Source organism: Schistocerca serialis, chromosome 1 (genome assembly GCF_023864345.2).
Source record: "Schistocerca serialis cubense isolate TAMUIC-IGC-003099 chromosome 1, iqSchSeri2.2, whole genome shotgun sequence".
Taxonomy (NCBI): Eukaryota; Metazoa; Arthropoda; class Insecta; order Orthoptera; family Acrididae; genus Schistocerca; species Schistocerca serialis.
Window position 1 is genome coordinate 19,504,173 of NC_064638.1, and position 243,793 is coordinate 19,747,965.

Consider the following 243,793-nt stretch of genomic DNA (forward strand, 5'->3'; position numbering starts at 1 on the left):
ACTTCTTACGTGAGAGACCTTGGAAGTTGTTAATGTCTTCCTGCATTGACAACCAATTGTAATGTGTTCAGTGTTATTAGATCTTTGATTTTTCTCATTTTTGGATCTTTAAGGGTTAGTACTTTTGGGTGTGGTTTACGAATCACTTCCCATGAACCCTCATGTCTTGGGCACAGTTTGCCAATTTTCTTCCTAAGCTTTGAACTACACCCATGAGCTCGTACTGAGACATTCAGACATTCATTTTTCCCTAGCACGATATGTGAGTGGAACAGAGGAGGGGAAATATGTCTTTGGTGTGAATTGTGCCCTCCGTCACACACCACTTGGTGGCTAGCAGAGTATATATGTAGATGTAGAATCTTAACGGATAGTAATTAACGAGCTTGGCACATGGGTATTCTAGCGTTTGTGTTATGTTTCTTGGAATGAATTTTTTTTTTCACTTGAAACTGGGTTTTGTCTCATTCTTTTCTTTATCTGCTCTTGAGTTTGATGACCTGGGGGCCATGATAACTTTGCGAATAACAGTTCTCCTATAACCTTCTGTCCCTCTATTTCATAAGGCACTAAACCTATGCTTAGATGCGGTAGCTCATTTAGTACAGTTTCAACAATCATCTTACTATTTCCATGGGTAGTGGTTTCTTTAAAAGCTGGAGGGGTTGTGCACAGTTTCTTAGAATGGTTGTAAGCTTTTAATTTTTAATTTTTGATTTACACTCATTTCCTTTTATTACTCCATGTTTTTCAGAAAATACTTCTCCAACACAGTCTGTGGATCCTCCTCTTGTTGATTAAGTACCTCACTGACATTTATTTTACTATCAGTACAAAGGGTAACTTCATCCTGGTTTATTTCTATGTCACTGTCATGCTCCTCATTATGTGATTCCTCACAAACATTAGAATTTGCCCAAACTTCAACTGAGTTACTCATTTCCCCTTTCCACACTCCCAGACTGGACAAAATTAATATCTTGTACTGACTTTATCCTAAGAAATTTTATCTTTGTATGCTCGAAATAAGTTATAACTTGGTTCCTGCCTATCCAGTCGACCCGTAACAACATGTAAACATTTAAGTTTGGTATTATTAAAAATTATGAGTGAACATCACTTTCCCCAAGGAAACTGTAATGAACACTTTCTTCCGGCACTGGTTTCCCACAGTTTGCACATTGGCCTCTCACTTGAATTTTTTCTACAGAATTAGGTAGTGTGTATGTTTCTGCTGGTGATAATATTTGATACTAATATCACTTAGAGAGTCTAGAATGATTTGAACTGGTAGCGATCCAGCTTTTACTAATAGGGCTGGTTTTACCACTTTCTCCTATCAAGTAAAGGCTCTATCTTGTAACAGCTCTTCTCTTAATAATCTTTGTTGGTGCACAGTTTGTACACCAAGCACTCTGGGCCCCCTATTTCTATATGCAGATCTGAAGGCATGTCCCTTATCGAATGACTTTCTTTGTTCCCCAATTGCTCTATCACAACTGCGCCCACTTGTGTGTGTGTGTGTGTGTGTGTGTGTGTGTGTGTGTGTGTGTGTGTGTGTGTGTGTGTGTGTGTGTGCACAGGTGCATATCAACAACACAACACTCCTGCCTTTCATTGAGTCATCTTGTTTATTCCTAAATAATTCATAATTTTCAAGCAAGACTTTCTGTACCTCTTTGATAATTAGTTATTTGTTCACTTATTTCCCCAGTAGAATATATCATTTGCTTAATCACACAATGCAGTTTGTGTTTTCTGCTGCTATTTCTTTTACCGTTGTTGTCACAATCTTGGTTAGCAAAACCACTCCTATTATATCGAGCCCATTCGTCTTCTTTCTCTTTGCTCAGAATATAGAGCTCACGCAGTTATTGTAAATTCTCATCTGTTCTAGCACAGTATTTGCCTATCACTTTCTCCCTTGCATATGTGGGTAGTTAACTAATTAATACTTTCATTAATTGTATTTTCTTTAAGCGCTCATCTAACTGTTATGCTTTGTCTAAATGCCACTCAAAATATTGCTCGAAATTACCCCATCAACTCTTGTAAATACTGGGTGTAATAAGTTCTAACAACAGTTTGTGATGCTCAGCTGCTGGCTAATACTTTAATCTTTTACAAAATTCTTTCCTGACACTAAATTCATTGCAACGCAATTTTACAGCATCCACTTCTAAGTTCACTAATGCCCTTTGGATTATCCTTTCATTGCTCCTCGAACTCGGCATCACAAACAGTTACTGTTACATTGTTCCATTAAACTCCCTTCCTCGGCCCCCCCCCCCCCTTTTCTTTTCTTGTACCGCGAGGACCTCTTTGTCTTTTTTCTTGCTCTTTGTCTTGCGTTTTTGTCTTCTTTGTTGGCTCTTGCTTCTTCTCCATTGTCTTTATTCCTGCTTTCCCTGGGTATTGACGTTAATTTGTAGAGTAAAATTGTATTGGGTTGGTGCACAAGTTTGTAGCATTTTTCTGTAAGTTTAGTGTACACAGCAGATACACATAACAGAGACTTTAGTCATCAATAATATATTTTCCTTCACTATTTATAACAGTCTGCTAATGCTGTGGTAATTTTTCATTCCTGGGAATGTAGAAATGACATTGTTTTGAGGCATTTTTATCCAGAAAGGAATGAGGGTTGTTTCATAGAGAGCAGAAAAAGTAAAAATCTTAGGGTGCAGGATCAGGTGAATAAGGTGGTGTGGAATGACTTCCCAACTGCTATCCAGTGTTTTTTGTTAGTTTAGTGGGCATTATTGTGGAGTAGTATCACTTCACACAGTCTTCCTGGTCATTGTTCTTGAATTGCATCTGCAAGATATCCTGCAGCTGTGTTGCATTTTTTGAATGATTTTGTGGTACCTTCAGCTGTCATTCTCTTTATTTGATGTACAACTGTACAATTTTAGCCTTAGGCCATTTTCAAGTATCTAAAGCAGAAACATATCATGCATGCATTAGTACCACTTATGACTTTAACATTGCAACAAGTCGTATTTCAAGATATATTAGGTGGATTCTATCTTACTTGATGGACAAGTCTTTAATGGTGTATTATGCCATACATGTCCTGCACCTATGACTGCATGTAATTGTCACAAAATAAATTAGAAATATTTTTTTTATTTTAGGAGCATCTTACTTTTGAGCAGTGTTGCAGTGTTCTTATATAGAAGGTCAGTGTTTTTGATGTACTTACCCTAGAAAGATTATAATAATTTTACAGTAATTTGTTAATTAAGCTGCATAAGTCTTTGTTCTCAATTATATTCAGTTCTTGTTCATTATTGATGTAAATATGAATATATGTAATTCCTTTAAAATAATCTGTAAATATCTATTTTTTTAAATAAAATTGCAGCCAAATAGCCATATACAGTTACTTTGCTTAACATTTTACATTTACATTTTACATTTTTGCATATTCATTTGTTGATTTCACTCTTCTACTGCACAGTTCTATGTGATATCATTCACAGGCTTCGTTACACAGTTCACATACACATGTTGTGGTTGAGTTGTGATAAGTTTTGTTTTTGCAGATTAGATGATGAAAGCTATGAATAGAAAGTCTAGTTACAACATGTCGCTGTTCGAAGTTTGGTGCTGTCCATGAGCGGTTCGTCATTGCTTCGGTGCCGTAGAACTCCGGCCATATTTTTTCTTGCTTGTCCTCCATGATCTTCAATTGCTTTCTGGAAGCCCTGCTGTGTGGCATCATATATCGAAGTCTGATGTCTTCAATTAGGAATGTCTCTCTCGCTAGCAGGTACACTAGTCTAGATCTGGTTGTCTTTGAGAGACCTAGTGCTCTTTTTGGATAAGTCGATTTTACCTTTTCAAGTATTTCTAGATTTTTTTCTGTCAGGTGGTCCCATATAACCTCCATCCCATAGGCCAGGATTGGCAAGATTTTTGTGTTGAATAATTTCATGGCTGTTACTAGACTGAGTAGGCAGATGTTTTTGATGTCCTGTATTGCTATTATTGCTTGGGCTGCACGTTTTGTTGTATGTTTTGTGAAGCATTTGGCTGTTGGTTGCAATGTCACTCTTAGGTATTTAAAGTCTGACGAGATTCTTATTTTTTGTCCTCTGATGCTGATTTCCGCATTCTTGGGTGTTTTGCCTCCTTTTCTGAAAATTACCATTTCTGTCTTTCTTATATTTATGTGTAGTTTGTGTTCACTGCACCATTTGTCTATTTTCTCAATGATTCTCTGCAGCTTCTGTATATCTGTTGAACCTACGGCTATGTCGTCAGCGTATGCATATACACATACATCATCTTCATTTTCTCCAATTTGGAGTACTTCTTCAGTGGCAATAATGTACAGCAAAGGGCTCATTGGGTCATCCTGTAAGACTCTGTTCGATTGCAGAACGGGGTTCGAAAAAGAGAGGTTGTCTGATATTATGATTAAGTTGTATTGTGTTTTCCAGTTTTCGGACTATGAGATCTCTTTCCAATAGGTCAAAGGCTTTGGTAAAGTCTATGAACACTGTGTAGAACATTTGTTTCTTTTATAGTGCTTCGTCGATGTTGTTTAGAAGAAGCCTGACTGCCGTAAGTGTTGATCTTCCAGATCTGAAGCCCATTTGTCATTCTGGGAGATGACTGTCCACAGAGGCTTGGATTTTTTGTGTAATTATCTTTGAAAACATCTTGAAGTGAGTATTTTCCAGGGCTATGCCTCTGTACTTGTTTGGGTCCATTGGGTCTCCTCTACCTCTGTAGAGAACTTTTATCGTCGAGTGTCTCTATTGTGTCGGAATTCTTCCAAGTTCCAGGCATTTGTTAAATAGTTTGGTCCATACGTGTTGGAGGGCCTCTTTTGCATCTTTTATATGTTCATTATATATATTATTGGGTCCCGCTGCTTTCTTGTTCTTCAGTGCTTTTATTACTTCTTTCACATCTTCTTCATTTAGAGGTTCCCATATATTGTCTTTTTCCTTAGTTTGATGATGTTTCTCTTTCTTTGGGGGTGTTTTGATTCCTCGTTTGTTCAGTATCTTACTGAAGTGGTCTTCCCATTCCTTCATGTCTATATTTGGTGTATGAGCCATTTTTCTTGGTCTTGCTGCTATGTATGGGTCTTTCTCTGCTTCATCTACTTCTCTTTTTGCCTCTCTTTCTATGTATTCTTTTTTCTTCTCTTCTATTAGTTTTTTGTAGATTCTCCTCTCTTCTGCGTACAGTTAGTATGTTTCCTCTTTGTGCTGGTTTCTTAATCTAGTGTTCCTTTTGCTGTAGCATTCAGCATTGAACCATCTTTTTGCCATCCTTGTTTTTGGGTTTGTTTGTATCACTGAATTTTTTAGGAGGTCTTCTGTTTGGTCTGTTGCTTTTTCAAGGTCTCCTTCCTCTATTAAAGTTTCTATTTGTGTTAATTATTCTTGCTGGTTTGTTAATTTTTCTATGTCACTTTTTCTTTGTGTGATTTGGTGGGTCTTTCTTGCTGGCGGTGACGTGACGATATTTATTTTTTATCTTCATTGGAATGTGCTTTCGTGTAGGAGTATTGGTTGAATACTTCCTTCTATTTCTCCTCTTGTTAATGCGATATCAATGGTTCTTTTCCTATTGTGGCATATGTATGTAGGTATCTGTCTATCAGTAAGTTGGGTGAAACCATCTTCTTCTAGGGTTTCGATGACTAGTTTTGTTTTATAGTTTTCTGTGTCTATTCTGCTGCTGAGATCGCCTGCAATAATGGTGGGTTTGCTGTCGCATTGTTTGATGAGTGTGACTATTTCGTCAATTATTTCTACAGCATTTGTGTGCGTTTTAAAATAGGCTGCAATTATATTTATGTTTGCTGCTTCTACTAGCATACTATTTTCTCGTTTTATGATTTTTTTGGTGGACGTCATCCAGGGTTTCAGTAGGCTAAATATTCCTCCCATGGGTCGTCCTCTTTCTCCCTTCTTTGCCATTAGGTGATAATTGTAGAAATCTGTATGTTGCGAGCTGTCTATCAAAAAGTTTTCTGTTAGAACAGCAAGATCCGAGTTTTGCAGAATGTCTGTTGGTGTTAGGTTAAGAGCACTTTTTACTCCCTATGTATTCCACAAGACTGCTTTTATTTCTTGCTATTCTGGTTTTCTTCTTAGTTTAGTTGAGCTCTGCTCCCTTTTCCATTGATCGTCTTGCGAAACGAAATTGACGTACTTTTATGTTTTCTGGCCAGAATTTTGGTTCCTGTGTGATTTGTAGCTTTTCAAACAGAATGCCTACTTTGAAAGCTTTTTTGTTGCCCAGTGTGCACAGTTCTTCACGTTCTAGTTGTCCCAGTATTCCGTTCTTGTTAAGGTATGTCACTACTTAGCAGTTGTGGTGGTTCTCTTTAAGTTACCGATATATAGCCACGCTGTTGTTTCTGCTGCTTGCATTTCTTCGTCTTTTTTTGTACCCATTATGGTTTTATTATTACTCTGGTTTCTTCTGTACCAGCTCCTTCCTACCACAGTACTCCAAGTTGGTTCCTCTAGTTCATTAATCTGATTTTGGGTTTTATTATGTTGCTCACGTGCATTGATTTGGACTTGTAGCTGATTTTGTTTCTGGAGCAGAGGATTTCTGTATATTGTCGTTCCCCCTGGTTTAACTTTGTTGTTGTATTTAGTTTGTATGTTGTTTCCATCAGTTTTGGTTTTCTCTGGGTCTAGGTGACTTTCCTTTTCTAGAGTTTTCTTTATTTGCTCCTGTATTAATATCCCTAGTTGGTTTTTTAGGAAATCAGTTATCTCCTCAACTTTATGCCTCAGTTCTTCCATTTCTGTCTTTTTTTTGCTTTTTCCAGAAAGCTACCCACACCGATGTCTCTGTTGAAGTTCTTCTCAGATCCTGTAGGTGTCTCTTCCGTCTGTCTCTGTCCGCTATGTGCTGTTTCCTGCCTTTTGTCAATAGATGCTGCTAGGTGCCCAGCAGGCCACTGTCCGCTATGTGCTGTTCCCTGCGTTTCTCCGATAGACGTTGCTAGTTGTCCAGCAGTGCAGCTGTCTTCTGCCTTGCTCATCTCCTCTTGTCGTGTGTTCCTAGCCTCTCTCGTAGGATTCCTATTCTCCTCTTTCTTTAATTTTGTTTCATTTTTCAAAGCTTCTAAGCATTTTCTTATTTCATTCACCACCTCTAGTAAGTCGTTCTTCATTTCCTTCTTCATATACCCTCCTCCTTCTGCCACTTTTCCGATCATCACAAGAGCGTTCTCAATACAATGCACTGCACTGTTGGCCATCTTACTTTTTTTCTAAATTAATTACTGTAGTGATAATTATACACTCTATGGTTCTATGAGGCTTCCTTGTAAAAACTGGTAAAAAGTTATCCAGGAATTTTCCATTTTGCAGGTCTTTTTGTTCATTTAAAACTCTGTCACACTAGTCTTTTAGATGGATGTAAATTTCTATTTCTTCCATCACATCCATGCTTTTATCTCTCTCTAACTTACATAACATTTGTATGATTCATATATGTTAGATGTTTTTGGTTTGGTGTCTTTTAAGTATGCAGCAAAGTTGGATGGGGTATTGTCACTTATTGTCAAACATCCTTTAAACCTTGAACTAACTTTCCTTCCTGTTTTTTTTTTAAGGTATTTGTCTCAATATACATAGCAGATTGTTAGTGCTTCTGTAGCTAGTGTATAATTTTGTATTATTGAAACTTGGAGTAATTTTGTCGGAAACAATAAGTAGATATGGCCATATAAAAACTTGTGTTTTTCTATTATTTGTTTGTGTGTCTGGTCAAAGTTATTTCATATATGAGATTGGTGTGTATTTGATAGGTTTTATTTTTCAATAATGTGTTCACAAAGACTTTAGGGTAACCTTAATTTATAGTGACATTTCAGGAACATCTAGTTCTCTTCCAATTTTTTTCTTTCAGCGGTAAGTTGATCACAGAATGCAAATATGCAAGCTTTTATTGCAGTGATGCAGTGTGGTTCTGCTATGAATGATGTTCCTCTCACCTTGTGGTGAATATCTTCTCACATGCACAACTCATTCAAATTACTGAAATGCAGTTCTCTGCTGGAAAAAAGCTATGGAGAAAATGTCTGTTCACCACAAAACCACAGATCACACTAAAAATTGTTTTGTCTGAGGAATGTTAATAATAGTTAAATGAAAGTATTCATGTGCATAAAATTTCACTCTAGAATGGTAAGCTTGCATACATCACTTCCTACCAAGCCTTACTCTAAGCTATATAAAGTCTGAAAAGTCTACATGCACACATCATTTGTAACCATAGCCAGTTTATGGTACTTTTAAGTTATCCTTGACTGAAAGTTTACAAACAGATTGTTTCTATTAGGATATCTTGCTCAAATGTTACTATAATCAGTCCCACATAACAAAATGCTCACATTTGCGAGTAAGCGACACACCATGTGGAATTTAGTTATTTAAAATGTCACCAAAAGTTCTGTCTCCAAAAGTTCTGCATTTCACACTGCCCATTAAATCGAACTCTCCTCCATACTTTATGGACCTTCTCAAACATTTTGCTACCAAAATGTCACAATAGTAATAATTTTCATTGGAGCACCTATCAATAAGTCTGATCACTATGAGATCCAAGCTCCAACTCCACTCCTCTGAATATGCTAATTTCTGACTGGCTGAGAAACATCATATGAATCAGAAAGCAGCATCAAACCTGCCCAGTCCCACACACATACACAGAACCAATCAAATTTTATCACTGAAGCAGAACAGTAAAGTACTATAAATAAATTTTGAAAACTCACAAATATAAAATCGACTCCCCCTTAACAAAACTACTTTACCGAAATCGTAATCTCATTTCCCCAGTACCATAAACTGACAAAATAGTTTATAACAAATTCCCCGGCACGAATGACTAACCCACACATCATTCTCCAATGTTCCTCATGAGACCAGTTAATTCAATGTATAGTACAAAAACATTACACAAAACTTTATTTCACATTCACGCCTTCATTCACTTTCTTAACTAAGCACACTTATGATAGTAATTAATAAACAATCAGAAATTTTAACAAACAGAACTGCATGTAAAAATGACAGTGTTCTGACTGCAGCTCAAACAGTGTCTGGCTGCTAGTGACCTCTACCAGATTGCATAGAAGCTACATACACGCCGCCATCTGATGCAACCTGCACCGTGCGTGACTCATACTGCACGCCAGCTCACCACTGTTACATCTGATCTCAGTAGGCATGATGTAAGATGCTATGCCTCACACTCCCTTTAATTATTAAGAAGTTTCTCTTCCAGATAAAAATTTTGAATAATTTAACTCCAACATTGGGTCAATTCAGAATATAGTAAATTGCATTTCCCTTACTTCAGACTTGGTAGTTATATAAGTAACCCAGCCTATGATATGGCAAAATTATATGGCTTACAAATACTTATATTCCCTATGCATTTTACAATATTTGTAAAATGTTCCTTTTTTGTTCCAGATGGCTCGTATTTAATTTACACCGATTAAATTCTGTCCTGCCTTAATAGTGGCACCTCATTAGTGTCGCAGTTTTTTTTACTCATTTCTCACATACATAGAGCACCCAAGTATGTAACAATATTATGAAAAAGAAAGTTGCTACTCACCATACAACGGAGATGCTGAGTTGCAGGTAGGCACAACAAAAAGACTGTCACAAATAAGCTTTCAGCCAATGAGGCCTTTGTCAAAAATAGATGACACACACACACACACACACACACACACACACACACACACACGTGACCGCAGTCTCTGGTAGCTCAAGCCACACTGTAGGCAGCAGCAGCAGTGCATGATGAGAATAGCAACTGGGCGGAGGTAAGGAGGAGGCTGGGGCGGGAAGGGGAAGGGATAGCAGGGTAGGGATGGGGGATGACGTGGAGAGAGGGTAGGACAGCTAGGTGCAGTCGGGAGGTTAGACATAGTGCAAGGGGGGGGGGTGTACAGTGGGAATGGGGACAGGAGGGGGGGGGGGGTGGGTGGGTACCAGAAAAGGAGGAGAGAAGGAGGAAGACAGGGTGCATTGGTGGAATGAGGGCTGTGTAGTGGAGAGAATGGTATCTGGGAAGGGGCTGGACATATGAGCATGGCGACTAACGAATGTTGAGGCCAGGAGGGTTACTGGAACATAAGATAAGTTGCAGGTGCTAACTGAAGCCTTCACAAACCGAAATTGTCCTCCCAGCCTTGTACAAACATAAATATTCTGTGCCTTATCTTTCCAGTCTCCCACCACCTCCCAAAGTCTCACCACCCAGCCACAGAGGACCAATCCTCTCGTGACTCAGTACCACCTAGGACTGGAACAACCGAATTACATTCTCCGCTAGGATTTTGACTACCTCACGTTGTGTCCTGAAATGAGAAATGTCCTGTCCACTATCCTTCCCACCCCTCCCACAATGGTATTCTGCCATCCACTAAAGCTACACAATGTACTCGACCATCACTACACAAACTATGCTCCCAACCCCTTTCCTCATGGCTCATATCCCTGTAATAGACCTAGATGCGAGACCTGTCTCCTACATCCTCCCACCACCGCCTGCCCCAGTCCAGATACAAACATCACGTATCCTGTCAAAGCCAGGGCTACTTGAAAAACCAATCGTATGATCTACAAGCTAAGCTGCAGCCACTGTGCTTCATTCTATCTCAGTATGACAACCAATAAGCTGTCTGTCGGCATGGATGGCCACTGACAACTGTGGTCAAGAAACAAGTGGATCACCCTGTTGCTGGACACACTGCCCAACGTAACATCCTTCATTTAAATGACCGCTTCACAACCTGCACCTCATGGATCCTTCCCAGCAACACCAGCTTTTCTGAATTGCTTAGGTGGGAACTCTCCCTGCAATATATCCTATGTTCCCATAACACTCCTGGCCTCAAACTTCATTAGTCATTATCCTCACCTATCCAGCCCCTTCCCTGTTTCCGTTCCAGCACTAAACAGCCCTCATTCCACCAAAGCACCCCCACCTCTCCCCTGCCCACTGTCTAACCTCCTGACTGCACCTAGTTCTAGTTGCTGTACCCTCTCTCCACCTCATCCCTGTGCACTCCCCAGCAGCACTTCATTGCCCCCCATCCGTACTGTATTATCCCCCCCCCCCCCCCCCGACCTGCCCATCCCCACTCCAGCCTCCTCCTCACCCCCAACCCAGTTATCACTCCCATCACACACTGCTGCTTCTGCTGATGCTCTCAGTGTGGCTTGAGCCTACAGAACTGCAGTCATGTGTGAATGAGTTGTGTTTGCATGCACGTGTGCATGTGCCTGTGCCTTTGTGTGTGTGTGTGTGTGTGTGTGTGTGTGTGTGTGTGTGTGTGTGTGTGTGTGTGTGTGTGTGTGTGTTTTGTCTAATTTCAACAAAAGCCTCATTGGTTGAAAGTTTATTTGTTACAGTCTTTTTGTTGTGTCTATCTGCGACTCAGTATCTCCGCTCCATCGTGAGTAGCAACTTTCCTTTTCATAATTCTGTTACATTCCATCCTGGATTTTGATTGTTTGATATTTGTACCCAAGTATGTGGTGACCAAAACTTTTGACATTCAACTACAGTCCAAGCTTCAGTTGGAAGTCCACAGTTCCTGAAAACGTTTTTTTGCCTAAGCGTACAAATAACTGTTACATCTTCCTGAAAGGAATCATTATTACTTATGTTTCTTAAATTTCATTGCCCAGTTAACTAAAGTAACAGAGACTCTACTCTAACTAGTGGTTTAAAGTGGCATCCAATTACATTTACTTGAAATCATAAGTAATTAAATTGAAATAATTTCAAAACTTGAGAAAATTAATCCAGGCACTTTGTTTGTTTATTTAGCTAACTGAAATATTGATATTAAATTGATTGAAATTCTTTCAAAATTGACTTACATTTAGTACAAATCATTCTATGACAATATTTACAACATAACCTAGTTACCACTGCTTAAACCAATTCCTTTGCAACTCATGTACAGTCACTCATCTGATATAAACACTATAGTGAAGCCATAGTTCCTCTCACTGTTGTCACCGTAATATTTTCACTTACGGTAATATAGACATACATTATATTTAAATTAAAAAAAAAATTTGCGTACAACTTTTTCATTTCACCTTCTTTCTTTTTAACTCTCTGACATGTGAACATCTTTAACTTTTGTAGTCCTGTCTTCTTCAGTTGCATGTAATATTATAGTATATTGATAATTTTTACTTTATGGACCATCCGACTACAAATGAACGAAACACAATTTTTGTGCCATACATGTTTTGCTTTTATTCTCTGCAGCGCATCTTCAGTGGCATGTTGCATGGACGATTTTCTACATATTACACTTCTGTTCAATTTTTTGTGTTGTTTCTCTTCTTATAAATGCCACTTGCGGTTTTTTCACATTACACAGCACTACGAACTGAACACTTGTTTTGATGCAATGTTTTGTTGTGTAATGTGTAGAAAATCATCCACGCAACCTGCCACTGAAGATGCTGTGTAGAGAATAAAGGCGAAACACGTATGGCACGAAAATTGTGTTTCATAAAGTTGTAGTCAAACGGACCATAAAGTAAAAATTATCAATACACCATAACACTGACATATTACTTTAGCTAATGCCAATATTAGTAGTCAGCTTTCCAAACTTCATTAGATTCTTTATATCACCATTCTAATCACTTAATGTCAACAGTCACATCTGCTATTTTTCCGTATTACAAAAATCTGTTAATCATTTTCCATCAGAACAACATCCTGTCTCCTTGCAATGAGTCATCTTACTCCATTATTATCTGTTTTCCTCCATGACAATACACCTCTGGTTGCAACAAAACAACTTATTCGTCATTAGTCTCCCTTTACTAATACAGAGTGACAATTATTGAACTGTATGAAATCTTCATAGCTTCTGAACGGTTTGTGTTAGGACGTTCAAACTGCACAGTTAGCCACAGGGAATTACGGGAATTAGTATGCGCATGTGCACGCACCTTGTTGTTGGCCATTTGCACGTGAGAATCTCACGGTACAGTGTGCCTGAGCATATAGTGCTTGTGCAGGCATACTACGTGAGCAGTAACAGCCCAACTATGGCTCAAAGGAAGTTTGTGACTGAGTTCATGCTGAAGACAACTGGTTCAAGTGTGCTATCAATCAAGAATTTGATTGGCAAGTTTGAGAGAAAATGTAGTGTTCGTGTTGGCAATGTCGGTCATACAACGAGGGTGAATGTGCCTGCAAACATCAGGACAACTTGTGCTTCATTTCAAACCAGTCCCAGGAAACCAAACACATCAGCTGCACAACAGGTGGGAATCAACTGGAAGACACTGTGATAAATTGTTGTTGAAGACCTACATCTCTTCCCTTTCAAAATTCAAATCCATCAGTCACAAAGCCCAATGCCCACGGAACAGCGTTTGTGTTTTGCCAACACTATTGTTCGCAGAATTGACAAACGGGACTTTGATGTGAATATGGCTTGGTTTAGCAATGAAGGCCACTTTCATTTGGATGGGTTTGTCACCTAAGCAAAATTGGCATATCTGGGTGACTGAGAAGCCACATTTCACAATCAGGAAGTCTCTTCAACCTCAGTGGATGACTGCATGGTGTGCAATGTCCAGTCACATAATAAGTGCTGTGATATTCCTTGATAGCACGGTGACTACCGAATGGTACATGGAGGTTTTGGAAGATGATTTCATCCCCTTTATCCAAAGTGACCCTGATTTTGACAAGATGTGGTTCATGCAAGACGGAGCTCAACCCCATTGAAGCAGGAGAGAGTCTAGTGTCCTGGAGTAGCACTTTGGGGACCGCATTCTGGCTCTGGGGTACCCAGAGGCCACTGACATGTGCCTTGATTGGCCACCATATTTTTCGGATCTGAACACATGTAGCTCCTTTTTGTGGGACTATATTAAAGACAACATGTAAGGCAAAACTTCAAAAGCCATTGCTGAGCTGAAGCCAGCCATTCAGGAGATTTTGACACTTCAGCAGGTTGTGCAGAATTTTGCTATTCATCTGTGCCACATCACTGCCAATGATGGCAGGCGTATCAAATGCATCATAACCTAAATCCAAATATCTGTAGTTGTAGTTGTTGTTGTTGTTGTTGTTGTTGTTGTGGTCTTCAGTCCTGAGACTGGTTTGATGCAGCTCTCCATGCTACTCTATCCTGTGCAAGCTTCTTCATCTCCCAGTACCTACTGCAGCCTACATCCTTCTGAATTCATCTCTTGGTCTCCCTCTACGATTTTTACTCTTCATTTTCCCTCCAAGACTAAACTGGTGATCCCTTGATGCCTCAGAACATGTCCTACCAACCGATCCCTTCTTCTAGTCAAGTTGTGCCACAAACTCCTCTTCTCCCCAATTCTATTCAATACCTCCTCATCAGTTATGTGATCTACCCATCTAATCTTCAGCAGTCTTCTGTAGCACCACATTTCGAAAGCTTCTATTCTCTTCTTTTCTAAACTATTTATCATCCATGTTTCACTTCCGTACATGGCTACACTCCATACAAATACTTTCAGAAACGACTTCCTGGCACTTAAATCAATACTCGATGTTAACAAATTTCTCTTCCTCAGAAATGCTTTCCTTGCCATTGCCAGTCTACATTTTATATCCTCTCTACTTCGACCGTCATCAGTTATTTTGCTCCCCAAATAGCAAAACTCCTTTACTACTTTAAGTGTCTCATTTCCTATTCTAATTCCCTCAGCATCACCCAATTTAATTCGACTACATTCCATTATCCTCGTTTTGCTTTTATTTATTTATTTATTCATCCGTGGAACAATAAATATTGTATGGATGTCGTCAGATTACAACATATGAGCACACATCTACATTTACAATTAAACAGGTTTCTCATATTTTGTGTAGTTTTTATAACTAGTCATACACATATTTATAATTACATAATATTTTGGTGATAATGTCATATGTTGCTAATAATCTACATCTATGTTAAATATTCTTTTACAGTATAACAACTTTTACTTACTAAAAAGGTTTTAAGCTTTTGTCTGAAAGTGAGGGGCTCATTTATTTCTTTAATTTCTTGTGGTAATTTGTTATACAGTTTTATCCCATTGTAAAATATCCTTTTTTGCGTCTTTGCCTTGTTCTTTCTATCTAGATGGAGGTGGTGACAAGCTCTTGTTTCATGGTCATGTATTAGGCTGTTTGTGTTGTACATGTTGAGATTTTTCTTAATGAACATTATGTTCTGAAAGATATACTCACAAGAAACAGTTAGAACTCCTAGCTTTCTAAATAATTCTAGACAGTGGGCCCTGTTGTTGCTATTTGTTATTATCCTTATGGCTCTTTTTTGTACTTTGAACACAGTTTGTATGTTACTGGCACTTGTTCCCCAAAACATGATCCCATAGCTGAGGACTGAGTGTAGATATCTGTAATATGTTATTTTAAGACAGGTATTATTGCATACCGGTGCAAGGATTCTAAGAGCATAGCATGCTGTGGATAATTTCTTTGCCAAAATGTTGACATGGTTTGTCCATTTCAGTTGGCTGTCTACATTCAACCCTAAGAATTTGGTACTTGTTGCACATTCTAATTCATTATTATTAACTTTTATTCTAGTGGCATTGTGTTTTTTGTTCAATTGGAAGTTAACATAGTTAGTTTTCTTTACATTTAGGGTTACTTTATTTTTTAATGACCAGTTGTGGACATCGTTGAGAGCCTCGTTTGCTCTTTCTGACAGTTGTGTTGGATTTTCACCTGTTATTACTATGTTGCTGTCATCAGCAAAAAGTATTTTTTCGCCATGTCTGATACTTTGTGGGAAGTCGTTAATGTATATAAGAAACAATATTGGGCCTAATACACTTCCCTGTGGGACGCCTATATTCACATTTTCTGGGTCAGACAGGTATTTTATAAGGGAATTGTTTGAAACTTGTGATATCTCAACTCGTTGAACTTTGTTTTCCAAGTATGATTTGAACCACTTCTTTGTCACACCTCTTATTCCTATTTGCCCTAATTTATGAAGTAAGATTTTGTGGTCAACTGTATCAAAGGCCTTGGACAAGTCTAAAAAGATACCACTTACATATTCACCTTTGTCCAGTGCTTCTAAAATTACTTTAGTGAACTGTGCTATAGCATATTGTGTGCCTTTTCCGGGCCTAAAACCAAATTGGTCATTGGAAAGAAGATTATATTTATTCAGGTAATTTAGCAGTCTCTTTTTGACTAGTATTTCTATTATTTTAGAAATGATAGACAGTATAGAGATCGGTCTGTAGTTCTCTACATTTTCCACATCTCCGTTTTTAAGGATAGGTATAACTTTTGCTTGTTTTAGGTACTCCGGAAAGTATCCAGATTTGAAAGATTCAGTAATTATGTCTGTTAATGGGCCCTTTATGGAGTCTATACAATCTTTAATTATGCAGACTGGGATTTCATCAAGTCCTACTGAAGTTTTATTTTTTAGTTGGTGTACTACTAGTGCCACTTCCCTTTCTGTAGTTGGCAAGAGCACCATTGAGTTTGTTGGCTGGTTCTGAGTAGGTAAATCATACGTATCTGGAAATTTCTGCTGTAATTTTTTTGCAATACTGCTGAAATATGAGTTTACAAAATCAGCTAATTTTTTAGGGTTACCTACTGGTACATCTTTGTTTTTAATATGTGAATTGAGGTCCTTTTTAGCAGAGTTAGATGTTTCCTGTTTGACGATGTTCCAGGCTGCTTTTCTCTTGTTTTCAGCTTCAAGTAATATTTTGTTGTTTGAAAATTTTTTTGCGGCTAGCAACACCTTTCTGTAAATTTTCCTGTACTTTTTGTGGGATTGCAGAACGTCTGGGTTAGATTGATTATTTTTTATGGAGTTGAGATATCTAAGAGTTTCTGAGGATTTTTTGATACCTGTAGTCACCCACTGATTTCTCTTTGTAGTTTTAATTTGATAAAGAGTTTTGGGAAACATCTCATCAAATCTGAGTTTAAAAATTGACATGAACTTGATAAATTTCTGATTTGCGTTGGTTTCTGCATAGACTTCCCTCCAATCTTCATATTCTAGCTGGGATTTAAACTGATGCAGGGCTGATTTGGAAAACATTCTTTTGTATGTACAAAGTTTAGGAGGAGTTTCTACATGAATGTTAGTTTTTAAGATCTGGCAGAGGTGGTCTGCTAGGCCCAGGTTTTGGACAACAATATGACATTTTTTACTATCAATATCTGTAGCTACATGATCTATAGATGAGGAGGATTCTTTCGTTATTGTAGTTGGACAATTAACAAGGGAGGATATTCCATAACAGCTTAGAATATTCACATATATGTTGCTAGCCTTATCAGGCTTCATCATATTAATGTTTAAGTCACCACAGATAATTACATTTGCTTTTGGTCCAGAAACCTTGTCTAAGCTTTGATTCAGTTTTGAGAAGAATATAACAATGTCTCCACTGGGAGAGCGGTACACACAAAATATGACTTATTTTTTTGCTATGCCAGATCCTATTATTTCAACAGCGGAAAGTTCGGAATGTTTGTCCTCACCTAGATCTAAAAGATCATATCTTACTTTAAATGACATACCTTTTTTTACATAGATACATGAACCTCCACCATTCATTGAGATTCTGCTATAGTAACATGCAAGATCAAATGAGGCAAATGCAATGTGTTCAATTTGCTTCCCTTTGCACCAGTGTTCAGTGATACACAAAATTTGGCTATCAAATTTTTCCAATTCTACTTCTAGCTGTTGTGCTTTGTTCTTTATGGCTTGAATGTTTTGGTGAAACACTGTTAGGCATTTGTTTTCACTTATCTTGGTGGCGCCTTTCCCTTTAGACCTGATGCTAAAAAATCCTTTAGATGAGCTGGTGGCATGGTTATTCTTCTGTTGATGACAGTGGAGGTGAGTCTGTTGCCAGTTTGACTTGGAAGTTGGTGTATCTGAAGGTATCTGCCTTATGTTAGTCTTGTAACTGAGGCCGGGTACCAAAAATCCTGCAGAGTTGTAAGTTTCCTGGTTCTTGTGCTTCTGTTACTGCTGATGATGGTGAAGCTGGTGAAAAGTCTTTCACTGTTGAAGACTGAGGAGCGGCCAATACTGATGAAAGGTCATTGGCTGTTGGCACATCAGGCATTTTTTTCTTGTTAATGATGCAGTTGCGTAGTATGTAGCTGCTTCTGCTGAAGCTGCTTTGGAAACTTCTGTCCTAGTTGAATCATTTATCTCAGCTGTTTTTGAAGAAAGTGGAGATTCTAGTGCTGGACCTGTTGTCAGTGATTCAGTTTCATTTTCTTGTTGGAAATTTTCAGTTGCTGTGTTTGGTGGTGGAAGTGGTATGGTCGTGCTATTCTTGTCCTTAACTGCCTTCACTGCATTAAGGATTTCTCAACTAATGAATGATTTTCCGAGTTTATTTCTGTGAAGCCCATGCCTTGTAAAATGACTTCTCTCTGCAGATGGTACGTCCACATATGTGGCATTTGGGAAGCTTTGGCAGATTTTCTCAAATTTCCTATTAGTAACTGTGATTTCTTTGTTGACACAGGATTCTTCTATAAGATCATGTCTTTGTGGGATACTGGCAATGAAGAAGTTAACATCTGTAATTTTCTGTAATGTACTTCTTAGAGCTCTTGTCGCGAATTTGCCCTCGTTCCTATAAACATCATTAGCACCTCCTATTATTAGACGGTTGCTTCCCAGCTTCAAAGAATGTTCACAGTCTTTTAAAACTTCGCGCAAAGGGGCACCGGTTTCGTCATTCCACTAACCTTGAATATAGTTTGCATGTTACACAAAATGTCGGCTAAGCCCTTTCCATGACTGTCTGAAAGTATGAAAATATCTTCTTTTTTCTTCTTACCTGTATTGGTAGATATCTTGTTTGCACAATAAGTATGTTCCATGTATTTTCTGGTATTTCCTTTCTTGTTATTACAGGACTTCGTAGGCCTACTGAAATGATTTGTGGTCGCTGCATTTGATGAAAGTACTTCCTTTCTTTGGCTCTTTTCACATATTTCATATTCATCACATGTTAAAAATTCAAACTTATTTGCTTGTGGGAGACGAAAATTGTTTTCGTTACGATTAACACGACAAAACTTTTTAGGCCTAATAAAGTTACCGTTTTGTTCGTTTATAACCGTTTCACTACCCTTTGAATGGTCTATCACTTCTTCCAGCTTCTGTACACTATCTATCACTGATTCAAGCTTCTCTACATATAGTTTAGCTAACATAAGATCATATGTTAATGAAGAAGTTGTGCATTCTTCTTCGCATTCCGTTTGTAAACACACGATATGACGATAGTTACAGTGCACATTTCCACAGTCACAGGTCATGTTTTTTTCCTCTAAGACATTTAAACATTGACGATGGATCCATTTCTGTGACCACGAACATAATTTAACACCATATTTCACCTTCTTACTGCATTTTACACACACAGGATTTAAAAACTCGTAATTTTCCGCGGATCGGTTTATTAGTACGGCTACACGCGCCGCCATCTTGCAACTTTTTGTTGATGTTCATCTTATACCCTCCTTTCAAGACGCTGTCCATTACATTCAACTGCTCTTCCAAGTCCTTTGCTGTCTCTGACAGAATTACAATGTCATCGGCAAACCTCAAAGTTTTTATTTCTTCTCCATGGATTTTAATACCTACTCCGAACTTTTCTTTTGTTTCCTTTACTGCTTGCTCAATATACAGATTGAATAGCATCAGGGAGAGGCTACACCATGTCTCACTCCCTTCCCAACCACTGCTTCCCTTTCATGTCCCCCGACTCTTATAACTGCCATCTGGTTTCGGTACAAATTGTAAATAGCCGGCTGCGGTGGTCTCGCGGTTCTAGGCGCGCAGTCCGGAACCGTGCGACTGCTACGGTCGCAGGTTCGAATCGTGCCTCGGGCAGGTTAAAGTTGATAGCTCAAAGTTCGGAATGACAGAAGAGGAAGACTGACAACATGAAAAGGAACTGAAGTAATATTGTCAATAACTTGAGTGCATGGTAATCATCAATTACCTAGCATTACATTACCCCAACCCCTTTTTCATTTTATTTATGTTATTTACTTATCTTTTGCCTAGTACCTTCAGCATTACCAAACTCACAACTTTCAACGGCCCATTTCTGAATATATATTTCCCTGGCTATCCAATTACTGGAATCCAATTCTCTCTCCATCTTTCTTTCACATGGTTTAACAAAATAAAGGTGCCTGCTCTACACTTATATTCACACCACATGCAACAGAACTTGCCTCATTAAGCTACATTTCATCACTTACAGCTTCAGCTATCACACTAACACCACCACCGTTTTTCTCTGTATAAGTCTCTCTTGGTTCCTTAAAGTAAGTAGCCTTCTGTGAATTGCCATTTCAGCCACAACATATGACACAGGAACCACTGCATGTTCATTCTAAACTTCCACCTCTTCAGTGGAGTAAGCATCCCTTTTTTGAATTACTATCTAAAAAAACACCAGCTTCAGGCCCTACTGCCTGTAGTCAATAACCACTTACTTTCACTGAAGCAGATTCAATTTTACTTCCTTCAATATCGTTACTGTTACCCATCATTAACATCCTATCACCACACCACACATTCATTTTGCCAAACACCACAGTTAACACTAAGTTTATCATCCAGATTGGATATCAGAACCTTATTACTTCCAAATTTAACTTCCGTACAGAACACTGAACCCTCAGCATATAAACTTATGCTACAACTAAAATTATTTCTTGCCCTGCTTTGCAAGAATTTTATGTGAGAGGTGGCAGGTGTTACAGGTGTATAATTGTACCAAAGATTCCTTTTAAAATCACCTAATCCACAAAAGTTGTGGTCACATCAGACAGAGCAGACCCCAAAAATTGAAGAGCACAGTGGAAATAGAACATGGATACGAAACAGTCAGGATAGGAATGGACACACGAAGCTAGGGACGGCACTACCCACCAAGTGGTAGTCTACCAAAGTCAGCTGACACCCTACCTAATTTTACTCATGCTGTTACTGTAAATATCTCTTCAGGTCAACAATTTTTCACAATCACAAAGCCTTCCCAGTCTTCCAGTTCTCCAATCTGTAAGCATTTGGATGTGGCTTTTCTGCTAACCTAAAAGTAATCATGTACTCATCGGTAAACTTCTTTGTCTGACATGATCTTCTTCAACTTTTCCCTAGTTTTAATGAAAACTAAATCACCTCTGTGAAAATTAGTGGAAGGAGTTCTAGCATCCTGTTGCTTCTTTCTCTAAAGTGTGTTTTACATAATATTTTCTCTAGCCATTTTTCCATTCCTCCCCAATGCCACATTGGCAATCTCCCGAAAGTCCACCAATTCAAACAATAAATGTTTGGGTTTTATTCCACACATCAACTCACATGAGGTGAGTTTCAAGTGATCGATTACCTCCTCAAAATACTCTAAATATTGTGCCCATACAATAAGCTTACTATAGCATTATGTTGTACATAACCTGTTAAGCTCTTTCATAATACACTCACACATATTACCTAAGAACAATATGCTGAAATTTTAATTTGTTCAATATTTTTACTTTCTAAGCACTCCTTGAATCTTTTTGAAATAAACTGTGGGCCATTATCAGATAATGGTACTTGCACTGTAATGAAGTAGCTCTTTCGCAGTTTATTTACTAATCCTTTTGTATTTGCTTTCCTAATAGGGTATAATTTTTCAAATTTGCTAAACCCATCAACTAGAACAAAAACGTACTCATCTTCCCCCTCTTGAAGCAGGCATAGGCTCAAACAAGTCAGTAGATACTAGATCAGTCCACACTACACATTTGACATTGTATTATCCTATTAGTTGCCCTAACTTTCTGACGTCTGTCATGTATCTTTACTCTTTTCTGTACCTTCCGCCACATGTTGTTAAAGATTACAGTCTCACTAAGTTGGCAATTCATTTTGTTGCCCCATTGTGACCAAACTTTTTATGTACATAGTCAATTAACAAATCCACATGTTACTCATGAAAACAAGTTTTCCATTGGTTTCCATTTTCTCCTCCTAAACAAGGTGCCTTTCAGCAGTTTGTGATATTCTGCTGCCTTGAGATAATCTGCATTTTGCAAATAACTTTTAACTAATGTCAGGTATTATCCATATTATGTTCTTGCCTTAGTTCTTTGCAAAGCCTCTTCAGTTGACCTCACTCATCTACTCTGATCACTGTAGCAAAAATATGCACACCCTCTGTATACAACAATGGGTTATCATTCTCACGCCCTTCTTCTACACTTCTAGATAATGTATCAGCACAACATTTTCAGATCCTTTAATGTACTCAATTTCAATGTCATACTGCTGAATATAAAAAGCTCACCTAGTTAACCATGGACGTTTAACTCTGCAAGTTTGTAAAAGCATCAATGCCCTATGATCACTATATACAAATCTCTTTGTGCTCCAGCAAATAACTGATGAAGATTTTGCAAGCCAAATATAACAGCCAACGCCTACTGTTCTGAAATACAACAATTTCTTTCTGATTGCTGTAAAGATCTATTAGCAAAAGCTATTCTTTTGTGAACCTCTTCCTCTCCTCCTTTATCCACTTGAAACAATTCTACAGCAATTCCATACTCACATATGTCCATCATTAAACAAAAAGGCTTAGTGATGTCTGGATGGTGAAGTATTTCACTGTTACATAAAGCTTTTCTCAGTTCCTCGAATGCTGTTTGACACATCTTTCTGTAACAGATTTTTCAAACAAGGAGCAACTGTTCTGGTACAAAGCGACGCTAAAATCTGAATAGGTCATACATATCCTCAAATTCTTTTGTACTGTTGGACACTTTAAATTCCCTTATAGTCTCAATTTTCTCTGGACCTGGAACAATTCCTTCCCCACTATTGATACGCCCCAAAAATTTAAATTCCCTTTTTACAAATTCTGTCATATCCAACTGTAATTTCATTCCCCCTCTTCAATTGTACCCAATACCTTGTATAATTACAATATGTCTCCCAACTTACTGTTGAAATCAAAACATAGGCAACATAAACAGTTATTTTTCTCAGTAGTTTGTCATCTAAAACTTTTTTGTATCTCTCACAAAAGCACAAATACGTATGTGGACCGAGCGAGGTGGCGCAGTGGTTAGCACACTGGACTCGCATTCGGGAGGACGACGGTTCAATCCCGTCTCCAGCCATCCTGATTTAGGTTTTCCGTGATTTCCCTAAATCGTTTCAGGTAAATGCCGGGATGGTTCCTTTGAACGGGCATGGCCGATTTCCTTCCCAATCCTTCCCTAACCCGAGCTTGCGCTCCGTCTCTAATGACCTCGTTGTCGACGGGACGTTAAACACTAACCACCACCACCACTTATGTGGAAATGGGAAATGTGATGGAAATGGCAGGCTCAAGAGAAAGCTGGTGGGCTGAAGTGTGGAGAAGAACCGAAGTGCGGAGAGACGATTTGAATCTCACCGAGTGGAGAGATAAAGGCACCTGTGAAGGCGGGGTCACAGTGTTGAGGGAGGGCGGAACACTGTAGTATCTCGAATTCCAGGCTCTCATCTGATAACAGAAGGTTTGAGTCAATCAGAAGGACAAGGCTGTGGCTGTTATCTACTACTAGCAAGACATATTCCACACAGTGTGGCGCAACTGAGGCATGAAACACGATTGTAGGAGGCTCGACCTCAACGTGGGTGGCGTGGTTTGGCAAACCCACAAAGGGAGAGTCACTATAACTGTCTGGAAACCAGCAAAAGGAGAACCACTAGGGCTGGACACTGGTGAGGACCACGGGCCTGAGTGATTTGTGTAGTATCATTCGAGGAGACCAAAACCTGGTGGGGGCCTAAGCTGTCACCCATGTCGGGAGAGCCTGATGTCAGAGAATCAGATACACAAATGCAGGTTTGACCCGATCAGTGAAACTGTCTGTGGGGTTCCTTGACGAGAATGTCGCATGTTGAATCCCCACATTGCAGAACCTTGAAGGGGCCCTGGTATGGGCGCTGTAAAGTTTGGCATACAGTGTTGTCCCATAACATGATGTGGGAACAGTCTCGAAGAGAAGCGGGCACATAGAGAACTGCCAGGGTATGGCTAACTGGTGGATAGAGGCATATGTGCTTGATATGCGTGTAGCAAGTGACTAATGAAGCCTGGGAGAGAGGAAATCCTCCTGAGCTGTGGGCTAGACTAGGTCACCTGGCAGGATGGGGTTCTCCCCATAAACCACCTTTGAAATGATGCCCTGGATGTCTGGTTTGATTAGTGGAATGATCTAAGCCCGAAAGGAGCCCGAGGTAGAACTTCCGACCAAAGACAGTTTTGACATCTGAGGGCAGTCTTTAAAGTGCGGTGCCACCGTTCCACCAAACCATTCCTCTGAGTGTGGTACAATGTGGTGTGGATTTTGTGGATACTGCACATGCGACACAGCAAAGTGAGAGGGTACGACTCGAATAGCCAGCCTTTGTTGGTTGTGATTGGGGCTGGGCAGCCAAACCGGGTGATCCAAGAGGAGATGATACTTTTGGCAACCATCTCGGCCATGATGTTTGGCAAAGGTATGGCTTACACCCATCGGGACGAGCGATCAATAGAAGACACGATGTATCGAAAACCTTCTGATGGTGGAAACGTGCCAATGAGATCGATATGGACATGCCTGACACGTCCTAGAGGAATGCAAAATTTACCCCGTGGCGGGGACCGTATGGTGACTGACTTTGTTGTGCTGTCAAGAGATACAGTTGCAAGCCCATGTCTGGCAGTCTCTCTTGATATCTTTCCAGATAAAGCACTTGGTAGTGAGTTGGGTAGATGCACGGATACCTGCGTGTGCAAGGTTGTGTAAGGTATCAAAAACTTGAGGGTGTAAGGGACCTGGTAATACCAGGTGTAACTCCCCCTCCAGGTCCAGGGGTTAGAATAGGCCCGAGGTACTCCTGCCTGTTGTAGGAGGCGACTAAAAGGAGTCTCACACGTTTCAGCCTTTGTGTGATATTCCCCCATTAGGTTTGACCTCCATCTTTCTGTATTTTTCCAAAGAGCGAGCCAATTAGAGAAGGGTGCCTTACATGGTGCATCGTGTCCATCGTGCATTGAGATCTTTAGCCCACTTTCTTGTCGTCGCATTGCAGTACCACTCATTCTCCACCTCTTGAGTGAGGACACCTTCCTGGGTGCGTTTTCCACCGTGCACTATGCAGTGTCACTTTCTGCACTGACGATGACCGTGGACTTCTTAGCATCTCATATCCAGCACGGTAGCCAGTCCGTTGGGGTGGGGCTGCCGTGTACCCTGTTGGCTGTAGCCCCCTCACAACATAGGGATCACTCTGCTGATGCCTGCGCCATTAACTCCCCACATTTACCATGCAGTAGATGCCTGCCTTTGTGGGGCATCTGGACTCCCGGCAATTGCCATCCTGCCATGTGGCCCTTGCTGAGGCTGGGTGGTGCCTGTGGGGAGGGCCCCTGGTCGGAGTGGGTGGCATCAGGCAGATGACGCGTACCACGTCATCACTCGCTGGTGATCGAATGCCAGCAGTCTCTAAGTGTTCCGAGCCTCAGTACAATGCAAGGAAGTATGATCCTAAATCGTTCCCCTCCCTGGCCACATCATGGGAGGAATGCCAGGCTAAGGATGGCAGTGAAGCTTATTTGCCCCGGTACCTCGTATGTACGAGAGTTGACGGGGAATACTTCATGACGATGAAGCCTCAGTTTTTTGTGGAGCATTTGGAGAACAAGTTTGGGGAGGTGGAGGGCTTGTCCAAAATGTGCTCTGGGTCAGTCTTGATAAAAACAGCATCCTCTGCCCAGTCACAGGCATTACACGCTTGTGACAAGTTGGGGGATGTCTCTGTTACCATCACGCCCCATAAGAGCTTAAATATGGTCCAGGGTATTACATTCCACAGGGAACTTCTTTTGCAGTCTGATGACGAGCTGTGCACCAATTTAGAGCGGCGAGATGTTCATTTCGTCCAGCGCGTCCATCAGCGTGTGAGGGATAATCAGGTTGCCACTGGTACCTCCATCTTGGCCTAAGAGGGTGACACATTGCCCGAGAAGGTCAAGGTGACGGTCTACCGCTGGGATGTCAAGCTGTATATCCCTCCCCTGATGTGGTGCTTTAAGTGCTGGAAGTTCAGCCATATGTCTTCCCACTGTACTTCCAGCATCACATGCCAAGATTGTGGACATCCATCACATCCCAATACTCCGTGTGCCCCGCCTCCCATCTGTGTTAGCTGCGGAGAGTTTGCTTGCCAGGCTGTAGGGTTTAACAGAAAGAGAGGAAAATCATGGAATATAAGACCCTGGACCAACTGACCTACAGTGAAGCTAAGAAGAAATTTGAGCACCTACATCCTGTCACTATGACCACTTCTTATGCCGCTGATACGAGAACAGTTGTTGCCCCATCAGTTCCTCGCATTACTGTCACCTCTCAGAATTAGAAAACTACACCTACTCCCATGAGGGTGGGGGGTACTTCCCTCCCTGTTGCTCCGTACATTGCGTCTCCCCATGCACTTTGATTTTATATACAGTTTATGTTGCATAGCACTTTAAGTAAACTATATGTTGATTATTGTTGCAAACACTGAAGATAAAATGCAGTTCTCGCTACTGGTTTCTGTAGTCGGAAATTTTAACTTTGTGCCCTCTGATCTATAATGTGGGGATATGCACAACACTAAAATATTTCCTACTGTGAATGTTTGATCTTTAATTTGCATGACTATGTTCTCATAATCCTGATCTGGCTTGTTAGAAATGGAACACTTTATCATTACTGTAACTGATTACGAAATTAAACATGTCTTTCTCTACTTTCATCTTTGAAATGCACTGAAAATTACTCTTATTATACCCACAGAAGTTACAGTATGCGGTGTTTGTCAAACATAAAATCTGCAGTGGATTTTTTAATATTTGAACACTATTGATTGCCATGGCTAACTGATTTTAATATTACTAGACAGATCATATTTCAACACAGCAGTCTCCGACATCACACAAGTAAAGTTTTAACACTCTGATTTACATAAAATATTTACGTCATTGATTTGTACTAGCAGTTACCCATGTCCATCTGAAAATAATGCAATAAAATCTACTATTCTCCTCAGGGGTCTCTGGGAAGCTGGAAGAAATAATTTTAATGTACCATTACCTATCTGCTTAGTTGCGGGAAAACTGATTTCATTCAATTATAGTTTGAATTTGCCTCGGCATTGGCTCCTGTGATCGTGGCGCAGCACTGCATCTCGGAAAATTCTAAATTTGCTGAAAATGGCTAAAAATGTGGAATGAAATACTGGGCAAGCTAGTTACAAATTTTTACAAGCATTTTTATCAATTTCTATATTCAAAATCAACATGAAATTCAAAGTAAACACCTTCTTTTACACATCAGTCTCCCGTGGCATCTTTCTTGATTTAAAAAAAAGAAAAAGGAAAAAAAAAAGAAGCTAACTAAGCATTCGCAAGAGTGGCACAGGCTCTTACAACATTCACGGCTACAAGAAGACAGAGAGAGTAATGTCTAAAACTCCTCTATTCCACTATTTATAAGCAATTTAATATGCTAAAATATATATTTATTATATTTTTAATTATCATTGTGTGCTTCGGTTTCCACCTTCGCTGACCACAGATGTTATTTGCAAGAAGGTTATACATAATATTACACAAATGTAAAAATTAAAAATAATTATTTCCTTTTTTTACATAATCCACATAATCGATAACTGTTCATACAGAAATGAAATATAATAACACAGATAAATGTTTTTTTCCACATATTTTACACTGATTTAAAAATGTCTTGCCAGGAGACGTCATATGTACCACCTATCTCGGGAGCAACACTCCCCCCCCCCCCCCCCCCCACCTCCCCACCCCCCAACCATCGGGGATATCAGTCCCCTCTTCTGAGCCGGAAAAGTGTGAGTCTTCTTCGGCTCCTCTCACTCTGAAGGGGTCCCTTGGGTCACTCCCTTCCCAGGTTTCTGCTAGTGGAAAGATGACGGCCACTAGTGGCTGAAGAGCACAAAAGCAGCTGGTCGTAGAGCTTCACACTTATCCTCCGTCCCAGAGACTGAATCAGTGAAGTCCTCCCAGCCAGGGAAACCCAAAGGTCCCCAAGACCAAAGGAAATTGTGGTGGCACCCACACCACCACTACCTACAAGCTCTGAGGACGGGGTGGAGATTCTGGCATCTGCTGAGGACCTAGATCTCACCAGACCCTCACACACAATGGATATAGATTGCTCAGGCTATAAGTCGATGGCAGCAGGTGACTCTGGGGCATAAACTGCCTCATTGAATGTTCCATGCCTTCCCAGTCTCACGATGACATCATCCTCCAGTGGAACTGCGGCAGTTTTTTCCACTGCCCGGCTGATCTACGGCAACTGTTACACCTGCTATATGTGTTAAGCTTTACATCTGCTATCTGCATTGCCCTCCAAGAAACCTGGTTCCCGGCAATGCGGACACCTGCCCTCCATGGCTATAAGGGTCCAGTAAAGGAACCATAGCTACTATGATCGAGTGTCAGGTGGAGTTTCTGTTCATGTCCTGAACTCAGTCTGTAGTGAAACTGTGCCCCTTCAAACCCCACTTGAAGCTGTGGCTGTCAGAATAAGAACGATGTAGGAGATAACTGTCTGCAATGTATATTTTCCTCCAGATGGTGCAGTACCCCTGAATATATTAATAGTGGTAGTGACCACTTCCCCATCTTCCTGTCACTGCCCCGGCGTTAGGCCCATGGACGCCTGCCCACATGGGCTTTAAACAAGGTGGGCTGGGAAACTTTCAACTCTGCTGTCACTGTCGAATCTCCCCCCACTGTCGAATCTCCCCCACACAGGGAATATCGATGTGATAGTTGAGCAGGTGACTAGAACAACCGTTTCTGTGGCAGAAAACAGGATCCCTCCCTCTTTAGGGTGGCCCTGGCAAAAGACATTCCCTTGGTGGTCGCTCGAAGTTGCTGAAGCAATTAAGGAGTGTCAGTGAGCTCTACAGTGGCATAAGCAGCACCCTTCCCTGGAGCACCTCATTGCCTTTAAACGGCTCCGTGCCCGCGTTCACCAACTTATCAAAAACAGATGCGGGAGTGTTGGGAGAGATATGTTATGTCAGAGAATTCCCCTCCAGCCTTTTGCACTCTCAAATGGTGGCTGGAAGGGAAAGTCCTCTTGTTCACTACATGCCACAGTGAATCCTATAACGCCCCATTTACAGAGTGGGAGCTCCTCAGTGCCCTTGCACATTCCCCTGACACAGCTCATGGGCCAGATTGGATCCACAGTCAGATGATTAAACATCTCTCGTCTGACTACAAGCTACATCTCCTCATCATCTCGAGCTGGATCTGGTGTGATGGCTTCTTTTTATCGTAGGGATGGGAGAGCACCATCATTCTGGTGCTCAAATCCGGTACAACCCCACTTGATGTGGACAGCTATTGGCCCATCAGCCTCACCAAAGTTCTTTGTAAGCTGCTGGAATGTATGATGTGTCAGCAGTTGGGTTGGGTCCTGCAGTCACATGGCCTACTTGTTCCATGTCAGGGCAGCTTCTGCCAGGTTGCTCTACCTCTGATAATCTTGTGTCCCTCGAGTCTGCCATCCGAATAGCCTTTTCCAGACACCAACACCTTGTTGCCATCTCTTTTGATTTGCAAAAAGCGTTATGACACCACATGGCGACATCGTATCCTTGCCACATTATACGAGTGGGGCCTCCGAGGCCCGCTCCCGGTTTTTACCCAAAATTTCCTGTTGCTTCGTACTTTCCATGTCCAAGTTGATGCCTCTCATAGTTCCCCCCATATCAAAGAGTATAGGGTCTTGCAGGGCTATGTATTGAGTGTGTATCTATTTTTAGTGGCCATTAATGGTCTAGCAGCAGCTGTAGGGCCGTCTGTCTCACCTTCTCTGTATGCAGATGACCTCTGCAATTTGTACTGCTCCACCAGTGCTGCTGTTGCTGAGCAGCACCTACAGGGAGCCATCAACAAGGTGCAGTTATGGGCTCTAGCCCACAGTTTCCTGTTTTTGGCTGCAAAGTTGTGTGTTATGCACTTCTGTCGGCATTGTACTGTTCATCCACAATCAGAACTTTACCTTAATGATGATCCACTCACTGTCGTGGAGACATATTGATTCTTAGGACCAGCTTTCAATGCCCGATAGACTTGGCTACCTCACCTTCGTCAGCTTAAGCGGAAGTGCTGGCAGCACCTCAATGCCCTCCACTGCCTGAGCAACACCAACTGGGGTGCAGATCACTCTATGCTGCTGTGGCCCTACAGAGCCCCTGTTCAATCCCGCCATGACTATGGGAGACTGGTCTATGGTTTGGCGTTGCCCTCAGCGTTGCGTTTACTCGACCCAGTGCATCACTGTGTTATTTGCCTATTGACAGCAGCTTTTAGGTCTTGTCCAGTGACCAGTGTCCTGGCAAAGACTGGAGTCCCTCCATTGCAGGTCAGGCATGCACAACTGCTGGCCAGTTACGTTGCACACGTTCGTAGTTCTCCTGTGCATCCGAATCGCCGTCTCATTTGCCCCACCCACGGTGGTTCATCTCCCGGGTCGACGGCCCAGGTCAGGGCTTCTAATTGCAATTTGTGTCATCTGATCTCTTCTTTCCGAACTGGAGTCCTTGCCTTTACCACCTATACTTGACGTACACCTCCATGGTGTACACCTAGGCCGTGGCTTTGCCTGGAACTTTCACGTGGCCCTAAGGACTCATTTAACCCCGCAGTTCTCCGCTGTCACTTTCTCTTGATTCTTTACGTGTACTGAGGCCACGAAGTGGTTTACACCGACAGCTCGACCGCTGATGGTAACATCGGCTTCGGGTATGTCCATGGAGGACATATTGAACAGCCCGATGGTTGCTGTGTTTTCACTGCCGAGCTTGTGGCTATATCTTGTGGCCTTGAGCACATTCATTCATGCCCTGGGAAGTTGTTTCTTCTGTGTACTGACTCCGTGAGCAGCCTACAAGCTATCGACAAGTGCTACCCTCATCATTCTTTGGTAGTTACCATCCAGGAGTTCATCTATGCCCTGGAATGGCTTGGTCATTCAGTGGTGTTTGTCTGGATCCCATGTCATGGCAGAATCCCAGGTAACGAACTTGCCAACAGGCTGGCCAAAGAGGCTATGCGGAAACCGCTTATGGAGATCGGCTTCTCTGCAGCTGACTTGTGTTCAGTACTATGCCACAAGGTTTTGCAGCTTTGGCAGACAACATGGCATAACCTCAGCACGCACAACAAACTGCATGCCATTAAGGAGACTATGAATGTGTGGCAGTCCTCCATGCAGGCCTCTCGTAGGGACTCTGTGGTTCTCTGCCAGCTCTGCGTTGGCCACGCTCGGGTGACTCACGGCTACCTCCTGCGCTGTGATGACCCACCTCAGTGTTGGTGTGGCGTCTGGCTGACAGTAGCCCATATCTCGGTGAGTTGTCCTTTGGCTGCCCTGCGACAGAATCTTCAGTTAATTTTAGCTGACAATGCCTCATCAGCTAATTTAGGTTTACGTTTTATATGTGACAGTGCATTTTATCTTTCTATATAAGTTTTAGTGCATGTCCTTTGTCCCTTTGTGTTCTTCACTCTAATGCTTGTAGGGTGGATGTTTTAATGTGTCACAGAGAGGCTAGATTTTCCCTTTTATTCTCGTGGTCACCCAGTGACGGTCATCTGCTCTCTTGTTTTACCCCTTCTACCTGTTTCTTGCTTCTCTCTATGGTTTTCTTTTCCTGTTTTGTTCATAGTAGGTTGGCCCCATTGGCTGTCCTTCCATCTTTCTTCCGGTTCTTCCTTTCTCGTGTTATTGTGCTGTATGCCTCCTTTCTTTTCTTCTTTCCCTCGTGTAATTAATTTACCGGGAACAGAGCACTGATGTCCTCACAGTTTGGCCCCTTCCTCCTCCCCCTCTTTTAAACCAACTGACCAACACCAGGAGTAAGACTCCAGACGAAGAATCGCACCAGACCTCATCAGCGACACCAGGGTGGACACAAGCGAGGTGGTTAGGTCTGCAAGGAGTGTTTCGGTCCCCTTGTCTGTTGTCCGAATAGAAGCCAGATTAGACAAATCGATGATGCTGAACTCTGCATTGACGCCAGAGAAAAAATTGATAGCAATATCTGCACTCTTCATATAACGGACGACTGTCATAAACTGAGATACCGAGTGGAAACTACTACTCCCAAGGATTTCAGAAGGCATCTGTGAGTGGTTTGTGGTCCATGAGGATATAGAGCATGTGTCATTCAATGTCAGGGCGGAAACATTTAACAGCCCTGTAGATGTCCAGGAGCTCCCTGTTAAAGGCAGAATATTTCTTCTATGTGACAGACAGTTTTTTCGAGAAGTAGTGCAGGATTGAGGTGTTGTCACCAGAGCATTGTTGAAGGGCAGCTCCCACTGCTGTGTCACTAGCGTCCGAGCTAATGAATAGTTCAGCCGAGGGGCCCAGGTGGGCAACTGTCACAGCCCGGGCCAGGGAAACCTTTAGCACCTCGAAGGCTTCAAGCGTGAGCTCAGGAGCTTGTACTGCATCCCTGCATCCGATGAGGGCAAGTGATGGCAATAGTAGTTGACGGGGCTTAGGAATCAGTGCAGTTCTTTGTATGTCGGAGGGGGAGAACATAGACGAGATGCCTGCATGTGAGCTTTTGGAGGTTGTATACTGTTGACAGATGCTGTGTAGCCGAGAAAGGTTACAGACGTATGCCGTAATTGTAACATATTTGTTGACCTCTACACTGTTCGACTCTAAGGTCTTCAGTATTATGGATAAGTGACGCTCGTGGTCCTTGCCTGTCTTACTGAAAATGAGTATGTCATCCAGGTATGTGAAACAAAACTTGAACTTTCATAGGATGGAGTCAATAAATTGTAGCCACATCTGTGCAGCATTTTTAATGCCGAATGACATATAATGGTACTGGAACAAACCTAGTGGCATGATAATTACAGTCTTTGGTATATCCTCTGGTGCCGTGGGTATCTAGTGGTAGGCACATTAACGGTAAATTACAATGAAGACGGAAGTGCCTGATAACGTGAATGAAGTTATTGATGTTCGGCACTGGGTAAATGTCTATTATGGTCCTCGTGTTTAAATGCCTGTAGTCCCCACACGTGCGAAATGACCCGCCGTGTTTGGTAGCGAAGTGAGTAGGCGATGACCAATTACTGTCCGACGGCTGTAGTATACCTGCAGCTAACAGATCATTAATTTGCTGTCATGCTGCACTTAATTTAATAGGGTTGAGATGTCTGACTTTATGGCAGATAGGAGGGCAATCAGTAGTAACTATCTTATGCACTATCCTTTCGGTGACAGAGAATACTGAATGCTGCACATGAGGGGGTTCCTGATTAACAAAATTGTCCATCGTGTGGGGAATACGCCCATGGGTTGAAATATGACCACTGAAGTAAGTAGGGAATGGCAGTGCAAAAGTGATATGTTTGGCTTGTGGGCACAATGTGTGCGAATGCTGGGAGACCAGTAGAGTGAGCACAACGAGTGGTGAGCAGGAACACGTGGTGAAAGTAACTTGTACGTGCGGAAGCCGGCATGGATGCAAGCTGCGCTGGGTGGGCACGAGAAACAGAGGTATCAACTGAGTCACGTGGCTGGTGCACGGCAGCAAGGGACTGTTTATCAATACACATCATGTAGGGGGGGGGGGGGGGGGGGCAAATTGTGAACGTGTGCGACATGAATTAAAGCCCACAACACATGGCGGCGGCAAACTTTGTTGTGCAATGGTGTATGTCACTGGATGGGGGTGGGGCTATGTGTCCTTTGGTTGCACAACACTAGCAGCAGGTGGTGGCTCATAAACTGAACTCGCTCTATTATGGGCAACTGCCTGTGAAGAAGTCCTGGGGAATGCCGTGGTGCACTATTAGTGATGATATGTTCTTAGCTAGTATTCACAGGTGCAGAAGACAGCTGATTGAGACATGTTACATGTTTAAAGAATAGCGGCGTTGCACACGGCACCACAGTAACGGTCACGGGAGCACACTGTAAATGAATGTTCAACTGCGGAGGCAATCTATCCTGTACATTCAGTTTACGACTGCAAGAAACACTATTCTGAATATTGCCTGAGTTGAACTGTACATGGTGACAAACAAAATCTGGCAATACAAATCCTGAGTCCTCTGTTCTAGCCAGAGGTGCAGCAAACAGCCATTGTGTTGAGACGAGCATCTCATGTGCTGTGGGTGTAGTACTTGGACTGTAGTCAGCAGAGTTGGTCCTGAGAGTCGGTTTGAGCTTCCAAGTCCATGAGTAAAGTGTTGTGAGAAGAAGTCATGGCTGCAAACAATCACTTGTAGCACAAAGAATCGGTGCAGGAGGCACGGAATGTACTGGAAATTTGTAATGGGGTCATCAGTGTGTGAATGTGATGGGTTACTATCTCAAAATCAAACACTTACAATTTATATTTTGATACAGATGTACAAGTACAAACATCTACACCTGTATATACAAGTCAAATAAACAGATTGAATAATCTCAAACTTTCCGTACAATGAACTCGCAAGTGGAGAGAGAGCCCTTGTTTGCAGGTCAATGTTTATGTCAATGCCACACATTTAGTCCAAATGATACAGCCTTATATTGATAATACTTACCATCAAATAAGAATGCTGTATACTTCCTGGATTATTTTGCTCATGGCAAATTCCAATAGCCACATGTCATGTCCATTGAAGTCAATAATTTAGACCCTTTAAATTTTTGTAACAGTTCTTCCGGTATAACAGTTTTATTCAAAGCCCTAGGGTCTGGCACAAATATCACAGATTCATCTCACTTAATAATCACAATTAATGGAGTCTTGTAGACACTTACAGCTTTTTCGATAATTTTGCACATAACCATTTTTTGTACTAATATGCTTCTCCACAACTAGTATAGATTTTTTGAAAAATGTGCACCTTCTTTCACAGTCAGATAACATTAGGAGTCCCTTACTAATCCTGGGGGATCTGAGAGAACATATTTGTGCTTAAAAATTCAGGTACTTTTTCTACTTTCCCTTCTATCTTGTCCTGTACAACCTGCAACTCTTCTGGATCAATCCCGATTCTCAGTGCCATTTTCATTATACCCTTCCATATATTCCCTTTTTCTGCATGGGTACATGTGTGGTATGCACAGGGCCCCGAGCTATTGCAGTCTCCTTCCTTTTTCCAGACTGCATTACCGTTCCTGTGCCTCTCCTTTCCTGTCCTTGCTTCTTTCTCCCTGCCCCCTCCTTTCCGTCTCGGTGGACTTCTTTATATCGACCTGGCTATCCTCCCAACTTTGTTTCGGTGTGTGCTATTGTTTATTTTGCTGTTTCCATCTCCTTTTCTTGGGATTTGACCTCCATTTCTCACGTTTTCCGTTCAGTATGAGCCATTTGGGGATGAAATCCCAACCTGGTTTCCACAGTGTAGGCTCCTCTTCCCTCCCTTCCCTTCTCCCCTTGCACCCTTGCCTCCTTGATACTAGGTCATCGGCACGGTAACCAGCCCGCGTGGTGGGGCTGTTAAGTACCCACTTGGCTGAGCCCCCTGACAACACAGGGATCACACTGCTAGTACCTGAGCTGTTATCTCCTCGTATGTCAAGGAGTCAATGCTCATCACTTTGGGGCATCAGAATTCCCGGCAACGGCCGCCGTGCCAGACGGCCCTCGCTGTGGCTGCATGCCGTCCACGGGGCGAGCCCACAGTCGGAGTGGGTGGTACTAGGGCAGATGCTTTGCACACGAAGCGACAAAAGCTTCAACGTTCTGAGCATTCTGAGGCCGTCTCTAAGAGTGGTAGAAGACGTGACACTCCTCCTTCCGATCCTTCGGCCTTCCCCTCCCTGGCCGCCCCCTGGGAAGAGGGTCAAGCTCACCGGCTCGGGTCGAAACCTTTCCTTCGGTACCTGGTTTGTACCGGGACTGACGGCAAAAGTTTTGATCGAAGATGAGTACGGTGAAGTGGAATCCGTGAGTAAAATGCAGTCTGGTTCTTTGCTCTTCTGCTGCCCAATGTGAAGCCCTGCATGCTTGTGACCATCTCGATGACATCCCAATCTCTGTCACATCCCACCAATCTTTGAACTCGGTACAGGGCATTATTTTCCACCAGGATCTTCTTCTCAAACTGCCGAGGAGCTCCGTGCAAACCTCGAACGGTGAGGAGTCCGATTTATCTGCCGTGTGCAGTGAGGCCCTAAAAACAATTGCACCTTTATCTGGCCGTTGAGGGGGATACCCTCCCAGAGAAGGTAAAGGTGATGGTGTATCGGTGTGATGTAAAACCTTACATTCCACCACCAATGAGATGATTTAAATGCTTACGGTTTGGACACGTCTTCCCGATGCACGGTGACTGTGGGTGCCCCCTCCGAGAGGGGAGTGCCAGGTTACGTAAATTGTAATGTGCAGCATCCTCCACACTAGCATGCCTGGTGTATGTGAAAGAACAACGGATTCGAGAGTACGAGACCTTAGATTGACTTATCTACACCGAGGCTTGTCGAAAGTATACCGACTCCATCCTGTACCTATAACTTCTACTTTTGCTTCAGTTACGTCCGTTCCCCCTCCTACCCCCTCCTCTTCCCAGCCTCCGGGGACTCCTCTTCCCAGCACTCCCTGAAAAGCCATCTGTACCTCCACATCGGCCACACGATCCACGATCTGCGGCCGGGTGTAATTCTGTGCCCGACCTTGCTGCAGTCTGCCCTTCTCTTCCTTCATGAGAGAAGAGGCAGAAACACGAGAACGAGGGCGAGGCCCCTCCAGTGCCCCCTAATGTGCCGCCTTCCCCTCCTCCGGCCAATGAGCCGACAGAGTCTGATGTCACCTATATAGACATTACCCTATCCTTATCGGTGACGGATGGTAAGTTGGCAGTGTGGCCAGCTCCGGTCCATTCACTTCACATTTGGACTCCAGCTTGAGAATCCTCCAGTGGAATTGTAATGGTTATTTTGATGAAATAAAACGAATCTTTTGCCTGTTGGTCCACAATCTTGGCGATACATTTTCAAAATCATTCCAGAATTCCTTTGGATGCTCATGTCCAGCAGGATCAAAATGTATGAACTGTCTGTTAGTAATGTAAACTCCTTCAACTGACTATTATCAGACTGTCACCCACACTGTTAGCACCAACTTGTAAATTATGTTCAGCTTTAATTAGTCTGTTGTTATGATCATGCAATTCATTTGCCACCACCTGCACCTGTATAGTCAAATGATTCATGTTAGTTTGTACTTCTTCCACATGGACAGACACAACCTTTACAGCTTTTAAACAATTTTCACTTTCCTCGTTGATTTTATTATTCAAAATCATATGCTCACTTTCAGATACACCTAGAACTGTAGCTATTTTATCCTCTACTTTTTAATCATTATCGTCACTCTAATCTATTCTTCACTTGCTTCCATTGGCTACCCTTTGCATAGTCCCTGTTAATTCCTGTCTTACACTACTTAGGATTTCTTACAAGTTTCTTCAATTTGAGAAACTTTAGTTTTGACCTTTTCATCAAAAGCCTTCAATTCTTTTTGCCACACTTCCTTTACATCAGATTCCCATTTTATTAACTTAATATCAATTTCAACTTTTAACTGTTTAAGCTCACCAACTACATTATTAATTAAGCTCACCAGTTAAAATATTTATAATACTGGATTGCTGATTGGTTTTCCTATTAATATCTTGCTAAACAGTATAAGCCTACTGATCCATTTTCCTATTAAAATTCCCCCCTACAGGTCCAGGTGTTAGAATAGCTCCGAGGTATTCCTGCACATCGTAAGAGGCGACTAAAAGGAGTCTCTCACCTTTCGGCCTTTATGTGATGGTCCCCTGTAGGGTTTGACCTCCATTTTTCAAAATTTTCCCAAAGAGCGAGACAATTGAGGAAGGGCGCCGTATGTCTTATATAGTGCTTTGTGTCCGTCTTGCATTGAGATCTTCAGCCCACCTTCTCATCGTGGCATTCTGGTCCTGCTCATCCTCCATCTCTTGAGCAAGGACACTTTCCTGCGTGCCGTTTCCTCCACAGACTATGAAAGTGTCATTTTCTGCGCCGACGATGACCGTGGAATTCTTTGCATCTCATATCCAGCACTGAAGCCAGTCCATTGTGGTGGGGCCACTGTGTACCCTATTGGTTGTAGCCCCCTGACTACAAAGGGATCACTCTGTTGACACCTGCACTGTTAACTCCCCACGTATGCCAAGGTGTAGATGCCCGTCACTCTGGGGCATTTGAACTCCCGGCGCTGGCCATCCTGTCAGGTGGCCTCTGCTGCGGCTGGATGGCTCCTGTGGGGAGGGCCCCTGGTCTGAGCGGGTGGCATCAGGGGAGATGAGCACGATGAAGCATACCACAACATCACTTCCTTGTGATCAAACACCAGCAGTCTCTACGCGTTCCAAGTCTCAGTACAATGCGAGGGAGGATGATCCTAAATCGGAAGAATGCCAGGCTAAGGATGGCAGTGCACCTTATTCGCCCCTGTACCTTGTATGTACGAGAGCTGATGGGGACTCCTCTGTCTCGATGAAGCCTCAGTTTTTTGGAGAGCATTTAGAGGATAAGTTTGGGGAGGTGGAGGGCTTGCCCAAAGTGCGGTCAGGGTCAGTCTTCATAAAAACAGCATCCTCTGCCCAGTCATGGGCATTACCCACTTGGGACAAGCTGGGGGATGTTTCCGTTACCATCACACCTCATAAAAGCTTGAATATGGTTCAGGGTATTATATTCCACAGGGACTTTCTTTTACAGTCCAATGACGAGCTGCGTGCCAACTTAGAGCGACGAGGAGTTCATTTCATCCGGTGCGTCGATTGGGGTCCGAGGGGTAATCAGGTTGCCACCGATGTCTTCATCTCGGCCTTCGAGGGTGACACATAACCTCAGAAGGTCAAGGTGATGGTCTACCGCTGTGATGTCAAGCCGTATATCCCTCCCACAATGTGGTGCTTTAGTTGCTGGAAGTTTGGAAATACGTCTTCCCACTGTACTTCCAGCTTCACGTGTCAAGATTGTGAACGTCCATCCCATCCCAATACCCTATGTGCCCCACCTCCCATCTGTGTCAACTGCAGAGAGCATCATTCCCCTTGCCACCAGACTGCAGGATTTTTCAGCAAAAAAGAAAAATCATGGAATACAAGACTGACTGACCTACACTGAAGCCAAGAGGAAATTTGAGTGTCTACATTCTGCGGTTATGACCTCCTCCTATACCACCACTTTGAGAACAGTTATAGCCCCATCAGTTCTGCGACTTCCACTCGGCTCTCAAGCCAGAAGATTACACCTACCCTCTTGATGGTGGGGGGTAATTCCCTCCCTGTTGCTCCCGAATCGCCTACCTCAGGAGCACTGTCCCACTTCTCAGCCAGAGAAGCGTAACTCCTCTTTAGCTCCTCTCACTAGGAAGGGGTCTCTTGGGTCACTCCCGTCCCAGAAAATCCAGAAGGAAGGCCCCCGAGGCCATGGGAATTGCGGTGGCACCACTGACTACAAGCTCTGCATCTGGTGATGAGGTGGAGATTCTGGCATCCCCGAAGGACCTAGATCTCCCCAGACCCTCAGACACAATGGATATAGCCTCTTCAGGAAATAAGTCGCTGGCAGCAGGTGACACTGAGGCGTAGACTTCCTCATTGAGTGTTTCGTGCCTTCCCAGTCTCACGATCGTGTCATCCTCCAGTGGAATTGCGGCAGTTTTTTCCACCACCGGGCTGAGCTACGGAAACTGTTAAGCTTTACACCTGCTATCTGCATTACCCTCCAGGAAACCTGGTTCCCGGCAATGCGGACACCTGCCCTCCGTGGCTATAAGGGATAGTAAAGGAACCGTAGCTACTATAATCGAGTGTCAGGTGGAGTTTCTGTTTATGTCCTGAACTCAGTCTGTAGTGAAACTGTGCCCCTTCAAATCCCACTTGAAGCTGTGGCTGTCAGGATATGGACAACACAGGTAATAACTGTCTGCAATGTATATCTCCCTTCAGCTGGTGTGGTACTCCTGAACGTATTGGCTGTACTGATTGATCAACTCCCTAAACCTTTCCTACTTTTGGGAGGTTTTAACGCCCATAACCCCTCGCTTACTGGCCGTGGCAGAGATAGCGAAAATTTACTACCCGAACTCGACCTCTGTCTCTTAAATACTGTGGCTAATGGTAGTTACTCGGTCAGTTTGCAGCTCAGGACTTCTCCCATCTATCCACTGGAGAGCACATGCCAACCTGTGTGGTAGTGACCTCTTCCCCATCTTCCTGTCACTCCCCTGGTGTCATGCCCACAGATGCCTGCCCAGATGGGCTTTAAACAAGGCAGACTGGGTAGCCTTCACCTCTGTTGTCACTCTTGAATCTCCCCCACGTGGTACCATTTATGTTGTGATTGAGCAGGTCACTGAAACGATAATTTATGTGCCAGAGAATGCGATCCCTTGTTCTCAATGGTGCCTCTGGCGAAAGAGCGAAAGACAGTCCCTTGGTGGTCACTGGAAGTTGCTGAGGCAATTAAAGAGCATCGGCGATCTCTACAGCGATATAAGCAGCACCCTTCCCTAGAGCACTTAATAGCCTCTGTTTCTTGATGAAATAATTTACCAACAGCCATATGTATCATAGAAATTTATTTTATGAACTTCTTACGTGCTACCCAGTTTCGGCATTAGATTGGTGCTATCTTCAGGCCCCACGCGTCATAGTCGTAAGATCGGTGTACATGGAAGGAGCCATATAACTGGATCTGTGAATCAAATCCTTATGCAACGGCTCTTGGTGGCCAGGCGACACAGACCAATGATTTGATTCACAGATCCAGTTATATGGCTCCTTCTGTGTATAGCAATTTTACGACTATGACGTGTGGGGCCTGAAGATGGCATCAATGTAATGCCGAAACTGGTAGCACATAAGAAGTTCATAAAATAAATTTCTACAATACATATGGCTGTTGGTAAGTTATTGCATCAAGAAATAGATGCCAGCCATTGTCCCAGGGTCCATAATGGGTCAACGAAGATTTAACAACCTTTAAGCAGCTCTATGCCCTTTGTTTACCTGCTTGTAAAACTACAGAAACAGGAGTGTTTGGAGAGGTACATGCCGACAACTGGGTTGCCGTATGTCAACGCGGATGAAGATCAGACGTCTGTTTGTGTACCAAACCCCAGCAGATCTCCCTGGCATTAACATCGATATTATACTCTCTACCGACACAAATGTGATTTCCGAGCATTTTGGTGAGCACTATGCTCTACCCTCTGTGTTGGAGAACTACCCCATGGCCTTTCACACCTTCAAGTGGCAGGTGGAAAGGAAAGTCTTCTCATTCAATACATGCCACAGTGAACCCTATAATGCCCCATTTACAGAGTGGAAGCTCCTCAGTGCCCTTGCACATTGCCCCAACATAGCTCCTGGGCCAGATCGGATCCACAATCAGATGATTTAACATCTCTCGTCTGACTACAAGCGATATCTCCTTGTCATCTTCAACTGGATCTAGTGTGATAGCATTTTCTATCGCAATGGCGGGAGAAAACCAGCATTCTGGTGCTAAAACCTGGTAAAAATTCATTTGATGTGGATAGCTATCAGCCCATCAGCCTCACCAACATTCTTCGTAAGGTGCTGGAACGTATGGTGTGTCAGTGGTTGGGTTGGGTCAGGTCCTGGAGTCTCGTGGGCTACTGGCTCCATGTCAGGGTCACTCTACCACTGACAACCTTGTCACTCGAGTCTGCCATACTAACAGCCTTTTCCAGATGCCAACACCTGGTTGTCGTCTTTTTTGACTTACATAAAGCGTACAATATGCCCTGGTGACATCATATCCTTGCCACATTGTATGAGTGGGGTCCCTGGGGGCCACTCCTGATTTTTATCTAAAACTTCCTGTTGCTCCATATTTCCCAAGTCCAGGTTGGTGCCTTCCATAGTTCCCCACATATTCAGGAGAATGGCATTCCGCAGGGCTCCGTATTGAGTGTATCTCTATTTTTAGTGGCCATAATGGCCTAGCAGCAGCTGTAGGATCATCAGTCTCCCCTTCTCTGTATGCGGATGACTTATGCATTTCATATTGCTTCCTCCAGTACTGGTGTTGCTGAGCAGCACCTACAGGAAGCCATTCATAATGTGCAGTCATGGGCTCTAGCCCACGGTTTCCAGTTTTCAGCTGTGAAGTCATGTGTCTTCTGTCGGCATTGTACTGTTCATCCGAAACCGGAACTTTATCTTAAATATGACCCACTCACTGTAGTGGAGACACATTGATTCTTAGGACCGGCTTTCAATGCCCGATTGACTTGGCTACCTCACCTTCGTCAGCGTAAGTGGGAGTGTTGGCAGCACCTCAATGCCTGAGCAACACCAACTGGGGTGCAGATCACTCTATGCTGCTGCAGATTTACAGAGCCCTCTTCAATCCCACCTTGACTATGGGAGTCTGGCTTACAGTTTGGCGGTGCCCTCAGCATTGCGTTTACTCAACCCTGTGCACCACTGTGGCGTTCGCCTAGTGATGGGAACTTTTAGAATGAGTCCGGTGACCTATGTCCTGGTGGAGGCCAGACTCCCTCCATTGCGGATCCTGATGTGCACAACTGCTCACCAGTTATGTTGTTCTCCTGACCATCCGAATTACCGTCTCCTTTTCCAACCCACAGCAGTTCATCACCCATGTGCAGGGAGGAGACCCACCAAGAGGGATCATTGCCGACAAAATTTTATTAAATAAATTTTCAATGCATAATGTTCGGCCGTAGCCGGCTTGGGCATACTGTGGTGGAAGGTGCTGGCTGGAAGACCATGGTCGGCACATTCCTGCCACGTGCTCCTCGGTCAGACTCAAGTCCCACGGGTTGGTTGCGCTGACGGGGGTACGCTACTAGCAAGGCGCGTTGGCGGAATCAATCCTCCAATCAGAGACTAATCGTGTGATCACGTGGGGACGTGGCCGGGAGCGGCGAGGGTGGCATGGAAACAGCTCCGCGCTCTCTTGGCTTCTGACTTCGGCCCCGAGTAGTGGCTCCTCTAGCCTCTGCCTCTCTGATGAGCAGATGGCAACCCTTCTTCGGGCTGCTCGGCCCTACGTAGGCACCACTGTACCATCATTACAAGAATAAACTGGGTCCATTCCACTCAATTAATTTTCATTTTACAACGCCCTCTGCTTCCGACTTCTATCCTGTCGAACAAATGGTGTCAGGAGTGGGATGTGACCCACCTTACGGTTGTAAAATCAACTCATCAGTTGAGTATGAGTACTACGAAGGGGCCGAGGCTGAGTAAGTAAAGGAAACTAGACCGAACGTGGCGAGGCTGCAGCGCACCATGCACATGCCAGCCGGTCGCCTGCATTGCAGAATGTGCGTGGCCGCGCACTAGCGCGCCACAAGCGTGACGCAGTTCGCCGCCGGATGCGAGCCGAGGAGGGTCCGCGATGCAGTCACGCTCGCCGCCGCCGCCGCCGCCGCCGCTGCCGCCGCCGCCGCCGCCGCCACCGCCGCTGCCGCCGCCGCCGTCCGTAGCTGCCACGGGTCACCGCCTGCGCCAGGGTCCGGGGTGCGGCCCTCACGCCACCCTTCCGGCGCAGCTGTCCGTGCTGTCGCCCACCGCCTGCTGCGCCCGCGCGTGATCAACGCGCCTGCCGCTGCTCGTCGACACCGCCGTCGTCCGTCGTTTGCACGCCACCAAATAATGTAAGTCGCTAGCGACACTACGGTGGTGTAGATGCCCACGCTATTGTAACATGCCAATCACCAGGCAGCAATCGGAGGCAGGAGCAGCCGGAGCGGATGAAGATCCCCTCTTGGCACTGCAGTCCCAGTTAAATCAATTAATTCTAACTAACGCGGAGCTTAAGCAACAGATAGATGATCTTAAAATGGCTTCTCCGCAATCTAATGTTGCTAAGCCAGTGCTAGTGGAAGAACAGCCGAAGCAGGTGATTCCACCACTCACTAGTGCAGAATCACCTGTGGCAGTAGCCACCTCTACTTTGGTGCAGAGCTTCCCAGCAGTAGCGTTTATTCTGGCGTTCGCTGGAAAGCCGCACAAGGATATTCAAACGCTTGTCCAGAATATCCAGGACATCAGAAAGCTTTGTGGTTGGCCAGATGAATTTCTCTTAAACGTGATGAAAATGAAACTCACCGGCGAAGCGCGGAACTACGTGCAGTCGGTCGAGAGCTTGAAAAATGCCCCTACCTTCCAGTCCTTGCAACAGGGTTGATTGAAAGGTATACAGACAAAGGTGGTACTAGCTACTATCGCGACTTGCTTTCCACCCTTAAGCAAAAAATGGGTGAAGATTTAGAAGCATTCGCGGACAGGATTAGAAGCGTCGCATGCCACACGTACGCACTAAGTGCCAGTTCTGCTTGTAACGAAGTTCTGTTGGAAGAATTAGAATGTCGTGCGAGAGAAGTGTTTATTCGTGGCATAAACCCTCAAATAGGGGGCGAAATCAAGGTAGCTTCCCCCCGCACCTTACACGAAGCCGTGCGATTAGCACTCTTGAGAGAGGAGGCGAGCCGATTTGTGGCCGTCTCCGCGCGGCAAAGCGAGTCCCAACGTGTCTTTTCGAACAATACTAATTGTGGGTGCTGTAATAGACAAGGACATGTGGCAGAGCAATGTCGCGTGCCATATTGTCATCAGTGCAGGAACATCGGTCACCAAAGCGTGCATTGTCCAAATACACTCCTGGAAATGGAAAAAAGAACACATTGACACCGGTGTGTCAGACCCACCATACTTGCTCCGGACACTGCGAGAGGGCTGTACAAGCAATGATCACACGCACGGCACAGCGGACACACCAGGAACCGCGGTGTTGGCCGTCGAATGGCGCTAGCTGCGCAGCATTTGTGCACCGCCGCCGTCAGTGTCAGCCAGTTTGCCGTGGCATACGGAGCTCCATCGCAGTCTTTAACACTAGTAGCATGCCGCGACAGCGTGGACGTGAACCGTATGTGCAGTTGACGGACTTTGAGCGAGGGCATATAGTGGGCATGCGGGAGGCCGGGTGGACGTACCGCCGAATTGCTCAACACGTGGGGCGTGAGGTCTCCACAGTACATCGATGTTGTCGCCAGTGGTCGGCGGAAGGTGCACGTGCCCGTCGACCTGGGACCGGACCGCAGCGACGCACGGATGCACGCCAAGACCGTAGGATCCTACGCAGTGCCGTAGGGGACCGCACCGCCACTTCCCAGCAAATTAGGGACACTGTTGCTCCTGGGGTATCGGCGAGGACCATTCGCAACCTTCTCCATGAAGCTGGGCTACGGTCCCGCACACCGTTAGGCCGTCTTCCGCTCACGCCCCAACATCGTGCAGCCCGCCTCCAGTGGTGTCGCGACAGGCGTGAATGGAGGGACGAATGGAGACGTGTCGTCTTCAGCGATGAGAGTCGCTTCTGCCTTGGTGCCAATGATGGTCGTATGCGTGTTTGGCGCCGTGCAGGTGAGCGCCACAATCAGGACTGCATACGACCGAGGCACACAGGGCCAACACCCGGCATCATGGTGTGGGGAGCGATCTCCTACACTGGCCGTACACCACTGGTGATCGTCGAGGGGACACTGAATAGTGCACGGTACATCCAAACCGTCATCGAACCCATCGTTCTACCATTCCTAGACCGGCAAGAGGACTTGCTGTTCCAACAGGACAAAGCACATCCGCATGTATCCCGTGCCACCCAACGTGCTCTAGAAGGTGTAAGTCAACTACCCTGGCCATCAAGATCTCCGGATCTGTCCCCCATTGAGCATGTTTGGGACTGGATGAAGCGTCGTCTCACGCGGTCTGCACGTCCAGCATGAACGCTGGTCCAACTGAGGCGCCAGGTGGAAATGGCATAGCAAGCCGTTCCACAGGACTACATCCAGCATCTCTACGATCGTCTCCATGGGAGAATAGCAGCCTGCATTGCTGCGAAAGGTGGATATACACTGTACTGGTGCCGACATTGTGCATGCTCTGTTGCCTGTGTCTATGTGCCTGTGGTTCTGTCAGTGTGATCATGTGATGTATCTGACCCCAGGAATGTGTCAATAAAGTTTCCCCTTCCTGGGACAATGAATTCACGGTGTTCTTATTTCAATTTCCAGGAGTGTAGTAAGCCACAACCGCCTGCAAATTCCAGGCGAAATGCAAACCAACCACAGAATTCGGGAAACGACCACGGGGCAGGAAGTGCCACCCCTCCCGGCCTCTGTTAAAAATAGTGACCCCCCTAGTTGATAAGGGAATCACGCAGGTGGCAAGCGTGGTTGTCGATGGTGTTAGAGGCCGCAAACCAATACGCGTGCTAATTGACACTGGTGCACAGATGAGCTTGTCATTTTTATCGAAGAGGGATAAAAGAACATTGCAACCGCCGCGGTACCATATCAGTGGTATTGGTCCCAGCATAGTGAAACCTGATGGCAGCTGTTGCGTTGAGTTCATGTTGGACTCCACAGAATATGTTTTTACGATGGAGGTTGTACGGAACAGGCGCACGGATTACGACATCATCCTGGGAAGTGACTTTCTGCGTCATTTCCAGGGGGTTATTGACTATAGGTTAAATACCGTCCAATTCGGCGACAATGTGCACCGTTTTTGATGTGACTGCACGTTGCGGGCGAGCGGAGCTGGGAAAAAAGGATCCGTTTCCCAAGTTTCGGAGTCTCCCGTAACGATGCTAAAAGCCGATAATCCCGTGGAGGTAGCAGAAGGCACAGGAAAGATCCTTTGGGTGCCTGTCGGGATACATGAATCCGAAGAGGCTCATTTCTTGGTAGATCCACTCTGCCAGAATGAAACTCTTGACCACATGCAGGTCCACGTAAAACATAGCCTGTGCAAAGCGCAGCAAGTACAGAAAGAAAATTGCGTACCCGTGTGTTTAGACAATTTTAGTCACAAGCAAGCTTTAATACCACGTGGTACAGTATTAGCCAGCATACAGGTTATCACAGAAGATGAGCTGCCAGTGAGAACCCCCTTCTCTGAAAAAGAAAAAGACTGCTGCCACCTCTTAACACCTTTTGACAATCACATCACAGCTGACAGATAAGTTTAAAGCTAAGCTTAGTCACCTCCCATTGCATGAACAAAAGCTAATAAATGAAGTATTGAATGAGTATTCATGGTTGTTTGAAGACAGGAAATATTTACCAGCAACAGATCTAATCCAACATGAGATTCCAACTGGAAATGCTAGGCCAATAGCTCAAAAAGGGTACCGAATTCCCTACCATCTTCAGTCAATGGTAGAGGAAACTATACAACAGCAACTAGTAGCAGGAATAATACAACCCTCTTCTAGTGCGTGGTCTAGCCTGATTGTAGTCGTTTCAAAGAAATCTATAGACGGAGAAAAATCCTATCGCCTCTGTGTAGACATGCAAGCAGTAAACAAAGTTACTACTCCAGATCATTATCCATTACCCCGGGTCAATGAAACACTCGATCGTCTGGGCAATTGCCGGTACTTCACAACATTAGACATGCGCAGTGGGTATCATCAAAATCCAATTGCTCCTCAAGATCGAGCTAAGACAGCTTTTGTAGTTCCTGGTAGCTTATATGAACTCTTAAGGATGCCTTTCAGGCTTTGCAATGCGCCAGCAACCTTTCAGCGATTTGCAGATCTGCTATTACATGGGTTGAAACCTACTATGTGCGTTGTGTATCTTGATGATATAATTATATTTTCAAAATACATTGCTGAACATGCTGAACATCTACGCAGTGTACTGTTGCGCTTGCAAAATGCTAATTTAAGCTTAAAATTAGAAAAATGTTCTTTTGCTCAATCACAAGTGCAGTATTTAGGTCATGTCATCAGTTCCAGCGGAGTCAAGCCAGATCCACGATTAACTGAAGCAGTAGACACTTTTCCTATTCCAACAAATTTAAAGGAATTACAATCCTTCCTTGGCCTTGCAAATTATTACCGCCGATTTGTTAACGATTATGCTACTATTACCAAACCACTTACTAAATTGTTGAAAAAGGATACTCCTTTTGTTTGGACGGATGAATATTCGACCGCCTTTCAAACAGTGAAAACTATTTTAACTAGTTCACCTCTACTTGTTTACCCAGACTTCGCTGAACCTTTTATTTTATCTTGTGGTGCATCTGATTTTGCTGTAGGATGTGTCCTAAGCCAAGTGCAATATGGTGAGGAAAAACCCATTGGGTATGCCTCTCGTCAACTGAATAAAGCAGAAACTAATTACAGTACTACAGAAAAGGAATTGCTTGCCCTTCTTTTTGGAATTAATTATTTTAGATGTTACCTTTATGGTCGCAAGTTTACAGTTCTTACCGATCACTCTGCTCTGCAGTGGTTATTGCATCTTAAAGACCCTAGCAGCAAACTTATGCGCTGGGCCATGAAACTGTCAGAATATGATTTTGAAATTTGGCACAAGCCTGGTCGGTTGCATCAAAATGCTGATGCGTTAAGTAGAAAAGTGCGTGTCATTCAATCAGATGAGGTATCAATTGAAGAGTTAAAAGAATCACAGCAGGTGGATGTTCAATGTCAAAGATATGCCACCTTGCCAGAATTTGAAGTAATAGACGACCTTTTGTATTGGAGAACTCCCCATGGAAATCGTTTGGTAATACCGGAATGCTTGCAGCAACGTATAATACGGCAATGCCATGATACAATCCAAGCGTGTCACAGCGGAAAACGCGCTACGAACGCTCGAATTGCGACACGTTATTGGTGGCAATACCGACAACGTGACGTGGACAGGTATGTAAGATCTTGCCTGCCGTGTGCACAACGAGCACAAAATAGGCATCCGCGAGTGCCGCTGCAAACACTTCCTCAGGCATCTTCACCCTTCAAAATTCTTGCTTTAGATTTCCAAGGTCCTTTTCCACAGTCGCAACAAGGTAACAAATACATTTTGTCTGTTATTGACCACTTTTCATGTTATCTAATTTTGGTTCCCCTCCCCGACATGACAGCTGAAACTGTGGCGAGAGAGTTTGTAAATCGTGTGACACTACCTTTTGGAAGTCCTGATGCCATTTTAATGAATCAAGGAACCAATTTCATGTCTGCTTTATTTGTACAAGTTTGTAAATTGCTAAGAATCAAAAAATGGCGTACAACTCCCTTCCATTCTAAAGCCAATGGTCGCGTTGAACGCGTACACCGTACAATTTGTAAAATGTTATCCTATTATGTTGCAAAAATGCACGCCGATTGGGACAGATATTTACCGTATATTTCTTCTGCATACAACACCCGAATACATGAATCCACGGGGTATACCCCTTATGAAGCTGTGTTTGGACGGCCGATGAATTTGCCGTTCGAAATAGACAAACTACCTCAAGGTGTAGAAATAAAGGAAGTAAAAGGTTTAGCCCGCCGGCTAAAAGCGATCTGGTATAAGGTAAAGAGGAATAATATCAAAGCTACTAATAAACAGTTGCACAGGCAGAAAAAAATGCTGTTTTACCGACTTATCAAACAGGTGATTTAGTGTTACTACGAAACCCGGCAATCAAAAAGGGACGAACTAAAATGTTCTCTCCCCGCTTTGAAGGCCCGTATCGGATTGTACGGTTGACCTCACCAGTCAAAGCAGAACTGCAATTAACCGATCATACGGTGATAGTGCACTTTGACCACCTGCAACCTTACCACGGTAGGGCTGTGTCACCGCAGCAGGTCGCAGCCCCCGATCCGCCTGTGTCACCTCCACCTCAAGTGGAACAAAGACGAAAGAAAAAATGGAGGAGATTGCCTCCACAGGGTTGTAGATACCCTTTGCGGAATCGACACCCTTATGGGTTGAGGTCGCGTGATTAATCACGCCTAATTAGAGTTTTATGTTATGTTCCATTGCATCTTAGTTTAAGTCATTTTCTCCAGGGACTTGGAAGCAAGATGTGCCTGGCCACCACGGAGTTCCCAGCCATTCTCAATTGTCAATTTCCAGTCCTGTCATGTATTTTTGCTCATTTTCATATGTATGATTATGTTTTATGTTTTGCAAGCAATGCCACGCATTAGACGCCACGCAACTGACTTGCTTCAAATGCAACCATTACACTTGGTGTTGGCAGAACCGCGGCTGCTAACTCCGAATAATGTTCTTCAATGTCCTCTATTGCCATCTATTTGGCAAACCAGTACATGTGGAGTATTTTAACTCCGAGCTTTTCTTAATACTTGTTACGTTGACGTCTAGTGTATTGTACTATATGTCGTAGTTCTGTATTTGCTGCATCTAATCGTAAGTAATCGGAACAGATAAAGCCAGGACTTGAAATGCATACGCCTCGTACGCTTTGTTTACGGGACCAGCTGTTGGTGGGGCAACACATCAGCTGTCGCCTTCCCTCCTCTCTTCAGCGCTGTCCCTTCTCCTTGCCAAGAGCTGGCCAGCGGCCATCATTTTTTCTCAGCCAGTAACAGCGCTCCGCGCGATGACGTATCTTATCACCACGTGCGCTGCCGCCTCCAGCGTCTCAACATGCGGTGCGTCCTAGTAGTTACAAAAACAAACCGCAAATTACTGCCCTATCCTCCGTGTATGACAGACTACAATGTATTTACCATCATTTTATATAACTAACAGCCTTTTTAAAAAACTCTTATTCTAGATAATTAGCAATTTCTAATTCATCGTAATTTCTGGTACACGCTAAGCGCGTGATATTTGTCGCTGCAGTAGCGGCCGGTCTCTCGCGGCTACACGCCGTCTCACATAACCGCTGATGTGCTGGTGCCTACTCCGCACCTACGCGTGCGCTGCGCGCTCGCTAACAGCTCCAAGCTGGTTTCTTTCATGCAGCCGGAAGACACGGCACACAAAATTCATTCAAACATCCCAATAAATCTTAACATAAATATTAAGTAGATGTGATTCATTGTTTAAATTCTTTTCCTCGTTTTGTTTCACATTAGCTGGATAAATCACACGAAGTTCCTAACGATTTAAATTATTCTGCATACCTTAGTCTGCCAATCCTATAAGTGAAGTTTCACTACTGCTTTGATTCATTGTATAAGCTACAAACTACAGCCCTAACCCTCTTACACATAGAACTATCATGACATTTAACGTTATCTGCCTTGGACAAGGCCAGATATGGGCAAACCAATGCAATGCCACGGATTTTTCACGCTACTGACGAGGCACAAACGACCAATCGTCCGGGCTGCCGTATATCGGTGGGCGATTGTTCCTTGGTTGCTACGCAGTTATTTTTGCCCTCCCCATTTATTTTACTCTACCGCCGTGGTCATTGTTCTATCCTGCTTTCCTTCTTCTGTTGATGAGGAGGCCCCTACAACATGTTAGGTACCCTCTTCCGACAGTACCGGTCTTTTAATCTTACCACCTATTTACACCGAGATATTGCTCTCCCTTGTTGCAGTCTTGCCCCAAAATATCGGCCGATGATCCATTGTGAGATACGTACTTTGCGTCTGATTAGCCGGTGATGTAAGTGCTACGGGAACTGTGCCTAGTTGTCCTTTCAGTTCAATTTGTTATCGTCAGTTTTAAAACTAACACACACGCAGCCTAGCAGCCAGCCCCAGATGGTCAGTATTACATGTTAACGTTGAGCGTTCCGACTACTTACAGCATTATTATTATACATCATTGTGTTTTTATTTTCCTGTCAATATATGTCATTGTTTTTAATTATTTCATTATGCTAGTGCTAGTGATTTATAGTTCATGATTTTCATTTTATGTAGTGTTATATACTGCGCGCACAAAAAGTGACGCTATTTATGCATGTATGCTATTCTAGCTTCAGAGCTATTTTTATTGCTTGAACAGTCGACATTTCCCTAGTACAGCAGGTCGCTAATAACGCCGCTGATACTTTTATTACGGACGCCCTTAGGCCCGCTGAACCACGGTATTGCAGATAGCTCCAATACACTGCCTACCCCTCAATTATTAGACAGGTTGCCTTAGCACTGTCCGCAGGTTGCTCCATTGCCCTGCAAATTATATAATCATCAATCCAAGTCTGCAGATTGCACTAATGCACTGCTGAACTTATTAGTCGAGTCACTCGCAGGTAGCTCATACGCACCGCGAACTTGTACTTACACGTCACCGAATCCTAGGCTCCTCGGTTGACCACAAAACAATTCATACGTCAATTACCGTGAGACAATTTGCACTCACACTACGCCTTTGGCACTCAACCACAAATGAACTGAGCCCCAGACGCTCTTTTATTACATTTTATACAATGCCACTTTCTTCTAGATGGCAATTCCATTGCAAAATCATCGGATTCTGCCAAAGATTCAGATACCGTTCCCCAGATGGCAGCCTTTTCCATTGCTGAACGGATTAGTTGCTTTTCACCATCTGACAGTGCAAACTGCACTTTCAAGAACAATGTTGTTATATACACACACTTTCGGATTTTATTGACGTAGTCCCTTATGCACTTCGTCAACCGACTAAAAAACAACATCCCCTGACGGATTTCGTATCCGATTCGGAAGTTTACATTCGGGAAATATTCCCTTTATTTTATTTCTTGTCAATTATTACTACTTCAATGTCATGTTTTATGGTTATCAATTTATAGTTATGATTAATGTTAGTACACTTTATGGTTATAGGTTATTTTTGTGTCATATTCGGTATTCCCTTTTAACTTTCATTGTTTCTGGACTGGCAGTATCTCTGATAGCACCTATTGGCCTTCAATTCGTATCCGCCATCAGCTACCATTAGTCACACATTTACACAACATTTCATACGCCCAATAACAACTAACAACACACTCACACTGTTCATATCCACACTACCTTGGTGTAACTTGTTGATGTTGCCAGACCTCTATTGTCATATACTAAGTACATGAACAAGGCTTTTATCGTTTATGCCCTCCGCTCTTCGGAAGGGGAAAGGGAAGTACATACGTATGTACGTTATGTTCAGTAGCAGTTTCTTTTAATCAACGACGTAATCAATTTACCTATTGAACACTTAAGTTGTTCTGTTAAAATGGAATCAAACGTCTTTGTGACATCAGCTATTCGTTTATTATTGCTTTGCAATAAACTGTTACTTTTAAGTTGCACTTACAATGTCTTAGTCTCGGACGCAGAGCCACTAGCGCTCTCCGACGCTGTTATCTGAGCTCAGCACTCTGTCGGCTCAGCGCTGATAAAGCTGCGCTGCGCCACCTCCACTGCTTCACGCCCAGCCTCTGTATTCATGAGCAACAACAGACTCGCTCTCGCTAACATTCATTTCCGACTTCAGTACAGTTAATCTCTCTATTGACCACTTTTGTAAGTAAAGATCCTATGATTATTGAGTTAACTTGAGTTGTCCTACCCTCATTCGGGTTTTCTACAGCTGAAAAACCACTCAATATTATTTCTGAAATTTATGAAGTACTTCACCTGTCTCGCCGTGTCGAGCCTTAGCGGGGTGGCTGCCCCTGCGTAGTGGCCAATGCGTGGGAGGTGCCTAGGCTGTGCAGGTTTGCACCGCGATCACAGGATTCCTTCTCATTTTATTCATTAAAAAAAAAAAAAAAAAAAAAAAAGAAACAACAACAACAAACTTTTTTCGTACAAAATCTCAAATTAATTAACAACACTTGGCCTTCGTCCCATAGCAGGTTGAAAAATTTTTCCAGCAAATTACGCTTAGTCTGCGCTGCATAGTACTGCCTCTGCGTTCAGTGTCCTTTTTGCTGACGCGTGATTGATCAGCGGATACTCAGTGTTGAATTACACCATTGTCTTGCCGCCTTGCTACCCCCGCGGCTGCCAAACTGTTGGTTGCCTGCCGTGATTCTACTTCGTGGCCTTCTTCAGCAGCAAGCGTGACAACTGGTCCATCGTCGCTACTTGCCACGTAATTATTGCTACAACGTTGTACCCCCTCTGTCATCTCTGAATTACTCATCAAGTAAGCCAGGAAATTTTTACTTGTAGGGTCACTAATACTTTCTCTCGCAGTCGACTGTTATCAACATTGGAAGCTGAAAGAAACCTCCCCTTTTACTAAGCTGCGTTGGAGGTCCGACTTACCTGTAATTCGGACGGTATTCGGATGCGAATGAGGTTGCCAATCACGTGCGCAAATTGCGAATACGAGTGCTATCAAATATACACTTTTCCAGTCTCTTGGGCTACCCTTCACCACCATGTTGTTTGGCAGACTCGAGAATTTTTAATAGTTAGTCGGGATCGACAAACTCACGCCACTCTCTCTCGCGCTGAACTATCCAGTTGCTTCCATACAACACATTACTTATGCTCCACGCTAATTTTACACACTAACACTACTGAGTGCGAGATGTCACTGTTTTTAGCTGAAACTACTACACCTCCATGTCCTCGTGTTCTAGTCTCACTTCGTCAACCAATAATTCAGCCTGTTGGCAACAGTTTTCTGTTCACTGTTCCACAGACTGTCACCGCCACACTGGTGTGCCACCGTTCAATGTTAGAGACTGAATCGTACCGGATAACACTGAATAATAGTGGCCTAGTGTATAATAGTTCAAGATGTGACGTATACGCTGCTTCTATGAGGATATCAGCTCAATTGCACTCCACCTTTCATGTCACCATTCCCACATTTACCTTATACCTTCCTGAACTCCCTTTTAAACTCCATCACCATGAGAAGCTAAAGAATTTACCGAATATCAATGATTCAGATCTACTCCAATCGATCAATCATCTCCTTACCCAGAAACACAACCAAGTTGCTCTTGACCGAGTGGCCTCACATATTGCTGATTGGCACCAAACCAAGCGATTAACCACCGTTGTATTACCCAGCACTGGTTCGGTAATAATCATTGTAATGATTCTGATTATAGTATCCTGGATACTCTGTAAAAGAGGGTTTTGCAAATGTTTCACTTCCTTCCGAGAAGTAGTACCCCCCCCCCCCCCCCCCCCCAACCTGAAGGTGAATATCACACCTGAAACTATCTGCCAACCTTGGTGCATGCGATCAGGCATGACCCCCCCCCCCCCCCCCCCTTAGAATTAAGTTGTAGTCTAGGTGTCAGGTCAATGAACTAATTTTGTAATGGATTTGTATTTCTATGTAAAGTCTATGGAATCACAATTTAACTGTCGAGTCTTAACCCTCATGTAAGTCATTTTGTTTTCTCTTTAAATTTTTGTCATTTTGTAATGTTCTCATTCACCCACTTGGGCAATTACCATTGTAATCCTAGATTTAAGAACTCAAAGTAATATTACGGGGAAAAACCCCCTTGTGACTGTTAGGCCTGGGAGCATTCTCTCACCCCCACGAGGGTGGAGCGTTTCAGTGTGCTGTGCTCCGGTGCCCCTCATCATCGCCTGGGTACCCACCACCACTGATACCGCCGACACACACTCACAGCATGGCGCCGCCCCACTGCCGTCGCACCAACTTCACAAGTTTGTTATTCAAGAGCCTTCCATCAGGCCCTTCAGGCCACTTTGTAACTTTTGCACATATTGATATCACTATGTTATGGGACCCTTCATAATGATCATATATTTTTTTTAAATGGAATAATCAATTAGAATAAGCTCATTCATTTTCATCCAGAGAGCCTTCTTTGGAAGGGGAAAGGATGTGCAGGGAGGAGACCCCCCAAGAGGGATCATTGCCGACAAAATTTTATTAAATAAATTTTCAATGCATAATGTTCGGCCGTAGCCGGCTTGGGCATACTGTGGTGGAAGGTGCTGGCCGGAAGACCATGGTCGGCACATTCCTGCCACTTGCTCCTCGGTCAGACTCAAGTTCCACGGGTTGGTTGCGCTGACGGGGGTACGATACTAGCAAGGCGCGTTGGCGGAATCAATCCTCCAATCAGAGACTAATCGTGTGATCACGTGGGGACGCGGCCGGGAGCGGCGAGGGCGGCTTGGAAACAGCTCCGCGCTCTCTTGGCTTCTGACCTCGGCCCCGAGTAGTCGCTCCTCTAGCCTCTGCCTCTCTGATGAGCAGACGGCAACCCCTCTTGGGGCTGCTCGGCCCTACGTAGGCACCACTGTACCATCATTACAAGAATAAACTGGGTCCATTCCACTCAATTAATTTTCATTTTACAACGCCCTCCGCTCCCGACTTCTATCCTGACGAACACCCACATTGGAGGCCCAGGTCAGGGCTCATGATTGCGGTTTGCATGTGATCCCTTCTCTCCCAACTGGAGTTCTTCCCTTTACCACCTCCACTTGAGGTCCATTCACGTACACCTCCATGGTGTACACCTTGGCTGAAGCTTTGTCTGGACCTTTTGCATGGCCTTAAGGACTCCATTAACCCTGCCGCTCTCCACTATCACTTTCTCTCGGTTCTTGACATATTCCAGGGCTCTGAAGTTGTTTACACTGATGGCTCGATGGCTGATGGTAATGTTGGCTTCACCTATGTCCGAGGAGGCTATATTGAACAGCATTCAGCTGCTGAGAATTCTTGACTGTGGTCCATGGAACTCTTCAATCCCTGACGTTTTGTCCAAGGCTACGTTGGACATCTTTAGAGGTGCTCCTTGTTGTGCTCAGTCTTACGACTGATGAGTCAGACGTCGAAGAGTGGCCTAAATACCATGGAAAGTGGGCGCTGTCTGGATTTCACATGAGAGAGATAAACCTTGTCATAGATAAAAAAAATTTTTAACTATTGATCATAGTGCATCAAAGATAAAAACTTCTCATCGATTCTGTAGCGCCACAGTCCATATATCACTGAGTTTCATGGCTTCTTCTTTTCTGTTAACATTATCCCCATGTTTATATATTTCGATGGCTTCTCTATATAGCCCTGGATAATAGTTCATCATAGTACACATAACTTCAGTTTCTGAAAGTTTCACTACGTGATCATCTGATTGAAGGGCATGTTCCGCCACAGCTGATTTGTCTGTTTACCCTAGATGACAAAGACTCTTATGTTCCTTCAACCGTGTATTCACACTTCTCTTTGTAGTTCCAATGTAGACCTTGCCACATGTACACGGAATCTTATATACACCACTTGCAGACAGAGGGGGATGTTTATCCTTAATGGAATGAAGTGCTTGGTCTGTTTTCTTAGTTGGTCTGAAAATCGGTCGAACTTCATGTTTCCTTAGAATCTTGCTGATTTGATCCGTTACTTTTTTGATGAAGGGTAGAGAAACGGTGTTCTTCCATTGCTGTGTCCTGTTGTTGTCCTTAGGCCTCCTGTTATTCGGTCACAAAATTCTATTTATTTCCTTACTTGAGTACCCATTCTTCTCAAAAGCCTGCTTTAGATGTTTTAACTTGACGTCCAGGTGTTCCTGTGTACAAATCCTTATAGCTCTGTCCACTAGACTTTTAAGTACATCTCTTTTCTGTTGTGGATGATGATGGGAATTCTTATGCAAGTATCTGTTGGTATGAGTAACCTTCCAAATGACTTTCTGTTTCAAGCTGCCATCCCATCAGTCTGTCTCATGGCGAAGACATCCAAAAAGAATATCGCATTGTCTTTCTCTATTTCCATGGTAACTTGGATCTTCTGATTTATACTATTTAAATAACAAAGGAATTCCTCCAAAGCTTTTGTGCCATGTGACGAAGCAACAAATGTATCATCCATGTATTGTTTCGAGTATAATGACTTTTCTGGAGACTAGAAATCTACTCTGTAGGAATCAGCATGGGTTTCGAAAAAGACGGTCATGTGAAACCCAGCTCGCGCTATTCGTCCACGAGACTCAGAGGGCCATAGACACGGGTTCACAGGTAGATGCCATGTTTCTTGACTTCCGCAAGGCGTTCGATACAGTTCCCCACAGTCGTTTAATGAACAAAGTAAGAGCATATGGACTATCAGACCAATTGTGTGATTGGATTGAGGAGTTCCTAGATAACAGGATGCAGCATGTCATTCTCAATGGAGAGAAGTCTTCCGAAGTAAGAGTGATTTCAGGTGTGCCGCAGGGGAGTGTCATAGGACCGTTGCTATTCACAATATACATAAATGACCTTGTGGATGACATCGGAAGTTCACTGAGGCTTTTTGCAGATGATGCTGTGATGTATCGAGAGGTTGTAACAATGGAAAATTGTACTGAAATGCAGGAGGATCTGCAGCGAATTGACGCATGGTGCAGGGAATGGCAATTGAATCTCAATGTAGACAAGTGTAATGTGCTGCGAATACACAGAAAGATAGATACTTTATCATTTAGCTACAAAATAGCAGGTCAGCAACTGGAAGCAGTTAATACCATAAATTATCTGGGAGTACGCATTAGGAGTGATTTAAAATGGAATGATCATATAATGTTGATCGTCGGTAAAGCAGATGCCAGACTGAGATTCATTGGAAGAATCCTAAGGAAATGCAATCCGAAAACAAAGGAAGTAGGTTACAGTTCGCTTGTTCGCCCACTGCTTGAATACTGCTCAGCAGTGTGGGATCCGTACCAGATAGGGTTGATAGAAGATATAGAGAAGATCCAACGGAGAGCAGCGCACTTCGTTACAGGATCATTTAGTAATCGCGAAAGCGTTACGGAGATGATAGATAAACTCCAGTGGAAGACTCTGCAGGAGAGACGCTCAGTAGCTCGGTACGGGCTTTTGTCAAAGTTTCGAGAACATACCTTCACCGAAGAGTCAAGCAGTATATTGCTCCCTCCTACGTATATCTCGCGAAGAGACCATGAGGATAAAATCAGAGAGATTAGAGCCCACACAGAGGCATACCGACAATCCTTCTTTCCACGAACAATACAAGACTGGAATAGAAGGGAGAACCGATAGAGGTACTCAAGGTACCCTCCACCACACACCGTCAGGTGGCTTGCGGAGAATGGATGTAGATGTAGATGTAGACATGTATCGATACCATCGACATGGTTTCTTACTCGCTTTTTCCAGAGCTAATAGTTCGAATTTTTCCATGTAAAAATTGGAACTCGTAGGACTGAACATTGGAACTACAAAGAGAAGTGTGAATACACGGTTGAAGGAATATAAGTCTTTGCCGACTAGGAAAAACAGACAAATCAGCGGTGGCGAAACATGCTCTTCAATCAGGTGATCACGTAGTGAAATTTTCGTAAACTGAAGTTTTATGTACTATGACGAACTATTACACTGGGGAACGATTTGTAACTTAATGTCTGTTGACCTCGATTCTTAGGCTGTTTTAAAGGTAAATGGACATGCTGATTCCAAAACCGTAATAAGTTTTTTCCTATCACACCAAGTTTTGTTTTTGCAGTTGTTGCGCATGTGATTACGCTTCTAACAGGTAACTTGTTTGTTACAGAGAGAAGTGCTGCACTCTGTCGGCAAATCTTAAACCAGTGATGAATGGAGGGGATAGTGATGCCACGCGACAGGCTCAGATTCATACTGTTTAGACTAATGTGGTCAGTTACGCATGATACGCTATAGTAAACTGGTTTACTTGTCGCTTTGATATAGTGAAGCCAGTTTCCGACGCATGGTGCAAAAATTTGTATTTACATAAGATTAGCAGTATTTAATTCTTATTTATATATAAATGAGAAAGTTTCTTTATGTCTGCTGCTGGTAATTTGCGTCGTAAGTGCTTAAACAGCCCCGATTCATTTTGTTATATATGTGGCAGTTTTACCATTCCCAGTCAATGGACAAACATCAGTAATTTTGTCAGGGAAGCCTATTTTGCTTATTTTAAAGTAAAACTTGGCGACCAAGATAAATCATGTGCCCCTCACAAAGTCTGCAAGCAGTGTGTGGAGGATTTGAGAATGTGGACAAAAGGAACACGCAATAAACTTCTGTTTGGTATACCAATGATTTGGCGAGAACCCAAAGACCAGTCCAGTGATTGTTACTTCGGTATAGTAAAAACGTCAGGATATAAAATAGATTACCCTACTTCAAAGTCAGCTATACGCCCTATGCCACATTCAGCTGAAATTCCAGTGCCAGTGTTTCAAGAATTACCCTCTCTGGAAATACAAGAAGATGCATTGGGCATAGATCGAAGTGACCGCAGCGATGAAGATTTTAAAGGTGACAATGATTCTGTTCGTAAAGGATTTAATCAGCATGCATTAAATGACTTGGTACGTGATTTGGGACTATCCAAAAAAGTATCAGAACTTCTAGCATCAAGACTGTACAAAAAAAACTTGTTAGAAAAAGGAGCTAAAATCACCTACTTCCAATCGAGCCAGAGTGCATTTCTGCAGTTCTTTCGGAGTGCTGATGGATTTGTGTATTGCCACAACATACCTGGTTTAATGAAGGAATTGGAAATTTCAGACTATAATGCAACTGAATTGCAATTGTTTATAGATAGCTCAAAACGTAGCTTGAAGTGTGTTCTCCTCCACAATGGAAATTTATATGGTTCAGTCCCAATAGGCCATTCAGTTTTCTTGCATTAAAAATACGAAGACATAAAGAAGGTCATTGATATGTTGCAGTATAACTTGCACCAATGGATCATCTGTGTTGACCTTAAAATGGTTTCTTTCCTTCTTGGCCAGCAACACGGATATACCATGTATCCGTGTTTTCTGTGTATGTGGGACAGCAGAGCTCATGAGAAGCATGAAGTGGCCACCAAGATCTGACCTGAAACCTGGTGATCCAAATATTGTAAATCATCCACTTGTCGGCAGAAGAAACATTATATTTCCGCCTTTGCATGTAAAACTAGGTCTCATGAAGCAATTTGTTAGGGCTCTGTCAACTGAAGGGGACTGTTTTAAGTATATCATTTTGGCATTTCCTAGCTTGTCATATGAGGAGAAGAAGGGTGGTGTCTTTGATGGGCCATAGATTCAGCAACTTATTAAAGATGAATGTTTCATAGAAAAAATGACTGAACTTGAAAAGAATGCTTGGTCGGCATTCAAAAGTATTGTCAAGGACTTTCTAGGAAATGTGCAGGCCCAGAATTACATCGAAATTTTTCAGCAACTCTTACGGAGCTTTTAAAAAGCTTGGCTGTAACTTGAGTATCAAACTGCATTTCTTACATAGCCATCTTGCTGACTTTCCAGAAAATCTTGGTGCTGTTAGCGATGAACAGGGTGAGTGATTCCACCAAGATTTGAAGGTTGTGGAAGCAAGGTATCAAGATAGATGTCTGACTACTGTTGGAGCATCAAGTGAGAATGTCCCCAGATGGAACATTGTAGGAAAAGTTATAAGCAAAAATTTGTACCCTAATATCTTTGTTTTTATTATTTGTATAAATACAATTTAACTTTGATTATAATAATAACCTTTGAATGAATAAAATATTCTAATATTCTACTACATTTGGTTAGTACCCACTTTATTTTCCTTTGTATGCCCAGTTTTAATTACTTTTAGGGTAAAGAGAGAGTATCCTGTAGTTTAAAAACTTGAAGTGATAGAGAAAAACTGCTAACAATTTTGAATTCAGAGACCAAAAATTAGTTAAGAACAAGTCACAGATCTAGGACAACAAAATGGCTGTTCCCCAGTGTTATCCACGGCTGTATAGAGAAGCCACTGGAATAAATAAAAAAAGGGGATAATTTTAACAGAAAAAGAAGCCATGAAACTCCGTGTTATATGGACTGTGGTGCTACAGAATCGATGAAGAGTTTTTATCTTTGACATACTGTGATCGATAGCTAAAAAAAATTTTTGTCTTTGACAAGATTTATCTCCACTACCACGTGAAATCCTGATGACCCCCACTTTCCACGGTATTTAGGCCACTCTTCGATGTCTGACTCATCAGTTGGTAAGACTCAGCACAACAAGGAGCACCTCCGAAGATGTCCAATGCAGCCTTGGACGAAATGTGAGGGATTGAAGAGTTCAATGGACCATGGCCATACAACCCAGAAGAATTCTCAGCAGCAGAAACATCTGGTCATGAAACCCTTCATTGTATGATTAGACGACTCTATGGGAAGAATGTTTCAAAATCAGTCAGATGTCTGGAAGTTTCACGTAAGAAGAAAGCACGTTTACTTTGTACTTTAACCTTTGATCTGTTGCAGAGACTCATCGTCCATCCCGAAATTCTTGAAACTGAAGAGAATGTTTCATACAGCCCGGGTACAATGGATTTACGATTATATAGAAGCATCGTTACTCTGTGAAAGGATACATTTTAGAAGACAAGAGATGGATTCTGTTGACCGTAAGTTACTGCAACTACATTTACTCATTGCTAGCAAGGTATCGGTAGATCTGTGGAATAAAATAGATTACCTGACATTTAGATTGATGGAATCTATAATGGAAGTAACTACCAGTAGGCACAAGAAGAAGTGCGATAAATTACAACCTAATGTTCAAAGTACTAGTAACGTTGTCATGTCAGATACTGTTGTTAATAAATCACAGAGAGTATTGTCTCAGGATGAAATTTCAGTCCGTGCAAAAGGAGGAAACTTTGCTATTACACCTATGAAAGTACCAGGTGAGGAGATAATTGCGAATGTAGGAGCAGGGATATGAACACTCCCCAAAGAAACTGCAAATGCAATTCGAATTGAAACCACCAGGGTCTTGTGCCACAGTCAACCCTTGGAAAGTAACCTAACAAAATGTGAGGGAAGGGCTCTCAAGAGATTTAAATGCAGACGAAGGGATAGTGGTCCTTCCTTCTGACAAAGGCAATGCTACTGTTATGAATAAAGAGGACTATAGAAGTAAGATTTTGGATCTTTTAATGTCAGGACAATATAATAAACTTAAGAAAGACCCAAAAGCTAGCATATTGAGGAAAACAAATACGCTGATAGTCATATACTTCAATTCAAAAGGAAGATAAGAAGGTTTTGTTGAAGAGTAAAGCTATGTGTCTCAGACTTTATGGCCTGTCTACAGTTTCATAAGATTAACCTTCCACTGAGACCTATTGTCAGTGCTATTAATTCCCCCAACATACCAAACAGTAACATATCTGGCAACTTGTCTACAACCACATATTGGCAAAACTGATTCTTATGTAAAAGCCATCGAAATATATAAACATGGGGATAATTTTAACAGAAAATAAGAAGCCATGAAACTCAGTGATATATGGACTGTGGCGCTACAGAATCGATGAGAAGTTTTTATTTTTGATGTACTATGATCAAGAGTTACAAAAAATATTTTATCTATGACAAGGTTTATCTCTGCTATCACATGAAATCCGGACCACACCCACTTTTCACGGTATTTAGGCCATTCTTCGACGTCCGACTCGTCAGTCGTTAAGACTGAGTACAACCAGGAGCACCTTGTGTGGACCCCAGGACACGTCGGAATCCCAGGCAATGAGCTTGCCGACAGGTTGGCCAAACAGGCTAGACGGAAACCTCTTTTGGCAATGGGCATCTCTGAAACTTATTTGTACAACAAATTTAATGTCATGAAGAAGACTGCGAATGTGTGTGGAAGTCTTCCCTGCAGACTTCTCGCAGGGAATCAATTGTACTTTGTCAATTCCACATTGGCCATACGTGGCTCACACATGGTGACCTCCTCCTTTGCGGTGACCCACCTCAGTGTTTCAGTGGCTCCCAAATGACAGCTGTACCATACTCCTCTTGCTGGACTGCTCACTTTTAGCTGCTCTGCGGTAGACTTTTAACTTTCCCAGCATCCTACCTTTGGTGTTGGGTGACAGTGCCTCAACAGCAGCTTTAGTTTTATGTTTTATTTGTGAGGGTGGGTTTTATCATATGATCTGAGTTTTAGCATGTGTCCTTTGCCCCTCTGTGTCCTCCACCCTAGGGCTTTTAGGGTGGAGGTTTTAATGTGTTGCAGAGTGGCTGGCTTCTCCTTTTTTATTCTCATGGGCAGCCAGCCATGTTAATCTGATTTCTTGTTTTTAATCTTTTCTCTCTGTTTATTACGTCTCTCTGTGGTTTTCATGGCTCGTTTTGCCCATTGTAGTGTTTGCTGTCCTACTGTCATTCTTCTGGTTCTTCCTTTCTCCTGTTATTGTGCCATACATCTTTTTTGCTTTCTTCTTTCCCTTGTGTAATTAATTTCCCGGGAAGAAGGGACTGCTGACTTTGCAGTTTGGTCCTTCCCCCCCCCCCCCCTCCTTTTAAACCATCCAACCAGTCAACCTATTAAACTTATTGTTCTGTTGTTAAAATTTAGTCAAATTTTGTTCAAATTTACTCAACTGCTGTTGTTTTACTTCATTAATTCCTTGCTTAAGATTCCTATCTACATTTTTATTTGCTTCATTGGTGCTAATGTCACATTTACATTTTCTTGTTCAGTTTGCTTTAATTACAACATATCAAGTTTGTCATCAGCCTCTCATGTCTCCTGTTCATTTACGTCACCCTGACTCATGTCAGATAAATCAGAACCACTAAAACCACCCAATTTATTATTAAAAGTGCTGAGACACCCTCTCCCATAGTTAACATCTGTTAAAACATTTTGTGCCTGTTTCTCTCCCACAATTGTAGATAACTGTGTAAATTAGGAACTGAAATATCATTAATTTCTAGTTCATCCACATTTCTCTGCCCTGTAGTGCTTGTCTGACTGGCACTTACATCAGACTGAATCACATCCTATTCCTTCATAACTATAGAACTATCATTCCCTTCCATTTTAAAAAGTCTTTTTATACAAGCAAACAACAGATGAACTAAGCTTAACTTATCTCTATTTGTCAACTACAATCTCTGCATGTTGAAACTGCATCTGTCCTCCACTTCCAGCTATACGACTTCATGGTCTCCCATCTACTGCCAACATCATCAGTGCAGATGTTGAGACAGTGGCTGCCACTGCATCTTATCGTTCCATTTGCTAACTCCATGCTGCTTCTTCTCTCATATCTATGATGTATTTCTTCTTCTTCCCACTGTAGGATTATAGTTATTGCAGCATCCTCCTTTTCCACTTTGTCACAAATTATTCAATCCTGTCTTTTGATCACTGTTGGATACTGTTTAATTTCACTTTTTTTGTCGATCAAAAATCTCTTCTCTATAGCTTTTTATATATCTCAAGCCTTGCTGCACCATTTGTGGCAGTGCAGTGTGGTTCTGCTGTGAATAATGTTGCAATCACCTTCTGGTGAATCTCTTCTCACATGCATGCCTCCTTGAAATTACTGGAATGCAGTTCTAGCCAGAAAAAACTATAGAAAAAAGAGCTGTACACCTTGTAACCACAAGTCACACTAAAAATTGTTTTGTTGGTGGAGGGTTAAATAATAGTTAGATGAATGTATTTATGTGCATAAAATTTTACTCTGTTACGGTAAGCTTGCATATACCAGTTACTACCAAGTCTTACTCTAAGCAATACAGAATCTGAAAAGTCCACACGAACACATCATTCACAACTGTAGCCAGTTTATGCTAATTATTAGTTATTCTTGACAGAAAGTTTATGACAGTTTGCTCAAATGTTACTTTAATCAGTCCCGTGTAACAAAATGTTCATGTTCGCGAGTAAGCAACACACTACGTGGAAATTAGTTATTTAAAATGTCACAAAAAGTTCTGCATTTCACATCATCCATTAAAACGAACTCCCTACCACACTTTATGGCACTTCTCAAACATTTTGGTACCTAAGTATCACAATATTAATAATTTTCAACAGAGTACCTATCAATAGGTCTGATCATTATGAGATCCAAGCCCTGACTCCACTCAGCTCTCTACACAAAAGAAATTTCTAGTTCCCAAAATATCCCTGAATAGTAATTTTTGACAGGCAGAAAGCAGCATCAAACACACTCAATCCCATACATATACACAGAACCAAATTTTATCACTGAATCAGAACAGTAAATTAACATAAATAAATTTTGAAAACCCACAAATAACTCCCTCTTCACAAAACTACTTTGCTGAAATCAATCTCATTTCCCCAGTATCATAAACTGATGAAATAGTTTATAACAAATTCCACAGTATGAATGAATAATACATACATCATTCTTGAACATTCCTCATGAGACCAATATTATTTCACATTCACACCTTCATTCACTTTCTTAGCTAAGCACACTTATAATAGTAATTAATAAATGATTAGAAAATTAAACAAACAGAACTGCATATAAAAATTACACTATTCTGACTGCAGCTCAAGCAGTGTCTGTCAGCAAGTGACCTCTACTGGATCGCATAGAAACTGCATACGCTTGGGCGTCTGATGCCACTTGTCCTGCGTGTGACTCATACTGCATGGTTGTTCACCAATGTTATGTCCAGTCTTAGCAGGCATGATGTAAGGTGCTACACTACAGTGTACTCTTGGGTGGCATGATTGGTTGCAGATAATTACATTTATTGTCATTGGTTTACAAAAAATTATCGATTCTGTGTTCAGATTTCTCATTTGCAATTTTTAAATCCAAAAAACTGGTGCTCCTTCCATAGGGAAATTAATTTTTTGATGTAAACTGTTGACTTGTGAATGCATGACATTACTCTCTTCTATTGTGCCATCAAACAACATTAAAATGTCATCGGCATGTGTATAGTAATAAAGGATTTTTTTCAGCTGTTTGAGTGAATTTGCTAAAAATTTTTTCTTCAGAAGTGTTGAAAAAAGTATCAAGTAATGTACGTCTAGGCATAAACCATTGCTACCCCATCTTCTTGGAGAAACATTTTGTTCTGGAATGAGAAGTAAGTGTAGGTAGTGATTAAGTACGGATCCAGGTAGTGATTAAGTACGGATCCACACAGGTCGTTGTACGGGGAGTTGCTACTTTGTTTGGGCTCAACTGTGTTTTAATTTTCCTTTGTTAGCATAAAAATATTATTTCTCACCACCAGTAATGATACAGGATAGGAATGGCCAATGTTGTTCACAAGCCAATTGATGATGAGCAAGCAGAGATGCACATATGGCCACCCACAGATTTTTGTCTTAGAGCATGTGGTACCCATAAATGCAATTTTTGAGCCTCCTGCATTGCATGCAGATGTCACACAATGGTGGAATGATCACAGTTCATCACATCTGCCATTTCTGGGGTACAATGATGTGGATAATTGTGGAGTAATGCGTTTAAACAATCTTCATCAAGCTCCAAAGGTCTTCCTGAACATGGAGAGTCACTAATGTCAAAACAATCCTCCTTAAAATGAGAAAACCATTTTCTTGCCATGCTCTGTCCAAAAGCATTATCCCCATACACAGTGAAAATGTTTCTGGCTGCCTCTACTGCTGTCATCCCTCAAACAGAAGAATATATTAGAAATGTTCTGACTTCTCCACTTGGCGCTATGACTATATAACAATAGGTAAACTCAAATAGCAACAGTGAACTACAAATGAACAATGAAAATCAATAAATAAACCCATGGCAACTGGAACACCAATATGCAAATTATAAGCACAAGAGACTTATACACCAACCTAATATTTCCGTTACATGTGTGCCTGGTCCTGTAATTCGTTAACACTTTCTGCGTGTTGGCATGCACATACTATTTCTTCACTGTGTGCATCAATCAGCCTGACCATGTAATTCATCAGTAACAATATTAGGAATTCTGGTGCTATGTGTTGATCGGTTCAGTCTTTCAATGCATCATACAGCTGCTGTCATCCATTGCTAAGGCAACCAGCTGTAGTGGCATGTGCAACTAATCAGTCAAGAGTGCAACTGTGTAACTCATATCTCTGAGCTAACATTACTTCAGTGTCAAAAGTCATGTACTTTTTCACTTTTCAAAATTCTAGATCATTTGAAGTGCATTATTAGCCTTTCAGAATTGATTGTGGATGTTACTATTGCCTTCAGCACCCAAAGGTACTTCACCAAAAATCATTGGTCCCGAAGGGAGTTCACTTCCCTTTTTCTAAACTTCACTCAATGATTCAGTTTCTGTATGTTCTGGCTAAGATTTAACATGATGAGCATCTTGCATTAACACTCTTGCAACAAATTACTTCTCATCACAGGTTTTAAATTTCCATTAGTAACTTCTTCTATTCCATTTTTATTTGTTCTTCATAATAGATATGCATGATCAATGCAATAACAGAGACTCTGATTGCTCATATGTATGAGTGTGACTTAACTCTGTGAAGGCAACCAAGCAGCAACTGATACAAGAATTAAGGTCATACAAAGCTTTTTTCCCCAGTTTCTTGGGGATAAATGGAATATGCTCTGAAGCACATGAAAGGTAGAAAGGTGTTGTAGTAGATAAGCTGACAGCAGATCTAATTACAGTAGCAGGAATTATAGTGACACAATGTTTACATCAGATGCTGGCGATGATGTGGAAAGAAAGTGCCGGATAATTTGAAAAGGGAATTATACCATTTTTTAAGAAAGTAAAGGGAGTGCGACATCTACTGAGGAAGAACATTGCTATTACTTTGGCTTAAGATAGTGGAAAATATTGTAGACAAGAGACTGAGGAAAATCCCAGAACATCAACTTGAGGAATGATACAATGGATTCAGAAGTAACAGAGGAATGATGGACCTCATTTTCCTCTGTCAGTCGATGGAGAACGAGTGGGGAGAAAATGGAAAGGACATGACAGTAGCACTCCTGGATTTTGAAAGGCATGACAGTGTACCATGGGGTTAAATATGGGAATGCTTGAGAAAACAATGTTGCAGACTCATTAATTAAAAGTCAGACACTGTATGAAGGTTGTGAAAGCAGTTGACAAGTAGGAAGTGAGAGATCAGAATGGTTTAAGACAAAGAGAGGTGTTCAGCAAGGCAGTTGACTTTTCCCCTTATCCTTCATTACAATTAAGGACACAATCATGAAAGATAATAAGGAAGGAGAAAATGAAGATCTCAATGTTTTTGCTTTTGTCATTTGGGAAGAGATGAATATGAAGTTTCAGATGACACTAGATTACTGTGATAAAAAATTTAAGGGATTCTAGTTGACTGAGTAAGTGCAAGACAGGGACAACGTAAATGAGTAGGATACCCACACCTTATAACATCATGCTGGAGGGAGAGAAGGTTGAATGTCAAAAAGTTTCAGTTATCTGGGTAGTTTCATAACAAGTGAGGGAAGTGCCAAATCAGGAGTGAAAAGGTATACCAGTAAACAAGTCAATAGAGGCGTATCATTCCCAAAGTTGATACCTGGCTTGCTGGAAGGGAATCCTGGTGATCATGAACAGATTTGTCAAATTGCTGAAACTTTTTGAAAATGGAAGACTCTTACTAAGGATAGTTGCTACTCATCAAAGAGCAGAGATGGTGAGTTGCAGATAGCCACAATAGAAAGACTGTCAGAAAGTGAACTTTTGGCCAACAAGACCTTCATCAAAAATACACAATACACAAATAACACACACACACACACACACACACACACACACACACACACACACACACACACACACACAAGCGCGCACGCGCAAATGCAGTCTCCGGCAGCTGAAGCCAGACTGTGAGCAGAGACAGCGGGGACAATGTGAAGAGATGTAAGGCAACCATGTGCAGTCAGGAGGTTAGGAGGATGGCTGAGGAAGGGGGGGGGGGGGGGGGGAGGTTGTAGAAAAGGAGAGAAGTAGAAAGACTGGGTGTGTTGGTGGAACAGAGGGCTGTGTAGTGCTGGAATGGGAACAGGGAAGGGGCTAGATGAGTAAAGACAATGACTGATGGAGGATGAGGCCAGGAGGGTTATGGGTATGGAGGATATACTGTAGGGAGATATCCCACCTGAGAAATTCAGAGAAGCTGGTATTAGTGGAAAGGATCCATATGGCACAGACTGTGAACAGTAATTTAAATGCAGAACATCATGTTGAGTGGCGTGCTCAACAACAGGGGGCGACAGTTTGTCGGTGGCCATTCGTGTGGACAGACAGCTTGTTGGTTGTCGTGCAGACATAGAATGCAGCACAATGGTTGCAGCTGAACATGTAGATCACATGTCAGGTTTCACAGGTTGCCCTCCCGTGGATGGAAAAGGTGATGTTTGTCACTGGACTGGAATAGGTGGTGATGGGAGGATGTATGGCACAGGTCTTGCATCTAGGTCTATTACAGGGATATGAGCCATGAGGCAAAGGTTTGGGAGCAGGAGTTGTGTAGGGATGGACAAGGATATTGTGTAGGTTTGGTGGGTGGCAGAATACCGTTGCGGGAGAGATGAGAAGTCTAGCAGTAGGACATTTCTCATTTCAGGGCGTGATGAGAGCTAATCGAAACCCCCAACTGAGAATGTAATTCAACTGCTCCAGTCCTGAGTCATGAGGGGAATGCTCCTCTGTGGCCAGAAGGTGGTGCTTTGGAAGGTGGTGGGTAACTGGAAAGATAAGGCACAGGAGATCAGTTTTTGTATAAGGTTGGGAGGGTAATTATAGACTGCGAAGGCCTCAGTGAGACTCCCAGTATATTTTGAGAGGGACTGCTCATCACTACAGATGTGACAGCCACGGGTGGCTGGTGGCTGGGCTGTATCGAAGGGACTTCTTAGCGTGGAATGGGTGACATCTGTTGAAGTGGAGGTATTGCTGATGGTTAATAGGTTTGATACGGACAGAGGTACTGATGTAGCCATCTTTGAGGTGGAGGTCAACATCGAGGAATGTGGCTTGCCGGCCGGAGTGGCCGTGCGGTTCTAGGTGCTACAGTCTGGAACTGAGCGACCGCTACGGTCGCAGGTTCGAATCCTGCCTCGGGCATGGATGTGTGTGATGTCCTTAGGTTAGTTAGGTTTAACTAGTTCTAAGTTCTAGGCGACTGATGACCTCAGAAGTTAAGTCGCATAGTGCTCAGAGCCATTTTTAAATGTGGCTTGTCGGGTCGAGTAATACCAGGTGAAGCAAATGAGCTAGAAGGTGATGAAGTTCTGGAGGAATGTGGGTAAGGTGTCCTCACCCTCGATCCAGATCACGAAGGTGTCGTCAGTGAATCTGGAGCAGGCAAGGGGCTCGGGATTCTGGATGCTTAGAAAGGATTCCTCTAGATGGCCCATGAGTTGGGTTAGCGTAGGATGGCACCATGCGGGTGCCCGTAGCTGTACCTTGGATTTGTTTGTAGGTAATAACTTCAAAGTAGAAGTAATTTTGGGTGAGGATACAGTCGGTCATGCCGACTAGGAAGGAGGTCGTAGGTTTGGAATCTGTCAGGCGTCGGGAAACGTAGTGTTCGACAGCATTAGGCCTTGGACATTAGGGATGCTAGTGTCGAGGGAGGTAGCATCAATAGTGACGAGCAGGGCACTGAGTGGTAAGGGGACAGGAACTGTGGAGTGTCGGTGGAGAGCAAGTGCTGCACTTCAGCTCAGCTGTGTATTTATACTCAGCCACTGACTACTTCTTTGACTCGTGCACTCTAGCAGGCAGTGCCCTGTGAGGAGCTGGCAATGATTTGTTCTTGTGAAACATCCCAATATGGACTAGCCTGCCTGAAAGAACAGTGCCCATTAGGTCACCATATAGATGCTCTGCAGGGTCATCTGAACCCTGCATAGCTAAGGTGTATCATTTTAACAGTGACACTGACGGGTCAATCTCTTTTGTCCTACCAGTTCAACACAACCTGACCTGCAGTTGAGTGACACTGCAAAGAATCTCATGTGTATCATCAGCATGAACCCTCAAAGAGCAAAAGCTAGAATAAAACACAACAAAAGTACCAGTTTTTGAAGACTATCACCAGATCCACCTCTACCTCCACAGTATACAAGACACACGTAAGTGTTTCTGGTGAAGATGGATCGATGCTATTTACAATTATACTAAAAGCAGGGTGGCTGGGGGGGGGGGGGGGGGGGGAAGAAGGTGGTGGGTACTTTTAATCTCATCCAAATTAGCCAGACAGAAGGCAAATTTTTCATCAAACACTGATGAATATTCCCCCTTTAGTTTGCATTATGAAGCAAGTATAGTGAGTATTTAGCTGGACTCCAGTTAGACTAACAAGGAATCACTGTCCTTTCTCCTTAGAAGACTTATATACCCATTAGTTATTATTGCTACCTTGTAAGTAGTTTCTGGTACTGTGTTGTGAACCTAAACATATTTAGTATAGCATCTGAACATAACATCCATACATCCGTAGGGACTATTTTCATTCTTTTTAAGTAATTCAGTCTGAGGTAAATTGTGCTGGTTAGTATTGAAACTGAGAAAAGTTTCAACATGTTGAAATGAGTTTCACAGTGTTGCCCCAATGAGTAGTCTGGGGAAGACATTGGAATGAATAGGGCACCTCTATATTGGCTTCTCCAATAAGTCTTTTGTTGTTGTTGTTATTGTTGTTGTTGTGGTCATGGTCTTCAGTCCAAAGACTGGTTTGATGCAGCTCTCCATGCTACTCTATCATGTGCAAGCCTGTTCATCTCTGAGTAACTACTGCAACCCTCTGAATCCGCCTACTGTGTTCATCTCGTCGTCTCCCTCTATGATTTTTACACCCAACGTTCCCTCCGGTACTAAATTGGTGATCTCCTTGATGCCTCAGAATGTGTCCTACCAGCTGATCCCTTCTCTTAGTCAGGTTGTGCTACAAATTTCTCATCTCCCCAACTCTATTCAGTACCTCCTCATTAGTTATGTGATCTACCCATCTGATCTTCAGTATTCTCCTGTAGCACCACATTTCAAGAGCTTCTATTCTCTTTTTGTCTAAACTGTTTATTGTCCATGTTTCACAGCCATAATGGCTACCATCCAAGCAAATACTTTCAGAAAAGACTTCCAGATACTTAATTCTATACTTGATGCTATCAAATTTCTCTTCTTCAGAAATGCTTTTCTTGCCATTGCCAATCTACCTTTTATATCCTCTCTACTTTGACCATCATCAGTTATTTTGTCACCCAAAATAACAGAACTCATCTACTACTTTAAAGTGTCTGTTTTCCTACTCTAATCCCCTCAGTATCGCCTGTTTCAATTAGACTACATTCCATTATCCTTGTTTTGCTTTTGTTGATGTTCATCTTATACCCTCCTTCAAGGCACTGTCCATTACATTCAATTTCTCTTCCAAGTTCTTTGCTGCCTCTAACAGAATTACAATGTCATCAGCTAACCTCAAAATTTTTATTTCCCTCTCCCTGAAATCTAATTCCTACTCCAAATTTTTCTTTTGTTTCCTTTACTGCTTGCACAATGTATAGCTTGAATAACACTGGGGATAGGCTGCAATCCTGTCTCACTCCCTTTTCAACCACTGTTTCCCTTTCCTGACCCTCGAATCTGTAACTGCCATCTCGTTTCTGAACAAATTGCAAATAGTCTTTAATTCCCTGTATTTTACCCCTGTCGCCTTCAGAATGTGAAAGTGAGTATTCCAGTCAATATAGATAAAAATGCTATAAACGCAGGTTTGTCTTTCCTTATCCTATCTCCTATGAGAAGTCGTAGGATCAGTATTGCCTCGCGTGTTCCTACATTTCTCCGAAATCCAAACAGATCCTCCCCGAGGTCGGCTTCTATCAGTTTCTCCATTCTTCTGTAAAGAATTTGTGTTAGTATTTTGCAGCTGTGACTTATTAAACTGATAGTTCAGTAATTTTCAAACCTGTCAGCACCTGATTTCTTTTAAATTGTGATTATTATATTCTGCATTAAGTCTGAGGGTATTTCGCCTGTCTCATACATCTTGCTTACCAGATGGAAGAGTTTCATAATGGCTGGCTCTCCAAAGGCTATAAGTATTTTTAACATAATGTTGTCTACTCCTGGGGTCTTATTTCAACTTAGGTCTTTCTGTGCTCTGTTAAATTCTTCATGCAGTATCATATCTCCCATCTCATCTTCATCTGTGACTTCTTCCTGTTCCACAATGTTGCCCTCAAGTACATTTCTTCTGTATAAACACTCTATATACTCCTTTCGACCTTTTGCTTTCCCTTCTTTGCTTAGGATTGGTTTTCCAACTGAGATCTCGATATTTATACAAGTGGTTCTCTTTTCTCTGAGGGTCTCTTTAATTTTTCTGTAGGCTGCATCTATCTTACCTCTAGTGATATATGCTTCCACATCCTTACATTTGCCCTCTAGCCATTCCTTCTTAGCCCTTTTGCCCTTCCTGTCGATCTCCTTTTTTAGACGGTTGTATTCCCTTTCACTTGCTTCATTTATTGCACTTTTATATTTTCTCCTTTCATCAATTAAATTCAATATCTATTCTGTTATCCTTGTCTTTTTACCTACTTGATCCTCCGCTGCCTTCACTATTCCATCTCTCAAAGCTACGCATTCTTCTTCTACTCTATTCCTTTCCCCTGTTCTTGTCAATTGTTCACTAATGCTCCCTCTGAAACTAATGATGCACACAATATCACAATCATCTGAGACTGAAGTTAAAGTGGTATGAACCACTTCTTCAGCTATGCTGCAACATGCACATACCAACATAAATTGGCAAGACGTGTATTCCTGTCCCATTTTGGTCATGTCAGACTTGCACCATTCTGGTCTAATCATCCACTAACATAGTTCTTGCACGTAGAGTGCATCTTCCAACAAAAACAAAGCACACACCAACAATGATAACTACATAATCGTTGTTGCATAGTCAGGAGCAGTGACAGAGGTAATAGAGAAGACATTCTACTGTGACATAGAGATTTGCTGTTTCAGGCATTGGCAGAGAATAGTTATGCTGAAGTCAGTGTGATGTGTAATGGCCCCCTGAACATTACAAAAGGAGGGGCACGGTTTTTAATAAGGCGTATGACCACCATGGACAGCAGCATGTGCCCTGCAATGTGCTTCCATGCTGGCAGCAAGGCTGCTAAGGAGTTCTTTGGGTAGAACATTCCATCCCCCCATCAGCACAGTTAACAACTGGTGGATGGCCATTAGTGCATGTGGACATGCTGCACCACATGTCACCAATGCATCCCACATGTTTTCAGTGGGATTTCAGTGAGGGCAGCAGGCAGGTCAGTCCATTCCAGAATATCCCCTCATTCCAAGAGCTCCTCAAACTATCCTGTTCCTTGTGGTCACACAATGTCATCCATAAAAATGAAGTCAGGGCCAAATGCATATCAGAAAAAATGCACTTGGGAAGGTGTACACATGTGTGTTATGTTGACTGGTGAGTGTACAATGTTTAAATATTTGTAAACATCCGTGCAGCATTATGCAACCTCACTCTATAACACCTGGGCCACATAAAGGATCACGTTTGACAGTGATCCTGTGTGCTTTATGCGTTACCACCTCTCGCTGTATGAGGGGATCTCCAGAATCACTATTTAGGCTGACCAGAATCACTATTTAGGCTGAATCTGCTCCCATCTGAGAAGAGCACACAACCCGACTTCTCACTGATCGTGCTCCTATGCCCTTGGCACTGTCACAAACTGTGCTACTGATGTTCTGCTGTCGATGAAACCCGGCATATGAGTCTTCAGGCAGAGAGACCACCCCCGTGCAGTCACAGTGTCACTGCGGAGCACGAGATTGCACGCCTTGTGGTTCTGTTAAATGTTCTCGCAATTTTGCTCGTCAACTAACGTGGGCCCCTTCTGTCTGTTGCAAAGTGTAGCAGTCATCTGCCGATGTAGTTGACTGTGGTAGACTATTCCCTCTCCTTCAGGCAGCAGTGCTTGTGGTTCAGAATGCTCTGTGAAACAATGCTGTGAGCAACATCAAACTGCTGGACCGTCCTGATCACACTTCATCCTCCTTCCAGTTTCCCATGTGAAAATTTTTCCAGGTCATGCTACAATGAGGAGCACCACCACAGTGCTCTGTAACTGCTCGCTGATTAACAGACACTGTCTTTTCTGATTCCTTTAAACTGCCTCGTGATGCAGGGCCAACAATATTTGACACTATAGTCGTGCTGACATAGTGTTGTGTGACGTCTGGGTTTCTATGCACAACTGGAACACCTCAGCTCCACACTTTCATTCGTTTCTACTTAATATTTAATAAACCTTTCTTGGTCTATCTTGTCCTTAAGTTTTGCAGAGCAGTATAGATGCATGTATTGCAGGAATGACAGGCTGATAAAGTGTGAGACTATTAAATTTTAGATAAAGACAGAAAAATTAAAAATACCTCTACACAACACAACAGGCAGTGAAGTAAATTTATTTAACTGAAAGCTGTGTAATTAGAAAGTGGCAAAATAATTGGTACTAAGTTACTGGAGGGAAGTTTGAATGTGCACGGGGATTCCCAAAGTTTGCCAAGGAGTTCTACACAGTTTGTTAATCATTTCAATTAGAAAATTACACTAACATGTTATTTTGGTAAAGTATACATTTTTCAAACCTTAAAAATCAGGTCTTGTAAACTGTAACACTAGATTTTGAGAGAAACTACAGTTTAAGATTAGAACATTCCAAAACATGAAAGTCTTGAATACAAAACAGCTTTTCAAATAATAAGTTTTCAGACAATGTAAAATTATTCAAGCATAGAGGGGAATGAGGACTCTGAAATAAGTATGTCTGTCTTACTACAAACTTTTATTATCAGTGCTGAATTTCGATGTGCCCTGTTTGCAGGTATTCTAAATTATGAACATATCTTTAAATAAAGAGTTTCCACATGAACCATTTATACTTTTGTCATCAGCAGACTCTGAATTATACTGCGAATAATAAAATATAGTGAATTACTGCACGACTAAAAACTTGGCAATTTTATGTAGCCAACACATGGTATATGCATTATAAATGAGTAGAATGGAAAAGAAAATATATTTAAGCAGTACAATTGGAGCAAGTAGCACTAGCCTATGGTATGAGACTAGATTCATGATTCACTGTCACAGTTTGTGATAGCTGACAGGAAGTTATTTAATGAAACTGAAGTTACATCAGGAGTTTCACAGCAAAATGTTACAGGATCTTCTGGATCTAAAAACAGTCGGAGAAGCTCTCTTAGATTGTTTGCAGATGATGCTGTCATTTGGCACCTTTGTCTTCGAGAAATGAAAATCAGCTACAAAATGATTTTGATAAGGTATCTGCATGGTACAAAATGTGGCAATTGTCTTTGGACAATAAAACTGCAAGATCCCCAACATGAGTACTAAAATATTCCTTTAAGTTTTACTTGCACGATAAACCATAATTACAAACAAGTTAATTGGATACTGTCACAGAAAATATTGGGGGAAGGTAAACCAAAGGCTGCATTTCATTTGTAGATCTACTAAAGACTACACTTGTCTGTCCTCTTCTAGGGCACAGCTGCATTGTATGGGATCCATACCAGATAGGACTGATGGAGGACATCAAAAAAGTTGAAAGGAGGACAGCTCATTTACTTTCCAAAAGAGTGTCAATAATTTGATGAATGGGGCGGCAATGATTTTAAAAAAGGCATATTACATTGTGGCAAGATTTTTCGAAATTACAATCACCAAGCTTTTGTTTTAGTGTGGCAGAAAATGTTAACAAACTGTTTCTGTAATTGAGACTGTGTCTTGTTAAGGAAGAGACAGTTTTGTTACACATCTGGATTTGCAACACACTTTGAAGAAAATATCATCTGTCTGGACAACTCAAAACAAAACTAAAACAATATAAATAAATATTTCATTTTGAATTTGTGCATGCTTTTACTGTAGCTCCCACTTTGTCAAAATATCGTGTAATATGCAAAGAATGCCAGTACATGTAAGATGGTCCCGTGCCCCCACCCTCCCACTTTACCTCAGATCTGAGTTGCCTTCCTCACCTTTGTGTCCTTCCCTAACTTCTCCATCTCTGATACCTGAGGAAGAAACTATTAGTTTCAAAAACTAGGAAATGAATCACTTTTACTTTTACATATGTGTCTATTGACAGTACCACAGTGTTCACCTCAAAGGTAAATATTGGCCAGCTATTCAGTCTCTCAGTTTATCAATTTTCTTGACTGAATTTTCTTCTGATAATATGGTATGTTGAGCCAAATTAAATTTGCTCAATACAGTGGTCGAGAGGAGGGAAGTTACAAAGCCTGTTTTAAAGCTGTCTACTCCTATCGGATATCTATATTTTCATGGAAAGTAGAAGAAGACAAAATCAACTTGTTTAACTAATACATTAAAATTACCAGAGGATGCTATAGTGTCCAATCTGGAATTAGTTTCTGACACATTAACAAGACATTTCAAAAGTTAGATGCACACAGATTTTTATAATTTTCATTTTAGTAACCAATACATTGCTTTTTGCATAAATCACTACTGCTTGTCTGTCCTATGAGTATTTTCCCAGACATCCCACTGTATGGGGCTGTTGTTCAATACAAGTATTTTTAAGTGTGTGCAATTCCTTTCACTCCTTAATTATTTTGTTTTCTTTTAATGGCAGAGCTTGAAAACAAAATTCTACCCTGTGTTTTGGGGCTGGTATATTTCATGAGGACGTTGTTGGAAGAACAACAATACTGCCACTGATAGAGCAAAGGCTTTATTTGGTTTTGCAGTGCAAGGGGTTTCCCTCCACTAATCAGCTGATGCATCGGCTGCAGGTGCAGCCCCAGCAACCCTAATAACGGGCTCCCCGTCCAGCTTCTTAAGATTAGGTAATCTTCGTGTTGCCTCAGCTCTCCACTGAGCCTCTTCTAATGCATCATACAGTGGATTCCCTGAAGAAGAAAAGTTCAATATGCACATACAAAAGTTACTGACAAAGATAAGGTGATGAAAACCATATTCAACTAAAAAAAAGCCAAGTCTGTTACCTCTGTAAGTTATAAATACAAATACTTTATGTATCTTCATGTACAATTAAAATCACCATAAGAAAAAAAATGTAAAAAAGTATAAAGATAAATGCACTACACTTAGGCAAATGACATAGGCAATTAATAAACAGGTAAATGACAATAAGTACAAGACAGTAATAACATAGCTACACGATGTGACATATATGGTTGTAAAATAAAGTCTGTTGTTTATTTATTGTTCACTCTCATAAGAAATGTCTGTCATTTGCCACAGACTTGAGGAACTCTTGAAAAGGGCAACTCCTTTATTTTTCATCCATTTTACAATACTAGTTTTAAATTTATTTACCTGTGTTTTATAGGCATTTTCAGATAATTTGTTGAAGTAGATAAGACCAAGATATTTTTAGCTGCTATGGATCTATGCCAGCCTAGCATATGACACATTAATTGCATGTCCACTTCTTGTGCCATGGTCATAAACTGCCCTACTTGCATCAAACTTACGTAGGTTTTTTTAAACAAATAAAAAGCAGTTGTAAATGCACAAGCTATGTACTATCATTATGCCCAGTTGTTTGAAATAATCTCTTCATGATTCTTAGAGACGGACTCTAAGCATACAGAGTTATCCCACTGGAGTATTCCAAAACTCAGCTGGGAGTGGAAGAAAGCAAAATATGCACATAATACAAGTTCATTACTGCCAATGCTCCTAAGCTTGCACAGCAGTTAGATGACTTATTTTAGTGACCCACACATTTTCCCTGTTTTTATATCACAGCTGACTTTTTAGTCTCTGTGAAATCCTACTACTTTGACTGCTTTATTATCATGACTTGGAGCATTCAGACTGAATAAAACATCTTCAGCTGCTTTTCTGTCATTTCTCTACAGTACATTTGTCTCAAACTACATAATACATTTTTCCATCACTACCACCATGTTGCATTGCACATTGGAAGGTTGATGCCTCACATGATGAGTGTTGTCATCTTGTGATGATTCACGTTGAATGTTCTTAAGTTTCATATTGTTAATTAGAAGCATTGATTTTTCATGCTAACATCTCTGCAGTCTCTAGTTATTTATTTCTAAGAACTTATTACTTCAATTTCTTGATTAGTTACTTTGAGGGAGAAGTTCAGCGCCACATAGCCCCCCACCCCCTCCCCCACAGTACGGAGAACTCTTGAGAGGCCGGTGAGGGGGGAGGGGGGGGGTGACTATGGTGTCGGCAGGAGTGGGCCACGGCAGCCGGACCATGGTCAGCTTGACAGTGTTGTGTTGGGGAGCTGTGTGGGCAGATGTCGTGAAGGAAGGTTCAGCCACCGAACCTGAAAGTCACTGAAACGAGCCGGGCGTCATGCTGGTCATGCGGCGACAGATAGGCTGGTGGTTTGCTGGTGGAACGGAGCGACGGCTCCGATGTCTCCGGTGGGCATGGCGAATACACGAAGCATGTCCAGGTCGACGTCAGGTGGGAGGGAAACACATTTCACCAGGTGGCAGGGAATGGCGGAGGTTGTGTCATGAGCACTGGATGAAGAGAAACACACGAGGAACAGTGTATAATCGCGCAGTATTATTGAGATGTCATGGATTATGTCTGGGGGCACAGAGACAAACACCTCGAGCAAGGGCACGTTCCAGATGTGGGGGCATGAGAAACCTCGCCAGAGCAAGGCAGGCGAAAGTGGAGAGGTCGAAGGAACCGGCGAAGGGCCCGGCAGTGAGGGCGTGATAGTAGGTAAGCTCGACATGGGGAGCATGTGGTCACTCGATGGAGTGTGTGAGACCGGAGTAGAGAGCGAGGTTGGAGGAGAGCTCGAAGACTGGAGCTGGAAGTCACTCGACCGAGTGTGTAAGTCCGATGTGGAGGGAGTGGTCGGAGCGTCGTGAGCCACAACAGTGAGTGGCGTGGTCGTGACCTTAAGGGGGGTAGAAGAAGGCTCGACATGAGCAGGCATAAGTCTATTGAGAGAGACTGTAACAGCTGAATCTTTCATCTGGATGTCATAGGTGTTGGCTGATCGCCAGAGAACTCGGTACGGGCCGGTATATGGAGGTTGGAGGGGAGCACAAACAGTGTCATCTCAGAGCACGACGTACTCGCAGTTGTCCAGAGGTTTCGGGACGTGCACCTTAGGGCGGGAGTGGCTGGCGGGCGGAGGGATATGGAGGTTGATGAAGTGGCGTCTGACGCGGTCCACAAAGGAAGGTAAGTCAGACTGAGGGAGAGAAGCAGAAGGGCTCACAAGTTCAGCAGGGAGAACAATGTTCTGGCCATATACGAACTCGGCTATTGTGCCTTTGAGGTCTTCCTTATGGATCGCACAAATGCCGAGTAGCATAAGGGGGAGGGCCTCCATCCATAGAGAATCGTGGAATCTAAGAGCTGACTTGAAAGTGCAGTGCCATCGCTCGACTAGCCCGTTACTTTGCGGGTGATATGCTGTGGTATGGATGCGCCATATGCCGCAAATGTTACAAATGTCGTTGAACAGGGCCGACTCAAATTGTCTGCCCTGGTCAGTCATGATGATAGCTGGACTTTGGAAACACGATACCCATGACTTGACGAAAGCTTGAGCAACAGTTTCTGCCATAATATTGCAGAGGGCGACAGCCTCGACCCAGCGAGTTGTTCGGGCAATAGACGAGAGAACATACCGAAAGCCATTAGGGGGGGGAGAGGGCCAACAATGTCAATATGAATATGCTGGAAGCGCTCAGGAGCGATTGAAAAGGCGCTGGGGGGGGGGGGGGGGGGGGAGGGGGGTGAAGTGTGCTTGTGTACTTTGCAGCATTGGCACGCACCGCAGGAGCATGCCCATTGCTGGCAGTCCTTGTTGACATTTCTCCACACAAAATGCTCTGCTATGAGGCGGGCAGACACACAAACACCAAGGTGGGCTAAATTATGCAATGCGTTGAAGACAGCTCGACGGAGCATGGTTGGGATGAGGGGGCATAACGTGCCCGTACTGTCGTGTCACACCAGATCTCACCAGAAATGCCAGGGAAGGTGGTGTGGACGAAGTGTAGTGAAGAGGTAGAGTCTGAAATCAGGTTTTGTGTTTCCTCGTCGGCGGGTTGGAGGTTAAGCAGTGCAGAGAGGTCTAACAGCGAATAGACGGCAGTTGACTCATGAAAGGAAATGAGCAACTATATTGTCAGCATCCTTTATGTGTCTGACATCGGTGGTGAGATATGAAGTCCATGTATCTGAATCGGCGAGGAGGCGGGTCAGCTGGCGGGTTTGTAATAGCTGCAGCCAGGGGTTTGTGGTCTGTTAAAACATAGAAAGGGCATCCCTCAACATCAGTCTTAAAATGCTTGATTGCTCCGTAGACCGCGAGCAACTCCCTGTCAAATGGGGAATACTTCCGTTATGCATTGGTGAGCTTGTGCGAGAAGAACCGCAGAGGCGAAGTGTGGCCGTCAATTGTCTGGCTAAGGACAGCGCCGATGGCAGTATTGCTCGCATCTGTGGCGATGAAAAGTTGCGCATTGGGATGAGGATGCACGATGGTGCAGGCCTCGGCAAGAAGATTTTTGAGGGCAGTGAAAGAGTCAGTCACAGCAGCGGTCCATAGAACGGGCCAAGATCCAGAAGTGTTGGTGCCTGCTAAGGCATCCGTCAGTGGAGCCTGAATCTCTGCAGCCCAAGGTAGATATTGGCGATAATAATTAACCGACCCCAGACAGTGCCAGAGCTCTTTGAATGATGAAGGTCTGGGTAGATTTAGTATTGTTTGTACTTTCTCAGGGGGTGGTGAAATGCCGTCGGCAGAGACCCGAAAACGAAGAAAAGTGACAGTGGGTTGATGTAGCTGTAATTTGTCCTGGTTGTCTCGATGCCTGCTGCCACATGAGTATTCAAAACAGTTTGCACATGTCGAATGTTGTCCTCGACGGAGGAGCTGAACACAAGGATATCATCAAGATATGCCAAGCAGAATTTTAGATCGAATAGCACTTCGTTGATGAAGTGTTCCCAGGTCTGGGTTGCGTTTTTCAGACCGGAGGGCATGAATCGAAACTGAAATAACCCGATTAGGGTGGTGATTGCCGTCTTCTCGATGTCTTCAGGTGCCATGGGGATCTGGTGGTAGGCCCGTTTGCAATCAATGACAGAGAACGTGGTCACACGTGCGAGGGAACTGGTAAAGTCAGCAATGTTGGGTATGGGGTAGGTGTCCATAATTGTTCGTGCATTTAGTTGACGGTAGTCTCCGCACTTGCAGCAGGACCCGTCTTTCTTGGGTGTCATATTTATGGGCGTAGACCAGCTACTGACAGAGTGTTCAATGACTCCGGAGCTTAGTAGTTCAGAAATCTGATTTTTAAGGTCGGAGAGGTGCTCGGGACAAAGTCGACTTGGTTTACTGGAGATCGGGGGACCTGGCATGAGGCGAAGCTTGTGACGTGCCGTTGGTGATGACGGAAATGTTGCTGGCGGTGCAGGAGGCAGTTTGTTTACAATGTGTTGCGGGCGGGGCAGGCGAGGCATGGTCGTGGTGTTCGGAGCCACTTGTCTGATCCGACGGGAGCTGAGGCAGCAGTGTGTCCCAGGAGTCAACGCGACAAGATGGCCGCTGGCCCGAAGCAGTGGGGTGAGCTCGGTAGAGCTCGTGAGCCATTAGTGAGTCCATTGTCCAAGGGCGCAGCCTGTGGCAGCGCGGTCGCAGGCAAAACGCTTGGCGCGAGTGCACTGTTTGTGTTGTCAGTGGCAGTCACACGGCGGTGCACAGGAGCCGAAGTTGCACAGTTTGAGGTGCTGTCTGCGAGGGGCAGGGTAGGAGCCACCAGTTCGGGAACACATGACGTTCATCGCGCATGCGCACTTGTGTCCGGCCGAGTGTCAAACGATGCCGTGTTCGGAGGGTGAGGCCCTGCGGAGCTGTCTGTACATGTTATGGCAGTCTTGATAACACAGTTGCGAGGGGTAGTGGGAGATAAACATACGGAGGCTCGATTGCTGGGACTGCAAGCACATTCGGCACAATTACTGACCTTGTTTTGTCCTTGCTGTAGTGTCTGTAATTCCTTTGCTGCATCGGAGAGCTGGGGCTGAGTTTCGTGGAACCGGAGGGAGAGCTCAAAGTTTTCCTTGCAGTGAAGTATGATGAGGGCAGATGTTCGATGACGCTAAGACATAGGCATAAGCGAAACATCGGCACCTTTGTCCAGTAGGAAAAGGTACCCCAACGAAATGTCTTTAATGTAAAGTCGTCCGCATTTATCCGGTTGTTCCTGGACAGAATGGAGCACTGCGGGGTGCACAGGAGGCAGCACCCGGACCTACCTGTGATTGGCATTTGGGAAGTAGCAGGGTGGCCTGCAGTTCCATGCCGCCTCACCAAACCATGTGTGGAAGTAACAGTACAGATAGTGCGGTTGCAATTTCCTGTGGAACGTTCATTGCCAGAGACAGTGGCCGAGGTTTGGTGCCCACAGCAGGCCCGGTTGCAGGAGGGGCGTGACCGAGGGCAGTGCCAGTGATGTCCCAGTAGCTTGTGTACTGCTTCCCGGAGAGAGCGGAACGGTTGGGACAGTGCGGCCCCGGCCGCAAGACGATGAGCCTGAACCTGAGACATGTCAGGTAGGCAGTGGCTGGCGAAATAGAGCAGTGATGCATCATGTATTTTGTCAGCAGTTGTCATTCTTTTCTCGACAGGTACAAGAGACCTCTGTGCCAGGGCAAAGGGGATGTGAGGAGATAGTTTATCTGACCAGATGGCGAGGAGAGCTGCGTCAGAGAGTAGATCAGCGCTGACCAGGGCACATAGCCGTCTCCAGAGCTGGGAAGGTTTGTCGTTGCCTAGTTGCATGACATGGAGCACTTGCCGTATTACTGCCTCAGTTGAGTGCGCAAGCTGTCGTAGAACTGTCTTTTTGGCTAGAGTGTACCAGGTAGATGAGTCCAGGGCATCGACCAGGTCAGCAATCGAGTCCTCCTGGTCGTGCAGGTGGATGATGATGCACAGAAATCTGGTTGACTCATCGAGTTTGTAATGGTCGAACACTTCGTCCGCAATTTTGAGCCAGATTGTAGCTCTGTCAGGATTAAACGCCAGCAGCATTGGTAAGCATTGTAGAATGTTCGGAAGAACAGGTTGAGTTGAGTTCGTCGGGGCACTGCCTGAAACGAGCTATTGTTGCTGTAGTATTCCAGGAGAGTGCGCCTCCAGCGGGATGTGGCAATGATGGCTGTTCGGGTGGCAGCGTGAAGGTGACACGCTATGGTTGAGTGTGATCCATCGTGACGCGGAAAGCCGATGCAAATGAGACACTATAATGTGTCGATTGCGGTTGCAGAAGCTCAACACGTTGTGGGTGTGTTCTGATTGACATATCGCAGAAGACCGACACGGATGAGACACCTAGATGTGCCGAGAATGGTAGTGGAAGCTCGACTGGAGCCGGCGCGGGGGCACTAGGTGAGAAAAAGTTCAAAGTTTGAGAATGCGTGTTAGTCTGCGGAAAGCTCGATGTATTATCAGAGCCGGGGCCACCTGTGTTGCAGGGAGGCTGCGGAGGGGTGGGCTGTCCAGAAGCACAGTGTGGGAAATGATGTCAAACGTGGGACGGAATGTGTCAATGTTAACTGTTCAGAGTCACTCCACTCAAAACAGTGTGCGGATAAGGTAAATGTCGTGGCACAAAATGCTGAGGCGTAGCAGTGGGTTGGAGGTGGAGGTCAGGCACAGATAACAAGTTATTGTTCCTGTTGCAGGCCGAGGTATCGAAATAGGAAGGCATGTGATGATGCTGAACCGAGGCAGATGCGGGTATGGTCGGATGCTGAGGAGGTTGACCTGTGAACGAAGCAGTTCCGGCCACGTGGCAAGTATCCACATGGTACTGCACTGATTGCGACGTGGCAAATCATTGTCCTGGTGGTGGTAGGTTGTCAAACGAAGCATTTGCAGAAATTGACATTAGTCCCGCACTGCACGGAGATGCGTAAGAGGTAACTGCACCGTCGATGAGAGAGGGCACATGTGGTGGTAACAAAGACGTCATGCACACTCCTAAACCTCACTAATTGTAGCAGGCTTGAAAACGTCCAGCAAAACCGGTGTAATCGTCGAGGGAGAGGCATCGCGTTGCAGTCCTGGCGGGTGTACATCGCCCGCAACACGATGCATGTTGAACACAAAATCCGGCGTTAGGCACTGGGCTGAAGTCATTTTTCGAATTCTGTGTTGATGTAGTACACGCAAAAATAACCAACATGGAGGTCACGGACACAGTAAAACAACGAAAGCAGAAGACGTTACAACTTGAGGTCACCAGTGAGGGAGAAGTTCGGGTTGGTTACACCAAACAACCCCCATTTAGCAGTAGTTCATTTAAAACTTCCTGGCAGATTAAAACTGTGTGCCGGACCGAGACTCAAGCTCGGGACCTTTGCCTTTTGCGGGCAAGTGCTCTACCATCTGAGCTACCCAAGCACGACTCACACCCTGTCGTCACAGCTTTACGTCTGCCAGTATCTCGCCTCCTTCCTTCCAATTTTTACAGAAGCTCTCCTGCAAACCTTGCAGAACTAGCACTCCTGAAAGAAAGGATACTGCGGAGACATGCCTTAGCCACAGCCTGGGGGATGTTTCCAGAATGAGATTTTCACTCTGCAGTGGAGTGTGCGCTGATATGAAACTTCCTGGCAGATTAAAACTGTGTGCCGTACTGAGACTCGAACTCAAGACCTTTGCCTTTCGTGGGCAAGTGCTCTACCATCTGAGCTACCCAAGCACGACTCATGCCCCGTCCTCTTCTGCCAGTAGTTCATTTATTCACCACTCTACACAAGCAAGGCTCACAAAGAACTGAACATGGTGGAAGAGACCAAAGATAATCTTAGCTTAATTCAAAGATGGATGCATCGATGTTGGTGTCGATTTCATGAGCGCCACAACTTAATTTAGTATATGTACATAATTTTATAAATGACAACAATCCACTGATAATTACAACAAAGCACGTCCTTCCAGAACATTCCACATGCCTTCACAATGAATATCAAGTTTTTTATTAAATAGGACAGAATAATATATGTATAGACACACATACAAGGCCTTAGGAAGCACTGAATTGTCTGATAACTATCTGAATATATATAAAAAAACCTGGTATCAAACATTTCATATGAGTCCTTGGGGAGGCTGTACCGTTATAATCTCTATATAGCATTGCATCATGTCACACAACCTTGTGTAAATTGTGTATATAAATAATGAAAAGGAAGGGTGCAGGAACAGATCACTGAGTTATAATCTTTACATCTGGAAGAAAGTCTAACTTTTGATTATTATTATTATTATTATTAGCGAATGTCCCCATGGGAGAACGATAAGCAGGTGATTAACATTTCTTAATGTTCTTCTTATTTCCCCAGTATTTCTTCATTGCCTCCCCAAAGGCCTTCTTCCTTTCTTCGGTCCACTTTGGTCGGAAAGGTTTAGATTCCGTCTCTGGAGTAAACTTCCACTTGTCGATTTTTCTTCTGAATGTATCCCGGTCTGATGTGTTTGTTATGTCAATTTTTGCCTTTTTCAAATCCTTCTTAACTTCAGTTACCCAGGGTATTGTTGCCTTAAGTGATGTCATATAGTCCAATAGACGTTTAGTTAACCTGTTTCCAGGTAATCTGTCTATATGTCCATAAAACTTCATCCGCCTCTTCCTGATATCTGCCTCGATGTTTGATATTTTTTCGGTTGTCTCGGTAGTCTGCAGCCTGTATCCATCTTGTGTGTATCGTGGTCCTAGGATTTTTCTAATAATTTTTCTCTCTACTTTCTTAATTTCGTGTAAATCTAATTTTCTATTCAGGGAGAGTGTTTCACTTGCATATGTGACTGTTGGTTTGATGACTGTGTTGTAGTGTCTGATTTTAGTGCCTTTTGATAGACATTTCTTGTTATATATATTTTGAATAAGTCCGAATACTTTCTTGATTTTCTGTAATCGGTTTTTTTGTGCTATTTTCTCAAGTCCTGTTGGTTCAATAACTTCACCGAGATACTTAAAGTGCTTGACTCTAGTTATTTCACCATACTTTGTTTTTAGTTTCGAAATATCTAATTTTGAGCAGATGAATTCTGTCTTCTCAAAGGAGATTTGCAGGCCAACCTTCTCAGCACATTCTTTAAGTGTCTCAATTTGTTTTACTGCTGTTTCTTCACTGTCAGTTATAATTGCCAAGTCATCTGCAAACGCTAAATAAGGGATATTCAATTTTCCTTTACCTCTTCCTAGTTCAATTGGCTTCCAAAAGCTTTGTTTCCTTAGTGTTACTTCCCACTCTTTCATAACTTTGTCCAAAACTATATTGAATAATAGTGGTGAGATCCCATCTCCTTGTCTTACTCCTGTTTTAATTGAGAATGGTTCCGAAATTTCCCCTCTGAATTTAATTTTTGATTTGGTTTCTGTTAGTGTTTGTTCAATTAGTTTTCGGGTTTTAGTGTCTAGGCCTCGTTCTTCGAGAATGTGACATAGAGACTGTCTGTCTATGGAATCGTATGCCTTTTTGAAATCAACGAATGTGCAGATTATTGGTTTTGACCTGATTGCTTTAATCTTTAAAATAGTTTTAAGGTTGAATATCTGTTCCGGGCATGATCTATTAGGACGAAAGCCTGCTTGGTAGTCTGAAATTGTATGTTCTAGTTGTTCTTGTGCCCTCTTTAGGAGACATGCAGATAGAATTTTGTAGGTAACTGGTAAAAGTGAAATGCCTCTGTAGTTGTTTACGTCTGATCTCTCTCCCTTTTTGTGCAATGGGTGAATTAGTGCACACTTCCACTCCTCTGGGATATTTTCTGTCTGCCAAATTTCTTTGATGATGCTAGTGATCTCTTTTAACGAATTTGGACCAAGGTTTTTCAGTAGTTCAGCTACAATTCCATCTTCTCCCGATGATTTATTATTTTTGAGTTTTCTAATGTGACTATAAATTTCTTCTTGAGATGGTGGTAGTGAAGTCTCATTCGTGTGTTCTGGTTGTAATGTGGGGAATCTTGTACTTGGTTGTGGGCAATTTAGGAGTTGTGAGAAATATTTAGCTAGTTCTTGGCAATTTTCTTTGTTAGTTAGTGCCAATTTTCCGTTCTGTTTCCGGAAGCAGAGATTTTGTGGAGTGTATCCTTTGATTTGATTTGCGAATATTTTATAAAAATCTTGAGTGTTGTGGTTCTTAAAGTTTTCTTCAATTGTGTTTAGCTGTTCATTAAGGTATTTTCTTTTAGTTTGTCTAAGTATTTTAGCTGTTTGTTTTCTCACTTTGAAAAATGTTTGTTGTGTGGTTTCTGATTTGTCACAATTGTAATTTAAAAAGGCTTGTTGTCTCTCTTCTAATGCGTTATCACAATTCGAATTCCACCATGGATGCTTGGATATTTTCTTTAACGGAATCAAATCTCTTGCTTTCTGTATAATTTTCGTTCGGAAATCTTTCCAGTTGTTTGTTGGTTGTTTATCCCATGCTTCTGTAATTTCTGATTCCTTGATATTTTTCAAGTCAAATTTGGGAATTAGTGGTGATTTCCTATAGCGTTTCCTTTTTGGAGTGAATTTAATTTTAACTCTGGTAAGGTAGTGGTCAGAATCTATATTTGCCCCTCTGCGGACTTGAACGTCGTGTATTTCTTTCTGGAAGTCATAGGAGATCGCAACATGGTCTATTTGAAATTCACCAAGCTGAAGGTTTGGTGATCTCCATGTTTTTTGTTTCTTGGGGTCTTTTCGAAGTGATGTTGTCACGATTTTTAGGTTGTTTTGCTGACATAACTCGATGAGTCTCATGCCGTTCTTGTTTGTGAATTTGTGTGCAGGGTAATTACCGACTGTTTTTTTATATTTCCTCTCTTTGCCAATTTGCGCGTTGAAATCCCCTAGAAGAATTTTTACATCCTCCTTTGGAATTTTGGACATTTCAGTTTCGAGTTTTTCCCAAAATTTTTCTGTCTTCTCCGGTTCTTTTTTGTTGGCAATGTTGGTAGGTGCATGAACATTAATAAATGTATATATTTTGTTGGTGTGCTTGATTCGCATAGTCATTAGTCTGTTACTGATTTGATTCATGTCTATAACAGAGTCAAGGGTGTCCTTATTTACAATAAAAGCCATGCCAAATATTGCAGCTCCTTTGCCAATTTTCTTGTCTGTTTTACTTTTAAAGATACGGTAATTGTTGTAGTCTATTGTTTCTGAATCAGTGAATCTGGTCTCTTGGAGAGCAAGGATTTGAATTTTCTGTTTGTTGAGTTCTGTTGTAAGATTATGAAGTTTGCCTGTCTGAATTAGTGTCTGAATGTTAAAAGTGCCAATAAATGTATGGGACTTTCGTGGACGTTTACTAGAGAACTCCGACTTTCTCTGTCGTACGAGCCCAAGCTCCCCAGAATCCGATAGCTTGGTTGTCGCCACAGGGCGAGTGGATTGGCCACCTGGGGTAATATTAATTTTACTTGTACGAATCATACTGCTTGTAATTAAGTTCCAGCTAATGCTGGGTAGTTAGAACCAGGGATTGTTAGTTCCTGGAGCTTGGTGTTCAGCCGCACCTCACATGGTGAACAGACGCTGGCCAGAGTACCGGTGGTTGCCACACAGACATGTCTGGGCTTTTCAATATGCTTTATCTTGTTGATAATGCTTGCCTCTTCCGCCAGTTCCGCCGTACCGATGATCTTCATCTCTGTCTTCACTACCGTTGAGGTCTTCTTTTGATTATTTATTGTAACTGTGTTTTACTGTCCAAGTAAGACTGATGTAGGAAGATGTCTGTCAGTTTACTGTTATTTCTAGCACTAGTGTCTCTGTCTTACTAACATCCTTCACAATATAGTCATCTGAGTGAGGTTACACAAAATTTGCATATAGAGTGTTAGTTGGAATTGGTGTCTGGTGTACATCACTATCTATTCCTGTTTTAATGACTTCCCATGCAACTTTGTATTTACCCTCTGAGCTGAGAATACATGGATCATTTCCTTTGCACTTTACCGCCTTGATTCCGGACCTGTAAACCTTTTTCATTTTCACATGCGTTTTTTTGTCCACATTAGTATGCTTTGCCCTAGCATAAGAACTACATGCTTCAAAATTTTCATTTAACAGGTCTAATAATTTATTGGTCAATTCATTAGCATCTGCACTATCTATTATTTTATTTCATTTTATTGAATTCAGTTTACTTGTCAAAGGTTTAGCTTTGAATTATTAATTAGTATTATAATTCTTCTATGTTCAGTACTGTTATGAGTGCATCTCAGCCACTGTCCCACATGATCATAAATACATACATAGTCTAACCATGTCAAATTCTGTTTTATTTAGATGGAAATTACATATTATATCATCTGGGCATATTGCCTGCCTTTTGAATTTATCTATTTACCCAACAGAAGTTAAGAGATTGTTGATATAATGAAATATTAAGATTTTTTAATGTTTTTGCTTGAGTAGCAAGAGAATCAGTTTATCCAGTCATCTCCATGATTCAGGGGGATACTGATGCTACTATAATTTCATGTTTTGGCAATATTATGACTTTTTCAAGGGCCCTATGTGTGTGAGTTACGAATTTGTGAAGGTATGCATGTTTTGTTTCACCTACATGTCACGAAGAACCTAGTCTGATAGACAATAATACCTGGCAGCATTTTTTCAGTGTGCCTGTCAGCCATTCAGTGCCTCCTCTGTGTGATGCGTAGCAATCTGCCCTACCAAATTTTTGTTGTTACATCCCAGATTTTCTATTGTTTAATTGAAAATAATATATATATGATTCTTTAAGTGTTGTGTGAGAAAACATGCACAAGAATATAGCTGTGAATGTACAGGGTGAAGTACACTTACCACAAAGTAAGTGTACTTCACCCTGTACATTCAAATATCTTCAAATACCATTTAAATATGAAAGTTTCATATCAGCGCACACTCCACTGCAGAGTGAAAATCTCATTCTGGAAACCACCCCCATGCTGTGGCTAAGCCATGTCTCCACAGTATCCTTTCTTTCAGGAGTGCTAGTTCTGCAAGGTTCGCAGGAGAGGTTCTGTAAAGTTTGGAAGGTAGGAGACGAGATACTGGCAGAAGTAAAGCTGTGAGGACGGGGTGTGAGTCGTGCTTGTGTAGCTCAGTCGGTAGAGCACTTGCCCGCGAAAGGCAAAGGTCCCGAGTTCGAGTCTCAGTCGGGCACACAGTTTTAATCTGCCAGGAAGTTTCATATCAGCGCACACTCTGCTGCAGAGTGAAAATCTCATTCTGGAAACCACCCCCAGGCTGTGGCTAAGCCATGTGTCTGCAGTATCCTTTCTTTCAGGAGAGCTAGTTCTGCAAGGTTCACAGGAGAGCTTCTGTAAAGTTTGGAAGGTAGGAGACGAGATACTGGCAGAAGTAAAGCTGTGAGTACCGGGCGTGAGTCGTGCTTCGGTAGCTCAGATGGTAGAGCACTTGCCCATGAAAGGCAAAGGTCCCGAGTTCGAGTCTCGGTCAGGCACACAGTTTTAATCTGCCAGGAAGTTTCATATCAGCGCACAGTCCGCTGCAGAGTGAAAATCTCATTCTGGAAACCATTTAAATATTTTTGAAAAGTAGTAATTTAAGAATATTTTTGGAATAGGCACAGAAATGGACAAAATTCAATGTAGGAGTCACCGTGAGTGCAAGTAGCACCTCAATATGAATTCACAAGACTTCAAAACACATTGTGCACTATCAAAGACAGAAACTAAATTAATCCTGCCACTCCTCTCCCAGCTATCACTCTTTCTCGTTTGTACTTTTATGTTTGTCTGTTGACAGTTTTTAACATTTTGTCTCCTTAAGGAAAGTACAATCCACATGTTCTGTTTCCTTGTAATCTCCACATATACACACTTGCACGCTAAATCATCCACGCGTAAAAAGACTCACAAATGCTGTCTGCATTCTGATAGTACTTTACCAACAAATAGTAGATCCTCCAAATGTGGAATCTCCTGTAGTCTGTTAAATTCACTCCAGTCTTTAACGACATTATTTGACATATACAGCACCCGCAGCTTCTTGAAAAAGGAAACACTTTTAATCTTTTCTATGAAGTTGTATGATATCCATAGCTCTTCTAATGTGTCACCAATACCTTCCTGTAAAAGATATTCATAAGTCACCCAAATATTGATGAGAATTTTATTAGCAACTGAGTGGCATCTACTTACCAGCTATCAAAAACTAAACAGCTATAATATGAATAATAAAACAACAAATTTAATAATACAGTTGAACCTTAAACTTCAGAAAATTTCTAACGTTCTTGTATTACAATGGAAATGCACGAAAAGGATAGGGTATTGCAAGCATGCTAGCAAGTTAGGAGAGCCAATCTAAATTTAGATTTATTACCACATTCGGGCACAGGGAACAACCAGGAATAATATACCATATTTAACTTCTACAGTGTTAACAATATGTTGCAGGTGTGCAGTGAGCCGCAAATAATAGCTTAATTGAAAGGAAATAAATAAGGAAAAAAGTACACTTGGAAGTCAACACGTGCACTGTTAATGGTTTGGCAGCATATGAGCAAATATAATGGGTTTGACCCAAGGAGAAATACAATGCTTTAAAATAATAAAAGGTATTCCTCTAATTATGCAATATCATACTGTACTGGGAAGTGATGATTAGCTTCTACTTTAAAAATATGACACTTGCCTTAAAATGAGATCAGAATTACCTAAAAACCTTTCCACATGGCTTAGATCAAACATTTGTAATATACTTCTTGTATGCTCATTCTTATTGAGGTCTGTTCAGAAAATTCCGAAACTTTGTTCACAAAATTTTTCTACACTTACCTATTACCTATTGTACATAGTCTCCTCTGAAATACCCTCCTCCACAATTGATGCACCTCTCTTAACGCCGTTTCCACTTCTGAAAGCAGTCTTGGTACACTTCTGCCTGAATTGCGTGAAGTGCTGTCTACGAATTTTCTTTTGTCTCCTTTAGCATTGCAAAACTTCATCCTTTCAGTGGGGTTTTCAACTTTGGAAATAAAAAAGGCCTGCACAGGCCAGCTTTGTAGAGTATGGAGGATGAGGCAGCAGAGTGGATTCAGTTTCTGTGCAACAGTGATGCACCAAGAGAGATGAATGTGTGGGTGCATTTTGTGATGCAAGAGCCATAAATTGTCTAACGTCAGGCCGTTTCCTTCTCACATTTTCTTGAATGCATTGCAACACATCCCAATAGACCATATATTAACAGTTTGTTCCTATGGCATGAATTCATGATGAACTAATCCTTCAAAGTCAAAGAAAACCATTAGTATGGCGTTGACATTTTATGCAACCTGACTAGCTTTTTTTTGTCTCGGAGAATCTTTCCTGTCCCATTGTCATGATGGAACCTTTGTCTCAATTTTATAACTGTAGACCCATGTCTTGTCCTTTCATTCCAAGAAGCTGTGTCAGGATTTCATGACATGATCCAACTGAAATTTTACATTCTTCTGCAGTCTCTCAGACAGTCAGGCTTCGATTGGCATGCACAATTTTATTGACATTTTTGCCGCGAGCCTCATCAGTAGTTGTCGAATTGTGTCCTGAACAAAGGACAACTTTAACTTCCCTTCGGCCATTTTTAAACCGTGTGAACTATTTGTAACACTGAGTACAGCCAAAGCGCTCATCACCGTAGGCTTCCTGCATCATTTGGTGTGTGTCTGTACAAGTTTTCTTGAGTTTCACATAAAACACACCACTGGCGCAAAATTATGGATGTCCCGGAATTTTTTGAACAGATCCCTTATATAGAGTTTCACCATTCAGAAGCCTGCCTGAGTGATTCTGTGAGTACCACATCTATCAGCCCCACTAGCAACGTACGAGGGGCATTTGAAAAGTCCATGCAAAAATAAAAACTACTTACGTGTTTGGGGTAAACCTTTTTTATTTTTCAACATAGTCTCCTTTTAGACTTATACACTTCGTCCAACACCGTTCTAACTAGTTGATCTCTTCCGAATAATAGGAATTGTCCAAGTCTGCAAAATAGCTATTAGTTGCTGCAATCACCTCCTTGTTTGAATAAAATCTTCATCCCGCCAGCCATTTCTTCAAATTGGGGAACAAATAGTAGTCCAAGGGAGCCAAGTCTGGAGAATAGGGGGGAGGTGAAATGAGTTGGAATCCTATTTCCATTAATTTTGCGACCACAATGCGGCGGTGTGCACTGCTGCATCGTTGTGATGGAAAAGGACTTTTTTGCGGTCCAATTGCTAGCGTTTTTCTTGCAGCTTGGTTTTCAAACAGTCCAATAATGATGAATAATATGCACCTGTAATAGTTTCACGCTTTTCTAGATAGTCGATTAGGATTATCCCTTGTGAATCCCAAAAGTCAGTCACCATAACCTTTCCAGCCTTTTTTGGTGCAGATTCTCCCTTGGTAAACCATTGGTAGATTGTTCTTTGGTCTCAGGAGTATAGTAATGTATCCATGTTTCATCCACAGTGACGAAACAATGCCTCAAGTCCTGTGGATTCTTCCTGAACAGCTGCAAACCATCCTTGCAACACTCCACACAATTCCGTTTTTGGTCAAGCCTGAGCAATCATGGAACCCATCTTGCAGATAGCTTTCTCATGTCCAAATGTTAATGCAAAATATTATGTACCCATTCATTCAAGATGCCCACAGCACTAGCATTCTGATGCACCTTAACTCTTCTGTCATCCATCGCCATACCATGGATTTTATCAATGATTTCTGGAGTTACAACCCCCACACAGCATCCAGAAAGTTCATCATCATTTGTGCCCATATGGCCACTCCGAAAATTTTGAAACCACTTACAAACTGTTCTGATCGAAGGTGCAGAGTCACTGTAATGTTTATCAAGCTTTTCTTTAGTCTCCTGAGGCGTTTTGCCTTTCATAAAGTACTGTTTAATCACTTATCATCTCCCTGTGTCATCATTTATGCTAATCCGTTTTTTGATGAGTTCTCTTAAACAGGCTTTTTCATTCCCATTTCCTAATTACATTCTGCATTTATATTTATGTTTGTCACATTATATCATTTATTTATCATGCTCTGTTCATTCTCCTTATCTCTCTTACCTTTTTAGTACTTCCTTATTTCTTTACATTTGTATGTGACTTCTTCCACTTATTTTGCAACTACATTCTTCTAGTCTTCATTTTTATGTCTTTTCTGTTTACCATGTATTTATTTCCTGAGTAAAACTCTGATCATTCATATAGCACCCATCTGCAGCAAATAATCAGTACTTCATCATTTTAATCTATTATTTCATAGTTATTTTGTATTATATTTCTGTAGTATGTATCATCGTAGGCTTTGTTGCAGTTTTCCTGTATTTTGGCTCTGGTGTATATTCACTTTTATCACTATGAAGTTTTAAAAATAGGAATAAACTGTAATCTTAAATTTGTTTCTCTTCTACTCTCCTTAGTAGATTTCAAAGTCTTTTTGCACTCAGTAAGGACCCAGAAGTTCCCTCCAGACCTTGGAGGGTATAAAAGCTTATCAGAGGTTCCCTGTCCTCTCTTGATTACTATGAAGTTATTATGGTCAACTAGTATCCTCTTATCTTTTTGATACTGTTTGTTGGTCATGTGCAAGTACTGGCTGATGGTACACTCTTCCAGTTAGAAGTAGTTCTGTTAGATTTAGCTCCATAGCAACCCCATTAACATCTACAGAAATAAATATTAACTCAGGCACAGACCCTCTTACCAGAGCAGTCCTCATACAAATGAAGTGTGGCAGGTATCCCAGACAGTGTCTGCTAGTGTCCATTTTCACCCACAGCAATTCACCATACCAGTATGTAGTACACCTTGAGGTTTAAGGTTAAAACAAATAGAAACAAATAGATATTGGTAACTTCATTGTGACCTAGGCAGATAAGCTGAGATCTCCAGCCTCCAAAACACACAACATTCCATTGTCAAGCATAACTGTAGTCAGTGTATTGTGCTCAGAGCTTAAAATAGAACAACACCGGTGGTGTCAACTGGCCCCACCTTGTGGACGATGAGTTCGCCATGCTTGTACCCGACTGTCGGAGGCTGAATTCCCTAGGCAGCTCAGTCCCACCTTCTGTATGGTGTGGGATGTTCTGAATCAGGTCTCTCTGCCAAGGCTGGTCCAGCTCAAGTGGCCGTACCGGTAGCTACACTACTGCCCACACAACCCTGAGCTTCACTGAGGAATGAAAGACTTACAGCGAGCACTATAAGAGTACATGATGAGTACTGGTTGTATTGCAAATAAGCTCTGTTGTTAGCACTATAAGTAGTAATTTCCTTTCAAAAATATCAAAGTAATCAAGTAAATATTACGCTGGAAACAGGAGATCAGTGACAGCTATATAATAAAACTGACAGGCAGCAAGTTAGGTTTTTTCTTTTTTTCTATTTCTCACAAAATTTACTAGATTAAATTTAGATAGGATAAGTGTGCACAGCATTAAGTAGTATAGTGATAGGTAAATGTTATTTATAGTACAGAACATGAGGACAGAATCTGCTGCCAAGCTGGGGTAAATCACTATAGCCAGTTTTATTAGGAACGTACATCACGTCAGGCAACATGGATGTCAGTTTACAGAGGGGAACTTTTTAAAAGTCTCACTTTTCATATTCAATAGCATTTAGAAGGGATTGCATGAACGTTAAAATTTGTTAAGTGGTTGAGCAATGGGACACTGTTGGCTGAAACCTCAAGTTCCCAACAAGCAATGAACCTCCAGAAAGCCAAAAGCCTTGGGGAATACATCATTCAAAAATGAGTGCCACAGCATGTTGAACTACAGCAAAGGTGATATGCTGGATATCACAAAGAACCTGAAAGTTGAGTAGGCCCAAGAAGGTAGTGTAGACGTGTAGAATACCTTGAAAAGGGTGGAAGGCCATCTGACTCATTCATCCTCAGTTTTAATAGTAGAAAACTCCCAGAGCAGGTCATGGTAGGTTTCTTTTGCTTAAACATGCAGCCCTATGTCCCCCAGCCCAATGCGCTGTTTTAAATGCTAGAGCTTTGAGTACATCACTCTTAGATGTAAATGTAGGAAGGCTACCCACAAAGGATTCAAATGTTCATCTCCTCTGAATGTGTCAATTGTTGTGGGAATCACCCTATATGGAGTATGGCGTGCAATGTCTTCCTTGGAAAAAGGAAGATCTAGGCGATCAAAACAACGTAACAAATCCTGTATGGTGAAGCCAAAAAATCTTTAAGGCCATGCAATCCCCCACATTCACTAGCTCCTTTGCTCCAGTTCAGAACACTGATGTTGCTACACAGAAGGAGACTGCAAGTATCATCACTAATGCCTGCAATGGTCAATGCACTTGCGCCACTGAATTTGCTTTGAAGCCCAACATCAGACGAGGCTGTGGTAGCTAACATTCCAAAGGTTTAGCCAGTGGCTGTAGCTCCAAAGCCTCCCCAGCCAAGAAAATTAAAATCAAAGGCAAAGAATCAGCTGCCGACAGGGTCAGGAAGTAAGCAGTCTAAATGTTGGCAGTGCTCGCTCTGACACCTCTCAAGATTCGTCTTCAGCACCGACGGACCTCGGTGTCGGTGTTGGACACTCATCTGCCCCAAAACTGAGCCTCCGTCCACTACAGGTTCCACTCCCCGCAGAAAGACAGGGTGAAAGTGCAACCCCCTTGATAAGTGGCTCCCATACTACAGTGGAACATTAATGGGTTCATGATACATGAGGAGGAATTGCAACTCCAACACAGAAATTCTCCATGTGGTTGTGTTTGTAGGAAATGCATTTTAAATCATCTGATGCCCCTGTACTATGGGGCTATCCATTCATTGCAAGGACAACATGATTGGGGGAAGAGCCAAGGGAGGGGTTGCTGTGTTTGTCAATAACACACACCATTCGTCTGCTCTCTCCTTCGTTACTGACCTACAACCAATTACAACAGAAGTTCGTGTGGGTCAGAGGATCACAGTTTGCTAACTATATCTACCTCCACAAGATGCAACTGACTCTGAGGCTCTTAACATATCTTATAATACAACACCCTGACCATTTCTGCTACTGGAGGACTTCAATGCCTTACATGTACTGTGGAGCTCAACCTCTACTTGCCCTCAGGGTCACGGTTTGGAGAGCCTCGTGATGTCTCGTTAGCTGTGCACCTTCAATACAGGCATTCCCACTCATTTCTATGCTGGTACTGGCTCATTCTTTGCCATAAACCTCTCTTTTTGCTCTCCATCCCTCGTGGACTCTGCTCGGTAGGAAGTCATTGCCAACTTTCATCCCACTGACCACTTCCCACTCCTTATTCACCTGCTGGATGGAGCTCTCCCTGGAAGAATGCAGCTATAATGGATTATCAGTGCAGAGTTGACTGGATGCTGTTCAGCAAGCTGACTGTGTTTGAATGCCAAGACAGTGTGCGGTAGTGTGGGTGCACCGCATCACACGAGTGATCCACCGTGAGCTGACTTCTCCATCCCGAAGGCCTCAGGTCATCTTAGGAAGCAAGCACAAAAGGGTAGGGATCTATTAATTGTCAGCAGTCCAAACATATGGCAAATGATGGTACCCCTTAGAGAAATGGCAGCAAGAGACAGGAAAGGACACCGAGTGCACTCAGTATGTCTGTGGGGACGCTCATTCGACATGTTGGAGAGGCTATTCCGGCAACCACTGAGGGAAGAAGGTGCAAACAACTGCTGATTGTGGCACACATTGGAACAAATCATGCCTGTCATCTGGACCCAAAGGTCATTCCAGCAACTGGTAGAGAAGGTTGAGAAGACCAGCCTTGCACATGGAGTTTTAACAAAGCTCATCATCATTGCCCCACAGCTGACCAGGGCACTTTGATTCAGAGTTGAGTGGAAGGACTGAACCAGAGACCTCAAAGTTTCTCTGACAACTAGACTGTGACTTCCTGGACTTGTGTCATAAGGTCAAGAACTCTGTGATCCACCTAAATGGGTCACATGTGCACTACAAATCAGAGGCTGCTACTCAGGTAGCTTACTGTGTGTGGGCTACACACAAGGTTTTTTTTAGATTAGGCTGTAGGAAACCCAGAAGTATCAGTATAAGATTGAAAGGAATGCCACCTGAAGGTGAGAGTATTCGAGTCCTAATGCTAAAATGCCGAAGCATTTGCAACAAAGTGCCAGAGTCTGAAGTGCTCACAAAAAGCACAGAAGATCACAGAAGGTGCAGAAAGCTGATTGAAACCCAAAGTTGATAACAGTGTGATTTTTGGGGAAAATTTAAGTATATATCAAAACAAAAGGATGATGGTAATCAAAATGATGGACATGGAGGTAGTGTATTTGTGCAGTAGACTATAAACTGAAATTCACTGAGACAGAAACTGAAGGTGCATGTGAGATTGACTCGGCAAGACCTAGTATCAAGGGTGGGCACAAAATAATTGGATCCTTTTGTCGCCCACAAGTTTCATCTCCTGATGTAACCAAAAACTTTAGAGAAAACTTCAAAGATAACCTCAGTTCACTTGTGCATCAGTTCCTCAATCATACTGTAATCACTGGTGGAGACTTTAATCATCCAACTATCAACTGGGAAAATTATAGTTTTGTTACTAGTAGACATGATAAGACATCCTGTGAAATATTACTAAATGCCTTCTCTGAAAACTAGAACAGTTGGTTAGGAACCCCACTCATGGCGGAAATATACTAGATCTAATGGCAAGAAATGCATTTGACCTCTTTGAGGCTGTCCACATTGACCGTAATGAGGTTGTGGCAACAGTGATAACCAAAGTATAAATGACAACTAAAACAAGCAAAAAGATAGAATTATATGTTCAGCAAACTACATAGAGAATCAGCAGTGTAATACTTCAATGAGGAAGCTGAAACTTTCAGCAAAGGGCAGGAGCATGTGAAAGAACTCTGGTTTAATTTTAAAAGAATAGTAATCATGCACTGGACAGATATGTACCCAGCAGAACAGTTCATAGAGTACAGTCAGAAATTTCTAAAGAAACAGAGGTTACTGCATAACACATGTAAAACAAAGTGTGGGGCTACAGATAGAGATATGCTAATGACATGCACTTGGCTGTCAATAGATCACTGCATGATGCCTTCAATGACTAGCATAACAGAATATTGTCAGATGTTATTTCACAAAACCCAAAGAAATTCTGGTCATATGTAATGACTGTCAGTCATACCAAAGTTAATGTCTAGAATGATACAGGAACTGAAATGGAGGGTAGCCAAGCAAAAGCTGAAATGCTTAATTCCACTTTCAAATGTTCCTTTAAAAGGTAAAGCAATGGGAATTGCCCCGGTTTAGTCCTTGTAACACTGAAAAGATGAGTGAATAAGTATTCATGTTGGTGGTGTTGAGAAACTGCTGAAATCGTTAAAACTGAACAAACCTCCAGGGCCCAATGGAATCCCTGTGATTCTATATTGACTTTGTGGCTGAGTTAGCCCCTGTTCTAAATATAATCTCTCATGGATTGAGTGAACAAAAATTCATGCCCAGTTCTTGTAAAAAAGCACAGGTAGCAAGGTAGTAGAAGTAATCCACAAAACTGCTATCCAATGTCTTGTTGTAGAGTCTTAGAACACATTCTGATCTTAAACATAATGAGAGGTATTGAACAGAGCGACCTCCTCAATGCCAATGGGCATGGATTCCAAACACATAAATCATGTGAAGCCCAACTCTCACTTTTCTTGTATGACATACCAAAAGCTTCAGATCAAGGCAGTCAGGTAGATGCAATATTTCTTAATTTCCAAAAAGGATTTGACTTGGCACCACACCTCCACTTATTGTCAAAAGTACAATTGTGTGGTATCAAGGGGAACTTGTAACTTGATGGAGGACTTTTTGGTAGAGAGGATGCAGCATGTTATTTTGGATGGAGAGTCATTATTGGATGTAGAAGTAACTTCAGGTGTGCCCTAGGGAAGTGTGTTGGGACCCTTGCCATTCATGTTGTATATAAATGAACTTGTGGAAAATATTATGGTAACCTCAGACTTTTTGCAGATGTTGCAGCTATCTATAATGAAGTAATCTATGAAAGAAGCTGCATAAATGTTTAGTCAGATCTTGATAAAATTTCAAAGTCATGCAAAGGTTGGCAACATACTTTAAATGTTCAGAAATGCAAAATTGGCTTTTCACAAAACTAAAGAATGTAGGATCCTATGAGTATAATATCAGTGAGTCACTTTTTGAATTGGCCAACTCATAAAATTACCTGTGGTATCACTAGTAGTAAAATGAAATGGAATAATCACATAGCTGATTCTGGGTAAAACTGGTGCTAGGCTTCAGTTTATTGCTGGAATTCTGGGAAAGTGACATCAGCCTACAAAGAAGATTGCTCTTGTGTCAGACATGTTTCAAATAGTAGCATTGTGTCGAGCGTGTATTGTGGTGGAAGTAGAAAGTTTGATTATCGAGCATACTGATTCGTGTCTATCACATATACTGTAAATTGAAATGTATAGAATGTGATTGTAAAATGTGGAAAGGTTAAGTTACATACTGGAGCATTTCATTTAGCCCTTTTCAATCCAACAGCAAGTGGTACTCAACACTGCAAATTTTTAATTTTTGAGAACATGTCTCCTGGAGTACAGTGGTACATGTGTTATTTAAAACTGAATATAAACTGTCACAACCCCAATAAATTTATATATATATATAAGATTACTGGTTTCAGTCTGTTTAAGACCCACACCATGATGGCAGATGGTGCTCCATCTCCACGAATGCTAACTGCTTGAAGAGGATTGCCTGCTCTGTTCACAGCCACCATATACCATCATAGTATGGGTCTGAAAATGGCCTCAAACATACCAAAACCAGTAATCTTATATAAAAAAAAAAGTTTATTGCAGTTGTGACTCTTTATATTCAATTTTAAATTGCAGATTTTGTTTTCCAGCCTGATGTCAAGCACATTCGAAATGATTTTTGCAGCTCTCACATGCTCCATTCTTAAATCTAACACTACTAGGTATCAATGCTGCATACTATTGCCATCTAGGGAAACCTGAGTTAGAGTCTGTGCAGGATACGGTAGTCAAAGCGCAGTGACCAGTTTTTGTATGAAGCACTTGGGGAATTCATTCATTTGTACAGAAGGTGAGGCTGATGTTTGCCTGTGCAGCACACTGCTACAACAGAATCGAGTTGCATACACTGTGCAATCTTCCTCAAACAATTTTGCAGAAAATAATTGGTAACAAACTTTTATTTTTGCATTAGTTATAGCTTTATATACCAGCTTCACAATGACGTGCCAATCATTTCATTGATAATCATAGTTACTGTGATATTTGCAATTAAGACATAGCACAGAACTTTTAAAAAATTTCAGTGAAAAATAAGGGTTGCTATGATTTTGCATTTGGTGCATATTACATATTACGCTGCTACATATGGAATTTAGCTAGCACATTGAATTTTTCTGTATACTTGAATGGAGGTCTCTGTCTGTCACCAGTTAAGAAAATCAAGAAAATCCAACTTATGTACCACACTCATTTGAGGTCACTTACGCCACCAATAAAGCCAAAATGAAATATCCACAACATTCCTTATATTTCATGAATGGTATGAGGTATTGAAATGAGACTTTGGTAAATGATAGCACACAAAGAGGAGAGTATTTTAACATATATTTTTATGTGAAACTTCATTAGATCAAACAATGGAAAATCCATGATGGAATGTAACAGTATTATGAGAAGGAAAGTTGTTACCATATAGCAGAGATGCTGAGTCACAGATAGGCACAACAAAAATATTTTCACTCTTAAAGCTTTCAGCCAATGGCATTTGTCAACAATAGACTCACATATGCAACTCACACACATGACTGCAGTCTCAGGCAACTGAAACCACACTGCGAGCACCAGCACCAGTCCATGGTGGGAGTGTTGACTGGATGGGGGAATCTCTGCTATATGGCGAGTAACAACTTTCCTTCTCATAATAAACTTCATTATATATTGTGCTATTAAACTAAGTACAGATTTTTTTAATGAAAGAATGTAATTTTTAAGGGCCATCATTGGTGAAAGAAGAAATGCTGTAGGTTTTGGAACAACATGAGTAAAGACATTACACTTTTATTTTTGTACCTAGAAGGTGCTTTTTCATAACCTATAGATTCTTTGTTCTGTTCTTCACTTAATAAACTTGTTAAACCACTGTTTCAGAATTCTTTCACAGCTGCCTCTGCACAACATGTTAGTGAGGTGACATTGTGTAAACTCCACTGTGTTTTGGCAAAAACAAGCAAATTTTAAATTCCAGAAAATGAAATGTAGGTTTTAATCAAAATTAACAACCCATGACACTTCTCTGAAAGTTACAAATGCCACTGTTTTTGGATCGTCACCAGCATAGGGGTGTGTGTGTGTGTGTGTGTGTGTGTGTGTGTGTGTGTGTGTGAGAGAGAGAGAGAGAGAGAGAGAGAGAGAGAGAGAGAGAGAGAGAGAGTGAGTTTAGAAAGGCATTTCTACTACAGAGTGTTGACTGCCTGCTGACAACCCCCAACACTAACGTTCTTTCCATGCTTGCCCTACCAACTGCACATCTGTGAGCCACATTATTCTGAACACCCTCTAAATTAGTGTCAAGCTGCAGCAGTTGTCCTAAGAGAGAGGTTGTAATTATAATGTTCAAGTCAGTAGGTGTGAAATGGCTAGTTCTTCACATATGGGTCTTTCTAAGGAACAGACTGAGAGCTTTTGTTGGAATCTCTAAGTGAAAATGAGAACGATAATGATTTTGATGATAACAGTGATTCATTTGTAATAATTAAAGTGAAATGATGATGAAAACAGTCCACCCTGAAGAGAGTCTGAAAATGTTGTCACAGACTGAACAGTTTTGTATTACAATGCTTATGTAAATATTGTCACAGAAGAAACCGAGTAGAGCAGTTGCCGTAGTCTAGTGGTTATGACACTAGATTTGTTGCATGGTCATGAGTTCGAAACCCACCTGGACTGAAAAATTTTAATTTCTATATTCGATTTGAGTACATTCTAGAAGTATCCACAAATGTCAAGAAGCACTGCACTGGAACGTTCTGTAGCTGTATATATATCTTATGTGTTCTGGCCGGAGGCAGTTCTTCCGCGCTCTTGTATGTGCAAGTGCTGAATAAACCTTCGTTAAGTGAAGTTAGTGTTCATCATTCATCTACTTACACCTTCCTGTACGTGACATTATTCTGGTGGAGGTGGTGGGTATTGGAACTTGTGATAGCGGACATTATCGATAACACAGTGGCTCCCATCAGGCCACGAGAGAGCCACTGTTTACATGGTGAGAAACCCAAGTTCGAGCCATATTCAACAGATAGCAATCTATCAGAGACAGAAGAAGAAGAGGACGTTACGATGGCAGCAACTGTGTGCCACCATATGAGACATCCCTCCGGGTTTTCTGGTAACAATGTCCAAGATCCAAACAAGTAGCTGAAGGTATATTAGCGTATAGCAAAATTTAATAAATGGAATGACACCGTGTGTTTGGCTAACGTGTTTTTCTACTTGGAAGGCACTGCCAAGCAATGTTATGAGAGCAACGCGGAGAAGTTCACAAGCTGGGAAGTATTCCAGGCGGAACTGCGCAAGTATTTTGGCGACACACAATGACTGAAGTGCAAGGCTGAGGATAAAGTAAAGTGCAGGGCACAGCGTCCAGGAGAACCTACAGCATCCTATATTCAAGACGACTTGGAGGTGTGTAAAATAGTGGATCCTAGAATGAAGGAGGAAGATAGGTTGCACATCACATGAAGGGTGTTGCTGAGGACATGTATCAAGCCCTACTCTTGAAGGAGGTTTCGACAGTAGACGACTTTATAAAATGATGCCAGTATATCAAGACAATGCATCAAAAAAGAATTACACACAAGAAGTTTGATCGGCTTTCAAACGTCGTATTGATGTCTGTGGTGGAGGAAAAAACTCATTTCACAAGTGTTCTTTGTCAGATAGTGAGAGAGGAAGTTCAGAAGGCAATTGGATTACACGGCGAGCAAAAAACCAAGATGCTTCAAGAGGCCATAAGGGAGGAAGTGGAACAGACATTGAACCCAATCTCTCGTCCTTCATTTCCCTTTAAAACAGTGACGTTCCTACAATGCCGCATGAGGAACCTGTTTGTGCACAAAGAAGACTGACGGTCTGGAGGACCCAGGATAACCAACCAGTATGTTTCCACTGTGGATGACCAGGACATGTGGTGCACTATTGTTGAGAAAGGCAGCGGATATTTAATGACACCCATGCCAGTAGACAGCAGACCAATCTTAGCCGACGCCAACTCGAAGACGACGAGGATGAACAAGAAGATGTGGGTCGAGGATGACATAGGTCACCATCGCAGCTGGAGAGGACACTCCCCAACATGCCGATCAAGGTCTCCATGGCCGTTTAGAAGCTCCAGCTGATTACCTAGCTGCCACAACCTTGAAAACTAAAGGGTGCTACCTTTCTTGGAGGTGGGGCCGCTGAAAAGAAAAATCCTCCACCATCGATCACTACAAAAATGATAGGAAACTACATCGATATCCTCACAGATGGCCAACCAGCCCAAGCTCTTGTGGACTCCGTAGCATCATATTCAGACATTTTGGAGAAGTAATGTCGTCAGTTGCAGAAAACCGTATTCGTCGACAGCAAAACATCTCTGCTTAAGGTGGCTAATAGGAAACATGTAAAACCTACAGGAAGATGTACCATTCGTGTTGATATAAGTAGCCATACACAGCCCTTAGAATTCATCATATTACAAGAGTGTAATCATGACATCATTCTCGGATGGGACTTTTTAAAAGCTTCTCAGGAAATTATAGTGTGTGGTCGCTCGAAGATTACGCCAGACGAGATAGTGTGGATAGGAAGATGCGCATCCGAGTGTGTGGAGACTATGTGTGCTGGATGAAGCGATCATTCCTGCAGTCAGTGCTAGAAAGATAGCTGTGATGTGTCATGCCATGCATCAACCCATGGGTCTTGTAGTGGAATGTAAGAGAAGCATACCACTGAAGAATAACTTGGTCATCCCAGCCTCTGTCATCTCATTTAAGAACGGATTTGGTGAACTATGGACAGTTAACTTTCGCCGAGAACCGCAGATTCTTCGAAGATGCATATGCACAGCAAATGTTGAGCCATTAGTTGCAGAACAGCTGAGCATCATAGAAACCTCCCATGCCGAGTCTGTGGGCAAAATTAGCGCTACCACTACAAGACAAGATCTTCAAGCTCGACTATCACCAGGAACAACAGAAGAAGCTACTTGCCATTCATCAAAGGTTCTCTGAATGCTTCAACCCACAGGTGAAAAGCAAATTAGACAAATTGATGGTGAAGCACCGGATTAGCACTGGAGACAATCAACCAATAAGCCAGAGAGCATACCGTGTGTCAGCAACAGAACGTTGAATATTTCACAACGAGGTAAAGAAAATGATGAAGAGTGACATCATTCAGCCTTCGCGGAGCCCATGGTCGTCACCAGTGGTCCTCATCAGGAAGAAGGATGGCAGTTGGCGCTTTTGTGTTGATTACAGGAAGCTTAATAAGATAATTAAAAAGGACATTTACCCTCTTCCACAAATTGACGATACACTAGATTGTCTAAAGGGGGCTAAGTTTTTCTCAACCATGGACATGTACTTGGGATACTGGCAAATCGAAGTAGATGAGGCTGATTGTGAGGGCCTGTATGAGCTTAAGGTAATGCTGTTTGGTTTGTGTAATGCACCAGCAACTTTTGAACAAATGATGGATAATCTTCTAAGGCACCTAAAGTGGACGATGTGTCTTTGTTATTTAGATGACATTATAGTGTTCTCAGAGACATTTGATGAACACATAAAAAGACTGAGGGCCTTTCTTAAGTGTCTCTAACAAGCCGGACTGAAACTTAATCCAACAAAGTGTCTCTTTGGAGCAAAAGAAATCAAAATACTTGGGCACCTTGTGTCAAATGAAGGTGTATGGCCAGACCCAGAAAAGGTGGAGCTATAACAGAATTTCCTATTCCTAAAAGTATTAGAGAGACGTGAAGCTTCCTCGGATTGTGTTCTTATTACCGTCATTTTATCATGGGGTGGTGCTGAACTTTCGATGTGCTGCGAAAAGCTCTGATGACTGACCCTGTACTTGGTCTGTATGATGAGAGAGCACCTACAGAACTACACACAGATGTCAGTGGGTATGGATCGGTGCTGTTCTGGTGCAGATTTCGGATGGAAAAGAGAAGGTTATAGCCTATGCTTCCAGGACACTTACAAAAGCTGAGAGAAGCTACTCAACTACAGAAAGAGAATGTCTTGCTGTGATCTGGGCCATGTGCAAATTTCGACAATATCTCTATGGAAGGCCATTCACAGTTGTTACAGACCATCATTCACTTTGTTGGTTGACAGGTCTGAAGAATCTAATAGGACGACTCATCAGTTGGGCCCTACGTCTTCAACAGTATAACATTACCATAGTGTACAAAAGTGGAAGAAAACACCAAGATGCCGATTGTCTCTCAAGAAACCCTGTGCAAGACTTTGATGAAGATAGTGACTGTCTCGCTGCACTCCAGGATCTCTCAGCTGAGCAGAAGAAGGACGCCAAGATATCTCAAATTATGCTTGCCTTAAATCTGTCAGAGGATGTAAAAGGACAATTTAAGACAGTTAATGGATTACTTTGCAAGAAAAACTTTGATCCATTTGGAAAGAGGTATTTACCAGTGATTCCTAAACACATGCGCTTAGATGTTCTACAGAAATTCCATGAAACATCTGAGGCTGGACATTTAGGATTTATTAAGACATACGATAGGATCTGCAAGATATTTTCTGGCCAAGTTTATTTAGGAGTGTATGTCACTATGTGTCGCACTGTCGAGAGTGCCAGAGGAGAAAGGCAGTTCCTTAGAGACCACCTGGCCGACTCATACCAATTCCACCAGCCGAAACGCCTTTCCAACGTTGGGATTGACCTCACCAGATGATTTCCATCTGCTAGTGGCAATAGATGGATTATTGTTTGCATTGATTATCTAACATGCTATGACATTACAAAGGCCATGAAAACAGCTGAAGCATTTGAGGTAGCCAAATTCAGTGTACAAGACAGTGCCCCAAGGTTGTTAATTACGGATCGAGGGAAAGTTTTTCAATCAAATCTTGTGACAGAGATAAACCGTCACTGCAAGATTACTTATCACACGATGACTGCCTACCATCCGCAAACTAATGGGCTTATTGAACACCTTAATAAGACCTTGGCCAACATGCTATCAATGTTCGTCAATGTTGAGCAGAGCAACTGAGATGAAGTGCTTCCTTTTGTGAAATTTGCCTACAACACCGCCAAACAAGACACCACAGGATTTACGCCATTTTTCCTGGTGCATGGGCATGAGGCAATGACAACGACGGACACTGTGTTTCCGTTACATCCTGATGACGTGGGTGGCGCCTACATCGGCCAGGTGTTAACCAGAACTGAGGAAGCTCGGCAGTTAGCTCGACTCCGTATGCTACAAGCTCAAGAAGACGATCACCACAGGTATGATGCAAGCCAACACCCTGTTGTCTACCAGCCTGGTGACCTTGTCTGGATTTTCTCTCCTGTTTGGAAGGTTGGCCTCTCTTAGAAGCTCCTTAGGCGCTGCTTTGGACCTTATAAGGTTGTAAGACAGTTGTCTGATGTTACTTATGAAGTTGAACATTTCAACCCCGACACAAGACGATGAAAGATCAGAGATATCGTCCATGTCGTTCGAATGAAGCCCTGTAAGGATCCTGCAACAACCCAGGGTAAATTTGAAGCTCCAGTGACAGGCAGCAAGCGGAAAGGTAACAAAGAATGTAGTGGCAAGGGAAGTTCTAAGAAGATCACCACCAGGGCAAACAACAGTCATCAGGAGTCGGAGAATGCAGGACCAGTGACTTGTTCCCACACTAGGAGGATGTAACACTGAGACGTTGTTCTCTTAAGGAGGGAGCAACGTCGCAGAAGAAGCCGAGTAGTGCAGTCGCTGTAGTCAAGTTGTTATGACACTACATTGTTGCATAGTCGTGAGTTTGAAACTCAGCTGGACTGAAAAATTTTAATTTCTATATTTGGTTTGAGTACATTCTAGAAGTATCCACAAGTGGCAAGAAGCTTTGTACTGGAATTTTCTCTCACCGTATATATACCATATGTGTTCTGGCCAGAGGCAGTTCGCTCCGCACTCTTGTATGTGCAAGTGCTGAATAAACTTTCATTAAGTGAAGTTAGTGTTTGTCATTCATCTACTTACACCTTCCTCCTCTATGTAACAATATATTTGGTTTAATGTATACCCTAATTGATAGTCAGTGGCCTCATTGTATCCACAAAGATACTCACACAGTTCTCTCTCTCTCTCGGTGTTCGGTGTGTGTGTGTGTGTGTGTGTGTGTGTGTGTGTGTGTGTGTGTGTGTGTGTGTGTGTCTGTGTGTGTCAGTTTAGAAAGGCATTTCCCCTCCCATGCTCAACATTTCCACTACAGCGTGTTGACTGCCTGCTGAGAATCCCCAACAGTACCACTACCCAGGAAGTGGCAATTTAAATGATTGTGCCTGCATTACAGAGTGTGAAGGCTTAAATAGGCCAGCCAATATTCGTGAAGAGTCCTTTTTTTTTTTTTTCATCAGTCTACTGACTGGTTTGATGCGGCCCGCCACGAATTCCTTTCCTGTGCTAACCTCTTCATCTCAGAGTAGCACTTGCAACCTACGTCCTCAATTATTTGCTTCACGTATTCCAATCTCTGTCTTCCTCTACAGTTTTTGCCCTCTACAGCTCCCTCTAGTACCATGGAAGCCATTCCCTCATGCCTTAGCAGATGTCCTATCATCCTTCCCTTCTCCTTATCAGTGTTTTCCACATGTTCCTTTCCTCTCCGATTCTGCGTAGAACCTCCTCATTCCTTACCTTATCAATCCACCTAATTTTCAACATTCGTCTATAGCACCACATCTCAAATGCTTCGATTCTCTTCTGTTCCGGTTTTCCCACAGTCCATGTTTCACTACCGTACAATGCTGTACTCCAGATGTACATCCTCAGAAATTTCTTCCTCAAATTAAGGCCGGTATTTGATATTAGTAGACTTCTCTTGGCCAGAAATGCCTTTTTTGCCATAGCGAGTCTGCTTTTGATGTCCTCCTTGCTCCGTCCGTCATTGGTTATTTTACTGCCTAGGTAACAGAATTCCTTAACTTCATTGACTTCGTGACCATCAATCCTGATGTTAAGTTTCTCACTGTTCTCATTTCTACTACTTCTCATTACCTTCGTCTTTGTCCGATTTACTCTCAAACCATACTGTGTACTCGTTAGACTGTTCATTTAATTCTTCTTCCCTTTCACTCAGGATAGCAATGTCATCAGCGAATCGTATCATTGATATCCTTTCACCTTATATTTTAATTCCACTCCTGAACCTTTCTTTTATTTCCATCATTGCTTCCTCGATGTACAGATTGAAGAGTAGGGGCAAAAGGCTACAGCCTTGTCTTACACCCTTCTTAATACGAGCACTTCGTTCTTGATCGTCCACTCTTAATATTCCCTCTTGGTTGTTGTACATATTGTATATGACCTATCTCCCCCTACTTTTTTCAGAATCTTGAACAGCTTGCACCATTTTATATTGTTGAACACTTTTTCCAGGTCGACAAATCCTATGAAAGTGTCTTGATTTTTCTTTAGCCTTGCTTCCATTATTAGCCGTAATGTCAGAATTGCCTCTCTCATCCCTTTACTTTTCCTAAAGCCAAACTGATCGTCACCTAGCGCATTCTCAATTTTCTTTTCCATTCTTCTGTATATTATTCTTGTAAGCAGCTTTGATGCATGAGCTGTTAAGCTGATTGTGCGATAATTCTCGCACTTGTCAGCTCTTGCCGTCTTCGGAATTGTGTGGATGATGCTTTTCCGAAACTCAGATGGTATATCGCCAGACTCATATATTCTAAACACCAACGTGAATAGTCGTTTTGTTGCCACTTCCCCCAATGATTTTAGAAATTCTAATGGAATGTTATCTATCCCTTCTGCCTTATTGGACCGTAAGTCCTCCAAAGCTCTTTTAAATTCCGATTCTAACACTGGATCCCCTATCTCTTCTAAATCGACTCCTGTTTCTTCTTCTATCACATCAGACAAATCTTCACCCTCATAGAGGCTTTCAGTGTATTCTTTCCACCTATCTGCTCTCTCCTCTGCATTTAACAGTGGAATTCCCGTTGCACTCTTAATGTTACCACCGTTGCTTTTAATGTCACCAAAGGTTGTTTTGACTTTCCTGTATGCTGAGTCTGTCCTTCCGACAACCATATCTTTTTTGATGTCTTCACATTTTTCCTGCAGCCATTTCGTCTTAGCTTCCCTGCACTTCCTATTTATTTCATTCCTCAGCAACTTGTATTTCTGTATTCCTGATTTTCCCGGAACATGTTTGTACTTCCTCCTTTCATCAATCAACTGAAGTATTTCTTCTGTTACCCGTGGTTGCTTCGCAGCTACCTTCTTTGTACCTATGTTTTCCTTCCCAACTTCTGTGATGGCCCTTTTTAGAGATGTCCATTCCTCTTCAACTGTACTGCCTACTGCGCTATTTCTTATTGCTGTATCTATAGCATTAGAGAACTTCAAATGTATCTCGTCATTCCTTAGCACTTCTTTGCGTATTGATTCTTCCTGACTAATGTCTTGAACTTCAGCCTACTCTTCATCACTACTATATTGTGATCTGAGTCTATATCTGCTCCTGGGTACGCCTTACAATCCAGTATCTGATTTTGGAATCTCTGTCTGACCATGATGTAATCTAATTGAAATCTTCCCGTATCTTCCGGCCTTTTCCAAGTATACCTCCTCCTCTCGTGATTCTTGAACAGGGTATTCGCTATTACTAGCTGAAACTTGTCACAGAACTCGATTAGTCTTTCTCCTCTTTCATTCCTTGTCCCAAGCCCATATTCTCCTGTAACCTTTTCTTCTACTCCTTTCCCTACAACTGCATTCCAGTCGCCCATGACTATTAGATTTTCGTCCCCCTTTACATACTGCATTACCCTTTCAATATCCTCATACACTTTCTCTATCTGTTCATCTTAGCTTGCGACGTCGGCATGTATACCTGAACTATCGTTGTCGGTGTTGGTCTGCTGTCGATTCTGATTAGAACAACCCGGTCACTGAACTGTTCACAGTAACACACCCTCTGCCCTACCTTCCTATTCATAACGAATCCTACACCTGTTATACCATTTTCTGCTGCTGTTGATATTACCCGATACTCATCTGACCAGAAATCCTTGTCTTCCTTCCACTTCACTTCACTGATCCCTACTATATCTAGATTGAGCCTTTGCATTTCCCTTTTCAGATTTTCTAGTTTCCCTACCACGTTCAAGCTTCTGACATTCCACGCCCCGACTCGTAGAACATTATCCTTTTGTTGATTATTCAATCTTTTTCTCATGGTAACCTCCCCCTTGGCAGTCCCCTCCCGGAGATCCGAATGGGGGACTATTCCGGAATCTTTTGCCAATGGCGAGATCATCATGACACTTCTTCAAATACAGGCCACATGTCCTGTGGATACACGTTACGTGTCTTTAATGCAGTGGTTTCCATTGCCTTCTGCATCCTCATGTCGTTGATCATTGCTGATTCTTCAGCCTTCCGCTTTTAGGGACAATTTCCCACCCCTAGGACAAGAGAGTGCGCTGAACCTCTATCCGCTCCTCCTCCCTCTTTGACAAGGCCGTTGGCAGAAAGAGGCTGACTTCTTATGCCGGAAGTCTTTGGCCGCCAATGCTGATTATTTATCAAAATTTAGGCAGTGGCGGGGATCGAACCCAGGACCGAAGATGTTTTGATTATGAATCAAAGACGCTACCCCTAGACCCCGGGTACCCGCTCGAGTCCATATACCTGTACATAAATTTGCAAGCAGGTATTTCATACACTTTTGCTGTTTCTACCAGTTGTAGTAGTACATATTGTTACATGCTGAGGATGGCACAGGGCAAGGCTAGCCTACTGGGCACACTTCAGCGACAGCCATGACTCATAACCATCTCCAAATACACATTCCCTCAGTCTCATTTGGGCGCCACTCTGTGAACACACCCACCAGTCTCTTCTTCCTCTCCTTCTCTACTCCTCTTTTTTTCCAATCAGTCACCAGCCTACTCCCCCCCCCCCCCCCCGCCCCCCATCCCACAGCCCTCCACCACTGCACCTGGCAACCTTATCCTGCCACTTAGTCCCTGTTCGCTCCACCGAGCAGCACTGACTACTCTCCCAGTTATCCTGCCCCTTCCCCACCCCACTCTGGATTGCTGCTTTAACTCGATGAAACACAGTTTATTTTGGCTAGAGTGGTCGGAGATAGTGGTCATGTGTGTGTGATGTGTGCTTGCTTGCGTGCGTGTGTGTGTGTGTGTGTGTGTGTGTGTGTGTGTGTGTGTGTGTGTGTGTGTGTGTGTGTACCTTTTCCTTTCTGAAGAATGCTTTGGCTGAAAGCTCAATGTGTAACAATCTTTTTGTTGTGCTTGTCAGAAGCAGCAACCAGTGAGACATTTATGTTTCAAATGGACATTATACATAAACATGGGTAAATATAAGGACATGACATAGTGGCAGAGAGGAGCAATTGTGTTTTTGTCTTGTCCATGATCATATGGTATGCGAAGCTGCTGGATTTGTTGTTCCACAGTGGACTGTTCAACATGTCTACAAGCAGTGGCATAAAAAGATCATGACTGAGAGGGCTGGATATGCATTTCACTGCCTGTGAATCAAAACTGCTTCCAGACCCAACAGGAATTACTGCAGACACCTCAATGAAGGTCCATCCCATCCCTTTAGCGAGATAACGTGGGAACTGCATGTAATGAACATTTGTAGTCAGTCGTGTTGCAAGAGGCTACTGCTCACACAGCTACATAAAGCTGTGTGTCTTCAGTGGGCTAGAAATCATTGAACACAGACAGTAGCTGACGGCAGAATGTAATAGGATCTGCAGAGACGTCACATGGCTTGCAGACAAAATGCAATTCCGTGTTTGCTGGTGTCTCTTATGGCATATACACAGAGACACGTGTTGTTGTTGTCATCTGGTGTGTACACAGAGCGGCATGTTTTTGATGTGGAGCCAAAGTTTGTAAGAACAGAGAGTGTACTGTGGGAATTGAAATTACCCACATGTAAGGCTTTGATAGAGGACACCTACGGGTATGGTAACCCACTGGAGACAGATATTCCATAGCGATATTTGGCCAGGCAAATAGCCTTAAGGTACATCCCCTTTCCCCTCTTATAAAGAGATGCTGAAGCCATCGGATGCAGATTGCTGGAGGGAAGAGGGAGATGCACAGGAGAGCATAGCAAGTAGCCTGGACTGTGGGTGAGATTCAGGTGCTGAAAGACTGGGCACGAGCACACAAGGAGACGAAGGGTCTAGAAGAGACATCTGTGGTGTGAGGCGCCAGAGACAGGAAGCCATCAGAGGCTGTGTTGTCAGTGATGCAAAAGAAAGAAACAGATTGGAATCCGCAAAGAAAAATCTCTGAAGGAAGAGGAAAATCTCTCCATGAAGAAGGCACAGGAGAAAACACGTGCATCAATGAAGCATGGAAGGAAAACAGAAAACCCCTCCTGAAAGTTGGTGTTGGACCAGGGAAAAAGCTGCCCACGCAGAGTAACACTTGTTTTTAACACCTGTTTTCTGACCCTCTCTGGCAAATGCTGAAACAAAGCAAATTCTAACAGATCACGGGAAAATATTGTGAAAGGTGCTTTGAAAGGCATTAGTTTAAAAGTAAATTTCCTTTTATGCAAGATGAATTATGTTATGTGTGCGAATGAATTTCTTAAATCACAGAGCATTTGACTCTCATTTAAAATTTACCACAAAATGGCTCTGAGCACTATGTGACTTAACTGTTGAGGTCATCAGTTGCCTAGAACTTAGAACTAATTAAACCTAACTAACGTAACGACACCACACACATCCATGCCCGAGGTAGGATTCAAACTTGCGACCGTAGCGGTCGCTCAGCTCCAGACTGTAGGGCCTAGAACCGTACGGCCACTCCGGCCGGCAAACTTACCACATTGAGTACCAGCCACTTAGAAGAATTTCAAGCCCAGAAGACCAGACATTAATGGCATTATTTAAAATTATACTGAGACATTTGTCTGATTTGTAACACACGCAAAAAAGGGCAATATAATATGTGAAAGCTTAACTTTTCTTGTAGCTACACTATGTACATAAATTTAAAATTTTAACTTTTCCTTTTTGTATGTTCACACTGCTTAACAGTGGTGTTGCTATTGGCTGACTATGTCACGTGTCCCATACTCTGAATATCTGCTGCCATTGGCTGGCGAGATCACGTGACATGAGCTATGACTGGTTTACTAAAGCGCATTTCGATCTTAATTTCAATGCTACAAAAATTATCGTGCTGCTTCAAATCTATACTTTCTTAATATGAATAAAAAAATATGCAGCGTATTGCAATATGAAAGTGCGCAGCATAAACGTTGCTGCACATCACAGATTTTTCCAAAAATTTTTTTACCGAGTTTTTTCATTCTCTGAAGTTCCATGTTGGTGTATAAAGCCTTTACCATTCAAAGGACTGATATTTTTATAACTCCAAGGAAAAGTATACTGCCACTTATCAGGAAAAAAGTGTATTTTTCATCTTGGAAGAAGTGCGTTTTTAACCGGGAAATCCATTTTTTTTTTTTTTTTTTTTTTTTTTTTTTTTTTTCTTGTCCATGTGTACACCCTGATTATAGCAGGAGAGGGAATCGTGAGTCTGAGGATGCAGTAGAGTGTGTGAGGTATTCAGAATCTGAAGAAACAGCACCGGAGATACTGGTGCCGGAGGCAGAGGAGCCAAAGGCAGACAGGAGAGAAACATCGGGAAGTGTGTAAATGTGAAAGAGGTGGCCCAAAGCAGTAAGGAAGAGCGTCAAACTACGGAGGAAGCAGAAGTAGAGGCAGATGTGTGGAGGCCGGAGCAGGAGGAGGTGCCGGGACAGTCGAAGCGCTGTGGAAGGAGCTCGGATGCAGGAAGTGCCATGTCTGATGCAGAAGCTGTGATGTCCTGTCTGTAATCTAGACATTGTCACCCAACATTGTTGAGTCAAGAGAGTGAGTCAGATGGTGAAACTGCTGACTCTGTAACTGAAAAAGCTGATGGAACAACACTTCTGACAGAGAGATGCAGTCACTGTGTGGAGGAATAATCCTCATCACCATTCTTACATCTCGATCTTTACGGGGTGGCAAGGACAGCATGTATTAATATTGGTCCACACAGGGTGCAATGAAAGAAACGCTTTGTTAGAAAACACGCAAATGAATAGTTCACAGTTCTGATGGGAAACAATATCCATTTCTGGCAGAATGATAACGTCTCTCAGTGCAGATAAAACCTCTCACAGTTATCCAGCTCGGTGTGCACGGCTGGTGTCTGGTCGGTGCTCGGTCAATGTCAGGTCAGTGCTACACATTGCAGTTCTTACGTTTCAATTCTAGATTGTTGTCATTACTTAAACTCTTCATTTATGCTGTGCATATCAATGAATTCTGCATTATATTTTTTTATACACACATACTATGTTTTCTTCCATATGAACAATCACTCATTGATTTTTAAATCCAATTTTCATTTTGAGTTTTCATTAACATTTTCACATTTTCTTATACCTTGGTCCTTACAAGGTGACAAAGACAGCACGTAATAATGTTGGTCCAGAGCTTGCAATGAAACAAACACTTTATTAGTAAACACAAAAATGAACAGTTCACAGAGTGGTGGGAAACAGCAAATAGTATCGATTTGCGGCAGAATCGTAACGTCTTTCATTGTAGATGATAAACTCTCTCACAACTGTCCAACTCGACGTGCTCGGTCGGTGCCAGATCGGTGTCAGGCTGGCATCCGGTTGATGTCCTAGACTGCAGTCTGGCTGGGATCAGAGTTGGCATCCAGCTCGGACGGGTGTAGGCTGGTCGGTATGTTGGAGTACTGGGTGACACGGGGTCAACATCCAGTCAGTGATTTGGGTGATACTAAAGACACTACTGACAGATAAGTTGCAGGGGACAGGTGACATTGCACCCAGAGTGTGGTTGCTGTTGGCAAGTTGTTGTGTAGCATCTTAAGTAATCTGGTGGAGAGGATTCCCTGCAGTGTCATGTGACACAGTGAAGCATGTCACAGGGTGTGCAGATGAAATGTAGCATCACATTTGCAGTGCCGCAGCTGGTTGTGCGTGGTGCTTAGTAGGTGCCTCTCGTAGTGCCTGTTGGAGTCTGGAGTCGGGCATGTACACAGTGTGATGTGTTGCTGTTGACATTTGCCACAGTTTATGTGGCCAGAATTTGAATTGTCATGTGTGCCTGGCTTCAGCAGAGGAGGCCTAGGGTTACAACAACCTGCCAGCAATGAATGTGTACCATCGTGGTATTTTGACAGCTGAGTGGCCAGATACAACATGTGCCAATACCTTATTCTGTTATTGACGAACCAGTAAGCCCCCCATCACTCTTACTTAATTCATTAAAGAATCAAACTTCCAAGTATGAAATATCTACAAATATCTGATCACTAAACAAATGAGTTTGTGAGAAAGATTACCCACAATTAAATAAGAACTGGGTTAACACAAAACACCTCATTTATATCAGAACAAATTTTTTGCTCTGCAGCACAGTGCGTGCCAATATGGTCCTGAGTTTGAGTCTTGGTCTGGCATACAGTTTTAATCTGCTGGGAAGTTTCACTTTATTATATTATTGATAACACTCATATAATACACTAAAAGCATACACATTAAGTAAGTACAGAAAAACAAGGCAGGAAAAGGAAGGTACTCCAAAGTAAGTATATCACTCAAAGCAAAGACATTCCACACGTTTTGTCTTAATGATTGACTATTTGTGTCTCTACACAGCTCCCCTCCCACTGTACAGCAGAACTCCCAGAATGAAATGATATTTGTGCCACATGGTTCTTCTATCCCTGACAAGTATTTCACAAGAAGGTCTTGTGATATACAGGTTGTAACAGAAAGGCAAGGCCATGCTCTCAGCAAACATCCCTCATGCATAGAGGAATAAAATGTATTATATGGACATTGATTCCGTGTTAGAGCTTATTTTGTTTGTCCCTTCGTAATTACATTAATCGTGGAAAAAAAACATAAAATATACCAGCATTAAATGAAAAGTTTTCTTATGTGATATGTTCAAAATATCCTCTTGGTTATGTTTGCCTAGAATGTACGGAAAATTGTAATTATTAGATTCACTGCCAGTGTTTGTTGTTACAATGGAACAAAGGTGATGCTGACATGTGACTAACTTCATTGGCATCAAGCACACAGCATCAACTGTGAAGTGTTCATCATGGACTGTGCAAGTATGTAGTATCAAATGTTTAGTGTTCCCTATCGATTTGGTTCCCAGTACAGTGCAGAGGAAGTGCACTCAACTGTGGAATTGGCAGATGCCCATTTTCTGTACAGACTAGCAGATTTTAATGACTGTGGCGGTCAATGTTTGTATCAAGAGAAATTTATAGTTTGATGGTGCCCTGAAAGGAGGTTTGAAGCAGTTGATCATCACCTCAGGAGGGAGCATGGGATCTTTAAGCCTACTGCTTGCAACTGGGGATGATCTAGGATGAGGACACCTCAAGTGGAAGCTTCTTTATGCAGTTGACAACAGCCTTATTGTAAGTGTAAGACAATTATCTGCAACAAGTCATGTTGATCACATGCCTGTCTAGTGAGTGGTGCCAGGGAACTTGCTCTATCCACCTGTACCATGCATGTACAATGTAACCAAGAGGAGACAGGTAAATCTTGTTATACGTGATAGTTATGTTTCACAGAATCACCATACATACCAGATTCACGTAAACCGAGAGTAATTTTATATGTAAATTATGGGGTTAGGTTCTCATTTACTCATGTATTAAGTTTAATGTAACAGAGTTTTTTAGTATTTTTATCCAAAATAATCATTATCATCTTTCTGAAATGCATTTTAATGCAAAACTTATATACTTAAATTTTTAACTCTGATACGCGATAATATACTAAAATTATTATTCCATATCCAGTAAAATGCCAGCCTTGTCTTGTCACAATACTTTAGGACCCTATGATTTTGAATAAAACTGCATGCAACATTTCCTCTGAAAAGAAGGGAGTGCACTCCTAGGCAGCATTAAATGCAGGTTCTGTTTCTTCTGCAGTAGAAATTAACATACAGGTAGGCATTTGTTTAAAAAAAAAAAAAAGTACGTTTTGTCAAGGGTGTCACTTTAATTTCATGAAAACCAAAATGATGCTAGAAGCTTCAATCCTGAGCTGATTGAGAAAAGTGTTGGATCACCTCTTCTTTCATTAAATCTGTTTACAAGCTCTCTGTTTTTGCTCGATGCGATATGCACATATTCGTACGGCAGTAGTATCGCATACACAAAGTATAAAAGGGTAGTACATTGGCAGAGCTATCATTTGTACTCAGATTATTTGTGTGAAACAGTATGTTCTGAGATCAACAGTGATGAGAGTGAAGTGAGAAAACCAAATTTCAGGCATTATCTCCCACAATAGGCAATGCAGTGGCCAATGGCCTTCCCTTAAAAACCTAGAGCAGCGGTGTTTGCGTAGTGTTGTCATTGCAAAACAGACAAGCAATTCTGCATGAAATAACCACAGAAATCAATGTGGGACATATGATGAACGGATTTGTTTGGACAGTGCAGATGACAAATGTGAGTGCTTTTGCTAACAGCATGACATCGCCTGCAGTGCCTCTCCTGGGCTCATGACCGTATCGGCTGGACCCCGGATGACTGGAAGGCCACGGCCTGGTCAGATGAATACCAATTCCAGTTGGTAGGGCCCGAGTGTGGCGCAGAACCTGCGAAGCAGTGGACACAAACTGTCAACGTGGCACTGTGCAATCTGATGGTGACTCCATAATGATGTGCACTGTGTTTACATGGATGGCCTGGGTCCTCTGTCCAACTGAACCAATTGTTGACTGGAAATAGTTATGCTAAACTGCTTGGAGGTCATTTGCAGCCATTCGTGGACTACATGTTTCCAAACAACAAAATGGAATTTTTACGGACAACAATGTACCGCGTCACTGGACCACAGTTGTTCACGACTGATTCATTCTGGGCAGTTTTAGCAAATGATTTGGGCACCCAGATCATCCAACATTAATCCCACTGGACATTTATTGGATATAATTGATAGGTCAGTTCGTGCGTAAAATCCTGTAATGGCCATCTCTTTTGCTGTTATGGATGGCTGAGGCAGCATGGCTTCCAACAACTTATTGAGTCTGTTCAACAATGAATTGCAGCACTACACCGGGCAAAAATAGGTCTGACACGCAATATTAGGAAATATTGAATGACTTCTGTCGACTCAGTGTATACGCGGTTGGTTGTGGAGCTCAGTCCAGTGGCTTAGCATTTTTTCCATTCTTTCCATCACATTCAAGTGAGATTTGGCCACTCCAGTCAGACTTAAGTCGGTTGAGCAATGAGCAGTTTTTCAAATTGATTCCACATTGTCACAAATGCTTCTCACAGTGGATTCACTAAGTTCCACAGAATGCTGAATATCAACAATAAGCTAACATTTCTCATAGTGATCCGAAACTTCTAACTTTGTTTCTAATGAATACAGCCTTTGTACATGCTTTTGCACTTGATAGGTACAGTGTTAGACATAAAAACTGACCGCCGGCCGGTCGCCACAGAGACTAAGTCCGAGTCGTTCACTTAAGGTGGCCATCTGCACAATCTGGCAACAGTGTAAGACGCAGAAGTGTTCATCTTAGATGATATGGCTGGAGTGAGCTTCGAGTTGCATGTTCGCGTCCAACAGTTCCCCCCCCCCACATTTCGGTCTAAAGTTATGAATCTGATTGAACATCGAAGACAATTCGCTTAACATTCTACCCACCCGCAATAATAAGTATTCCAGAAACAATTCCACGTGACAGTTCGTGGCTGCGTCGCGATCATAACAGCTTACGCTCGGGCGTTTCCACGCGCTGCAGCGGCTACCGGCCACCGGCCAGACGCCACCCGCCGCCTGAAATCCGGCGCCGCCCATGTGAAGGCGGCTCCACGCTGTCAGTGTATGTATCAATGCCATTTTCGAACTTGAAGTTCTAGTTATCATGTTGCAGTTAAGCATTGGATTTTGCATACTTGAAAATCATGAACTACAGTTAAGCACTGCAAAATTGAGTCGCAAGTGGAAAAAGGTGTAACATCTGCAACACAACATTTACTTTGGTATAACAGAGGGGTGAATGTAGAGGAGGCAGCTAGAAAGATTTGAACTGTGTTTGGAGCGAGTGCTTTTGGGAAAAATATGCCAGAAAAAGATTTTCTCATTTCAACAAAGATCCTTCTGGCATGAATGATTTTCCACATTAAGGAAGTCTCCACTACAGATATATGTGACAGATTACCATTTTTTCATCATGCAACATTTGCATTCAACAGGCAAAGTTCAGATGTTTAGTGTACGAGTACTGCATGCTCTAATTCTAAACAACAAAAATCAACGGAGTGCCTATTATTGAACGTCATCAGGTCGCTCATTGAGCATTCCTATGCAGTACTGTTACTGGTGACGTGTTAAGATGCCTTTATCGTTTACTTCCTAAGAAGAAATGAAAGGCTGAGCCCCACCAAAAGACGTAGACTAGTGCAAAGAGTAGTGTGAACATAATATTTTTCATCTGATAGCTCCAAAAATGTGTTTTGGGCTACGAATTCTGCCCCAAGGGGTGTGTGCAACATAGCTGGAATTTGTTGTCAACAACGGAGACCTTTCGGTTGCAGTGTAAGAAAGTCGAGCAACAAAACTACACCACCTGTGCTACTGCATGATAACTCACTCTGTTGATTTGAGAAACAAAACTATCCAGAAGATTGATAGGAAAGTCGTCTCTCAGGCACTTGTATTGATAGGGAAGTTCTCTCTAAAGCACTTGTCCCTCTCGTCATCTATTCGTAAAATATTACCTTTCCCACTCTTAATCGATCAACCGTCAAGGCAATTCATTTCTAGACGAAAATACTCTTAAAACTACCATGGTTTAATGATATCATTAAAACAAGTAGGTTTCTACGGGAGTAGAATTTGTAAACAACTGTAGCATTGTCAGACTGTTTTAGATATCGTGAAAGAAGATTGAGCTGCTGATTAATTTCTCTTTGATGATTACTGTTGCGTTTAGTAAACTAATGGAAAATGCAAATAAAATATTCACTTTACTAATATAAATTAAATTCAGCTTACTACAGAAACATCACGACGGCAGTCTACCTTAATAAAGTATTAAGTCCAAAAATGGTTCAAAGGGCCCTGAGCACTATGGGACTTAACTTCTGAGGTCATCAGTCCCCTAGAACTTAGAGCTAGTTAAACCTAACTAACCTAAAGACATCACACACATCCATGCCCGAGGCAGGATTCGAACCTGCAACCATAGAGGTTGTGCGGTTCCAGACTGTAGCGCTGCATTAACTGTCTGTAACACGATTGATCCTATTTTAACACAAATTAGTAGGATATTACCGACTTTTGACTTCGAAAAGATCTGTATTTACTTCATTTCCTGTTTCATTCGCAAGTATTATGAAAATGTGGCATTTCATAGATAAAATTATGTATTCACAACAACAAAAAATATGTCGGCAGAAAGCAAAAGTGGCATTATGGTTTTTCTACAGGTTTTCTATGTTCCAAATAAAGAGTTGAAAACTCCCATTAGTATTTTCACGTCGTCTTGGTGAATTTTGCTCATAGTATTTTCGATTGTGTTCCAGAATTTTTCGACATTTTTGGTGTTTTTCTTATTTTCGATGTTGGTGGGAGCATGTGCATTGATGAGTGTATATTTTTTACTGGGGCTCTGAATGAGTCTAGTCATAAGTCGATTGTTGATGGGTGTGATTTCTTTGACAGAGTTGATGATAGATCTGTGTTCGAGAAAAGCAACGCCGAAGATTGGTACGCTTTTCGCTACCTTTTGTTGTATTTTGCTCTTGAAGATGCAATGGTTTCCATGATGCAAGGTTTCACCATCAGTTAGTCGTGGTTCGTGAAGAGCAAGGATGAGAATTTTTTGTTGGTCTATTTCTTTTGTGAGATTATTTAGTTTTCGTGCTTGGATCAATGTATCGATGTTTAATTATAAAAAAAAAAAAGTTCTTATGTGTGTGAAACCTTATGGGACTTAACTGCTAAGGTCATCAGTCCCTAAGCTTACACACTACTTAACCTAAATTATCCTAAGGACAAACACACACACACCCATGCCCAAGGGAGGACACGAACCTCCGCCGGGACCAGCCGCACAGTCCACGACTGCAGCGCTTGAGACCGCTTGGCTAATCCTGCGCGGCGTGTAGTTTTCAAATGCATGTTTTCTGCTTGTAGGGAAATTTGCAGGAGATCTTCAATATTCTCTGCCGTGCTAACCTGGACTCCCCAGAATCCGAAATTCCAACTGCCGCCTGTCGACAGCCGGGTTGTGTACCACCTGGGGTAAAGTTGACTTTGCTTGCACAGTTCATGTTTGCTTGTGTTTCATTGGTTTGGCCTGGGTGATTCCAGGACCGGACAGGACCAGAGGGTGTTGAAGCCTTTGGAAGCAAATATTTTCAGCCGAGCTCATTGAGCTAACAGACGGTGACCAGAGCAGCGGTAGTTTTCTCTCAGACATGTCTGGATTTTGAGTTCAACGGATTGAGTAGCCGTTCAGGATTGTGTTAGTATTTGGTTCACCCCAAGTATTTGATTTCCTCAGTACCACCCATATGGGGGAGGGTTTCCCCTATCGGCTCCACGGGATTATTATTATTATTATTATTGTTATTATTATTATTATCATTATGTCATCAGCAAATCCGATTTAGTGCATCTTCCCACCACTGAAATAGATGTGCATTGTTCGATTCATTATTTCCATCACATAAATATGGGTTATAATTATGTTACATTCCTGCTAGTAGACATATTTCTTACTTTTTCTTAGGCAGTTGCTACCTGTTACTCCATCATAGGAATTTATGTGCACAGCATTGTTGCAATATAGACGTACAAATTATCCGATTTCTGTAATTTCATTTCGATACCAGATCGTTCTAATCGGATTCAGCAAGTCAGACTTAATGTGGATATACAAATACGACTCTCATCATTTGATAGACTGGGTAAACCACATTCTTAATCAGACGGTTGAATCTAGATCACTTATTTATGACAGGGCCTGAATTCTTAAACACTGTGGAAAATAATAATACAATGTGCTTATTACTAATATGTTATTTAAATATAAATATATGAACGAACGAGATAACAGTTTATTCACAGGAGCAGAGCCCCATCCATCATAGCAGAACAGTGCGAGATTGGTTTCAGGGGCAAGAGAGGATAAAGCTGTTGCCGTTTATTCCACGATCACCGAACATCAACCAGATAGAGAATATGTGGGCAGAGGTAACAACGTCATTGCCATGTGGACCTACAAATGCAAGTGACCTTTGGACGAATATAGAAAACGTATGTTGGGAAAATGTGAGAAAGTGAATTTAAAACTCATAAAAGACGAGTTTCCATGGTCGTGTGCACATTGTTTGCGTATTGAGACGGCTGAACTCGTAAGTACTGTGAACTCAAAAGAAGAAATTATTAAATTGCTTCAAAGTGACATTGAAGCACTGAAGGCGGAAATTTTAGCACTGAAACAAGAAAATTCTGAACTGGTTATTGAAAGAAAATCCTGTGTGTGTAGAAATCAACCCATTACTGAACAAAGTGGCAAACTACAGAGAACTCCGTCAGTGAAGCAAGTGATAAGTATAAATGGAAAACAGTTTCCTATAATAAGAAAGACAAACGTAAAAGTGCAACGAACAAAGAAGATGACAAAAATGATTTTCTGTTAATAGGTGATTCTATATTAAAAAATGTTATTGTGCCGGACTCCAAGGTCGATGTTCGACCTGGAATTCGATCGCATCAACTCAACAAACATTATAAGAATGTATTGTCCACGAAAAGAAACACTGGTAAAACTGGTAACAAAACTTTAAGTACCGACGATTACAGAGGTGTCTTAATCCACGTGGGCACAAACTCCATCCACAGTAACAGTGAGGAAGAAATCGTGAATGACACACGGAATCTGATTAGATCGGCGAAAACTGTATACCCAACATCCAAGCGGGTAATTAGTGGAATTATTCATCGAAGATCGGTAAGTGATACATCAACAGGATAAATACCGGCATTAGGGAACAGTGCAACAGACTCGGTGCAGTATTCATTGACCCAAACAAATTCTTAAACTGCAAGTGTCTGGGAGAAGACGGCCTGCACTTGAATAGATTAGGCTCTATGAACCTTAGTAAAATGTTCATAGACGTGTGTAAAGTCCTAAGAAGCAAGGGAAACTTGCTTGTTGTGACAGGGGTGACAAAGAAAAAAATTCAAATGGAAAATAAAAAAGTTTAGGTACCAAACAAAGGACCGAGCGGGGTGGCGCAGTGATTAGACACTGGACTCGCATTCGGGAGGACGACGGTTCAATCCCGCGTCCGGCCATCCTGATTTAGGCTTTCCGTGATTTCCCTAAATCACTCCAGGCAAATGCCGGGATGGTTCCTCTGAAAGGGCACGGCCGACTTCCCTCCCAATCCTTCCCTAATCCGATGAGACCGATGACCACGCTGTCTGGTCTCCTTCCCCAAACCAACCAGCCAACCAACCAAACAAACAAAGGATGCACGTGAAATAACTAAAAGCAAAAATGATCTATTGATGCACTGGAATATAAATGGCTTAGGGGCAGAACTACCAAATCGTAAATTCTCAAAAACTGACAAACAAAAAATTCTGCTTTCAGAATCCGTAAATATTAAAATAATCTGCCTAAATGAACACTGGTTAACAGAAGATGGAATAAAAGTACTAAATAGTGTTAATAATTTTAAGGTAGCTGCTAGCTTTTGTAGAATGAGCAAATCTCGTGGAGGCTCCTGCATTGTTGTCAATTCTTCCGTAAGTTATACAGTAAGAGACAGTTTTAATTATTTAAATGAAGAGAGCGTGTTTGAAAGTTGCTCTGTAGAACTAAGTGATCTGAATACACTGGTTATAGCAATCTACAGAAATCCTGGATGTGCGGTAACAAAAGTGTTTTTAGCCAAATTCGAATACCTCCTGGAAAAACTCCAGAAAGAAAGTAAGAAAAAAGTTGTTATAGCAGCAGACTTCAACTTAAATGTCTTAGTTGAAAGTAATGATTTCACAAAATTTCGTGACTTAATTCAGAAATCTGGTTTCAAGCTAAATTTTTCTGAAGGCACTAGGGAAAACAGCAGATCAGTGACCTGCATTGATAATATTATTACTAACTACAAATTTGACAGTGGAAATAAGCACAAACACTTCTTAGACTTGGGTATTTCAGATCACTCAGCTCTGTTTATTGAGCTCCCAAAAGCAAATAACCTAAAGCCTCAGAAGAGTGTATAAAAAGGGATCTCAGTAAAAGTAAATTAAGTATAATAAGCTGGCCTGTAGACTACAATAGTTCAAGCTTGATAAACTATGACAAATTCTTAAATTGTTTCTTAGAGGTATTTAATGAATCATTTCCTCGTAAATATAAGCAAAAGAAAGTTAATGGTAAACTCAAATGGATTACAACAGGGATAAAAATCTCTAGTGCCAGAAAGAGAGAGCTCCACAATGAGTTAAAATCAAACAGAAATCCAGATTTTGTTATTTATGTCAAACAGTATAAAGCTGTATTTAGGAAAGTTGTAGTGGCATCTAAAAAAAATGGCAAATAATAAATTCATACGAGAACACAGAAATAAGACAAAAGCAGTGTGGTCAGTTGTTCAGTCTGAACTAGGAGCCAAAGTAAAAATTCATGAGATTTTGAAAATTAGACATGAAAATGAAATTATAGTCAACCCTGTTCAGATCTCAAGTTGTTTCAATGAATTCTTTCGAAATGTAGTAAGATCAGATGTGGATATGACATTCTATCAGGGCATCACAAATTTGGAAAACAACCAGAACACATCTTGTAAACAATTTGAAAAAATCACCCGAAGGGATGTGGAAAAGGAAATATTGTCTCTAAAAAACAAAACCTCACATGGGTGGGATGAAATACCAACATCTGTAATCAAGTATGTGCACGATATTATTTCCCAACCACTGTCAACTATTATAAATGAATCTTTTGAACAGGGATGCTTTCCAGAGGTATTGAAATATGGTGAGATCAAACCTCTATTCAAGTAGGATCGACAGAAGATATGGGGAATTACCGCGCTATCTCTCTCTTGCTGGTCTTCTCTAAAGTGTTTGAAAAGATTGCAGCAAAACAGATTAATAACTTTCTTACTGTAAATGACATAATTTTTAAAAACCAGCTCGGATTCCAACAGGGTAAAAGCACTGTGAATGCTATAAATGAGTTTAACCAAAAAATATGCTCCACGTTAGATAAAGGTAGAAAGGTCACAGGTATATTCTGTGATCTGACGAAAGCTTTTGATTCAGTGAACCATGCATTACTCCTCCACAAATTTACAGATGTATGGAATCAGAGACACTGCTTTAAAATGGTTTAGCTCGTACCTGTCAGGTAGGAAACAAAGAGTAATTTTAACTTCAAATGGAACCAATTATTCATCAGACTGGAAAACAGTTCCCCAAGGAGTCCCACAAGGTTCGATATTGGGTCCCTATCTGTTTCTTTTTTACGTAAATGACCTACCACTAGCTATTGATGTTCATTCAGTCTTATTTGCTGATGATACATCAGTTCTAATTGAAAATGAGGTATCTGAAAATATTCCAGAAAAAGCCAAAAATACTTTAGAAAACGTTGAATCTTGGTTCTATCAACATGGACTAAAACTAAATGTAACTAAAACCAAAATGATGCAATTTGAAGCTAAATAAGTAGAAAGGAGTGAAATAAAGATAACTTGCAGTGATCAGGATATCACAGAAGCAAACCACGTGAAGTTCTTAGGCCTAAATCTTGACAAAAATTTAAATTGGAAGGTACACATAGATTACTTAGCAAATAAACTGAACAACTTATCATTTGCAATGTGTATTTTGTCAGGTGCCACAAACTTGGATACCATAAAGATATCACTGCTACTTTGAGTCAGTTATTCGTTATGGCATAATCCTTCTGGGGAAATTCAGCAAATGTCACTAGGCTCCTAGTATTACAAAAGAAAGTAATTAGAAACATGTGTGTTGCAAAAAAATGGGAATCCTGTCGACCACTATTAAAAAATTTAAAAATACTATCTATCCCCTCACTTTACATATATGAGATGGTGGTGTTCCTATATAGAAATCAACATACACTAGACACTTTGCGTTTTGACCACAACTACAGCACTCACCACAGAGATAACTTCAAACTTCCAACACATCGTTTAAAACTTTATGCCCAAGTGCCAGAGTATATGGGGTTTAAAATTTTCAATAAAATAAAAGGCAGTAATATATTTAAAATGGAGATTGGTTCACTGAAAAGATTGCTCTTTACTCTTCTGGTGGAAAAGTGTTATTATTCTGTCAATGAATTCATTGAGGACAGCTTCACAATCTGAACACAGGGATTGTATTACATTTATTATTTTATGTACATGTGTAGCTGTAACTTAGAAATGTAAAATATAATGTAAACTTTTGTATTTCTCTTTAAAAAGTGAAAAAAGTGTCTTTTGTAAACCTTGACATGTCTCCTGTACATCAAATCAAATGATTTCTCTTAAAAAAGTGAAAAAAGTGTCTTTTGTAAACCTTGACATGTCTCCTGTACATCAAATCAAATGATTTGAAAATTGTATTTAATGAGATGAATAAACCACATATCACATAGCTAGAATCAAAGTAGGGAATATTCTGTATATGCCTCAGCTAAGTTCAAATCTACTGTCTGTTAGTAAAATAGTAGAAAAAGGTCATTCAATTTTATTTGACAAACAAGGTTGTATTTACCAACGCATGCAAAAATATGGCTGCTAGTGCATCATTAGCAGACGGAATGTACCGACTAGACCAACCATATGATCGAAATTTTGAAGCAAAATCCACATTGCAGGCAAATAGTGCAGACTTTTGGCATAAAATACTAGGTCATCTGCATTCTGAAGCTATGGATGCACTTTTTAATGACCTGGATAGTGGAATTTCATATAAGGGAACAATAAATACTCCCTGTGCAATTTGCTTAGAGAAACCAACAAGACTTCTTTTTCCACGATCTAGCTCAAGAGCCGCAGAAATTCTTGAACTAGTTCACTCAGGTTTGTGTGAGGAGCCAAATACTTCCTCTTTACTCTAATTGATGACTATTCCAGGAAAGTATTTGTATATTTCCTCAGAAATAAAAATCAAGTAGCACAACTGATAAGAGACTTAAAAAATCTAGTAGAAAGGCAAACTGGAAAAAGCATCAATACTATATGCACTGATAATGGGACAGAATATATGAATGATAATCTGATAACATTTTTCAGAAGGGAAGGAATCCGACATCAGACTACACCAGAACAAAATGGAATGGCTGAGCATAGCAACCGAACAATAGAAGAAAAAGCAAGATGTATGCTCTTTGAACAAATTTGCCAAATAAATTCTAGGTAGAAGCAGTCTCCACTGCAGTTTATTTAATTAACAGGTCCCTGACTAATGCACTAAAGAACAAGACCCCAGCAGAAACTTGGACAAACAAAAAGCCGAATCTTAAGCTTCTTAGAATATTTGGAAGTAAGGCATATGCTCACATTCCAAGAGCCAATAGTCAAAAATGGGACAAAAAAGGTGTTGAGTGTATTTTGGTAGGATACTGAAGCAATAGATACTTTAATGTATTTTTAATTAGGAACAAGGCCAGAGCTAGCCTTTCTGATAGGAATTGTTAGCCGTTTTTGTATTAATCCAGGCATACCGCAGTGGCAAGCAGTCAAAAGAATCTTCAGATATCTAAAAGGTACTAAGGATATGAAACTTTTGTTATCTTAATCAGAGGACTGCCACATTGTAGGTTACTGTGATGCAGATTTGGCTGGAGATTCTGAAGACAGAAAGCCAACAACTGGATATCTCTTTAAATCTCAAGGAGCAGTGATATCTCGGCCGTGTAAGAAACGGCCAACAGTGACCTTATCTACAAATGAGTCTGAATATATGGCTCTGGCCTCAGCATGTCAGGAGGCTCTATGGTTTCAAAGGCTACGCAACGAAATATCACCAAACCCCAAAAACGACCCTGTCAAACCATTATATGACAACAAGGTGACCTGTCTAAGACTAGCGGCTATAAGAGTCGAACCAAACATAAAGATACAAGACACCACTTCATAAGGGAAAAATAGAGTCAGCACAAATTACTGTGGAGCACATACCTTCAGACAAAATGCTGGCAGATATGATGACAAAATCTCTGATGAAGGCACGCCATCATCTGGTACTGCAAGATTTTGGACTGAGAAAGTAGTTTTTTGTTGTGTGTGTGTATCTTTTTTTGCAGGCGTAATTCTAGTGGGGGAATTTTAGAATCTATGCCTCCCTGGTGTGTGAATATCTTTAGTGTTGCTATGGGCAACTATGGATGCTATGATTTATTTTATTCCATGTAATGAGCTGTATGTGCGTAATTCATGTAGCTTGCTTAATGTATTAATTAATTGTTCCAATCAGAAACCACCCGTAAATTACTCTGCTAACAGTGTAACACTCTGATGCAATGGAATGATGGTTCAGTCATGGGTAAAGCTGGTGGTAGACTTCGATTTATTGGTAGAACACTGGGTAATTTACAATTAGTCTACAAAGACATTGCTTACAAATCACTCATACGACCTATTCTAGAATAATGCTCATGTGTGTGAGGGACCTGTACCATATAGGCCTAACAGGGGATATTGAGCGTATACAGAGACGGGCAGCATGATTGGTCACTGATTTGTTTGATCTATGGGAGAGTGTAACAGATATACTTTAATCAGCTGAACTGGCAGTCTCTTGAACACACACACACACACACACACACACACACACACACACACACACACTCTCTCTCTCTCTCTCTCTCTCTCTCTCTCTCTCTCTCTCTCTCTCTATCCTGAGAGAGTCTACTAACAAAGTTCCAAGAACCAGCTATAAATGATGACTCTAGGAATATACCCAAACCTCCTAAATATTGCTCGCATAGGGATTGTGAGAATAAGATTAGAATAGTTACTGCACACAAAGAGGCATTCAAACAGTCATTCTACGTATGCTCCATATGTGAATGGAACGGGAATAAAACCTCATAACAGGTACAATAGGACGTACCCTCTGCCTTGCACTTCATGGTGATTTGCAGAGTACAAGGGGGGACCCAAAAGTAACTGGAATCGTAATGCTGCACATCGTGTACTTGTAGTTGCAGGTTGCACTGCCAGAGGGTTGTAGTAGGAGCTCTGCTGAGTCATACAGCCATGCTGCCTCGCCCAACAGTGAGAAGTGTGGTTTCTTTGGCAGTTCTTTGAGTGTGCATACAGTGCAGACGTGACACGAGGAAATGGCTAGTTATTACGAACAACATGCGGCAGTGAAGTTTTGTTTCTTGCTCGTCAAGAACACAGCAGAAACTGTTGCGGTGATTCAGACAGCCTACAAAGACCATGCTCTTAGTAAAATGCAAGTGTATGAATGGTTTTCTCGGTTTAAAAAGGGAGAAATGGTGGTTGGAGATTAGCCCCGTTCCGGTCGACCTTCAACTGCTCGAAGCAAAGACAACATCGACAAAATCCGTGATCTCACCAATGAAGATCGATGCAGGACTATTGACTAACTTGAGAACTTGTCCGGGTTGTCCTGGAGCTCAATTCAGCGCATCTTGACTGTCGATTTGGGGCTGTGAAGAGTGGCAGCAAAATCAGTGCTGAAGCTTCTTACCGGAGATCAAAGGGATCATCGCCGTTCAAGCCTGTCTCAAAATGAAGGACATGTTCAAAGATGATGCACATTTTTTCAACAAAGTCATTACAGGTGATGAGTCATGGTGCTATGGGTACGATCCAGAAAGTACACAACAGTCATCACAATGGAAGTCACGTGGCTCATCTCGACCAAAAAAAGCTCGACAAGTGAAATCGAATGTGAAAACAATGTTGATCTGTTTTTTTGACATCAAAGGGATTGTACACTCTGAATTTGTCCCTGAAAACCAGACAGTAAACCAACAATTCTATTTGGAGCTTATGAAATGGCTTTGCAGAATTTTGTCGTGAAAACGTCTGGCTTTGTGGGATTCTGGCGTGATGTTCCTGCATCACGACAATGCTCCCGTGCACACGGCTCTCAGCGTTTGCCAGTTTTTTGGCCTCAACGAAGACGACTACCTTGACCCACGCACCCTATTTGCCGGATTTAGCACCCTCAGACTTCTTCCTATTCCCAAAGATGAAAAAAAGACGTGAGAGGGAAGTGTTTTGCAGATGTGGAAGACGTAAAATGCAATGTCATGAAAGTGCTAGCAGGTATCAAAGACTGCGAATTTTAAAGAGGCTTCGAACATTTGAATGAACAGTTGGACAAGTGTATTAATGCTAATGGAGAGTACTTCGAAGGAGATTAAGGTTGTATTTGAAAACAATAAAGTATATGCTTTCTAGAAAGAAGTTACAGTTATTTTTGGGTCCCCCCTCATGTATATATAAAGTGGTTATTATCTACCTACATGAATGATTTTTACACTTGAATTCATGAAGTGATTGGGATATAATGCATGTGCTTTGATTTTATGATACATGGTAGTCAAGCATGTAGTCACAGAAGAGCTGTGAGCCATGTGGGGGAGGTGGGCGGGGGGGGGGGGGGGCTGGGGGGGGGGGGGGAGAGAGCTTGGACAGCCTTTACTTGAAATAACATATATGCTCAGAAACCTGTAAAAATTCTACTTCAAGTTCAATTAAATAATATCACATGTAGAAACCTACATCCTGTATTTCTGATCACTGCTGTGAAAACTGATTTCATGACATTTTTTGTTGTGTAGGTTGAAAGATTGATATAAATGAGAATAAATGATATGGCAGTCTCCAATGCATCTGACGGTGGGCAAGAAACTAGACTGAGATGGTGAAATGAGTGCCATTTATATTTGAGGTGTGGGAGAAAATGGACCTTGGAAAAAGAAAATTTGTCCAATGATGGACAGTCACCTTGCCCTAGTCATGATGCACGCATAACCTTTGGCATACATGGGCTGTTTTCAACTCAGGCACCAACAGTGTCATCCATTCATGGTCAGGGAACTACCACCATGCATGTACTTGATGACACCCACCCCCTCCCCACTCCTCCCCCACAATGGGATGTATGGCTACTGTGCTGGGTTTTGGGCATACTACCTTTTTGTAAAGGAAGGGTGCAAAGGTGGAAAGGGTCATATGTCATGTATCAGGCCCAAGTGGTGTCTGCTACAGGAAGACCGTCCAATGGAAAAGCAGAGGGGGAAAAAGACAGTTGAAGTATAGGCTTACAGCACAGTAATGCAAGTTGTGCTGCAAAGGCTGGGGCCCCATAGTAGTCAAGCATGTAGTCACAGAAGAGCTGTGAGCCATGTGGGGGAGGGGGGAGGGGGGGGGGGAAGAGAGCTTGGACAGTATTTTGCAAGCTGCTCTTGTTGCTGGAGTGCTAGGGTTTCAATTCGGAATATCAAATTTAGGAATTTGGGATTGCAGAGCAAGAGAATTTCACAGCTGGAGCCCTGAGAGAGTTAACTGGTTTTGCAGGACTAACTTTGAGAGGCAGACAGAACTTGAACAGATAGAGGCCATTGTGGTAGGATGGGTTGTGGCCAGAAATGTTAATGTGATGGTCAGACCATGTGTGGGGATTCAGTAAGACAGGCAACAAACAAAGAAATAGCACATGAAAGTGATTTCTGGCTGAGGATAGGGAAGTTTCTTTATTGACACGGATAGGAGGCGTGAGGATACATAGTGGAGGATAAAAAGAACATGTAAAAATACATGGTGACAACACTTCCACAGCAGCTGTTATAATCAAATATAACTCGTTTTCCATCTTAAGCTTACTGCAATGGGAGAGATTTTTCACAGACACATTTTTCTTTTCCTTTCCACACACCTATAAAGCATCTATAACGAATGACCACAGAACATGCTTTATCAACAAAAGCAAAGGGTTTCTCATGAAATGAAGTATAGTGGTTAGGGAGAGAAACGATATGGATTGTACAGTGCTGGTGTAGTTATGCTAATGCACATTTAGCCACATCTGAAATTGTTAAGTACAGAAATTCATGCAAGTATGGAGGTGTGTGGGTTAAGAAATGTTGTGACAGTTCGTGGAACATTATATGAAGGGCTCATTTCACTAGTGGTACAAATCCACTTTTCAAAAAAATGGAGTTTTCCTCAAGCATGTACTCACACAAGTTGTTTTTAATTTATTTGCATAGTGGTACAGCTCCAGCTTTGTCATGCTGCCGACAGAATGCACCTCAATGCTGACACATTAGAGAAAGCAAGCAGGAATTTATTTCAGTAGTGGTACAAGCCCATGTGCTTTTGTGCATTGCAGTGTGTTGCTATTTCTTGCGAAGATGATGGATTCAGGAGCATTATCAAGTGACTGTGATACAACTGATGATCCACATTTTCAAACGATTGCAGTTCAAAAGAGTTTACTTACTTTTCTCTCAGCATTATAGACATTTTGTTCCAAACAAGGAATATGCGAGAATGAAGGTTATGTTGACAATAACAGTGGAAAATGAGGGTGTCCATCTTAATGTATTTCATGTATACGTATGTTTTCAATCATCTGGTGCTGTAAAAATCATAACTTGTGTTACTCTCTATCTAGATACCAGTACTGATGATGATGAAACTTCCAATGAAAGTGCAAAAAATGATGAAACAGGAGACACTGATTCCTGTGCGAACGGTGCAGCCACAAATATGCGAACAAAAAGGAAGTGTACTTGAAGCAAGAAGGGTGCAAGGAAAACGAGCACATCTGAAAAGCATATTTGAAAGAAAAAAAGGAACACTGGGGAGTTATACGTCACAGCAACTGGTAAAATAATTCCTCCAAAAACATTTCGCAATGTGGACTACAGGTGTGCACATAAATGTTTGAATAAAATTTTAGAGGATGAGAGGAAGATGTTATTTGACAATTTCTGGCCTATGGGTGATATTATTTGCCAAAATAGTTATCTGAATGGTTTATGCACATAACGTTCAGTTAACCACTGATGACCAAGAGATGACTCCGGTTCTCAGAAAAGCTGTATTTATGAATATCAATTACATGTGAACAGAAACTGTGCAATGGTATGCAAGAAGTTTTTCTTGAATACTTTTAACAAAAAGTAAGGAAGAAAGTACACCTCACCTTGATGGAAGGGGCAAACATCAGAACAAATTCTCTGCACCAGAAGGTCTGATCAATGATGTAAAGGAACACATGAAAAGCTTTCCAGTTTCTGAGAGCCATTATGCAAGGAAGGATAATCCCCACAAAAGGTGAACTTTGTGTGGCCACAATGTACATCTGTACAAAGATGAATGCATATCTCAGAATAAAGAAATTGTAGGGGAGCACATCTATCGAAAAATCTTTAATGAAGACTTCAACCTGTCATTTCAGCCTCCACATAAAGACACTTGCTCTTTTTGTGACAAGAATGGACGCTGCTACCAATGCAGAAGAAAAACAAAATCTTCAAACTGAAAAGGAGCTTCAGCTCCAGAGGGCTGAAGCTGAAGCTGCAAGAACAGCAATGGCTACAGACACAGCATGCAGTAACGAGGCAGATTCCCAGATGTTCGTGTTTACCTTTGACCTGCAAAAACCACTTGCACTTCCTAAACTGACAACATTGATATCGTACTATACAAGAAACATGTATGTGTGTAATTTTGGGTGCTACAATTTAACTGATGGCAAAACCCATATGTATTTTTGGGATGAAACATCTGGACCAAAGGTTCCACAGTTAATTGGTACCTGTTTATTGAAACATATTGAAAAGTGTGTCACTTCTCAAAAACAGGTAGTTGCATACAATAACACATATTGTGGGCAAAACAGGAACATAAACATTGCCCTGACATTAAGGAAAGTGACATAATCTCGTCAATTTCATGTCAACATTATTGATTTAAAGTTCCTGCTCTCAAGTCACTCATACCTGCCAAATGACAGAGATTTTGCCCAGATAGAAAAAGAATTAAATAAGAAAGAGTTTCTGTTTTCCCCAGATGATATTTTTGAAACAGTTAGGAAAACTGGCAGAAAAAAATAAAGAAATGAAGCATTCTGCATTTTTAGCACTGAACAGTTACAAAATGCAGTGGTAAGAAGGAAGCAGAATGAGGAGTATGTTCAATGTAATTGGCTGAAAATAAAATGGATGCATTTTGAGAGGCAGAAGCTATACAAAATGCTCTGCAAGGAAACACTGAATGAATACATTAGCTGCCATGTCCTGAACTTTCCTCCCAAAAGTGGTAGAGGAGGACCACAGACATATGATACTACTGCAGTTTCACAACTTTACCCACACATGAGAAAAGTGCTGAAAAAGAAAAAGCAGGATATGCTTGATTTGCTCCCTAATATTCCAGCTATCAAATAGTTATTTCCTTCCTCTACAAACAGATGACAGAGATCTGGAACATGAAGAAGAAGAAGAAGCAGAAGAAGAAAAAGTATGTAATCCTTAGTTTTACAGGAACCAATTGACATGAAACATATCTGACTATGTAGTTCAATTATACATGTGAATGATTAATGGAAAATCTCATATAAGATGTGAAACAAATACTAACAAAGAGATAGAGGGGCTGGCCAGTACTTACCTCAGCTCAGTACAGCCGATAGATACACATAAAACAGAACTGAAAATTTACATTCCTAGCTTTCGGAACTTTGTTCCTTCATCAGGGAGGAGAGAGGGGAAAAAAGGGAAGAAGGGAAAGTGGATTCAGTTACTCACAACCCAGGTTATGAAGCAACAGGGAAAGGTAAACAGGGAGGGTAGCAAGGATGGAGGCATTGTTGTCAGAGGGAAGCCAAAGATATTCTACTGTAAGTACTGTGCCAGCTTCAAACCAAAGAGGATGCATACAGAAGTAAAGAGGTATATAGTATAAAGATAAACACAACTATGTAGGATGAAAAGATGTGTGAATGGCTAAAGAGGAAAGGGAAAGAGGAGAAGACTGAAGAGTGAATGGGAGTGAGGTTGTTTAACGTAGGTTCAGTCCAGGGGGATGGCGGGATGAAAGGATGTGTTGGAGTGCAAGTTCCCATCTCCACAGTTCAGAGGGACTGGTGTTGGGTGGGAGAAGCCAAATGGCACATACGGTGTAGCAGGTTCCTAGGTCCCTAGAATTATGCTGGAGGGCATGCTCCGCTACTGGGTATTGGGCATCTCCTAGGCGGACAGTTCGTCTGTGTCCGTTCATGCGCTCAGCCAGTTTGGTTGTTGTCATGCCGATGTAAAAGGCTGTGCAGTGCAGGCATGTCAGTTGATAAATGACATGTGTAGTTTCACACGTAGCCCTGCCTTGAATTGTGTATGTTTTACCAGTAGCGGGGCTGGAGTAGGTGGTTGTGGGGGGATGCATGGGGCAGGTTTTGCAGCGGGGTCGGTTACAGGGGTAGGAACCGCTGGGTAGAGAAGGTAGTCTGGGAATATTGTAGGGTTTAACAAGGATGTTACAGAGGTTAGGGGGGCGATGAAAGGCAACTCTGGGTGGTGTGGGGAGAATTTTGTCAAGGGATGATCTCATTTCAGGGGTTGACTTGAGAAAGTCATATCCCTGGCGGAGTAATTTGTTGATGTTTTCGAGGCCAGGATAATATTGGGTGACAAGGGGGATGCTTCTGTGTGGTCTGGGGGTAGGAACTTTGTTGTTGGACGGGGAGGAATGTATTGCTCGGGAAATCTGTTTGTGGACAAGGTCTGCAGGATAGTTGCAGGAGAGGAAAGCACTGGTCAGGTTATTGGTGTAGTTGTTGAGGGATTCGTCACTGGAGCAGATACGTTTGCCACGAATACCTAGGCTGTAGGGAAGGGAGCGTTTGATGTGGAAAGGATGGCAGCTATCAAAGTGAAGGTACTGTTGTTTGTTTGTGGGTTTGATATGGACAGAGGTGTGGATGTGAGCTTCAACAAGATGAAGGTCAACATCCAGGAAGGTGGCTTGGGTTTTGGAGAAGGACCAGGTGAAATTCAGATTCGAAAAGGAGTTGAGGTTATGGAGGAAATTAAGGAGTGTTTCTTCACCATGAGTCCAGACCACAAAGATGTCATCTATAAACCTATACCAGGCCAGGGGAAGCAGCTGTTGGGTCTTCAGGAAAGCCTCCTCCATGCGGCCCATGAAGAGGTTGGCATAGGAGGGAGCCATCCTGGTTCCCATGGCCGTTCCCCTGATTTGTTTGTAGGTCTGACCTTCAAAAGTGAAGTAATTATGGGTGAGGATGAAGTTGGTAAGTGTGATAAGGAACGAGGTTTTTGGAAGATCTTCGGGTGGGCGTTGGGAGAGGTAGTGCTCAAGGGCAGAGAGACCATGGGTATGTGGGATGTTTGTGTAAAGGGATGTAGCATCTATGGTGACAAGAAAGGTTTCAGGTGGGAGAGGAGTGGGAATGGATTTGAGGCGTTCTAGGAAGTGGTTTGTGTCTTTGATGTAGGATGGGAGTCTGCGGGTGATAGGTTGTAGGTGCTGGTCTACCAGAGCTGAGATACGTTCGGTTGGGGATTTGAAGCCTGCTACAATGGGACGGCCAGGATGGTTCTCTTTGTGACTGAACCTACGTTAAACAACCTCACTCCCATTCACTCTTCAGTCTTCTCCTCTTTCCCTTTCCTCTTTAGCCATTCACACACCTTTTCATCCTACATAGTTGTGTTTATCTTTATACTATATACCTCTTTACTTCTGTATGCATCCTCTTTGGTTTGAAGCTGGCACAGTACTTACAGTAGAATATCTTTGGCTTCCCTCTGACAACCATGCCTCCATCCTTGCTACCCTCCCTGTTTACCTTTCCCTGTTGCTTCATAATCTGGGTTGTGAGTAACTGAATCCACTTTCCCTTCTTCCCTTTTTTCCCCTCTCTCCTCCCTGATGAAGGAACAAAGTTCCGAAAGCTAGGAATGTAAATTTTCAGTTCTGTTTTATGTGTATCTATCGGCTGTACTGAGCTGAGGTAAGTACTGGCCAGCCCCTCTATCTCTTTGTTAATTATACATGTGAATTTAATAAGAAGGTGTACATTAAAACCGCGATAAAAATTATTTGCAATAAAAGAATTAACAGGTTTATGTACAATGTTCAGTTTATTTTATTTCAATAATGGTACAGCTTCATTACCTCCTCTTTTATGCCTATAATACTGCTGAAATTAATGATCCAAACAAATAGAAAGAAAGGTTCATCTCTAACACCAAGCCATATACTTGAATATTTCTGGTATCACAACTGCAGATTTTTCAATGCCCATTTAACTTTAGGACTCTGTATCTCAAAATGAACAAAAATGGACTTGTACCACTATTGAAATAAGCCCTTCATATGAAGATTAGTTCCTTTGAGTTTAGGTGTACGGCTTGATATTGTGTAATACCTAAACAACTTATATGAATGTTTTCTTTTCCTCATTAGTAATAAGAAATTTGTACATTGGCACAGAAGATGGCAAAGATATGCTTTTAAAATTATCTTTGTAACAAAAGAGCAGTATTCGGGGAATATTCCATTTTTTAACAACTTTTGTTTCAGTTTTGCTTGAGAGTACTTAGGTTTAAGATCTCACACAAAAAGGATGTGTAATTTTTATTCACGTGTTAACAATGTTTGTAGTAAGTGCTATGTGTGATAAAAATGCAAGAAAAAATATATATTAGGAATTACCATAGAAGCAAGAATATTTTTATTTATTATGCCAATATTTGTTTGCAAGCATGACTTTTGCCAGCAATCATAAGAAGAGGCAGTAATTTCTTCCACCCTGCAAGACATCTAAAAACATATATGTGCTAATCATCAAGATTTAGTGGATGGACTGTATGATTGGCAACCACAGAAAATTAGAGGTAAATTAATGATGTCAGCATAACTTAACAGTGACTTCAATGGACCAATTGACACTTCGTTAATCACCAAGTTTGCTGCAAAATACGGTTTGTATGACTTCAGTATTGGTACATTGCCTTGTATTTTTCTTACACTGCGAGGAAGAGTGTTCATGGCACCAATTTAACTACAACAAGAATTCATGCTTTAATTCCAGTACTGCAAGTAGTAATTATCTGTCATTACGTAAATTTCATGCCGATTCATACTCTTTGTGTTAGCTGTTGGGCTGGTTCCCAGCATGGTTAGTCCAAAATCAACCAACAGATCTAACACAATTGGTGACCAATTTTCCATGACAATGTCATAGCTAAACATGAATAGGCTTTTACTAGCAAATGTTAAATAAACATACGACAAAATTTTGTCATTATTGTGTAAAAGAAAACTTTTTTTTTCTATTTTTGCATGGATACAAATGCAACAAAAGCCATTTATATGGAAACAAAGAGCAGAGAATTAAAAGGACCAATTTATCCATTAACGGGAGATGTAAGTGGGCTGCTTGACTATGCAGAGAAGGTAGGAAATTTGCACACTAGCATGCATGATTATGCTCAGTAGCACCTCTGTTGTTGTATTTAGCTTGCTTTCTTTTCTTTTTCCTCACTGTTTCCCTAGTAGGAAATTTATTAATCGAAAGGACTCAAAAATCATACCAAACTTTGATTCATCAGTATAGTGTAAATTATTAGGAAAATTTCAATCATTAGCATCATAATACTGTTCGGCAAATAGACAGGAATTTATCAAAATGCAATTTCACAGGGAATTTCTGGTTTCAGGTGCAAGATCTATTGGCATAAAATTTTTTCTATTGATTTTTAGTAATTTTTTGGTAATTGATAGCATGATCAAAATGGCTGATCAAAAATTACCCATTGTTCATCATAATACAGAATGTGCAATCGGCCAAGATGGCGGTTAAATGAAAATGAACTGTCAAACATGTGGCTAGCAGAAAGCTGGCAAAATTAGAGATACGTATCAAAAATGTAACAAATGACAGCACACATACACAGACAAACTATGACAGTACCATGATGACTATTGATGAGACTACTTCACACATCTCCCGAAGCGATACATTGCTGCTGAACGAAACAGAGGATCATGAAACAGCAACGTATTTTGACAACATAGGACAGACACTGATTATTGGTAATGCGAATATTAACATGCAAAGTATGATAATAGTACCACCATTGTGCTGTTATAGCTATTACTGACAGCTATGAACATAAAGTTCGATACACTTACACAACAGCTTAGTAACTTAACCACCAAATGTAGCGATTTGTCACAAGGTTTTCCAGACTTCAAAACAGAACAAAAACAGGTGTTGGAAGATTTCCAAAACAGTGTCGCACAAAAATTCAATGATCTGATGGAAAATCTACACTTGGAGATATCTGAAAATTTAAAACAAGTGAAAAATCAATCAAAACAAGAGGTTATTTATGATGTTAAAGAAAGTATTGATGTTTTGAACAAAAAGGTAGATTCAATTAGTAACAATCAAGAACACGTAGCAAGTGAATTAAAGAAAATCACGGACACAAATAAAAGTATAAGAGCAAATCGAAACCAAATGTGTAATACTGTAAAGAAAATGACCACTGCGGTCAACAAGCTACATAAGGACTATGAAGGTCTACCATTGGCAGTAGAGGAGCTAACATAAGGGAAGAAAGCTTGGAATTAAAGTCTGAATGTGCCAAAAGAGAAAGAACTCAGATAAGGAAAAGTTTAGATGATATAACCAAAAGAGCAGAAGCAGTTACCTTAGATCAATGTAGTAAATTAATGCAGAAGGTATTATCTGAATGCAAAGTATATGTGGACATGGTAGAAGAGGCCATGAAGAAAAGGGAAACTGGGTCATCAAATGAAGTAGGTCAGGTTGCTAATATTCAGTTACCTGTGTAATAGTTATCCACATCTTGTCACATGCTCGATAGTGGGCACAAGTGAAGATTGTAGAATTCGTAATTTACCTACAGCAGTACCTACAACACATGAGCAATTGCCACACAGTGCTCTGCACACTTGTAGCAACACACCAATGTCTGATAATGCCACATGTTTAACATATATCTTCGCTGATGAAGGGTTACTTAGACATAGGCAGTTTCCCACATATTCGACAGATGGAAAGTGAATGTGTTTCACAATGTATTTCTGTGTAACTGGACAGAGGCTCAAAAGATAACATTTATTGTCAGTTACACCCAAGGTGATGTACTTTTGTGGGCCACTGAAATGGCTGAACATTGTCAGAGTTACGAGCAATTTGAACGTACTTTCTTAGACAAGTACTGGTGGGAAGCCAATCGAGACAGATTGAGACATGAAGCCTTTAACCCAGCTCCATTTAATAGCAAGCATGGAAGGATGTAGAGTTATTTTGAGAAGTGTTTAAATAAGATCGGATATTGGACTAATCCTGTATCACAGGTGGATGTTTTGAAGATATTAAAGAGCTGACTTCCGCCACACAGAAAGCAAAAATTAGTAACCACACCAGAACATGACACTGAGTACTTTTTTCCAGTTTCCATTAACCTGATTTATGAAGAGACACCATGGTAACATAAAGCATCAGATAAACAAATACCTCAACCCATCCTTGAAAACCAGCCTGTAAATAATAATGTTACTACACAACAAGCATGGCAACCATATCCGACACAGTACATATAAAAAGGGAATGGATATGGTAAAGGAAATGGGAAAAAAAAAAGATTTTAGTGAGGTTATCAGAACAGTGGGAACAGCTCAAACAGACAAGCGAACTATGGTCCACCAGTATGAGGCTGTCTGACGCCCGTGAGTGATAACAGCCAGCTGATGCGGTGGCAAGCAGTCAGCAACAATCAAATGCCGCACGCTGTGCTGCAGCCAACCTTGGAAAACATAGTAGCGCGAACTATAATTTCACAACTAACAAAAAGAATTTGCGCGAAGCTGAGACGTTCGCAGCCAGTGACACGAATTGGCATAACACAACACACACTGTACAGCTCATTGAATTTACTCCAGTCACTGAGGTCAATGCTATTGCACTGGCGGAAAACTCCAACTGGTCGCAGTGAGCCACACACTGCTGACCAGGCACAGAGTGGGGGCAATACACTTATAAACACATGTTCTGTGAGATATGACAAAAAAGGTGACAAGAAAGATTATTTATATGGACATGAGGAGGAAGTTCAAGAAAACTTGTATGAAGAGCAGGTACAGGCAGTTATAAAGACAATGATATTTGACATGGGAGTACACTTAGTTCTTGACACATGTGCAATGACTAACTTAATGTCAACTGAATTATTCCAAGAGTTAAAGAACAGACATAAAATTTGCACATTCCCAGTGCAGAAGTGCAGAATACAGACAGCCACTGGAAACAAATCGAAAGAAGTGAAGTTACAAGCACTTATTCCATTTAAAATAGGACACTAAACTGTCAAGTGTAATTTTCTCATCACTGACAAATTAATAGTGAATTGTCTGATTGGGATAGACACATTTAGAACATATAAGATGCAGATTCACATAGGAAGTGGTAAATGCTCCTCCAGTGTAAAGGAACAGGTATTTTCTGTCTATTTAATAAAAATGTCGGACAAGGAAGTCAAGCAGAAGGAGTAGTCTGATGTGACAGTTCAATTTGTATTTCCTACTGTGTTATTTGCAAACACTCACTATAATGAACAAGAGCCAGAATCAGATGTAAACTATGAAATGGTAAATCAAAAGGTAAGTGAGTGCAGCACCTTAAATGAAAAGGAGCAACAGGAACTTACAGATCTGTTATTCAAGTATATACGTGTATTTGGAAAAAAACCCGGAGTTATCAAGGATTATTAGTACAAAATGGATGTTTACCCACATGAAACTTTTTGTGTATCATCATATCCCATTCCTTGGACGAAAAAAGAGGCATTAGTTAATACAAATATGCCTAGTCACACCGATATGGAGAAGGACTTCTGTCTGTGCACAGACACCTCCTCACCAGGTCTGGGAGTATGGCTGTTCCAGATGAGAGAGAAAATGAGTGTACATAATGTCCTTTATAGTAGTTTAATTTCTGTTTTGCTTTGAATACTAGCGTCAAGGAAATATGTTTAATAATAGAGTTTTTGTTGTATTTTGACTTATAAAGTAGCAGGTTAAGTGAGATTGAGAGGGATATTAAATGATGCGAAGAACGGCAAACCAGAGCAGAACTTGCAATGCACACTGTGGTTTAATCACAACAGTGAGCTATATCAGTAGACAAGGTGAAAGCAATGACTCAAGCACATGCACATGTAAACAAAGCTGCAGGAGCTTTAATTATTAGACAGCTGACATGATAAATAACCACTAGCTAATGCAGTCAAACCAGTTGCCTGAGACTGCGGTCGTGTGTGTGTGAGTTATGTTTGCGTGAGTGTATGTTTGTGTATGTGTGTGTCTATTATTGATGAAGGCTTTAATGGCCAAAAGCTATAATTGTGAGAACTTTTTTGTTGTGCCTATGTGTGACTGAACATCTCTGCTATATGGTGAGTAGCAAATTTCCTTCTCATAATATTGTTTAAGTCCAAGAATAATTATATCAACCAGAAGAATGTGGGGCACATGGCATTATATCTGCAGTATGCATAGGTGTGTGCTGCTGTGTTGTAAAGTAAGCATATGAGATTGTTGCTACACTGTGGCATATAAGTCAGATTATCACTCCATAGTTGCCAACTATCTAACAGTCTACTTCTAATTGTGTCTGTCCGCTGTTCAACATGTCCTCTATGTGGTATGTAGACAATGTCATTCTCTGGCAGTTATCAGTGTAGTTATGTAATCATGAATCAATCTGCTGCTGAGTAGAACATAAGAAAGTATCAGTTTTTAAGGGTTAAGTAGTACATGTAAGCTGGAACCAGTGAAGTGAGTGCCCTCAGTTTCTCCAATATTTGAGATTCTCATGTATTGCCGATGGCATTAAGGATCGAAATCTGCCACATAACATCCCAATAGTTAGGTTGCCAGCTGCCCAGAAAAATACGTGAAGGACACGAATATGGTAGGGACGATCAAAACAAAACAAGCCAGAGGCATAATTACAGAAACCAGTACCTGTATGTTAGAAGTATTGATCCTGGCTGTTGAGACACTTGTCCCATTGTGACACAAGGCTGTCTCATGAAATTCCCAGGACTGCGATGTTAAACAGTTCTGCACGTACCGCTGGACGTCGTTGTCCAAGGTGAATTGTTTGCCCCTCAGAGTCTTTTTAAGGGGACTTTGGCTTTCACTGTCACTTGGCAGTCCTGGGTAATGAGTGCATCCATCAGCTGGACGATGTCATCGGTAACGCAGTGTGGTGCTCCAGATCCAGCATCATCGGCTAATGACACCCATCCTTCCCTGAAGTGCTTTTGCCACGCCTTGACCCTTGCAAGGGTCATGCAGTGTTCACCGTATACTTGTGATATTCATCGATGAATGTCCGTTCCTCCTACTCCTTCCGCTGTCAGAAAATGAACAACACCTCTTTGCCCTCTTTTGACGCCTCCATGTCACTGTTTGCAATGTGACTGGCAGTGCTGGACAATTGACGTGTGCTGCTGCTAGCTCTGTATAGTCGCATGACATACACACATGCCCTCTAGCGACAGGCTGTGAACTTCCATGCTCTGGTCGGAACCACTCCTCATTAGACACGCCATGATATTATCATCCTGTCACCGGTTTGCACATGCCAGTTTGAATCCCTGTATAGAAAAGTTTGCAACTATTTGTGTTAGGGCAATGGGCACACAAGTAATGAACTGGCATAATGTTATACACTTTCTGTAAAAGTTTTACAAAGCATTGGCATTGTACTCACATGTAACTGCTCATAAAGACCCAATGGCTATGTATAATTGGTAACCATTGCATAATGTCCTTAGCAAAGATGCCTTTACAGCCCCCACCCCCAAAAGCAATTTTCCTGTTAATGCTACATTCATTTATACTCACTGAACCGCAAATAAACCAAACACTATTAATTCCTGGAAGCTATTTATGTCAGGAACACTGTAACTAATTACATAACTGCACAGTTATGTGAGCTAGGGAATTTGAAGTACGAATGAATATGTGGGTTTGGTTTTATATATAAAAAAAATCGGGTAATTCTGTGAGGATATTGTCTCCAGGTGGAGACCATGATGTTCAGATCACGGATTTACTTTTAGCTTTGTACACTTTCAGCAGTCCGTTAGGACTCATAATGTGCAAATAGTAAGTCATAGTACTTACACAATTTCATGAAAGTGACAAGAGATGTTTCACATCAGTGATGTACTGGTATTTTGAGCCATGAGTGTAAGCTGTGTGTGGTCCGTTGGTCATGTGGTTAGTGTTCAAGCTGTGTAATCATTGGATCACTGGATCGAGTTCCGCTCAAGTATCTTTCTTTCTTTCTTTCTTTTTTCTTTTTTTGTCCTCAACACTAGGCATATTATGTCATACATACTACATTTGAAAGGTACTGTGATGAAAACACATGTGTATTTGCATGAACAATTACTGTGACGTTTGTGTGTTTGCTAATTTTTACTACCTCAAAAAATATTACATTCATAATTATCAGCAAACAAATGACTGAATGCATAGTTGTCTTGAAAATGTATGCTTCTCATGATTTCTAAAATCCCTTGGGTAAGGTACAGGGTGTCCAGAAAAGGACTCCCTGATTTCAAAATTAAATATCTCGAAAACAAAGGTCGATAGAGGAATGCAGTAAACGGTATGTTTATTGTGAAAGCTGTAAGAAGTTTATTCAGCAGTTTGAAATAATAGTTACAAAAGCTGCTAACAGATGGCGCTGTACGCTGTACAGCTCATATCAGCGTACATAAGTGAAATAATTGTATGAAAACAATCTTTGCAAACAATCACATCACAATGTTTTCAAAATGTTCACCATTGGCACTACAGAGGTGGCGCAAACGAAGAATGAAATTCGCCATCACATTTTGTAGTGTATCACCTGAAATCGATTCACATGCCACAGAGATCGCCGATTCAAACTCTTCCAGCGTGGCAGGATGCTTCGGGTAGACCATGTCTTTCACTGTGCCCCCCCCCCCCCCCCCCCAAAAAAAAAAGTCAAATCCGGCGAATATGGAGGCCAATCCATGCCTGCACCAGTAAATTTGGGATATTCCAAAGCAATGACTCGATTCCCTCCTCAAGAAAGCGAAACACTTGTTCGGTCCGATGTGGTCGGGCTCTATCTTGCATAAACCATTCAGTACCTGGTAGATCCTCTAACGCTTGCTGTGTGGTGACAAATTGTTCCAAAATTGCAACGTAAGGTGCACCAGTGACTGTTTCTCGAATGAAAAAAGGACCAATAATGCCTCTGCTGCATACTGCATCCCACACAGTAACTTTAGGAGAATACAGGGGTTTCGCTTCACACCAATATGGCTTTTCGGAACCCCAAAATCGCCAGTTATGCTTATTCACGTATCCATTCAGGTGGAAGTGTGCTTCATCTGTAAATCAGATGCAGCCAACATCAAATCCTTCACTATCAATCATTGTGAGCATCTGATTAGCAAAGACAACCCTTTGTTGCACAGCTCGTACGGGTATGGCCTGGTGCGTTTGAATTTTGAATGGAAACACGTGTAGGCTCTTTCTCAATATTTTCTGCGTGCTGGAACGCTTCAAACCAGTCTCAGATGCAATTCTACGGACGGATGACATTGGATTTCGCTGAATAATTCCAGAAACTGTGGCGATATTTTCAGGCGTAGCTGCGGTTTGCTTGCGGCCAACATGCCCCACTAGATCATCAGTTACGCTGCCTGTTCGTTGAAATTTTGCAAAGAGCGTACGAATGTTTTTTGCATCGGGTCCTTTTGGAACATTAAATCATACTTGAAAACTTTGCCTTGTTGCCGTAGGACTCTCTTCTAACCTGTGGTACTCTAGCACCAGAAAAACACGTTGTTCAATGGAGTACATGGTTTTAATCTCTTCCTTCGGTACGCTAACCTCCTTTCACGTTGCAATAGTGGAACTGATCGCTCTGGGCTTTGGATCACCATTTATACTAGGCATTACCTATGGCGATTATAGCGCCATCTGTTAGCAGCTTTTGTAACTATTATTTCAAACTGCTGTATAAACTTCTTACAGCTTTCACAATAAACATACCGTTTACTGCATTCCTCTATCGATCTTTGTTTTCGAGATATTTAATTTTGAAATCAGCGAGTCCTTTTCTGGACACCCTGTACCAAATTCCTTTATTCAACAATACAATGCATTGCAATATACCAGAATATGACAGTAATGGAAGATTAATCATTGGATCTGATTTTGACATTACAGGTTGCAGGATGAAATTTTTCAATGCAATTTCCTTGCATGCACAAAGAATTTTCTGCCTTTCTAAAGAAAAACAAAGGTCATTGACATTTTGAAAGTTTTCTCTTTCTTCTGATAATTTAGATGCAAACTTTGCATAATGCAGCCTTTTCATAAATATTGGTGCTGAAAATTGGCAATGTATGACTGAATGCATTTTAATAGCATCTTCATAAGTACATTCTTGTTTCCAAAAATTTTCATTCTGAAGTGCAGTATGCGCTGATGTGCAACTCCTGGCAGATTAAAACTGTGTGCGGGAGTTAGACTCGAACTACTGAGTTCAAGTCTTGGTCCAGCACACAGTTTTAATCTGCCAAGAAGTTTTACTTTCTTGTTAGTCGAGAATCAAATATGAAAAAGCTATAGAAATAAAAGTCACTTAATACTTGATGTAATAATAAAAATCAGTAAACTGCCAATTGTTGTTGTTGTTGTTGTTGTTGTTGTTGTGGTCTTCAGTCCAGAGACTTGTTTGATGCAGCTCTCCATGCTACTCTATCCTGTGCAAGGTTCTTCATCTCCCAGTACCTACTGCAACCTACATCCTTCCGAATCTTAGTGTATTCATCTCTTGGTCTCCCTCTACAATTTTTACCCTCCACACTGCCCTTCAATACTAAATTGGTGATCCCTTGATGCCTCAGAATATACCCTACCAAGTGATCGCTTCTTCTAGTCAAGTTGTGCCACAAATTTCTCTTCTCCCCAGTTCTATTCAATCCTCTTCATTACTTATCTGATCTTCCCATATAATCTTTGGCATTCTTCTGTAGCACCACATTTTGAAAGCTTCTATACTTTCTTGTCTAAACTATTTATTGTCCACGTTTCACTTCCATACATGGCTACACTCCATACAAATACTTTCAGAAATGACTTCCTGACACTTAAATCTATACTCGATGTTAACAAACTTCTCTTCTTCAGAGACGATTTCCTTGCCAATGGCAGTCTACGTTTTATATACTCTGTACTTCGACCATCATCAGTTATTTTGCTCCCCAAATAACAAAACTCCTTTACTACTTTAAGTGCTTCATTTCCTAATCTAATTCCCTCAGCATCACCCAACTTAATTAGACTACATTCCATTATCCTTGTTTTGCTTTTGTTGATGTTCATCTTATATCCTCCTTTCAAGACACTGTCCATTCCATTCAACTGTTCTTCCAAGTCCTTTGCTGTCTCTGACAGAATTACAATGTCATCGGCGAACCTCAAAGTTTTTATTTCTTCTCCATGGATTTTAATACCTACTCCGAATTTTTCTTTTGTTTCCTTCACTGCTTGCTCAATATACAGATTGAATAACATCAGGGAGAGGCTGCAACCCTGTCTCACTCCCTTCCCAACCACTACTTCCCTTTCATACCCCTCGACTCTTATAACTGCTATCTGGTTTCTATACAAATTGTAAATAGCCTTTTGCTCCCTGTATTTTACCCCTGCCACCTTCAGAATTTGAAAGAGAGTATTCCAGTCAACATTGTCAAAAGCTTTCTCTAAGTCTACAAGTGCTAGAAAAGTAGGTTTGATTTCCTTAATCTAGCTTCTAAAATAAGTCGTATGGTCAGTATTGCCTCACGTGTTCCTATATTTCTACGGAATCCAAACTGATCTTCCCCGAGGTTGGCTTCTACCAGTTTTTCCATTCATCTGTAAAGAATTTGTGTTAGTATTTTGCAGCCATAACTTATTAAACTGATAATACAGTAATTTTCACATCTGTCAACACCTGCTTTTTTTGGGATTGGAATTATTATATTCTTCTTGAAGTCTGAGGGAATTTCGCCTGTCTCATACATCTTGCTCACTAGATGGTAGAGTTTTGTTAGGCCTGGCTCTCCCAAGGCTGTCAGTAGTTCTAAGGGAATGTTGTCTACTCCCAGGGCCTTGTTTTGACTCAAGTCTTTCAGTGTTCTGTCAAACTCTTCATGCAGTATCATATCTCCCATTTCATCTTCATCTACATTCTCTTCCATTTCTATAATACTGTCCTCAAGAACATCGCCCTTGTATTAACTCTCTACATACTCCTTCCACCTTTCTGCTTTCCCTTCTTTGCTTATTACTGGGTTTCCATCTGAGCTCTTGATGTTCATGCAAGTGGTTCTCTTTTCTCCAAAGGTCTCTTTAATTTTCCTGTAGGCAGTATCTATCTTACCCCTAGTGATATGCGCCTCTACATCCTTACATTTGTCCTCTAGCCATCCCTGCTTAGCAATTTTCCATTTCCTGTCGATCTTATTTTTGAGACGTTTGTATTCCTGTTTGCCTGCTTCATTTACTGCATTGTTATATTTTCTCCTTTCATCAATTAAATTCAATATCTCTTCTGTTACCCAAGAATTTCTATTGGCCCTCGTCTTTTTACGTACGTGGCCCTTTGCTGCTTTCACCATTTCATCTCTCAAAGCTACCCATTCTTCTTCTACTGTATTTCTTTCCCCCATTCTTGTCAATCATTCCCTGATGCACTCCCTGACACTCTCTACAACCTCTGGTTCTTTCAGTTTATCCAGGTCCCATCTCCTCAAATTCCCACCTTTTTTTGCAGTTTCTTCTGTTTTAATCTACAGTTCATAACCAATAGATTGTGGTCAGAGTCCACATCTGCCCCTGGAAATGTCTTAAAATTTAAAACCTGGTTCCTGAATATCTGTCTTACCATTATATAATCTACTGAAACCTTCTAGTATCTCCAGGCATCTTTCATGTATACAAGCTTCTTTTATGATTCTTGAACCAAGTGCTAGCTATGATTAAGTTATGCTCTGTGCAAAATTCTACCAGGTGGCTTCCTCTTTCATTCCTTAGTCCAATTCCATATTCATGTACTACGTTTCCTTCTCTTCCTTTTCCTATTATAAAGTTCCAGGCACCCATGACTATTAAATTTTCGTTTCCCTTCACTATCTGAATAATTTCTTTCATCTCATCATACATTTCATCCATCTCTTCGTCATCTGCGGAGCTAGGTCAAATATAAACTTGTACTGCTGTGGTAGGCATGGGCTTCATATCTATCTTGGCAACAGTAATGCATTCACTATGCTGTTTGTAGTAGCTTACCCACATTCCTATTTTCCTATTCATTATTAAACCTACTCCTCCATTACCCCTATTTGATTTTGTATTTATAACCCTGTATTCACGTGACCAGAAGTCTTGTTCCTCCTGCCACCAAACTTCACCAATTCTCAATATATCTAACTTTAACCTATCCATTTCCCTTTTAAATTTTCTAACCTACCTGCCCGATTAAGGGATCTGACATTCCACTCTCCGATCCGTAGAACGCTAGTTTTGTTTCTCCTGATAACAATGTCCTCCTGAGTAGTCCCCGTCCGGAGATCTGAATGAGGGACTATTTTACCTCTGGAATATTTTACCCAAGAGGATGCCATCATCATTTAAACATACAGTAAAGCTACATTCCCTCAGGAAAAATTACAGCTGTAGTTTCCCCTTGCTTTCAGCCATTCGCAGTACCAGCACAGCTAGGCCGTTTTGGTTAGTGTTACAAGGCCAGATCAGTCAATCATCCAGACTGTTGCCCCTGCAACTACTGAAAAGGCTGCTGCCCCTTTTCAGGAACCACATGTTTGTCTGGCCTCTCAACAGATACCCCTGCATTGTGGTTGCACCTACGGTACGGCTATCTGTATCGCTGAGGCGTGCAAGCCTCCCCACCAACAGCAAGGTCCATGGTTCATGCCAAATAAAATTAGAAATTCAATAAAAGTTCATGCAAATATGCATGTCTTTTCATTATATTACCTTCTAAATGTAATATGTATGAAATAATATGGTAGTGAGAGAGAGAGAGAGAGAGAGAGAGAGAGAGAGAGAGAGAGAGTGGGACTTGATCCACCGATTGCAGAGCTTGAATGCTACCCAAATGACTGCCACCAGCTCATGCTCAAAGTTATAATACACTGGTCACTGACCCATAAAACTTCTCCAGTGGTTTTCTCAAAATCGACTAAGTAGTGCAACCTACTACTTGCACATTCTGTTGTCCTAATGCATTACAAGTGATATCAAACAATCAATGCCACTGTCAAAAACAGATGATGCACACACACACACACACACACACACACACACACACACACACACAGTCTCTGGCAACTGAAGCCACACTCTAACTTCAGTATCCTCAGGATAGCAAACAATTCTGCATAATAAACTGAAAACTGCTCTGGGAGCCACCTATCCCGAGAACAATGTTAGAGAAGATGATGGAGCAGCCAGTAAAATCCCACTGCTGAGATCCATCCATGTAGACACAAATAAAATCCTGGTGTCTACTTAAAACTTAATTACCTTTAATTTTAATCTTATAATCTGAGGGTAGAATTCTTCCCATGTGCAGTCTATTTAAACATTGCCTTGGGCCTCTTTTGTAACTAGAGGGACCCCCTCCTCCACCATATCTTTGGACCTCAATACCCTCCACTTATAGCTCTCCTTCGCATGAATGCCAGACTGTCACATTGTCTGCAGATGGTTACAGAACAACTGTTCCAGAGGCAGCTGTGCAACAGAGGTGGATGCTGGTGATTTAGGAATGGACAGAGCCCTGTACGTTTGGCATACCATGAGAAGAAGATGTCAAATAGACAGTGGGGGCTGACCAGCAATAGCATGAAAGTTAGAAGCTGGAGTTGTGTTATAAGCCCCTGTTGACAGCTTAATAGCTACATGGTGGACTGTGGTACAAAAGCCTTGCCGATCCAAAAACTTGGCACCATATTTGAGCTGGGGCTGCACAAAAGCTTTACAGATTTGGAACAGACGTGACGTGTTGGCTCCCCGAGACCTACAGCTAAAGCATTTAGGTATATTCAAAGCCACAAGACATCTTATCTTCAGTTCTTTATGGTGTGGCAGCCACATTAGCCCCTCATCACAAGTAAGACCCAGATATTTCTTATTTTCCTTGATAACAGTACCCGCAATTTTAAAACATGAGTTAAAAGAAGATGAGCAGCAACTAAAATCAACACACACAGCTTTCTGCAAAGAGAATTTAAAACCTGTGGTGTTTTGCCAGCCATGTGATCATCAATGCAGTTGTTGAATAGTCATTACAAGGTTGGAGGATGCAAAGAAAGTGGAGAAGTCTCCCAAAAAGGAATGTTGTATGGGCTGCTGTACTGTGGATGTAACACTGTTGATCGCAATGGCAAATCTAGTCACACGTAAAACACTCCCTTGAGGAATGCCATTCTCCTGCTTAAAATGGTGGGAAAGGATGTTTCTGGCCCCATACTGAAAATATCTTTCTCATAGTAAGAACTGTTTTAATGTGGGGAGATATCAACAAAACCCCATTCATAGAGCTAAAACAAAATATTTTGCTACCAGATAGTATTGTAGACCTTTTCCAAATTGAAGAATACACTGACAAGGTGGTCCTTGTTTAGGAGAGTATTGAATCACTGCTTCGAGCACAGTCAATCTACTGAGTGTGGTGTGATATCTTCTGAAGCTGCACTGGGAGCGACCTAGTTTCAAGAACCCACACTAGGTGCCAGTCAACCAACCCTTCCAGTGCCTTTTTGACATGGCTTATGATGTAGTGATAGCTACCAGAGTTAGTCCGATCCTTCCCCGGTTTTAAAATCGGGCTGAAAACAGATTCTTTCCACCAGCTGGGAAAGTCTCCCATCGTCCAAGTTATGTTAAAGAGCTGAAGGAGAAACTCCTCCCACTGTGGGTTAAACTGTTTCAAAGTGCTGTCCTTTGTCTGGTCATGAACAGGTGCACTGATACTAGCTATTGACAGTGCAGAATCCAACTCTCAAAAAAAGGACGACTGACAGTATTCCTCCATGATGGTAGAGGAGAAATCAAACCCAACCCTCTCGCGTGTCTCCCAAAAATGGTGGAAAGCTCGCTTCTGGCTAGAGTTCAGCATATCATCTTATAAGATTCAGCCGTTCTCTGAGCAATGTGTCTCGGTGATGTTAGCAGGTTACCTGCGCTCATACAGCTGCTGTTGGTGGTCATCAGTTCCACCTGGAAATCCTCCTTATGGCTTCCCATATTTTGCTTGCAGGTATGGATGTATTGATGGAGTTTAGGAACTCTTGCCAAGACCTCTGCTTTCCACCCTGAATTATTCTCTTCACCCTCACCATCACTGTGCAAAATGTTGCAAGACTCACATCTGTAGGGCACTTTATGAATCTTCGCATAGCTGCCCTACTATCCCTGTTTGCAAAACAACGTGCATCATCCCACCAAAGGCCAAGGCTGCCTCCTAGGACTCCCTGATTACCTCGGCACGGGCGCACCGGCAGCTTGGTGAATCACAGCGATGTTGTGATCCACTCAGCTCTGCTCACTTTCACACTGCTCAGCTAACCGCCTGTAAAGTATCAAGTTAGTCTTGCTGAACTACCATCTCAGCAACTTCTTTTCACAATCTACTCCATCAGACAGATGGGTACAGATTGCATAGGGCTCACTGTTGTGAAGGTCATCATCCACTCTCCATTGTGGAGAGCCTGCAAGGGCCAGTCAGCAGCAGGAAAGGTCTATCTATGACTGTAGATGCTCCTGTAGTGGAGCTGAAATGTGTATTTTCACTTTGTGTGAGGTTCTCAAGTATCTGACATCTGAGACATGTAGCATTGCATCCCCATAGTGCACTGTGTGCATTAGAGTCTCCTAAAAGGAGAAAGGGACGGGGCAATTCTGATAAGTTGAGTGGGAATCTTCCTTTTAGTGGGCTCATAGGATGGTAGGTACACAGAACACACATTAATATTAACATAGCCCATTATCTTAACACTTGTGTGGTTTGGTTAAGGGCACAGGTAAGGAGAGGAAAATGTCCTTGATGAACACTGTTATCCCACCTTTCGCCCCGTCGCCAGTAAGGTCATCTTTCCCGTGTAGGCAACAGCTTCAGCTTCAAAGCATGTCTGCAACTCTGTTTCAAATGAGTCTCTTGGAGAATAGGCAGATGGGTTTGCCCTGTATGAGGAGTCTCAATTCCTCTAGATGTGTCATGTTCATAGTGCAACTGGAGTATGGGAGCCATTTCAGTGGTGAGGTTTTGATTTACCCTTACCAGGATAGTGAGGCACTGGTAGAGCAAGGGGGAGGGGGGGGGGTGGAGGGACTGCCAGGGTCTGATGATGACACTTCAATCCGTGATTATGTCCTCCTCGTATATCAGCAGTGCCATAATGACATCTGCTGACACCTGGGAGAGTTCTATACCCAAACGTCATGACTATTGAAACTTCCTGGCAGATTAAAACTGTGTGTCAGACTGAGACTTGAACTTGGGACTTTTGCCTCCTCTGTGCAAGTGCTCTACCGACAGAGCTACCCAAGCACAACTCACGACCCATCCTCACAGCTTTAATTCTGCCAATACCTCATCTCCTATGTTCTGAACTTCACAGATTTTCACTCTGCAGGGGAGTGCGTGCTGATATGAAACTTCATGGTAGATTAAAACTGTGTGCTGGACCAAAACCTGAACTCAGGACCTGGTCTCAGTCCAGCACACAGTTTTAATCAGCAAAGAAGTTTCATATCAGTGCACACTCTGCTGCAGAGTGAAAATTTCATTCTGTCATGACTCTTTTCCTGTCCTTTTTCCCTTTGCGGCTATTGGGGAAAGGGGAAGATGAGAGGGACTCTGCTGTTGTGGTGCCTTCTCCATGCTCACTGTGAAGGTTTTGCCTTTCTCTTATTTCATAACTGTCTGGATCACTATATCTTCACACTCTTTGCCTGTCTGTTGAAGGACTATTCGAAGCATCTGCCTTGATTACCCACACTCAGAAACTCATAGTTGCAACAGTTTACTGACCACCACCTTCTGGTGAGGAGATATTCACAGAAACACTCTCTGAATTAATCTTACTGACTACCAAATATAATCAGTATAAAACATTTATCACAGGAGACATTAATATAAATGTAAGAGTAAAGAGAAAAACTGTGGTATACATCCTAAATATCTTAAGATCAATGAATTACTACTGCTTAAATGAAAGACCGACCAGACTGGAGGCATGCCTTAACAATATAATTAGCAATGTGTGTAGGAATCAAGTAGAATGGGATACCATCAAATCTGGACTATCTGACCATGATGGCATATGGCTCAAAATTGGAAATCTGACACTTGATGATACCAGGATGCTAACTACATATAGAGCTCTCAAGGAAGAGAACATTGAAGTAATGAGAAATGAACTGAGTAGAATAGAATGGGCTAGAATACTAACCATTGACAAAGATACAAATGAAAGCTTTTCTGCATTCATATCCAATATAAAAAATACATTAGACAGTAAATGCCCTCTTATTACTAAGAGATGTAACCATAGCAATATGCATAAACCACAACAGACAAAAAAGTGGTACACCCTGCACTTCAATAAAATTATAATCCTTCTACTCATGCTGAAGGACAAAATTGAAGGCAATCAAGAAAACAAGAATAGATATATAAAATTAAGAAAAATACACTAATCTGAAAAAAAGAAAGCAAATGAGGAGTATATTTTAAATTCTAAAAGCAAATGTAAAGCTGCCAGGAACATAGTTAAAAGTGAGATAAACATGGGGAAAGAAGATATCAGTAACCCAGTTAATTGCAACACTCTCAACAGACACTTCATAAATTCAGTAAATGCCCAGGTACCAAAAAGTGATGATTTAACTGATGCAGAAGCTTTTCTTCTGCAATCACAGAATAAAACAGATAAAAGATTTAACTGGAGTAGAATAACTGCTACAGATATAAATAACTTTGTAAACAAGTTGAACAACTCTAGAACAGAAGACTACTAAGGCTTCAGTAACTTTGTAATAAAGGCTATAATTAAGGAAATTAGAACTCCTCTACTCTACCTTGCAAATAAAATCCTTGATGATGGCATTATCCCTGATTGCCTTAAAATTTCAGTTACACTCCCCATATACAAAAAGGGTGACAGAGAAATGCCAGATAACTATAGACCAATATCAATTGCCCCTATACTCACCAAAATCATAGAGAGCTGCTCACGCACACAGATTTACATGTATTTTGAGAGCAATAAATTATTTAATGACAGCCAGTTTGGATTTAGAACTACTCAGTCAACCATAAAAGCTATTGAAAACCTGATACCTGAAATCCACAACGCATTTGAAAGGAAACAGACCACCTCTGAAACACTCATAGACTTAAGCAAAGCATTTGATTCAACATCACATGAGATAATTGTTTAAAAAAATTAGAATATTATGGTATTGCGGACAAATCACTTAATTTGATTAAGTCATATCTAAATAACAGGCAACAGTCAGTGTATGTGAACAATGAAAGGTCAGATTTAATAAAAATTAAGAGAGGAATTCCACAGGGCTCTATTCTTGGACCCTTACTCTTTATTATCTATGTTAATGACTTCTCAAACTATATAGCCAGCAAAAATGTTTTATGTGTTGATGATATGACCACAATCTCCACAGATGAGAGTGTGCAAGAGGTGGTAAACAAAAATAATGAACTTTCTGAAAAATGTAGTGAGTGGTGTATTGCTAACTAGTTATGTATAAAAAACACAAAAACAAAAGAAATTTATTTTAATCTGAAGGTACGGAAAGCCAATAATCACAGTGTCAAACTATTGGGACTAAAAATAAACCAAAGGCTCTCATGGGATGACCATATAAGCTATCTGACAGGCAAACTTGCATGCGTAATATTCCTACTGTATAAACTAAGAAATTCTGTCAGTAAAAGTTTATTGATGCTTTGCTACTATGCATTCTTTCAGTCGCAGCTACAATATGGGCTTCTGTTATGGGGTAATTCACCAGGAACAAACTGTGTATTCAAATGGCAAAACAAGCAATTAAATGTTTACAAGGATTGGGTCCAAGAGAAAGCTGTAAGGAGCACTTCAGTATATTAAACATACTGACACTCCCAAGTCTCTATATGTGTAACTGCTTGATATACGTAAAAGAAAATATAGAGCAATTTACACACAGAAAGAATTTACATTTGCACAGCACTTGAAACAACTGTATGCTTGATATATCGTATTGTAAGCTGTCACTGACACACAACAGTCACAAACACCTAAGTCTAGAGTTAAATAATAAACTGCCACAATCCATCAAAACCCTCATCCACTTTAAATTTAAGGAGGTATTAGACACATGGCTCAAAAATCAAGCATAGTACTCCATTGAGGAATATCTTGGAAGTAATTTGAAGGGAATGTATAAGCAATGAAATAATGTAACTATCATTAATTAAATGTGTAAACCCATATAATTAATTCTTGAATGTAAACTGTATAATGACTATTGCTGAAATTGTCTGATTAGTAAGAAGTTTATGTATTTATATGTATTTATGTATATGTAAAACGATGATTTGAGTAAAATGTACAAATACTAAAAAAATGTATGTGTATGTATGCATAATGTATAATGTAAAAATTAGTACCAACTATACTTATATGAAATATGTAAAATGTATTTGGATGAAGCCAATGCGTGGTAAACATGCTGAACAGCTAATAAACAAACATATGAAACATAGGGCATGTACAGTTGCAAGAACAGGTGCTGGTGGCAGATAATGGTTCACTGGACATTTTCTGCATCTAAGTGTCAGCCTTGGGGATAGATGTCTTCACCAAGGAAGCAAAAGAAATGGCAAAGACAGGGGGTTTCATCACCTTAAATTCTTTTTTTTGGCTTCTTCTGCACAGGGGATCTGCTGTGTTACTTTTATTTCCTGAATTTTGCTTCCCTGTGAAAAAATTGGACAAACTTGGCTCCGGACTAGATGTCTCCCAGGGCACTTCATGCATATTGCTGGAGATGAATCGTCAGTGCCAGATTCTTGGGATGGCTTTCCAGATTACCAACAAGTGGGCTTCACCACTGCAACCCAGCACTGTGTGTGTGGCCACACAGGTGGAATTTGAGGCAACTCACAGCATTCAATATAAAGGACTCTATGACTGAGGAACCCTGCCATGACTTGTTCAGGTAGTGATGGAGAAGTGGAGATCATAATGAAATATTCAGCCTTCTCGATCTCTACATTATTCCTTCGCATCCTTTGTTTCACATCGACTATCCCCTGTGATAACCATTCTCATTTCAGTTCTGCGATGTCTGTCCATGTTATGTCATGTCGTGTGACCACACCCTTGCTCGAGTTAAGTGAGTTGCACATCTCAACATCTAGGTTAAAAGCCAACCAATTTTTGAACTTCCTAAGAAGTTCCATTGGCTTTGACTGACTTAGACCAGTTAGTTTAGCCAACAAGGAATCATTCTGCAGTCGTGAAACAGAGTTTTAGGTACTAGCAAGTCCTTCTAATGCATTATGAATATAGAAAGAAACACTTTTTCAAACATACTTTCCTTTTTCTTGATGACTAGAAAAACAATCTGATTCATTACTCCTTGAGACCTGTTAGCAAAGACTGATTGTCAGCAGGACTAGCCTCCCTCATTCGTTTAGGTGAGTGCATGTGAGCAGTGCATTGGGAGCAGCGTTATTGATTTGATTTGCCACGGTGGTTCCATGAGTACCTAGGACACATACATCGAGCCAGACAGAGCATGAATAATCCTTTAAAACTCTGGTGTGGCAGGTGCCCCAGAAGTTGTCTACTAACAACTGTTTCACCTCAATAGCTGTACCTCTAATCAGCACACCTTGAGAATAAGTTTTTTTTTAGTACAAGTTTGCACCATCCTCACAATCTAGACAGTTATGCCGAGATCCCCATTCCGTGTGGCATACAATGTTCCACCATTGCACACTGTGCAGCACGATGTTCGCTGAAGCGTGTCTGGAGGGTACAGTTACAGAAAATTAGTGACACTTATCGGTCTACAGCTCTGGAAATCTGTGGTTGCCAAGTCCACACCCAACAAACAACAAATGCTGAGCTCGCTGAGGTGCTTGCCTTTTAGCAGGACCCAGGGGGACGTGTGGCTTATCGAATGCTGTGGATGCACGAGCAGTACCCCCAAAAGACCCACATTCAAGACGTGTCCCATATATCCTCCTCCTACTTCCTACCTTCAGTGCTTTCACAGACTTCTGCTACCTTATCAAAGGTGGGTACTCCTGTGACAGTCAAATGGTCTGCCAACTTAGTTGCAACTACTATGTAGCATTCTACAGAGGCACGATCGCCAACAATCTGCCTGTCTACGTGAATGGCCACCACCGTATTGCAGCCGAACGACAGCTGGACCTCCTAGTTTCTGACCATACTTCTCAACGTGATGTTACTTCATGGCCTAGAAAATTTGGATTCTTCCTACCAACATCACCATTTCTGAACTAAGTACATAGGAACTCTGTGCAACATATCCTTCATTCCCACAACCCACTACAGCAATCTCTGCTAGTTCCTGCCCTTCCTTTTCTCGATTCACTTTGCTGCTACCACTTAAGCCACCCAGATGTGCCCCCAGCACACTTGCACAGTTCTTCCCTGTTCTCTGCATCTCTCATCTCCCCTTGTGCCCCCTCCCCCTCTCCTCCCACTTCAGCGTCCCAATGCTGCACGTAGCAGCCCACCGTCTAGTCTCCACTACGTTCCTGCGTACTCTGACAGCCATCTTGTGCCCCTGCTGCCTGGCTATCCCTCCTCCCCTGTCCCTCACCACCGTGCCACACGTGGACCCCGACAACCCACCCCAGCAGAGACTGCCGCTCACCACAAGTCACTATTGTATCTCAGGACTCGAGAGACATTATTGGCCATGTATGTGTGTGAGTTCTGTATGTATGAGTATGTGTGTGTATTTTGTCTACCTATGACAAAGGACTTAGTCCAATAGCTGATAATATTGAGTAGTCTTCTTATAATGTGTCCATTTCCCACTCCACGCCTCCTCTGCGCAGTGAGAAGAAATCTGTCCTGCCTGATAGTGTTGTATTATAACCCAGATATTTATTTGTTTAATAAACGAGTCTCCTATTTTTAAAACTATAAGAGAGGTGTGTGTGGTTATTTAAAAGTCCTGCAAGGCAACAACATAATTTTAAGCGGGCCTGATCTAAATGAGAGTTAGTTTTTAGAATCCTTATAGTTCACCTTATCACTAATGCTGCAATATTATGAAAAGGAAAGTTGCTACTCCCAATACAGTGGAGATGCTGAGTCTGCACTGGTAGGAAGCTCAGTGGGTGGAAGTGAGGAATAATAGGCTGTGTTCTGTGAAAACTTCAGTGTCACCGTGGCTTACCTCCTTCTGACTGTGACGAGCTGAAGAAGTATCACTTACAACGCTTAGAGTGGGACATTGCCCACTTTCTCTTATGATGCAAGGAGACCCCAGTGTGTCACAGATGTGGTGCACAGATGTTGGTACAACATATTTTAATTGAATGTGTTTTATGTGATGACCTGAGGGCAGATCTGGTACCCACCAGCTCTGCCCTCTATAATAACTGATAATTAGACGAGTGTGGTTCATGTCTTAAGATTCTGTGTGGTGGCACACTTTTCCCAAAATACTGGGTGTCAGATTTTAACGTGTCACAGAGTAGCTCGGTCACCCACTATTTCTGAGTAGTCACCCACTCACAGATATCAGTCATCTCTTTAAATATGTTCATGCTGAAAATTTAGCCTTGATTTTATCCAGTTATTCAGCTGTTTTGTCTGGTTTTTATGGTTGGTCTTTTATAAACCTAAAAATGTCAGGGTTGTGTTTTCAATACTTGTGTATGGATTCAACCTGGTTTCAATATTTATTTTAATTTTTTGATAGATTTTTCACTAACTTCATCTGTATTTATATCAAGTGAGGGCTCTGGCGAACTCACCATTTAGTGCTCTAACCAACTAAATGTTGTCGTAGTGTAGATCTTTTGCAGCAATGTGATTCGAGAGGCGAGGGGTTTGGAGCAGGGGTGGAATGTGGAAGGATGAGGATATTATGTAGGTTGGCTGGGCAGAGGAATAATCTTGCAGAGGGTTGTGGAGGATAGTGTAGACAATTAGTCATTTCTGAACATAACAAAAGTTAGTTGAAACCCTAGTGGAGAATGTGATTTGCTTCATTCCTGGGTGGTACCAGGTCATGAGGGGGGGGGGGGGGGGGTCATTCTGTTGTGGCCAGTCAGTTGCTACATGGGAAATCGTAGGTGACTGGGAGGACAGAGAACACAAGATCTGTTCGTAGACAAGGTGAGGAGGGTAATTTCAGTCTGCAAAGGTCTCAGGCCATTGGCATATTTGGAGAGGTACTTAGCGACTGCAGGTGGCTAGACTTTATGGAAGGGACTTCTTGATGTGAAACGGGTGTCAGTTGGATGTATTGTTGATGGTTGCTAGGTTTGACGTCAGATGGAGGTACTGATATGTACATCTCTGAGATTAGATGAAGGTCAACATTGGGGAAGGTTGCTTGCTGGGCTGAGGAAGACCAGGTTAAGTGAATGTGTGGAAAGGTTTTAAGGTTCCGGAGGAACGTGGTAAGGGAGTCCTCAGTCGAGATCATAAATACGGACCAGGTAAGGGGTCTGGGAGTGAGTGATTCCTCTGGAAGGCCCACAAACAGGTAGGCACAGGATGATGCCTTACTGGCACCCATGACTGTATTGCAGATTTATTTTTTAGGTGACGTGTTCTCAAAGAAGAATTATTTATAGACGAGGATATATTTGGTCACGGTGACTAAAAAGTTTCCAGGTTTGGTGTCAATCAGATGGTGGGAAAACTTGTGTTCAGTGGTGGCAAGGCTGAGGGCATTGGAGGTGTTAGTGTGGCATCTATAGATATGAGCTGAGTGATGGATGGTATAGCAACAGGAGCTGTGGGAACACTGCCAGAAATGTATCCTTTTTCTCATAACCACATGGCCTCACTCTTTACTTGTCCCTGTCCTCCACCTGCCTCTATCCGCTTCCCTGCTACCACTCCGGCCTCATACTCATGCTTCCTAACTGTCTACCACAACTGCATAGTCCTCTTCTCTTTTACCCTAACAGCACAACCTCCTGATGCTCCAACGTGCAGCCCACATTCTGACCCCAACATGTACCTGCACACTCCCACTGGCATCTTCACCCACCCCTACACTCCTCTCCTTCCCCCACTCCTCCTCCACCTCAACCCGCGACCCATTCCCGCTCCTGACCGCAGTTGCAGTCACAGTTAGGCCTTAATGCCAGTGGGATTGCTAGAGAGAGAGAGAGAGAGAGAGAGAGAGAGAGAGAGAGAGAGTTGTCTACATATGAGAAAGGATTTAGCCCAACAGCTGATAATGTCAAGCAGTCTTCTTTCAATGTAACAGCCTGCCACTCAGTACCTCCTGTATGTGGTGAGTAGCAACCTCCCCTATTTCATATTGTTGTTAGACTAATATATTAAATATTGTAACTTTATATATCCTTATGTATTACCAGTCCTGAGAAAGCCTTAATGTAGTTTCTTCCCAGAGAAAGAATTTTTAAATTTTTCAGTGTGCTCACACCTGCAATCTTCTCTATCATGTTTGTAGACAGTGAAAGCTTCCTGGAACAAATTGGAGCACTAGTTTTTTTTTTTTTTTCATTTTATTTACACATCAAGTTCCATAAGACCAAGGTCATGGAACGTGTCAGTACATGAAATTACAACACTTAAGTAATAACTGATAAAAGTAAAATACAGGGTGGAGCAGAGAAATGGGAAATTTCGAAATAACGTCATTTCCATGAATCAATTCATAAAACTAGTAATTTATTAACGAAAGTGAATGTATTCAGCATGCCATTATTCAGTATGTCTTTACAATCAAAATGTCCAAAAGTGTCTACTTTTTAAAGATGACATCGGAAAGATGTGCTCCCATTCGGCGTTTACACTCTTAACAGCCTGTTATGAAAACTCTGGAATGCGCGGTGTAGCAAATCTTGGGGAATGGCAGTGATTTCGTTTTCAGTGTTCTCCTTCAGTTCATGGATTGTTGCAGGACATGTACGGTACACCTTGCCTTTAAGATATCCCCACAGGAAGAAGTTGCACACACTAAGATCAGGGGATCTCGCAGGCCATGCAATATCACCGTTACATGAAATAATGCGTCTTCCAAACAACTGACGAACTGCTGCCATCGATTGTTGAGCGGTGTGTGATATGGCTCCATCCTGCTGAAACCACATGTTTTCGACCTTAAGATTAAGCTTGTACAGTCTCGGTGTAAAGAATGTTTGAAGCATTTCAACATATCGAGCGGATGTTACTGTCACTGCACTACCATCCTCACGTTCAAAAAAATAAGGGCCGATAACACCATGATATGATACAGCACACCATATTGTGACCTTGGCGCTATGTAGTGGTCGCTGGTGAAACTCACAAGGATTGTCCTGTACCCAATAATGAAAATTCTGTTTGTTCGCGAATCCGCTCAGGTGGAAATGGGCTTCGTCTGATATCCATAAGTTACCAAGGAAATTCGCGTCCTCGTTGATTTTAGCCAATATCTGGCTACTGAACTCCATACGTGACGCTGGGTCTCGTTCATGTAAGTGTTGCACAATCTGCAACTTATAGGGATGGAAGTCTAATTCGTGCAGTATTCTTTGTAAACTTCGTCACTTAATCCCTAGCGAAGATGCATGCTGTCAAACAGAGCGGCGAGGAATTCTCTCAATTGCAGCTCTAGCAGCTGCAATGTTCTCTGGGGTACGTACCGTTGGATTGCCACCTGGAGGTTTCTTTTTCAAGGCATAACCTGTTTCTTCAAAATTACGCACCCACGTTGTAATCACATGCGCAGATGGGACACGTCCATGACGTCCAAGCTGGTAATGCTGTCGAAATGTTCTCTGCGCGGCTTTCACACTATCACCATTTTTGTAAAACACTCTCACAGCTACTGCACATTCTGAACCAGTCCAATTCTCCATGATTACTAAATGGCAATGCGTTCACATCAATTGTGCAAAGTTTTGAACATCTGCCGGTGCTACAATGCTGCTAACTGTAACGTTCAAAATTTCCCGTTCCCCTGCGCCACTCTGTATTTATGAACCCAAAAAAAGTAAAGCCATAAATAAATGCAATCAACAGCTCAATAAGAATCAGCTTAATTTTTCAAGGAACTCCTCAACAGAAGAGAAGGGGTGACCCATGAGGAAACTCTTCAGTTTCAATTTTAAAGCAGCAAAGACTTTTGAATTCGAGTGTAGCTTATTGAAAATGGATGCAGCAGTATACTACACACTTTCATGCACAAGAGTTAAGGAAGTGTAATCCAAATGCAGGTTTGATTTCTGCTGAGTATTAACTGAGTGAAAGCTGCTTATTCTTGGGAATAAGATACTATTGTTAACAAGAAATTACAGTAAGAAATACATATATTGAGAGGCCAATGTCAAAATATCCAGACTCGTGAACAGAGGTTCATGAACTTACACCACTTATTGCCCAAACCGCCCATTTCTGAGCCAAAAATATCCTTTTAGAATGGGAAGAGTTACCCTCAAAATATAATACCATACGACATAAGCAAATGAAAATAAGCAAAGCAGACTAATTTTTGTGTTGAACGATCACTCACTTTAGATATCATTCAAATAGTAAAAATGGCAGCATTAAGTCTTTGAACAATATCCTGAATGTGGGCTTTCCATGAAAGCTTACCATGTATCTGAACACCTAGAAATTTGAACTGTTCAGTTTCACTAATTATATGCCCATTCTGTGAAATTAAAATGTCAGGTTTTGTAGAATTGTGTGTTAGAAACTGTAACAACTGAGTCCTTCTGTGATTTAGGATTAGTTTATTTTCTAGAAGCCATGAACTTATGTCATGAACTGCACTATTTGAAATCAAGCCAATGTGTACAGCCATCCTTTACTACCAGGTTAGTGTCTTCAACAAACCATCCTCCAACACTGACACAGAATCACATAATTTATAAATAAAAGTTCAAATAGCTCTTATATATAAGTAGCTCCTTGTGTTTCTTTGTAGATCTCAGTACTTTTCAGTATTTTTTTCTCCTGGAGATCTTTTTACAAATCTTGACAAAACTTTTCAGATTTGGATGACAAGACTGTCCTACTATTAACCTAGTGCAAGAATAGATCCAAGTATTGAAACACAGCTTATAATGAGTTTTTCTAAGAGTATTTCATACTTGTTTATAATCCCCTTAGATTTCAATGGCAGACAAAAGTGGTTATTAAACTTTGGAAAGTTCAAATCCCAGTACAGAAATATTTGCAATGAAACTCATAAATGTGAAATATTTAACAACTTCAAAACTGTATCACAATTGCATAGATATGTAAACAGTAGTCATGCTCTTATTAATAAATGTATTAATAAATGTTAAAGGTTTTGTTACAGTTAGAACTTTATTATTACCCCTGCATATGAACATTTCTAAAATATAGCTGCATATTCCAAACTTCATTATTCTTCTCTGATTTATTCAAAAGACAAATCAGTATGATGTACTAAAATCGTCATCATGATCATCATTTATTGTTCCATTCTGATCCATTACACATAAGGGGTGTTCAAAAAGAAATGAGCCGGAGGCATAATTACGGAACCAGTACCTGTATGTTAGAAGTATTGACCCTGGCTGTTGAGACACTTGTCCCACTGTGACACAAGGCGGTGAATGGCTGTCTCATAAAATTCCTGGGGCTGCGATGTTAACCAGTTCCACATGTACAGCTGGATGTCATCATCCACATGAGCGCAGGAAAGGTTATGCTGACATTCTTGTTTGACCAAGATGCCCCCTTCTGACTCACTTCCTGCAGCATGGCACAACAGTGAATGCCCAGCATCACTCGCAAACCTTGACCACCCTTTGCCAAGTGATCAAATCAAAATGACCAGGCAATCTCACCTGTGGGGTCATTCTGCTCCACGACAATGCAAAGCCTCATATGGTCCACACAGTCGTGGCACTTCTGCACAAATTCAAATGGGAAGTTCTCGGCCACCCTCCATACAGTCTGGACCTCTCTCCCTGTGATTACACCATTTTTGTCCCCTTAAAAAGGCTCTGAGGGACAAATGATTCACCTCGGATGACAACGTCCAGTTGTATGTGCAGAACTGCGTAACATCACAACCCCTGGAATTTTATGAGACAGCCATTCACCACCTTGGGTCACAGTGGGACAAGTGTCTCAACAACCAGGGTAAATACTTCTAACGTACAGGTACTGGTTTCTGTAATAATGCCTCGGGCTCGTTTCTTTTTGAACACACCTTATACTTAAGTAGTGAATGGAATAATTAAGTGATTAGGAAGATTTTGGCTGTAAATAGCCATCGTCAGTACTTTTTCATTATGGTGAAATGTAATGAAAATGAACTAAAAGTCTCATTTATAGCCAAAACCTAACTCTGCAAGAATAATAAAAGCTAATGGTATTGCGACTGACTACTTTGTGCCTCTCCTTTCTTATAGTCTATGGTTGCTGTGCACAATGGATCCTGATGGAATCAAAGTTGGTTAGTTTAGTGATTGTTTGTGACCATATGATGTTGAATAAATATTACTATAACTGTTTCTTTCTTGTCTCAGACATTATGTCTGGTTAAAAATGGAAGGTGACGCGGACCTAGATCAAGCGTGACTTCCTTTTAACTGTGCGGTATATGTTACATTGCATTTAGGAACTTTCGGGTAATTGAACAAGTTTCAATAATTACAGATTTCCGTAGTTGTATGTATAAGTTTGGATGTAGCTGTATTGCATTGATGTACTGGTGGATATTGTGTGGTATGACTCCTGTAGTTGATAGTATAATTGGTATAATGTCAACTTTATCCTGATGCCACATGTCCTTGACTTCCTCAGCCAGTTGGATGTATTTTTCAATTTTTTCTCCTGTTTTCTTTTGTATATTTGTTGTATTGGGTATGGATATTTCGATTAGTTGTGTTAATTTCTTCTTTTTATTTGTGAGTATGATGTCAGGTTTGTTATGTGGTGTTGTTTTATCTGTTATAATGGTTCTGTTCCAATTAATTTGTATTCATCATTCTCCAGTACATTTTGTGGTGCATACTTGTATGTGGGAACATGTTGTTTTATAAGTTTATGTTGTAAGGTAAGCTGTTGATGTATTATTTTTGCTACATTGTCATGTCTTCTGGGGTATTCTGTATTTGCTAGTATTGTACATCCACTTCTGATGCGATCTACTGTTTCTATTTGTTGTTTGCAAAGTCTACATTTATCTGTTGTGGTATTGGGATCTTTAATAATATGCTTGCTGTAATATCTGGTGTTTATTGTTTGATCCTGTATTGCAATCATGAATCCTTCCGTCTCACTGTATATATTGCCTTTTCTTAGCCATGTGTTGGATGCGTCTTGATCGATGTGTGGCTGTGTTAGATGATACGGGTGCTTGCCATGTAGTGTTTTCTTTTTCCAATTTACTTTCTTCGTATCTGTTGATGTTATGTGATCTAAAGGGTTGTAGAAGTGGTTATGAAATTGCAGTGGTGTGGCAGATGTATTTATATGAGTGATTGCTTTGTGTATTTTGCTAGTTTCTGTTCGTTCTATAAAGAATTTTCTTAAATTGTCTACCTGTCCATAATGTAGGTTTTTTATGTCGATAAATCCCCTTCCTCCTTCCTTTCTGCTTAATGTGAATCTTTCAGTTGCTGAATGCATGTGATGTATTCTATATTTGTGGCATTGTGATCGTGTAAGTGTATTGAGTGCTTCTAGGTCTGTGTTACTCCATTTCACTGCTCCAAATGAGTAGGTCAATATTGGTATAGCATAAGTATTTATAGCTTTTGTCTTGTTTCTTGCTGTCAATTCTGTTTTCAGTATTTTTGTTAGTCTTTGTCTATATTTTTCTTTTAGTTCTTCTTTAATATTTGTATTATTCCTATTTTTTGTCTGTATCCTAGATATTTATAGACATCTGTTTTTTCCATCGCTTCTATGCAGTCACTGTGGTTATCCAATATGTAATCTTCTTGTTTAGTGTGTTTTCCCTTGACTATGCTATTTTTCTTACATTTGTCGGTTCCAGAAGCCATATTTATATCATTGCTGAATACTTCTGTTATCTTTAGTAATTGGTTGAGTTGTTGATTTGTTGCTGCCAGTAGTTTTAGATCATCCATGTATAGCAGATGTGTGATTTTGTGTGGGTATGTTCCAGTAATATTGTATCCATAATTTGTATTATTTAGCATGTTGGATAGTGGGTTCAGAGCAAGGCAGAACCAGAAAGGACTTAATGTGTCTCCTTGGTATATTCCACGCTTAATCTGTATTGGCTGTGATGTGATATTATTTGAATTTGTTTGGATATTAAGTGTGGTTTTCCAATTTTTCATTACTATGTTTAGGAACTGTATCAATTTAGGATCTACTTCGTATATTTCCAATATTTGTAGTAACCATGAGTGGGGTACACTATCAAAAGTTTTTTGGTAATCAATGTATGCATAATGTAGCAACCTTTGTTTAGTTTTAGCTTGATATGTCACCTCTGCATCTATTATCAGTTGCTCTTTACATCCTCGTGCTCCTTTGCAACAGCCTTTTTGTTCTTCATTTATAATTTTATTCTGTGTTGTATGTGTCATTAATTTCTGTGTAATGACTGAAGTTAATATTTTGTATATTGTTGGTAGGCATGTTATGGGGCGATATTTAGCTGGGTTTGCTGTGTCTGCTTGATATTTAGGTTTCAGATAAGTTATGTGTATCAGGGAATGTGTATGGGTCTGCAATGTAACTGTTAAATAATGTAGTTAGATGTGAATGTGTTGAGGTGAATTTCTTTAGCCAGAAATTTGCTATTTTATCTTTTCCAGGGGCTTTACAATTGTGAGTAGAATTAATTGCTTGGGTGACTTCATGTTGCAAAATTATCACTTCAGGCATTTGTGGTATCATCTTGTACGTATCTGTTTCTGCTTGTATCCACCGTGCATGCCTGTTATGTTGTACCGGGTTTGACCGTATGTTGGTCCAGAAGTGTTCCATGTCTGTTATGTTTGGTGGATTGTCTATTTTAATACGTGTGTTATCTATTGTCTGGTAAAATTTCTTTTGGTTTGTGTTGAATGTTTGGTTTTGTTTCCTTCTATTTTCACTCTTTTTTTGTATCTTCTAAGTCGTTTGGCCAATGCTTGTAATTTCTGTTTCTTTTCATCTAATTGCTCTATCACTTCTTGTTGTGAGATTTTACCTAACATTTTTCGTTTTTTTTCTGACATTTCATTTCTTATAAATTGTGTTAGGTGTCCGATGTCTTTTCTCAGTTTTTCTATTCTGATCTGTAGCCTGTGTTGCCATGCTGGTTTTGTGGGTTTCTTCTGTGTGTTGGTTGGTTCTGATCTCTGCCTAGTGTGTATATTTAGTGTAGTGAGTGCTCCTATATAAACCAGTAGTTGTAACTCTTCCATAGTTGTGTTTTCATTTATTTTGTTGTGTACGATTGTAGTGATAGTTTTTATTGTTGTTTTGACTTGTGGGTTGTTTGGCGGTCTATGCAAGAATGGTCTAATGTCTGTATTTGTGTCTTTGTATTCTATATATGTCAGCTGAAATTTTTCTTCTATATCTAACATGTGTGTCACTTTGTGTTCTATTTGTGCTTGTTCTGGTGGCTGCCTTAAGATTTCGTTTTCCTCTGATTGTTTAATTGATGCGTGTTGTCCTTTCTTTGTTTGCTCTGGGATGTTTGAGTCAAATACTGTATTTTCTTCTTCTTCTGATTGCACATTATTTTGTTCTAGTATTTGTTGTACTTGTTGTTTGATGTTTTCTAATTCTGACTGGAGTATCCTGTTATTTTTGATTATTACACGGATCTGATCAGCTAGTCGTTGGTCTGTTAAAAATTTTAATTCTGGGTATCTGGTAATAAATGTTGTGTATACTTGTGATCTGTATCCAGTTGTGTTGGTTCCTAGGTTTGTTGCTTGGTAATAACAGAACATGAGGTGTCAATTAACTTCATCTGACCATCTCATCCTCTGTCTTTGTTTGCCTTCTAGGGTGGTTGCAGGAAGCATATCCTGTAAAACACCTCTATTTGGATTTAAATCATTTTCCAGTTGGCTAGCAGTGTCGTTACCATTGTGGGCGCGTATAGGGTTCAAGCGTCGTCCTCGACCATGACGGCGCTTGTCCGAGGCTTGTTTAGTTCTGTCCTGAACCAACTAATCACACTAAAAGGGGGGTTAGCCCTATTAGTGGTTTGTTCTTTTCGTCGCCTTTTACGACTGGCAGAACATACCGGAGGCCTGTTCTTTTCCCGGGCCTTCACGGGAACTATTACTGTTATTATTATTACTACTACTATTACTACTGCTACTACTACTACTACTACTACTATTACTATTAGTGGGGGTAGTAACATGAAAAACAAAACACAGTCTACTATGTCCATGCTATGGGCCTCGCGTTCAGTCAGTTTTAACATACTTCTAAAGTAAATGTTCCTTTTTATACATTATTTAAGCAGCACGGAAGGCATACAAGTTTTTCTTCCTGACAAATTGAAACAAACACAATAGTTCCATGTGAGATGCTACACTGTTTCAGTGTCAGTTCTTCACCCAGTGAATGGCTGTTAACAGGCAATCTACCTCTTACAGTACTAGCTGTAACAGAAACGTAGTATTGCACAAATGAATATCACTAACTAGAAAGAATCCTTCAGATCTTCCAAACTTTGAATAAGTTGCAAGGATAGTGATAGCAGTGTGTGGGGTCATCAGGGTCGAGAAATTAGGTGATCACTACTCATAGCCATGGTCCAGTTACTCTATTCATAACACAATACACACATACACTCCAACAGTCAATGCCTCGGTGGCCTACAGAAACCAATGTTGACACAGACAAGCTGTGAAAGATGTCAACCAAACCATCAGCTGTCAGAAAAGTCTCATTTTTATTCTGCACAGTTTATTCACAGCTGACAACCCATGCGTGTGGATTCAGTGGATGATGGAATGTGCATACAGTGGTGGAGGGTGAATGTTCATTTCCTTAATTTTTGTATTGTTATCCATCTCAATATTCTGAATATTTTTGGAGCTACTCTTGTGGTATTAAAAACAATGTTTCCTATTTTTGTAGTGGTAATTACATCCCTGTTCACCAAGACAGTTGGTCATTAGCTAACAATAAATTATATCATCATCATCTGTAGCAAAAGCAGAATACATTTGACTTTCACTGCTGTTGAAAAGAATCCTCCAGTTGTCTTTTATCTTTCACTGTAGTATTTAACTATATAAATACAATAGCTGCTGCAACCCTCTATTACAGTAACTTCTCAGACTCTTCTTATCTCTTGGAATGTATCAAAGAACTTCCTTTGGACCACTTACCCTCCATTTGCATTGCCACATTATCTACCAATGTTCATTTCATAATTAAGTCTCCTGTCCCAAGGGAGAGACTATAAGTATTACAGTATTAATTCTAGCCTTATCCCTGGTCCACTGAGTTGTTTTCCTGTCCCTCCAGCCAATTCCCAACACGGATCTCTCTGTTGCTCACTGAATTACTCTCTGTTTTTGAAAGATTTTTGCATTACTGCTGGTAATGCACACTGATTGTAATTTTCTGTTTCAGATACATTGGAAGTTTAGTACTTGAAACATTACTAAATTTTTGGAAAATTCTTCTTCTTCTTCTGTTTATATCTTTTTCTTTCCATCATGTTGTTTTCTTCAACTACCATAGATAATTAAAAAAAAACATAAACTTGTCCTCTGACCTAACTGTTAATTCGTACAGTTTATGTTCAATTATAAGGGTAATACAATATTTTAACCTTATAACAAATGATTTTCACACAAACTTTCAAACTTTTTCTTTTAAATCCTTCCACTCATTATTAATGTTTGTCTGCACCAAAGGCAGACTGTACCTGAATCCAACAGCCCACTTCAAGGTCAGAAATAATGTTTCAGATGATATCAGAATTCTAAAAGGTATCAAGCAACAAGAATGTATATTACTTCCAACACTCTTCAACTTATATTCTGAGGCTACTTTTTGAAAAACATTGACAAAGCAATTGAGAATCATCATCATCATCTTGGACAGTTTCCAGCCACTGGCTGGGTCTGTCGGGAACACAAGCCTCTCCATCGTGTTCTGTCTTTCCACCATTCCCCCTCTTCCACCTTCGTCCAGTTCTCTCCTCTTCTCGTCACGCATTCCTTTACTCCCTTCACCCATCTATCTCTTGGTCTTCCCCTGGGCCTCTTCCCCTCCAGTTGCAGATCAAACATCCTCTTTGGAATTCTTCCCTCATCCATTCTCTTCATGTGTCCATACCACTGCAGTCTTGATTTTTCTATCCTGTCCTGTACTGGTTCCTCCTTTAGTCTTTCCCTCACATACACATTTCGCAATCTGTCTCGTCTTGTTACACTCAACCTGCTCCTCTGGAAATTCATTTCACTAGCTTGTATTCTACTTTTGTCGCTTTTGTGCATTACCCATGTCTCACTTCCGTATGCCAATATGGGGACAAAGTATGTTCGGTATATAATTCCCTTGGATTTCTGTGGCACCTCCTTGCTCCAAATAAGCCCCCTAATGCATTTGAAGAACTGCCCTGCTTTTCTGCACCTTTCATTTATTTCCATTGCGTTTCCCCCCTTACTTTCAATCATGCTTCCCAGGTACTTGAAGTTCTCTACCACTTGTAGTTTTTCCCCTCCACAAGTTATATCCACATTTGGCCTATTCTTCTTCCTTGTTGTGACAATTATTTCACTTTTCTTTGCAGAGAAATGCATTCCATATTGTGCTGCCATTGCCTCCCATACATCTAACTGCTCTTGCACCTCCTTCTCGCAATTTCCCCATAACATCAGGTCATCGGCAAAAAGCACTGCTTTCATTTTATGATCTCCAATTGCAATCTGATACTTGCTGTAGGATTTCATCCATAACAATAATAAACAATAAAGGTGAAAGTGCACTTCCCTGTCGCAGCCCATTTTCCAGCTTGAACCATGCAGTACGTTCCCTCCCCACTTTCACACAACTCTCACTTCCCTCATACATTTTTCTGACTTTTCGTGTTATCTCTTCATCTATCCCTTTTGCGTTCAGCACATCCCAGAGCTTGTCCCTATAGATACTGTCATACGCCTTCTCAATATCTAAAAAGGCCATGATTAAGTCCTTCCCGTACTCATAGTGCCTTTCCTGCAGTTGCCTTACCGCAAATATGAGGTCCCTTGTTGATCTTCCTGGTCTGAAACCATACTGCTCCTCTTGCAGTCTACTTTCAATACTGCTTCTTATTCTCTTCTCCAGGATCTTTTCATAGATTTTTCCACAGTGGCATAGCAGGGTGATTCCTCTGTAGTTCTCACATCTCCTTTTATCCCCTTTCTTGAATATCGGGACTATAATTCCTTTCTTCCAATCCTCAGGAATTCTGTTCTCCTTCCACACCACCCTCAGCACTCTGTATAGCCACTGGGTTCCTACTTCTCCTGCTGCTCGTATCATATCCACTGTTACTTCGTCCCAACCTGGTGCCTTGCCCCCTTTCATCCTCTTTATGGCTTCTTCCACTTCATTCCAAGTTAGATCATCAATTTCCCCACTATTATAATCGTCTGCTGCCTTAGGCTCTCCATCGCTGTTAGTTACCCGCTTGGCGGCATTCAACAGATCTTCAAAGTACTCCTTCCAAATCTTTTTGAGCTCATGCATTTCCTCCACAACTCTTCCATTATTATCCATGATCCTCAGGCACTCGCTTCTGTCGTTCCTCTTATTTCTTACCATGGTGTAAAGTACTTTTTTGTTCCCTTCACTGTCCTCTTCTAACATTCTTGTCCATTTTTCCATCCACTTCTTCTTCTCCGCCCTTACTATGGTCTGTGCCGCTTTCTTGCTTTCCTTATATTTTACCCTAGCTTCCTCTGTTCGGGTCTGGAACCATTCTCTGAAGGCTTTGTTCTTTCGAAGTACTGCCTCTTTACATATGTTGTTCCACCATGGGGTTTCCTTACTTCTCCTCTTTGTGCTAGTTCTTCCGCACACAGTCTCAGCTGCCTCAACTAGAACCCTCTTAAAATCTCCCCATTCTTCTTCCACTGTTCTCTGATCTTCCTTTGGCAGCTTCTTCCTGATCAGTGTCTGGTACTGGGTCCTCCGTTCATCCTCTTTCAGCATCCATGTCTTCAACCTTTTCTCCTGTATGTCTGTTGCCCTCCTATCTTTTTTCTCTCTCAGGGTGGCTACCAACAGCCGATGGTCACTGTCTAAGGCCTCAGATGGAATGACCTTAACATCTGTGAGGCTGCTCATCATCTGCCTACCCGTTAGTACATAGTCTACTACTGAAGTTTGGGACCAGTCTCCACTGTACCAAGTTATTTTGTGGCTACTTCTCTTCTTGTACCAGGAATTTGCGATCGCCAGCCCATTCCTCTTGCAGAATTCCAGCAACAATTTTCCTTCTCTATTTCGGTTCCCCCAGCCCTCTGGTCCCATTATCTCCTCGAATCCTTTCCTGTCTGTGCCAACATGTGCATTGAGGTCCCCTATTATAATCTGATTACCTCCATTTAGCTGCTTTTGCATGTCATCTTCAAATTCCTTTTTTGTACACCCCACCTGTGGGGCATATGCTTGGATGATTTCAATGCTTTTTCCTTTCACTCGTACTCTGGCTTTTATCATTCGATCATTAATACCTTCCACCTCCTCCTGCAGACCCTCTCTGACCACTATTGCCACTCCATTTCTTCCCCTCTCATTCCCTATCCAGTACAGTTTACATCCTTTACTTAGTGGTTTTTCACCAACTCCTCTCCACCTAGTCTCAGCAAGTCTCAAGATGTCCAATTTCCTCCTTTCCATCATTTCTACAATTTCTTCTAACTTCCCAGTTAGAGTCCTTACGTTTAAGGTGCCCAGTCGTAAACCATCTCGTAATCCTTTTCCATTGCTTGGTCGGTTTCCTTTAAATCCGTTCCGTGATCCGAGGCATGTTCCCTTTTTGAAAGCAGTTGATTTATCCACTACTGGCTTGCTAGGCTTATCGCAGCTTCACCAGAGCCCCATTAGCCGTCACGTTTCAGGGTTCCCATTGAGAATGTTGGTGCAAATTTAAAGAACATACATTATGCAGATCTGACTAGGATACTCACTGTTAACATAGGAGACCTTCAACTTCTTATAAGCAGAATTATTAGTATTTGAAAATGTCTGCAAATTTTTCTGTAATTCTACACTGTCTTGCCCTTCCAGCAATCCAGACAAATGCTTACACTCAAGGTAAAGGAAAGACAATTGACAATGAAAGTACATCATTGTTAAAAATGAATTGTATGTGTAAAGTGTGCACAATTTCTTTCTGGGGGGTAGAAGACTCACACCTGTCAGTTAAACAGTTAAAGAGTCACAGGTGTGAGTCTCCTAAACCCCCATCCCCCACCACCACCACCACCACCTATGAGACTGCACAGTTACTGTTGCACCCTCGTGGTGCTTTGCACTGGTACACAAAACTTCACCCAGATAATTTAATAAGGTACACCACCATTCAGTAAGGCATGATGCAAATAGTCATAAGCAGACAAGTTACATCAAACAAATAAGGAAATAAATGAATATAATAGAGGGAAACATTCCACGTCGGAAAAATATATCTAAAAACAAAGATGATGTAACTTATCAAACGAAAGTGCTGGCATGTTGATAGACACGCAAACATACACACAAAATTCAAGCTTTCACAACCATTGGTTGCTTCATCAGGAAAGAGGGAAGGAGAGGGAAAGACAAAAGGATGTGGGTTTTAAGGGAGAGTGTAAGGAGACTTACCTCAGGGGGAAAAAAGGACAGGTATACACTCACACACACACACACATATCCATCTGCACATACACAGACACAAGCAGACATTTGTAAAGGCAAAGAGTTTGGGTGGAGATGTCAGTCGAGGCGGAAGTACAGAGGCAAAGATGTTGTTGAATGACAGGTGAGGTACGAGCGGCGGCAACTTGAACTTAGCGGAGGTTGAGGCCTGGTGGGTAACGAGAAGAGAGGATATACTGAAGGGCAAGTTCCCATCTCCGGAGTTCTGACAGGTTGGTGTTAGTGGGAAGTATCCAGATAACCCAGACAGTGTAACACTGTGCCAAGATGTGCTGGCCGTGCACTGAGGCATGTTTAGCCACAGGGTGATCCTCATTACCAACAAACACTGTCTGCCTGTGTCCATTCATGGGAATGGACAGTTTGTTGCTGGTCATTCCCACATAGAAAGCTTCACAGTGTAAGCAGGTCAGTTGGTAAATCACGTGGGTGCTTTCGCACGTGGCTCTGCCTTAGATCGTGTACACCTTCCGGGTTAAGGAAATAAAATGGTTGAAGAAATCGTGCACACTGTACACAGATTTTTAAAATCAGTCATATATAAGGGGTGTCAAGTTGTCTTGCTTCAGAACAATCAATATATTTGACAGCATTGTCTGCTATTGACAACCATTACTTCTCTGCTGCAGGTGTGATAGGTAGTCCTTTGACCTCGGTTTCCACTTACGCTGCTTACACTGCTGGATAAGCTCCTATCTCAAGAACCTGGATGGTGGCTCTGAAACAAACCTTGTTATGATGTTATCATTGAGGTTTCACCAATAAGAAGGTCATCTTGAGTAATGAATGAGAACTCATCCCCGCATAATTGATTGAGAATTCAAACGTGCTTCAATTTGAGTTAGAAGTGTGTATAATTTTTCAAATGTCAAAACAGTTTTCCTGACTTTCTTCAAGTGTTTCTTGATATATCTGACACCTCTTTTCATAGTCTACCAAAAGTTGGGATACAATGTGGGATAAATGCCACCATGTACCATTCTGTGGCACATAGTTCCAAATTTGTCTTGCATGGAATGGAAAGCTAAACAGTTTGTACAGCTCATGCAGCTAGTTCCTTGTTCCCATAAATGTCTTACTGGTGTCACTGAATATGTTTGTGAAAATAATCTTCGAAGAGCAGTAATGAAAGATTGGGGAACAAGTCAGTGGCAGGCTAGATATTTACTGCCTTTGTTATCATGCATACGAATGACTTTTGCCCTACTTTTGCTCGTCTTCTGTTCATGACGTATAGTGGCTCTCCGCAGTCAACCCCATACTTACAGAAAGATCTGCTTTGTTCTGTACCAACTGAAGCAAGTCGTCCCATGACCTCGGTTGCAGTGGTTGCTTGCAAGTCATAACAAGGAAGGAATTTGTGAATTACTTGCCTAGTTACAGTTCTTCCATCGGGTCTCCAATATCTTTGTCTGAGGTTTGCTGACATGACAGGAGTTGTGATCTAGTAAAATACCTGCTCACTCTTAACAGCTGTTGCTCATCTCATGGAGTGAATGAAGTTTGCTTTTCTTGGGGAATTGTTTAGCAATTTTGTAGTTCCTCAGTCTCCTTTGAGAGTCTTGCTGTCGTGCTGTATAAATGATCACTTCGATTCTGTGTGAAGTTTCCCTACAGTTAAGTCTCCATTGTGCCTCTCGGTGGGTTGCTACATGACTTTGTTTGTACATCTCAGTATGAGCACCAAATCTTTCAGATTTGACTATGAAAAATATTGAAACTCGGGAGTTCGAGTCTCGGTTCAGCAAGCAGTTTTAATCTGCCAGGAAGTTTCATATCAGTGCACACTCCGCTGCAGAGTGAAAATCTCATTTTGGATGAAGTATATTGTTGGTCTATTTAATTCACAATACAGGTAGCAGCAATTTAAAGACATATATATCTAATGTTTCAGCTACTTCATATACATAGTTTATAGTCCTAACAGGTCGGTAGAGCCAGCAATGAGCTGTTCACCACAGCTAACTGTGTCCAGGATAATGCAGTTTAATGCCTTTTGAAATGATGTCATTCATAGAGCCTATGTGATTCCAGTCTTCTACTACAGAGAGCTGGTGGATTTTAGAGACACAATTTCCAACAGTTTTCCGCAACTCTGGTTTTTTCACCAACCGTAATAAATAATCTGTTCAAATGGAAGTTTGGGCACTATTTAAATGAAACCAAGGTACTATCTCCATCAATCTAGCCAAGAGTAAGACCACATGAAGTCTTTCAGTGATATCTTCTTGACTGGCACAACTCTGGACTTTGAACTTATATGCTCAACTGAGAAGGAATTTTCTCGAGAAATACCTGAACGATAAATGCAGGTGCATACACTGACTCAAAAGCATCTGAGAATCCTTGTAGCCTTGCTTACTTTACTCCACTGCTGATCACTCTTTGTTCAATATGAATAACATTCAATAGCAGGAGATGACTACTCACCTGTTCCCACCTTCAGGTCATCTGGTAACAGCTGATCCCATTATATCTGCCAAAGGTGTTGCAGGAATATCTTGCTATACACCACTGGTCCCATCAGCACCAACAGATCAAATATGGAAGCAGTCTCAGAAAGTACATGCTGTTGAGTCCAGCTCACAGTACTGTTCTCTGCATCAGTGAGCAAGAACTGGAAGGTATTGTTATGAGGAAACAGACCAAAAGTTTTGACTGTTCCTTGCTGTTCATTGCCCAGACTATAGTATTTGCACTTTACTGTGTTCAGGTGCAACGTTTTCCCCAATCTCATATCATTAACACCCCCTTTATGAAGGGTAAATCCTCCACTCTAAAGTAATCTAATCAGCTCTTCCTGCAGACTGAGTGCCTCCTCTGTATGTCTGCTGTGTTCAGAATAATGTATACATAAAAAATCTCTTTGTAATATATACACAGCCTTTGGATACTTCATTCTCTCATCTTCTGCAAATTGTAAGAGATATTTCAGCTGAAATGGGAACAGTTGCCGTACTATAGGTGACTGTCGTCAAACGGTAGGCCTCGATCGGTTCATTGGGACACGTACGTCATAGAATCTTTTTAATATCTTGAGCTATCTTTCCTACCTCAAGCTGCTTGTACGTTTTTGTAATATCAGCTGTGAAAACACGTATGTGCCTTTGGAAAGACAGGACAATAAACTACAATGACAGAAAAAATTGCAACATCAAAAAATAATTAATGTAGAGTAATGAAATTTTGGGAATACATTTGTCTAGATAACATATTTACACGATTAACATTCCAAGCTCACAAGTTGATGTAAGTGTGAGATAAGCCACTGCAAATGTGAGATGCTGGTACATTAGTAACTGGTGTAAATGCCAGAATGTCGGATGCAAGCATGCAAATGTGCACGCATTGTGTTGTACAGGTGACATATGTCACTTTGTGGGATGGAGTTCCATGTCTGTTGCACTTAGCTGGTCAATACAGGGACAGGTAATGCTGTTTTGTGCACAGCACTAGAGTTCTCATCCAATGATACCCCGTATGTGTTCGATTGGAGACCGATTTAGTGAGTGAGCAGGACAAGGCAACATGTCAACACTCTGTAGAGCAGATGACCCCTGGCATGCTGTCCGTGAATGGCAGTTCAGCAGGTCAAATCACCAGAGTGACGTACTGTTTTACAGTCACAGTGTGTGGGATAACCACGAGAGTGCTCCTGTTGCCGTATGAAATCGCACACCAGATCGTAACTCCAGGTGTAGATACAGTGTGTGTAGCATGCAGATAGGTTGGTTGCAGGGATAGGTTTAGGCCCTCAACTGGCCTCCTACTAACCTATTTATTTATTTATTTATTGTTCCGTGGGACCAAATTAAGGAGAAGTCTCCATGGTCATGGAACGACTCAATACATGAAATTATAACACGATATTAGAAACTGATAAAATGAAATATAAAAAAACATATTCAGGTGACAAGTCGTAAGTTTAAATGAAGAAAATCAACAATGTAACACTGGAATTTGCTTAATTTTTTAGCTCTTCCAGGAGCTCCTCGACAGAATAGAAGGAGTGAGCCATGAGGAATCTCTTCAGTTTGGACTTAAAAGAGTTTGGGCTACTGCTAAGATTTTTGAGTTCTTGTGGTAGCTTATTGAAAATGGATGCAGCAGAATACTGCACTCCTCTCTGCACAAGAGTAAAGGAAGTGCATTCTACATGCAGATTTGATTTCTGCCTAGTGTTAACTGAGTGAAAGCTGCTAACTCTTGGGAATAGGCTAATATTGCTAACAACAAACGACATTAAAGAAAATATATACTGTGAGGGCAATGTCAGAATTCCCAGATTTTTGAATAGGGGTCGACAAGAGGTTCTTGAACTTACACCACATATAGCTCAAACAGCCCGTTTTTGAGCCAAAAATACCCTTTTTGAATCAGAAGAATTACCCCAAAAAATAATACCATACGACATAAGCGTATGAAAATATGCGAAGTAGACTACTTTTCGTATTGAAGTGTCACTTATTTTAGATACTGTTCTAATGGTAAATAAAGCAGCATTTAGCTTCTGAACAAGATCCTGGTCATGGGCTTTCCACAACAGCTTACTATCTATCCGAACACCTAGGAACTCGAACTGTTCCGTCTCACTTATAATATGCCCATTCTGTCTGATGAAAATATCGGTTCTTGTTGAATTGTGAGTTAGAAACTGTAAAACATCTACTATCTACATTTATACTCTGCAAGCCACCCAACAGTGTGTGGCGGGGGGAGTCTTACTGTGATTTATCATCAAATTATTTTCCACAAGCCATGAACTTATTTCATGAACTACATTGTTTGATCTGTTTCAATATTACACACAGCATCCTTCACTGTCAAGCTGGTGTCATCAGCAAACAGAAATATTTTTGAATCACCTGTAATACTAGAAGGCATATCATTTATATAAATAATACCTACGCACTATCATCTCTGGCACTGAGGCGGGACCAGATTTCATCAGAAAACACGACAGGCTTCCAACCTACCCTCCCATGAGATCTTGCCTGATACCACTGAAGTTGCAAATTTTGGTGGTTTTGGGCCAATGGAATGCATGCATTCTGGCTCAGAATGGTCTTTCAAGTAACCAATTTGTAGCAGTTCATTGTGTCACTACGGTGTCATGTGGCACTCAAATTGCTGCTGCAGACAAATTACGATGCACCAGAGCTGTGCGCTGAACACAGGTCTTCCCCCTCGGTAGTGCCCTGCGGCTGTTCGGAGCCCAGTCTTCTCTCGAGTACTGCTGCCGATAATCGTGTACAGTGGCTACATTCCTTTTGAGTCTTTCTGCAATACCCCAGAGGAAACACTCAGACTCTCGTACCCCTATTATAATACCTTGTTCGACGTCAGTGAAGTGTTGGCTTAAGGGAATTCTTGACCATTACCATCTCACCACATCCAATCTCAAAGGTAATGAATGCTCGTGACTGTTTCAATAAGTATTGAAAGCAGACCTGATTTGTATCCTCACAGTGGCACTACTAGTGGCACTGTTATGCGACTGGTGCAAAATTTGAATACACGTAATCTTCCAGATGTAGAGACACGCCTACCAACTTTTGTTTATGTCGCACAACTCCTTCTTGGTGTTACGATTTTGTTTTCCTTCAGTGTATGAGTCATCTTGCATTCACAGTGGGCCACCATTATGACTGGTACATGTTTATTCAAACATTAAACAATTAACTTTAATTTAGCTGGAATGACATATGTTTTTCACTCCATCATCTTGTACTCTACAAGGACTGCATGTTCCCTTTATGATCTGAGCTACAATACTGAAGTTAGTGGTTTATGTAAACAATGAGATAAAAATCTGAGCTAAAACTTACTGATTACCTGAAGGTGCCTTTTTTCAAGATTGTGCTCACAAATAGACTTGTGTAACAATGTGAAAAACAGTGCTAATGTACATGGTGGTTATAATTAAACTTTCACTACTTGAACCAATGTAGACAGAAAACTACTTATCATGTGGGTACCCAACTTTGTAAGAATGACTGTGCACTACAGGATTTGCATTATTGGTAATTTTTAGTGCCACGACTTTCCATAAGGCACCGGTAACGGTATGGCGATGTAGGGTTGAAACACAAGCGTAAGTGTACATTACAGCTGCAGACAGTCTGCACGAGGTGAGCTGTACGAGTATCGATGCATTAAAGGGGTACAGGGAGGTCCTCTATCTGCATTGAAACTGAAGAAGTTGATTCAGAAGTTCAAATTAACTAGTGATTTGGGAATTGCTCCTGGAAGAGGCCAATGGCCAATTCTCCCACAACTGACAAAGAAGTTACTGGTGCCTCGGCTGGTAATGCTGGATGCCATTTGCGATCTTCGAGCAGTGCGTGAATTGTGTCGTGACAGTTGAACATTCCGTGGTCCACCATTTGGAAAATGCTGCAAACATTTGTGAAATGGTATCTCTAGTGCAGCAGTTCCAGGTTATGATGGATGCAGATGGTTATCACACTGAACATCATTTGTAACCCAGAATGTAAGCATGGTACACAATTAATAAATGTTACTCTCATATGTGGAAATTAAAATATTTTCTTTCAATGGTTTATTCACTACTTATCTTTCACATATCCTCACAATTGCCTGCACAAAGTTTCACTGTCCTATGATCACTCTTTTTTCATGGGTGCCCTCTCAAGTAGTGAAAGTTTATTTACATTCACCCTGTGTGATAAATATTGAGAATATATATCACTGTTGAAGTGGGGAACATAATGGAACATTTGATAATTGTAATATGAGACAAACAATATTACACCACTGTAGTTGAATTCTTAAAAGCAAAGTTTAAAGAGTGGTCATAAAACTTCTAAAACTAATTTAGAAGAATTTGGTCAAGGTGTGGAAAAAATTGAAATACTGCACTAATCACATAATTACTTATACTGCATAAGAGAGGAAATGATTTTCTGGAATGATATTATTGCCAAAGTTTGCAGCATATTAAACAGCTGTAGCTCACAAGGGACAGCGAGCTAAGTTTGAGACAACTCTGCTAAATGACCAAAATTCCCAAAATGTATCTTGTATCATCAAAATAAAAAAATGAAGTTTCACACAATTGTTTTTAATGAGATTTTCATTGCTACAAATTTCTGATAATTCAGGTTAAATAGCCAGTAAGTACAAATTTTTTGGATCACTCGGAAATGTTCAAAACTATGAAATATTTTTGTGATACATAGAACAGTCAAATATTGTTGTTGTTGTGGTCTTCAGTCCTGAGACTGGTTTGATGCAGCTCTCCATGCTACTCTATCCTGTGGAAGCTTTTTCATCTCCCAGTACCTACTGCAACCTACATCCTTCTGAATCTGCTTAGTGTATTCATCTCTTGGTCTCCCTCTACGATTTTTACCCTCCACGCTGCCCTCCAATAATAAATTGGTGATCCCTTGATGCCTCAGAACATGTCCTACCAACCGATCCCTTCTTCTGGTCAAGTTGTGCCACAAACTTCTCTTCTCCCCAATCCTATTCAATACTTCCTCATTAGTTATGTGATCTACCCATCTAATCTTCAGCATTCTTCTGTAGCACCACATTTTGAAAGCTTCTATTCTCTTCTTGTCCAAACTATTTATCGTCCATGTTTCACTTCCATACATGGCTACACTCCATACGAATACTTTCAGAAATGACTTCCTGACACTTAAATCAATACTGGATGTTAACAAATTTCTCTTCTTCAGAAACGCTTTCCTTGCCATTGCCAGCCTACATTTTATATCCTCTCTACTTCGACCATCATCAGTTATTTTGCTCCCCAAATAGCAAAACTCCTTTACTACTTTAAGTGCCTCATTTCCTAATCTAATTCCCTCAGCATCACCCGACTTAATTAGACTACATTCCATTATCCTTGTTTTGCTTTTGTTGATGTTCATCTTATATCCTCCTTTCAAGACACTGTCCATTCCATTCAACTGCTCTTCCAAGTCCTTTGCTGTCTCTGACAGAATTACAATGTCATCGGCGAACCTCAAAGTTTTTATTTCTTCTCCATGAATTTTAATACCTACCCCGAATTTTTCTTTTGTTTCCTTTACTGCTTGCTCAATATACAGATTGAACAACATCGGGGAGAGGCTACAACCCTGTCTTACTCCCTTCCCAACCACTGCTTCCCTTTCATGTCCCTCGACTCTTATAACTGCCATCTGGTTTCTGTACAAATTGTAAATAGCCTTTCGCTCCCTGTATTTTACCCCTGCCACCTTCAGAATTTGAAAGAGAGTATTCCAGTCAACATTGTCAAAAGCTTTCTCTAAGTCTACAAATGCTAGAAACGTAGGTTTGCCTTTCCTTAATCTTTCTTCTAAGATAAGTCGTAAGGTCAGTATTGCCTCACGTGTTCCAGTGTTTCTACGGAATCCAAACTGATCTTCCCCGAGGTTGGCTTCTACTAGTTTTTCCATTCGTCTGTAAAGAATTCGTGTTAGTATTTTGCAGCTGTGACTTATTAAGCTGATAGTTCGGTAATTTTCACATCTGTCAACACCTGCTTTCTTTGGGATTGGAATTATTATATTCTTCTTGAAGTCTGAGGGTATTTTGCCTGTTTCATACATCTTGCTCACCAGATGGTAGAGTTTTGTCAGGACTGGCTCTCCCACGGCCGTCAGTAGTTCCAATGGAATATTGTCTACTCCGGGGGCCTTGTTTCGACTCAGGTCTTTCAGTGCTCTGTCAAACTCTTCACGCAGTATCGTATCTCCCATTTCATCTTCATTTACATCCTCTTCCATTTCCATAATATTGTCCTCAAGTACATCGCCCTTGTATAGACCCTCTATATACTCCTTCCACCTTTCTGCTTTCCCTTCTTTGCTTAGAACTGGGTTTCCATCTGAGCTCTTGATATTCATACAAGTCGTTCTCTTATCTCCAAAGGTCTCTTTAATTTTCCTGTAGGCAGTATCTATCTTACCCCTAGTGAGATAGGCCTTTACATCCTTACATTTGTCCTCTAGCCATGCCTGCTTAGCCATTTTGCACTTCCTGTCGATCTCATTTTTGAGACGTTTGTATTCCTTTTTGCCTGTTTCACTTACTGCATTTTTATATTTTCTCCTTTCATCAATTAAATTCAATATTTCTTCTGTTACCCAAGGATTTCTACTAGCCCTCGTCTTTTTACCTACTTGATCCTCTGCTGCCTTCACTACTTCATCCCTCAAAGCTACCCATTCCTCTTCTACTGTATTTATTTCCCCCATTCCTGTCAATTGCTCCCTTATGCTCTCCCTGAATCTCTGTACAACCTCTGGCTCTTTCAGTTTATCCAGGTCCCATCTTTAATTGTGAATTCTCTGCCCCAGGCACCACGGCCTTGATAAGGTGGTGTGGCTTAAATGCTTCTATAATAAAGACATCTGTACCATAGGTGCAACCACAGTGGAAAGGTGTCTGTGGAGAGGCCAGTTAGCATTTGGTTCCTGAAGAGTGACAGCAAGTTTAATAATGAACAACAAAATATGACTGCTGGTATCTAGGAACAGCACAGTGAACACATTATCATAGCTGAGACAAACACAAAGTTCATATCCAGTACAACAGTAGAAGTTTATATTTTACCTCCACAGACAGTGATGAGATTGAAGGGAAGTATGATGAGATAAAAGGTATTATGCAGAAGGTCAAGGTAAATAAAAATTTATTGGGTATGGGACATGAAGTCAATAGTATTAAAAGTAACAGAAGGTGAAATAGTAGGAGTACATGGACTGCAGGAAAGGAATGACAGAACAAGTTAACTGGAAGAATTTTTCACAGAACATAATTAATCACTGCTAATACTCAATTTAAATATCTTAAAAGGAAATTAATGTCAAACAGTGCAAATTCCACATAGGAATATCAACAATGCAGGAAAGCATAGATTGTTGCTTACTGTAAAGAAGACACATTATGTTGCAGATAGACACCATTAAAAGACACTTACATAAAGGTTTCGCCCACAGCCTTCATCAGCAGAAGAGAAGAGAGGCACACACCATTCATACACACAAGCAAGCACACCTCATGCACACATGACTACCAACTCCAACAGCTCGGACCAGACTGCAGTTACCATGTGGGACTCCACCAGCAATCTGGAGAGGGTGGAGACAGTAGTGTATTGGTATGGGGAGACAAATGCTGTCTGGGGTGTGTGTGCAGGGACTAGAATGCCAACAGGCAGTGTCAGGAGGTTGTGGAGGAGAGAGGTGGGGGAAGAAGGAGTGAAGAAGGAGAAGAGAGGGGAAAGATGGGCAGCTGAATTGGCAGAGGGCAGGAAACAAAGAGTGTGGGAGATGATAATGAGGAGATGATAGGACAGAGGGGGTGGATACTATTGGGTGGAGGATGTGGGGACAGTATGTTACCATAGGCTGAGGCTAGGATAAATACAGGAGCAGTGAATATGTTGTAAGGATAACTCCCATCTGTGCAGTTCAGAAAAACAGGTTGTGGAGAGGAGGATCCAGATGACTCGGGTAGTGGAGCAGCCATTGACATATAGCATTTTATTTTCAGTTGCATTTGTGCCACCAGGCAGTGGCCATTAATCCTGGTGGATAGCTGGTTGATAGTCATGCTTATATAAAAAGCTGTGCAAAGATTGCAGCATAGCTGGCAAATGACATGGCTGCTTTCACAGGTGGCTTGCCCATGATGGGGTAAGAAAAATGTGTGACAGGACTGTATGAGGTGCATTCAAATTCTAAGGCCTCCGATTTTTTTTCTCCGGACTGGAAAGAGATAGAAACATGCGCATTGTTTTAAAATGAGGCTGCGTTCATTGTCAATACGTCCCAGAGATGGCAGCACCGTATGGCATATGGAATTTTACCGCCAGCGGCGAGAATGAGAACTGTTTTAAATACTTAAAATGGCAACGTTTTCCTTACTTGAACAGCGTGCAATCATTCGTTTTCTGAATTTGCGTGTTGTGAAACCAATTGAAATTCATCGACAGTTGAAGGAGACATGTGGTGATGGAGTTATGGATGTGTCAAAAGTGCGTTCGTGGGTGCGACAGTTTAATGAAGGCAGAACATCGTGTGACAACAAACGGAAACAACCTCGGGCTCGCACAAGCCGGTCTGACGACATGATCGAGAAAGTGGAGAGAATTGTTTTGGGGGATCGCCAAATGACTGTTGAACAGATCGCCTCCAGAGTTGGCATTTCTGTGGGTTCTGTGCACACAATCCTGCATGATGATCTGAAAATGCGAAAAGTGTCATCCAGGTGGGTGCCACAAATGCTGACGGACGACCACACGGCTGCCCGTGTGGCATGTTGCCAAGCAATGTTGACGTGCAACGACAGCACGAATGGGACTTTCTTCTCATCGGTTGTGACAATGGATGAGACGTGGATGCCATTTTTCAATTCAGAAACAAAGCGACAGTCAGCTCAATGGAAGCACACAGATTCACTTCCACCAAAAAAATTTCGGGTAACCGCCAGTGCTGAAAAAATGATGATGTCCATGTTCTGGGACAGCGAAGGAGTAATCCTTACCCATTGCGTTCCAAAGGGCACTACGGTAACAGGTGCATCCTACAAAAATGTTTTGAAGAACAAATTCCTTCCTGCACTGCAACAAAAACGTCCGGGAAGGCCTGCGCGTGTGCTGTTTCACCAAGACAACGCACCCGCACATCGAGCTAACGTTACGCAACAGTTTCTTCATGATAGTAACTTTGAAGTGATTCCTCATACTCCCTACTCACCTGACCTGGCTCCTAGTGACTTTCAGCTTTTTCCAACAATGAAAGACACTCTCCGTGGCCGTACATTGAGCAGCCGTGCTGCTATTGCCTCAGCGATTTTCCAGTGGTCAAAACAGACTCCTAAAGAAGCCTTCGCCACTGCCACGGGAGCATGGCATCAGCATTGTGAAAAATGTGTACGTCTGCAGGGCGATTACGTCGAGAAGTAACACCAGTTTCATCGATTTTGGGTGAGTAGTTAATTAGAAAAAAAAACGGAGGCCTTAGAACTTGAATGCACCTCGTATGAGGAAGTGCTGGATGAGTGGATTGGACATGTTTTGCACCCCCTCATCTTCCACAGGGATATGATCCTTTCTGCAAGGGGTTGGCACTGAGAATAGCATAGGGATGGACTAGGATGTTGTGGAGATTGAGTGGGTGATGGAACACAACTTTAGGAGGAGTGGAAAGGATCACGGATAGGATACCAATCATTTCAGGCCACAAAGATAGATAATCAAAGCCCTGCCGAAAGATGTGGTTCAATTGATCCAGTCCGTGATGGTACTGGGTGACACAGGGAGCGCTCCTTTGTGGCTAGTTATTGTGGGTGGTCGGAGGATTGCGGGCATGAGGGGAATTGGCATCGGAGTCTGTCTGTGGACTAGGTCTGGGGTATAGTACCTGTCTGTGAAGGCCTCGATGAGGCCCTCAGAGTTCTTGTCACTGCAGATACGCTGTCCCAGGGTGACGAGGCTGTATAAGAGGGAGTTTTTGGTGTGAAAGAGATGACAGGTGTTGAAAAGCAGGTACTGTTGGTGGTTGGGGATCTGATGGAAGTAGAGGTGAGGATGGAGTCATCAGAGAGGAGGAGGTCGATGTTTTAGGGGGGTGACATGCTGGGTTGAGAGCACCAGATGAAGTGGATGGGAGAGAAGGTGTTGAGGTGGTGAAGGAATGAAGATGGACGTCTTGGCCCTGAATCGAGATCGTGACGGTATCCTCAATGTACCTGAAACAGACTAGGGCTTTGGTGTTTTGGGAGACTAGGAAGGTCTCTTCTAGATGGCCCATAAACAGATTGGCATACGAAGGTATCATGCAGGTGCCCATTATGCTTCAGATTTTTTTGTACACCTTCCCTTCAAAGGAGAAGTAGTTGTGGGTTAGGATAAAATTAGTAAGGTGTATGAGGAATGAAGTAGATCGTCTGGTGACTGATGGATGTTGGAAAGGTAGCATTCGATAGCAGTAAGATCATGAGCATGAGAGATTTTGGTGTATAGGGAAGTGGCATCAACAGAGATGAGTATGGATTCAGCAGGTAAATGAGGATTGTGGAGACTCATTGAAGGAGGTGGTTGGTGTCTTTCACACAGGAGACAATATTACGGGCAATTGGTAGGAGATATTTGTCAACGAGGGCCGAAATTCTTTCAGTGGGCCATATTAGTCAGCCACCATGGGGCATCCAGGATTGTTGGGTTTGTGGATTTTGTGGAGTGTGTAGAAGGTGGGTGCATGGGGTGTGTTAGGGGTGAGGAGAGAAATGGATTCAAGGGAGAGATCCTGAGAAGGACCTAAGGATTTAAGCAGGGATTGGAGGTTTTGTTGGACTTCTGAGATTGGATCACTCTGGCAGAGTTTATAGGTAGAGAATTCAGATAATTGGCGGAGGCCTTATGCCAGATAATCACTGTGATTCATAACAACTTTGTCTGCAGGTAAGTTGATTAGGTTAGGATTTGTTTTGAGACTGTGATGGCTATTCTTTCTTTTACTGAAAGGTTGGTGTATGGAGGAAGTAACCTGGGGATGGATGGTGAGGCTGAGTTGGAGGTAAGGAATTGGTGGTTAGGGGTGGAAGGGGGGGGGGGGAGGGAGAGGAGGGGAGGATCGCAGTTGGATCACTGGAAGAGGCAGGGTTTAATGTTAGAATTATGTTGATATTGGTTGGAAGGATTGATTGCAAAAATTTCTTCCACTGCAGGAACTGGGAAAAGGAGAGAAGGTCTTTGACAAGTTGAGCATGGTAAATTTGGGTGATACCTTTAGATAGGACTGAAACTTCTGTGAAGCTGATAGTTTTGGTGGAAAGGTTAACAACACTGTTACGGGAATATTTTGGCTCTGGATTTGGTGGAGAGTAGGTAGCGAGCTTTGGGGAATGTGGCATGTTGAAAAGGTCAGTGAGGCAGGGCTTAGGTGCTACGAGGGGTGTACAAGGAGGAACACTATGGGTAGAACAGAGGTTTGATAGTGGTGCCCCCAGGTGACACTAGACTGCCAGTAGGCTGGATAATTTATGGAGGTGATATCAGGAATGTTCCTTCAGGTGATGGAGAACAAGGCATTCAATTTCAGAGATGCGATGTATGGAGCAGGGATTGCACACAGGAAGAATGCAGATACAGGAACCATTGGTATAACAATTGTAAATTGTCATAGCTGTGTTGTGAAAGTTCCAGAGCTCCAAGCAATAATAGAAAGCACTGATGCTCAAATTTTTACAGGGCACTGAAAGCTGTCTAAAGCCAGAGATAAGCTCAGCCGAAATTTTTGCGAAGAACCTAATGGTGTTCCGAAAGGATAGGCTAAACACGGTTGGCAGTAGCGTCTTTGTTTCTGTTAGACATAGTTTATCTTGCCGCGAAATTGAAGTATATAGTTCCTGTGAGTTAGTGTGGGCTGTCAGTGTTGGCAACTGGAATGTAATAATAATTGGGTCCGTTTACCAACCTCCCAATTCAGATGATACAGTTGCTGAAAGGTTCCAAGAAAACTTGAGTTGGATTTCAAACACGTACCCGACTCATATGATTATAGTTGGTGGTGACTTTAATTTACCCTCGATATCTTGGTGAAAATACATGTTTAATTCCAGAGGTATGCATAAAACATCATCCAAAAATCTCTGAAAATTATTTCAAAGGTTGGGGAGGGGGGTTGTTTGGGGGAGGAGACCAGACAGCAAGGTCATCGGTCTCATCGGATTAGGGAAGGATGAAGTTGGCTGTGCCCTTTCAAAGGAACCATCCCAGCATTTGCCTGGAGCGATTTAGGTATATCACAGAAAACCTAAATCAGGATGGCTGGATGCAAGATTCAAACCTTGTCCTCCCAAATGCGAGTCCAGTGTGGTAACCACTGCACCAGCTCGCTCGGTAATTATTTCGAGCAGTTAGTTCATGAGCCCATGCGAATAGCAAACAGTTGTGAAAACACACTTGACCTCTTAGCAACAAATAATCTTGAGTTAGTAATGAGCATCAAAATGGATACAGGGATTAGTGAACATAGGGTTGTCGTACCAAGACTGAATATTGTAACTCCCAAATCCTCCAAAAATTCAAAAAAATCAGATAAAAATTCACTTGACAATCTCCACTCCTTCCAAATTAACAATATAAGTGTAGACCAGATGAGGCTTGAATTCAAAGAAATAGTATCTGCAGCAACTGAGAGACTTATACCAAATTAATCAACAAACGATGGAGCTGATCCTCCTTGGTACACAGAACGGGTTAGAATACTGTTGTAGAAACAACGAAACAAACATGCTAAATTTAAACAGACACAAAATCTACAAGATTGGCGATGTTTTACAGAAGCTTGAAATTTTGCGCGAACAGCAATGCAATATGCTTAAAATAGTTTCCACAATGAAACTTTGTCTCAAAACCTGACAGAAAATCCAAAGAGATTCTGGTCGTATGTGAAGTATGTTACTGGCAAGAAACAGTCAATGCTTCCCTGTGCAATGCCAATGGAGATACTATCAAAGACAGTGCTGCCAAAGCTGACTTACTAAACACAGCCTTCCGAAATGGCTTCACAAAAGAAAACAAAATAAATATTCCATAATTTGAATCAAGAATTGCTGCCCACATGAGTAACGTAGAAGTAGATAACTTGGAGTAATGAAGCAACTTAAATCACTTAATAAAAGCAAGACTTCTGGTCCAGGCGGTATTCCAATTAGATTTATTTCAGAGTATGCTGATGCAACAGCTCCATACTTAACAACCATATACAACCATTCGCTTGACAGAAGATCCATACCCAAAGACTGCACAGTTGCACAGGTCACATCAGTATTCAAGAAACGTACTAGGAGTAATCCACTAAATTATAGGCCCATATCGTTAACATCGATATGTAGCAGGATTTTAGAACATACATTGTGTTCGAACATTATGAACTACCTCAAAGAAAACTGTGTATTGACACACAGTCAACATGGGTATAGAAAAGATCGTTCTTGTGAAACACAACTAGCTCTTTATTCACATGAAATGCTGAGTGCTATTAACAAGGGATTTCAGATTGATTCCGGATTTCTGGAAGGCTTTTGACAATGTACCACACAAGCGGCTCATATTGAAATTGCGTACTTATGGAATATCGTCTCAGTTATATGGCTAGATTTGTTATTTCCTGTCAGAGAGGTAGTTCATAGTAATTGACGGAAAGTCATTGGGTAAAACAGAAGTGATTTCTGGTGTTCCCAAGGTAGTGTTATAGGCCCTTTGCTGTTCCTTATCTATATAAACGATCTGGGAGACAATCTGAGCAACCGTCTTTGTTTGCAGATGACGCTGGCGTTTATTGACTAATAAAGTCATCAGAAGGTCAAAACAAACTGCAAAATGGTTTAGAAAACATATCTGAATGGTGTGAAAATTGGCAGCTGACCCTAAATAATGAAAAGTGTGAGGTCATCCACATGAGTGCTAAAAGGAATTTGTTAAACTTCGGTTACATGATAAATCAGTCAAATCTAAAGGCCGTAAATCAACTAAATACCTCGGAATTAAAATTACAAACAACTTAAATTGGAAGGAACACAGAAAATGTTGTGAGAAAAGCTAACCAAAGACTGTGTTTCATTGGCAGGACACTTAGTAAATGTAACAGATCTACTAAGAAGTATGCCTACACTACACTTGTCTGTCATCTTTTAGAATACTGCTGCACAGTCAGGGATCCTTACCAGATAGGATTGACTGAGTACATCGAAAAAGTTCAAAGAAGGGCAGCATGTTTTGTATTTTTGCGCAATATGGGAGAGAGTGTCACTGAAATGAAACGGGATTTGGGCTGGACACCATTAAAACAAAGGCGTTTTTCATTTCGATGGGATCTTTTCACGAAATTCCAATCACCAACTTTCTCCTCTGAGACCGAAAATATTTTGTTGACACTGACGTACATAGGGAAATAAAATAAGGGAAATCAGAGCTTGTACGGAAAGATATAGGTGTTTGTTCTTTCCACGCACTGTATGAGATTGGAATAATTGAGAATTGTGAAGGTGGTTCGATGAACCCTCTGCCAGGCACTTAAATGTGATTTGCAGAGTATCCATGTAGATGTGGATGCACAGTAGTAATATCTTGTGGAGGGAGGAGAGGTGGTTGTGGGATGCCTGTGGTATGGAGATTTGTCCTTGCGGTACCAGGTTTGTGAGGCTCATGGAATGGCAGAATCTGAAAAGGTGTAGATCATTGTGTAGAAGGGGTAGGATCCAGCCGAAGGAATCTTTATGGTTGGGCCATTTGGGGGGATTCCCTAGTTTAGGTAGCATTTGAGAAATAGGATGTCGGACTCTGTTTTAGCCAGGGAAAGAACACTTTTCTGAACTGGTGCAGAAAGATGGAGCAGGGGTCCTTTGTCGCAGGAATGGTGTATGGAAGGATTGGCTAAATGGGCAAAATAGATGTTGATGGTTGTGGGAGGTACAGGAGTGTGTGTGTGCTGCAATAAGGGAAGAGAGGGGCAGGGGGGTGGTTGAGTCATATATCACAAGTTCATGTAACATGGACAGGGATGGAAAACAACATGCTAAAGTATATCATGATGACAGATTAAGTGGGATCATTAGGAATAAATATAACTATCATAGGAAACAATGTGGGGTGTCAGGTGCTGCATCAACCATCTGCATGGTCATGAAGCCTATATTGTGCGCAGGCAGTCGTTGATATAGTGTGGTTCGGAAGTAGATGCAGTTTGGAAGGTAGCAAATAAACACAGTTAAGAAGAGAAAGAACAGACACTGAGAGGAGTAATGCATTAGCAAAGAGAGAAAAAAGTAGCAAAGGGAAACATGACAGGTTGTAGGCTGAAAGAAAAGTCGTTTGGCAAAATCAAACCATAGAAACTCCAGGTAGAAATATCAACAATGCAGGAAAGCATAGATTGCAAATAGGCACAGTTAAAAGTCACTTACACAAAGCTATCAGCCACAGTCTTGATCAGCAAAAGATACACACACACAATTCCTACACACAAACAAGCACACCTCATGCACACGTGATCACCAACTCCAGCAGTTTGGACCAGAATGTAACTATCACATGGGATCCAAGCAGCAGTCTGGAGGGACAGGAAAGGGGAAGGGATAGTGTATAGGTGGGGGCAGAGACAAACACAGCCTGGTGGAGAGAGCAGGGACTAGAATGCTAACAGGCATAGCATCCAAAGCTCCCTACCAACTCTCCACCAAATCCAGAGCCAAAACATTCTTGTAACAGTGTTTTTAAACTTTCCCCCAAAACCCTCAGTACAATAGAAGTTTCAGTCCTATCTGAAGGCCTCACCTTCAGCCCAACACCCAAATTTACCATGCTGGACTTGTCAAAGACCTACTCTCCTCCTCCCGATCCCTGCAATGGAAGCACTTGTTTGCTTCCAATCCCTCCAACCAAAACCAACATAATTCCAACACTGAACGCTGCCACAGTTTGTAGCACCATCCAACTATGATTCTCCCCCTCCCACCTAACCACCTACTGGTTACTTTCTAGGAACTCCTTACCTCCATCCTTTCCCAGATTCCTTCCTCATAACACCAACCTTCTACATCTACATCTACATCCATACTCCGCAAGCCACCTGATGGTGTGTGGCGGAGGGTACCCTGAGTACCTCTATCGGTTCTCCCTTCTATTCCAGTCTCGTATTGTTCATAGAAAGAAGGATTGTCTATATGCTTCTGTGTGGGCTCTAATCTCTCTGATTTTATCCTCATGGTCTCTTTGTGAGATATACGTAGGAGGGAGCAATATACTGCTGGACTCTTCGGTGAAGGTATGTTCTCGAAACTTCAACAAAAGCCCGTACCGAGCTACTGAGCGTCTCTCCTGCAGAGTCTTCCACTGGAGTTTATCTATCATCTCCGTAACGCTTTTGCGATTACTAAATGATCCTGTAACAAAGCGCGCTGCTCTCCGTTGGATCTTCTCTATCTCTTCTATCAACCCTATCTGGTACAGATCCCACACGGCTGAACAGTATTCAAGCAGTGGGCGAACAAGCGTACTGTAACCTACTTCCTTTGTTTTCGGATTGCATTTCCTTAGGGTTCTTCCAATGAATCTCAGTCTGGCATCTGCTTTACCGACGATCAACTTTATATGATCATTCCATTTTAAATCACTCCTAATGCGTACTCCCAGATAATTTATGGAATTACCTGCTTCCAGTTGCTGACCTCCTATTTTGTAGCTAAATGATAAGGGATCTATCTTTCTATGTATTCACAGCACATTACACTTGTCTACATTGAGATTCAATTGCCATTCCCTGCACCATGCGTCAATTCGCTGCAGATCCTCCTGCATTTCAGTACAATTTTCCGTTGTTACAACCTCTCGATACACCACAGCATCATCTGCAAAAAGCCTCAGTGAACTTCCGATGTCATCCACCAGGTCATTTATGTATATTGTGAACAGCAACGGTCCCATGACACTCCCCTGTGGCACACCTGAAATCACTCTTACTTCGGAAGACTTCTCTCCATTGAGAATAACATGCTGCGTTCTGTTATCTAGGAACTCTTCAATCCAATCACACAATTGGTCTGATAGTCCATATGCTCTTACTTTGTTCATTAAACGACTGTGGGGAACTGTATCGAACGCCTTGCGGAAGTCAAGAAACATGGCATCTACCTGTGAACCCGTGTCTATGGCCCTCTGAGTCTCGTGGACGAATAGCGCGAGCTGGGTTTCACATGACCGTCTTTTTCGAAACCCATGCTGATTCCTACAGAGTAGATTTCTAGTCTCCAGGAAAGTAATTATACTCAACCATAATACGTGTTCCAAAATTCTACAACTGATCGACGTTAGAGATATAGGTCTATAGTTCTGCACATCTGTTCGACGTCCCTTCTTGAAAATGGGGATGACCTATGCCCTTTTCCAATCCTTTGGAACACTACGCTCTTCTAGAGACCTACGGTACACTGCTGCAAGAAGGGGGGCAAGTTCCTTCGCATACTCTGTGTAAAATAGAACTGGTATCCCATCAGGTCCAGCGGCCTTTCCTCTTTTGAGTGATTTTAATTGTTTCTCTATCCCTCTGTCGTCTATTTCGATATCTACCATTTTGTCATCTGTTTGACAATCTAGAGAAGGAACTACAGTGCAGTCTTCCTCTGTGAAACAGCTTTGGAAAAAGACATGTAGTATTTCGGCCTTTAGTCTGTCATCCTCTGTTTCAGTACCATTTTGCTCACAGAGTGTCTGGACATTTTGTTTTGATCCACCTTCCGCTTTGACATAAGACCAGAATTTTTTAGGATTTTCTGCCAAGTCAGTACATAGAACTTTACTTTCGAATTCACTGAACGCCTCTCGCATGGCCCTCTTCAAATTACATTTCGCTTTGCGTAATTTTTGTTTGTCTGCAAGGCTTTGGCTATGTTTATGTTTGCTGTGAAGTTCCCTTTGCTTCCGCAGCAGTTTTCTAACTCGGTTGTTGTACCACGGTGGCTCTTCTCCATCTCTTACAATCTTGCTTGGCACATACTCATCTAACGCATATTGTACGATGGTTTTGAACTTTGTGCACTGATCCTCAACACCATCTGTACTTGAGACAAAACTTTTGTGTTGAGCCGTCAGATACTCTGTAATCTGCTTTTTGTCACTTTTGCTAAACAGAAAAATCTTCCTACCTTTTTTAATATTTCTATTTACGGCTGAAATCATCGATGCAGTAACCGCTTTATGATCGCTGATTCCCTGTTCTGCATTAACTGTTTCAAATAGTTCAGGTCTGTTTGTCACCAGAAGGTCTAATATGTTATCGCCACGAGTCGGTTCTCTGTTTAACTGCTCAAAGTAGTTTTCAGATAAAGCACTTAAAAAAATTTCACTGGATTCTTTGTCCCTGCCACCCGTTATGAACGTTTGAGTCTCCCAGTCTATATCCGGCAAATTAAAATCTCCACCCAGAACTATAACATGGTGGGGAAATCTACTCGAAATATTTTCCAAATTATCCTTCAGGTGCTCAGCCACAACAGCTGCTGAGCCAGGGGGCCTATAAAGACATCCAATTACCATGTCTAAGCCTGCTTTAACCGTGACCTTCACCCAAATTATTTCACATTTCGGATCTCCGTCAATTTCCTTCGATACTGTTGCACCTTTCAGTAGAATAGCCATACACAACCTTGAAATAAATCCTCACTAATCATTCTAACTGCAGACAAGGTGCTATCAATGTTGTTATGAATTGCAGTGACTACTTGACAGAAGGGCTCCACCAGTCATCTGACTCCTCCACCTATAAACTTTGCCAGAATGACCCCATCTCAAAAATCCAACAAAACCTCCAATCCCTGCTTATAGACCAAGCAAGATGGCGCAGTGGTTAGCACACTGGACTCGCATTCGGGAGGACGACGGTTCAATTCCGCGTCCGGTCATCTTGGTTTAGGTTTTCCGTAAGAATTGCTCCAGGCAAATGCCAGGAGGGTTCCTTTGAAAGGGCACGGCTGACTTCCTTCCCCATCTCCTTCCCCATCCTTCCATAATCCGATGAGACTGATGACCTCACTGTTTGGTCTCCTCCCCCAAACAACCCAACCCAACCCAACCCCCTGCTTAAAGCCTTAGGCCCTTCCAAGAATCTCTCCTATGAGCCCATTTCCCTCATCACCCATATGACACCTCACACGTCTCCCTTCCACATGCTCCTCAAAATCCAGAATCCCAATTATCTTGGACACCCCATTATTGCCTGTTATTGTGACCCCACCAAAGAATTTCTGTTCTCATTGACCTACACCTCCAACCAATTGCTCATAATCTCATAATCTAGCATCCCATGTGAAAGACACCAATTACCTCCTTCACTGACTCTCCACCATCCCCACCTCTTTATCTCTTGGATCCCTACTCATCACAGTTGACACCATCTCTCTATACACAAACATCTCTCATGCCCATAGTCTTACACCTCTATTGAACACTACCTTCCCCAACATCCTTGAAACTTCAAACCCACTACCTTGTTCCTCATACAATTTAGTTACTTTCTCCTATCAAACAACTACTTCTCCTTTGAAGGGAAGGAATACCAACAAATCTGCAGCAGAGCTGTGGTCCTCTGCATGGCATCCTCCTATGCCAACCTGGTTATGGGCTATTTAGAAGAGACCTTCCTAGTCTCCCGAAACACCCAATCGTTGGGCTGGTTCAGGTTCATTGATGATATCTTCATGCTCTCGACTCAGGGCGAAGACATTCTATCTTCATTCCTTCACAGCCTCAACACTTTCCCTCCCATCCCTTTCACTTGTTCCTCCTCAACCCAGCGTGCCATCTTCTGTTATGTTGACCTCCTCTTCTCTAATGGCTCCACCCTCATGTCTGTCCACATTAAACCCACCAACAGTACCTGCAATTTGACAGCTGTCATCCCTTTCACACCGAAAACTCCCTCCTGTACAACCTGGCCACCCAGGGACAGTGTATCTGCACTGACAAGAACTCCCTTGCTCAGTGTACTGAGGGACTCATCAAGGCCTTCACGGCAGATACTATCCCCCAGACTTTGTCCACAAACAGATCTCCTGTGTCATTTCCCTTCACATCTCCAATGCTCACATCATCCCCTAAAACTAGCCATAAAGGAGTGCCCCTTTGTCACCCAGTACCACCCCAGACTGGAAAGAATGACCCACATCCTTCACCATAGCTTTGATTACATATCATCTTGCCCTGAAATGAGGGACAACCTACCCGTGATCCTTCCCACCCCACCCCTAAACTGGTGTTCCATTGCCTACTCAACCTCCACAACATCTTAGTGCAACCCTATGCCACTACAAATACCAACCCCTTGCCACAAGGACCATATCCGTGTGAAAGACTCAGGTGCAAAACCTTCCCAATCCACCATTCTAGCATTACCTGTTCCAGTCCCGTCGTAGGTTTATCCTACACTATCAGGGTCTACGCCACCTGTGCAAGCAGCCATGTCATTTACCAGCTCTGTTGCATTCTTTGCACAGCTTTTTATATTGGTATGACTATCAACCAGCTGTCCACCAGGATTAATGGCCACTGCCAAATTGTGACCAAGATCCATCTGAATCCTCCCCTCCAACACGAGCTTTTCTGAACTGCACAGATGGGTGTTCTAACCACAAAACATTCACTTCTCCCGTAAGAATCCTGGCCTGAACCTACAATAACATACTGTCCCCACACTCTCCGCCCAACAGTTCTCCCCCCCCCCCCTCCCCCCCTCCCACCCCCCTCCGTCTGTCCTATCACCTCCCACCCTCTTTGTTTGCCGCCCTATCCCAGTGCACCTGCCCATCTTTCCCCTCTCATCTCCTCTTTGGCTCCTTTTTCCGCCACCTCCCTGCCCCACAACCTCCTGATGCTGAGGCTGTTGGAATTCTAGTCCCTGCATACTCTGCCACAAAACGTTTGTCTCTCTCCTCACTTCTATTCCTCTCCCCCCCCCCCCCTCCCTCCCCCAGATTGCTATTTCCATCTCACATGATAGCTGCATTCCAGCCCGCGATAGTGGAGCTGGTGGTCATGTGTGTAAGAGGTGTGCTTGCTCGTTTGTACGAATAGTGTGTGTTTCTATTTTGCTAATGGAGGCAGTGGACGTAAGCTCTGTGTAAGTGTCTTTTAATTGTGCCTTTCTGCAACTTAATGTGTCTTCTTTATCGGAAGTAGCAATCGATCTATTCCTACTTTGTAAAAGGAAATTTTATATGGAGAAGAGATCTGGAGACACAGGAAGGTTTCAGACTGATTCTTAATGATAAGAGAGAAGTTTCATAACTAAGACTGTAAACTGCAAAACATTTTCCGTGGGCAGGGTTGAATTCTGACCATAATTTACTGATTACAAACTGCAAATTAAAGTGAATAAATTGCAGAATGGTAGAAAATTAAGTACATGAAAACTGGACAAGTAGACAGAAGCAGATTTTGTTGAGTGTTTCATATGGAGCACTTGGCAACAGCTGACTGAAGTAGTGATAAGGAACACCACAGAAGATGAAGGGTAGCTTTGAGAGATGAAGTAATGGAGACAGCAGAGGTATCCTGGGCTAACGCACACCTGTCTGAATGTAAATTATGAAAGGAGCACAATATAAAAATGCAAAAAGTGCAGCAGGTAAAATGCAAAACACACATCTAAAATGAGATTGACAGGAAGTGGAAAACAGCATTGCAGGAATGGCTGGATGAAAAAAGCAAGGACAAAGAAGCATGCATAATTAGGGGAAGACAGATACTGCCCACAGGAAAATTGGAGAGAACTTTGGAGAAAAGTGAAGCACTTGCATGAACATCAAGAGATGAGATAGCAAGTCAGAACTAAGCAAAAAGGGAAAGCTGAAATGTGGAAAAAAAGTTTTACATCAACCCGGTTCACAGAACTCCTGAAGATAGACATTGACTGTGGATATTGCATCACAGACACAGTTCCTTTGACTGTTCAGAGATGTCACTAAACTGGCCCAAAGATGTAAACAACCATGCATGAGAACGCCTGTTAGACGGAGTGGGTCCAACAGCCAATCAGTTCCAGTCATTCCACCAGGAAGGAGGTACACAGCTCATGTTGTCTGTAGTCCAACTATGCCTAGATAGTCAATACCGCGGTTTGATTGCCTCCGCATTGTTACTTTGTGCCAGGATGGCCTCTCAACAAGGGAAATGTCCAGACACCTCGGAGCGAACCAAAGTGATGTTCAGACATTGAGGAGATACAGAAAGATAGGAACTGTTGATGGCATGCCTCGCTCAGGCCGCCCAAGGGCTACTACTGCAGTGGATGACCCCTACCTACAGATTATGGCTGAGGAACCCTGACAGCAACACCACCATGTTGAATAATGCTTTTTGTGCAGCCACAGGATGTCGTGTTATGACTCAAACTGTGTGCAATAGGTTGCATGATGCTCAACTTCACTCCCGGCGTCCATGGCAAGATCCATCTTAGCAACCACGACACCATGCAGTGTGGTACAGATGGGGACAACAACATGTCGAATGGACTGCTCAGGATTGGCTTCAACTCTCTTCACCAATGAGTGTCGCATATGCCTTCAACCAGACAATCGTTGGAGGCATGTTTGGAGGCAATTTGGTCAGGCTGATGAATACCTTAGACACACCGTCCAGTGAGTGCAGAAAGCTGGAGGTTCCCTGCTGTTTTGGGGTGGCATTATGTGGGACCAACATACATCGCTGGTAGTCATGAAAGGTGCCGTAATGGCTGTACGATACATGAATGCCGTCCTCCAACTGATAATGCAACCATATCGGCAGCATATTGGCAAGGCAATCGTCTTCATGGACAACAATTTGTGCCCCCATTGTGCACACCTTGTGAATGACTTACTTCAGGATAACAACATTGCTCGACTAGAGTGGCCAGCATGTTCTCCAGACATGAACCCTATCAAACATGCCTGGGAGAGACTGAAAAGGGCTGTCTAAGTATGACGGGACCCACCAACCACTGTGAGGGATCTACGCCAAATCGCCGTTGAGGAGTTGGACAATCTGGACCAGCAGTGCCTTGATGAACTTGTGTGTAGTATGCCACAACAAATACATGAATGCATCAATGCAAGAGGATGTGCTATTGGGTATTAGAGAAATCTGGACCACCACCTCTGAAGGTCTCACTCTATGGTGGTACCACATGCAATGTGTGGTTTTCATGAGCAATAAAAAGGGCAGAAATGATGTTTATGTTGATCTCTATTCCAATTTTCTGTACAGGTTCCAGAACTCTTGGGACGAAGGTGATGCAAAACTTTTTTGATGCGTGTATAGTAGGACTATAGAACAAAAATGAATTGGATGTCAATATAATAAAAAAGGAAAAGGAAGGTAGATATTATAGTGCAAGAAGGGCACTGAAAAACAAGCAAACCAGAGAAGGAATGTTTCTACTCACCATATAGCGGAGATGCTGAGTGGTGATAGGCACAACAAAAAGATTCACACAATTATAGCTTTCAGCCATTAAGGCCTTTGTCAGCAGTAGACACACACACACACACACACACACACACACACACACACACACACACACATCTTTCACACAGGTCTTCAGTCTCAGAGAACTGAAACCAGAAGCTGTTGAAGATATGGTAGGTTGATACAAGGTGACCTTGTCAAAATTTGCGGCTGGTGAGATGAATGGCAGCTGGATCTTAATGTAGAGAAATGTAAGTTAATACGAATGAGTAAGAAAAACAAAACTGTAATGTTCAGATACAACATTACTAGTGTCCTGCCTGACACAGTCACACTGTTTAAATCTGGGTGTAACATTTCGAAGTGATATGAAATGGAACAGCATTTGGGATTGCAGTAAGGAAGGCAAATGGTTGACTTCAGTTTTATGGGAGAATTTTAGGAAAGTATGGTTCACCTATAAAGGAGACTACATAGAACACTAGTGTGACCTATTCTCGAGTACTGCTCGAGAGTTTGGTATCTGCAACAGATCAAGTTAAAAGAAGACATCGAAGCACTTGGTACCGGTAGGTTCAATAAGCATGCAAATGTTACAGATATGCTTCAGGAGCTCAAGTGGGAATCCCTGAAAGGAAAAAGAGATTCATTTTGAGTAACACTTCTCAGAAATTTTAGAGAACTGGCATTTGAAGCTGACTACAGAATGATCATACTGCTCCCAACATACATTTCACATAGAGACCACAAAGATAAGATACGAGAAACTAGGGCTCATATGGAATTACATAGACATTCATTATTCCCTCACTCTATCTGCAAGTAGAATATGAAAGGAAATGGCTAGTTATGGTAAAGGGTACCCTCCACCACACCCCATATGGTGGCCTGCAGAGTATGTATGTAGATGTAGGAATATGAGACAATCCTACACCTACAGTTTACATTGGAGGATATGCAAACCTATGTTCATATTATTTGTAGAGTTAGAGAAAGCATTTGACACTGTTAAGAGGAACACACTTTTTGGATTTCTGAAACTAGCAGGAATAAAATACAGGGAGCAGGAGTTTATTTACAACTTGTACAGAAACAAGGCTTTAGTTATAAGAGCTGAAAAACGTGAAAGGGAGGCAGTGTATGAGAAGGTAGTGAGACAAAGTTGTAGCCTACCCCTATTTTTGTCCATTCTGTACATTAGGCAAGCACGAAAGGAAATCAGGGACAAAGTTGGAAAGTTCCAGGAGAAGAAAAAGCTTTGAGGTCTGCCAATGACATTGACTTCTGTCAGAAAAAGCAAAGAACTTGGAAGAGCAATTGAATGGAATGGACAGTGTCTTTAAAAGAGGTCCAAAGATAAACAGCAACAAAAGTAAATCTAGGGAAACTGAGTGGAAGCAAATTAAATCAGGTGATGCTGAAAGAATTGGATTATGAAATGAGTCACTAAAAGTAATAGATTAATTTTGCTCTTTGGGCAGCAAAATGACTTTGGCGGCTGAAGTTTAGCGGATTCAAAATACACACTTACGATAGCATAAAAAGCATTTATGAAAAAGATAATTTGTTAAAATTTAAGATAAATTTAAGTGATAGAAAGCCTTTTCTGAAGGTATTTATATGGAGTGTAGCCTTGTTAGGAAATGAAATGTGAACAATACACAGTTCAGAGATGGAGAGAACAGAAGCGTTTGAAATGACCTGCTAAGAAAAATTATGAAGATTCAGTGAATAGGTCAAGTGACCAGTAGTGACGTTGTTACAATATGAGTAATCATCTAATGGAGCAGAAGCTGCGGATTGGGCGCTAACAGTCAATTCAGCAGCAGGGCAGGGCTGTCCCACACCAAACGTTGGCAATGTAAATCGATACTACAGGCATCAGTGATGGCTTGCTGGCTGCAGTCCATCATGGCCTATGTGAGCAGCTCCAGAAGACCACACCTCCCCTCACAGCATAGCAGCATACTCACAGTGGGGTCAATACATTGTTGAGCTAGCAAGAGATCTGCCCAATTCAAGACCTCAGCTACAGCAATCAGTATCACAGTATAGGACTGACATGACAGTTAAAGTATCTGATGAACTTGTTCATTTAAATGTGGAACATTGTACTGCACAAGAACAGTTTGTTAATCTGTGCATCAAGTAATGCTTCAATCATCAATAACAGTTGTAGCTTATCAACCAAATGTATGGCAAAGACATGTGTCAAAATTAAGAAAGTCTTTTATTCATTTACGTGATACAGTGAACTAATATTTCATGTATTCTAATATATGATGAGCCTTGACCCAGAGCAATCAAAGAACCCACAGTTGTGGCTGGATGAAAGTAGTTTTGCCTCGTCACAACAAATGGCGATGATGATCGGTGGTTAACTAGTTCATATTCCGTGCATGCTACCTGCCTGTCGCACGTGTCTTTTTCTAAATTTTGTTGCCCTGCTTCTAGTTAGTTCTATTAGTGTATATACTATTTCATATCACCATGTCTTAGCTGCCACAGTAAATGTCTATAACTGAAAATGCACAATTTCAAGTGCAGCAGATAGAATGTCTGGACACCTGACATCCTTACTCGACAAACAAGTGGCACTGCCACCGATAGCGGCTCCAAAATTTCTCCCGTAACACAGCCGAGAGAAAGAATGGTCAGACTGAAGGGTGCAATTAGAGGTACACTTTACCACCTACAAAATAACAGGTATGGAACACAATGCTTATTTTTTGTCTGCCGTTTGGCCACCCAATGTATCACCTCTGTTTTAAACTTTGTGGAGAAAGTGTTCCCAAGAAAGTCAGTAAGTCGACCTTGTTGAATTGCTAGACAAATATTTTGACAGCCCGATCCATGTAGCAGCTGCACATTTTAAATTTTTTTTGTCTGAAGCGGCAGCCTGCTCAGACCGTCAAACAGTGGATAGCGGAACTCGGAGGTCTCACCGGACATTACAAATTCAAATGTTCCTGTGGAATTAACTATAGTGACATAATGTTGTATGACGCCATTATGCCGAATGTATATGATGTGTGCATTTGTGTTGCAATTCTGAAACTGCCTGACATGGATTTAAGAACAGTACTGTTTGTGGCGGAAACACGAACAATTGTGGACTCAATAGAGGTTGATTTTGAGGTTCCATATATTTCTTTTGTTTTTAATCCACCAGACACTCAGTCTCATATTCAGAATAGAGCTCAGACAAACAGTAAGAACACTAGAAGTAAAAACTTTCAGTCTCATAGCACACAGGGTATGTTACAAAACTCTGGGACAAAATGATTACTCAGTGGTTTTTGAGGCATGATCAAAATAACTGTCCATGCTGTAATGCTAGTTGCTTTGATCACTGATTTAAAAGTCACATTCAAACAATGTGTTTACATGGCAAGCTAGGCAAAGGCAACAGCAACAGCAACCATCCTGCGAGCGCATAGCAACCGCAACCGTGCTGTCAACGAGGGTAGGCAGCACAGGCCGTACCACTCACTCAGCCACGAGCCAAACCAAGAACTTCCACATTTCAGAGAGCTTCCACTGCAATAAGCTGATAGGTAAACAGTTTTTTTGTTCATTTAAAAGTGGAACAAATGACAACTAAGTTGCAACTGGACATTGGTGCTTCTGGTTCCCTGATAAAAAAATGTCACTTATGCCAGAATTGGTAGCCCACCGCTAATGCAGCCTACTTCTGTTTTGTCTGCCTACAATGGGCAAGAAATTCCAGTCCTTGGATGTGGAGTTTGTGACATTACAATACGATAGCTGGAGGCAGCCAGCGCGAGCCATCTAGCAGCAAAAAGGTGACGCTAAGCGGTAGTATTAACATAAAATAAAGTCGAGAGAGGGCAGCAGGGAATGGAGACAGCCAGTGAGAGGCAAATAGTGCCTTAAAAGAGAAACAGTACTGCTAGCCTTACCTGGGGACAGTACTCCACCTTTGAAAATATAAATAGTGTGTAAGGAAAATATATAATAAGTAAATGAATAAAAATAATAATTAAGCTGTACCGATGGAAAAATAATAGATAAAAGTAAATATACTATAAGTAAATTAACCAGTAATTTTACAATAACGACGAGGGGATTTTCTCCCCCCACCCCAAGGTTACACGGATGGAACAGCATAGGCGGCAGGCAAGAAAAAGAACAATGATCAGAGTCAAGTCGAGGTGGGTCACGGCAGCGGACGGCTCGCACGAGAGCTGGCGAGGCCCAAGTACGCAGTGCACTAATTTTTGTTAATTATTATAAAATACAGTGCTGAGACGACGTCATGTGGAGTGGAGCAGTGGCATATACATGTTAAAAAAGGGTTACAGTATGAGGAGAAGTATATTTCATTGATAAAGGCATTATTGTGCAGGCAATGACGATGCCAACCAGTTATACCCACAGCTTTGGACTTCGCTATGGGATACACAGAGGCAACAGTAAAGAAAAAAGTTGTTAAGTGTGCTGTGTTGGGCCAAGCTCATTAATATAAGATGCTTCCAGCACCGTGAGTGATTGTAAGTGCAAAACCGCGCTGTAGAACAAGGACAAAAAAAAACTATTTGTTTTTCCAACGGGAAAGAAGTATATTTATATATATCTCTTGTGCTACAAGCGAACGAGTATTAAATCAGTGTTTACCCCATATAGTGGTCCCAGTGAATGTTATTTGAGTGTTAACCTGGGTCCTTCATGACCTGGTACATGGCTTGGGTACAAGTCACGGAGTACATGAGAGGTCGACAGGAGCATCGGCAGTCGCAGTGAGCCAGAGAATTTCGATGGTGATAGTTACTCAGAATTGCAACTGTGGATGTCAACAAGCTGGAGGGATCAGAAGACACTACAAGGTATTGTACTCGCAAGTTCTGGATACTATGCTGTGGGTGAAAATGAGGGAGCAGAGTTTCAAGTAATCCAAATTGAAGGATTAAGGATAATTGCCGTGATTAAATCCAGAAAGATCACCACAGCTTTTCCTTATCAGTAGTTATTGTAAAGATATTAGTAGATGTAATATTCTAGTAATAATCCTTGTATTGTGTAGGGGAAAGGTGTGTTACAGGATAGAAAAAGAGAGGGTCCTTACTGAAGGACATGTGTGTCTGGATAAGGGAAGATTAAATAAAATAGAATACCTCAAAGGGAATCAACCCAAGAGTTACTGCGTGAAGTGTCACCGATTATTCCCCATTATAAAATTCTTGTATGATATAAACAGAGTGTGTGGATTGTCAACTACAGGCGCCACAAAGTGGGTTGTGGAGGGCAATCTGTCAGGCAGGTGTGCAGTCCCGCCAAACCAAGTCTGATGGAAGAATCCTGGGGAGGGCACAACCGCCGCAAGTTCACTAGCAACTTTTCAGGAGTTACAAAGTGTGTTTCATATCATTTACTCAATTCTGAAACAAGTGCAGACATAATTACGATAGATTTATCTGATTTATTCAATTTGTCGATTCAGAACAATGTGTTACAAAGTAGGGTATCTGTGCCTCGTGCCAATGTTTCTGACTTGTGTAGTAAGTACAAGAACTATTTGAACCAAGTGTAGGAAGGGCAAAAGACTTTGAAGCTCACATCACTGTGTAAGACAATGCAAAACCATGATTTTTTCTTGCTTGACCTGTTCCCCAAAGACAATAGTACTATCCAACACGTTTCTGCAAGCTAATGGGCATTACACTTGGTCATTTCCGAGAAGCCTGCAGGTTGTTTATGTGTGCTGCTGACTTTATGACAACAGTAAACCTACAAGCAATAGTGAATTCTTTTCCTCTACCACATCTGGAGGCATTAATGGACAGACTGGGACAGTGCGGACGCTTTTCAAAGATGGATTTGTGAGACACGTGTACAGTTACCACTGGACAAACAGTCAAAGCAATACTTTGTGATAAACAATCACTTAGGTTTATTCCAGTTTCAAGGACTACAGTTTGGAAGTGCTTCAGGTCCTGCATTTTGCAATAGTTCCTGGAACAGCAAATAACCCTTCTTGTACAAACTATTTACACAATGTTGTGGTCACAGATCATTCACCTGCTTGACATTTAGCAAATTTGGACCGTTTGTTACAAATTCTTTCTGTTGCCAGCTTAAAGTGCAATAAAGAAAAGTTCTCCTTCTTCCACAAAGAACTGAACTATTTAGGACATGCAATAAATGCACAAGGTATACAAGATCTGTTCAAAAATTTCCGAATTTTGTCCACAAAATTTTTCTGCGCTTACCTTTTACTTATTGTGCATGATCTCCTTCAAAATACTCTCCTCCACAATTGAAACACCACTCTCAAAGCCATTTCGACTTCCGAAAGCAGTCATGGTATGCCTCTCACTGGATCGCATGAAGTGCCGTCTGCGGATTTTCTTACAAATCGTTGCAGGGGCAGTCAGGAACACGTGGAGGACAAGGCAGTACAGTGATTTCGTTTTTTGAGCAATAGTCTCACACCAACAGGGATGAATGTGCAGATGCATTATTGTGATGCAGGAGCCATGAATTGTCCTGCCACATTTGATGCCATTTTCTTCTCACATTTTCACACAGGCATCACAACACATCCCGATAGTACCATTAATTAACAGTTTGTCCCTGTGGCATGAATTCATGATGGTGAACTAATCCCTCGAAGTCAAAGAAAACTATCAGCATGGCTTTCACATTTGGCTTGATCTGACAAGTTGCAAATGACCACATGTTGCAAAGTTTATGCAGAAAATGAGTCAGCTTAGCCACAACACTTTTTTGCTTGCCCACATCCATCCTGACCGTGGCAGTGCCTTCATATTGGTTTCATGGGTCTGTTCTGGAACGTGCAATGGTTGATAGTGGTCGATACTCACAGTAAGTTTCCTTTTGTTGTCCCCACAACATCCACCACTATTATTTATCTTGAAGATCTCCCTGAGATACTTGTCTCAGTCAATGCTCCACAATTCATGTCAGTTTATTTCCAACAGTTTTGTGCCACCAGTGTATACCACTGGCATACACCCATGTTACCACTGCACCTTTTCACCCACTGTCAAACGGTGAAGCTGAACAGTTCATTCAAATGTTCAAAAGTCACACGGGGAAACTCTGTTCCTCCAACATGTGGGACCAGCCATTGAAAATTTTTCTGTCCTGTTGCTCCTTGCTACATGACAGGAAGTCGCTGGCAGAATTGTTACACAGTTGAAGACACAATACCCTGTTACATCTTATGTGGCCACCACAAAAAGAATTTTTTCTGCCAGGTCAGACAAAGTTTCAGCCACAGGATGAAGTCTTTCAAAAAGCCTTTGGAAAAAAAAACTAGACAACATTAGGAACACTGAAACATTACCGCAGTAATCTGACAATTGTCTTATGTTGTCCATGGTTCTGTTTGGCTACTGCAGTGCCAGAAACACCAGCTGCACTGTGTGTATGAGTATGTCAGTGAATCTATTTCAAAATTTTTGTCCACGGGTCCAACATGTCGTCAGTGTCCTCATCTGCTGTCGCAACCATCTCTCTGCCTGTCACAGCTGGCAGCTTCCTCTGCGATGCCCGTGGAGATAAACACACCTCTGCTGGCTCCGGCCCAGCTCCCCAAACCGACGTCCACAGAAGTTCTTCAGAAGATCCCCTCGCCATCCAGCCAACCTGTACAGGTCTCTGGATGTGGCTGTGCATTCTGCATCTGGTTTTTTGGCTAATGTTCCCAGATGCCCTTGTGGTGGATACTGGTGTGCAGCTATGGAGGCACCGTCAGCCGTAGTTTCCCTCCCTGCCTCCTTCCCTGTGTCTCCATCCAGTCCTTCCCTCTGCCACTGTCACACATATCCACCCTGCACGACACCAGTGTGGAGATTTTGGGGGAGAAATGTGATAGCATACAATGATTGCACTGCCAGACAAAAGTTGGCAACATAAAACCGTACCACAGACATTAGCGAGGGTTCGCTACAATCCACGGTAATGTATGGGAAGCATTCCTGAAAACTGTGTCTTCCCTCTCAGCATAGCAGCACACTCACACTAAGGTCAATATACTGTTGAGCCATCGAGAGATCTGCTAGAGCTGTAAAGTTTCCGATGGACTTGTTCATTTCTGATGGACTTTTTCATTGAAATGTGAAACATTGTACTGCAAGAGAATAGTTTGTTAGTGCATCAAGTGATGCTTTAATTGTCAGTTACATCTGTAACTTATCAAGCAATTCTGTGGCAAGGAAGCTTGTTAAAGTTAGATAGATCTTTTATCCATTTATGTAATGAAGTGAACTAATATTTCATATGTCCTAGTATGATGAGGATCCCTCAGAGAAATCAGAGACCCCACAGTTGTGGCCAGATGAAAGTAGTTTTACCTGGTCACAGCACCTACTACAGTGAACAAAACACGAGTTTTGTGGAAACTATGATACGGACTTTGTAAACACGACACAATAAAATCAAATACAGTATTAAAATCATGGAGTGCCTCGAAACTAGTTTTGGAGACACTAACAGCTTTTATATTGACCAAAACTTTTTTGGTTTTTGTGAAAAGCTCATTAGACAATATTCTGCTAAGGTACTCATTGAAAGCTGTATGCATTGTTCTCATGTCAGCCAAATGTGTTTCATTCGGAATTCCTCTATCTATAGCCTTATGCCTTGTTTTTCACATATTATGCAATACCCTCTGTTTCCTTAGAAGTTTCTTTACAGTGACTGTCTATCATGGAGGGTCCCTCTCATTAACAACTGTCTACTGGTTACATACCTATGCAGTGCATAGTCAACTAATCTTTTAAACTTGAAGCTTGTTCCTCTACATGCTCCTGTCCTATGCTGAAAGTTTCAAGTTCCTCACAAACATAGGGCAATACTTCTTGTTTATCTATTTCCCCCCCCCACCATGAACCATGGACCTTGTTGTTGGTGGGGAGGCTTGCGTGCCTCAGTGATACAGATGGCCGTACTGAAGGTGCAACCACAACGAAGGGGTATCTGTTGAGAGGCCAGACAAATGTGTGATTCCTGAAGAGGGGAAGCAGCCTTTTCAGTAGCTGCAGGGGCAACAGTCTGGATGATTGACTGATCTGGCCTTGTAACATTAACCAAAACGCCCTTGCTGTGCTGGTACTGTGAACAGCTGAAAGCAAGGGGAAACTACAGCCGTAATTTCTCCCGAGGTCATGCAGCTTTACTGTATGATTAAATGATGATGGCATCCTCTTGGGTAAAATATTCCGGAGGTAAAATAGTCCCCCATTCGGATCTCCGGGTGGGGATTACTCAAGAGGACGTCGTTATCAGGAGAAAGAAAACTGGCGTTCTACGGATCGGAGCGTAGAATGCCAGATCCCTTAATCGGGCAGGTAGGTTAGAACATTTAAAAAGGGAAATGGATAGGTTAAAGTTAGATATAGTGGGAATTAGTGAAGTTCGGTGGCAGGAGGAACAAGGCTTTTGGTCAGGTGAATACAGGGTTATAAATACAAAATCAAATAGGGGTAATGCAGGAGTAGGTTTAATAGTGAATAAAAAAATTGGAGTGTGGGTAAGCTACTACAAACAGCATAGTGAATGCATTATTGTGGCCAAGATAGACACAAAGCCCATGCCTACTACAGTAGTACAAGTTTATATGCCAACTAGCTCTGCAGATGATGAAGAAATTGATGAAATGTATGATGAGAGAAAAGAAATTATTCAGGTAGTGAAGAGAGACGAAAATTTAATAGTCACGGGTGACTGGAATTCGAGAGTAGGAAAAGGGAGAGAAAGAAACATAGTAGGTGAATATGGATTGGGGGGAAGAAATGAAAGAGGAAGCCGTCTGGTAGAATTTTGCACAGAGCATAACTTAATCATAGCTAACACTTGGTTCAAGAATCATAAAAGAAGGTTGTATACATGGAGGAATCCTGGAGATACTAAAAGGTATCAGATAGATTATATAATGGTAAGACAGAGATTTAGGAACCAGGTTTTAAATTGTAAGACATTTCCAGGGGCAGATGTGGACTCTGACCACAATCTATTGGTTATGAGCTGTAGATTAAAACTGAAGAAACTGCAAAAAGGTGCTAATTTAAGGAGATGGGACCTGGATAAACTGAAAGAACCAGAGGTTGTAGAGAGTTTCAGGGAGAGCATAATGGAACAGTTGACAGGAATGGGGGAAAGAAATACAGTAGAAGAAGAATGGGTAGCTCTGAGGGATGAAGTAGTGAAGGCAGCAGACGATCAAGTAGGTAAAAAGACGAGGGCTAACAGAAATCCTTGGGTAACAGAAGAAATATTGAATTTAATTGATGAAAGGAGAAAATATAAAAATGCAGTAAATCAAGCAGGCAAAAAAGAATACAAACGTCTCAAAAATGAGATCAACAGGAAGTGCAAAATGGCAAAGCAGGGATGGCTAGACAACAAATGTAAGGATGTAGAGGCTTAGCTCACTAGGGGTAAGATAGATACTGCCTACAGGTAAATTAAAGAGACCTTTGGAGAGAAGAGAACCACTTGTATGAATATCAAGAGCTTAGATGGAAACCCAGTTCTAAGCAAAGAAGGGAAGGCAGGAAGGTGGAAGGATTATATAGAGGGTTTATACAAGGGCGAAGTACTTGAGGACAATATTATGGAAATGGAAGAGGATGTAGATGAAGACAAAATGGGAGATAAGGTACTGCGTGAAGAGTTTGACAGAGCACTGAAAGACCTGAGTCGAAACAAGGCCCCGGGAGTAGACAACATTCCATTAGAACTACTGACGGCCTTGGGAGAGCCAGTCATGACAAAACTCTACCATCTGGTGAGCAAGATGTATGAGACAGGTGAAATACCCTCAGACTTCAAGAAGGATATAATAATTCCAATCCCAAAGAAAGCAGGTGTTGATAGATGTGAAAATTACCAAACTATCAGTTTAATAAGTCACAGCTGCAAAACACTAACGCGAATTCTTTACAGATGAATGGAAAAACTGGTAGAAGCGGACCCCGGGGAAGATCAGTTTGGATTCTGCAGAAATGTTGGAACACGTGAGGCAATACTGACCCTACGACTTATCTTGGAAGCTAGATTAAGGAAAGGCAAACCTACTTTTCTAGCATTTGTAGACTTAGAGAAAGCTTTTGACAATGGTAACTGGAATACTCTCTTTCAAATTCTGAAGGTGGCAGGGGTAATATACAGGGAGAGAAAGGCTATTTACAATTTGTACAGAAACCAGATGGCAATTATAAGAGTCGAGGGGCATGAAAGGGAAGCAGTGGTTTGGAAGGGAGTGGGACAGGGTTGTAGCCTCTCCCCGATGTTATTCAATCAGTATATTGAGCAAGCAGTGAAGGAAACAAAAGAAAAATTTGGAGTAGGTATTAAAATCCATGGAGAAGAAATAAAAACGTTGAGGTTCGCCGATGACATTGTAATTCTGTCAGAGACAGAAAATGACTTGGAAGAGCAGTTGAACAGAATGGACAGTGTCTTGAAAGGATTATATAAGATGAACATCAAAAAAAGCAAAACGAGGATAATGGTATGTAGTCAAATTAAATCGGGTGATGCTGAGGGAATTAGATTAGGAAATGAGACACTTAAAGTAGTAAAGGAGTTTTGCTATTTAGGGAGTAAAATAACTGATGATGGTTGAAGTAGAGAGGATATAAAATGTAGACTGGCAATGGGAAGGAAAGCGTTTCTGAAGAAGAGAAATTTGTTAACATCGAGTATAGATTCAAGTGTCAGGAAGTCGTTTCTGAAAGTATTTGTATGGAGTGTAGCCATGTATGGAAGTGAAACATGGACGATAATAGTTTGGACAAGAAGAGAATAGAAGCTTTCAAAATGTGGTGCTACAGAAGAATGCTGAAGATTAGATGGGTAGATCACATAACTAATGAGGAGGTATTGAATAGAATTGGGGAGAAGAGGAGTTTGTGGCACAACTTGACAAGAAGAAGGGACCGGTTGGTAGGACATGTTTTGAGGCATCAAGGGATCACAAATTTAGTATTGGAGGGCAGCGTGGAGGGTAAAAATTGTAGAGGGAGACCAAGAGATGAATACACTAAGCAGATTCAGAAGGATGTAGGTTGCAGTAAGTACTGGGAGGTGAAGAAGCTTGCACAGGATAGAGTAGCATGGAGAGCTGCATCAAACCAGTCTCAGGACTGAAGACCACAACAACAACATCTATTTTACTGAACATTTATTAAGCACATTAGGAGAACAAGTGCATCATCAAATAGGCAAATACCAAGGAGGCTTTAGAAAAGATAGAAAGACTGTGAATAGTATTTGTTGACCTTAAAGTGCATATGACTTGACTGAGCTGCAGATGCTCTTTAGTTCTTTGGAAGAATTCAGAACATATGAAAAAACTAGGGCGATTATAAATCTAAAGCTCATCAAAACCACCTTAAAAGTGAAATTTCAGAGCACATTGAGATTAGGACAGAGTTAGGCAGGGAGATGGAGTGTCATCCATTTTGTTTAACACCGTCCCATAAGAGATAATGAGAATATGGAAGGAAGCCACGACGGAAGACTGAATAGAAGGAATCTGCTTAGTTTCAAATAAGTACAGTTTGAAAGTGGAGTGCATAGTGTTCATCCGAATACAAGAGTTTGAAAAATCAAGAGAACAGATAAACTCATGTATCTTGAAGCGTTACTCCACCTCCAGGAGATTGATACAGAAGCAAGCAAAGAACAATCCAGAAAGATAAAACTAGCATGGCATGCAGGTTAGTAAAGAATAGGCGTAACAAAAGAACAATGTCCTACAATACAAAGATTAAGGACTACACTACGGTTGTCAAGCTGAAAGAATTTTACAGTTCAAAATGCCAGATACTGAATAAGAAAGGAGAAATGGAAGAACTAGAGAAAAGGCTCACACAGAAGAAGGCTCACACAGAAGAAGAGTAAACATGAGGATCTGTTCAAATAATGGTACACACTACAAGCAAGACAAAGCTGAAGTATTATGGATACCTCTTCAGCATAAGCAAATGCGTATTGACAAAGAAAATCTGCAACTACATCACTATACTAAAGGTAGCCACAAAATGATGTGAAGAAGTGAGAAAGAACACAGAAAAAGTTGGGATCAATCAGAAAGAGCTCTGTGATAAAGAAGTATTGCAAATGGAGCGTGAAAACTTCAAGGGATTCAAGAAAAGTAAAACGTACAAGGACCAATATCACCTGTTCAGAGAGAAGTGCTCATCGACGAAGGAATGAAGACATTCAGGGAGGACAAGAAAACATTAAGCATCCACAGTGTGCCAAAGTCAAAAATGAAAATAAAGTAAAACACATCCGTTAAAGGGAAAGTATGTAGCGAACAGAGAGACACTCTTTCTTCGACCTGGTCATACATATTTTAACATAACTCTTTCGTATTATACAACTAGATATATGCATTTTCTAAATTTTGCTAGTGACTTGTGTAATACTGTATTGTTTTTATAATGAGACATCACAAAACAATCATAATAAGTGTAGAATTATTCTAACATTATATATACATTTGCAAATAATTTTCGTTTTGAGTGGTGGTCAGTGTTCCAATATTCAACACAGATTCATTAGCACGTGATGTCACGGAAGGTATTTATGACAATCTGGAGAATGAGAGGCCCTTCAACTGAGAAAGGTGGCCAACACAGTGGTTTCCACCGAGGCACGGGAAGGACTCGCCTCAGTACTTCTGGTGGCAAAAAGTGAGGCATCGGCAATACACTGTCGCTTCTCAAAAACACGTGTGAAATACACAGGAGACCGTGCGAGTGCGAGATGCCCACTTCCCGAGACACACTCTCTGAAGTACAGAGACCACCGTAGCACACACATCACGAGCTACTGAGATTGCGAGAAGTTTAAGCGTGCAACAGCTCGCCTTCAAAGTGTGCAACTCGAGAAGAAGGCTGGCCGTTCTGCGAGATGCCCACACACGGGCACGCGGATGGCGGTGAGGCCAGTCGGCACCACTGACGACACACTGATGCTGGCTGGCGAATTGGCCACAATCGTCTCTATCGCGGAGGCAACAGAAGATGGCACTCACGTGCCAATAAGCATGCCCCGTGGCAAGCACGCTAGATGAACACTGTGACGATTATTCCCCCCCCCCTCCCCCTCCCCCCCGCCCTCCCTCCCCGCACGGGGAACATACACTTCCCAGATGGGGACAGCGACACCACAGAAGCTGGCAGCAGTGTAAGCACTACAACTGTCATCCGCACAAATGCAGCACCTCGCCTCGCCTCGCTCCAGCAGCCACACTAACAGTGGTGACCTGGCTGCACTCATCATCTCACTGCCTACCCCACTGAGACACTGCAGCACGTTTCTGGCACAGCGACGTCAGTTGTCGAAGCATCTCGGCTGGCTCACTGAGCTCACTCCAGATGCAGTCTGCACTGGGAGCAGTGATGTACAGCCAGCTGCTGGCCTATAGTGAGCTGACTACTGTCTCTAGTTACTGATGTCACCACTGGAAAAAGAACCAGTGATGACACAAAACAAATGAGAAGGTCTACACTTTCCATTGCAGATTCTAAAGGTGTAGCACAATGTGCTACTACTCCAACACCAGGGGGTGGACAAACTCCTGAAGAATTTTCCTCCTCGTGCATACGGTCTTTCACTGTCGGATGCTGTATCAGTGGTGGATAGTTGAGCACTTTAAATTCATTCAGGTGCCGATTTTTGAACTTAGAATAATTATGGAGACAACAGGATCATATTTTAACTTTTCGTTAGACTTTGAACAGTTTTCGGTGAGTGCAACCTCGTATTCTAACTTTTCCTTAAGCTTATTCTATTTGACAGAAGTTTTGGTTTTTGGGATTGCATGCCTGCACAAACATTCTTTATGGGACTTGTGGCAGCTCAGAATTTTATCCATGTTGTTGCAGTTAGTATTGAGCATCACTCATGATGGACTCATTTTGTTGTTTTCATAGTGATTATTTAGGATAGTGAACTTTGTTTGAAATTGTGATTAATAGTGAGAAACTCTGCTTTCAGACTTTGAGTGTTTGCTTTAAAGTTTTTGATGAATTGGCAGTTAATTAAAATTTGTATTCACATGTTCCATTTACTGCACTACATTAACTATTATTTGTCTTTTTTTCATTTGAATCTGTAATTGTATAAGGTCACCATTCACAAAACAGTGAATCATTATAAACAAATGTGATAGTTTCCTGTTTGGCATTGGTAAACGATTTATCATAATAGTTGTAATGCAGACTTCTAATTGTTGTAAACGTTTGTATTTAAATTTATTTAAAATTGTCTGTGTTATTTTTCTTTCAGAACATTGCAAAACATACGGTATCATTTATGAAGTCTTCACGGGTTGTCAGCCAAGTAGCATCGTCGTCTCGTAGCAACGTTTCAATGGAATGCGTCTCCATCATCTTCAGGTGAAGTCTCAAGATATCATATCATCGGTCGTGGGCTTATATTTCTGCTGGACCACTTTCCGCTTCCCACAGCCGGCCAATGGGCCGGGCGGGAGGGGGGGGGGGGGGGGCGTGTGCGAGGTTCGAGTCCCGGCATCCTTCTCTGTCTGCTCCGTCCACAGCCCTTGGTGGAACAGAATGTTCTTCTCTGATTTTCCTGATTGCAGGCTCCCAGGCTGTGCTGAGATGGTAGCCACTGTCGCAATTGATTAGGTTGTCGTGTAACAGTATTTCTATGGACTCTTTGATTACTAAGTCCCAAAATCCATTTGTACTGCATATTTTCTTTGTGTCCTCAAAATTGAAGGTGTGCTTCTCATTAATACTATATTCCACCACAGCAGATTTGTTGGTCTGACCCAAGCATACATGCCTAATGTGTTCACTGCGGCGCTGTGAGATGCAACGCTATGTCTGTCCTATATATTGCATCCTACATTTGCATCCGATCTTGTACACACCTGGTGCCGTCAGACCTAGTGGATCCTTGGTTGAACCAAGAAGGTCTTTGATTTTTCCTGCTGCGCGGAAAATGGCCTTCGCTTGATATTTCTTGAGAATTCTCGCGATCTTGGATGTCGGAGGACCCGCGTATGGCAAGAACCCACAGCCCATTGCTTCGTTTTCATCCGGTCTCTCTTCTCTTTTCTTGTGGTCTGCCTTCAGAGAAGGGTTTTGGTTTGCGTTTAGCAGAGTCCAGTGCTAGCTTTTCGAAGTGCTCCAGGTATAGGTTGGCTAGGGGGGAGCTCATAGCTACACCATCTATCTGTTCGTAGAACTTCTCACCATGCTTGAAATGGGTGGTGGTTAGAACATGACGAAAGAGCTTGATGATATCCTCCTCAAAGTGTTCTTTGAGTAAAGCCAGGGAGTCTTCTATTGGTACTCATTTGAATAAGGATGTCACATCGAAGCTGACTAGTAGGTCTTCATTTCCCAGCCGTATTCCCTGTAGTACTTTCACAAACTCAGTCGAGTTTTTCACATGGTGTGAACCGTAACCCACCAAGGGTTTTAGCATCTGTGATAAATGCTTAGCAATACTATATGTCGGCGAGTTAATAGTGTTTAAAATAGGTCGTAATGGGACGCCTTCTTTGTGGACGTTTGGGAGGCCATAGAGACGTGGTGGTGCCGGTGCCCTCGGGTACAGCTTCCTGATGATATCCTTCTCTAGTCCCGAGGTGTTGAGCATACTGACGGTATTGTGGGTCACTGTTGTGGTGGGGTCCTTCCTTAGTCTTTTATAGGCAGGATCTTGCAGGAGGGTGTCAGTTTTCTGCCAATAGTCTTCCAATTTAAGCAGCACCATGGTGTTGCCTTTGTCCGCTGCCAAGACCACTGTGTCCTGGTCCTCCATGAGTGCCTGTAGCACCTTTCATTCTGCCGCCGAAATGTTATTCTTCGGCATCTTTGCTTTGTCTAGTACTCTCCAGACGTCTGTTCTTACTTCTTCTTCAGCTTCTTCAGGTAGTCTCCTTATGGCTTGCTCTACCCCACTTATAATGTCCCGTTTCAGCAGGGTGCTCAGAACTGGGGCAAAGTTTAGGCCCTTGGACAGCACCTCTTGTGTTGGCACATCCAGTTCCTTATTTGTTAGATTAATGACCACCTTGTTGGAAGATGGTTTTTCTTTCTGTTGTCGCACTTCCGGAAGTCGAAGGAATTTCTTGCACTGCCTTTCGGTGGGTTTCTTCTTGGACCATTCGCCTTTGGCAAAGGTATTGCCTTCTATCCAGTCCCAGGTGTCTTATGGGAGACAGGAAGCCAATCGGAGGTCTAGAGAAAGCAGGCTTCTAGCATTCTTGTCGAGTTTCAGTCTTGTGACCATGAAGTGTTCTCATACTAGGGCTGCGCTCGCCCGTCGTAAGATGTGTCTCGTCCTGTTGGTATTGACAGGATGCTGCAAGTTGGTGAACTTAGGCATCACTTCTTTATCCCGACATCGGAGTAAGAAGGCCAACCTGCTGAGCAGCTTTCCCTTCTTGCTCCATAGCTTCTGCAGCGTCTTGTAACTGCGATGTATATCCTCCCCGTAGAGGTATGTCATATGCGAGTGCAGGCTTCCTTGGTGAATTTCATATATGAAGTCTTCACGGGTTGTCAGCCGAGTAGCATCGTCATCTCGTAGGATTCCATCGAAACGTTGCTAAGAGACGACAATGCTACTCAGCTGACAACCTGTAAAGACTTCATATATGAATGCTGGGACATGCAGTGTATAGAAAGAAAACACGCACGGACCTCTATCTTAACGCCAATAGCTGCCACCACCCTGCGCAATGCAATGCTGTACTCAACACCTTAGTGCACAGGGCCAGGTCCATCTGCGATAAGGTAAGTTTGCCAGGAGAATTGCAACATCTAAAGGACACCTTCAAGAAAAATGGATACAGTGAGACAAAAATAAGGAGAGCTCTGAAGACCGACCTCAAGAAGAGAGAAGAGAGACTGGTTGATGACGAAGCAATGGGCTGTGCATCCTTGCCATATGTGGGTCCTCCGACATCCAAGATCGTGAGAATTCTCAAGAAGCATAAAGTGAAGATCGTTTTCCGCCCAGTAGGAAAAATCAAAGACCTTCTCGGTTCAACCGAGGATCCACTAGGTCTGATGGCACCAGGTGTGTACAAGATTGGATGCGAATGTGGCATGCAATATATAGGACAGACGCAGTGTTGCATCTCACAGCGTCGCAGTGAACACATTAGGCATGTACACTTGGGTCAGACCAACAAATATGCTGTGGTAGAACATAGTATTGATGAGAAGTACACCTTCGATTTCTAGGACACAAAGAAAATATGCAGTACAAACGGATTTTGGTACTCAGTAATCAAAGAGTCCATAGAAATACGGTTACATGACCACCTAATCAACCACGACAGTGGCTACCATCTCAGCACGACCTGGGAGCCTGCAATCAGGAAAATCAGAGAAGAACGTACCGTTCCACCAAGGGCCGTGGACAGAGCAGACAGAGACGGATGCCGGGACTTGATCCCCGCACACGCGTTCCCCACACCACTGGCCTATCCACGTGCATCGGGCGATTCCGCGGGCGCGTGATTGGCCAGCCGCGGGAAGCGGAGAGCGGTCCAGCACAGACATAAGCCTGCGACCAATGATATCCCAACACCTGCCCCCCCACCCCACCCCCCTCACCAGTAGTAGTATACTAGCCTTTAGTTGACCTGTACAGATCAACTGAAGAATAGAATACTAGGACTTTCTACTGCAAAAAAAGTGATACATGTAATGTTACATTTGAAATTTGGACATACATTGTATATGTCCATCATATGTGGTAACTTGTGACATCATTTTTCAAGTCCCATTCTTCAGTATTCCCCTTTTTTGAAAGCTGATGAGTTGTATCCCTTTTTTCAGTATTCCAAACTAAATTACCAAACCATGTTTACAGGAATTCGTATCAACTCCAAATTTACAATTGTGTTTACATACAGTGACTGAACAATCTCTTTATATTATTTCCATGGAGTTCACAGAAGAATTTCTTATTTAAGAATTTTTTATACTTGCAATCTAAGAAACTCCTTTACATTGTTACATTTGCATCTAAGAACTCCTTTACTTTGTACCAACAAGCTGGGACCAGATGACCTTTTAGTTTTTGTTTGAAAGCAGACAGTGTTTTTAAGGTCTTGATACTGCTTGGAATTTGTTATATAATATACATCTAGCTATTTTAGGTTATTTGTCACTTAAATCTGTTTGAATACATGTGTTAATTATCTTTACACCTAGAACTGTAGTTAAGTATATTTTTGTTCACCTAAGCTGTACAGTTTATCTTAGGTACATAATTGTTTCGTACATGGACAGACACGCACTGTCAGTATTTGCAATTCTTTGAATTTATTTCTGCAGGACAGGCTTGGTGACAGGTTTCCAATGTTCCTAATCACTTTCTTTTGAGGTTTAAGTACTCTATTTATGTATATATTAACTGCATTACCTGACACATGTATACAATAACAGATATGTGGATAAATTAGACCACAATATATTTTTAGCAGAGCGTCATGATCAACAGTTTGTTACATTTTACTCATGAGAAATATGTTTGTGATAATTTTTGAGCATATTTTGTCTGTATGAGTATCCCATGTCATGAGACTGTCCATCAATCTCAGTAACTTGCTGCAGTAAACTTTAGAAATGCTGGAGTACCCAAGATTGATGTCAAGATCTTCTGCTTTGACCTATTTGCTTATGTTCTCATGTAAGTTGTTTTACCTACATTTATGAAAAGGTTACATCCCTCCCTCCTCCCCGCCAAAAAATTATCTGGGCGCTCAATCCATCTCTAAACATGTTCTGGTTTCACGGTCCTTTGCAAATTTACTTGTGATTAGTAGATACGCGACATCAGCATACACGATCACTGTTTCATTTACAGCTTCTGGCATGTCGGTTACATATAGAATAGAAAGGGTCCCCATGCAGAACCAAGCGGTACACCATGTTTGATCTCTTTGAATGCTGAGAACACATTTTCCAATCTGTTGTCCTTTCTATATTTTATCTCTACGCATTGTTGCCTATTGTTGATAAATGATTTTGTGGGTACACATGCTGTGCCCCCTAGTGCTTACTGCACGGCACACATTACTACATAATTTAAAGAAGAAATGGTTGGGAATGCAATGGAATGGAGCTCTTGTCTTAGTAACATACATGACGGTAGAAATTAAACCACACGATTAATTAAGCACAGACAATACACAATCAAAAACTACTTATAAACTGTCTGACCATCCGTTTACAGCTGTTCATATCCTTTTTGACACAGACTTTATTGTCTCGGTAACTGAAAATGGGCCTACAACGACAAGGTTTTTACATTAAGATAGGTAGCTGCATACTCGAGTCATACCAGTGGGTACACCACTGGTGCTGTTCAGTAAATGAGGTGCCTGCAAGCTGTTTGCTAATTATGATGCAAGGCTCACTCACCGAGATAAATACACGCACTGCCGTTGGGACTCCATCGGGTCGCAGCAATCACAAGTCTTCATACAGCGCTAGGGTTCTCATTAAAAACACTGCACATTCACTGAATTTGGTGGCCGGGGAGCTGGGAGTGGACACAGCTACTCAGTGACCTCGGCAGCCACCGCGTTTATGCCTGGGTCGGTGTGGTGCTGGCATATGTCTGCAGTGGGTGGGTAGTGTCGGGAGACGGTCCGTGCTGCGTGCGGTGTGTGACGGTGGGTCGTGGCCAGCTGGCCAGCGTGTGAGACGCACAGCTGGACCTGCAGCTCAGGGAGGAAGGTGTCACGTGGTGCAGCGACAGATGCGGGAGGCAGACGAGGTAGCACGAGGAGCTCCACTGCGGTGCAGTCTCGCTGGATGCAACGCAGCAGTGGGGAAATAGGGCAAGCAGGGCACATGTGGTTTAACACAAAGCAGAGTGTGCAGGCATCAGTCAGTGGTCCTGCTGTATCTGTCATCTGCTAGATGCCACGGTGTGGGCGTGGTGGCAGGGGTGGGTGTCACTTGTGGGCACTGGAGGTCACATTCTGATTTGGTGCGGTCTGCCGGAGGAGTGGCGCTTGTGGCTTCATCGGTCAGCAGTGGTGAAGCACCGATTCCAAAGTCCCGAAGTCACGTGTAGTGCCTCCAGGGTCAGGTTCTGCACGCTCAGGAATTGCAGCAGAAGGGTTAGCAAATGGGGGCGACGTGGCCGCATCTGGGTTCTAGGTGCTGGTGGTGTCAGGGTGGGAACTGGTGTCAGCAGCAGTGTCCGTGGCATCGGCGGTTCGTAGGGATACCTCAGCTGCCGGTGGTGCGTCTGCATCGTCAGTGCTGAACATGTAAACTGGCTTTACCCTGTCAATGGACACCATACACGGGGCACGTGGAGGTGCACGGTGAATGTTATGTCACTTCGCTGCAGAACAAGGTGTGGACCTGAGTACTGTGGGCAGAGTGGGGGCTGACAGGCATCGATGCTTAGCATTACGTGAGTGCAAGATGTGAGGTGGCAGTGCACAGAACTTTTGTGCTCACCGTGGAGTTCTGGAGGCATTGGCCACAGCCTGGCCATGTAGTCTTGCAGCTGCTGAATGTACACTGGGATACATAATGTATCGGGTAAAGCCTGTGGCTCAATAAAGTCACCTGGCAAATGTTCAAATGTGTGTGAATTCCTAAGGGACCAAACTGCTGAGGTCATCGGTCCCTAGACTCGCACACTACTTAAACTAACTTAATGTTGAGAACAACACTCACACCCGTGCCCGAGGGAGGTCTCGAACCTCTGGCGAAAGGGGAGTCATGTGGCAGGACCGGAGGATGTCCGTATACCGAATCAGTGGGGGATGCCTCCAAGTGGCCTTGTGGGCAGCCTGCAAGCATAACAAGACCAGCAGCAAAGAAGAGGACCATTTGCCATTGCAGTAGGTAAGAGCAGATTTCAACATATGGATGAAGTTGGAGGACAAGGTCCACATTTTGATCTTTATGTAAGGGGGTTAGTGTGGGGTCAGTGGTCTGGGCCTTTGTAAGAGTCTTATAATCTATTGAAGAGCTGAGGGTACAGGAGCAGCTGACAGAATCAGCAACGACCTTGTTGACGCCAGCTACGTGGCGTACATCGTTGGTAAATTGTGCTACGTAATCCTGCTGGCTGTAGCAAAATTTGATCACTGTCTTTCTGACAAAAAACCTTCACGAGTGGCCACTGATCCATAAAAATAGTGAAATGATGCCCCTCAATGGAGGAGCGGAAATGCTTCACTGCCTCGTACGATGCAAGCAGCTGCCAATCGTACCCATTTGGTTGTGGTTCTGACAGTTTGGCGGAAAAGAAAGCCAGCAGCAGCCAAGTGTCCACAATATGCTGCTGGAGGACCACAACAGTCTCGGACTGACTCGCATCAGTGACAGTAGCGAGGGGGGGCGGAACTGTGAGGGTGCGCCACGAGGGCCATCTCGGCAAGGTCGCATTTGGTGCGCTCGAAACTGGCTGTCATTATAGGGTTCTATGGTATGGCTCCATTCCCTTTTGCTTGCTTGCCTTGCAATGAGCAGTGAGTGGTTCCTGAATGACAGCCACATCTTTTAGAAAACAGCGAAAAAAATTGAGCCGTGTGCGGCTTGCGTTGATGCCGTTCATAGCTTGGCATCTTGTAATAGCGACGGTAGCATCTCGTTTTATTAGTGTGCTTACTGGCGCCACCGTGTTTTCTCACCTTTTCTGTCCGTGATTGGCAGCACCAGCGCTCATCGATAGCACATACTGTGGAACCATCTTTGGAGCGGCCTCTCGTATTTCCAGGATGTCGTGTGTCGAGCAAGGGGAGTTGAGTTGGACGGAGCAGCAATGAGGGCCAGACAGCCAGTACTCGCCTGACAGCTGGTGACACACATGCACTGTCCGATGGTAGGATGTGGTCACGAGAGTGCACGATCACGTCACGCATCAGGTTCAGCGCATTGTAGTTGAATGGACCGTGATATTCGAGTAGTGCAACTTTCACTTGTGTGTGTGTGTGTGTGTGTGTGTGTGTGTGTGTGTGTGTGTGTGTGTGTGTGTGTGTGTGTGTGTGTCCGCCCATCGAAGTGACCTCATGGCAATAAGATGTCAGTTGACGATTTGTACTGGGATCTTTCCCGTGCCTGACTTGAATGGGGACAACCGTTGGTTGGTCATTCGATCGGTCGTCACAGCGGACAACATGCATTTGGTCTTCCAATCGCTTCTGGCTTCTTTGTGTTTGTGCCAACTTGTAATTCATCCAAGTTGTTTCACAGTGTCTGGTTTTAGTATTTTTGAGTTGTTGGTGGAATTGTTTTCCCAGATCTGTGTGTATTTTGTGGTTTTCAATGTGCAGTTATTTTATGCCGTCTGCGTACTAGATTTGGAGACAGATGCAAACAGACATCAGTTCGGTTGGGGCACAGCAGCGAGCAGGTCCGTGCAGCGTGAGGGCAAGCCAGGGCCGCTGGCAGGGTACAGCCACCACAGGATCGAGGAGGGGTAGCTGTGAGAGTGACGACTTCGTTGCACACTGAACCCTGGATGTTTAAGTTTAGTGAAGAGTTCACTGCTAATGCAACCTCAACTATTTTTAGATCTCACCTTTGATTGGCGGGTTGTTGCTCCTAGGGCCGCTGAGCCGAGCCTGGCGGCAACGAGTGAAGTGTTTTGAGGCAGTGAAATATTGCAGCCATCTTTCTCTATTTGTTATTCACCACTGAATTTAGTATTATTCTTATTAGTGAAGTGCAACCAGTGGTATTTTCTGCCTTGTGGCCACTAACTCCTCAGTTACCTGCCCTGGAGGTTAGGATACTTTTCTGGCAGTGTATCTTTCCTTGTCATGTTGATGCTGTCTGACATGGCGTGTAGTTCGACAGCCTCTTGTATTCTACTGTGGATATTTTTTGGGAGATCTACCTGGGTTCTAGTGTTTCCTTCAGCCTTGGGTGTTTTCTGAAGACGTAGTGCTGTCTGTCTCTTCACCCTTGCCTAAAAATATTCCATCATTGTTCTGGTGCTCGGATGTTAGGCGGATTGGTTAGTCGGTCGGTCGGCACTTAAGCTGCACCTAGTTTGAGTTGCCATCCTGTTACATGAGGACAACTCTTGGCTGCCTATCTCACCATATCTTATGTTTGAGTTACCTTCCCAGGCCGACTCTTGGAACACTTGATGAGAACCGCTTGTCCTGATTCCTTAGATCATCATGTTTGTTTCAAGGATATTTGTAATTTTCTATTTATTGTTGTTTTGGCCTTCAGCGAAGTAATAATTTCACTTCTTTTATAATAAGCCCTTCAGCCGTGTTAGAGTTTGTTTTAAAACAAAGTATTTATCTTAATATGTGCTATTTGGAATTGTTCTTCTGACTTTTAATTCTGGCCTTCAGCTGTTTGTCGTTTGAGGTGGTTGTTGGTGGCCTTCGGCCCTAAAATTGTGGAATTTTTTTTCTGTGATAAGGCCTTCAGCCATCATACCGTCAATTGTGCTGTTTTAAGAAATTGTCTTAAAATTTTAATTTCTTTTAATAAAGTTTACATTTTTGTTGTGCAATCGAGAGCAACTAATTACGGCCCTGTCCACAATCATAACCTTATCCTGCCCCATCCTGACAACATAACTCTCAAAAAGTTGCCATCCCCAAACACCTGCGTAGTTCCTTGTATGCTGCGGGCTTGGCAACTGCATGGACTTTCTCAGATAGGGGATGCAAGACAAATGTGGATATGTGTTCCAGGAACCCAGTCTCAGCTACCCCAACAAACATTTGTCCACAATTAGGTTGACCTCTGCTCATCCAGGCTGATAAAAACTGCGCTGAGGTATCCATGCAGTTCAGCCAATTTCTGGTAGTAAATAGGAATGTCGTCCAGATAGTTAAAAGAGCCCAGTGTGCTGCAGAGGACATCGTCCAAAAAATGCTGAAATGTTTGTAATTTTGTAATTTATTTGCGTGAAACATGTAATTACATGCATAGCAGTTGGTAGTACAATACAACAGCATACAATCTAATTTTACTTTATAAGTTCCTATTAAGAATGTAGTCCAAATTATTTGCATAATAATACTTTAGATTTTAGTGTCTACAGTAAGCTATGGAAGCACTCCTCAATGATCCACGATTTTAGATGTTTTTTGAATGTCTCTCCAGTTATTACCTTCAGTTCATTTGGCAGTGCATTGAAGTATTTTGCTCCATTAATATATGGACTACTTGCAGTTTTTTTTCAGTCTTCTGTGTATCATATGGTAATTTTGTACTTGTCTAGTATTGTGAACATGAATTTCTGCATTACGACAGGTATATTTCTTATCTTATACAGTTAGTACTATTGTTTCAAACATATACATTGAATAGATAGTCAGAATTTTAAATTCTATAAACAATTCCTTACATTATGTTTGAGCATCTTTTTGCCTAATATTCTCAAAGCTCTTTTCTGGAGTTTAAATACTCGGTCTACATGATTTTTGGAATCCCCACCCCACAGTGCAAGACCATATGCTAGAAATGGATGTATTAAACCAAAATACATCATCCTCATTGTTTGGGTATTGACATATGGAGCTATTCTTCTTAGAACATACAGACTAGATGATTGCCTTGCACATACGTTGTCAATTTGTTGTGTCCATGGTAGTTTGCTATCTATGCATATACCTAGGAATTTACACTCACTGCAGATTTTCCCTATGATATTGCTATCTTGAGAATCAATACAAGTTTGCAAATCACCAACATTGAAGGGGATTCTATTTGTTTTTTGTAAGTTGACTTTTACATTGTCATTTTCAAACTTTTCCTTTGCAATACGTATAAATTCTTTTACCTCTATGCCGAGATTAAGAATATCATTTCCCCAACAAAGGCCTGAAGTGTCATCTGCATACATTGTAATGAAGGTATCATTTTTTACTATCTTTGGGAAGTCATTGACATAACATATAAAGAGGAAGGGACCAATTATCGATCCCTGAGGCACACCAAATTTAATACTCCTGACCCTTGACGTATAATTTTTTAATGTTTCTCCACTATTGTGTGAGATAGAGGTACACTGTCTTCTGTTTTTTAGATATGATGTGATGAGGTGCAATAATTTTCCACTTATACCATCTCTGGCCAGTTTTGACAGAAGTACCTTATGATCAACCCTATCAAAAGCCTTTGATAGGTCTAGGAAAACTCCAGCTACTTGCATGCCTTCACAATTTTGTCAAGAGCTTTCAGCATAAATTGAAATGTTGCAGTCATGGTGCTACGACCACTTCTGAAACTGCTGAAAATCTCCCAGGATGTTGTGCTTATTATAATGCTCTATCGTATATTTCAGAATTATTTCTTCAATTAACCTGCTAAAAACGGAAGTTAAGGCAAGTGGTCTGTAACTTTCTACTAGTTGTTTATCACCTTTTTTGTAGAGAGGTTTAACAATGGCTAATTTTAGTATGTCAGGGAACACTCCATCTTTTAAGACACTATTTATTAGATGCACCAAGAGATACGCTATATTGTTTTTGCACTGTTTAAGTAAAAATGGAGAAATTTCATCCCATCCAGCGGATTTTTTGTTCTGATGAGCAGCAAAATATCCTTGATTTCAAGTTCATGGAGTTGATTAGCTTCAGAATTATCCTCAGCAAGACTTCCAACAGGTACTTTATCTGTGGTACAAAAGTCAGATTCTATGATATCTATGAAATAGTCATTAAAAATGTTAGTGATCTCTTGAGGATTGGTGACATCAATATTGTTATTAGATATCTGTATGTTGATATTACCTTTTAGTTTTCTTTTACTGTCTCTAATTTCATTTACTATTGACCAGCAGGTCTTGGAGATACAATCTGAATTTTGTATTTTCGAGTTAATCTTTTCAGCCTTCAATCTTTTGACTTGCTTGCGAAACTGGTACTTGTATTGTTTGTATTTATCCCTGTGCTCATTGTTTTTGGTCTCTCTTTGTATCATATACATTTCTTCCATTTTTTCTTTCAGTTCTTTGGTAGTACTATCAAATTCCACAGGCCTTGACTGTCTTGCCTTATTCTTATTAATATTTATCTTTCTGATGGGAATAGTATTATTTAGATGATAAGATAATGTATCTAGAAAGTCATCTCATTTATAATTCACTCCTTCAGCTTGGAATACTAGATGCCAAGATTCATGACCAAGGCTCTCTCTCAGATTGGCAATGTTGATAACAGAGAGAGAGTCCTTTTGTATTCATAAATTTTCTTTGGTTGTACATCATTACTGAGGCTGAAAGGCACGAAGGGGCTTTCGAAGAGACAAAAGGGCATAATAATGGCCATCTTCTTGATGTCCTCCGATGCAACCAGAATCTGTGTAAAAGCTTTTGCGCAGTCTACCTAACTGAATATGGCAGAGCCCTAAATTTCGTTACTGTAACTGCACAAAAGCGGAACGATGTAATGGTGATGAATAGTTTGTTTATTCAGGTTCTGGTAATCACCACAAGGGCGCCAAACTTGCTTTTGGCTGGTAGGAGAGGGTGGACATGGCACTGTACCAGTGGCCCTGTGTGGTCACGATATAGTGCACTATGTCACGGTGCACTTCTAGGGGTGCGCCAGAAGCAGGGGGTTGAAGAGTGAAAATTTGGAGGGGAGATTGGCAAAAGGACTGAAGTAGGACAGCTGCTTAACACTGAAGTGTGAGGTGAGGCAGGTAGTGCAGGTTGCAGAACAATGAGACGTGCCGTCAACCAGGCGACGTCTCGCGAGGTTGCGTAGGAGATTGAAGTGGGAAAGAAAATTAATGCTGAGGATGAGGTCGGTGACATCAGCCACAGTGAAATTACAGAGAAACTCCTCACTGAGTCCAAGGTCAACACGACAGGTGCGGGGGCCACAGGTGGGGATGATGGAACCATTTGCGGCAGTGAACAGCGAGGGGGAGTGTGGATTGTGACCGAACGAGTGTGGAAGCCAGCGTGGGAAGATGGCCATAATCGAACCACTGTTGCTGAGGAATAATATAGGTAAAGTGGAGTAATAGTGATCTAATATGAACAGGCACTGTGAAATTGCAGAACAAGCAGGTTCGCTTACCATCAGCAACCAACCGTGTTTGGGCGACATGATCATGGTAGCCAGCAGTTTGTTGCATCACTGCCAATGCGCCCATGGTACCAACGCACAGGGTCAGCATCACATGCCTCTTCCTGCTCCGATGCAGTCCCCAACAATCAATCTTTCCTTCTCATCCCGTACGGCAAGTCCCCCCTGACCCACCGTTCTGGGTGACTTTCCCAAAATCTATCCCTTTTCCTACACCTCTCCAGTCCTTTTCCTTCATCCTTCTTCTTTTCTCTTCAACCCTTCTGCCTGAAGAAGGAGCCACTGGCTACGAGAGCTTGCCAACTACAACAATCTTTATGTGTGTGTTCTGCTGCAGCTTGGTGAGTAATTTTTTTATCTATCCAATTAAATAATTTTATCAATAATTGATTGTTTTCCTGTAGTAATTGATTTATGAGGAATGTGGGAGCCTTACTTATGTATTTACAAATATGATTAATTATATTTATGATTTCTGACTCATCTTTAGGTGATATGAATATATAGTCTGTTACAATCTTGGAGCTCTTTATGTTATTTACTATTTGGATGTTTTGGTTTCTGACCAACCCATCCATTACGTCTATGTACTACTGAATGAAAATACCAGATACTTCATACAGATCATTTAGTCATCTTCCTTTCTTTGTAAATGTGGTATTTACGTGACCTGGCACTTCTGTCTCTCTCCTGCTTGTGTTTGTGTGTTCTCATACAGTTTTGGAGACGTGAAGAAGTTTCAATTTTGTGTTTATAGTATCTGGCATCTTGCTGTAGGCTTTCTTCATGTCTCTGTAGAACTTCCCCTTTGCTAAACATCTACCCTCCTGATAATTTTTATATACTCCTTTTAATCCTTCTCTGTTCTGAATAGTTTTTGCTGTGATCCAGTTTTTACTTACCCTTTTTTGTACTTTCCTAGATACTTACAGAAAGTTAACATTTAAAAAATAATTCACAGTTTCGTCAAAAATTTCCCAGCTCTTTTGTACATTTTTTCACCACAAATCCCTTCCCAGTTTTCTTCCTTTTTTTTCCAGCAAAGCTTCCCAAGTCTTTAGGTAGCCTGGTTTGGTCTATCTTAGTTCTATCACTGTATCTTCTTTGCTCTTCAATTGATTGGCCATAGTGGTCAGCAATTACGTTGTTTACTATTTGTACATTCTACCTGTGCTCAGGTATGTTAGTGCGAACATGATCTACAATTGTGTCTACTATAGCTGTACATCTTGTACTTTTAATGTGTGTCTGTAGGTTGAATGAGCTTAAGATATAAAGGAAGTTTTGGCACAAACATTTTATATCATTGTTTTAGTATTAAAATCACCAACTTACATTACAAAAGTGAATTCTTTGATAATTCTGCCTAGTAGTATTTGAAGCTATCCACTCTCCAGCTTGGTGAGCGAAATATACCCAGCAAAAACATTTTTTCCCTGAAGCCCTGGGAGCTGTATCTGAATGGCAGCAGCTGCTTCAATCAATAGTTCTGCACAGTTAGGTATGTGATACATAGTGAAGCCAATTACATTCCTATGAACATATATAGCTATATCCACATTTTTGCATTCTTCTACAGTAATGGGTCATTTTTATATCCCTTCAGATTATACACCATTTTTTCATTTTCCTTTACTACATGCTCTGACACAATAAAAACATTTGATATATCAGTTGCTAATAATAACATCAATTTCCTCCAATTTATTGGAAGCATATTGCACATTTGGGGAAGTAGTTTAACTTCAGAATCGTTATCAGTTACTTTTCTGTCAACTACATTACCTGACATTTGCTTCTGTAGCCTTCCAAAACACGCAGATCGCACCTTTACACCAGCATCTAAATTATTAATTTTGTCTACCTCCAACTAAAAAATAATTCAACTGTGCATGGCACTATTTTCCTCTGTGCATAGTATTTGACCCTGTTTCTTCTGTTCTGAAGGTCTTCTCTCCTCTTGCTCGTATTGCTGTAGATTCTGTTGAAACTGTAGCTCTTGTAGTTACTGTTGGTGTCTGCTCTCATGTTCCTGGTATTGAAGGCAGCTCAGCTGTTACTGTTGAGAGCGAGGCAGATGGTTCTTCCATTATTGTAGTTTTTGTAGGCTTCACCATTTTATTTAGAACTACTGCTTCTGCTGTTTTTGTTTCTGTGGTCACTTCATCCGGGATTGTGTTTTCTTTATCACTGCATTTCGTATTATGGTTGTTCACTGGTGTTGATGGCAGTTCCTATATACCTCACGGGGATGGCAGGTTTGTATAGACTTTTTTCTTGGCATCTGAATTTTTCTAACTTATGAGTGATTTTTTTGCTGAGTAATTCTTTGCCACTTCTGTTCAGAAGCATTCCATGTTTCATATAACTGCACCTTTGCAGAAAGTCCACACCAAGGAAATGGGCATTTGTGTACATTTCACGGATCTTGTGAAACTGTCTGTCTGTCTTTTTAATTTCAGAATTTACACAGGAAGTAGGCGTGACATAGTGTGTGTGGTATTCCTACTACAATTCTGATGTCCTTGCTTGCACAATGAAGAAATTGCCTTAGATTATGGATTGCAGTTGCCAGTTCATTTCTATAAATATCATTTGCACCCCCAATTAACACAATACTTCTATTTCTGTTATCTGAACTGTCCTGCTCGATGTTTTTGGTAACTTAATGCATGGGTGCATCTAGTTTAACATATCCACACGCTTTCACTTTGAAAAATTTCATAAGATTGTCTCCATGGCTGTCAAAATGAACAGCCATTTCTGCAGGTTTACCATATCCTTGTGAGTTCTTACCTGTGTCTACAAATTTCCGTTGAGTAAAATTCTTCACTTGATGCTTTCCTATAGTTTTAATATTTGTACCTGCATGTAGGTTCTCACAATTGGTAGCAGAACTTATGTTATCTCAAAAAGTCTTCATATCAGACAATCTGTGTGTCACTCTATGTAGGAACATTCTTCTCCCATCAATAAAATGTCTACAGTAAAAAATGGGTAGCTATGTGTAAACAAACACTGATACCATTACATTCCGGCAGTCCTCTGTGTACAATTCTAAAGTTAATAACATGTGCTCTTATCCTTCTGAACTACTGTCAGGAACTTTTTCGCATAATCTCTGGCTAGGAAAGAAGTTCACCACCTCAGTAACAAACTCACACCCAATTTTAATACTGGTACAGCATTACTAGCCATAGGCACGCTGCTAAGAATGGGTTCTTGTTCTTATTCTTTACCTGTCTGTGGATCATTCCTTGCAACGATACTGGACACATTATGTTTACATTAAGCTTACATATACAAAGCGAAAATACAGTGATATCTATCAAAAAGGGGTAGATTTTGGGAAAGTCACCCAGAACTGCGGGTCAGGGGCCCAAAATCTACAACTTTTCCTAGACCTCTCCAGCGTCATTCCATCTCAAATCAACCAACAGTCTGAACCTTGATATCTCAGATTTGGATGAATTTTTTTTTTTCAGGCCATGTACCCACTAACACTAGTTTAAATTTGAAATTTCAAATTTTTCTGACCTTTGGTTTTTGAGTTTCAAGGGTTTAAAAATCAAAAAAATCTCTCGTTTTTGATCAATCGATGATTGTTTTAAAATGCTGTAGCTCAAAAACTGTACAACCTAGAGAGCTCAAACTTGCACCATTGTTTTCCTCTATAAATTCCCTTCAATTCAATATGTAACATAACTATGATACCTAAATCTGAAAATTTTAAACTATACCAAAAAAACATTTTTTTAAATTTCCAAAATACGTACCCTTGGATTTTTTTCTTTTTTTGATAAACATTGTATGTGTTGTCCAGTCTGACTGACTACATGCATGCAAAATTTCAAGATGGGATCTCAATAGGTTCTTGTATAAAATAATATTTTACTACTGCAATATACACTAGTGAGGTGAAGAGCAGACTGTTTCTAGGCTATGAATACTAAGGTAGGCCTGTGTAATTCTAACAAACTTAAATTATTATGTTAGCCTTTTTGTGCAACATTACCCTCTTATTGTTTGTTAATACATTAAATGATATAGTATTGTTTTAATTTGATGTTCATGATTCTTTTAACTATGCGTCAGAAGGAAGTGAACACATTTTAATTGGTAATATACGTGCTACAAGTTAAAATTTTGAATAAAGCCACTCACCTTCATCCTTAGCTGTAAATGGCAGAGATTATCTTTTTCGTGGTTTTCCAGTGTTATTTGTAATCATTTACAACAAGTTCCTTATATTAGAAATTGGCATGTAAGCAATTTCACTTGGGAAAAAGATTAACTTGTTGATATTTGCATGGATAGAACTGTATTCATCCAAATCTGAGAGGTCATGGTTCAAATCATGTAGTACAATTGGTTGATTTGACATGGAATGACCCTCCAGTCCTCTTCTTTCACCTTTCTTCCTTCCCCTTCAACCCTTCTGCCTGAAGAAGGAGCCACTAGCTTTGAAAGCTTGCAAATCAACAACAGTCTTTTACATGTGTGTTCTGCTGCAGCTTAGTAAGTAGATTCTTTATCTATACAGTTAATAATTACACATTTTAAGTGATTCAATACATAGTTTTACATTTGTTGCAGTTTCCCCTTGCAATGTATACTGACACACAATTTTTTTATTATTTCAAGACATTCTTTAACATTGTAAGTGAAAACATTGATCAGATATCTTTTTAATTTTCTTTTGAAACGACACATACTTTCTATCTATATATACTGCGGTAAACTGTCATACTGTATACATGCAGCATTTACAGGATCTTTGTCTGTTAATTTTAGCCTACTACCTTCTATATGATAATCATTTTTTTCTTATTGTATTATGTTAATAATATTCTCCGTTTAGCAATTAGCTATTAAGTAGATAATTGTTTCATATATACTGAAGTACAATAATCTGTATCCCTACCAGAAACAAAAAGGGCATCATTTACATCCAGGAGATCCTGCCCTTCACTTGGAGTTGTGCAACTGGTTAAATACTAATTGACAGTTACACAAATACATTTTATTTACTGATAAGGCACAGTTTACTCAAGATGGTATAAAAAATTTACATAGTGAGCATGTATGATCTATAGCAAACCCACATGTGCAACAGTGCAACACAATTTCCAGCAGCAATTTAGCATAAATGTGTGGTGTGGTGTAATCAACACACACTATATTGGACCACTCATTTTCTCAGGACATCTAACTGGCAAGAGAGCTTGCAAATCCTTCAAGAAGAAATGCCCCACTTGTTCGAAGACGTTACACTTACTATGCGATCGCATATGTATATTCAATATGATATCACACCTCCACATTTCCACCATTGGATTTTTGTGTATGGGGATGGATGAAAGACATAGTTTATCAGAACAAAGTTAATACACGTGAGGCATTACTTGCTCGCACTACGAATGCAACATATTAAACTAAGAAGAACCCTGTGAAACTGAAACGAGCAACAAAATCTGCTCATACATGTGCAGCTAAATGCATTGAACTCAGTGGAGACACTTTTGAACATTTATTGTTAATATACTGTGAAATTGTATGTACACTGTACAAATTCCTTAACACTGAGCTTTGATTTTTCCAGTTTAACATGAATTCACATGTGCTATGGTATTAATAAAAGCAGATTATCTGACACATTCATACAGTTTCAGTTAACATTATTACCATCATTTTTCCAAAATTATATTATCTACAACTTATGATGAAAACTTTGTGCAATTGTCTGGAATTTAAAAAACAAATTGGGCCAAGTACTTAATGAATTAAAAATTTTACAAAATTACTTCTTTGCATCTCTCGATGTTCTGGAAAACTATCGCAGATACATGTCTGTGACATGTTTTATTAGATTCACCAGATCAATAACACAAAACGAATGGAAATCATGCTTCACTTTAACCTCATACAGTTCTGTGATGGCTTCATAGTTGTGAAATTGCTAAATTTCAGGCAGAATCTTTTATTAGCCATAACTAAACATTTGTGGGCCTATGTTTATATGAACTTTTTTCTTTAGTTTTACTTGTAGAATAACATATTAAAATATTTGCAGATCTTTATGAATCACCCGGTATGTTGTTTTGTTTCTGTTTATAAAGTGATTGTTTTCCCTGAAATAATTGTTTCCACTTTTCACATTTATTGAAGCCTTCTCTTGCAGGTCATCTGTTATAGAACTGGTGACAACAAGTATCATCTGCGAACATGACTACACTATCAGATATTGTTTTGGTCAAATCATTGACAAACAGAATGAGAAACAGTGGATCAAGGACAGATCCTTGAGGAACTCCATATTTCACAATTTCAAAATACACGTGTAACATTATTTTTCACCTTTGATTCATTTCTACACGCTGCTTTCTATATTCCGAAACGATTTAGTTGCAAGTATTATGGATTTCAGTTATTGATGTTTTGGTAAATTTGCCCTTCTGAACCCATGTTGTTCATCATTGAGAATACCGGATGTTTGTATAAAATGTAGTATTTTGTCTTTGATTATGATTTCTACTATCTTAGAGAGTACAGATTTAATACTTATACGTCTGTAATTTCTTGGGCCTGTCTTGCAGCCTCCTTCATATATATGAATTACTTTACTCTTTTTTTAGGCATATTGCAAATATTCCTTTTGCTATAAATTAGTTTCTCAGGCAGGCTAGTGGCTTTACTACACATTGTGAACAGCATTTAATTACCTTAGTTTAGTGGACATACCGTATAGTCACACTTTCTTTCTTTTTTCGACTACATATTTTTCTTATAATCTCTGATTCATTAGTTGGGATCATGAATAAGCATTTTGTCCTATACGGAATGTTTGTTGTGTTTATTTTGGAAGTACCGTATAGTTTTGATTTTGTTAATTTTGTCCACAACTTCCGTGTAATGTTTGTTTAAAGTATTGCTGACATCTTGTGCATCACTGAGTTCTCTCCCATTTACCTCAAGTGTTATGTTATTTGTGTTTTCCACACCTAAACCTTTCCTCTCTTCATTTGTGAAAGACCATTGTGATATTTGTTGAGGTTGCTATCTTGTTTTTATAATATGTCGATTTAGTTTCTTTTATCAGTTTGGTGTATGATTTCTTCTTTTCCCTATATGCATCCCTATTTTCTTGGGTTGGCCTTAGCCAACTATTTTCATACATATTTTTCACCTTTCCACTCTTCCTTTTTACCTCTACTGTGATCCAATTCTTAGTATACTTCTCATTTATTTCCCTTCATACTAATGGGCATGCAACATCTATCTAATAGCCTAATGTATTGCAGTATGGGTCCCATACTTTATCTAGGTTTTCTTTTAAGTATACTCCGCTAAAAGTCTTCGGTTTCCAATAGCCTTTGTAGCCTAATTGTGTTTGTTTGCTTCGTTTGTCTAAACTATTTAAATATTTTTTTGTGGCTGTCGTACATATGCTGCTAATTCAACTAATACCAAATACTGGTCTGCAATGGTTGTGTATATGACGTGACTGTCTGCCTGATCTGTGGTATATTAGTAATTACGCGATGTATTAATGTTTCTGTATTTGTAACCCCATCTCATGGGACTGCCTACCGCTAAATTAAGTCCACAAGTTTTAATCAGATTTTGAAAACTCCTTGTATAACAGTTGTCTTTTATCGTGTTAATATTTAGGTCACCAGCTGCTATGATGTAAGAGAATTCCCTGCTAGCCTTATCTAACAGGACTTCTCTTTTAGAAATCCGTTTATCTGACTGTCTGGTGATCTGTAGAGCCCTATTATCACACACTTTTCCCCATTACATGTTGTCTGTACTGCTGCAGCTTCAAACAGCATTTCTGTACAGTTGTCTACTGACCATGGAATGATACCCTCTATTTGCCTGTGTACGGAGACTGTAACTCACGCAAAGTGAATTCACCCAGAGTCGGTCATAAATTTACTTCTCTGTGCTCAATCTATATACCTAAAAGCTTTCATAATAAAAACGTATAATTGGTTGTCGGGCACTCAATTTTAAATCATAAAAGCGTTCTATGATATACACCAGTTTGAGTCATAGAGTTTGACTTGTTACAATATTCAGTGTCTTGCACACAACACTATTCTGACACAGCGATGAAGCTTATCACAAACAAATATCAATAGAAAATAATATTCATGATTTTTTAACCAATGCAATCGGCAACAAGTTGAACCTATCCCATTCTAAAGTAACTACAGTACACTGGCAGTAACGCTGGGGTATTCACGTTAACAATCGGGGCATTTATGTTTGTTTGTCTCTGTGAACAATGCTTGTAATTTGGCTACCTAATGTTGACTTACCTGCAGTTAACCAGGACAGCTAATGAATTGTCCATTTTTTCTATAAAAGGCCACTGAAAACATAAATTAACATCTGTCGCATCCGCAGGGTTCATTTCATATTTTTCCTCCCATCTTTTTAGAGCATCTTTTATCGTCGTTGCTTTTGCCTACACACACAATACGCAATTCATAATTATAAAGTATGTAACATTCTTGTTAGGAATTTAAAAAAATACTTCTCCTCGTACGCACCATTTCTTTTTTCCGTTACTCAGTTGTAGAAAGCGTATCCAACTTAAAAATGCTAGGTAAGGACGGGTACCAACAACAGTTTCCAAAATAACTAATATTATTTTGCGGTTTAAGCGCGTGAAGTTCCGATAAGCATAGCGGTTTATGTTGTTATCACATGCCGTACCCATGACAACTAAATATCGACTAGAAGTGTCTGATAACAGCGATGGAAATTAAAATAGAAGCATTGTGATCTTTTGTAATTATATATATTGTCCATCACAACGGCTTATTGACATTATAAATTCGTCTCCCGCGCCGAGTATTGAGCAATCTAAATCAGTTGCAGTAGACCAACATGCCAATATGCGGAAAAAAAGCCGTACCAGTATAGTTATGTAACTTTCAACGGTATTTCATAATTACAAATATCGACTGTGTAGTAAGCTTTCGCCTGTTTTGTCTGTATATTGATTGGTTGATTGGTATTCACTTGTTTTCGTACTTATGTCAGAATTAAAAATGTCAAATACATTAGTATAGTGTACACAAACGGATAAACATGTAAAAACACTGATGGCCTAAAGTGAAAGGAAAAAAGAATAAAAAAATAACACGCAATTATCCACTAATATGTGGGTAGAATCACGTAAAAAGAAAGTAACATTAACACGTTTGGGGACCTGAATTTCAGACTCACAAAAACTACCGGTGCGGAACAAGGCCGTCATTAATGAACAGATGGGAGAAAAAAAGACGGCAATAAAGTGAAAGTTAACTTGATACGTATATCACTTACTGCCGGACAAGAAGCGCTGTGGCAGTAAGAACCACGTACGTATCGGTACCAAACGGGTAAGGGTGAAAAAGAAGTGTAGCCCGCAAAACTCATTCGTCCATTATTTGAGAATGAGAGCACGTAGCGACTTGTTACAAACTACACACGTTATTTCAGATACTTACGAAACTTTTTGTCCTGACACCCCGCACAAAATGATGAAAGAAGAAATTTATTGCTCACTACATTTTCGCTTTTCATGCAGTAAAACTGCCCCATCAGGCATGGCCTTTTTAGTTATTACCGGTTCCTGCTGTATCACTAGTTCTACTAGCGATACACCAATGAACATATCGAGCCCCGAATCTACGATATTTCCTAACTGGTGCCATAACTTTATAGTGGCGCCCCCCTCCCCCACCTATCCCTCAACCTCGTGCTTTTGAGATAGGCCGTCAAAAATATAAAAAAAAAATCGGTTTTTCAAAATTATATTCATTTTGTAGTGCACATCTTTCTGAAGAGTTTGACATACAGGGTGTCCCACAAGTTTTGTTGACCATAAACAACCTGCTGTCGGTATATTTCTTGATCAGTCCAAGGCCTTTGACATGGTCGACCACAAGCTGCTGCTTGTGAAACTCCATAAGTATGGGATTAGAAGTGTAGTCCACAATTGGTTCCATAGCTACCTTAGTCAAAGAAAGCAATATGTAGAAATAAGAAAATCAGAGACATTCAGACACTGCAGGTCAGATATACTACATACAACAAATGGCGTCCCTCAGGGATCTGTCCTTGGCCCTGTTCTTTTCATATTGTTCATAAATCATCTCCCAGAACACATATCAAATGCCAGCTCCTTTCTGTATGCGGACGACACAGATATCCTGATGACCAGTAGAGGTGACACATTGGAGGATGCAGCTAATGAAACTACTTGACATTTACAATCGTGGTTTGAAGCAAATAGAGTACTCATAAATACTCAAAAAACTGTAAGTATGAACTTCCATACTAAACAAAATCTAACCCCCTTCAATGCAGTTATAGTTATCAGCAAAGATGACATTACGTACAAGCAGGACACCAAATTTCTTGGACTTACCATCAGTAACACACTAAATTGGAAACCACATATTGAGGCATTGTCACAAAAGCTTAGTAAAATCTGCTATCTATTACGATCATTCAAAAACACAGCCAGTGTAGATACCTTGAAGCTGGTGTACCATGCCATGTTTGAGTCTGTCTTGAGCTATGGCCTAATCTTCTGGGGAAAGAGCTCTCATTCTCTCACAATTTTCAGGTTACAAAAACAAGTAGTAAGAATAATGAAATGTAAAAAAAGAACTGAACACTGTAAACCACTATTTCAACAGCTAAAAATCCTGCCACTGCCATGCCTCTATATATTGGAACTAGCTTGTTTTACAGTACAGCACTTGGACGCCCTTCACAGAAATGTAGACCGCCACACACATGACACCAGAAACAAAACACATTTACAAATTATAGCCCACAACACAAAATTATATGCGAATGGGGTTAAATGTATGGGCATTAAAATATACAACCACCTCCCAACAGACATAAAAACAAGCAAAAAACCCAAAAATTATGAGAACTAAATTAAAGGAATTGCTACTAAATCACTGTTTCTATTCCGTACATGAATTTCTTGAAACAAAATTTTAATAACTTGCAATAAGCTGTTTATTCAATTGTAGATGTTTCTACTTAGTAAGATAATTTAATTATTGTATCTTATCTATATTCCGTCTGTATCTCATGTAGGCCTATGTATTCCGCTATGTAAACTATGTACCACAATATTTTAATTACTTGTAATAAGCTGTATATTCACTTGTAGATATTTCTACTTAGTAAGATAATTTAACTATTGTTTGTTACTCATATTCTGTCTGTATCTCATATATGTATTCTGCTATGTGAACTATGTACCACAATATTTTAATTACTTG

At 41.6% G+C, this 243,793-nt stretch overlaps 1 protein-coding gene across 1 annotated transcript; it reads right to left on the reverse strand.

Annotated features, from left to right (window-relative positions):
- Positions 1-76,551: 76,551 nt before the first annotated feature.
- Positions 76,552-241,350, reverse strand: LOC126460699 (dynein axonemal light chain 1). The gene is made up of 5 exons (XM_050095935.1): positions 241,049-241,350; positions 240,815-240,963; positions 164,991-165,102; positions 92,698-92,878; positions 76,552-78,650 (listed from the first exon to the last, which is right to left on the reverse strand). The coding sequence occupies exons 1-5, from the start codon at positions 241,049-241,051 to the stop codon at positions 78,508-78,510; spliced, it is 588 nt and encodes a 195-aa protein (XP_049951892.1). The 5' UTR covers positions 241,052-241,350; the 3' UTR covers positions 76,552-78,507.
- Between the last annotated feature and the right edge of the window lie 2,443 nt (positions 241,351-243,793).

Bases quoted from the DNA above. Each gene is read 5' to 3' on its own strand.
- LOC126460699 (XM_050095935.1), bottom strand. The intron at 165,103-240,814 runs GTAAGTCAACAT...AATTTGTTCCAG, and splicing joins GCTGTCCTGGTTAACTGCAG to GAAGCTTTCACTGTCTACAA. The intron at 92,879-164,990 runs GTAATACATAAG...TATCTTTTACAG, and splicing joins TTAAGGCTTTCTCAGGACTG to GAAGGTATTGGTGACACATT.